General features: G+C 37.2%; 9 protein-coding genes and 1 long non-coding RNA gene across 17 annotated transcripts; 3 read left to right on the top strand and 7 right to left on the bottom strand.

Moving 5' to 3' along the window:
* Nucleotides 1-6823: 6823 nt before the first annotated feature.
* Nucleotides 6824-10814, bottom strand: LOC129443843 (uncharacterized). The gene is made up of 4 exons (XM_055204089.2): nucleotides 10713-10814; nucleotides 10050-10100; nucleotides 8491-8683; nucleotides 6824-8362 (listed from the first exon to the last, which is right to left on the bottom strand). The coding sequence occupies exons 2-4, from the start codon at nucleotides 10062-10064 to the stop codon at nucleotides 7254-7256; spliced, it is 1317 nt and encodes a 438-aa protein (XP_055060064.2). The 5' UTR covers nucleotides 10065-10100; nucleotides 10713-10814; the 3' UTR covers nucleotides 6824-7253.
* A 1875-nt stretch (nucleotides 10815-12689) lies between these two features.
* Nucleotides 12690-63340, top strand: LOC141363563 (uncharacterized). Of its 4 annotated transcripts, none has more exons than XM_073866442.1 (5): nucleotides 12690-12721; nucleotides 37910-37981; nucleotides 57943-58399; nucleotides 60121-60301; nucleotides 61942-63340. In XM_073866442.1, the coding sequence occupies exons 3-5, from the start codon at nucleotides 58109-58111 to the stop codon at nucleotides 62904-62906; spliced, it is 1437 nt and encodes a 478-aa protein (XP_073722543.1). In that variant the 5' UTR covers nucleotides 12690-12721; nucleotides 37910-37981; nucleotides 57943-58108; the 3' UTR covers nucleotides 62907-63340. The 4 variants fall into 4 exon arrangements, with proteins under 4 accessions (XP_073722543.1, XP_073722542.1, XP_073722541.1 ...); XM_073866441.1 differs by lacking the exon at nucleotides 12690-12721 and adding an exon at nucleotides 37202-37609; XM_073866440.1 differs by lacking the exon at nucleotides 12690-12721 and adding an exon at nucleotides 37202-37609 and having other exon boundaries at nucleotides 37868-37981.
* On the top strand, nucleotides 13030-48231 carry LOC129445228 (uncharacterized). Its single transcript, XM_073860063.1, is given in 9 exon segments — nucleotides 13030-13144; nucleotides 14571-15019; nucleotides 15938-16118; nucleotides 18876-19837; nucleotides 26181-26507; nucleotides 27406-27583; nucleotides 28448-29291; nucleotides 43173-43261; nucleotides 45789-48231. Coding segments are annotated over 9 exon segments (4095 nt in total). The 5' UTR covers nucleotides 13030-13128; the 3' UTR covers nucleotides 46838-48231.
* Nucleotides 23991-100642, top strand: LOC129445226 (uncharacterized). The gene is made up of 8 exons (XM_073860062.1): nucleotides 23991-24469; nucleotides 56429-56545; nucleotides 73065-73518; nucleotides 74922-75102; nucleotides 76252-77297; nucleotides 88203-88355; nucleotides 89026-89203; nucleotides 97606-100642. Exons 3-8 carry the CDS (start codon nucleotides 73228-73230, stop codon nucleotides 98400-98402), a joined length of 2646 nt encoding a protein of 881 aa, XP_073716163.1. The 5' UTR covers nucleotides 23991-24469; nucleotides 56429-56545; nucleotides 73065-73227; the 3' UTR covers nucleotides 98403-100642.
* Nucleotides 100643-102638: 1996 nt separating this feature from the next.
* On the bottom strand, nucleotides 102639-112281 carry LOC129443842 (uncharacterized). The gene is made up of 5 exons (XM_073860061.1): nucleotides 111911-112281; nucleotides 108708-109720; nucleotides 104469-104717; nucleotides 104028-104379; nucleotides 102639-103709 (listed from the first exon to the last, which is right to left on the bottom strand). The coding sequence occupies exons 1-5, from the start codon at nucleotides 112149-112151 to the stop codon at nucleotides 102718-102720; spliced, it is 2847 nt and encodes a 948-aa protein (XP_073716162.1). The 5' UTR covers nucleotides 112152-112281; the 3' UTR covers nucleotides 102639-102717.
* Nucleotides 112282-113882: 1601 nt separating this feature from the next.
* On the bottom strand, nucleotides 113883-149499 carry LOC129443838 (uncharacterized). The gene is made up of 11 exons (XM_073860060.1): nucleotides 149347-149499; nucleotides 149143-149218; nucleotides 148134-148596; nucleotides 146989-147172; nucleotides 143910-145188; nucleotides 134916-135557; nucleotides 120038-120757; nucleotides 119940-119956; nucleotides 116502-116848; nucleotides 116091-116406; nucleotides 113883-115489 (listed from the first exon to the last, which is right to left on the bottom strand). The coding sequence occupies exons 3-11, from the start codon at nucleotides 148422-148424 to the stop codon at nucleotides 114144-114146; spliced, it is 5142 nt and encodes a 1713-aa protein (XP_073716161.1). The 5' UTR covers nucleotides 148425-148596; nucleotides 149143-149218; nucleotides 149347-149499; the 3' UTR covers nucleotides 113883-114143.
* Nucleotides 149500-150477: 978 nt separating this feature from the next.
* LOC129445224 (uncharacterized) lies at nucleotides 150478-157428 on the bottom strand. 4 transcript variants are annotated; one of them, XM_073866415.1, is made up of 5 exons: nucleotides 156417-157426; nucleotides 156166-156183; nucleotides 155248-155698; nucleotides 153992-154175; nucleotides 150478-152857 (listed from the first exon to the last, which is right to left on the bottom strand). In XM_073866415.1, the coding sequence occupies exons 3-5, from the start codon at nucleotides 155524-155526 to the stop codon at nucleotides 151560-151562; spliced, it is 1761 nt and encodes a 586-aa protein (XP_073722516.1). In that variant the 5' UTR covers nucleotides 155527-155698; nucleotides 156166-156183; nucleotides 156417-157426; the 3' UTR covers nucleotides 150478-151559. The 4 variants fall into 4 exon arrangements, with proteins under 4 accessions (XP_073722516.1, XP_073722515.1, XP_073722517.1 ...); XM_073866414.1 differs by lacking the exon at nucleotides 156166-156183; XM_073866416.1 differs by lacking the exon at nucleotides 156166-156183 and having other exon boundaries at nucleotides 155248-155695.
* Nucleotides 157429-160667: 3239 nt separating this feature from the next.
* Nucleotides 160668-200167, bottom strand: LOC129445223 (uncharacterized). Its single transcript, XM_073860021.1, has 17 exons — nucleotides 199865-200167; nucleotides 197028-197466; nucleotides 196079-196153; nucleotides 195169-195267; nucleotides 194309-194492; nucleotides 191290-192712; nucleotides 189336-189387; nucleotides 188050-188093; nucleotides 186829-187132; nucleotides 184162-184345; nucleotides 179359-180614; nucleotides 176667-177418; nucleotides 175836-176598; nucleotides 174955-175080; nucleotides 166447-166788; nucleotides 164844-165024; nucleotides 160668-162798 (listed from the first exon to the last, which is right to left on the bottom strand). The coding sequence occupies exons 2-17, from the start codon at nucleotides 197316-197318 to the stop codon at nucleotides 161519-161521; spliced, it is 7356 nt and encodes a 2451-aa protein (XP_073716122.1). The 5' UTR covers nucleotides 197319-197466; nucleotides 199865-200167; the 3' UTR covers nucleotides 160668-161518.
* Nucleotides 200168-201491: 1324 nt separating this feature from the next.
* LOC141363566 (uncharacterized) lies at nucleotides 201492-212853 on the bottom strand. 2 transcript variants are annotated; one of them, XM_073866451.1, is made up of 4 exons: nucleotides 212771-212853; nucleotides 207861-208025; nucleotides 206758-206929; nucleotides 201492-203999 (listed from the first exon to the last, which is right to left on the bottom strand). In XM_073866451.1, the coding sequence occupies exons 3-4, from the start codon at nucleotides 206822-206824 to the stop codon at nucleotides 202957-202959; spliced, it is 1110 nt and encodes a 369-aa protein (XP_073722552.1). In that variant the 5' UTR covers nucleotides 206825-206929; nucleotides 207861-208025; nucleotides 212771-212853; the 3' UTR covers nucleotides 201492-202956. The 2 variants fall into 2 exon arrangements, with proteins under 2 accessions (XP_073722552.1, XP_073722551.1); XM_073866450.1 differs by lacking the exons at nucleotides 207861-208025; nucleotides 212771-212853 and having other exon boundaries at nucleotides 206758-207854.
* A 9726-nt stretch (nucleotides 212854-222579) lies between these two features.
* On the bottom strand, nucleotides 222580-226296 carry LOC129445222 (uncharacterized). The gene is made up of 6 exons (XR_012369084.1): nucleotides 226039-226296; nucleotides 225362-225927; nucleotides 225214-225279; nucleotides 223871-223909; nucleotides 222936-222991; nucleotides 222580-222866 (listed from the first exon to the last, which is right to left on the bottom strand). It is a non-coding gene; the product is annotated as an uncharacterized lncRNA (long non-coding RNA).
* Nucleotides 226297-233316: the final 7020 nt, after the last annotated feature.

The following is a 233316-nucleotide window of genomic DNA, read 5'->3' as shown; positions in this document are numbered from 1 at the left end:
CCATGGTTTATTATTAACAATGCTGGGGCCTTATTTATAAAGCGTGCATACACACAGATTTGATCGTAAAGTGTGCGTACGCAAAAATCCACAGCAATGTCCATGTCTTTGATGTGGAAAAGTGCTTAGCGCCACGTCAGGGTCTGCAGACGTACGCACTTTTGCTTATCCAATTGCTGCAGGTTTTCGGAAATAAAAGCCATTCTTGCTGCTCGAAATTGGGTTTAAACATAGACATATAAAAGAGCGCATGCCAATGACATTAATTCGGCATCGCTTAAAGGCGGAGATCTGGGGCCTCATTTATAAAGCGTGCGTACTCACAGATTTGATCGTAAAGTGTGCGTATGCAAAAAATCCACGGAAAAGTCCATATTTATAAAAACTGTCTTTGACATGGAAAAGTGCTTAGCGCCACATCAGGGTCTGGGCAGACGTACGCACTTTTGGTTGTCCGATTGCTGCAGGTTTTGGGCAATATAAGCCATTCTTGCTGCTCGAAATTGAAACATTGACAAGCGCTCTTTTATATATCTATGACATTAATTAGGCATCGTTTAAAGGCGGTGGTCTGAAACTGCTCAGCTGCGCACAAGTTCAAGATCATTTGCGATTTATAAATTTCACATCTGAAAGAAAGGGGTATGCGCGTTTTATGCCCGTATATTCCGTTTATAAATTACATGTACGCATTTTTGATAATTGATCGTGAGATCAAATGTAGGATGGTTTCTACGCAGCATTTATAAATGAGTCCCAGACACTGCTCGGCTGCGCACAAGTTCAAGTTAATTTGCGATTTATAGATTTGAAAGGGGTACGCACATTTTCTACCCGTACGTTCAGTTTATGAATCACACATACGCATTTTTGATAAATGATCGTAAGATCAAATGTAGGATGCTTTTACGAAGCATTTTAAAAATGAGGCCCTGGTGTGTAGCAGAAAGTTGTCTCAGCATATAGTTTGTATATCTCTTCTAAACACCAGTAAAATCATTATGACTCGTATGATTTTATTGATTCATCTAGCCCAGATAGCAAGCAACCATTGGAATAACGTTAAAGGGGCCATGTCACAAGACTTTTTTTAAATGTCAAATAAATCTTTGGTGTCCCCAGAGTACGTATGTGAAGTTTTAGCTCAAAATACCATATAGATAATTTATTATAACATGTTAAAATTCCCATTTTGTAGGTCTGAGCAAAAATGTACCCTTTTGGGTGTGTCCTTTAAAATGCAAATGAACGGATGAAGTGCAAACACCTGGTCTCAATGATGTTGGTTTGATGCAAATGAAACTCATTTGTGCTGTCAATTATTTTTTCTCTCTTTCTTTCTCTCTGCACTAAATGGCTGTGCCGCGGTTGGATGGTGCAGATTAAGGGCCGGTATTATTATATGACATCATAAGGACAGCCAAATTTCAATGACCAAATTTTTCACGTGCTTGCAGAGAATTTTTACCAAAACTAAGTTACTGGGTTGATCTTTTTTCACATTTTCTAGGTTGATAGGAGCACTGGGAACCCAATTATAGCACTTAAACATGGAAAAGGTCAGATTTTCATGCCATGGCCCATAAATTATTGATTCAGTGGGATTAACGTTGAAAAATCAACATCACAATTGCACCCTCTACTAATATTGAAAAAATGAAAAAATGAAAAAAACACCATTATGGTGATCGGTGTTTGCTTTAGTTGGGCCCCTGTGTGTTTTTAATGTTAAGTTTTTTATGTTGAAGCAATGTTTTAAAATACATCCGCTATTGCAAAAGATCTAATGTGATCAAGTCATTTAATTGTTGTAGATTTGCCTAAATAATATTTCTTGTGTAAACAATGAATGATGTTACAATGCTAGTTCTAAACAGTGTCAGGACTGTTATTATCAGACTTATAAAAAAAAAATGGAACTGAATCAATTTATAAAACTCATCAATGATGATGATGACCAACAAAAGGGCATGCTTACATTCTGAAAAAGGCTGGGTTATTTTTGACCCATAATGGGTAAATATTGGACAGAACACACCGCTGGGTTAAAATTGACCCAATGCTGGATATATATTCAGTCAGCCAAACTGTGTGTATGTGTGTGTGTGTGTGTGCGTGTGTGTGTGTCCTTCAAACCTCGTCTGGGAAAAACAGACATCACCACAAGATGATGGATGAACCTTACCCATCCCAAACATTTTCCTCTCCTTTTAAAAATGTATGTGAGTGTGATGGAGAGTTACCAGCAACTGTGCACTTTTCATGTCAGCATGTTCATGTAAGTGTATTTGCGTGTACCCTGTCTCAGTTTGTTTTGGGTGGAAGGGGCACACGTGCTCTGCACATGCTACCCTGATCCATCAGACACCCCTTACACACACACACACTCATACCAAACATACCCCGGGGCAGAACACCCAAAACCACACACATACATGAGCACTGGACACACAATACTCCCTCTGACACACCCACCTAATACCCCGGCTCACTGCCATGCCTGACCTGCAGTAGAAACATCAGCTGTGTGGCCAGCTGGAGAAGAGCTGAGCAAAGGGAAACCAAACCTGAGTATTAGCATAAACACAAACGTTGAGACTTGATACATTTCCTGCTCTTGGTGCAAAAATTACTTGCATGTGCTTCTAAATGTCACGCGATCTGGTTGCAGTGTCCCATTTCAAGTCGCGTGTGGCATTTCCCTGCTTTATTTCTCCAATGTGCGACTATAAAAGCTCTCATATGCTCGACACACACAAGACATAGCTAAAACTGATGGTATAATTGCAATTTTGGTTGTTTATCAAATGCCAAGGAATTCTGCATTCAATTTTTATTGCAAGAAAAAGTCATACAACACTGTTTTAGAAATATTAAGTTTAATCTGTTTAGGTTCAAATCTTTCCTTTAAAAAGTTCTTACATTTTCCACATTTTGATTGATCTGGAAACATTAGATGCGTTCGAAATAAAGGAAAATAAGTATTTGAACACCCTGGTATTTTGCAAGTTCTCCCACTTAGAAATCATGGAGGGGTCTGGAATTGTCATCATAGGTGCATGTCCACTGCGAGAGACATAATCTAAAAAATATCCAGAAATCACAAAATATGATATTTTAACTATTTATTTGTAGGATGCAGCTGCAAAGAAGTATTTGAACACCTGTCTATAAGCTAGAATTCTGACCCTCCAAGACCTGTTAGTCTGTCTTTAAAAGGTCCACCTCCACTCCATTTGTTATCCTAAATTAGATGCACCTGTTTGAGGTTGTTAGCTGCATAAAGACACCTGTCCACACCATACAATCAGTAAGAATTCAACTACTAACATGGCCAAGACCAAAGAGCTGTCCAAAGACACTAGAGACAAAATTGTACACCTCCACAAGGCTGGAAAGAGCAACAGGGAAATTGCCAAGCAGCTTGGTGAAAAAAAGTCCACTGTTGGAGCAATCATTAGACAATTGAAGAAGCTAAACATGACTGTCAATCTCCCTCGGACTGGGGCTCCATGAAAGATCTCACCTCGTGGGGTCTCAACGATCCTAAGAAAGGTGAGACATCAGCTCAGAACTACACGGGAGGAGCTGGTCAATGACCTGAAAAGAGCTGGGACCACCGTTTCCAAGGTTACTGTTGGTAATACACTAAGACGTCATTGTTTGATATCATGCATGGCACGGAAGGTTTCCCTGCTTAAACCAGCACATGTCCAGGCCCATCTTATGTTTGCCAATGACCATTTGGATGATCCTGAGGAGTCATGGGAGAAAGTCATGTGGTCAGATGAGACCAAAATAGAACTTTTTGGTCATTATTCCACTAAACATGTTTGGAGGAAGAAGAATGAAGCATGGGGGTGGTAGCATCATGCTTTGGGAATTTTTTTCTGCACATGGGACAGGTCGACTGCACTGTATTAAGGAGAGGATGACCGGGGCCATGTATTGTGAGATTTTGCGGAACATCCTCAGTTAGAGCATTGAGGATGAGTCGAGGCTGGGTCTTCCAACATGACAATGACCCGAAGCACACAGCCAGGATAACCAAGGAGTGGCTCTGTAAGAAGCATATCAAGGTTCTGGCGTGGCCCAGCCAGTCTCCAGACCTAAACCCAATAGAGAATCTCAAGCACTGTGTTTCTCAGTGACAGGCCAGAAACCTGACTGATCTAGACAAGATCTGTGTGGAGGAGTGGGCCATAATCCCTCCTGCTTCTTATTGCATTTCTAAATTGACGTTGGTGACAATTTGCAATCTCACTGCTAGATGCCATTAAATACCCATACTGTACCATTAAAACGATGTGAGACTCTTGTGGCTGGATCTTTATACAATTACACCTATTTTTCTCTCAAATCTATCCGTTTTTATTCTATAGTATCAGTTGCTGCTTTCCATTACCCTTCAAATTGCGTAAATAGACATTGGAAAGAAAAAATACAGTAAATTTCTCCAAAACTCCCATTTATCGCAACAAAGTTTTACGCTTGCATGAGGTGGTTCTTCAAGTAATTTGGAAAAGATGTAATACGCAAAACTGCAATAGAAACAATTTACTCCAGATGTATGAAAGTCACATTATCATTATTTGAAGATGACAGGGTATGTCTTTAAACCTTGCAGAAACACGTGTGGTGTATGTGATATTAGTAAACCTACCAACATCCGTTAGGAATCTTTAAGCAGCTCAGATTCTTCTTCAGGTTTAAAATGATGAGGTTTCTCTTTGAATTCATTGTAAACTTTCCTCCTTCACCTTCAGGAGATCTAAAATGAACAGAGAAAATCATTATAATCAATATGACACAGTAAAAAACACTTCTTAAACTATAACAATACCTAATGAATGGTCATGTCTTTAGCATGCAACTTTTTCATTATTCATGTGTGTCTTGACTTAATCTTTACCCATTAAATCAAATTCCCTTTATCTGTCTGTTTATCTGTCATTTTGATGTTGAATTCTTTTACAGTGTAATGAAATGAATGTTTAAGATGTACAAACCTCTCTTTTCAGTCCTTCATCTGCTCTTGACTTTAGCTTTGTCTCCCGTAATGCCACCTCTTTCTCTTTCATCAATATCCAGCATGGACAAATCTAATTTACAGCACATCACATCCATCTCATATCATCCACACACAAACATAATTATAATGCTCACAGATAGAGATAAACAAACAAACATTAATCTCATAAACGACGAAGAGCACAACACTAATGCTCAAACTGCTCCTCGTGAGCTGATCCTCTTCTCATTTCTTGGAGCTATTAATTAAGTGTGATTGTCGCCACCTACTGATGTTTTCCAGTCTGTAGCTAAGTTTACATGGCTCAATGGCATTTAAAAGCCTTCATGTAAACATCTTAATCAGTACAATTCAGGTCAATCAGATGCAAATTTCAATCGTATTGAAAGAGATGGTGTAGTCCGATCCGTGATCACAGATCTGTGATCTTAAATATAAGACATGAACCTGCACTCTATACAGTCTACAGTGTTTACGTGTACTTTCATAACCTTAGGCTACATAAACCAATAAAATAGCATTGTGCATTTGAAAAATTGTGTTTTATTACCTTTATCTGAAAACTTCTTAAAAACAACTTTCTCCAACTCAGCTTTGACTTTTGATAAAGCGCGAATTTGACAAGAGATGCTGTCCGCAGCGTAGCGTTGCTCCTTTGCTTTTTTCGAGTTTAGATTTGGGCTACTGTTTAAACTGTTCCCACCTGTTTTTTCCTACTGCGGGTTAAAGATGAAAAGATTTTGTTTATTAGTTATTGGTATTTGGTCTGTGAATAGTCTTTGGGATGCTTTTGTGCTAGTCTTGAATGTCCATTGAGATGGTTTTTATGCGTGAATCTGATAACTCTGGCTGTGTGCTTGCGCAGACGTTCGGTTCGGCTTACGTAGAATGTACATATAAACGAACATTTTAATCAGATTGCAATGTTTAGGGTACATGTAAACTGTGTTGTCGTAACCTTCAATCTGATTAAATTCAGTCAGAATGACCAAATTTTATGCATGTAAACACAGCCATTTTGTCCCCTCAAAACCTGACCGGAGCATCTTAAGGGCTTGTGCATTGTGTGTAGGTCCTACGGCGTAGCCTACGCGTCGTTTTTTTTATATATATACTTCTGTGTTGTTGTCCGCATCAACGCGCAAACACACATGCAGACCACTGGTAAGCAGTATCCATGTGTCTAACCCACAGTAGCAGTGGAACAGCCGAAGAAGTAGGCGCTTGGCCAGTTAAACCCACCAAAGAAGAAGCAGTTTGTTGTGTATGATTTAAGAAGATTAGCTCTGATGGAGGTAAATGGACAGCGACTTTTGTTGCAGCTTGAGTTTGTCACTCCTCAACTTGACCCATCTTTGTTTTTACCGTTGTTAGCGGCAAACCGTACGAGGACCTGACGGGAGGGGTTCTAGCGTTGAATTGACGCCTCGTTAGAATTTTGCAGAGGTGCACATCAGGCTACGCATAGCCTACAGCAGAGCTATTCAAATCTTACCCTGGAAGGCCGGAGCACTGCAGAGTTTAGCTCCAACCCTGATCAAACACACGTGAGCAACCTAATCAAGGTCTTCATGATCACTAGAAAATTAGGGTTGGAGGTAAACTATCCAGTGCTCCGGCCCTCCAGGGTAAAATTTGAATAGCCCTGGCCTACAGTGTAGCTACAGCGTAGAACCTACACACTACTATAAGCCGGACTTTATCTTTTATAAAATCCCCCAGTCAGCTATATGTTTAAAAAGTCCCATCTGCCACCATGTCCTTTTCTTATGCAAGATCATACAAATTAAATGACTCAATAGTATTTTTTACTGATCATATAAACCAGAAAATAAATATACTTAAATTCTACATAAATGTACACAAAATCAAACAAGGCAATGTCAGATGTTATGAGTTTAGTTAGCACAAAGAATAGGACATTACATTATGTATAAAGATGAGTGGAGAAAAAGACCATAGTCTATTGTAATCAGAAGTCAGTTACTGACAACAGCAGACAAGGTATGTATGAAATGTTTTACAATTAGTCTTCTGACATTTAATGGGCACAAGTGATTAACACACCAGTTTCAGGCCCTCACTACGAATAACAAATAAATATACAAAGTATATATTAATAAATAATTTTTATTTTATTATCTCGCACACCAGAGTTAAGAAACTCGGATGTAGGATATAATTTGTAGCTTTTTCCACACTCATCACATCTTTAAGGCCTTTATCCATTATGAGTTTGCATGTGTGCATCAAGGGAGTTCTTATGAATGAAGCTCCTTCCACACTGATCACAACTATAAGGCCTTTCTCCAGTGTGAATTCGCATGTGTGCATCAAGAGATATCTTATGAATGAAGCTCCTTTCACACAGATCACAACTGTAAGGCCTTTCTCCAGTGTGAATTCGCATGTGTGCATTAAAGGAGTTCTTTTGAGTGAAGCTCCTTCCACACTGATCACATTTGTAAGGCTTTTCTCCAGTGTGAATTCGAATGTGTCCATCAAGGGACTTCTTATGAGTGAATGTCTTCTCACACTGGTCACAACTGTAAGGCCTTTCTCCAGTGTGAATTTTCATGTGTGTGTCACGATTGGACCTTTGAATGAAGGTCTTTCCACACTGGTCACATTTGTAAGGCCTTTCTCCAGTGTGAATTCGCGTGTGTGCATCAAGGGAATGCTTATGAATGAAGCTCCTTCCACAATGATCACAACTGTAAGGCTTTTCTCCAGTGTGAATTCGCATGTGTGCATCAAGGCAGATCTTACGAATGAAGCTCCTTCCACACTGGTCACAACTGTAAGGCTTTTCTCCAGTGTGAATTCGCATGTGTGCATTAAGGGAGTTCTTTTGAGTGAAGCTCCTTCCACAGTGATCACATTTGTAAGGCTTTTCTCCAGTGTGAATTCGCATGTGTCCATCAAGGGACATCTTATGAGTGAATGTCTTTTCACACTGGTCACAACTGTAAGGCCTTTCTCCAGTGTGAATTTTCATGTGTGTGTCACGATTGGACTTTTGAGTGAAGGTCTTTCCACACTGGTCGCATTTGTAAGGCCTTTCTCCAGTGTGAATTCGCATGTGTGCATCAAAGCGTGCCTTATGAGTGAAGGCCTTTCCACACTGATCACAACTGTTAGGCTTTTCTCCAGTGTGAATTAGCATGTGTGCATTAAGGTCGGAATGACTACTGAAGATGTTCCCACACCGAGAGCACGTACAAGAATCTTCATCTGACAAAATCTTCTCAATCTTCAAGCAGCTCAGAAATTCTTCTTCAGGTTTCTCCTCAATTTCATTCAAACTTTCCTCCTTCACCTTTATCCGGTCTGAAATAAACAGAAAAAAATTAATATGATCAATACGACAGAAAAAAACAGAGCTATTATTATAGTTTAGAAGTGCTATGCAAAAGTGAAATGTAAATAATGTGTAAATATTAAGTCAAGACACATACCTGAATAAATCAAATCCCCTTCATCTGTCTGTTCTTCTTCTTCTTCTTCTTCTACTTTGATTTCTTGTTTCAGCTCCATCCCACAGTCCAGCAGATTTATTGATGTCTTCTCTTCTTCTCCATTACAGACAGAAACCAGAAGATCTGTAGATGTTTGATCAGGGAAGCCACAGACAGAGACACCAGATACATCCTGAAAATAACATGAAAAATAGATGCACATAAACTAATCTGAATGTTAAGTTTCTATAGATATCAGAGTGTGTAATAAACATTACAGAACAGAATAATCACATTTGTGTTTCACAGCTGATCGTGCATGATAAAATGATGACTCTATCTCTCATTTCTTGTCAATCAAAACAGAAGACAAAAATAATTAGTATGCAGCGCTAGAGGGTTCAGGGTTGACCTGATATTAAGTTAACCCTGATTTCTGGAATACACCCCAGATTCATTAAAGGGATAGTTCGGCCAAAAAACGATATTAAACCCATGATTTACTCACCCCCAAGCTGTCCGAGTTGCATATGTCCATCGTTTTTCAGACAAACACATTTTCAGATATTTTAGAAAATATTTTAGATCTTTCAGTTGATTAAATGTAATATTACGGGGTCCAGCCATAGTCCACGACCTTCAAGTCCAAAAAAAGTGCGTCCATCCTTCACAAATTAAATCCAAACGGTTTCAGGATGATAAACAAAGGTCTTCTGAGGGTAATCCGTGAGGTGTTGTTGTAGAAATATCCATATTTAAAATTTTATTAACGTAATTAAGTACCTTCCGGTAGCGCCGCCATCTTAGACTCAGGAGAGAGTATTAGCGTAGTGTACGCACTTTTCTTAGTGACGTACGACAAATTCAGAGGGCGGGGGGACAGAGCAGCAGCAGAGAAACCTCTGTACGCTGCGTAAGCTCTCATCCTGAATGCGAATGAGACCAAGATGGCAGCGCTACCGGAAGGTAGTTAATTACGTTAATACAATTTTAAATATGGATATTTCTACAACAACACCGCACGGATTACCCTCAGAAGACCTTTGTTTATCATCCTGGAGCCGTTTGGATTTAATTTGTGAAGGATGGACGCACTTTTTTGGACTTGAAGGTCGTGGACTATGGCTGGACCCCGTAATATTACATTTAATCAACAGAAAGATCTAAAATATTTTCTAAAATATCCGAAAATGTGTTTGTCTGAAAAACGATGGACATATGCAACTCGGACAGCTTGGGGGTGAGTAAATCATGGGTTTAATATCGTTTTTGGCCGAACTATCCCTTTAAAAGCAAACAAGCAAGAGTAGAAGTGAAACGCTGAAAAGAATGGATGGTATACAGAATACACAAAAAATAATTTGTTAAAATAACAGAATTTATGTTTTTAGTTTTACTTATTTGTTTAACATTGCTCATACTGTGCCACTAACATTTAGATATCAAAAATAATTGTAATAAAGTGTAACTGATGCGGAAAATGCGGTAAACAAGATGCATGTTGTGTTGTAAAACAACTTGCATATGAAGTGATTTATTTAGCTTTCTTAACTTCTTACCTGAGTTTTCAACATCTCAGTCAGTAGCTCCCCTCAAAAATTGTGTCACTCCTGAAAACAGAGAATAACCTTTTCTCTATATTTGTTTACAATAAAAGGTGTTTTACTTACTGGTCCTACCTAGACTAAAATAAATGCAAGAGCTGTCCAAACTGAAAACCACTTGCACTGACATATCTTAAGAAGACACGAAACCATTTCTATGTAGGTATGTGAGTAAAATTGTGAACATGGTTAAATGCTCAAATTTGTTGTTCAAATAGAAAGAGCTTTAAAAAAAATCCTTTAAAATGACACCAATACCATGTCTATGGGTTCAAGAATAACAAAATACTGGCCATTTGAAACTCATCACATTATTTTGTCACATTGTTTGATCTTTTGCGGTTGGTTAAACTCCCGTGCGCGTCGTTCAAATTAATTGAAATTTCGTTTATTTGAAGTTTAGCAATTAAACTAATGGTATATTACAATTTAAAGAATGTTTTACTTCACACATCGCCTGATGAAATCCAAAATTGCGTCAGGGGAACAGCGGAGATGCTCGCGTACCTATTCTATGTAGTAGGCCTAAATATTCAACAGAATCGTTACGTGTCGTTTGAGGGAAGTGTTAAAAACATTTATCTGTATTACTTGTGTGACACGAGGGACTAAACTTACCTGAAAACGGTAAAGGAAAACCGTGAGAGTGTAAACAGAATGGTCAGTTCTTCTTCTTCTTCTTCTTTTATAGGTTTACTGGCGGCGTGGCCGGGTGCATATCGCCACCTGCTGTACTGGAGTGTGACAATGATAATCTGCATGATACTGGTTATTGTTTTTTAAGAACCTTATTATTTCTATTATTAACATTCCCGGTTTTGTCCCTTCATTTAAAATATTACCCATTGTGATTTCTGTAATGCCCATGTGTTGTACTTCTCTAATATATGATATTATTTCCATGCTGATACCGCACACGTGTCATTAAAACATATTCCACTGTCTCCATTTCCTGACACACATCACAAAGACCTGCATTGTGTTTACCTATAATGTAATTATTTGCATTGAGCATCTGTCATTTTTTTAATTTTTATGAAGTAAAAATTGTATATTCCTTCCTACTTAGATTATGATTTTTTTTGCTTTAATTTACTTTGTATGTAACATTATTCCTTTTATGCATGAGTCCCAAGAAACTTCCACTTATCATTATTTGTATTGTGAGGTCTATTTGTGGTTAACTAAAAGAACAAGGCGTTAATGGTGATATTGTGAAAGTTGGTCCATATACTTTCATTTATTCAGGTCCATTTCTTTTGCCCATGTATTATCTTTCCATGCAAAACCTGATTCCTTTATCTGTCTAGTTTCCCAACTTTCTTCTAGAATTTTTCTCGCTAAATTATCTAGATTATTATGACCCATTAAATTAATTTAATAAGCAATTGATCATTTTGATGCCTTAAATGTAAAGGCATTTCAGACAACTCCACTTGCATGGTGTCACTTTGATGCTACGTGTCACTTGTAATGTGAATGGGTCATAAGTCAAAGTACCAAACCAAATGAAATACTGATCACTATAAGACTTTAAACAACCGAATAGAACAACATGCTGCCCTTCAGTCTGAGCTTTGTCTCCAGTAACGCCACCTTTTTTCAGCTGAGAGATTTCTGTGAAAGCTTAATATCCAGCATGGACGGATCAGTTCCTACTGATTTAGAGGTAAATTTCCATATAATAAGGAGGATGATAAATCCATATATTTTACAAAATCTGTAATAATTAAATTATTCTATAACTGGAATGTATTATATGAATGTATTGTAAAATGTTATTTTTAATAAAATACTTTAATGGGGACATTTCATGAGACTTTTTAAAGATGTAAAATAAATCTTTGGTGTCCCCAGAGTGTGTATGTGAAGTTCTAGCTCAAAATACCATAAAGATCATTTATTATAGCATGTTTAAATTGCACACTTTGTAGGTGTGAGCAAAAACTTGCTAATTTTGGGTGTGTCCTTTTAAATGCAAATGAGCTGCTCACTGCACTAAATGGCAGGGCCATGGTTGGATAGTGCAGATTAAGGGGCGGTATTATTATAATAAGATCCCCTTCTGACATCACAAGAGGAGCCATATTTCAATGATCTGGGTTACTGGGTTGATCTTTTTTCACATCTTCTAGGTTAATAGAAGAACTGGGGACCCAATTATAGCACTGAACATGGAAAAAGTGAGATTTTCATGATATGTCTCCTTTAAAAGGACAATGACTGCAAAAACATCAGTAGGCAGTGACATGTTCACTCCACACTGGAGGAAAAGAAACAAGGCCAACTCACCAGGAGCAGATCTGGATAGGGAAGAATTAAAGTCACAAGTAGATAAACAAAGCATGACACTTAAATTTTTATTAAGTAAAGCATTTGGGAGAATTGTTGCAAAACAATGGGTTAAGAATTGAACAGGATTTTTCCCCTTTGATGTCATTCTAATACCCACACTCCAGTCTAGTAGGTGGCGGTAATGCACATTTGAGATGAGTTGCCAGCCGCCATTAAACCTGAAAGAAGAAGCTGCGCCGTGTTGTGTTTTGTGCTCTTCATCATTTATGTGAATGTTTGTGTTTGTGCTCTTCATCATTTATGTGAATGTTTGTGTTTGTTATCTCTCCATAGTAAGCGACGTTTTATTACTGTTACTTGTTATTACGATTTAAATCTTGAGATTATATAAATATTTTCAGACTGAGTTACTTTTGTAGTCATGAAAGCTTTGTTTCTTGATTTCCCTTACGAAAATAAACTGTGGTCTTTTTTGTGGTAAAAGTGCCTAACCATGTTTTTGGTGTATTGAATAGCCTACTACTATTAGCAAAACCTTGGTTTTACTACAGGAAATTTACTACAGTAATTTTCGTAATGGTGGTTAACAAAGCAGCTGTTTTTATAATCCTGTTGAAATGATGTCTGTGTTATTCAGTAGTAAACTGATCTGTCCATGCTGGATATTGATGATTTTATCACTGAAATCTCTCATCTGAAGAAAGAGGTGGCGTTACTGGAGACAAAGCTGAGGAGATGAATGACTGAACAGAAAGGTTTGTGCAGTTTCAACAATCATTTCATAATTTACACTGTAAACAAATCAACTATAAAATGTTTTCCCAACAAAGGTAATGAAGTAACTTGAACATAAAAATATTGGGAAAATCATATTTATTATTTCTGTTTATACTTACCTAAAATAGATAATCTATTTAATATAGGAAATATTATAAACGTTAGGGTTAGGACAGTGCTTCTCAATTATTTTCTGTCATGCCCCCCCGAGGACGAAGTAAACATTTCGTGCCCCCCAAACTCTCCGCCGCGACTGTAAATAGTATAATTTATCTATAGAAATAACATCTTCAAAACATTGTATCCTTATTAACATTAAAGAAAACACAAAAAAGAAATATCGATCAACTTAGAACAAATAATAACTTTATTAACATTGTTTTTAGTCTGTAACAGAAAAGACTTAAAATGCATCAATTTGCCTGAAATAAAAAAAAAAATCAACCCTTATTTAAAGTATATTTTTTGACCATTTGATACTGAAAAATTTAATTAAATATAATCAATAAATAATAATAAAAAACTCAAGCGGCTTATCAGCGTGATTGGGGTGTAATGTCTTTAAGTGACGGTGCAAAAAAATCCCTTCCTGAAAAAGTATTTTTCCCGGGGGCTCGTGCGCCCCCCCTGGTGTCGCTTCGAGCCCCCACTGGGGGTCCCGCCCCACTCTTTGAGAAGCACTGCGTTAGGGTAACGTTAAAGCGTTTGTGTGCTATTAGTTGTTCTTGAATTCTTTCATACATTTAGAAGAAATTCAAGTACAAAGGTTTTTCTTGAATCTTGATTTGTTCATGAAAACATCCGTACGCATATGTTATGCACACATTTGTGCATAAGACAGGGCTCCAGACTAACTTTTTTCACTAGGAGCACAGTGGCCTCCAACTGAAAATTTTAGGGGCGCAACCAGAAAATGTAGGGGCACACACTGTTGTTAAATCAACATGCTATCCAAATATTCACTTTCCACTGTATTACTAATAAACACTTTAATGATAGATACAGAAAGTACAATGTGCTGTTTTCAAATTCCGTGTCACATCACAAAAAAAGGTCAAATTTACTGGTCGCACATGTGCAACTGGATGTAAAATTCAGTGGCACACTCTCAAATTTTAGTGGCAAAATGCCCCCATTTGGTGGCAGTCTGGAGCCCTGTAAGACCCATTGTTTTTGGTGTTTCCTGGTTTATTCATGCTGATGTAATGATGTCTGTTTGTTTACTATTGAGTTGTTTTTTACTGAATGATGTTTGTTGATTGGCAATATGACTAGTCAGTGTTTTAGTTGTCTGATGGAGACCTGTTAGGCAAAATGCTCGTTTATTGTGTCTACAATGTGTTTAAACAACCAACTAATAATGTTAGAAATCCACTCACTCTTTTTATTATTCCCATAAATCAGAAGATTTGTCTTCAAACAAACTGATTCAGATTCTCTTCTACATTGACGTTAATATAGGGAGGAGCCCACAACTGGAGACGATCTGCCTTATTATCACAGACACAGCCCTGAGTAAGAGTCCATTTTTGTATGTTAGCTGTTGCAGCTGGAGTCTTACGATGTCTGCGCTGAAGAGGAATTACAAATGTTTTGTTTTGGGATGTACCAATGAACATCAGAGTCTCTATAGACTCCCACAATCTGAATCACAGAGGACATCGTGGTTAGATTTCATTTTTTATGGAAATGTCCCAAAGAAAGTACCTAGATTGTTACACGTTTGCGCCAATCATTTTACACCAGACTGCTTCAAAAACGAGAGACAGTTCAACGCTGGATTATCAACCAGCTTGATTCTGAATAATGAGTCAATACCAACGCTTCGTTCTCAAACCGTAAAATCAGAACAAGTAAGTATTACACTTTATATGTTGTAAATCTTTCCAGATTCCCTTTCTGACTCATCGTGTCCCTAAAGTTGTATTTGACTCCAATCAATTCAACACTATAGTTTTTGATCTTGTCATTGGCTCAGACCATTTAGATTATAGTTGTTTTTATATAAAAATAGTAAGTAAATTTCATAAACCACTCATGTTTAAGATAAAAGGTGTACCTCCATTCTCTCCTACACTTTTATGTCTTATCCAGATTACTGTTAAAGTCAAAAAATAAACTACACTTCTTTGTATCCCTGCAAAAGGGCCCACATCATCCCGCTTAACTAGAGCAAACTGAATGCTTACTATACTTACTCTGTCTTTTTCTCTTTTAGCAAGCTTTTCTCTAAACAATTATTTCATTTTCTTGATACCACTCATTTTCTTGCCTTCAAGAATGAATCAGTTTATCATTGTTTTTAATTAAGTAGAAGTAGAGCTTCATCTTTTCAGCTCTGAGTCCATCCAACATCAATATGCATCAGCACAGAGTACTGATCCACTCTTTCAACTGTGTTGATGTGATTGTTTAACGTGTTTGTGATGTTTGTGTGTCAAAAAATATCTGTTGGTGCACTTTGTACAAATGAAAGTGTTTGTGGCAGACTTTGGTGATCGGTTGATGGATGAAATGTTCCTAAACTGGCATAGTTATAATTGATCCTGTTGTAATTGACAGTAAATGAGAAACTGAGAGTTAAAGGGTACATTCAGTTTGTGGATGAAGATGTTTGTGATGGTATTATTTTTATTTGGATTTTAACCTTTTGTTTGCTTGACATTTCACTATTAAGTAGTGCACGAAAACTGTATAAAAAATCGTCATCATTTTGTCCTTCAGATTATTTTAAATAGTTTTAGTTTATCCATTTTTCATGTTATTTTCAGGATGTATCTGGTGTCTCTGTCTGTGGCATCACTGATCAAACATCTACAGAGCTTCTGGTTTCTGTCTGTAATGGAAAAGAAGAGAAGATATCAGTAAATCTGCTGGACTGTGGGATAAAGCTGAAACAAGAAATCACAGAAGAAGAAGAACAGACAGATGAAGGGGATCGGATACAGTCAGGTAAGCGTCTTGTCTTAATATTTACCTATTTAGTGTTGTCACAGTAACACATACGCAACCCCGGCAAGGATGTCGGTTAGTAGACACGTCCCTTACTGCTGATTGGCTACAAGTGTGTTTTGGTAGTCGCCCCGTTTCCCTTTTCCAAAGGGTTTTTCAAACATTGTGCACTCCGCCTTTAAATTGTCAGTAGATCCAGTGTAGAGATGAACAGTTTGCTGTCATGGATATCCTGTTTTTTCTAGTATTAAGAATAACAGAAACAGAAATTTCAGTTTAGTTAGAAGAAAATATTTATATTGATGATTGTAATTTGATTATTTCATGTGGTTATTATTTGTGCTTTGTCCCAATATTCTATGTTAAAAATAATTTCTTTTTTATTTGAGGTCCTTACATTCATTTGGGCTACCAAAAACTAGTGAGAGGACAATATATTACAAAGGCTGATAGCCTATATAAAAAAATTCGGCCAGTACATTTCTCTATTACTTAAAGGAATAGTATGTAAGAAATTTATATCAATTAATCATAAAATGGCCCTGATATGTCACTAGACATTAAGAAATCATTTTCTTTTCAAATACTTATATCACTAGCTACGTTTCCATCCACTTGTCAATCGAATTATCTGAAGTTCGGTAAAAAAAAACTTATGCGAATAAAGCTGGTGAAAGTGTGTTTCCATCCAACGGCTTTAAAGCGGATAAAAACCTGTACGTAATGACGTCACATGCTGGTTTGCGATCAAATTGGTATATCGAATTGATTTGAGACATTTGAAGGTGTTTCCATTCATTTTCGCACTGAATCGCACAATATTCAAGCAAACATTTGCGAACAAAGTTTTGCTAGACAAAATGGATTGTGCCATTTCACAAGTTATAAGTGCTTATGTGCCAGCTGAACTGATAGCGACATATCAAGCTATAATAATAAGAAAATGACGTTAACATCAAATTGCTATGATGATGCAGATGCATGTAAATGCCCGACGACAACGGAGGAATTAACGTGAAATGATAGTCCGGATCAATGCTTAACGTAAATGAGAACGAAAAAATATCTTGCATGAGCTGTTAATATTGGAAGCCAGTGAAGCTACGAGGGTTCTTTGGCCATCTCATCAAGGTCGAATTTGCTTTTATTTTCCCTCCGGCACCGTTGCGAGAGAACTCTCTTTTTTTAAACACGTACCGCTGTTTGAGCGCCTTCCATTTACTCCGGAGGATGTCCAACGTTAACATTATTTATTCATGACTAACTGGGCTACACGTCACTTGGAAGTTGAAACAAAGAAAAAAAATCTGTAACATTTCGTTCTAAATAGGCATATGCAATACATTATAAATAGGTCAACATGCCAATAAAAACAATTATTTCTTAACAAATTAAATTAAGATAATACATTCTGGATAAGATTTTTGGGAATAACGCAATAAAGATAAAGGTTCTGTGGGATTTGCTGCGGCACTTTCTTTACATTAATGCCAACATTAGTCTATATCCTCTGTCTAAATTATGTATTTAAGACTTAGTAATATTTAGTTATACATTAAAAAACCTACTCACCAAGATTAGGCTACATTTTTGTTGAGGAAATTATTAAATCCACTGTAAATGGCTTCAGCGTGGTCCTGCGCTTACTGATAGTGCATCCAGCAGCATTGAACTTGACAGCTCATTTACCGTGCAAAGGCGGAGCACGAGCCTGTGTAAAATGTTAGAAATGAAGCCCGAATCCGACCGAACCGTCTTCTTTGTTTTGTGTGTGGGTTGCAACCATAAAAGGACCTAAACCTTAATCGCAAATCATTATTTATTCGGCAAATAACGTTTCCATCAGCGTTTATCACATAAGCCATATATCGATCAAGATAAAATCCGAACGTATTTCTTTTGAGTCGATATTCATGAAATTCAGACGAATTTTACTGTTTTCATAAGGCATTTTTCATTCGATATCACTTAATGCGGATAAAAACATGTGGATGGAAACATGGCTACTGACAACAGTGGTCCGGCCAGGATATTGTCATTAAAAAAGTAGAGGTGCAGCCCTCAACTGATGTTTATGTTGTCATGTTGTGTATTGGCCACCAGTTGTGTGATTGCAGTACCAGTTTTAGCCACAATCCTACATACTGTTCCTTTAATGTTTGTAATGAAAAGACACTCTGGGTCACTTAATGTAAAGACAACACAGTTATTCAAACAGTACTGTGAGATGTCAGATCTACATTGATTATGTCTTGTTAGTATGTTTTAAGTACTTTAAAGGGGTATATTTATAAATGTTATGCATAACAAATGTATTTTTACTTTCACCAATTTTCTTTTCGTCTCTTATTTACTGTAATAACATTTGTGTTATATCGACCTCATATTGGCCAATTGGCCAGTTTCTTAATATTCAGCTTCAGCTTTTAAAATCAGCTTTCTTGATATTAGTGTCGGCCATAAAAAACCCATATCGGTCGACCACTACCAAAAACTGAAGAGTGCTTTCCGAAGGGCTACCAGGGATTTTAAAATGTTGTGAGCCCTGCACTCGCGCCAGATTACATATTTCAGTATAAAATAAACATACATGGTAATTCTCTGTAAATGTAAGCTTGAATTTTTAACTCAGCTTAGTTAATCAGCAAAAATCATTATATGTTACTGGGTTTAATGTCATTGTTTTAAATTTACACCTCATTTTGAAACATTTTTACTGTCATGTTATCGTAATAATTTTTTTTCTGTTCATTGTAGACCTGAATGTGAAGTTGGAAAGTTTTCAATCAAATAACATGGAGGAGAAACCTCATCGTTTTATACCTGGAGAAGAATCTCTGAGCTGCTTGAAAACTGAGAATTTGTCAGACAACGATTTTTGTACATGCTCTAGGTGTGGAAAAATATTCAATAGTCAGTCCGACCTTAAAGCGCACATGCAAAATCACACTAAAGAAAGACCTTACAGTTGTGACCAATGTGGAAAAACCTTCACTCAAAAGCCAAACTTAAATATGCACAAGAAAATTCACACTGGAGAAAGACCTTACAGTTGTGACCAGTGTGGAAAGACGTTCACTCAAAAGGGAAACTTAAATATGCATAAGAAAATTCACACTGGAGAAAGGCCTTACAGATGTGACCAGTGTGAACAGACCTTCTATTATAAGCACAAATTAATTGCGCACAAGAGAATTCACACAGGAGAAAAGCCTTACAGTTGTGACCTGTGTGAAAAGAGCTTCGCTTTTAAGTTTAACCTTGATGTGCACAGGAGAACTCACACAGGAGAAAAGCCTTACAGTTGTGACCTGTGTGGACAATCTTTCAATTATAAGTTCTACCTTGCTGTGCACAGGAGAATTCACACTGGAGAAAAGCCTTACAGTTGTGACCAGTGTAAAAAGAGCTTCGCTTTTAGTTGCCACCTTTCTGTGCACAAGAAAGTTCATAATAGAGAAAAGCTTTACAGCTGTGACCAGTGTGGACAGACCTTCGGCTTCAAGTCTCACCTTACTGAGCACAGGATAATTCACACTAGAGAAAAGCCTTACAGTTGTGACCAGTGTGGACAGACCTTCATTCGTAGGTTTAGGCTTGATATGCACAAAGAAACTCACATTGGAGAAAAGCACTACAGTTGTGACCAGTGTGGAGAGACCTTCATTCGTAGGTTTAGGCTTGATGCGCACAAAAGAATTCACGCTGAAGAAAAGCCTTAGAGTGTGAAAAGAGCTTCATTTAAAAGTCCAGCCTTAAAGGAATAGTCTATCCTTTTTCCATATTAAACTATGTTATTACTTTAACTAAGAAGAGTTGATACATACCTCTATCATCTTAGTGCGTGCGCGTAAGCGCTGTGGCGCGCGGCGACACTTTGATGGCATTTGGCTTGGCCCCATTCATTCAATGGTACGAAACAGAGATGAAGTTGGGGTGACCAAACACATCAATGTTTTTCCTATTTAGGACGAGTAGTTATACGAGCAAGTATGGTGGCACAAAATAAAACGTAGTGCTTTTCTAAGCGTATTTAAAAGAGGAACTATATTTTATGGTGGAAGTAAAAAAAGGGGAGCGGATTTTTCAGTCGTGACACTTTATTGCGCCGAGTCAAAGTACTCCCGAAAGTGCTATTCCGCCATACGTTATAGTTACCCTTTTTAACCCGCTTAGAAGGGCGCCGGTTTTTGTTTTGTGCCACCGTACTTGGTTGTGTGACTGCTCGTTTTGAATTGGGAAGGCGTTGATGTGTTCGGTCATTTCTGACTTCATCTCTGTTTGGTTCCGTTGGATGAACTGGGCTGGGCTGGGTGCTATCAAAGTGCCGCCACGCACCACAGCGATTAAGTGCACCCACTAAGATAGGGCGTCATACATTTGTATTCTCATTCTCTCAAAGCAAACTGTATATGAAATGCTACATCCACAAAGAATCTGAAACTGATCTTATTTGTTTTCTATTGAAATATCTCATTGCAAGTGGTTACAATGGTCTCACTCTTATAACAACAGAATTCAATGTTAAAGTGTTAGCAAACTCAATCAATGTTGATAGACACCTCCCATAAACCAATCACCCGCTGTATGCAAATTAAGGACAGCCCTTAGTTTTATAACAACCAATCAGTACCAAATTCCTATATGCTTTGTTCTCTGGTTATTTAAGATGATGTGTAGAAGATTCAGAAAGGATTTTCTATATCTAGAAATGCACCCCCATGATGCTGTCCTGGCATAGCATCATGTATTTTTATTTTATGTTGAGGAATCTGTAACCAGATCTTCATCTCATTACCAGGTATGCAATGGTTTTTCGTTTGATTTTCGTATTTGAATTGGAATGTAAATTGGCTTCTGAATTATGTTTTTCCTACCTGGTTAATAAATTGTTACGTTTGCATTCATTTTAATTTGCTCTGTATTATTATTGACTCTTCTAAGTTGCTATAAAGTATTACGATATCCTTTGTCACCATAAATCTACGACCGGGGTATAAATGCATGCTAATCGTCGATACCGATGAACTAAGATGTTCAGCCATTACTTTACTATATGTGGGCTATCAGATGATAAGTCAGAACCTCTGATCAGTATCTCTACTATAATTATAGTTTTGAGTTCTGTATTAAGTTGTATTTAGTTGGCTGGGGTTGCGTAAGTATTTTATAATAATAATGAAGGGCACGCCAGCATGGGGCAGTTGCTTCAACCATTTCCTCTGGTTACACTGATATACTAATTATTTAACCCTAACTAAGTTGTGTAAAATTGTGATGATTATACGAGGGCTATATAAGTCAGAAACTCTGGTATGGTTGAGTTTAATTATTTAACCATAACTAAGTTATGTATAATTGTAATTACTATACGTGGGCTCTATAAGTCAGAACCTCTGGTGTGGTTGAGTTTATGTTTCAGAACCCGCACAACGGCCAGTGTGGGCTGATATGATATTGGTAATCGAATGAATGAGTTCAATGTTAACATGAGTAAATAGAATGATCAAATGTTTATACAAATTCTATATTTACATCAATTTGATTCATATTACAATACGTTTTATATCTTTGGAGTCAGATATTAAGTTGCGTAATGTTAAAACGTCATCTACAAGCACCGGAAAAGACTGAACGCGCAACGATCCTTTTGCCATGACGTTTGGTTACCGTCGTTGGGCCAAACGGAAGAATATATATTTTATTTTTCCCTTACAATGGTCAAGTTGGGAACTTAGACAGGAAAGGTAGGTTGGAGATTGGGCGGTAGTGGTTTGGATCATCTTGGTTTAGGCCAGATTTTTTAAGTGTAGGGATCACTGCAGCAGTTTTGAAGCTGGTGGGGATCACCCCAGAAGACAGGTGTTGATGATGTTGACCAGGGTGGGACCCAGAGTTGGAAGACATGCCTTAACCAAGGCAGTTGGCATAGGATCCTGTTTGCTGGTCGTAGAATTTGCCTTTGATACTAGCTCACAAACTTGAGCTGTTTTGAGCAAGGAAATAGAGGAGAGGCACTCCTCTGGCATGAAGGCAGTTTGAGACTTTGTATCCAGCAGCGGTAGTGTGGTTGGGTGACAGGAGCTAGACTGCTGAAGTTGCTGGTGGATGGTTTCTACCTTCTCTGGAAGAAATCCTGGAATCTGGAGCATAAGCCAGTAACGTCAGGAGGTTGAGAAGTGTCAAGTGGGCAGAGTAGGCGGTTGATAGTGGAAAAAAGCTGTTTAGGTTGATGTTGTTGGTTGCCAATACGTTTTGAATAGTAGCTGTTTTTTGCCTTAAACAGAGCATATTTGTAGCCCTTAACATGGTCAATGTAGGCCAGCTGATGGACAGTGAGGCCGGTTTTTATAGTACCTCTCCAGTCTTTGCCCTGTTGCATTCATGAGGCGAAGTTCAGCAGTGAACCAGGGAACAGGACAGGAGAAGGAGACAGATCGCGTAATGAGGGGGGCAACAGAGTCCAGACTACATGACAAGGCCAGGGTATAATGATTAACCATGTCATCCACTGGACAGTTTGGGGGATAGCTGATAAGATGGTCTGTAAGAGTGCTTGATAATTATTTTATGGACACTTGTTTGATGTTTCAATATTCAATGATCCTTTTCTCATACTTCCTGTGTGTGTGTGTGTGTAGAGAAACAGAGAACATGATGGCAAAATGATCCGAAACAGCCAGGTCAATAGTTTGTAGATGGATTGGGGTAATGCCAGAAGAGCATACCAAGTACAGAGTGTGCCCTTTACCATGCGTAGGGCCATTGATATCTTGTGTAAAATTAAAGCAATCAAGTAGTGACAAAAATTCAGCAGCAAAAACATTACTGGATTCATAGATGTTAAAATCTCCAAGTAAGATGGTAGCTGGAGAGGTAGGGCAGATCAGAGCAAGTTGGTCCGAGAGCTCAGGCAGAAAGCTAGCAGATGCCTTAGGTGGGCGATAAACAAGGACCACCTGTAGCTTCAGAGCACCAGACAGAGCAAAATGAATACACTCAAATGAAGTGGCATGTACTGGAAATTCTACGGGGATTTTGAATGTAACTATAGCCTTGGGGTGTAGCTTGGTTAAGTGCAAAGAAATCCATTTCGTTCTGCCAAGTTTCAGTCAGACATAGAAAATCCATTTTCCTGTCAATTATAATGTCATGAATTAGTGGTGCTTTATTGTGTAATGAGCGAGTGTTAAGCAGCATAAAGACAGACTTTAAAACAGGAGTATTTGCATGAGAAATGACATCAACAGCCCGTTCTATGCAGTAGCGCCTCACTGCAGAACACGACATCCAGGGGGCGGGGTTGGATTCAGATCCAGAGATCCCATTGGTCGGCAGTTTTACCACAAGACACGCCATAAAGGTGTTGCTGCGTTACCATTTCCACATGATGTCGTAACTAAATTAAGTTATTCTTTTGACATAAAGTGTTACCAAACGAACTTTACTTATGACTACAATAAAAGTAGTGCCTTTAAGGTGAAATGTAAGTTTTTTGCTATGTTTTGAGAGTAAAACATTTCGGGTAAGCCTACTACTTACCACATGCAGTTTAAGACCTATGAATGGATGCAGTATAAATATGCATAATTATTCAAATATATAGGTTATGACATTTTATAAATTAATAAATTGAATGTTTATCTTGTAGGTATAGACTTTGAACTTGTTTTAACGCGTCTTTGCTTACAGCCATTAGGAAACAGGTTTCCCTCCTAGATGGTTTACTTTTTTTTTTAAATGTGGTAATAAAAGATATCAAATAATTTTTTTTACTTTTTTACATTTACTTGTATGTAGCTGTGTAATAAGTGGGATAATGTACAAATAAATCCCTTCAGTGATATCACACTGTCCGGAATACTTTCTAAATTATGAATCTTTCTCGACTATATTATTAATCAAATGGACACTTAAGTTAATAAGAGCAAACGTTGGCGCCCACAGGTTGCAACTAATTGCGTGCTGCAACAACGCAAACATACTGGTTCTGGCGGAACAAATTATATAAAGTGGGAGGAGTTGGATCTAGATCTAACCCCGCCCCCTGGATGTTATGTTCCGCAGTGAGACCCATAGAGGAGTAGTCTGGGACGTCGCCATGTAAACAATATCGAGCAGCCCTGTGCACAAAGCGTTGGCGGCGTAATCGCCTCAAGCCCAGCTTTACCCGGTACGATGTGCGAGTTGAGATTTCTGAGTTCCAAAGCGCAGGATCTAAGGACAGCCATGATGTCAGAGGAGACCGCTAGCTTGCCGCTAGCGTTAGCTTACGAGCCGCCGACCAACACCAGAGAATCTCGTCCCAACTTCAACAGAGTACACTATGGGGAATCGAGCCGTTGTCAGAGGTAATTAAAAGCAGTTGGTAGTTTGGGGTTCATCCAAATAAATCCAATATTCGCGTAGTAGTTTGGAAGCATAAAGTTTAGCAGATCCTGTAGCATTATCCAGCTGATAGTGTAAGATAAAACCAAGCCAAGTTGGTAAAGCAGCATAAGTAGAATCACAGAGAAGTTGATGCTCATCATTAGTGATTTAACGTATATTATCTCTCTAGGGTAAGCGAAGTTTTATCACTGTTACTTGTTGTTACTATTTAAACTTTAAGATTAGGTAAATATTTTCAGACTGTGTTACTTTTGTAGTCATGAAATCTTTGTTTCTTGATTTCCCTTACCAAAATTAACGGTCGTCTTTTGTGGTAAAAGTGCAGTAACCATGTTTTTTGGTGTTTGGTTACTATTAGCAAAACCATGGTTTTACTACAGTAAATTTACTACAGCCAAATCAGCTGTTTTTATAATCCTGTTGAAATGATGTCTGTGTTATTCAGTAGGAAATCTCTCATCTGAAGAAAGAGGTGGCGTTACTGGAGACAAAGCTGAGGAGATGAATGACTGAACAGAAAGGTTTGTAGTTTCAACAATAATTTCATAATTTACACTGTAAAACAAAGTCAAATATGAAATGCTTATATAATGAAGTAACTTGAACAAAAAATGTTAGTATTAAAATCACATTTATTATTTCTGTTTATGCTGAATAAGATTAGGTAAATGTTCCTAATTAAGATTAGTTTGTTGACCTGACCTAAAGCAAAGCTTTTGAAATCCCAGCATGCAGTGTAGCATGTAGAAATATGTAGTTAGTATTATTAAAAAGTAATATTGGGTCTCGTTCACTAATTGCATATGTGTTTCGTGGTTATACGCAGATTTAAACTTCTCACGAAAACTTTCCACCTAATTCACACAAAACGTGTAGGCTTTCATCGGACTGATGCGCGCTGTCGCGGTTACGCGTCTGGACGGAACTTTACTTCCGGTCTCTGTTTGTTTAATGTTCTTGCTAGTGGCTATCTTTGATCACCGCTATGTGAACGGAGGGTTGGTAGCCAATTATACATTTATTTTACTCACGTTAGCTCAGTGTAGATTTTTTGTATGATTTTACGTTAGCTAACGCTAAGGTTATCTACTTATTTATTTTGCTTGTTATATTAAATAAACAAAACTTAAGGACTCTATTGATATTCATATAATTATTATAAAAGTGAGGAAGCAATGCGTGAATATTTGTCATCAACCTGCATGATTATTTCGTCTGTGTGCTATTAAAGTCCTTGAATTCGTTCATACATTTAGAAGAAATTCAAGTACAAAGGTTTTTGTTGAATCATGATTTGTTTGTGAAAACATCCAAACACATTTGTTATGCGCACTTTTGTGCATACGAGTGCTTAGTGAATAAGACCCATTGCTTTTGGTATTTCCTGGTTTATTCATGCTAATGTAATAGTGTCTGTTAGTGTGTTATTGAGTTGTTTCTTACTGAATGATGTTTGTGAAATTATGCTTACTGAGAACTGTTTTTAAACAAGCGACTTATAATGTTAGATATCCACTCACTCTTTTTATTATTCCCATAAGTTAGAAGATGTTTCTTCAAACAAGCTGATTCAGATTCTCTTCTACAATGATGTCAATATAAGGAGAAGCCCTGCCCACAACTGGTTATGATCTGCCTTATGATCACAGATGCAGCCCTAAGAGTCCATAATTTTTGTATGTTCACTGTAGCAGCTGGAATCTTACAATGTCTGCACTGAAGAGGAATTACAAATGTTTTGTTTTGGGATGTACCAATGAACATCAGAGTCTCTATACACTCCCACAATCTGAGTCACTGAGGGCATCATGGTTAGATTTCATTTTTTATGGCAATGTCCCAAAGAAAGTACCTAGAATGTTACACATTTGCGCCAATCATTTTACACCAGACTGCTTCAAAAACGAGAGACAGTTCAACGCTGGATTTTCAACCAGCTTGATTCTGAATAATGAGTCAATACCAACGCTTCGTTCTCAAACCGTAAAATCAGAACAAGTAAGTATCACACACCACATGTTGTAAACATTTCTAGATTCCCTTTACTTTAGTGTCTCTAAAGTTGTATTTGACTCCAGGAGTGGAAACGACTCCTGTCGATAGTTTTTGATGTCATTGGCTCAGATCATTTAGATTATAGTTGTATTTATATAAAAATAGTAAGTATATTTTATAAACCACTCATGTTTAACATAAATGGCGTACCTCCACTTTCTCCTACACATTTATGTCTTATCCAGAATACTGTTAAAGTATGAACAACACCTCTTTGTATTCCTGCAATAGGGCCCACATCATCCCGCTTAACTAGAGCAAACTGAATGCTTACTATACTTACTCTGTCTTTTTCTCTTTTAGCAAGCTTTTCTCTAAACAATTATTTCATTTTCTTCATACCACTCATTTTCTTGCCTTCAAGAATGAATCAGTTAATCATTATTTTTAGTTAAGTCCCCATCACAGAAGTAGAGCTTCATCTTTTCAGCTATGAGTCCATCCAACATCAATATGCATCAGCACAGAGTACTGATCCACTCATCAACTGTGTTGATGTGATTGTTTAACATGTTTCTGATGTTTGTGTGTTAAAAAATATCTGTTGGTGCATTTTGTACAAATGAAAGTGTGTTTGTGGAAGACTTTGGTGATTGGTTGATGGTGATGGATGAAATGTTCCTAAACTGGCATAGTTGCATTCATCTTGTATTCTTAAATTCAGAAACGGAGATTTAAAGGGTACATTCAGTTTGTGGATGAAGATGTTTGTGATGGAATTTTTATTTGGATTTTAACCTTTTGTTTGCTTGACATTTCACTGTTGAGTAGTGCACGAAAGCTTTATAAAACCATGTCATCATTTTCTCCTTCAGTTTATTATTTTTCATGTTATTTCCAGGATGTATCTGGTGTCTCTGTCTGTGGCATCATTGATCAAACATCTACAGAGCTTCTGGTTTCTGTCTGTAATAAAGAAGAAGAGAAGAAAAATCTGCTGGACTGTGGGATAAAGCTGAAACAAGAAATTACAGAAGAAGAAGAAGAACAGACAGATGAAGGGGATCTGATTTATTCAGGTAAGCGTCTTGTCTTAATATTTACCTGTTTAGTGTTGTCACAGTAACAACATTTCAGGGATGGTACAGTACTTGGTATACCAGTAAAATTTGTACTGTTCTCTGTACCAATTTCAGTATCATAACACAACACATAAACATGCTAATTAAACAACACACTATTTTATTAAAAAAGTTAAATGTCAGTAATAAAATGATAATATAAAAACATTGCCAATCTGTATTTACTTTATATTAATACTAATTATAGTAGAGTTAATTCGTTCAAGAGTGGAAGTACCTCTAATATGATGAAACATTTGCTACAACACCAGCTGTTAGTCTTGCTACAATACACTAGATACAGCTAATATTAGCAATTGATAGTTTCTTAATTTTGTAAGGGTGGTGCTGGGTGGGATTAGGGCTGCAACAAATAATCAATAAAATAGATTATAATCAATTATGAAATTTGTTGACTAATGTCATTTAAGGTACTGCGGAGGATTTTCTTTTTCCGGGTAGATCATCTATTGGTCCTCCTAGTTGTCAATCAGGAGTGTTGCGCAATTGCATTTGGAGAAGGCAGTTCTTTTCTAAAATTCGAGAAAATTTTACTTACATTGAGTGACACCGAGTGTCCGAAGGGATTTTAAAGTTTTGTAAGCCCTGCACGCGCGCCAGTTTGCATATTTCAGTATAAAATAAACATACATGGTAATTCTCTGTAAATCTAAGTTTGAATTTTGAACACAGCTGAGCTCAGGTAATCAGCCAAAATCATTATATGTTACTGGGTTTAATATCATTGTTTAAAATGAGGTATAGTTTAAAAAAAATGTACTGTCACGTTTATCGTAATTATTATTTTTCTGTTCATTTTAGACCTGAATGTGAAGTTGGAAAGTTTTCAATCAAATAACATGGAGGTGAAACCTGATAATTTTATACCTGGAGAAGAATCTCTGAACTGCCTGAAGACTGAGATTTTGTCAGACGACGATTTTTGTACATGCTCTCGATGTGGAAAAATATTCAATAGTCAGTCCGACCTTAAAGCGCACATACAAATTCACGCTGAAAAAAGACCTTACAGTTGTGACCAGTGTGGAAAAACCTTCACTCAAAAGGCAAGCTTAAATATGCACAAGAAAATTCACACTGGAGAAAAGCCTTACCGTTGTGACCAGTGTGGAAAGTGCTTCACTCAAAAGGCAAACTTAAATATGCACAAGAAAATTCACACTGGAGAAAAGCCTTACAGTTGTGACCAGTGTAAACAGACCTTCCTTTATAAGTCCAAATTGATTGGGCACAAGAGAATTCATACTGGAGAAAAGCCTTACGGATGTGACCTGTGTGGACAAACTTTCAATTATAAGTCCTACCTCGCTGTGCACAGGAGAATTCACACTGGAGAAAAGCCTTACAGTTGTGACCAATGTGGACGGACCTTCACATTTAGTTGCCACCTTACTGCGCACAGGAAAATTCATAATAGAGTAAAGCCTTACAGTTGTGACCAGTGTGGACAGACCTTCGGCTTTAAGTCCCACCTTACTGAGCACAGGATAATTCACACTGAAGAAAAGCCTTACAGTTGTGACCAGTGTGGACAGACCTTCATTCGTAGGTTTAGGCTTAATGTGCACAAAAGAATTCACACTGGAGAAAAGCTTTAGGGATGTGACCAGTGTTAAAAGAGCTTCATTCAAAAGTCCAGCCTTAAGCCTGGATACACAGGATAATAAAATATTTGGTAATTATAGACCTATTAGTCGTCTTACTGTTTTTTCTAAAGGCCTGGAGAAGATTGTCTCAGAACAACTGATGACCTTAATTTCTAAATTAGCTAAGTTTAATTTATCTAAAAAGTCATTATTTTGGTTTGAATCATATTTAAAAAATCGTGAACAATGTGTTAAAATTAATAATGTGAGATCCATCTTTCTCAAAATTGAAATGGGGATACCTCAGGGCACGGTTTTGGGACCTATACTTTTTGTCTCTACATTAATGATTTGCCAAATGTATGTCCAGATTTAGGTCTGCAGATGACACAGAGGGGTATGCATCTGGTAATACTTTTAATATTGTGGCTGATAAATTGAATGCCAACCTAGACAAAATATCATCCTGGCTGGCCTCATCTTGTTTAGTTTTAAATGCTAAAAAAACAAACTCGGTCTGCTTTTCCATTAAAAAACGACCTGTAACACAACTATTGAATGTACAAATTAATGGGGAGCTTGTTGAGCAAGTATCTGGGAAAAATTATAGACTATCAATTGAATTTTAGAAGTCATATCAAGAAAATTAGTAAATCTATTAGGGCAAACTTGGGCTGTTTTAGGATGATACGAAATTGCTTGACTCTTGACTGTGCTTTCATTTTTATCAACTCTATGATTTTTTCACATATATCATATGGCTTGACTATATGGTCCCAAGCTCACCAGCAGTTAATTCTATAGAATGTCTTTATAACCGAGCTTTGAAAATCCTAGACGAGAAGAGAATAAGGTTAGCCTGACGTTGTCATACTCAATTCTAGTCAGAATTTGAGTCCGATACCGCTCCATTGAGCTAAAATTATGAGGCGTGTCTCAACCGAAAAATGCCTCTGCACTCAATTGGATAGACATACGACCAATCAGAGCAACGGAGTGTGTGATGTTGAAATGGCGTCTTTAGCAGCCTGACCGAACTGCTAGTAATTTCGCTACAATGATACTAACTTCATTGTAATTATACTAAGTCTGAGTTAGCGAAGGTACACCAACACCTACTATGTTTACAACATTTCATTTATATCACAACATTAAGTATTTAATAAGTCATACAGTAAGACTATCTCTTACCATTTGTAGGTTAGGTGAACTTCATCCACGACGATAGCTACCCATTACGTTGGTTTGAAAAACAAATGCCTTGATCGCGTTTCTCTGTTCCTCTTTTTAAATCAATGCTCTGTCGATATCTATTAGAACAGACTCAATGTCAGAATCCACACATCTGAATTCACCAGCGGCAGCCATTTCATTGTAAACAGATTGAACACACGCGCTCTTTGGTGACGTGGTTGATACGTTACTGTTGATTATCTGTCCATCATCGTATAAAGCCCGCCCTCACAATTTGATTCGTCGGCCGGTTTTGGTATTCGCATAGTAGCTCCTCAACGGTGAGTCCCCAGACCGATCTTCCCCCGTTTTTCAAATTGTGGTGGGCGGGGCTAAGATTGGCTGGCACCCAGGCTAGAATAAGGTACCATCATTGCAAAATCTTGAGAAAATATAAGGTTTTAAATCTTGCAAATTTTATCTCTTTGCAGGAATTAGTTTTCAAATGCCTAAATAACACTGCTCCCCCACCTCTTTGCAAACTAATAACAAAATTGTACTAGATCCACCCGAGCAGCGTTAAATGGCAATTGCATTATCCCTTACCGTAGAACATTATTTGCCTTTTCAATAAAAGGGGTGAAATTATGGAATTCTCTGCCAGGCCACTTGAAATGTATTCCAACAGTATTCACTTTTAAAAAACATACTAAATTGTGGCTAATTCAGGAACAAAATAGCTCTCATATTTAATTTTATTGTGCTGTATTTAATTTAAACTGGTTCTTACTTCACTTTTAATAATGCTTGTCTGTATTTCTTCTTCATTTCTCTCTCTCTTTCCTTTTTTTTAACTAAAAGCCCCTCTAGGGAGAAGTGTTGTAAACTAGCTTCGGCTAAAAACACTATGATACATTCATCAGATGACTGTTTACAGTGTATCTATGTCTCTTCTTTGTATCTGTCCCTACTAAAATAAACGTAGTAATAATACACTTATGGGTATGCCATATCATACTGTCTATGATAAGAGGGTATATTTTTTACATGATAAGAGTCATCTTGCGATGAAGAAGTATGGGGCATTTACGTTCATTGTCATATAAATTACTTTAGTTTTACATATAAATTACTTTAGTTACTTTAGGTCTGGAGACTGGCTAGGCCATGCCAGAACCTTGATATGCTTCTTACAGAGCCACTCCTTGGTTATCCTGGCTGTGTGCTTCGGGTCATTGTCATGTTGGAAGACCCATCCTCGACCCATCTTCAATGCTCTAACTGAGGGAAGGAGGTTGTTCCCCAAAATCTCCCAATACATTGCCCCAGTCATCCTCTCCTTAATACAGTGCACTCACCCTGTCCCATGTGCAGAAATACACCCCCAAAGCATGATGCTACCACCCCCATGCTTCATTCTTCTTCCTCCAAACACATTTAGTGGAATTATGACCAAAAAGTTTTATTTTGGTCGCATCTGACCACATGACTTTCTCCCATGACTCCTCTGGATCATCCAAATGGTCATTGGCAAACTTAAGACGGACCTGGACATGTGCTGATTTAAGCAGGGGAACCTTCTTTGCCATGCATGATTTCAAACCATGACGTCTTAGTGTATTACCAACAGTGACCTTGGAAACGATCCCAGCTCTTTTAAGGTCACTGACCAGCTCCTCCCGTCCCGCCTATCTTAGGATCATTGAGACCCCACGAGGTGAGATCTTGCATGGAGCCCCAGTCCGAGGGAGATTGACAGTCATGTTTAGCTTCTTCCATTTTCTAATGAGTGCTCCAACAGTGGACTTTTTTCACCAAGCTGCTTGGCAATTTCCCCGTAGCGCTTTCCAGCCTTGTGGAGGTGTACAATTTTGTCTCTAGTGTCTTTGGACCGCTCTTTGGTTTTGGCCATGTTAGTAGTTGAATTCTTAGTGATTGTATGGGGTGGACAGGTGTTTTTATGCATCTAATGACCTCAAACAGGTGCATCTAATTTAGGATAATAAATGGAGTGGAGGTGGACATTTTAGAGGCAGACTAACAGGTCTTTAAATATCAGAATTCTAGCTGATAGACAGGTGTTTAAATACCTATTTGTAGCTGTATCATACAAATAAATAGTTAAAAAATCATATTGTGATTTTTTTTTTTTTTAGATCATGTCTCTCATAGTGGACATGCACCTATGATGACAGTTTCAGACTCCTCCATGATTTCTAATTGGGAGAACTTGCAGAATAGCAGGGTGTTCAAATACTTATTTTCCTCACTGTATATGAAACATACACAGAATAATATTAAAACAAAACATAACTTATAATACTAAAGTGACTACATTGATAAGAAACTTTGTTCAGCTAAATACACACATTTATTTAAAACAATTTAATTGTTTATTTTAAAACATTCAGCTGTTAGAGGCACGCAATGGCATTGGCTGCAATTACCAATAAAACATTTAATATTTGGTCTATACCATCATAAATATCATTACCGCAAATATTCTTGAAATATCATGATAATTTTGAGGCTATTTTGCCCACCCCTAGATAAAAATAAGTTATTTTGTGTATTTGGTATAATACAATGTGTTTGCGTGGTTTATGTGTTTAGTTAACATTTGTATTAAATTTGAACCCAACTTTCATACAAAGTACATAATTTTAATACATTGTTAGCACATTTTAGTTTATATTCGTGGTGTCTCAAAATAGGACGGTGAAGTACACATAGATGTTCTTAAAATTATCTTGTCGTACCCAAGTTTAAATGCTCCATGTTGCGAAGTGTAATAAGGTAATTATCTTTTAGAGCTCAAAAATCCTGCAGTGTATCCTGGGCTTTAGTTTGCAAAAGAAAATTGGAGAACACGCACATGCTCGGAGCAATGGGAAGCATAGAGGGGTCAGAGCCTTGAACCGGCAACTATCGGGTTACAAGCCTGACTCTCTAAACCCAGGGTCACCAAACTTTTTTCTCTGGGGGCCACATTATCGTTCCTGACTGTGATGGGGGCCGGGTTAGCTTTGTAACATAGAATTGTATGACCCAGACAAAAATGACCACCAGCAGGCCTCATTGTGTAGTAGAGATTACTAGCCTGGCACAGCCAAAGTCCCCATCAGTAAACGGCTTTCCATGGGTAGCTAGTAGGTGAGTTACCTTATAGCTAGCTCGGACAGCAGCCTGGTTTACCTGAGTTCGGCAAAGGAATATATTCTTTTGTGCAACCAGTACGCCTTTCATCCTTGAATCTTGTTTTCTCTTGCTTGCCCTCGCTAGCTAGCATACTCTTTGTGACAGGTTTTGTGATGACGACACAGATTATATTCTTTGAAAACTGCCACACTTTCTTTACATATAATACAGACTGCACGGTCTTTACACTGAACAAAAAAATAATCGTTGGTCCACTGTTGTTTTAAAACTCTGCACTCTCTTATCAACTTTTTTCTTTCTTGCTAGCCATTTTTCTGTCCTGAACACTGCAAGTTAGGTGACAGTTATCTGCACGTGCGTAGTCTGTTACTGCTTGATCACGAGCATGTCGGGTGATGAAAATTTGGGAAAATGGTTAGTTTTATAAATAAATATAATTTTTTATCTTTAAAAATCAACATAATACCAGATGCAAACATGTCATTACTTTCCAAAGAACAATTACAAAAATAAAATTGCTTCATAGGGCTGGTTCAACTAGTGGGGGGCAGAGGGGCTGTCACACTTTGATGACATCACGTAGTCCAGACTTTAGGGACCCTTGATGTGAGTTCACGTGGGTGCACCAGAGTCGTATTTTGGGACAGACTCGAACATCATACCGGAAATGGGTAGAGAAGTTGCGTCAGTGTGAACGCCTCCCTTCCGTCGTCCGATTGGTCTGATTGCCCTTTCGCAAAGACTTCTGGGTTGGTAAAGTGCGCGAAGCCTGCTGCAGTGCGGGCTTCGCTGAACACTGCATCAAGGGGGCAAAGGAGGCGTTGATGAGCAAACTTCAAAGCGTAAAAATGACAGATGGGACACCCTACGGACTCGTAGACTAAGCGAGAACGTGCAATTTAAGGCCACGAGACCGAAAGTCCACATGAAGTGCGCCATTTGGGACAGGGCCAATGATTCAGACCAGTGTTGTTGAACTATAGCCTATAGTGGTTCTCAATTCCAGTCCTTGGGCCCCCCCTCCCAGAACATATTAGATGTCTCCATATATAAAAACACCAGATTCATCAGCTCGTTATTGTGTTAATTAAAGACTCTGATGAGTGAAATCAGGTGTGTCATATAAGGAACCATCTAAAACATTCTAGGAGGGGTGGCCCAAGGACTGGAATTGAGAACCACTGGCCTACATCATAGGAGGTTCTCATCTCCAACTTCCAGCAGAATTTAGCTTCTGCACAGATAGACTGAGCAGACCAATCAGAGTTTAATATCAGTGTTTAATAAGTACAGTGAGCGATTCGTGCAGTCTGTATATTTATAAAGTATATTTATTTATTATTTATTGTATATGCATTTTTGTAGGCTTTGATGGTGTTTTAATGCCAATTTAGAGGCCTAAAAGATTCAGTATAAAACATTTCATACATACCTTGCCTATAACCACCAGATGGTTTATCTCCACCAGATGTTTAGATCCAAGAATACGAGGGTCTTTGGAGTACGGTGAGACTAGTCGACTAAACGATACAGCTGCTGCTAGTCAACACCTAAAACACTAGTTGACTACACACAAAAAATACAAATATTGTTTAAATTACTGTTGTTTAATTTTGATTAAAAACATAATTTTAAAGTAACACATTAAAGTGAAATATTTGAAATATACACTCTAAAAATGTTGGTTTGTTTTTAACCCAGGGCTTGGTAACTATTGGACAGAACACATGGGCTAAAATGACCCAAATAATGTGTTTTTACCCAACTGTTGGGTTGAAACAATCCATTATTTGGGTCATTTTTAACCCAGAAATGTGTTTTGTGCAATAATTACCCAGACCCCCAATATTTTTTAGAGTGTATAATGCATTATTTTGAAAAGGGTAAGAGTATAAACGAAATCATTTTACTTTTGATCTTGTGTGCGTTTTCTTCATTTTCAATGGCGCAGTCTTGCAGGGCTCGGAAATTACCACTTAAAATACAACTGTGTGTGGAGTATTTGGAAGAAAACTAAAAAAGTTTTGTGTAAGCTATGTAGGGCATTACAAAGAGCCTTCCCCAGGCCAAGGGATGCTCATGCATGATATTAATGACTACAAAGTGTGATAGGGAAGTGCAGGCGTTTGTTTTGTGCAGGCGTTCTATGTATTTGATTTATTATGATTACTTGAGAAATAATTATTAATTGTTATCTATTATTATTATTGTTATTTGTTCCTTACAATGCAGTATGGTGCTCTTTGCAGTTATCTAGATTTCTCACATAATAGAAATCTAATAGTTTAAATATGATGCTATAGGACAAACTGAAATTTCAATAGGATGTATTGCACTGTCCAACAGTTTTTTTTTAACTCAAATACGATCCTATATAGCAGTGGTTCTCAAACTGGGGTCCGGGGCCCCCAGGGGGGGGCGCGAGATGGTGCCAGGGGGGCCCCAGTTTTATGATATTTTATAAAATATATTAATTTATCATGATTTCTGTGAAATTAAATCTAAAAAAAATAAGGCAGCACTACTTTGTATAATTTAATGTTTGTTTAATTAAAGGAACACGCCCACATTTTGGGAATTTAGCTTATTCACCGTATCCCCCAGAGTTAGATAAGTCCATACATACCTCCGTGCGTGCTGTAACTCTGTCTGACGCAGCCCCCGCTAGCTTAGCTTAGCACAAAGACTGGAAGTGGGTGGCTTTAGCTAGCATACTGCTCCCAATAAGTGACAAAATAACGCGATCATTTTCCTATTTATGTGTTGTGATTTGTATAGTCAAACCGTGTACAAATAACAAGGTGATATGAGACACAGCGATCTTTTAACAGTATACATACTGAGAACTATATTCTCTGAAGACGAAGCACTGCCGCATGGGCGGAGTGATTTGCACAATTCTGACCGAACTCTCTGCTCCTCACCAGGGGCTTCTCGTGTGCTGCGAGCAGATCACTCCGCCCATGCGGCAGTGCTTCGTCTTCAGAGAATATAGTTCTCAGTATGTATACTGTTAAAAGATCGCTGTGTCTCATATCACCTTGTTATTTGTACATGGTTTGACTATACAAATCACAACACATAAATAGGAAAATGATCGCGTTATTTTGTCACTTATTGGGAGCAGTATGCTAGCTAAAGCCACCCACTTCCAGTCTTTGTGCTAAGCTAAGCTAGCGGGGGCTGCGTCAGACAGAGTTACAGCACGCACGGAGATGAGAGAGGTATGTATGGACTTATCTAACTCTGGGGGATACGGTGAATAAGCTAAATTCCCAAAATGTGGGCGTGTTCCTTTAAAATGTGAAGTTTTAGAACTGTTTTTTTGTCATAAATTTTCTTTGGGGGGGCCGCGAAGGAATGCACCGTAAATAAAGGGTGGCCGCACGCTGAAAAATTTTGAGAACCACTGCTATATAGGATTAACTCAAATTCTTCTAAAATAAATCTGAATGTCCAATAGGATTTCAAGAATCCTACAGGATAAACTCAAATTCCAATAGGATTTTTTTGACAAGGGGTAAAACACATTTCCATATAATAAGGAATAAAATCTATAAAAAATAATTTATTCTATTAGGCTTACTGGATTGTCTATTGAAATGTTATATGAATGTATTATAACACATTCTTAAGGAGAGAATGACTGAAATAACATCAGTATGTGGCGACATATTTACACTGGAGGAAAAGAAACGACTCACGAGGAGCAGCAGCTTACTCTGGATCGGGCAGAATTAAAGGCACAAATGGATGAACAAAGCATGACACTTGAGCATTTATTAGGAAAAGCATCTGGGAGAATACACAATTCATACGTTTTATTTTTGAAAAACACTGAAAGAATTTAATGTGATTTTTTTCCTTTGATGTAATTGTAATACCCACACTCCAGTCCAATAGGTGGCGGTAATGAACCTTTGAGATGAGCTGCCAGCAGCTATTAAACCTGAAAGAAGAAGAAGCTAACTGTTTAAGCGCCATGTTGTGTTTGTGTTCTTCATCATGTATGTGATTTAATGGTTGTGTTTGTCATCTCTTTCGGGTAAGCATCATTTTTATTACTGTTAACTTACTTGTTATACGCGTTAAAATCTTGAGATGATATAAATGTTTTTAGACTGAGTTACTATTGTAGTCATGAAAGCTTTGTTTCTTGATTTGAATTTCCCTTACGGAAATTAACCGTGGTCTTTTTTGTGGTAAAAGTGCAGTAACCATGGTTTTACTACAGTAAATTTACTACAGTCAAAGCAGCTGTTGTTTTATAATCCTGTTGAAATGATGTGTTGTAAATCAGTAGGAACTGATCTGTCCATGCTGGATATTTATGATTTCATCACAGAAATCTCTCAGCTGAAGAAAGAAGTGGCGTTACTGGACACAAAGCTGAGGAGATGAATGACTGAAGAGAAAGGTTTGTGCCGTTTCAACAATCATTTCATCCTTTACACTGTAAACAAATCGACTATAAATGTATTCCCAACAAAGGTAATGAAGTAACTTGAACATAAACATAATGTAAGTAGGCAAATCATATGTATTATTCATGTTTATGCTGAATAAGATCAGGTAAATGTTGCAAATAAAGATTAGTTTGTTTACCTGACCTAAAGCAAAGCTTTGAAAATCCCAGTTTGCAGTGCAGCATGTAAAAAATATGTAGTTAGTGTTATTGAAAATAAATATTGGGTTTCGTTCACTAATTGCATATGTGTTTCGCATTTATTCGCCCATTTTTAACTTCTCATGAAAACTTTCCACCTAGTTCACACAATACATGTGTAGGCTTTCATCAGACTGATGCGCGTTGTTGCGGTTACGCTTCTGGACGGAACTTTACTTCCGGTCTCTGTAAGGGATAATGTAGAGGCAGCCGGTAGTTATCGGGAAATAATGCTGCGTTCCAGGCAACCTGTAACCCGTAACTCACAACTTCAAAATCACGACTCTGAACTGGGAGTACATCGATCTAGTACGAGTTCACGGGTGGAAAGTCACGGGTTTGACTGCCATTCCAGTGCACTTTCACCGGTAGAAGGTTGTAAAAACACGAGTTACAGGTTGCCTGGAACGTATAGGGTCGTGAGTCGTGGTTTTGAAGTCGTAACTCACGGGTTTAAAAACCTGCCTGGAACGCAGCATAAGCCCCGACAGTGTGATCACGACCCAACGCGCAGCAGGGTCTTGTATCACACTGAAGGGGCTTATTTACCCGATAACTACCGGCTGCCTCTACATTATCCCGCTTATTACACGGCTACTTGTTACATAAGAAAAAAACTGGACATGAAAATGAATTTGAAACATTTTATTGGCATATTTGTTTTAAATTAACATTTTTATCCTTCCGCGAAACTTTGCACAGATGTTTAAAATGATCGTAATACCTTATTAAGATCCTCTGCTTCATACTTGTCTGTCTCCATTTTTTTCTCTTTTAGCCAGTCTTTGAGAAGTTTTAATGCCCATTCTGTATTTTTTTGAGTGTTGGCTTCGTAGCTGTCATGCTCTATTTTGTCAAGTTCAGTCTCAGTAAGCTCTCTGTGTCTTGTCGTTGTTCGTTCTTCTATCCACTGTTTAAATTGTTATGTTTTTTCCGTACATGTTAAAATGAATGTCAAAGTTTTCCATTCTTAATTGTGGTTGTCCAGTGTTTGTCACAAGATGGCGCCAAACAGTAATCTTTGTTGGCGCGGAGGGATTTAAAACATACAAGTAGTACCGGCTTTGCGTTATTACTTTGGAGTGGTTATTATTTGAAAAGAACGAACCTGCAAATGTCTCAACTGACCAATCAGAATCAAGCATTCCAGAGAGCCGTCTAATAAGTTTGTTTAATGTTTCTTGCTAGTGGCTATCATAGATCACCGCTATGTGAACGGAGGGTTGGCAGCCAATTATACATTTATTTTACTTAGTGACGTTAGCTCAGTGACTGTAGATTTTTTTGTACGATTTAACGTTAGCTAACGTTTAAACTAAGGTTATGTACTTATTTATTTTGCTTGTTATAATAAATAAACAAATTTTAAGGACTCTATTGATATTGATATAATTATTATAAAAGTGAGGAAGCAATGCGTGAATATTTGTCATCAACGTGTGTGATTAATGCATAGAGCTGGGGTAAACGACTATTTATTAAACGATTAATCTGTCGACTATTTTTACGATTAGTCGTAAAAAGAAATGACAATGGTAGACTTTATTTAGTCCACAAGAAAATTATTATACACACTTCCAGCCATACGATGAAGTCATGTAGTATTAGCAATGTACGACTTCACTTACATCATTTTAAAGACATTCCAATCAACGACATGGCGTGACTGTTATAAGGGTTGGCACTGACTTTTTCTACCTAACAACAGCCATCCCTGTTCGGAGATTGGTTGGAAAACTTTATTTTGGTTTTGAGTGGTTGGTGAAAGTGCAGATCCCAGAGCCCAGGCTACCTACAGAGACGCATTTTTTTTTGACAGCCTGCTTATGGGACGGGCAGCTAGCGGATCACTATAAAAGATTAGACAAATGTGATCATTCTTTTTTTTGGGCCTTAAATTTAATGTTTTGCAATGCGTCGCAGCAAAAATGTGACGTCGATGCGTCAACGTCATTGACGCGTCGCAACAGGCCTATTATTGTTTCTGTGTGCTATTAGTTGTTCCTGAATTCTTTCATACATTTAGAAGAAATTCAAGTACAAAGGTTTTTGTTGAATCATGATTTATTTGTGAAAACATCCAAACACACATTTTATGCGCACTTTTGTGCATACAAGTGCTTAGTAAATAAGACCCATTGTTTTTGGTGTTTCCTGGTTTATTCATGCTGGTGTCTGTTAGTTTACTATTGAGTTGTTTGTTACCGTATGATGTTTGTTGATTGTCAGTATGACTATTAAGTGTTTTAGTTGTCTTTCGGAGACAGTCTACAGTGTTTTTAAACAACCAACATATAATGTTAGATATCCACTCATTTTTTTTATTATTCCCATAAATCAGAAGATGTGTCTTCAAACAAGCTGATTCAGATTCTCATCTACAATGATGTCAATATAAGGAGAAGTCCTGCCCACAACTGGTGATAATCTGCTTTATCACAGACACAGCCCTGAGTGAGAGTCCATCATTTTTGTATCTTCGCTGTTGCAGCTGGATTCTTACAATGTCTGCACTGAAGAGGAATTACAAATGTGGGGTTTTGGGATGTACCAATGAACATCAGAGTCTCTATAGACTCCCACAATCGGAGTCATTGTGGACATTGTGGTTAGATTTCATTTTTTGTGGCAATGTCCCAAAGAAAGTACCTAGATTGTTACACGTTTGCGCCAATCATTTTACACCAGACTGCTTCAAAAACAAGAGTCAGTTCAACGCTGGATTATCAACCAGCTTGATTCTGAATAATGAATCAATACCAACGCTTCGTTCTCAAACCGTAAAATCAGAAGTAAGTATTACACTTTATATGTTGTAAGTCTTTCCAGATTCCCTTTCTGACTCATTGTGTCCCTAAAGTTGTATTTGACTCCAATCAATTCAACACTATAGTTTTTGATCTTGTCATTGGCTCAGACCATTTAGATTAAAGTTGTATTTATATAAAAATAGTAAGTACATTTCATAAACCACGCATGTTTAAGATAAACGGCATACCTCCACTTTCTCCTACACTTTTATTTTTGATTCAGAATACTGTTTAAGGCAGAAAATGAACGACACCTCTTTTTATCCCTGCAAAAGGGCCCCACATCATCCCGCTTAACTAGAGCAAACTGAATGCTTACTATACTTACTCTGTCTTTTCTCTTTTAGCAAGCTTTTCTCTAAACAATTATTTCAATTTTCTTCATACCACTCATTTCCTTGCATACAAGAATTAATCAGTTTATCATTGTTTTTAATTAAGTCCCCATCACAGAAGTAGAGCTTCATCTTTTCAGCGTTAAATCCATGCAGCATCCATACATACCGGACTATAAGCCGCACCGGAGTATAAGCCGCATCATTCAAAAATGCATCATTAAGACAAAAGAACATATATAAGTCACAGTGTCGCATTTATTTAGAAAATTATTTCACAACATCCAAGCCGAAAAACAGACATTTAATCTTGAAAGGCAAGTTATTCAACTAAACAATAGCAGACAGAACAGCAGGCTGAATAGATGTCTGTATGTTAAACTAAAGCCCTTTTCACAAAGACATTCTGGAAAATACACGAAATTGCATCCTGGATTTTTCCAGGATCTTTAGATTCTTTTTTTTGTTCATTCACGCTGCCATGATTTGCCGGCATCTGCAAGGTCCCGGAAAGACACGTGACCTGTTGAAAGTCCTGCCCTCTCTTCTACGCAGCGTCTGAAGTTTGCAAATTATTTATTATTTCTCTCTCCAGAAACAACTCGCGTGCATTTTTGTTTATGATAAGACTATTAAAAAAGCGTGTGAATGCGCAGTTCTATGCTGGTGAATGATCTCAGCTTCAGAGTGGATATTTGACGAGCTCCCTGATCTCTGCTTTAATACAGTTTTCAGACATTCCTCATCGTGTTTGTTAATATGCATTTAAAACCCGCATTTTAAGGAGCTGAACGATATATTTTGTTGGGACGACGCGCGGGCAATTTAGATTATTATAAGTTTAAATGAGCATGTGACGCGATATTCTTTTATGATGCTGAATGATCTCCATTTCAACGCACTGAATGCAGTAAGTGACGGGCTAACTTACCTGATATCTGCTTCATCCGGCAACGATCCCAGAAGATATATGGGACGTGTCTGTGTTCACACAAAGGCTTGTCTGGCAATTTTATGGGTATATTCTGGGACCAAAGGTCTGTGTAAATGGGGTTAAATATTTTCAGTTATTTAAATAATAAACCAAAGCATACAGAACTTACCTGGAAGGTTGAATATGCTAAATTAACCGAACAAGCCAACTAGCGTGAAGTTCCCATACACGTCATTCCACATTACAGAATCCATACAATTTCATAAGTACAGAAGCAGCATATGGCGGACTGACTCTCGCGGCTGTAGACTGTAATGTTGTCTCTTGCCTCATAAATGTCAAAATTAATTCATACTGACTTACAAGGCGCACCTGACTGTAAGACGCAGCACCAGCCAGATATAAAAAAAACGGTGCTTATAGACTGAGAAATACGGTAATATGCATCAGTTCAGACTACTGATCCACTCTTTCAACTGTGTGGATGTTTACATGTCTGTGATGTTTGTGTGTCAAAAAAACTGTTGGTGCACTTTGCACAAATGAAAGTGTGTTTGTTGTGGGAGACTTTGGTGATCGGTTGATGGATGAAATGTTCCTAAACTGGCATAGTTACATTCATCTTGTATTGTTAATTGTAATCGTGTTGTAATTGACAGTAAATGAGAAACTGCGAGTTAAAGAGTACATTAAGTTTGTGGATGAAGATGTTTGTGATGGTATTTTTATTTGGATTTTAACCTTTTGTTTGCTTGACATTTCACTATTAAGTAGTGCACGAAAACTGTAGAAAACTGTCATCATTTTGTCCTTCAAATTAGTTAAAATAGTTTTAGTTTATCCATTTTTCATGTTATTTTCAGGATGTATCTGGTGTCTCTGTTTGTGGCATCACTGATCAAACATCTACAGAGCTTCTGGTTTCTGTCTGTAAGGAAGAAGAAAGACATCAGTAAATCTGCTGGACTGTGGGATGAAGACAAATGAAGGGGATCTGATTTATTCAGGTAAGCGGCTTGTCTTAATATTTACCTATTTAGTGTTGTCACGGTAACAACATTTTAGTAGCTGGTACTTGGTACCGATACCAGTAAAATTTTTATTGTTCTCTGTACCAATTTCAGTATCATAAACAACACACTATTTTATTAATAAAGTTACCGGTAAATGTGAGTAATAAAATGATAACATTTGCTTCAACACTAGCCGCTAGTTCTGCTACAATACACCAGATACAGCTAATATTAGCAATTGATAGTTTCTTAATTTTGGGGTGCTGGGTGGGATTAGGGCTGCAACAAATAATCGATAAAATCAATTATGAAATTTGTTGATGAAGGTTTTTTGTTAACTAATTTGTCATTAATGCTCTGGATCTGTTGCACACAATTTACTTCCAACATTGTCCTATCTGTCAGTATTATCTTCACGTAATAAGTAAAATTTCGGGCAGCAAGCTTAAACCTGATATCGATTGCATGCACAGTGAACAGAAGTGCGAAATTGCTGACAGTTATGTCATATGATGTTAAAATTTACTGTAGCTCAGGGTATCTCATATTTCTTTGTCAAGTATTGCTATGATAAAATTAAAACATTAGAGGTATGGGTTGAGTATTTCTGTACTCGCAAGCTATGTACAGAAGCTCGCATACATATGATATATAATTATTTTTTATTGGCCAGTACATTTCTCTATTACTTTAAATTTAATGTTTGTAATGAAAAGACACTCGGTGTCACTCAATGTAAAGACAAAGTTTGACAGACAATTAAATGACCAATAATTATTAACTTTTTAATATTATGTTGTGTTGTGTCACACTAACAGTACTGTGAGATGTCAGATCTACATTGATTATGTCTTGTAAATATGTTTTAAGTACTTTAAAAGGCTATATTTATAAATGTTATGCATAACGATCACGATTAATCGCATACAAAATAAAAGTGATTTTTGGCATAATATGAGTGTGTGCTGTGTGTAATCATTATGTACATATAAATACACACACATTCATGTATGTATTTAAGGAACATTTAAGGTGTAAATATATTTATTTGTATTTTATATATATATATATATATATTATATATAAAGTGGCAAGAAAAAGAATGTGAACCCCTAGGAATGAACTGGTTTTCTACAGTGATTTGCCATAAAATGTTATCTGATCCTCATCTAGGTCACAATAATAAACAAACACGATGTGCATAAGCTCACAAGACATAATTACAGTTTCTTGTGTCTTTTTTGGAAACACCCATTAAACATTCACAGTGCTGGAGGAAAATGTAAGTGAACCCATGGACTAATTATTTTATTGAAAGCTTTTTTGTCTGAAGCTGGCAAACCGAAGTCCAATTAATAAAATGAGTTTAAATGTGTGGTTTAGTGCACCTTTGGTATTAAGACACTCACACATTTTAAGGTTGCTGTCCTTAAGAAGCATCAGCTCTTCTGAACCATGCTCTTATAAAGATATCTGATCAAGAGATGTTGCACTCCATAAGGCTGAAAAGGGATACAAAACAATCTCAAAATGTTTAGACCTCCATCAGTCTACACTTAGACAAATGGTCTATAAATGGAGACCGTTAAATACTGTAGCTACCCTTCCTAGAAGTGGGCGCACAGTCAAGATGACTCCTAAGACACCATGCAGAATACGCAATGAAGTAAAGAACAACCCATGAGTAACAGCTAAAGGCTTGAAGACATCATTGGAACGGGCACACAGTTCTGTTCCTGAGTCTACCATACGCAAGTCTTTGGACAGTTACGGTGTCTATGACAGTACACCACGGAGGAAGCCGCTGCTCTCCCGAAAAACATTGCTGTGAGCCTGAAGTTTGCAAAAGAGCACCTTGGCAAACCCCAGTGCTATTGAGAAAATATTTTATGGATTGATGAAACAAGTTGAATTTTTTGGGAAAAATGTTATGGCACAAAATGGGCACAGCTTACCAACATCAAAACATCATCCCAACAGTGAATTATGGTGGAGGGAACATCATGATTTGGGCTTGCTTTGCTGCGGTTCATGGCCTGGACCACTTGCCATCATCGAGGGTAAAATGAATTAAGGTCCTTAATAATTCTTGTGTCAAAAAAGACAAAAGAAACTAGAATTATTTGTGTGTTGTCACCTTATGAGCATTGTGTTTGTCTATTGTTGTGACCTAGATGAGGATCAGATCACATTTGATGGCAAATCACAGTAGAAAACCAGTTATTACTAGGGGTTCACATACTTTTTCTTGCCACTGTAAATAAAAAATTGATATATAAATAAAAAAATCTGACATAAATATATGTATGTGTGTGTGGTTAAATAAACACAATAACTACACACAGTACACACACACATATATATTATGCAAAAAAACCTTTTATTTTGTATGCGATTAATCTTTTCCCGGCCTTAATTTTTTTTTACTGTCACATTTATCGTAATAAATTTTTCTGTTCATTTTAGACCTGAATGTGAAGTTGGAAAGTTTTCTATCAAATAACATGGAGGAGAACCCTCATCGTTTTATACCAGGAGAAGATTCTCTGAGCTGCTTGAAGACCGAGATTTTGTCAGACAACGATTTGTGTACGTGCTCTAGGTGTGGAAAAATATTCAATAGTCAGTCCGACCTTAGAGCGCACATGCAAATTCACACAGAAGAAAGACCTTACAGTTGTGACCAGTGTGGAAAGACGTTCACTCAAAAGGGAAGCTTAAATGTGCACAAGAAAATTCACACTGGAGAAAGACCTTACAGATGTGACCAGTGTGGAAAGAGCTTCCTTTATAAGTCCATATTTATTGTGCACAAGAGAATTCACACTGGAGTAAAGCCTTACGGATGTGACCTGTGTAAACAAACCTTCACTCGTAAGTACGGCCTTGATGTGCACAGGAGAACACACACAGGAGAAAAGCCTTACAGTTGTGACCTGTGTGAAAAGAGCTTCGCTTCTAAGGTAAACCTTGATGTGCACAGGAGAACTCACACAGGAGAAAGGCCTTACGGTTGTGACCTGTGTGGACAAACTTTCAATTATAAGTTCTACCTGGCTGTGCACAGGAGAATTCACACTGGAGAAAAGCCTTACAGTTGTGACCAGTGTGGACGGACCTTCACATTTAGTTGCCACCTTACCCTGCACAGGAAAAGTCACAATAGAGAAAACCCTTACAGTTGTGACCAGTGTGGAGAGACCTTCGGCTTTAAGTCCGACCTTATTGAGCACAGGAGAATTCACACTAGAGAAAAGCCTTACAGTTGTGACCAGTGTGGAGAGACCTTCATTCGTAGGTTTAGGCTTGATATGCACAAAAGAATTCACACTGGAGAAAAGCCTTATGGTTGTGACCTGTGTGGAGAGACCTTCGGCTTTAAGTCCCACCTTACTGAGCACAGGAGAATTCACACTAGAGAAAAGCCTTACAGTTGTGACCAGTGTGGAGAGACCTTCATTCGTAGGTTTAGGCTTGATGTACACAAAAGAATTCACGCTGAAGAAAAGCCTTAGAGTGTGAAAAGAGCTTCATTCAAAAGTCCAGCCTTAAGCCTGGGATACACTTAGGGGTGTGCCATATCATACTGTTCATGATAACATGGTATAATTTTTTTACATGATAAAGTGTCATCTCGGGATATCAATGATATATTGACGTATGGTGCATTCACATCTCACAGCAACAACACCTGAGAGCAAGAGCAGCATGTCAGCCACACTGTAGAGTATACACAGGCTGTGAATGTACGCCAGGAGAAGATACTACCAGCTGGTGATATGTGGCCCAAAAGCAAACAAAAGACTTGAACGAACATCACTGGAGCACTCGCTAGTTATGACAGTAGATGGATGGACATTACTGATGCGGTTACATATTGTTTGGCCAGTGATGGGTAGAAAATATTTTTCAAAGACATCCTTGCCTGAGATGTATGAAGCATGCCGTTACAAATTTGCTGCTACGATACTCTCAGTGGATTTTTGCCTCAACCACGGATATGTGGTCGACTCGAACAGCAGAGTCATATAAATTACTTTTGGTCTGGAGGCTGGCTAGGCCAAGCCAGAACATTGATATGCTTTTTACAGAGCCATATCCTGGCTGTGTGCTTCGGATCATTGTCATGTTGGAAGACCCAGCCTCGACCCATCTTCAATGCTCTAACTGAGGGAAGGAGGTTGTTCCCCAAAATCTTGCAATACATGGCCCGGTCATCCTCTCCTTAATACAGTGCACTCGCCCTGTCCCATGTGCAGAAAAACACCCCCAAAGCATGATGCTACCACCCCCATGCTTCATCCAAATGGTCATTGGCAAACTTAAGATGGGTCTGGACATGTGCTGGTTTAAGCAGGGGAACCTTTTGTGCCATGCATGATTTCAAACCTTGATGTCTTAGTGTATTACCAACAATAACCTTGGAAACGGTGGTCCCAGCTCTTTTCATGTCATTGACCAGCTCCTCCCATGTAGTTTTGGGCTTTCTTGGGATCATTGAGACCCCACGCGGTGAGATCTTGCATGGAGCCCCAGTCCGAGGGAGATTGACAGTCATGTTTAGCTTCTTCCATTTTCTAATGAATGCTCCAACAGTGGACTTTTTTCACCAAGCTGCTGGGCAATTTCCCCGTAGCCCTTTCCAGCCTTGTGGAGGTGTACAATTTTGTCTCTAGTGTCTTTGGACAGGTCTTGGTCATGTTAGTAGTTGGATTCTTACTGATTGTATTGTGTGGACAGGTGTCTTTATGCAGCTAACAGGTGCATCTAATTTAGGATAATAAATAAAGTGGTGGACATTTTAAAGGCAGACTAACAGGTCTTTGAGGGTCAGAATTCAATCTGATAGACAGGTGTTCAAATACTTATTTGCAGCTGTATTAAAAATAAATCAAATCATATATGGTGATTTCTGGATTATTTTTTAAACCTACGATAACATTTTCAGACTCCTCCATGATTTCTAAGTGGGAGAACTTGCTAAATAGCAGGGTGTTCAAATACTTATTTTCCTCACTGTATATGCAACATACACAGAATAATATTAATACAAAACATAACTTGTAATACTAAAGTGACTTCAGTGACAAGAAACTTTGTTCAGCTAGATACACACATTTATTTACAAATATTTAAATGTTTTTTTTTTAAATATTCAGCTGTTACAGGCACGTAATGGCATTGCTGCAATCATCAATAAAACATTCATATTTTTCTTTATTGTCCTAAATATCATGCCCGCAAATATTCTTGAAATATCATTTTATAATTTTGAGGCAGTTTTGCCCACCCCTAGATACACTGCACGATTTTTGGCTGTCCCTGGTGAAAAAGTAGGCTATTACACTTCCATAATATAAAGTACTCTAGCTTTGCACACTAATTTTGTACTTCATAAAATTAATCTTTAGTACCTCTTAAAATTTTCTTAAGATTATCTAAGTGTACTTATTTGTGTTGTTTTGAGACACCATGAATATGAACTAAATTGCACTTTTAACATACTATCTCTGTATTAAAGAGCATGTATTTCGTTGCTAATAACAAAGTTATTTTATTTGGTATAAATACAATGGGCCCTATTTTAACGATCTGAAACGCAAGTCCGAAGCGCAAGTGACTTTGTGGGCGGATCTTGGGCGCTGTTGCTTTTTTCCTGGCGAGAGAAATAACTCTTGCGCAAGGTGCAAATCAATAAGGGGTTGGTCTGAAGTAGGTTCATTATTCATAGGTGTGGTTTGGCCGTAACATCAAATAAACCAATCAGAACGCTATCCAACATTCCCTTTAAACACAAGGGCACAAGTTCCATGGCGGGTTGCTATTATTATGACGGATTTACCAGGCGCACGCCAGGAGCGGTTCACAGCCGAGGAGACCCACGTTCTTGTAAGAACCATAGATATGTATAAAGGCTAGATGGCTCAAGGCGGAGTCAGCTGTGTCGTCACTTGGCGGCCATCTTAGGTCAGTGCTGCCATAGTGCTGCTCCCTGCTGCTGTGGACGGAAGGTGAGTGACATACGGCAACTAAAATGCTCGTAACTTGCTGAATTCTTGACGGATTTACAAACGGTTTGGTGTATTACAAACCTTATTAACGTGGCTATGATTTGTGCTGATGCCGATGTTTCGATGTATAATTTTTCACAAGTATGCAGTTAAATAGCCGCATCCCTGACGTTTGTGACACACCAAGCCGTTTGAAAATCGGTTGAAAATTGAGCAAAATATAGTTATTTCAGCACTACATGCACAATAGACTTCAATGGTATAACTGGACGAGCGGTCCTGTCCTAGGATGGCCGCCGTGTGACGTCGTCGGGTCCCATTGGCTCTCAGCGCCGGTGAGCCATCTAGCCTTTATACATATCTATGGTAAGAACAGTCAAAGACAGAGAAGTTGTTTTGTATGGGGATAGGAGAAACCCACCCAAATCAGCGTAGGTTAAACAGACGTGAGAGGAAATATAGCCACAAAAGCATAAATCGGGCACGCCGTGTAACGGGAGGTGGATCTGCCTCTACACATGACCTGACACCAGCAGAGGACATCGCTGCATCCACACTGAAAAAATGATTCACTGAATTTAATCAATTTTTTTAAGGTAGGTGGTTGCAATCAATTTATTTAAGCTACATTTAAACAAAAAAGATTAGTAACGTAACATAAAATATAAAACTTTTGTTTAAATGTAGCTTAAATAAATTGATTGCAGCCACTTACCTTGAAAAAGTTGATTGAATTCAAGGAATCATTTTTTTCAGTGCACCCTCACCGCTGAAAGGGTTTGGGGGCTTTGAAATCGGACCTAAGAAACGCAAGCAAGGTCCAACCCCAAAGTACACCTACAAATCAAGTTCATATACATTAAGGTTTCTTGTGAAAACATTTTAATTATTATTTACATAAAATAAACGTAATACAGCCACACAACAAACTTATGAAAATATTTTAATCGTTATTTGCATGAGAATTTTTTAACGCAGCCACACAATAAATAAAAACTATCACCACAAAGTTCACCAACTATGATTTCCCTTATTTGTTAATATTTTTTATTGTAACAATTTATGATTTGCAAAAATAACTGTTGCATCTGTGTAGATTAGATAAGTGCCCTTAAAATAGCATAATGAACCATGCGCAACGCACCAGTGACTTTAGACTAGTTGTTTTTTGTTAGTGGGGCAATTGTTTTTTGAAACCGCAAAATAGCATCAGGGCTAGTTTGCGCCGGGTCACAATAAAGTTACTTTTTAAAGTAAATGGCAATACTCAATTAGTTGCCTCAACTCAATTTAGTGTAGTCTGAATAACTCAATTCTGTTATTTTATATAAAACGTTTTTATATCATACTAATTGAAACAGTCATCCATTTAAGATGCTCTTTGCAGTTAACTACATGTATGATTTCTCATGTAATAGAAATCTAATAGTTTAAATATGATGCTATAGACCAGGGATGGGCAACCTCGGTCCCGGAGGGCCAGCGCCCCGCAGAGTTCAGCTCCAACCATAATTAAACACAGCTGAAGCAGCCAATTAAGGTCTTACTATGCAGTGGTTCCCAACTCCAGTCTTCACCCCCCCTTCCAAAATGTTTTAGATGTCTCCTTGTATGAAACACCTGATTCAGTTCATCAGCTTGCTAGTGTGTTAATTAAGTTAACGTTACAAACAATCTCCCAGCTATCAGAGAAAAGTTTCCAACATTCTCAAAAACGTCTTCTGCCAACATAAAAAATGTCCAGTTTTATGTTTTAAGAATGTTTCTTGGTTGTCTGAATGTTTGAGAAATGTTACATTATATCATTTTCAAACGGTATGACAATGTCATGTTTTAAACAACTTGCATAACTTCTTATGTAAATGACAGAGAATCATTGCATTTTATTATTTAAAACTGTTATAAAACATGATTCCTCAATGTTCTGTAAAAATATTTCTGTAGAAAACACAATTTATTTATTTGGCTTCGATGTTGATGTTTTGTTTTATTTTAAGTCACCATTATGGTGAGCAGTGTTTGTTTTAGTTGGACCCTTGACCCTTAACATCTTTTCCCTGGTTACATCAATAATCCTGGTGTGTATAAAACCTCTTTGTGATATTACAGGGATATTCCATCGTTTTGTCATATTAATCTATGTTATACCTTAACTAAGAAGAGTTGATACATACATCTATCATCTTAGTGCGTGCACTTAATCGCTGTGCCGTGTGGTGACACTTTTGTAGCACTTAGCTTAGCCCCATTCATTCAATGGTACCAAACAGAGATAAAGTTAGAAATAACCAAACACATCAACGTTTTCCCTATTTAATATGAGTAGTTCTACGACCAAATATGGTGGCACAAAATAAAACATGACACTTTTCAAAGCGGTAACTATAATGTATGGCGGAATAGCACTTTTGGGAGTACTTCGGTGCAGTAAAAATTATTACATAATGAGAGGGAGAAGGGGAGTGGATTTTTCAGTTGTGACTTTTTGCTGCGCAGAGTCGAAGTGCTCCCGGGGGTGCTGTTCCGTCATATGTTACAGTTACCTTTTTTTAACCCGCTTGGAGGGGGGCCAGGTTTTGTTTTGTGCCACCATGCTTGGTTGTATAGCTGCTCGTTTTGAATAGGCAGAGGTTTGATGTGTTTGGTCGTTTCTGGCTTCATCTCTGTTTGATTCCGTTGGATGACTGGGCTAAGCTAAGTGCTATCAAAGTGTAGCCACGCGCCACAGCGATGAAGTGCACGTACTAAGATGATAGAGGTATGTATCAACTCTTCTTACTTGGGGTAATGACATGGTTTGGTATGACGGGATGATGGAGTGTCCCTTTAATGTAAAATTAATAGTGCAATTCTGTGGCGGTTGTTACATAACTGCATGCACTCACTCATCAAAAGTTTAATTACTGTCAATAATGTATATTAAGTCCAGTGATCTCGCAGCAGTTTGTCATTAAAGATTTTTAGAAACTTTGATTTTTGATGTTTGTGCGTCCCAATATAGACAGCAGTTAATTTTTGTCCAGAGTATGAGTCTCAACAATGGTGACAAAGAAAATTGTAAGAAAGTTCATTATTTATCCAATGCCGCAGTGCATGCTGGGAGTCCTGAATGAGATTTTTAATTTGTTGATACCCAGCATGCATTGCAGCATGAAGTTTTTTATTTAAAGGAACAGTATGTAGGATTGTGGCCAAAACTGGTATTGCAATCACAAAACTTGTGGCTAAAACTGGTACTGCAATCACAGAACTGCAATCACATGAGATTTTTAATTTGTTGATACCCAGCATGCATTGCAGCATGAAGTATTTTTATTTAAAGGAACAGTATGTAGGATTGTGGCCAAAACTGGTATTGCAGTCACAAAACTTGTAGCTAAAACTGGTACTGCAATGACAGAACTGGTGGCCAATACACAAAATGACAACATAAACATCAGTTGAGGGCTGCAACTCCACTTTTTAAATGACAATATCCTGGCTATACCACTGTTTTCAGTGATATACAGTCGTGGCCAAAAATATTAGCACCCTTGGTAAATATGATCAAATAAGGCTGTGAAAATTAATCTGCATTGTTAATCCTTTTGATTTTTGATTTTTTGGATAATAAGAATTTAAAAAGGGGGGAAATATGATTATGAAATAAATGTTTTTCTCTAATACACATTGTCCACAATTATTGGCACCCTTTTATTCAATACTTTTTAAAACTTCCATTTGCCAGTTTAACATGTCTAAATTTTCTCCTATAATGCCTGATGAGGTAAGAAAACACCAAATTTAACAAAATGTCCAGAACCTCCAGCAGAAATATAGGCCCACAACATCAAAAATACAGCAGTATATTTCATTGTACACATGGGGTACTTTTTTTCTCTGTGTTTACCAAACCCATCTTGAGTTTTTGCTGCTAAAAAGTAAATGTTTTGTTTCATCTAACCATAGAAGCCATTCCCATTTAAAGTTCCAGTCATGGCTAATAACTGAATATGCTTTAGTTTGTTTTTGAATTAGCTAGGAGAATTTTTCTTGTAACCCTCCCAAACAACATGTGTTGATGTAGGTTCTGTTCAACACTTTTTTTAAAGGTTTTCTGCAACAGAGACTCAACGATTTTCTGCAATTCACCAGCTGTGACCCTAGGAGAGTCTTTAGCTACTCAAACTCTCCTTCTCACCGTACATTAGGACAATACGTCCTCTTCCAGGCAGTTTTGTGACATTTTCTGATGGTTGGAAATTCTTAATTATTGCCCTGATGATGGAAATGGTCATTTTCACTGCTCTAGCTCTTTTCTTAAAGCCACTTCACCAATTTGTGAAGATCAATTATCTTTTGCTGCACATCAGAAATATATTCTTTGTTTTTTCTCATTGTGATGGATGATTAAAGGAATAGTCTACTCATTTTCAATATTAAAATATGTTATTACCTTAACTAAGAACTGTTGAATCATCCCTCTATCATCTGTGTGCGTGCCCGTAAGCGCTGGAGCGCGCTGCGACGCTACGATAGCATTTAGCTTAGCCCCATTCATTCAATGCTGCCATTTAGAGATAAAGTTAGAAGTGACCAAACACATCAACGTTTTTCCTATTTAAGACGAGTAGTTATACGAGCAAGTTTGGTGGTACAAAATAAAACGTAGCGCTTTTCTAAGCGGATTTAAAAGAGGAACTATATTTTATGGCGTAATAGCACTTTTGGGAGTACTTCGACTCACCTGAAAAGTCCGCTCCCCTTCTCACTCTCATAATGGGAGAGGGAGGGTGTTACTGCGGACTCGTCTTAAATACGAAAAACGTTGATGTGTTTGGTCACTTCTACTTCTACTACTTTATCTCTAAATGGTACCATTGAATGAATGGGGCTAAGCTAAGCGCGCTCCAGCGCTTACGTGCACACACACAGATGATAGAGGGATGATTCAACAGTTCTTAGTTAAGGTAATAACATATTTTAATATTGAAAATGAGTAGACTATTCCTTTAAGGGAATTTAGGCTTTGTTTCCCCTCCTCTTTATATTTCTGTGAAACAAAAGCCAGAGCTGAATGATTTTGTGTTTACAATCATGCTGGAGTTCTCAAAATTGTGAATATGAATGGGAATATATTTTCCCAATAAGAATTTCTAGGGGTGCTAATAATTGTGTCCAACGAGTATTTGAGAAAAACATTCATTTCATAATGATATTTCCCCTCCATTTTAAATTCTTATTATCCAATGAAATGATACATTTTTGTGAATTTTTTAAATAAGAAATCAAAAGGATTAACAATGCAGATACATTTTTTACAGCCTTATTTGATCATATTTACCAAGGGTGCTAATATTTTTGGCCACAACTGAATTTGAAATGAACTGTATTTGAAATGAAAATGATTTCTTAATGTCTAGTGACATATCAAGGCCATTTTATGATTAATTGATATAAATTTCTTACATACTGTTCCTTTAATAGTCACCATTGTTGAGATTCATACTCTGATCCTTGAAGTTTGTGCGTCCCAAGTAGACAGCGGTTAATTTTTATCCATAGGTTCTAAAAATTCTTAAAGAAGTACTGCTCTGAGTGCTGGATCCCATTTTGACATGAAAGAAAACTTTTTGAGCAAATCAATCAATAAATTAGATTGTGATCATTATCATTATGTACCAATCACCATAAAATTGCACTAAGTTAACATGTTTATAATACAACAAAAAAGCAAGTGAAATGTCAAGGATCATAAGTTCAACTAAAAGAAACACTGGTCACCATAATTGTGACTTTACATTAAACAAAACATCAACATCTAAACTTAATAAGTGAATTGTGTTTTTACAGCAATATTTTTACCAAACATTTAGAAATAAAGTTTTATAACAGATTTAAAATAATAAAATGCAATGGTTCTCTATCATTTACATAACAAACAAAAAGGTAAATATAGAAAAAAAGTTGTTTTAAACATTGTGCGAACATTAAACATAAAATTGTCATAACGTTTGAAGGCTGGAAGGAGCGTAATGAGTGGAATCAGGTATTTCATATGAGGAGACATTCTGGGAGGGGGGGGGGACTGGAGTTGGGAACCACTGTGGCACACTACAAACTTTTAGGCAGGTGTGCTGAGGCAAGTTGTAGCTAAACTCTGCAGGACATTGGCCCGCAGTGACCGAAATTGCCCATCCCTGTTATAGACAAACTGACATTTCCAAAGGATGTTTCACACTGTCCAACAGGATTTTTTTTTATCAAATATGATCATATATATAGGATCAACTGAAATTCTACTAAAATAATTCTGAATGTCCAATACGATTTCAAGAATCCTACAGGATAAACTGAAATTCCAGTAGGATTTTTTGACAAAGGGTAAAACACATTTACATATAGGAGGAATAAAACCATATTACAAAACCTATAATAATTAAATTATTCTAATAGGCCTACTGGAATAATTGTCTATATGAATGTTATTTTTAATGACTGAAAAAACATCAGTAGACGGCGACATATTTACACTGGAGGAAAAGAAACGACTCACGAGGAGCAGCAGCAGACACTTGAGCATTTATTAGGAAAAGCATCTGGGAGAATACACAATTCATACGTTTTATTTTTGAAAAACACTGAAAGAATTTCATGTGATTTTTTTCCTTTGATGTCATTGTAATACCCACACTCCAGTTCAATAGGTGGCGGTAATGAACCTTTGAGATGAGCTGCCAGCCGTCATTAAACCTGAAAGAAGAAGAAGCCAACTCTTTAAGCGCCATGTTGTGTTTGTGTTCTTCATCATTTATGTGATTTAATGTATGTGTTTGTCATCTCTTTCGGGTAAGCAGCGTTTTTATTACTGTTACTTGTTGTACGCGTTAAAATCTTGAGATGATAAATATTTTCTGAGTTACTTTTTTAGTCATGAAAGCTTTGTTTCTTGATTTTCCTAACGGAAATTAACCGTGGTCTTTTTTGTGGTAAAAGTGCAATAACTATGTTTTTGGTGTATTGATTAGCAAAACCATGGATTTACTACAGTAAATGTACTACAGTCAAAGCAGCTGTTTTTTATAATCCTGTTGAAATGATGTCTGTGTTGTTCAGTAGAAACGGATCTGTTCATGCTGGATATTGATGATTTCATCACAGAAATCTCTCAGCTAAAGAAAGAGGTGGCGTTACTGGAGACAAAGCTGAGCAGATGAATGACTGAAGAGAAAGGTTTGTGCAGTTTCAACAATCATTTCATCCTTTACACTGTAAACAAATCGAAGCAAAGCTTTCCCAGCATGCAGTGCAGCATGTAAAAATACGTAGTTAGTATTATTAAAATGAATATTGGGTTTCATTAATTAATTGCATATGTTTTTTTTTTTGTATAATACACACATTTGAACTAATTCACACAATACATGTGTAGGCTTTCATCGGATCGTTGTCGCGGTTACCCATCTGGACGTAACTTTATTTCCGGTCTCTGTTTGTTTAAAGGGGTCATAGCCTGAAAATCAGACCTTTTCCATGTTAAGTGCGTTAATTGGGTCCCCAGTGCTTCATAGAAAATGTAATAAAGATCAACCCAGTAACTTTTTGTTTGGGTAAGCCATTTTCTGCAAGCATGTGAAAAAATACATCATTCAGAATTCGCCTGTTTTGTGAGGTAGGTAGCAAGGCAAATTACAATAATACCGCCCCCTTTATCTGCACTATCCAACCACAGCACTGCCATTTATTGCAGAGAGAAAAAGAGAGAGAGAAAAAATAATTGACAGCACAATTGAGTTTCAATTGTAACAAACCACCATCATTGTGATCAGTGTTTAACCTTCATCTGCTCATTTGCATTTTAAATGGAACAGCCATAAATGGCACACTTTTGCTCAGGCCTACAAAGTGGCAATTTTAACATGCTATAATAAATTATCTTTGGAGTATTTTGAGATAAAACTTCAATTACACACTATGGGGACACCAAATATTTAGTTTACATCTTAAAAAAATCTCATAATATGAGAGCCGCTATGTGAATGGGGGGTTGGCAGCCAGTTATACATTTATTTTACTCAGTAACGTTAGCTCACTGTAGATTTTTTTTGTATGATTTAACGTTTGAGCTAAGGTTATCTACTTATTTATTTTGCTTGTTATAATAAATAAACAAATGTTAAGGACTCTATTGATATTGATATAATTATTATAAAAGTGAGGAAGCAATGCGTGAATATTTGTCATCAACATGTGTGATTATTGTGTCTGTGTGCTATTAGTTGTTCCTGAATTCTTTCATACATTTAGAAGAAGTTCAAGTACAAAGGTTTTTGTTGAATCATGTGTTTGGATGTTTTCACAAATAAATCATATGTTTTGCCCCTTTTGGTGCATACAAGTGCTTAGTAAATAAGACCCATTGTTTTTGGTGTTTCCTGGTTTATTCATGCTGATGTAATGGTGTCTGTTAGTTTACTATTCATTTGTTTCTTACCAAATGATGTTTGTTGATTGTCAGTATGACTATTAAGTGTTTTAGTTGTCTTTCGGAGACAGTCTACATTGTGTTTAAACAACCAACATATAATGTTAGATATCCACTCACCCTTTTTATTATTCCCATAAATCAGAAGATGTGTCTTCAAACAAGCTGATTCAGATTCTCATCTACAATGACGTCAATATAAGGAGAAGTCCTGCCCACAACTGGTGACAATCTGCCTTATTATCACAGACACAGCCCTGAGTGAGAGTCCATCATTTTTGTATGTTCGCTGTTGCAGCTGGAATCTTACAATGTCTGCGCTGAAGAGGAATTACAAATGTTTTGTTTTGGGATGTACCAATGAACATCAGAGTCTCTATAGACTCCCACAATCTGAGTCACTGAGGACATCGTGGTTAGATTTCATTTTTTATGGCAATGTCCCAAAGAAAATACCTAGAATGTTACACGTTTGCGCCAATCATTTTACACCAGACTGCTTCAAAAATGAGAGTCAGTTCAACGCTGGATTATCAACCAGCTTGATTCTGAATAATGAGTCAATACCAACGCTTCGTTCTCAAACCGTAAAATCAGAACAAGTAAGTATTGTACTTCATATGTTGTAAATATTTCTAGATTTCCTTTCTGACTCTTATGCTACGTACACACCAAACACGGGGTATTGCATTTCTCGCTCTAGATTACTCGCGGGATTTAACTTCTTGTCATGTACATTTTTCAAATAGGGCGTTTTTGCGCAAACCGTTGAACTCGCATCTGGTGTGAACCAACCGTTGTCAGTGTCAGACTACTGATCGACTCTTTCAACTGTGTTGATATTAGGGCTGGGCCGATACAACTTTTTAATGTCTGATACCGATGTCGATACCATAACCTTGAGTATTTGTTGATACCAATCCAATACCATCTTTATCACCCTTTTAATCAATTAGGCTGCAAATAACACATTTGTTAGCCCTACAAAAAGCATAATGCTTATACAGCTACAGACGAAACGTTTTACTGTGCAAAAAATTACTCAATGAAACATTGTGCAATACTGCTGCTTAATTTTTATTTAAATGTTTCAAAAAGTAGCAACCTTTTTTAATTAGTCAGCACAAAAACCATTGTGTATGTAATGTTAGAAAAGCACGTTAGAAAAACGTTCTGAGAACATAAGTATAATGGCAAATGGAACGTTTTAATAATGTTTCTAAAAACGTTCTTAGAACATTAATATAACAACAGACTAAACCTTTCTAACAACGTTTTGAATAACGTTCTTATAACTAAACATTAACGTTAATACCACGTCTAAAAAACTGGACGCTTTTAACGTTCCAAGAACGTTTAAACCTAATGTTTTTGTAACCAGTTACAAACGTTAGAAAAACGTTCTTGGAACATTAATATAATGGCAAATGGAACGTTTCAAGAACAGTTTTAAAAACGTCCTTGGAACATTAATGTCATGATGAATGTAATGTTTTAATAACGTTTTGAAACACGTTCTTAGAACATTAATATAACAACAAACCGAACCATTCTAGAAACGTTTTTAAAAACGTTCTTGTAACCAAACAATAACGTTAATACTACGTCAAAAAAACTGGACGCTTTTAATGTTCCAAGAACGTTTAAACCTAATGTTTTTGTAACCAGTTACAAACGTTAGAAAAACGTTCTGAGAACATGAATATAATGGTGAATGGAACGTTTTAATAACGTTTTTAAAAACATTATTAGAACAATAATATAACAGACTAAACCTTTCTAAAACGTTTTGAATAATGTTCTTATAACTAAACATTAACGTTAATACCACGTTTAAAAAACTGGACGCTTTTAACTTTCTAAGAACGTTAAAAAATAATGTTGTCCAAATTTTCGTAAGACGTTATAGGAAGGTTTTTATAACATAAAATTGTTGGCTGGGTTGGTATTGGATTGGATTGTACTCCCTTCTACAATATTCGATCTGGCCATTTTTTTTTGCCAATATCGGACTAATATCGATACTGCATGTTGGATCGGCCCACCCCTAGTTGATATGATTGTTTTAAATCTGATGATGAACTTTGCACAAATGAAATGTGTTTGTGGAAGTTGTAATTGACAATAAATGAGAAACTGAGAGTCAAAGGGTACATTCTGTTTGTGGATGAAGATGTTTGTGATGGTATTTTTATTTGGATTTTAATCTTTTGTATGCTTGATATTTCACTATTAAGTAGTGCACGAAAACTTCACAAAACTTCTGTCATTATTTTGTCCTTCAGATTAGTTTAAATGTATCAATTGTTCATGTTATTTTCAGGATGTATCTGGTGTCTCTGTTTGTGGCATCACTGATCAAACATCTACAGAGGTTCTGGTTTCTGTCTGTAATGGAGAAGAAGAGAAGACATCAGTAAATCTGCTGGACTGTGGGATGGAGCTGAAACAAGAAATCACAGAAGAAGAAGAACAGACAGATGAAGGGGATCTGATACATTCAGGTAAGCAACTTGTCTTAATATTTACCTGTTTAGTGTTGTCACAGTAGCAACATTTCAGTAGCTGGTACTTGGTACCGATACCAGTAACATTTTTATTGTTCTCTGTACCAATTTCAGTATCATAAACAACACACTATTTTATTAATAAAGTTACTGATAAATGTCAGTAATAAAATGATAACATTTGCTTCAACACTAGCCGCTAGTCCTGCTACAATACACCAGATACAGCTAATATTAGCAATTAATAGTTTCTATACTTCCAACATTGTCCTATCTGTCAGTATTATCTTCACGTAATAAGTAAAATTTCGGGCAGCAAGCTTAAACATGATATTGATTGCATGCACAGTGAACAGGAGTGCAAAATTGCTGACAGTTATGTCATATGATGTTAAAATTTACTGTAGCTCAGGGTATCTCATATTTCTTTGTCAAGTATTGCTATAATAAAATTAAAACATTAGAGGTATGGGTTGAGTATTTCTGTACTCGCAAGCTATGTACAGAAGCTCGCATACATATGATATATAATTATTTTTTATTGGCCAGTACATTTCTCTATTACTTTAAATTTAATGTTTGTAATGAAAAGACACTCTGTGTCACTTAATGTAAAGACAAAGTTTGACGGACAGTAAAATTACCAATAATTATTAACTTTTTAATATTATGTTGTGTTGTGTCACACTAACAGTACTGTGAGATGTCAGATCTACATTGATTATGTCTTGTAAATATGTTTTAAGTACTTTAAAAGGGTATATTTTTAAATGTTATGCATAACAAATGGAAAAGATTAATCACGATTAATCGCATACAAAATAAAAGTGATTTTTGGCATAATATATGAATGTGTGCTGTGTGTAATTATTTAGTACATATAAATACACACACATTCATGTATGTATTTAAGGAACATTTAAGGTGTAAATATATTTATTTATATTTTTATATATTTTGTATTTTATATAAAAATTAACAAAATCTCAAAAAAAATCTGACATGAATATATGTATGTTAGGGATGTAACGATTCAATCACCATTCAATCGCGGTCCTCATTAAAAATGCCTGTCTGAAATCGATTCTCAATCGCAAGGCTGCAATTCTTTGTTTTATGCACAGCTTGTGCCTGTATTACGGCATTTGGTCAGTAGGAAGTCCTTATCAATCTAAAATCATTATGAGTCGGAGTGCATTTAAAAAAGCAACACTCGTTAAACAAAATCATTCAAAATATTCTTTTTTATCATGAAAATACCTGAAACAATCTGAAGAACAGCGTATAAATATTCATGTGTAGACATTTCCTGGAATAGCGTTTGTAATGCTACTTCTTGTGTGGCACAAAGGGAGTTTCTGCACGGGAGCGCCCCCTGGCGTTCGGATGTGCCAAGATTTCACCGTAATTCATTCAAATTCATTCATTGAGAAAACGCGCATTTGCACGATGAATCGTTACACCCCTAATGTATGTGTGTGTGTGTGGTTAAATATACACAATAACTACACACAGTACACACACATATATTATGCAAAAAAAAAACTTATACTTTGTATGCGATTAATCTATTCCCAGCCCTTATTTAATTTTTTTACTGTCACGTTTATCGTAATAAATTTTTCTGTTCATTTTAGACCTGAATGTGAAGTTGGAAAGTTTTCAATCAAATAACATGGAGGAGAAACCTCATCGTTTTATACCTGGAGGAGAATCTCTGAGCTGCTTGAAGACCGAGATTTTGTCAGACAACGATTTTTGTACGTGCTCTAGGTGTGGAAAAATATTCAATAGTCAGTCCGACCTTAAAGCGCACATGCAAAATCACACTAAAGAAAGACCTTACAGTTGTGACCAGTGTGGAAAGACGTTCACTCAAAAGGCAAGCTTAAATATGCACAAGAAAATTCACACTGGAGGAAGACCTTACAGTTGTGACCAGTGTGGAAAGATCTTCCTTTATAAATCCCAATTTATTACGCACAAGAGAACTCACACAGGAGAAAAGCCTCACGGTTGTGACCTGTGTGAAAAGAGCTTCGTTTCTAAGTTAAACCTTGATGTGCACAGGAGAACTCACACAGGAGAAAAGCCTTATATTTGTGACCTGTGTAAAAAGAGATTCGCTTCTAAGGTAAACCTTAATGTGCACAGGCGAACTCACACAGAAGAAAAGCCTTACGGTTGTGACCTGTGTGGACAAACTTTCAATTATAAGTTCTACCTTGTTGTGCACAGGAGAATTCACACTGGAGAAAAGCCTTACAGTTGTGACCAGTGTGAACGGACTTTCATCTCTAAGACCCCCCTTTCTGTGCATAGGAAAATTCACAATAGAGAAAAGTCTTACGGTTGTGACCTGTGTGGACAGACCTTCGGCTTTAAGTCCCACCTTACTGAGCACAGGAGAATTCACAATAGTGAAAAGCCTTACAGTTGTGACCTGTGTGGACAGACCTTTGGCTTTAAGTCCCACCTTACTGAGCACAGGATAATTCACACTGGAGAAAAGCCTTACAGTTGTGACCAGTGTGGAGAGACCTTCATTCGTAGGTTTAGGCTTGATATACACAAAAGAATTCATGCTGAAGAAAAGCCTTAGAGTGTGAAAAGAGCTTCATTCAAAAGTACAGCCTTAAGCCTGGGATACACTTAAGCCTTGTTTATGCTCGCCGCGTCCGCAAGAGCGCATTGGTGTGCACGGCATTTTTTGTAACTTTTCGCGCGGCTCCGCATCCGAAAATGACCGAACTCGAGGCGATTCTGTCCGAGAAGGCAAGCCTGTGACGTATCTCTTTGATCAATCCAAGCAAAACATTGTATATATTATTTATCTGATACTCTGGAAGTAAAGTATGGAAACTTTGCAGTTTAAAACACACATTCTTTTACATGATTCAGAATGTTTGGCTTATATTTGTATTGAATGAACCACTGGATGAGGAATAAAATACAAACCTTAAGATATCTGTACTGTTTGTTTAGTAAAAACATTAATGAAATGATAATCTTTTAATAAAGACATATTTAAAAGATTGTTGTTTTATTCATGTTCTCCATTTATATACATCAAACTCTAATGTTAAAAGCACCAGGGTTGTTCCAGCGGACGACGACTTCTATTCTCTTCTTTGTGTTTGTTTTTGACTTTATTGCTCACGTCGCCGCCTGGTAGTTCAAAAAATATTGCAACAGCGAGCGCGTTAACTATAAACGCCTTGTCCGTTTGGCTAAACGATACAGCTGCTGCTAATCAACACCTTAAAGGAACACGCCCACATTTTGGGAATTTAGCTTATTCACCGTATCCCCCAGAGTTAGATAAGTCCATACATACCTCTCTCATCTCCGTGCGTGCTGTAACTCTGTCTGACGCAGCCCCCGCTAGCTTAGCTTAGCACAAAGACTGGAAATGCATGGCTCCAGCTAGTATACTGCTCCCAATAAGTGACAAAATAACGCGATCATTTTCCTATTTATGTGTTGTGATTTGTATAGTCAAACCGTGTACAAATAACAAGGTGATATGAGACACAGCGATCTTTTAACAGTATACATACTGAGAACTATATTCTCTGAAGACGAAGCACTGCCGCATGGGCGGAGTGATTTGCACAACTCTGACCGAACTCTTTGCTCCTCACCAGGGGCTTCCAAGTGGTCCTCGCTGCAGACTGTAGCGCGGTGACATCACGTACTGACGTCACGTATGTCTTCGGTGCGCATGCGCAGAGTGACGCATGGTATTGTCTTTAATATTCATGTCTTTTAACGACGTGTGACACGCCTTTGACACGCATAAAAACAAGTATAGGGAAATACAGAGCAAACTCAGCTTTATCGGTTGTATTTTTTAAACCTGTGTGTACAGCGCAAACTTTATTTTGTGTACTGGAACAGTGAACATTAATGACACCTTGTATATATTTTAATCTTCCTTCTGACATATGGTTCTTTAATGGGTTTTATATGTTGGGGCATATTTGTTGCTTTCAAAAAAAAAGTTAGACATTTATGTAATTTAAAGTTTAATCAACTACGTACAGTATGTTTTCTGTCTCCGTATCTTTAATTTTGGAAGGCACATCAAAATCTCAATGATAATACAATGTTACCTCGTTTTATAAACAGGACACATGAAACTATACATATATAGGGTATAATACACTGCATTCCAAATGATTATGCAAATGCCATTTTTGTTTATTTTTCCAATACAGCCAGTAAGTTTTCAAATTCTATTTCACCCTCAACAGTTATATGACCGTGTGGATGCTGTTATATTTAAATGAAATAAAAATGTCAAAAGATATTTTAATACTTTGAAAAATATGCTGTTCCATAGTATAGAGCAAGTTGTGGTCCTCATACAGTATGGGTATAAAAAAGTGTGCATTATCGTAAAAAAAGCAAATTATTTTGTATAACAATTTATATTTGGTGGACCTAAACAGAAATCATTAAACTATTATAATTATTCATGAGTGATTCACAATACAGAAAGATTTGACTATAAGGCTTTTTAAAATATATTTTTAGGAAAATATTTAAAAAAGGCATAATTAAAAAACACAGGTAAGAAGCAAACATGTATTTAAACCTGCTAGTGTCTCTGGAATCCCAAGAACCTCTCGATACAGGATCCTTCAGTGCATAAAGCTGTATTTTTACCCCTACCCAAACCACAACATTTGATGTGAGCTAAGAATACACAAAGACTATTTTAAAACAGTTTTATTTATTGACATGCAAAAATACACTGAATAATGTAGATGAATGTCATTCTGGATTATTGGTTAATAGCCACTATGTTAAAACAAGACTGTAACATTAGGGAGAGGTGGCAAAGTAATGATTTTGACTGGAATACTGGGAAGATGGTAGGTCCCTTTATAGTCCCTGAGGGGGTCAAATGGACATCTAGAAGATATGTAGAGTTCCTAAAATATTGTTTTCACTTTGAGATATAAGGAATTATGTCTTCTGAAATAAATTTACTTTCATGGAGGATAATACACCATCCCATACTGCAAAAAGCATCACTATTTTAATTATTATGGGCATAAAATAAGAAAGAAATCAAGGGGTGACCCCATCATCATCTGACCAAAGTCCTATTTAAGAGCCTGTTTAGCATCATAATATGAAAGATCTGTGAGGTAAACTGTACTTTAATTCGAAACATCAATTTAGGGATGCAATACTAGGAAAATAACATTTTGCATATTTTTTCAAAGTATTAAAGTATGTTTTCCTCAAGTTCTATAGCCAATTTAGTTGCATTTCATCCATCCTTTATTAATAACTATATCTATTCTGTCTGAAATTCCCCTCCATCATTTGAAAAAAAGGCAGTGGAGAAACAGCCTTCAAACTCCTTTTCAGAATAAAATCCTTAGGACACCCTTCTGCCATCCCCAACATTGCCAGGTGGACAGTCTTTGAAGATTTCTGTGGAAGCATTGAGTCACAGAGTAGGGCATCCGAAACTGTTGTCTGTAAAACACAATCCAGTTCTCATGACCTAATTTAGACAGATCAAACAATATTCAATTATTTTAAAGAACAGCATTAACATGTCATGTTAACATAGTCATATAAGGAAAACATTTTAAATGAGATTACATTACACAAAGATATGCTTAGTACAATTTTAAGTTCAGGGTACTTTTCTAGCTGAAAGGTTTTGAAGGCAATACAGTCTACCAGATAATAAAGATGTGGACAGACAAAGAGTTTTAATTTTAAGAGCATTATTAAGGATTAAAAGAACTTACTGTCAAGACACAAAAAGTGAGCCTGTTCTTTAAATTTGGTCTCACTAACAATGTCCCTAAACATCTAGCATTTGAGTGCAAGCCTCAAGACAGCCACATCGCCATCAACCTTGACTACTCCCATCAGGATCTGCCACAGGATCTTAGGTGGCATCTATCAAAAATAGACAACAGTCAGTTTAAAATGCAACTACATCAGACAATAAAAAGAGAAACAGATAGATTGAGATCTTGACCATTATGCCATGTCAAGAAATAAAAGTGAACAAATTCTATAAGAAACCACATTATAATTTATATACCGTACCATTAATGCATACAGAATACTTAAATCAAGGTAATCAGTATTACCTGAGGTTCAAAGAAGAATATTTTAAAATCTTTTAACATTCAAGGACATATTTAATAGTACACATACTACTGTACTTCACTGCATGAGTAAAGGGTAAAAGGTAAAAATATAGATGTATGCTTGCGGTTACTCACTGTTCATTCTACATCCTGAAGCAGTCCTCAAGTAAGGAAGCCTTCATCATAAGCACTGTGGTTCAAACAGATGACATCAATTCCTTATCTGGTCCGGTTTCGTTTGAGACATGGTTTAGTTAGAAAAATAACACTAACATATTATGTGTCTCTCTTTTTAAGTCCTAAAATAAATAATAAATTAAAACTAACAGTTATGCAAAAAATAACTAACCTGGCTTAGCTGGACTGAACCTGGTGACTGTTTCCAGTAAGTTAAGCCTTCCAGAAACATGCATGTAGAGAGAAAATCACATATGCAATCAATTTCAGCTTTGCTTTTTGTATATTTTACATAAACATTTTTTTTGCCCGTCACATGAACGTAAATTTTCTTTGATAAATATAGGGAAACTCAATTCCTCAACATGATTTGTGAATGTAAAAAACTAGGGAGACACTAAATTCGTTTTACAAGCAAAAAAGTTCGAAAAGTACAATTTTGAACAGAAATCATTTTTTAATAACAACTAAAAGCAAACATAAAGCGTAAATATTTATTTTATCTAATCGACTTACCGCAATCGAATTAATCCCTTTCGAAAAAACGTTAATCCAAACTGCAGACGAGAAAAACTTCTTCTTCGCTGTATTTTTAAGGTTGGTTAAACTTTTAGGCGCATTACCGCCACCTACTGATTAAAGTGAAATATTTTGTACATGCGCATTAAAGACATACGCTACGTAGGACATACCTGACGTCAGTACGTGATGTCATGGCGCTACAGTCTGCAGCGAGGGGTGTCTCGGGGCTTCTCGTGTGCTGCGAGCAGATCACTCCGCCCATGCGGCAGTGCTTTGTCTTCAGAGAATATAGTTCTCAGTATGTATACTGTTAAAAGATCGCTGTGTCTCATATCACCTTGTTATTTGTACACGGTTTGACTATACAAATCACAACACATAAATAGGAAAATGATCGCGTTATTTTGTCACTTATTGGGAGCAGTATACTAGCTGGAGCCATGCATTTCCAGTCTTTGTGCTAAGCTAAGCTAGCGGGGGCTGCGTCAGACAGAGTTACAGCACGCACGGAGATGAGAGAGGTATGTATGGACTTATCTAACTCTGGGGGATACGGTGAATAAGCTAAATTCCCAAAATGTGGGCGTGTTCCTTTAAACACTAGTCGACTACACAAAAAAATACAAATATTGTTCAAATTACTGTCATTTAATTTTGATTAAAAAACATAATTTTAAAGTAACAAATTAAAGTGAAATATTTGAAATATACACTCTAAAAATGTTGGGTTGTTTTTAACCCAGGGCTTGGTAACTATTGGACAGAACACATGGGTTAAAATGACCAAAATAATGGGTTTTTTACCCAACTGTTGGGTTGAAACAATCCATTATTTGGGTAATTTTTAACCCAGAAATGTGTTTTGTCAAATAGTTACCCAGCCCCCCAATTTTTTTTGAGTGTATAATGCATTATTTTAAAAAGGGTAAGAGTATAAACAAAATCATTTTACTTTTGATCTCGTGTGCGTTTTCTTCATTTTCAATGGCGCAGTCTTGCAGGGCTCGGAAATTACCACTTAAAATACAACTGTGTGTGGAGTATTTGAAAGAAAACTAAAAAGTTTTGTGTTAGCTATGTAGGGCATTACAAAGGGCCTTCCCCAGGCCAAGGGATGCTCATGCATGATATTAATGACTACAAAGTGTGATAGGGAAGTGCAGGCGTTTGTTTTGTGCAGGCGTTCTATGTATTTGATTTATTATGATTACTTGACAAATAATTATAAATTATATTATTATTATTATTATTATTATTGTTGTTATTTGTTCATTACAATGCAGTATGGTACTTTTTGCAGTTATCTACATGTGTGATTTCTCTTATAATAGAAATCTAAAAGTTTAAATATGATGCTATAGGACAAACTGAAATTTCAATAGGATGTATTGCACTGTCCAACTGTTATTTTTAACTCAAATACGATCCTATAGGATTAACTCAAATTCTTGTAAAATAAATCTGAATGTCCAATAGGATTTTTTTTGACAAGGGGTAAAACACATTTCCATATAATAAGGAATAAAATCTATAAAAATTAAGTTAGGCTTACTGGATTGTCTATTGAAATGTTATATGAATGTATTATAACACATTCTTAAGGAGAGAATGACTGAAATAACATCAGTATGTGGCGACATATTTACACTGGAGGAAAAGAAACAACTCACGAGGAGCAGCAGCAGCTTACTCTGGATCGGGCAGAATTAAAGACACAAATGGATGAACAAAGCATGACACTTGAGCATTTATTAGGAAAAGCATCTGGGAGAATACACAATTCATACGTTTTATTTTTGAAAAACACTGAAAGAATTTAATATGATTTTCCCCTTTGATGTCATTGTAATACCCACACTCCAGTCCAATAGGTGGCGGTAATGAACCTTTGAGATGAGCTGCCAGCAGCTATTAAACCTGAAAGAAGAAGCAGCTAAATCTTTGAGCGCCATGTTGTGTTTGTGTTCTTCATCATTTATGTGATTTAATGGTTGTGTTTGTCATCTCTTTTGGGTAAGCAGCGTTTTTATTACTGTTACTTGTTGTACGCGTTAAAATCTTGAGATGATATAAATATTTTCAGACTGAGTTACTTTTGTAGTCATGCAAGTTTTGTTTCTTGATTTCCCTTGCAGAAATTAACCGTGGTCTTTTTTGGTAAAAGTGCAGTAACCATGTTTTTGGTGTATTGATTAGCAAAACCATGGATTTACTACAGTAAATGTACTACAGTCAAATCAGCTGTTTTTTTATAATCTTGTTGAAATGATGTCTGTGTTATTTAGTAGGAACTGATCTGTCTGTGCTGGATATTTATGATTTCATCACAGAAATCTCTCAGCTGAAGAAAGAAGTGGCGTTACTGGAGACAAAGCTGAGGAGATGAATGACTGAAGAGAAAGGTTTGTGCTGTTTCAACAATCATTTCATTTTTTACTGTAAACAAATCGACTATAAAATGTTTTCCCAACAAAGGTTATGAAGTAACTTGAACATAAAAATGTTAGTAGGCAAATCATAGGCTATTTATTATTCATGTTTATGCTAAATACGATCAGGTAAATGTTGCTAATAAAGCTTAGTTTGTTGACCTGACCTAAAGCAAAGCTTTCCCAGCATGCAGTGCAGCATGTAAAAATATGTAGTTAGTATTCTTAAAAATGAATATTGGGTTTCATTAATTAATTGCATATGTTTTTTTTTTTTTGTATTTATACGCACATTTGAACTCATTCACACAATACATGTGTAGGCTTTCATCGGATCGTTGTCGCGGTTACCCGTCTGGACATAACTTTACTTCCGGTCTCTGTTTGTTTAATGTTTAAGTGCTTTGATTGGGTCCCCAGTGCTTCTATCAACATAGAAAATGCGAAAATTATCAACCCAGTAACTTTGTTTGGGTAAGCCATTTTCTGCAAGCATGTGAAAAATTAGGTCATTCAGATTTTGCCTGTTTTGTGAGGTAGGTAGCAAGGCGAATTACAATAATACTGCCCCCTTTATCTGCACTATCCAACCACAGCACTGCCATTTATTGCAGAGAGAAAGAGAGAGAGAAAATAATTCACAGCACAATTGAGTTTCAATTAGGGATGGGCATAATTAATCGACGATCGATAATTGATTGTTAAGAATTTCGTCGATTTCGTAATTTGTTATCAATTAATCAAATGCATTTTTTTATTTTACTCCTGTTTCACAAATACTCCATATGCAGTGCGTTTGCGTATGTGTGCGGCGAATCCGTCAAGCACTCGTTGCAGTGCGCTGCTGACCGCTTATTCTGCATATGAAACGTTCATGTGATTGACACTTTCTGTGAACACTTTTCCGCATAAACAATAGAACAAAGCATCTTTTTTTTTTACAAAACAATATATTTTAGATATTATTTGACAGACTAGTAAGTGTGTATTAAGGATGTTTAAATTCTCTAGCCTGGTGGTCAGGATCTGAATGGATCAAATCAGCAGTTTTGCAATGGTTTATTTATCTCCACATATATCATAAATAAAAATAAGCAGAGTAACTTTGCAAGTCTACCCTTCGACATTATATATTTCCTACTATGTATGTATATGATTTCCAAATAATAAACGACAGTATTCAACGACAAAAAGCGTCTCATATGGAAATAAATCCTCACAATATTATTATTTCTCAAAACTTTATGACAAAAATAAGCAACTGTATTCCTACAGTTATTCAAAGATGCACATTATTCCGCATATAATTTGAATATTATACAAAAGTATTCATATAACGGCACGTTTCATATGGCAAATAAATATCATCACATTAACATAACAGCATAATGAAATGAATAAACAGACAATGAAACAGGATTGAAATATAAATTGTATTATTATTACCGGAACAAGCAATATTGCTAAAATAGGCTAATCTCTGAGGTAAATGCGTCAAAAACGCTGTTACCCGCACAATAAGTCTAAATGAGCAATAACAGTGAAAAAAGCATTATTAGGCCATGTCTCAAAACTTTATATGACAAAAATATATTTAAAATTACAGTTATTCAAAGATGCACACATTATTCCATGTTACTCCCGTTTATGAGCACGTTTGTCTCTGGCCTCGCTCTGTTATGTAATAGATTGACAGGTGCGCATATCCGTCTTTCAAACATATATAATTTTGTAATTACTACCTTAGGAAAATTAACCATGATTTTATCATTGTGAAAATGTTTTTTTTTTTTTTGCAGATTAAAAACGATTTGTATTTCCGCAATTTTACTACAAATACCATGGTTATGGTATATTGTGGAGTTGCAGACCATAGTAAATGTCTACTGTTGTTTTACAACAAATAAAAACTAAAAGACTATGTTAGTATAATTATACAATGGTAAATGGGGCTCACAAAACGCACGCTGTTTCACACATACTCTGTATGCGGAATAAGTTAGCGCTGAGATACCTGTGCATCCCGGTCAGTCTCCTCGGAGCGGCTGTTTTCGGCGGCGGCTGGACTGACGGTCACCATGGGTTGCGGTCCCGTCTGACCCCAAAACATGCTTTTATTTCTCAAAAAAAATCAGTAGACTGGTGCAGAAGTTTTATGCAAGTTACTAAAGTTAGTTATTTTTCACGAGGCTTTAAGTAGCCTAATTTGTTACAGCCTAATGTTAGGAAGGCTAATATCTTGCACTTTCTTCTGGCTTGAATAATTTTGAGTTACATTTTGACAAAACCTTTCAGATCTAAGTATTATGTTTTTTGTTTAATTTAATGTTAAACATGAATCTGTTTTTTTTATTTTGGAACTAATAATGAGGTCTCTGTTTTAGAACGCTGGCTCGCAGCTGCAGGTTCTGCTGCTTTAGAGCACCGCACATGCACGCACATATATGTTTGAAACATAGTTTAACTGTCTGCCACAAGTTGATCTTGTAATAAAGGTCTCATCGAGGAAAAACACGCTGTATATTTGTATTCATTGCATTTTTTAAGTATAAAAGTTAAATAACAAATTTTATTATAAAAATATTAATGATTAATCGATAGTCGATCGTTAATTCTCCCGACGATCGACAAAGAAAACTTAATCGAATGCCCATCCCTAGTTTCAATTGCAACAAACCACCATCATTGTGATCAGTGTTTATACTTCATCTGCTCATTTGCATTTTAAATGACACAGCCATAAATGGCACACTTTTGCTCAGGCCTACAAAGTGGCAATTTTAACATGCTATAATAAATTATTTGTGGAGTATTTTGAGATAAAACTTCAATTACGCACTATGGGGACACCAAATATTTAGTTTACATCTTAAAAAAATCTCATAATATGAGAGCTGCTATGTGAACGGGGGGTTGGCAGCCAGTTAAACATTTATTTTACTCGGTAACGTTAGCTCACTGTAGATTTTTTGTATGATTTAACGTTAGCTAACGTTTGAGCTAAGGTTATCTACTTATTTATTTTGCTTGTTATAATAAATAAACAAATGTTAAGGACTCTATTGATATTGATATAATTATTATAAAAGTGAGGAAGCAATGCGTGAATATTTGTCATCAACGTGTGTGATTATTGCGTCTGTGTGCTATTAGTTGTTCCTGAATTCTTTCATACATTTAGAAGAAGTTCAAGTACAAAGGTTTTTGTTGAATCGTGATTTATTTGTGAAAACATCCAAACACATATGTTTTGCCCCTTTTGGTGCATACAAGTGCTTAGTAAATAAGACCCATTGTTTTTGGTGTTTCCTGGTTTATTCATGCTGATGTAATGGTGTCTGTTAGTTTACTATTCATTTGTTTCTTACCAAATGATGTGTGTTGATTGTCAGTATGACTATTAAGTGTTTTAGTTGTCTTTCGGAGACAGTCTACATTGTGTTTAAACAACCAACATATAATGTTAGATATCCACTCACTCTTTTTATTATTCCCATAAATCAGAAGATGTGTCTTCAAACAAGCTGATTCAGATTCTCATCTACAATGACGTCAATATAAGAAGTCCTGCCCACAACTGGTGACAATCTGCCTTATTATCACAGACACAGCCCTGAGTGAGAGTCCATCATTTTTGTATGTTCGCTGTAGCAGCTGGAATCTTACAATGTCTGCGCTGAAGAGGAATTACAAATGTTTTGTTTTGGGATGTACCAATGAACATCAGAGTCTCTATAGACTCCCACAATCTGAGTCACTGAGGACATCGTGGTTAGATTTCATTTTTTATGGCAATGTCCCAAAGAAAATACCTAGAATGTTACACGTTTGCGCCAATCATTTTACACCAGACTGCTTCAAAAATGAGAGTCAGTTCAACGCTGGATTATCAACCAGCTTGATTCTGAATAATGAGTCAATACCAACGCTTCGTTCTCAAACCGTAAAATCAGAACAAGTAAGTGTTGCACTTCATATGTTGTAAATATTTCTAGATTTCCTTTCTGACTCTTATGCTACGTACACACCAAACACGGGGTATTGCGTTACTCGCTCTAGATTACTCGCGGGATTTAACTTCTTGTCATGTAAATATTTAGAATATGGAATTTTAGCGTCAAACGCACAGCCAATACCGCGTCATTAGCATCACCCAACGCGAGGACGCATCTGATTGCGTCTTTGCAGTGACTTTGTATGGAATCGACTCGAGCAAACAGATGAACTCTCATCTGGTGTGAACCAACAGTTAGTAGCTACGTTTACATGGACACTTTTGCCTCCATCGGATTAAAATCCTTTCGATTAATAAATCCTATCATAGCGTTTACATTAACACTTAATAATGTGATCGGATTGATGTGCGTATTTATAAGACACAAGATTTACATCAGATTTGATCATTTGACATGCGCACATTGCACACATATAGTTTCACGCTGTTTCAAGATTTGCTTTGTGCCTCAAAGCAGCAGCAAAAACACCCATTCATGTGTGCCCAAAAAGCATATTTTACTTCACGCAGTGCTGCAGAGACCGTTCGCGAGAGCGAGTCCAAACACACGCGTTTGTGGATCAGAGAATAAATCATGGACTGACCGGACAACGCTGTCTTGTATCACTTTATGGGGAATTGGAAGGATAATAGGAACAAGATTAACAAGACAATCACTTCTTATGACTTCTTTCAACAAAACAAACTCAAGTTATTTGCGTCACATGTCATTACGGCAATTCTACGTCATTGCACGTGTGAATATGCTCCACACTCCCATCCTGTAGGTGGCGGAAATGCGCCTTTCAGTGGGTTTGCCAACCGCCATTAAAAAAGAAAAGATGGCACATGCGCAGAGCGTCCCAGTTTCAGTTATCCATCCGATCAAGTGTATACATGTCCTTTTGAGCGGATTACAAAAGGTATAAACCACCCCTAACAAGCGGATTAGATTTTTAATCAGATTGGCACTTTTTTAGTCCGATTGAGGTGTTTACATGGAGCATTTCTATTCAGATTGATCATTTAAACGGATTACAAATGTCCATGTAAACCCAGCTACTGTCAGACTACTGATCGACTCTTTCAACTGTGTTGATATGATTGTTTTAAATCTGATGATGCACTTTGCACAAATGAAATGTGTTTGTGGAAGTTGTAATTGACAATAAATGAGAAACTGAGAGTCAAAGGGTACATTCTGTTTGTGGATGAAGATGTTTGTGATGGTATTTTTATTTGGATTTTAACCTTTTGTATGCTTGATATTTTACTATTAAGTAGTGCATGAAAACTTCACAAAACTTCTGTCATTATTTTGTCCTTCAGATTAGTTTAAATGTATCAATTGTTCATGTTATTTTCAGGATGTATCTGGTGTCTCTGTCTGTCGCATCACTGATCAAACATCTACAGAGGTTCTGGTTTCTGTCTGTAATGGAGAAGAAGAGAAGACATCAGTAAATCTGCTGGACTGTGGGATGGAGCTGAAACAAGAAATCACAGAAGAAGAAGAACAGACAGATGAAGGGGATCTGATACATTCAGGTAAGCAACTTGTCTTAATATTTACCTGTTTAGTGTTGTCACAGTAGCAACTTTTCAGTAGCTGGTACTTTGTACCGATACCAGTAACATTTTTATTGTTCTCTGTACCAATTTCAGTATCATAAACAACACACTATTTTATTAATAAAGTTATAGGTAAATATCAGTAATAAAATTATAACATTTGCTTCAACACTAGCCGCTAGTCCTGCTACAATACACCAGATACAGCTAATATTAGCAATTAATAGTTTCTTAATTTTGTAAGGGTGGTGCTGGGTGGGATTAGGGCTGCAACAAATAATCGATAAAATCAATTATGAAATTTGTTGATGAAGGTTTTTTGTCGACTAATTTGTCATTAATGCTCTGGATCTGTTGCACACAATTTACTTCCAACATTGTCCTATCTGTCAGTATTATCCTCACATAATAAGTAAAATCTCTGGCAGCAAGCTTAAACATGATATCGATTGCATGCACAGTGAACAGGAGTGCAAAATTGCTGCCAGTTATGTCATATGATGTTAAAATTTACTGTAGCTCAGGGTATCTCATATTTCTTTGTCAAGTATTGCTATGATAAAATTAAAACATTAGAGGTATGGGTGAAGTATTTCTGTACTCGCAAACTATGTACAAAAGCTTGCATACATAATATGATATATAATTCTTTTTTATTGGCCAGTACATTTCTCTATTACTTTAAATTTAATGTTTGTAATGAAAAGACACTCGGTGTCACTTAATGTAAAGCCAAAGATTGACAGACAGTAAAATGACCAATAATTATTTACTTTTCAATATTACGTAATGTTGTGCCAAACTCAACAACACACTAGTTCAACACACTTATTCAAACAGTACTGTGAGATGTCAGATCTACATTGATTATGTCTTGTTAGTATGTTTTAAGTACTTAAAGGGTATATTTATAAATGTTATGCATAACAAATGGAAAAGATTAATCACGATTAATCGCATACAAAATAAGTGATTTTTGGCATAATATATGAGTGTGTATACACAATAACTACACACAGTACACACACATATATTATACAAAAAAAACTTTGATTTTGTATGCGATTAATCTCGATTAATCTTTTCCAGCCCTTTTATCGTAATAATTTTTTCTGTTCATTGTAGACCTCAATGTGAAGTTGGAAAGTTTTCAATCAAATAACATGGAGGAGAAACCTCATCGTTTTATACCAGGAGAAGATTCTCTGAGCTGCTTGAAGACTGAGATTTTGTCAGACAACGATTTTTGTACGTGCTCTCGATGTGGAAAAATATTCAATAGTCAGTCCGACCTTAAAGCGCACATGCAAATTCACACTGAAGAAAGGCCTTACAGTTGTGACCAGTGTGGAAAGAACTTCACTCAAAAGGCAAGCTTAAATATGCACAAGAAAATTCACACTGGAGAAAGACCTTACAGTTGTGACCAGTGTGGAAAGACGTTCACTCAAAAGGCAAACTTAAATATGCACAAGAAAATTCACACTGGAGAAAAGCCTTACAGTTGTGACCAGTGTAAACAGACCTTCCTTTATAAGTCCAAACTTATTGGGCACAAGAGAATTCATACTGGAGAAAAGCCTTACGGTTGTGACCAGTGTGAAAAGAGCTTCGCTTCTAAGTTTAGCCTTGATGTGCACAGGAGAACTCACACAGGAGAAAAGCCTTACGGTTGTGACCTGTGTCAAAAGAGCTTCACTTCTAAGTTAAACCTTGATGTGCACAGGAGATCTCACACTGGAGAAAAGCCTTACATTTGTGACCAGTGTAAAAAGAGCTTCGCTTCTAAGTTAAACCTTGATGTGCACAGGCGGACTCACACAGGAGAAAAGCCTTATGGTTGTGACCTGTGTGGACAAACTTTCAATTATAAGTTCTACCTTGCTGTGCACAGGAGAATTCACACTGGAGAAAAGCCTTACAGTTGTGACCAGTGTGGACGGACCTTCACATTTAGTTGCCACCTTACTGTGCACAGGAAAATTCACAATAGAGAAAAGCCTTACAGTTGTGACCTGTGTGGACAGACCTTTGGCTTTAAGTCCCACCTTACTGAGCACAGGATAATTCACACTGGAGAAAAGCCTTACAGTTGTGACCAGTGTGGAGAGACCTTCATTCGTAGGTTTAGGCTTGATGTGCACAAAAGAATTCACGCTGAAGAAAAGCCTTAGAGACGTGACAATGATATAGTGACGCAATGACGTATGCCGCATTTACATCCCCTCACAGCAACAACACCTGAGAGCAAGAGCAGCATGTAAGCCACACTGTAGAGTACACACAGGCTGTGAATGTACGTGAGGAGAAGATACTAGCAGCTGGTGATGTGCGGCCCAAAAGTAAACAAAAGATTTAAACAGGCATCACTGGAGCACTTGCTAGTTATGACATCAGATGGAAGGAAATTACTGATGCAGTTACATATTGTTTGGCCAGTGATGGGTAGAAAATATTTTTCAAAGACATCCCTGCCTGAGATGTATGAAGCATGCACTGACAAATTTGCTGCTACGATATCGTCAGTGGATTTTTTGCCTCAACCACGGAAATATGGTCGAGCCGAACAGCGGAGTCATATAAATTACTTTAGTTACTTTAGGTCTGAAGACTAGGCCACGGCAGAACCTTGATTTGCTTCTTACAGAGCCACTCCTTGGTTATCCTGGCTGTGTGCTTCGGATCATTGTCATGTTGGAAGACCCAGCCTCGACCCATCTTCAATGCTCTAACTGAGGGAAGGAGGTTGTTGCCCAAAATCTCGCAATACATGGCCCCGGTCATCATCTCCTTAATACAGTGCACTCGCCCTGTCCCATGTGCAGAAAAACACCCCCAAAGCATGATGCTACCACCCCCATGCTTCACAGTAGGGATGGTGTTCTTGGGATGGTACTCATCATTCTTCTTCCTCCAAACACGTTTAGTGGAATTATAGCCAAAAAGTTCTATTTTGGTCTCATCTGACTACATGACTTTCTCCCATGACTCCTCTGGATCATCCAAATGGTTATTGGCAAACTTAAGACGGGCCTGGACATGTGCTGGTTTAAGCAGGGGAACCTTCCGTGCCATGCATGATTTCAAACCATGACTTCTTAGTGTATTACCAACAGTAGCCTTGGAAATGGTGGTCCCAGTTCTTTTCAGGTCATTGACCAGCTCCTCCCGTCCCGCCTTTCTTAGGATCATTGAGACCCCACGAAGTGAGATCTTGCATGGAGCCCCAGTCCGAGAGAGATTGACGGTCATGTTTAGCTTCTTCCATTTTCTAATGATTGCTCCAACAGTGGACCTTTTTTTGGTCTTGGTCATGTTAGTAGTTGGATTCTTAAGCCCTATTTGGACAGGATTAGTTTTACAGGGGTAGATGCCGTAATGTAATTTTACCACAGGACGTCTGTAATATTAATGGTCAATTCGGACGGGATTAGAAATCTCAGTAAAACATTCAGAAGTGGGAGGGGTAACTCGTTTGTGCAGCGCGTCACCTCTCGTCTTCAGGTGCACTTTACCTTGCTTCCTGATATCAGATGTGCAAACAACATGAAACAGGCAAGGAACACGCAAAACACTGTGATTAATTTCAGTTTGGGGAGAACATCAGTTTCATAAACAGTTCCGTGCCTCTGAGAAGTAAATTGTACTTTTTTTTGTGTCGTGTTATTCAGAAACTGACTTGCCACTGGCTTGTTATTCTGCCTAGAACGCAAGTAAGTGCTTCTTTAAGCGCTTCTATATAAGAAAAAATACACAAAAACTACACAAAGTGAAGAAATTTACATGTATATTTACAGCTGGTCTATTCGCACTGGATTAGTATTACCTAAGGTAATTTCTCCTGACCTTTTTACAGAAGGTAAAAGTCGCCGTAATCTTTACTGACATTGTCCGTAATCTTTACTGACATGGAGCATTCGGACTGGACTAAAATCACTGAGAAGCTCTGATAAAAATTGCTTTACCCCACCTCCCTATGTAAACCTAATCTCGGCAGAATAGTACTTTAGTGATTATATGGGGTGGACAGGTGTCTTTATGCAGCTAACGACCTCAAACAAGTGCATCTAATTTAGGATAATAAATGGAGTGGAGGTGGACATTTTAAAAGCCAGACTAACAGGTCTTTGAGGGTCAGAATTCTAGCTGATAGACAGGTGTTCAAATACCTATTTTCAGCTGTATCATACAAATAAATAGTTACAAAACCATATTATGATTTCTGGATTTTTTTAGATCATGGTTCTCACAGTGGACATGCACCTATGATGACAATTTCAGACTCCTCCATGATTTCTGAGTGGGAGAACTTACAAAATAGCAGGGTGTTCTTTTCCTCACTGTATATGCAACATACACAGAATAAAATTAAAAGAAAACAGAACTTGTAATACTAAAGTGACTACATTGACAAGAAACTGTTCAGCTAAATACACACATTTATTTAACAATGATTTAATTGTTTATTTTAAAATATTCAGCTGTTACAGGCACGTAATGGCATTGGCTGCAATCACCAATAAAACGTTTCATATTTTTTCTATACCATCATAAATATCATTACCGCAAATACTCTTGAAATATCATGGTAATTTTGATGCTATTTTGCCCACCCCTAGATAAAAATAAGTTATTTTGTGTATTTGTTATAATACAATGCGTTTGCGTGGTTGACAAGGTTGATGGTTGAGATTCATACTCTGATTATTGATGTTTGTGCGTCCCAATTATACAGTGGATATTTTTGTCCAAAGTTTCTAAAACTCCTTAATGACAAACTGCTGTGAAAGAGCTGGATCTCATATACATTATTGACAGAAAATAAACTTTCGATTAATACATTAATTAGGTGATGATCTTTGCCATTATGTACCTAACACCACAGAATTACACTATTAGCTTTGCATGTTCACAAGAAATGTGCTGTATTAACACAAAGTTAACACAACAAGGGAAAAAAACTAGCATAAGTCAAGGGTCAAGAGTCCCACTTAAACAAACACTAATCACAATAATGGTGACTTAAAATCAAACAAAACATCAACATCTAAACCTAATAAGTGAATTGTGTTTTCTACTACAGCAATTTATTTACTGAACATTCAGAAATAATGTTTTATAAAATATACAATAAATATAATGAAATAATATAAATATAAAAATAAATATAATAAAATGCAATGTTTCTCTATCATTTACATAACAATCAAACAAGTCAATATAATAAACAGTTGTTGTTTTAAACATTGTCTGAACATTAAATCATGACATTGTCATAGCGTTTAAAAATGGTATTATAAAACGGGCAGTTCTGGTTCATCATTCTGATTGTTTGAAACGTGTTCTAAGCCGTGATAAAATACCCCGGTAAACCCACGGTTCAGACCGCATTACAGGAGTATCACTGCGCCACTGTGGCTGCGTACTGATTTATGAAAATAAACACCACACTCTTTAATCATATTTTTAATTTGTATACAATTGCACAATTATGGCGATATCCAGATAAATTTCAATAAATATTGAGTCATCTCATCAATAAAGATAAAACTCTCCCTGAGGAGTTTATAACTCAAATTCATTTTCCGCTATCCACTGAGTGGCGATCTTACCCAACTTAAACACTGACGCATTAACTCAACACTAAAAACAGCGTGTTTTTATCAGGCTCTGAATCTGACCTCTTACAAAAGTTCTTCACAAAAATGGAATTATCTCTGTCACACTTGATTCTTAGGAACTACTTTGTTTGTTGGAAGAGTAATATTTCTACTAATATAATTAGAACTTATTTGTGTTTTATTTGATAAAATCCCGCTAACGTTATGCATATGAAGTTTTATAAACGCAATAACCCCCGCGAAGCAGGGGAGTTACAGTGCATTTTATAACAGCTAAAGCTATGTTTATGCTCGCTGCGTTTGCATGGGCGCGTTGGTACGCAAGGCAAAAATGACGTCAACGCGGAGTAGGTGGTCGTAACTTTACGTGCGGCTCTGCATCCGAAAATGACTGAACTCGAGGCGATTCTGTCCGAGCAGGCGCGCCTATGACGTATTTTTTTGATAAATCCAAGCAAAACAATGTATATATTTATCTGACACTCTGGAAGTAAAGTATAGAAACTTTGCAGTTTAAAACACATTCTTTTACATGATTCAGAATGTTTGGCTTATATTTGTATTGAATGAACCACTGGACGAGGATTAAAACCTTAAGATGTCTGTACTGTTTGTTTAGTAAAAACGTTAATGAAATGATAATGTTTAATAAAGACATATTTAAAAGATTGTTGTTTTATTCATGTTCTCATATTTATATATCAAACTCTGATGTTAGGGTTGATCCAGCGGACGACTTCTATCCTCTTCTTTGTGTTTGTTTTTGACTTTATTGCTCGCGTCACCCCCTGGTGGTTAAAAAAATAGTGCAGCAGCGAGCGCATCAACCATAAATGCCTCGTTCGTTAGGTGGTAAGCCTCCGCAAATCGCGGGCGCGTCTGTTTCGGACCAAAGCGCGAGCATAAAAAAAGCTTTAAAGGGGGCTTTGCGTCGTTCCTAACAACGCCCCTTATTATTGTTATAAAATGCACTGGTAACCCACTGCTGCTTTGGCCTTATTGCTTTAAAATGTAACATTCCTCTAACGTTCAGACAACACAAAAATGTTATTAGAACAGCAAGAAAACTGGATACTTTTTACATTGGCAGAACGTTTTTGGGAACGTTGGGATCTTTCAGGGAACGTTCTTAGAACTTTTTTTTCAGTTAGCTGGGCAGTTTGATACGGAGCTCTGGATATAATTCAAATTAAAAAAAAATTTCCATGACATCCACATGTTTTACTAGGCTAATTCATAATTTGAAGTAATAATAATTGTAATTGTAATTACGAATTATTATAATAATTCATTTCAAGGAACAAACTATTGAATATTGGGCACAAATTCTAAATTTATGGCCATACTTTAGACTGAATAAGAAAAATAATTTTTAATTTGTGTCCATAAAGTCGTGCCCACGAATAATCTTTTTTCCGCATGTCATGATCGGATTCACGGCTCCATTCAACACAACCATCTTGCCTTCATTTCTTTATTTATCATTGAATATTTGCTAACTCTTACAGTCTCTTGGCACTGCATTTCAATTCTGCTCAACCTTAACTTTGATTTTTACATTTATGTATAAAGCTTGAATTCCATAACTTATTGCTAGACGTTTTCACAGATTCTCGAACTAGCAAATTATCAAAGTGCGTTCAGGGTTGAGCGAGCTCCGCTTCCGCTAAGCTCCGTTCACATGCTCTGCCCTGAAACGTCAGGTAAAGCGCACAGGCTCGCAACTGAAGGAATACATATGCCTACAAATCAATGCTTTGGTAAAGTCACACAAATTAAACATTGAAGTCCATGTTGCATAAAAATAAACACTGAAGTTTATAATTACCATGTTGTTTTTTTTACAGTGGGTCATAATATATCATATCTTTTAGTTTTGAGGTGTTAGGGATTGTGTTTCTGCGCATTTCCGCACTAACTCAAAACGTGCATACACCACCTCCTGAGGCGTACGCTAACATCCATATTGATAAGTCACCGTGGTTTTCTGTGTACGCCAGGTGTACGCTGGAAATTTGGTGTAGGCTACGCACTTTTGATAAATGAGGGCCAGTGTGTTTGCTTCTTTGACCTGCGTACTTGTATTTATTTACCAGTAGTGCATGCTGATGACATTACGCTAACGTGTGTTGCATCCGTCACAGCCTACGATTCAATAGGTGTCATCATCGTACAGTCTACATGCTTGTCGTACCCACGTTTAAATGCTCCATGTTGCAAAGTATAAAAAGGTAATTATCTTTTAGAGCTCAAAAATCCTGCAGTGTATCCTGGGCTTTAGTTTGCAGAAGAAAATTGGAGAACACGCCCGGAGCAGTGGGAAGCATTGGGAGACGGGTCAGAGCCTTGAACCGGCAACTCTCGGGTTACAAGCCTGACTCTCTAAACATTAGGCCACGACTGCCTCCTACACCTGGCTCCACAGTTACACCTCATTGTCGCTTCTATGTGTTGATGTGAAACAAACTTGACAGTGATTTAGACAAGTCTTGTTGAACTATAGCCATATGAGGTTCTCATCTTCACCTTCCAGCAGAGTTTAGCTTCTGCCCAGATAGACTGAGCAGACGATCAGTGTTTAATATCAAAGTACAGTGCAGTCTGTGCTCTCACTCTTTTATCTGCGCATCATAGCATATCAAACACATTTATTACTATAAAGTTACAGACAGGTGAGTTTGATCAGGGTTAGTGCTAAACGCAGACTCTGCAGGAAAGTGGACCTCATGGGCTGCAGTTCCGAACCTCAGACCTACATATTGTTTTTGTCAAACAAGGAAGTGTGGGAGAGCAAAGTTTTCTTGACTGGAATGCTGCAAGGTTGGGTTAGAATCCTGGGTGAAGTCTGCTTGTCTACATTGCTGTTACAGCAATGTAAAGATCAGTGTTTTTGTATTTTTTTAATGTCCACTAAAGTCTTCTCAGTATACCTTTGTCTTGAAAGAAAATAAAAAATGAGTTAATAATGTAACTTTTGTATATTTATTTGTAGTATATGCATAGTTGTGTAAGCTTTGAGGACTTAAAAGTGATGTTTTAATGCCAATTTAGAGGCCCAGAAGATTCAGTGCTAAACATTTCATACATACGTTGCCTGTAAACACCAGATGGTTCATTTCCACCAGATGTTTAGATCCAAGAAAACGAGGGTCTTTGGAGTAGGGTGAGACTAGTCAACACCTAAAACAGTAGTCGACTACACACAAAAAATACAAATATTGTTCAAATTACTGTCGATTAATTTTGATTAAAAACATAATTTTAAAGTAACAAATTAAAGTGAAATATTTTAAATATACACTCCAGGGGGTGTTGGTTTGTTTTTGACCCAGGGCTGGGTAACTATTGGACAGAACACATGGGCTAAAATGACCCAAATAATGGGTTGTTTTTACCCAGTTAGGTTAAAACAATCCATTATTTGGGTCATTTTTAACCCAGAAATGTGTTTTGTCCAATAGTTACCCAGGCCTGGGTTAAAAACAACCCAATATTTTTTAGAGTGTATAATGCATTATTTTGAAAAGGGTACCTGAGCATAAACAAAATCATTTCACTTTTGATCTCGTGTGCATTTTCTTCATTTTCAATGGCAGGGCTCGGAAATTTACCACTTAAAATACAACTGTGTGTGGAGTATTTGGAAGAAAACTAAAAAGTTTTATGTAAGCTATGTAGGGCCTTACAAAGGGCCTTCCCCAGGCCAAGGGATGCCCATGCACAATATTAATGACTACAAAGTGTGATAGGGAAGTGCGCAGGCGTTTGTTTTTGTGCAGGCGTTCTATGTATTTGATTTATTATGATTACTTGACAAATAATTATTAATTGTTATCTATTATTATTGTTGTTTGTTACTTACAATGCAGTATGGTGCTCTTTGCAGTTATCTATCTACATCTGTGATTTCTCATATAATAGAAAATCTAATAGTTTAAAATGATGCTATAGGACAAACTGAAATTTCAATAGGATGTAGTTTTTTTTAACTCGAATACAATCCTATATTGGATCAACTGAAATTCTACTAAAATAAATCTGAATGTCCAATAGGATTTCAAGAATCCATTAGAATCCTACAGGATAAACTGAAATTCCAATAGGATTTTTTTGACAAGGGGTAAAACAGATTTCCATATAATGAGGAGGAATAAAATCTAGAATAATTAAATTGTTCTATTAGGCCTACTGGAATAATTGTCTATTGAAATGTTATATGAATGTATTATAACACGTTATTTTTAATAAAAAATACCTTAAGGAGAAAATGACTGAAATAACATCAGTAGGCAGCGACATATTTACTCTGTAGGAAAAGAAACAACTCACGAGGAGCAGCAGCAGCAGCTTACTCTGGATCGGGCAGAATTAAAGGCACAAATGGATGGACACTTGAGCATTTATTAGGAAAAGCATCTGGGAGAATACACAATTTTTGAAAAACACTGAAAGAATTTAACAGGATTTTTGTCCTTTGTGGCATTGTAATACACACAATCCAGTCCAATAGGTGGCGGTAATGAACCTTTGAGATGAGTTGCCAGCCGCCATTAAACCTGAAAGAAGAAGCTAACTCTTTAAGCGCCATGTTGTGTTTGTGTTCTTCATCATTTATGTGATTTAATGGTTGTGTTTGTCATCTATTTCGGGTAAGCAACGTTTTTATATCTGTTTCTTGTTATACGCGTTAAAATCTTACGATGATATTAATATTTTCAGACTGAGTTACTTTTGTAGTCATGAAAGCTTTGTTTCTTGATTTCCCTTACGGAAATTAACCGTTTTTTTTTTGTAAAAGTGCAGTAACTATGTTTTTGGTGTATTGATTACTATCAGCAAAACATTGGTTTTACTACAGTAAATTTACTACAGTCAAAGCAGCTGTTGTTTTATAATCCTGTTGAAATGATGTCTGTGTTATTCAGTAGGAACTGATCTGTCCATGCTGGTTATTTGATGATTTCATCACAGAAATCTCTCAGCTGAAGAAAGAGGTGGCGTTACTGGACACAAAGCTGAGGAGATGAATGACTGAAGAGAAATGTTTGTGCTGTTTCAACAATCATTTAATCTTTTTACACTGTAAAAAAGTCAAATATAAAAATATTTTCCCAACAAAGGTAACGAAGTAACTTGAAGATAAGTATGAAAATCATATTTTTTGTTTATGCTGAATAAGATCAGGTAAATGTTCCTGATTGAGATAAGTTTGTTGACCTTAAGCAAAGCTTTGAAAATACCAGCATACAGTGCAGCATGTAAAATATGTAGTTAGTATTATTAAAAATGAATATTGGGTTTTATTCACTAATTACAGTCGTGTTTCGTATTTATTCGCACATTTGAAATTCTCTCAAAAAAACGTTCCACCTAATTCACACAATACATGTGTAGGCTTTCATCAGGACTGATGCGCGTTGTCGCGGTTACGCGTCTGTACGGAACTTTACTTCCGGTCTCTGTTTGTTTAAAGCAGTGTTTCTCAAACTTTTCAGCCCAAGGACCACTTTATCTTCCAATTTTTTTCGGAGGACCACCTAACAGAATCCCACTCTAACACTCCCCCCCCCAAAAAAAACAAAAAACAAAATAGAAGGATAAGCTAAGTTTAAGTTTAATATGCAACTGTTTCAAGTCAAAAACTAATTTTTTAAAAACAAATGCAATGCTATGTTCAGAAATTATTATATGAATTTTATTTCATTTGAAAAGGTAAATGTGAAATGAGTTGCAGCTTAATATGAACAACAAACTGCACATGTGAAAAAAAATGCAAATAAACATACTATAATAGCCTAGGTCCCACTTAATGTCATTACAAAGAGCCATTAGTTTAGAACTGAGGTGTTAGGTATATGAAGTCTTTAGTTGTAACTATGGTAACAATAAAATGCTGAAAAAATGTTCCCCTTAATGTCCAATATCACTGAAATTACAGGGATTTTACACATGAACAAAAACTAGTACATTACAAAACTAATAGATCTTTGGATTTTAGCTGCTTTCAGTTGACGCTTGATCTTTTCTTTTGACTCCCCTTTGGTTTAGCCAATCGATCAATTTTTACGTTATTAAAACAGAAAGGCAAGAACTAATTTCACAGTTTCGCAAGTGCATTAAAAATCTACTTAAATAAGTGACGATTGTATAAACACTTGCCTAGTTTAGGTCATCTTTTGGCGGACCACTGGGAGGGTTTGGCAGACCACACTTTGAGAATTACTGGTTTAAAGCATCACCAAAGAGTTTTTCTACCTTAAAATAACGTTTCCAAAAAAGTTTCAGTCGTTCATCCACTTGAAACAGGGTGAACGGCACTTTCACATTCGCTTTGCAGCCTTCTATTGGCCAAATCTGCACTAAAGAAGTTTCCAACCGTCGGGTCACGGTCCTGTAGTTCGAGTGAAAACTACAAAAACTTGCTTTACAGCAGACCTACTATTCAATCAGAGCCAGCTATGCTGCAGTATTTACGACAGTGGTAATGGACAAGTATGCTTCTAACCTGTAGGGGGAGCAAAGAGCAAAAACTCTTTAATGTTGCTTTAATGTTCTTGCTAGTGGCTATCATAGATCACCGCTATGATAACAGGGGGTTGGCAGCCAATTACACATAGATTTACTGTAGATTTTTTAACGTTAGCTAACGTTTGAACTAAGGTTATCTACTTATTTATTTTGCTTGTTATAATAAATAAACGAATTTAAGGACTCTATTGATATAATTATTATAAAAGTGAGGACGCAATGCATGTTTTTTTCATCAACCTGCATGATTATTGCGTCTGTGTGCTATTAGTTGTTCCTGAATTCTTTCATGCATTTAGATAAAATTCAAGTACAAAGGTTTTTGTTGAATCGTGATTTTATTTGTGAAAACATCCAAACACACATGTTTTGCCCCTTTTGGTGCATACAAGTGCTTAGTAACTAAGACCCATTGTTTTTGGTGTTTGCCGATTTAATCATGCTGATGTAATGGTGTCTGTTAGTTTACTATTGAGTTGTTTTTTACTGAATAATGTTTATTGATTGTCAGTATAACTATTAAGTGTTTTAGTTGTCTTTCGGAGACAGTATACAGTGGGTTTAAACAACCAACATATAATGTTAGATATCCACTCACTCTTTTTATTATTCCCATAAATCAGATGATGTTTCTTCAAACAAGCTGATTCAGATTCTCTTCTACAATGATGTCAATATAAGGAGAAGTCCTGCCCACAACTGGTGACAATCTGCCTTATTATCACAGACACAGCCCTGAGTGAGAGTCCATCATTTTTGTATCTTCGCTGTTGCAGCTGGAATCTTACAATGTCTGCGCTGAAGAGGAATTACAAATGTTTTGTTTTGGGATGTACCAATGAACATCAGAGTCTCTATAGACTCCCACAATCTGAGTCACTGAGGACATCGTGGTTAGATTTCATTTTTTATGGCAATGTCCCAAAGAAAATACCTAGAATGTTACACGTTTGCGCCAATCATTTTACACCAGACTGCTTCAAAAACGAGAGTCAGTTCAACGCTGGATTATCAACCAGCTTGATTCTGAATAATGAGTCAATACCAACGCTTCGTTCTCAAACGATAAAATCAGAACAAGTAAGTATTGCACTTCATATGTTGTAATTATTTCTAGATTCCCTTTCTGACTCTATGCTACGTACACACAAATGCGGGGTATTGCGTTACTCGCTCTAGATTACTCGCAAGATTTAACTTCGTGTCATGCAAATGTTTCGCTCTTTTTGCGAATATTTTCAACGTGGGCAAAGACGCGCTTGAGGCGAATAGCGCATTTTCGCGGCAAACGCACAGTTCATATCACGTCATTCGCATCACCCCATGTGAGGACGCATCTGATCGCGTCTTTGCATTGACTTTGTATGTAATCTACTTGCGCAAATTGTTGAACTTGAGTCTGGTGTGAACCAACCGTTGTCAGTGTCAGACTACTACTACTACTCTTTCAACTGTGTTGATGTGATTGTTTACATGTTTGTGATGTTTGTGTGTAAAAAAAATCTGATGGTGCACTTTGCAAAAATGAAATTTGTTTGTGTAAGTTGTAATTGACAGTAAATAAGAAACTGAGGGTCAAAGGGTACATTCAGTTTGTGGATGAAGGTGCTTGTGTTTTTTTTTTTTTTTTTTGGATTTTAACCTTTTGTATGCTTGATATTTCACTATGGAGTAGTGCACGAAACTTCATAAAGCTTCTTTTGTTACATCTTCAGATTAGTTTAAATATAATTGTTCATGTTATTTTCAGGATGTATCTGAGGTCTCTGTCAGTGGCATCACTGATCAAACATCTACTGAGCTTCTGGTTTCTGTCTGTAATGGAGAAGATCAGAAGACATCAGTAAATTTGCTGGACTGTGGGATGGAGCTGAAACAAGAAATCAAAGAAGAAGAACAGACAGATAAAGGGGATCTGATACATTCAGGTAAGCATCTTGTCTTAATATTTACCTGTTTAGTGTTGTCACAGTAACACAATTTCAGTAGCTGGTACTTGGTACCGATACCAGTAAAAATTTGATGGTTCTCTGTACCAATTTCAGTATCATAACGCAACACAAAACTTGCTAATAAAAAGTATAAAAGAGGATGTTTTTTGTTATACATTTTTACAATATTACTTGAAACAGTCTTTACTAACTGATGAAAGACTATTTATTATGAGCACTGAAAGTAATAATATTAATATACGTCATCAGTGCACAAGATAGGGCCTTAAAACATCAGCCAATCGCTGGCCCTCTGGCTTGTCAATCACTGCCATTACGTTCCTTGTGAGAGACGTGCGCACTCCAGTACCTTTACACAGGTGACACATGCGCAAAGCGCATGAACCTCCGTCGTTTGTTTTCATTGTCGCTCATTCTTTCCTCCTCAAATTTACACAATGGAAGAGAAAAAGCCAGAAGGAGGACGCAAAAAAAAGAGTGTTTTTGAAATCGCTGAGAAGAGGAGAAAAATGACAGAAGAACGTAATAAAACCAGAGTCGTTCTTGGAGAAACTTTTCAACGCTGGAGAGCAATGAAGGAACAGAGAGGTGTCAAGACAGACGCGCAGTTCGCAAAAATTCTTCTCGACAGGTAACGGTGATTATTCTTTCTTTGTAGAGTAATTATTGTTGTACTGTTATTCAGGTATATCGACGTTGTTCTTGTAAGTGTAAGTGACCAGTCTGCTGCATGCTAGATGAAATGGGAGTAGCGTTGACTGAGCTAACGTTACGTCTTATGTGTTTTATTATTATATCACCCCCAAAAAATCTCAGACTTACAGTGACTTAATCTCGTTGTAGTTATGATACTGTTACTTCAACCCCGCTTACACACCATTGGGTGAGCCCCCAGCCTCCAGCTGTGTCCACTATTTTGCCAGAGTCACTCGCAGATCGGTGAGCTTTATACACATTTGTCTCTTTTTTTTTGCTAACCAACTTTAATATGACGTTAGGACATATAAATGAATCGCATCAAACGTTGTAAACTTAATTTATGTTAATATTACAGAGATGCTGCTGATTTCTCTATGGGAGGAATTGAAAAGTTGGGCAGCAGTGTTAGTGAAGCTAAAGCTTCAGCTCAGTAGGTTAAACCAAGGTAACTATTGTTCAAGAAATGTACGTTGTTATTATATTATAGCAGTGTGAGTACATATATTGTGTTTGTTAGGTGTAAAACAAACGTACATCTGGATGACACTGATGTAGATGCTTTTAATAGCCTTCACAATTCAATGCAAGTATTATTCTTATAACAGAACCGAGGTTACGATAGTAACAGAGACGTTTTTCTGTGTTGTCACGCACCCACTGGAGGGCAAGAGAGCCCTATCTGCCATTGTTCGCAGGTTAAGAAGTGAGTAATTAGCCTAAATACTAAATAGTTTCTGTGGTAGTTCCACATTAAAGCGTCATGAAACACTAACCAACACTTTATTTAAGATGTTAACAGAGTTAATTGTGTTGCACATCATGGAAGATAATGTTAGTATCTGTTAATTTTAACATTAGGGGAAAACTACTTAATTTTTAGCTTTTATTTTGATATAACTCCATATCGTTTTAACGTCACAGCTGTGACATTGCAAAGCACTGTAGTAAATCTTTATTGTCTCATTATTATTATTATTATTATTATTATTATTATTATTATTATTATTATTATTATTATTTATGAGATGGTGTGTTCTTATCCAATGTGAAGATGTTTCGCTTTTGTGTGTGCGCGCGTGCATGTCCTCTATGCGGCCAAGTCAGCTGGGGGAGAGGGGGTCTGTATAGTAAAGTAAAATGTGAGTGCGCCATGACGCACACTCTGTAAACACGTTTGATGAGTTTTCCCCTCAACTGTGTCAAGGCTAAACTCACCATCAACTTTTTTCAAAATTTGCTCGGAAAAGCTACGGGAGGCAGGTAGACTTGGTCCTAGTCCTTTTCCTTCTAGACGGTGGGCCGAGGGGAGATTTTGTGTTTTAGACGGTCTGTGGTGAGGGATAACCCAGTTTTTTATATGCAACCGCTACGCTTTTCAACAAAGCAATTAAAAATTGTTGCCACTCCTAGGGGTTGAACCAACAAGTCGACAAGTTGACCTTAACTCTTTCAACGCCAGCATTTTTAAAAAAAAAGTTCCCAGCCAGCCCCAGCGTTTTTCATGATTTTCACCAAAGTTTAATGCCTTCCAGAAAATGTTCTTCTTTAAATATATAAACATACAATATACCAAATGAAAGAACAGACCCTCTGCTTTCGAACAAAACAACCCGATTCATCCTACCTTAAGTGGTTCTTTTGTAATCAGCTTTTGAATATGGGTAGGTTTCTGCAAAAACACCCCAGATAATTCCATTTTTGTGACGGACTTTTCATAGAGATCCCATTCAAAGCGATCTTTAAAACAAACACATAGGGCAATACTTCCGGGTTTAAAAAGTTGCGGAAGGGCGCCACCTTGTGGATAATAGCGGTGTTGCGGAAAGACGTAAAATCTCGTCATTGGCGGGGAAGCGTTTTCTCTTAATTGACGAGATATCTTGTCAATGGCGGTGAAAGAGTTAATGCAACGTCATGACGCTTTAAGCTTGACGTCAACTAGTCGCATTAATCACAATACTTTTTTTATTTATTGTTGCATTGTTAATGTTAAGTTGCAACATAGGAGCTGTATAATTTTAGCATTGTTATGCCGACATGCATCGATAAAAAAATGCTTTAAAATGGGAGTTATTGTTGCATTGTTAACGTTAAGTAGCAACATATGATTTGTATTACATTTTAAATTTAAGTTGCAACATAAGCTCTGTATAATAAGCATCTGTATTAATGTTCTGCTAATAAATTGTGGCATGTTGCAAAGCAGTCCCATCTCTTGTGTTTTGTATGATTGACATCGACTAGTCGACGTCAACTCGACTTTGTCATAACAGTCGACTTTAAATAATTTGAAGTCGTTCAACCCCTACCACTCACACACTTTGCACATTACTATAATATCGTTAACTTTCTCCAGGTTATTTTACAGACGAACAGAGCAAACAGCTACGCGTGGGGTCCGACGTTCATAACGTATTTGTTGCCTTCATCCAATAGCGTGCGTGGAAAGGTGCTGGTGTTGATGACGCGTTTGTCAAAACAATGGTGCATTTCGTGCCCAGGAAAGATTGAACTTGTTAACTAATTTTATTCACTTACGCTACATATTCAGTTTGACACAAAAATGTAAATTTAGAGATAACGTTGTCCGTTTTTACTGGTTTTATTTTATGTAACCGTATGCAATTTTATGTAACATGCAAAAACTTAGCCTTTCCATAATGGCATCATTAACATCAACAAGCCCAAACACCTGAACGATGTGAAACCGGTTAATTACCCATGTTAAGGGAACAGGTGGAACCAATATAATATGGAGAATGAGTTTTCACCACCAACCATTTCTCTTCAGTCAGAGATGTGGGGAAGGATGCAGAACATAAACCCATTTTTTTTTTGCACTTTTAGTGGTAGAGGCAGAGGATGGTGAGGCAACGCCAGTTAAAACACAGGGTCCGAGGTCTTTCGCCCGTGTTCTTCACACGTCCGAGCGGGCCCCACACCTGTTTCCAGTACAATGCATTATTTGCAAACATGAGAAGTATATTGTTCAGACACACAGCAGGAAAAGGTTAAAAGAAAAGTTAACACTGTGTGAAACACTCCATGCCGGGAAATTACTTCTTGCCGCTGAAGGGAGAAGGGATGAGTCTCTCCTTCTCCATATCAAAGACAGGGATTTGATGGCTAGTGAAGCACGGTATCACTTCACCTGCTATCGAGATTATACCCGGTTCCTCACCACACAAAAAATTGAAAGAACAGAAATGAACATATATGCAAATGGTTACAAACACTTCTGCAAAACGGTCATTGAAGAGAGGCTGGTAAAACAACGTGAAGTACTTCAACTATCAAAGCTGAATTTGCTTTTCAAAAAAACTGTGGAAGAAACCGAGGGAGTGAACATTGCAGCTTATAAGGCACACTCACTAAAAGCAAGACTTCACAAGTCTCATCCCTTCTTGAAATTCCTGAAAGCATCCACAACCTATCTTGTATATGTGGACAATCTGTCAGCTGACGAGATTGTGCATGAAGTTGCTTCCTCCTCATCTGAAGAAGTGAAGGAGAAATGACAATTGAAGGAGATATTGCAAAAGAAAATGCCACCAACACAGATGATTCTCTGATGTTTTATCATGCAGCGATGATTCTTAAAGAAATAATTCAAAAGACATCAATAAAATCACCAAAGCTTTCATGGCCTCCCACAGCACTGGAAATGCCCCGAGTGTAGTCTCTCACCAACCTTTTAACTTCATTGCATGGACATCAGGAATGTCATCACAACCATCAGATGAACATGTTGATGTCAGTTCAGAGGCCAGCAGAAAGATACTGTCCACTTGTCAAGACATTATTACCCTGGCAACCAGAGGGCACACACCCTTCAGCACACCAGCAGCTTCTTTTAGGTGACTTTTGTCGACACTGCATGTGATCAAGTCATTGAGAAAACAGCCAATCGTGACTCCAAGACAAAGACTTGAGACAAAGACTTGAAGATGACTAGGGCACATGTGTGCATCTATCTACACATGTGGGGAGTGGTGTGTGCGTGTTTGTGTGTTGGCTACTCCTGCAGAAGTAAATCTGGATGACATGTTTATGTAGATTATAATTCTGCTCTGTTTGATAGCCCAAGTTCTTTAACCGTTATACTTATTTTTATTAAATGCAGTTTTAACTTGAGTTATTAGCTCTCCGATTAGAATATTGGCTGCTTACTGACCTTTTTAACGTTATGTCAGATGTAACTGATAATTAAATGTATCTTAAACATCAACAGGTTTATGTGTGCCTTGAGTTTTGCAAAACAGTCTGAGGTAATTATTATCTGAGAACATACAGTGAAGCTGAAAAGTTGGGTACGCAATAACAAAGTGATTGGAGTTAACGTTAATGTTTAGTTTGTTAAATAATGTTGAAAATAATGTTGAAATATTCAATTCATGTAACAAGTTACGTTAACATTAAATGAATTGACCCTTCATTGCACTCAAAAAGGTAATATATTGTACAATTTCTGATAACATTATATTAATTTTTGCTGCTCTAGTTGTCTACCCACCCAAGCAGCTGTCTAAGTGTAGCTTGCCCACCAAGCATTTTCAAGCGCAGTAGGCACACCTGGCAAACTTACTGAAATACCACAGGAACAACCGGCTGGGGTGTGTCTGTCCTAAACGGAGGTGAAAGCGGGAGAAAATGAAGACGACACAGATAAATATTTTGTGTATGACCTAGAAGTATTTATTCAGCAATCAGCGGTAGAAGTTAATCTATACGGAACAGTCTACTTTACCCTACTTAAAATGACACTAACGCTTACATACGTTTAAACAAAACTGTGTACACAACAAACAATTTATGTAGATATCATATTCTAATTAAATGAATACTTACAATCACACCAAGAATGTCCTTGGCGATGGTCAATGTGCTGCCGCGCAACTCGTGTCTGATAGTTAACTCGTCCGTATAACAACTGTTGTAAATAAATAAACTACATCTAATTGATCAATAATAATCATATGTCAGTATCTTGCCGCCCTATTGGTTCGTCGCGTTTGCTTTCATATTAACAGGAAAGTTTTAACATTTTGGGGGAAAATGTGCAGTAAATGGGAGAGGCAACACTTTTCATATCGTGAGAATAAAACAACCGTCCCAACTTTAAAAATTCAGGTTCTCCCTCCATGGGGATCATCCATTTCAAAAAGTAGAGCAGATACAGACCCTCTGCCCACCGTATATTATCTTCAAACACGCTATTATTTAAACTACAACAGTTTTACTTGACCTTTGTTTAAAATGATTATAATATTTTATTTAATTTTTTCTGTAATACTGCTATTCTTAGTAAATCTTAATATTTCTTTCGCAACCAAACTGACAAACTACCCAATCAGAAGTACAATGGGGCGGGTCTTGCAAAGAGGGATTGAGATCCAGCTGTAAATCAGCTAAGATAATGAGCAGAGACGTCACATTGGAGAGTAGCAAGTAAACGTTGTTGGTAGGGCTGTGATGGATCACAAAACTCACGGTTCGGATTACATTACGTTTTTTTGATGCACAGATCAGATAATTTGTTGGATCCGCAAAAAAAAAGGGTGGGGAAAAATCTAATAACAAATAAAGAAATTACAAACATTTATAAAAAAGGAACAAAGTTGCCCATTAAGTAAGGTCTAAAATTAGCATTAGGTACAAAAATTGAATTGAATGAATAATAATTTTAATAAGTCTTTATTGTACAAATGAAATATTACTCTTATTTTTTAGAGCCATAGAAGTGATTTTCACTTTGTCTTGGGTTGTTTAATTAACATTAAAGAGGTTACTGTCTCTTTAAGAACAAATAAGCCCAGACTGGTTTCTGACTCTATAATTCACTTAAGACATAATGTTTTTATTAGAAAAATAATATTGTGAGATCATTTTGTGTGTATGTGCTCTGTCAAGAACAGAAAGATTGTATGTTGGCTTACCTTTTGAAACGCGTTTCTCCGTATATGCCCTACTGAGGGCACTTAAATGCGTGCACACCCACACACACAGGCGGTGGGCGAATTCCAAACGGCGTTTCAGGAAGAAGATGCAGCATAAACAGTGGCTTAAAAAAGTTGTTTTTCATTGCTCTCTTCAGCAAATGTATGTTAATGGACTACAGTATCCTGACAGGAGATGGACTGGACACATTTAACTGCATGTGCATACAGAAATCTGCTCCCTTTAGCGCCTTTTTGTGGTTAAATTGTTTTATATAACTTGAATGGTAACATTTGCAAGCCTTAGGGAAAGTTTATCATTTGCACGTGTTTCTATTTAAATTTGCATATTAATTCGCAAATCACATGCAAGCTGAACCACGTATTGTAATCCGTACAGATCACGCATCAACTGTGTCACAGTTACTGCGATCTGTCAGCAGGATGGAGAGTAATTTTATGAAGTCTGGCAAAGACTACCAGATTACTAAAAGAACTTGCCCTTATGAAAATTAACCATGTTTTTTTGTATTAAGTGTAGTAACCATGATATTTGGTGTATTGATTACAATTAACAAAACCATGGTTTTACTACAATAACCATGTCTTTTTCAACTGTAGTAAAACCATGTTTAATCTTGTAAGGGTGGTGCTGGCCGTGGATTAGGGCTGCAACAAATAATCAATCAAATTGATTATGAAATTGTCAATGCAGTTTTTCAGTTCTCTCAAGTCTTTACCGGACACATAATGTACACAAAACAATCTCAACATGTATTCTTCTAAAAAAAACTTTGTCTTAAAGTGAACATAATCAGTTAAGAAAGAAATCCAATTTGTGACATTAGGCTGTATTTGGCTCTGTGCAGAACTTGCTCTTAAAGCGAAAGTAGCCAATATTTTTCTGATCGAAAAATGTCCAAATTGTGATTGGAAAAAAACATTATGATCCAAACTGAGTTCTGTGACCCATTAAAGTTGTGAGTAGATCCTGTTTACAGATAAACAGTTGGCTATCATGGATATCCTGTTTTTTTCTAGAATTAAAAACATGAAGAATAGCAGAGCAAACATTTGGGCAGTGGCACTTGGTTTGTATTGTTGGTAAAATTTGACCCATGATGAAAATTAATTCTGTAACCCTGTGCTAAGCCCGCAATTTCAGGTGGCATTTTCTTATCTGTGAATTCAGAATCTAAAGAGCTGCCAGGAATTTTGATATTTTGTGAGCCCTGTGACGCACGCCAGTTTGCATATTTCAGTATAAAATAAACATGCATGGTAATTTTCTGTAAATGTAAGCTTGAATTTTAAACACAACTGAGCTCAGTTCCTCAGCCAAAATCATTATACATTACTGGGTTTAAAAATGTCATTGTTTTAAAATGGGGTATACATTTAAAACATTCAAAAGCAGTTTCTGTCACAGCGTGTCTGTGACCAACAATAATTTTAGGTACCCTGGACCCCATTATGTGCTAAATTATGTTTATGAAATTCAGTTTGTATTTAAAGCGATGTCAGTAATTTTTATAACAGTGTAACTATCAGGCATATAGACCCAAGAAACAAAAAATGTTGGATTAAATATTTACTGTACAGTCTTTCAGCTGGCACAAACTGTACTATAACTTTTTATTTATTCACTTTACAATGCGTCTAAATCTACTTTAGTTTCAGAAGTGCGCTGTGAAATTTTTTACTGTCATGTTAATCGTAATTATTTTTTTCTGTTTATTTTAGACCTGAATGTGAAGTTGGAAAGTTTTCAATCAAATAACATGGAGGAGAAACCTGATCATTTTATTCCTGGAGAAGAATCTCTGAGCTGCTTGAAGACTGAGATTTTGACATTTGAAGATTTTTGTACGTGCTCTCAATGTGGAAAAATATTCAATAGTCAGTTCGACCTTGATGCACACATGCAAATTCACGCTGAAGAAAGACCTTACAGTTGTGACCAGTGTGGAAAGACCTTCACTAGAAAGGCAAACTTGAATATGCACAAGAGAATCCACAATGAAGAAAAGCCTTACAGATGTGACCTGTGTGAACAGATCTTCCTTTATAAATCCCAATTTATTGCGCACAAGAGAACTCACACTGGAGAAAAGCCTTACATTTGTGAACTGTGTGAAAAGGGCTTCGCTTCTAAGTTTAGCCTTGATGTGCACAGGAGAACTCACACAGGAGAAAAGCCTTACGGATGTGACCTGTGTGGACAAACCTTCAATAGTAAGTCCTACCTTGCTGTGCACAAGAGAATTCACACTGGAGAAAAGCCTTATAGATGTGACCAGTGTGGTCGGACCTTCACTTTTAGTTGCCACCTTTCTGAGCACAAGAAAATTCACAATAGAGAAAAGCCTTACGGTTGTGACCTGTGTGGACAGACCTTCGGCTTTAAGTCCCACCTTACTGAGCACAGGATAATTCACACTAGAGAAAAGCCTTACAGTTGTGACCAGTGTGGACAGACCTTCATTCGTAGGTTTAGGCTTGATGTGCACAAAAGAATTCACGATGAAGAAAAACCTTAGAGACGTGACCATACTGTCTATGATAACACGGTATAATTTTTTAGATGATAAAAAGTGTCATCTCGTGATATTAATGATATAGTGACGCAATGACATATAGCGCATTTACGTTCCCGCACAGCAACAACACCTGAGAGCAAGAGCAGCATGTCAGCCACACCGTTGAGTACAAACATGCTGTGAAGGTCAACGAGGAGGAGATACTAGCAGCTGGTGATGTGCGGCACCAAAGTAAACAAGACTCAAACGAGCATCACTGGAGCATTCGCTAGTTGCACTCCATATGACAGCAAGAGTAAACGATGGATGGAAGTTACTGATGCGGCTACATATTGTTTGGCCAACTACGGGTAGAAAATATTTTTTCAAAGACATCCCTACCTATGATGCATGAAGCATGCCGCAACAAATTAGCTGCTACGCTATCATCAGTGGATTTTTTTTTTTGCCTCAACCTCTGTAACGACTGAGCCAGATCAGACACAAAATAACTACTTATATTTTATGAATATAACCACCAGACCCTCCCCGACCAGCAGGCCAGGGACCAGGGGTCTCTAACACCACCCCATACTGCTTTTAACACTCAGCAGAACCAGGCCTCTGGCCATTATGTCAACACATCAAGATGAAAGTTTTACGAGTTCTATTTAATCATGCATGTATTCACATATAAATGTATGAGGGAAATGTCTTAATCCATGATAAGATTAGAAATATTTGATTATGTTCTTGGTGTTTGTTATATCAGTATATTAACCCCAACTAGTTAAAAAGAATTTGATTTCCTGAATGATAAAGTGCATTATGTTTTGGAAACTCTTCTTCATATTATTTTTACAAAAACTCTTAAACATTTCCACCTCAACATCAAATCAAATTCCATATGCAAAACAGCTGGAAGGCAAAGTCGGTTAACTTTCCCTCTAAAAGTATGATCTCTGATTGGGTCAGACACCTCTTTAAGGGGTGACCTATTCACAGCTTAAAGACTCCTGCCTAAGAACCCACCCTAAGTTCTTATTTGAGTTCTTATGGGAGTTTTGTGTGTAGAGCATCGGGTCGTCTCTTAAGTTTTTCTTTCTGGATACATTTGAGTCTTTTCAGGACTTTCATGAGGATGCGAAAATAGACGTTTCCAGCGTACCTCCTAAGTTTGTGCCAGGCATGGCCTTGTCTTTTCATTTACCAAGGATCATCTGCATCAAGCTGGCTTTCTCTCTCATCAATCCTTTCAGCCAAGATCAACTGAAGCCTTATCAAACTACATCAGGACACTTTCTTTTAATGGCCAATACATGCAAGTATCATACTTAGTTAAAAGGGGATAATGATGCGTGATGCATCAGTGAAAAAGACTAAGGTGCATTCGCATTAGGTAACTGATGGTTCGTTTTAGGCTTTGATCTGCTGAATTACAAATACTACCATAACTTCATGGTTTATTCTTTTCTCTACTTAAACCTTTACCTTCATCTGTTTGAAGGTCGCAGTCTCCTAAGAGTCTCCACAAAGCGCCGCCTCATTTACAAATCTATTTATCCAATTAAAAGTACACAAAAACTTTTTGGATCAGCTCAAACTGTTAGTCGAACCTCTTAACTCCGCCCCCTGAGTACAGCAAACTAAAGTTCCACAGCAGAGCAGCTGAACGTCTTGCAACGGTAAATAAATATCTTGTTGTTTGAGTACAACGTTGTCTCTTTACAAAAGAAACACTTTTATGTCTATAACATAACGGTTTATATTTTATTGAATTGGCAACAGAGAGAGGGAGGGGCTAACATTATCATTTGAATTTTGCCAGCTAGTCAGAGTCAATATCCTATAAATAGCGTGTGCATACAATAATATTACATTTTTTATAATTGGCATTTTTGGCCAAACGTTTTTTTACAACAGGAAAAAGTAATGTGACTTAATGTGATACCGTCGTTTTAATGACCATCAAAGTGCACATTTCCACACATTTGCTGGTCAAAAACCTGGCTAACTGCATTTAACTTGAGTGATCCTCGTCGTCAGCTAAGTAAAATATATTTTTTAAGAAATTTCTTCGATTTATGATCTGCTGGTACACTTAATTCATTAACATTTAATTGTATATATGGTCACACATTTTGGATAATGTTACGATGTTAACATGCATACTTGCTCGCTAAAATTTTTTTTTAATGTAGTATTGTATACTGCCTGATTGTTTTCACATGTATAAACATAGTAAAACATGTTTTACTACAGTAATGTTGTAGTAACTTAAAACATTACAGAATCATCAGGTCCTTGTGTTTCTTTATATTTTATTCAATGTGTGTGTATTACTGTGTGTGTGTGTGTAATGTGTGTATTAATGTGTATATATAGTGGAAAGAGCTCAGGAAAAATTAAACTGCAACTGTACTTTTGATTTTTTTTTTATGTTTCATTGCTGGCTTATATTAAGGAAAGTGTAGTGCATGAAAGAGAACAACCAACCTTAGTGCACCTTCAAGAGACCATGCCCCCTGTTCCTCCACACAGTTTTTGCCAGGTAGGCACTAAATAAATATAACGCTTTTAAGACAATGATTATGTGCTATTCATTTGTGAAGGGGTTGGTGCCCTTTTTCAGTTTCAGCACATGCCCCTCAAAAGTTCTGTGCACGTCCCTGTAAATAGTTAAACCACTGCTCGGAGTACCGGCACTTTTATATTTTATATTTCTCTTGCATTCCTCCACCACGACTTCTCATTTTGCTGGTACTTTGCCACATGCGGCGCTGCGCAGACCGATCGGATTAGGACATCAGAGTATCACATGAGCATTTCGAAATGTTACAAAATGGTCCGCTTTTACCATTGCTTTTGTGGTACTCTGATGTCATATGCAGCACGTTCACAAAACCCATTTAGGGGACACCCTGGGACCTTTTTTGTTAGCTGGGAAGTGTTTTAAACCCAGATAGCATGCAAACCATTGAAACAATGTTAAAAACAGTTGATTTGTCAATGTTAACTGCATTGAATCAATATCAGGTTTGCACCCTCCATTAATATTGAAAAAAGTGTTTGCTTTAGTTGGGTCCTTGACTCTTGTTATTCACTAAGTTAAATCTTCCTTTTCTTTTTTTTTGTGTTCATGTGTGTTTCCGTAGAAACACGTGCATTGGAAAAGAAAGATGTGTTTCAAAGTTAAGTTGAAACTGATTGCTTTTTGTGAAGAAGTCAAGATTATAAAATAAAGATTAAAGATAAAATTTAGAGATAAAGTTAGAAGTGACCAAACACATCAACGTTTTTCCTATTTAAGACGAGTAGTTATACGAGCAAGTTTGGTGGTACAAAATAAAACGTAGCGCTATTACGCCATAAAATATAGTTCCTCTTTTAAATCCGCTTAGAAAAGCGCTACGTTTTATTTTGTACCACCAAACTTGCTCGTATAACTACTCGTCTTAAATAGGAAAAACGTTGATGTGTTTGGTCACTTCTAACTTTATCTCTAAATGGTACCATTGAATGAATGGGGCTAAGCTAAATGCTATCGAAGCGTCGCAGCGCACTCCAGCGCTTACGTGCACGCACACAGATGATAGAGGGATGTATCAACAATTCTTAGTTAAGGTAATAACATATTTTAATATTGAAAATGAGTAGACTATTCCTTTAACAATGATCTCAAAAATCATTTCATCCAAAGGTATATGCTTGAAATTACTTTCGTTGACAAAAAATATAGCTTTACCAAACAGATTAATTTCTGTTATTAGAAAAGTAAAATTAGATTTTTAAAAAATAAAATCTTGGACTGAATATTGAAGGAAAAACAGGCAATAAGAGCCCAAACGTAAACTTCTTTAATATTCTTTCAAATTCATCTTAAGGTGAAACTTCATGAAGCTTCTTGATAAAATTACAAGTACGGTTTTGCATTGCAAAAACTAGTTTCACTCGTTCTTTATTTTTTCCATATCAGAATAAAAACAAGATCATACAAACTATGGTATAACACAAATGTTACTTTGGGAATAATGTTGGTGACTAAAAACATAAAAAAAAACTGTTAAATTTTATAATCTAAAGTGCAGTCCCCCTTTGCCTAGAAATTGCAAAACCATATTCGTTAACACACTTTTTTTAATTATAATCAGTATTGCTGTGTTTTCCTTTATTTCAATCAACTTCTCCCTTTTTTATGTAAATTTTTTTATTTTATTTATGCATTGGCAGATTTTATCCAATGTGAATTATATTGCGTTCAATGTAAACATTTTTACCAGTATGCTCTACTAGCACCAAGCGCTCAGGATTTGACAGACTTTCACACATTAAGGTGTTACGATGATTTCGGTGTAGTTTGTTCTGTAGCATGTTTTTTCTGGTGACTCTGAAAACTTCCTAAATAAGTGAATTTCTCTCCACAGATCGAGCAGACGTAAGGTTTCTCTCCAGTGTGAACTCTCTGATGGGTCTTTAAGACATCTGATCGAGCAAACGACTTCTCACACTGAGAGCATTTGAAAGGTCTTTCACCTGTATGAATTCTTTGGTGCTTTAGTAAGACAGTATGTTGCCTAAAACTCTTTCTACAAACATTACAGTGATAAGGTTTCTCTCCAGTGTGAACTCTCTCATGAACTTTAAAATGAGAAGGATCAGAGAAGCTCTTTCCACAATGAGAGCAGACAAAAGGTTTCTCTCCAGTGTGAAGTCTGTTGTGGCGTATCAGCTGAGCTTTCTGACGGAAAGTTTTATCACAGTATGAACATTGATAGAGTTTCTCTTTACTGTGTATTCTTTCGTGTGATAGGAGACCAAACAGATGCTTGAAAGTTATTCCACATTCACTGCACTGAAACCGTTTCTCATTACTGTGCACAAGCAAGTGCTTCCTCCAACCTGATACGACTGCAAATCTCTTCTCACAGTGAGGACACTTGTATGGTTTTTCTCCTGTGTGAATTCTCTTATGAACATCAAGATTTTGTTTGGTCCTTAAATATTTGTCACATACGGTGCAGTGGAAACGCTTTTCACTATTGTGTCCCCTCATATGGATGTTCATAGAACCAGTTGTTGTAAAAAAAACCTTTCCACACTGCTCACAGTGAAACGTCTTCTTTACAACGTGTACTTTTGAATAATGACGTTTCCGCTCTTCTATGGTAGTAAAGCTGATCTTACATTTGGTGCAGGTGAAGAGTTTCTCTAAAGGTTCCTTTGAGCTTAACGGCTTTCCACCGGTGATGCAGGAAAGCGTTTGTGCTGTCCGCTGCTTTTTTGATGTTGAGGATGCCTCTCCATCCGAACAAGAATCACTTTTCTCATCTGAAAGACACGTGATTACATAAAAATGTATACAAATATTTATTTAAATTATACATGTATACGTAATTATTGTACACACACATATATGATGTAAACAAAAACGTTTAGTCTGCAAACGATTAGTTTGCGATTATTGTTATGCAGCCCAAAAATAGCACTGTGTAATCACTGTGTTTTGCTTAAAGATGAAAGTCGCAAACACCTAAGGTGGCTTTACAAAAACTAACATGACAGTCATAGTGATGGACATGAAAATACAATCAAGAGAAGAAACATTTAAATATTTTCATCTGTGAACACCAGATAAAATAAACATACCCGAAGGAATAAAATCATCATCATCATGATTGTCTTCATCTTCCTCAGTGTGATCTTCCTCTGCTGTGGTTTCTCTTCTCGTCTTCATCATGAGGTTCTTGCAGTCGATAAGTTTGACTGAACACATGTTGAGTTTGGTCTGCAGGATCTGCTGCTGTTCTCCAGCGTTACAGACAGAATCCAGAGACTCTGTGGAGGTTTGATCAGTAGATTCATCATCCTGTAAGTCCTGATTACTGTCACACACTGTAGTGTCCTGAGCGTCTGTGTGCTTTGACTCAGTATAACAGAGTAAAGTCAGACTGAGCTCGGAGTCCTGTGTGGAAGATTCACAACAAACCACATCCACATCCTCACAACACACCAACACACACAAAGAGTAAGATTAGAAATTATTTGATGTTGTCTGATTCAGGTTAAGGATGTTTAAGCTTCACAAACCTCTCTCTTCAGTCCTTCATCTCCTCTTAACCTCAGCTTTGTCTCCAGTAACGCCACCTCTTTCTTCAGCTGAGAGATTTCTGTGATGAAATCATCAATATCCAGCATGGACAGATCAGTTCCTACTGATTTACAGCACATCACATCCATCATCAACACTAAAATACACAGAAACAAGACTCTGTTTACACTCACTAAAACACACAAGAGAGAAAAACACTGATGATACACAAACACATCACTCGCGAGCTATTTCTTTCTTTCTTTAGTGGGTTTATTGGCGGACTAAAGAGCTGCAGAGCGCCTCCTGCTGTACTGGAGAGAGAAGACACTCAACACTTCATTCAGCTCTATTATTTTTCAAAAATATTGTTTGCCAAGTCATGTTATTTTTTATTTGCTAAAGGACATGAAAAAGGAGTCGCAAGGCAAGTTTATTTGTAGAGCACATTTCATACACAGAGGTCATTCAAAGTGCTTTACATAGAAATGAGAAAACAATGTATTAGAGAAAAAGTATGTAGAAATAATATAAAAACCAAATTTAAAAATGTAAATGTGTGAAAAAAACAACAGAAATAAAAGTATAAAACAGTTAAAAATAATAATAAAAACAACTGAAATAAAAAGAAGTCACACAGTACCAGATGTTACGAAACTTATTGTAAACATTCACTTTCAGTGTCCAGTGGCTTTGTTAGCTGTTATATCCGTGATGCTGAACTCAAGTGCATCATGCGTTAACTCATCAGCTCTGCTTATTTGCAATGAAGGGAAATACAGCAGACAAGAGATGAAGTGATATTACAAACTGGGCTGTGGAACATCAACAAAAATCATTTATGTGGTCCCAACATAAAATTATTAAGTTAATGTAATTTTTTAAAACTGAAATGGATTGAACATGATAAAATTAGGTTGAGACAAAAAAATACATAAATTGTGTTGTATTAACTTGTTTCATTTCAGTAAATTAGACAGTGTGTAAAAATATTTTTTTGAGTGTTGAATAAAATAAAGATGTAGGACTGCACGATTAATCGCATGCGATTGTCAAGCTCATCACGTCAGTAAAGCCGGTTCCTTAATAAGTAGTAAATTGCCATCAGCTGCTTTCAGATGGAGCGGCATTTGCTACACAGAGCCGTAGTTCACTGGCAAGCGGGGAAATATGAATCGGCTGCGATTATGAATGCGATATTTCCCCGCTTTTAGAAAACTAAGGCTCTGTGTAGCAAATGCCGCTCCATCTGAAAGTTCCGATTTTTGAAGGGCATAGCGATGATTGATCACGCCTGACTGGAACTAGACCGGACACATTAAACCACATGTGCGAACATAAAGCTGTTTGCTTTATCGCCTTTTGCGGTTAAGTTTTTTTTAAATCACTTGAGGGTTAACACTTGCAAGCCTTTGAAACACGTGCAAATGATCAACTTTCTCTATTCAAATTTGCGTATTAATCTGACAATCACATGCGAGCCAAACCGTGGGTCATGATTCGTACAGATCAACTGCAACAGCACTACTGAATGACACAACGTCACCCATTCGCTAAGATCATTTTCGAAACTGGCAAGTTATCCACCTGGGTTGGATTTTGACTGGGCAAAGCCAATGTCAATCAACATTCCATCCAATCGCAATTTTGATATGCAGTCATGTTGAGTATCTACATTTATCTACCGAGAAACAATCTCGGGGTCCCCCTTGCGTCTCAGGGCTCCAAGCAGTGACCTGCCTTGCCTGTTGACAAGGTGCGCCTCTGTTCACCAACATGACAGAAGGGCATGTCACGCACTCCTTTATAATGTTATCATAAACAAAAATGGTTTCTTCAGGGAGAAATCACGAATAAGCAAACTATCAGATGCTGCAGATAAAAAAACGATCAAGTTCAGGACTTTAAACATGTCACGCATAAGGGTGTCATGATTTCGATCGAAATTAAGTCACAACCTCGAACTTCGGGGAAAAAATGGAATCGTTGATAATGCCACGCCTCCATGTCACGTCCGGTCTGCTCACATGTAGTGTTGCGAGTCAACCTCCTCTAACATGGTAGATGCAGGAGACACCACGCGAGCTGCTCTTTACATGGGAAACAAAAAACAGCAAGCGCCTCCTGCCTTCAGCTGAACTCAATCGGAACAGAGCACACACGCATGCACAGCAGCAGGGCTCCAGACTAACTTTTTTCACTAGGAGCACAATGGCCCCCAACAGAAAATTTTAGGGGCGCAACCAGAAAATTTAGGGGCACACACTGTAAATCAACATGCTATCCAAATATTCACATTTCTACTAATTCCCACTGTTTTACTAATACATACTTTATTGATAGATGTAGAAAGTACAATGTGCTGTTTCAAATTCAGTGTCACATCACAAAAAAGGTCAAATTTACTGGTCGCACATGTGCGACTGGATGTAAAATTCAGTGGCACACTCTCAAATTTTGGTGGCAGTCTGGAGCCCTGAGCAGAACCGGTCTATTCTGAACTGAGATCCGTTTAACTTGTTTGACACTATAGAATAATTTTATTTTGACTAAATATAAAATATTCCTTTAATTTTTAATGGTCTGTCATGGACCCAGTGCCACATATGAGATACTGTTTGAAAGCTTAGACTCTCTACTTTCTGCCGATATGCATCACTTTGAGATATGTTTTACTGTAAGAAAGTTATTTACACTTAATTTACACTATCACCCCCCACAATTTTTTATATGATTTAATATTCACATATTTCATATTTTTCAAGTATGACAAACATGGGCAAGTCTTATATCAAATGAAAGCTCTCACTCTCAGGAATACAACAATCGTCAAATGAATTATGAGGTAAAAAATGGTCTTTTGTAAACATATGTGAAACTTGAGTGTGAACTGCCTCAGATAGCACAGATAGCCACAAATGATACACCATCTTTTCTCTACGGTCCTACTCTAAAAAATGAGTCCATTCACAGCATTTTCTTTGGTTGTGTGCATGAATAATCCCTTGCTATTTATACGTGCAAAACAAAAAAATAATATTTATATGAAAAATGTATTTTCGCACCCTTCAGTAAAATAAGAATATCTTTTAAATGCGACATGCTAAAGAGATCATTCTTTTTTGGGTGTTTACTGTCTGCTGCTGGTAACAACCAGAAGTGTCTGCAGTCTGCTAGAGCACCCAGAACCAGAGTTATACACTATCAAAGACAGTATTTACAACATAAAAATTGCCACAAACAGCAGCTTTGTCTGGAACTTCAAAAGCTTTTCTGCAAAATGATATAAAGATATTGCATTTATTCCACGGTATGTGGTTATGGGAGCACTTCAAATATGTTTAGGCTGAAATTAAATACAAAAAGGGTATTATTCCTCCCATCAGTTGGAGTAAAATAACTTTTGCATTTATAATGATAGAGAAAAAAATCCTTTTTCCCCTATAAGCTGGCAATTGCTGGAATCAAACAAAACTGTCTGCAGGTTTCGTTACCACTCAGGGCCAAATTTATACACTTTTAAATACAGACTTTAGAAAAAAAAACATCAAAAAGCGCCTATTTATTTTTGTGTTTATTAGAGGACTAACAACACATACAACCATGTTGAGCACTTTTAACAGTGTTTTATGTAATTTCAAAGGGTTTCCTGTAAAGTGATACCAAACTTTTGTATGTGCACCTCTGCTTGTGAGTATGGGTATGAAATTGGGTAGGCCAAATCCAGGCGGAAATCCCCAAAATAGCCTCAGAGTGTAAGAGGTTAAGTTTCATAACAACTTATTTCAGTTGCTTAAAAGTTATGAAAACAGCATTTAAACATGATTTATTGGGGTATCGTCTCACAATCTCATCTGACGGTAATAAAAGCATGTTTTTAGGAAGTTACGTGCGTGTACCATATTTTTCACTGGCAGCAGGACTAACATCCCAGGGCTTCTACGGGTACAAGGTCAGATATTATATTTCATAAAAGTCTAGTCTAAAAATGGCATACCAACAAAAATAGTAAGTAACAACCAAGAATCTAATCGAATCATGACCTTAGAATCGAAAATGTATTCGAATCGAGGATTTGGAGAACACCTCCTGAATTGTTATGGCATCTGTGAATGCACACAGATTCCAGAAAATAATTGATAGTGTGAATGAACCGAAAATCAAACAATCCTGGACAAATCCCAGATGCATTTTTTTTGTGTATTTTCCATTGTCTTTGTGAAAAGGGCTTATGATGATTTTAGTGTAGTTTTTTCTTCAGTATGTTTCTTCTGATGCTTCTGAAGACTTCCAGAATGAACAAATCTCTCTCCACAGATCGAGCAGTGATGAGGTTTCTTTCTAGTGTGAATTCTCTCATGAACTCTCAAAGTAGATGTCTGAGTAAATCTCCTCCCGCATTGAGAACAGACGTAAGGTTTCTCTCCAGTATGAACTCTCTCGTGGACTTTTACCTGACCTGATCGAGCAAACGTCTTCTCACACTGAGAGCATTTGAAAGGTTTTTCACCTGTATGAATTCTCTGGTGTGACACTAAATGTTCACGTTGATTAAAACTCTTCCCACAAACATTACAGTGATGAGGTTTCTCTCCAGTGTGAAGTCTCAGATGCACTCTGATATTAGATGAATGAGAGAAGCTCTTTCCACAGTGAGGGCAGACGTAAGGTTTCTCTCCAGTATGAATTCTCTCATGTTCTATCAGCTGATACTTCTGACCGAAATGTTTATCACAATGTGAACATTGATACAGTTTCTCTTCAGAGTGAATATGGTGGTGTGATTTTAATGTACGTGCATACCTAAAGGTTTTTCCACATTCACTGCACTGATATGGACTGTCATTGGTGTGTGTAAACATATGTGTCTTCAGATGATGTCTTTGGCTGAACCTCTTCTCACACTGAGGACACTCGTATGGTTTTTCTCCTGTGTGAATTCTCTGATGAAGCCCAAGACTTTGTTTGCTGCTGAAATATTTGCCACATTCAGTGCAGCAGAAAGACTTTTCATCACTCTGTGTCTCCATGTGGCTTTCCAGCTGAGATAAAAAGTCAAAATTCGCCCACAACTGCTGACAATGAAACTTCTTCTCACTGTGCTCTTGTGAATGACGTTTCTTCTCTTGTAAGTTAGTAATGCTGATCTTAGATCTGGTGCAGGTGAAGAGTTTCTGTTCTGTGTGTTTTTTACTTTCTTCTGATGTTGAGGATGTTATTTCTTCATCCGAACATAATTCACTTTTCACATCTGAAAGAAACATGAAACAATTAAATTCACTTTTATTTACACAAACAAGGTAATGAAGTAAACAATGAAGTAGCTGTAGCTGATTGTAGCCATTCCAGATAGCAAGCAATCATGGAATCAATGTTAAAGGAAGATTTTTTTTAAAGATGTAAAATAAGTCTTTGGTGTCCCCAGAGTGCGTATATGAAGTTTAAGCTCAAAATACTCCACAGGTAATTTATTACAACATGCTAAAATTGCCACTTTGTAGGTGTGAGCAACCGACAGGGCACTTGAGTATTGCACTTTTTGTAAAATTTTTATCTTATCTTTTTTCTTTCTTGTACATTTCCTACTTCTCTATTTTGACTATTTGTTTTTTTAATCCCTACTGTCAATACAACTCGTAAATCAGTTGTATCAGGCCGACGGCAACAGAATGCTAATAATCTCTAGGGCTGTAACGATTAATTGTGTGTCCCATTAAAAATGCCTGTCTGAAATCGATTCAGAATCGAATTTAAATCGTTTCTGTGTTTCATGCACAGCTTGTGTGTGTACTACGGTGTTTTGGTCAGTACGAAGTCCTTATCAATACAATATCATAATGAGTCTGAGTCGTTTATAACGTGCATTTAAAAAAGCAACACCCGTTAAACAAAAACATTCAAAATATTCTTTATTATCATGAAAATACCTGAAACAATTCCTGAAAAAATTGAAGAACAGAAATATAAATATCCTTATAGACATTTCCTGGAATAGCGTTTGCAATGCTACTTCTTCTGTGGCACAAAGAAAGTTTCTGCACGAGAGCGCCGCCTGGCTTTGGGATGTGCCAAGATTCCAACGTAATATAGTTAAAATTCATTCATTGAGAAAATGCGCATTTGCTTGATTATCGGTTACAGCCCTAATAATCTCTGCACTTTTTCTCAACCTCAGGTACCGAGTCTCGGTCCGCTTTTGGTGCACACCACAGTTTGATTGCTGCATTCTCACCTGCCCAAACAAACCGCACCAACTGAGCAATCCAACTTTGGTACGATTCAACCGAACTAATCAAGGCAGGTGTGAAAGCACCCTTAAAGAGCTGATGAACCATTGTGCAGTGATGTTTTTCACAACCGTGATCCGTGACTCTGCCTCTTTCAAAATAAGAATCCCACATTTATACCAAAATAAAACAACATAGTATAGCTCCAATTACTCAAAATATGCCAAAACAAATTAAGTTTAACATAAAAAAATATTCAGATACGTCTGCTACAGTTTTTAACATTGATTGATGTAGGGATGGGCGATAAATTCCCTGCGAATCTCATGCGTATCTCATCAGAAAAGCCTGTTTTGCCCACCCCTACTTCAATGTTTTTTGTCTTGTCCCTTACCATCTTGCACATCAAAGAAATCAGATTTTGAAAACTTATGTGGTTAAAAAATATTTGTTTTCACTATTTTATTAGAATACCCAGACAAACATAATTAGTGATCAAAGACAAAATATGAAATGCAATGCATATTTACTGAGTGAGTAACCCGCTATTTTGTAAAGAGGAGTCCAATGGACATTTTTTATTTTTACAAAAACTTGAATAATACTTGCTGCATTATATAGGTATGTGACAAAAATGTTAAACATGGTTAAATGCTAAACTTGTTGTTCAAATAGAAAGAGCTTGACAAAAACTTTACAATAACACCAAGACCATGTCTATGGGTTCAAGAATAACAAAATACTGGACATTTGAAACTCGAAAGTCATCACTTTTTCACTATTTTGTCCAATTGTGTTCCATTTTACGTGTGATAAAACTACCCTTGCGCGTCGTTCAAATTAATTGAAATTTAGATCACTTGTAGTTTAGCATAAATGCATATTACAATTTCAAGAATGTTTTTACTCCGCACGTCGCCTGAGGTAATACGACGTTTCGTGGAACCAAACTGACAGCCGAGATTGTCACGTACCTACATTATATAGTAATGCGCCACTACTAGAATGACATAAAGCACTTTTTGTGTCATTTTTAATGCATGCCTGTTGCTCAAAAATATGTCACAATCTCATTAAAGATGTTAGCCCTCAAGATTTTTTAGGTCTTTTGGTTAGTGAGTTTGTAACTTAAACTCCCTTTTTATTAAACATGTAGGCTACTCACATTTTACAATTGTAAAAAAATACAACAACTGAGGACAAATACGAAATACCTGATGCAAGAAAATCATCATAATCTTTGTGATCTTCCTCTTCTGTCTTTTCAGTTTTTATCTCTGTTGGGTTCCCGCTGTCCTCGAGTATGACTGAACACATGTTGAGTTTGGTCTGCAGGATCTGCTGCTGTTCTCCAGCGTTACAGACAGAATCCAGAGACTCTGTGGAGGTTTGATCAGTAGATTCCTCATCCTGTAAGTCCTGATCAGATCCTGATTTACAGCACATTACATCCATCTTATCATCAACATTAAAATACACAGAGACAAGACTCTGTTTACACTCAGTAAAACACTCAAGAGAGAAAAACACTGATGATACACAAACACATCACACGCGAGCTCTTTCTTTCTTTCCTTAGTGGGTTTATCTGCGGACAAAAGAGCTGCAGAGCGCCTCCTGCTGTACTGGAGAGAGAGAAGTACTGAGTAGGAAGTAAAGCCGCGAAATCAAGGCCCCGCCCTCGCAGAATGCGCATATTACAGCTGTCAATGACGTGACACCACCTTTTTATAGCATTTAATAATTAACTAAAAACAAACTTATTTTAAAAACAAACACTTGAATTTACATCAGCGTGATAAAAACTACAGTAAATGACAGAAACCAGCTTTGGAAAAAAGATAATTATAGTGTAATTAAATTGCTAAGTTGATCTCAAGACCCATTGAATAACATGGGGGAGGCGGGGTCTATGACCTATACTGGGACCAGTCACTGGGGGCGATCGAGACATTTTGGCTTCATTTTTCAGGGCTTGTGCGGCACGCTTGATTCAAACGAATGGGTCATTGCTGTAAATAAAAAAAAAATATTTACACTTCCAATAAAAATTTCAGAAAGATGGTTTTGGTCCTTTCAAGTAGTATTTATGATGTTGGTATATGTTCAAGTGTTCATTTTTGTGATAAGCATAGAAATAGGGCGTGCCGTTATGATTGTCACGGTTGAATTTGTCGCACGAGCGTTTGGGTGGAAGTTTGATACCATGGCTCCGCCTCTGGCTCCACGGACGATTCCTTCTGCACATGCCTTGGCTCCAAACTGACGTTTTTACGTAACATGGCAGCGACCATGGTCGGAAATTTTTGCCTTCAATTCATTACAATGGAGGGAGGCGACGTCATGTCGTTTATCTTTTTTTACAGTCTATGATGTGATGTCACATTGATTACGTCTCAATCATAACCGCTCACAGACTCCACCTTTTGAGTGCATAGTTCAATCTTCTTCAATCTTAGTTCAATGTAGCATTTTAATGAAGTTCTGTTCTTGCACATAATAATAGTTTTGTGATTTTTTGTTTTTTTTTAGCTGAGGGGGCACCACAGTAAGTTCACTCAGGGCACCCCTTTGGCCAGCAGCGGGCCTGTTTATTAGTTTTCTAATATCATGTCTTCGGCCATATTAATAGCTACATATCAGTTCCTCTTTTCTGTGTGTGTTGGATATCTAATAATAATATTATAACTACACAGCATGAATGCTTTCATTCTTAAAGTGATCATAGCATGAAAATCTGACTTTTTAATGTTTAAATGCTATAATTGGGTTCCCAGTCCTTCTATCAACCTAGAAAATATGAAAAATATCAACCCAGTAACTTAGTTTTGCTAAATCATTCCCAGCGAGAGAGAAAATAATTGATACCACAATTGAGTTTCAATTTGAAGAAATCACCATTATGGTTATCAGTGTTTGCATTTCTTCAGCTCATTTGCATTGAAGTGGAGACACACCAAAACAGCATATTTTTGCCACACGACACCACCACCAAAGTGTCAATTTTAACATGTTATAATAAATTAACTTTTGAGGTATTTTGAGCTAAAACTTCACATACACACTCTGGGGACACCAAAGACTTATTTTACATCTTTATCAAATCGCATAATATGACCCCTTTAACACATAGCTTTAAAAAATATGATAGTAGACATAAACCTGAAAGAAATCACAAGATCATCCTTGGGTTTGAAGTAGGTCGCTAACCTATAACCATTTTTATTTAAAGCTACTTAGAAAAGTGAAAAAAATAACAACAAAACAATTATTCAACCTAAGAAGCTATATTATGAAACTGCTGTACAAAGTTAGAACATTCTATCAATTCTTCAAGACGATTTCTGTTGGCTTAAAAATCCACCTACATCCACTGAAACATGCACAATGGTTTTGGTTTCCAATTGACATGAAAGTTCTTTTAATTTATTCTGAATAAACACAAAGCTATGGAGATTCAAGTGTTGTTTTTCTCTTCAGTGTCTTTTTATGAGCCATTAAAGATCCTACTTTAGTCGATCTGTGGAGAGATTTACTACTAGAAGGTTTCTCTTCAGTGTGAACTCTCTGATGAAATCTAAAATAATATGGATTAGAGAAGCTCTTTCCACATTGAGAGCAGACGTAAGGTTTCTCTCCTGTATGAAGTCTCTCATGGATTTTTAAGTAACCTGACTGAGTAAACGTCTTGTCACACTGAGAGCATTTATAACGTTTTTCTCCTGTATGAATTCTCTGGTGCGCTAGCAAGTTTGGCATTTGACTGAAACTCATCTCACAATCACTACAGTGGTAAGGTTTTTCTCCGGTGTGAACTCTCTGATGAACTTTAAAAGTACCTAGACCAGTGAAGCTCTTCCCACATTGAGAGCAGACGTAAGGTTTCTCTCCAGTGTGAAGTCTCTGATGATATTTTAAGGTACTTAACTGAGTAAACGTCTTCTCACACTGAGAGCATTTGTAAGGTTTTTCACCTGTATGAATTCTTTGGTGTTTTACTAAAACACTTTGTACACTGAAACTCTTTCCACAAAAATTACAGTCATGAGGTTTCTCTCCAGTATGAACTCTGTGATGAAGCCTAAGATAATTTTGACTAGAGAAGCTCTTACCACATTGAGAGCAGACGTAAGGTTTCTCTCCAGTATGAACTCTCTCATGGACTTTCAGATGAACTTTTTGACAAAAACGTTTATCACAGTGGGAACACTGATATTGTTTCTCCTCACTGTGTGTTTTTTGATGAGATTGAAAAGAGCCTAAAAACCTAAAGGTTTTACCACATTTACTGCACTGATACGGTCTCTCTTTGGTGTGTAAAAACAAGTGTGCCTTAAGACAGTATGCATAGGAAAATCTCTTCTCACAGTGAGGACACTCGTATGGTTTTTCTCCTGTGTGAGTTGTCTTATGAACATCAAGATTGTATTTGTTGCTTAAACATTTGCCACATTCAGTGCATTGGAAAGGCTTTTCACCACTGTGTGTCCTCATGTGGCATTTTAGTTGAGATAAGAAGTCAAAATCCTTCCCACACTGTTGACAGTGAAACTGATGCTTTTTTCTGTGTTCTTCTGAATGACGTCTCTGCTCTTGTAAGGTAGTAAAGCTCATCTTACATCTCCTGCAAGTGAAGAGTTTCTGTTCTGTGTGTTTTCTTTCATGTCTCTTTAAATATCCTTTCGAGCTCAATGTCTTTCCACAAGTGATGCAGGAAAACGTCTGTGCTGTAAGTTGCTCTTTTGATGTCAAGGATGTTATTTCTCCATCACTACATGAATCACCCTTCTCATCTGAAAGCAAACAAACGCCATTAGAAATGTATTCTGACTTACATTTCTACCAACTGCAAACACAGGCGAGAAGTTACTTGAAGGGGTCCCCAGTGCTTCTATCACTTTATAAAACGTAAAAATATCAACCCAGTTACTTTGTTTTGGTAAACCATTCTCTGCAAGCATGTGAAAAATTAGGTTGTTCAGATTTCGCCTGTTTTGTGAGGTAGATAAATCTGCACTATCCAACCATAGCACTGCCATTTAGTGCAGAAATAAAGAGAGAGAGAGAAAAGATAATTGACAGCCAAATTAAGATTCATTTTCAACAAACCACCATCATTGCGGTCAGGGTTTGCATTTTATCAGCTCATTTGCATTTTAAAGGACACACGCAAAAAACGCCACATTATTGTTCAGGGCTACAAAGTGGATAATAAATTATCTGTGAGGTATTTTGAGATAAAACTTAAAACACCAACAACGTATTTCACATCATAATTTTTTTTATAATATGACCCCTTTTAAGTTTTTGATTTGAGTAACATAAAACACTTTAATGAAACATGAACTGACAGGACAATTAAAATATTGTAAAAAGACAACAGAAGACACATACCTGAAGAAGTAGAATCATCATTATCATCACCATCATCATCATCATCAGTGTAATCTTCCTCTTCTGTGGTTTCTCTTCTCGTCTTCATCGTGAGGTTAGTGCAGTCAACGAGTTTGACTGAACACATCTTGAGTTTGGTCTGCAGGATCTGCTGCTGTTCTCCAGCGTTACAGACAGAATCCAGAGACTCTGTGGAGGTTTGATCAGTAGATTCATCATCCTGTAAGTCCTGATTACTGTCACACACTGTAGTGTCCTGAGCGTCTGTGTGCTTTGACTCAGTATAACAGAGTAAAGTCAGACTGAGCTCGGAGTCCTGTGTGGAAGATTCACAACAAACACACACAGAGTAAGATTAGAAATGATTTGATGTTGTCTGATTCAGGTAAAGGATGTTTAAGCTGTACAAACCTCTCTCTTCAGTCCTTCATCTCCTCTTAACCTCAGCTTTGTCTCCAGTAACGCCACCTCTTTCTTCAGCTGAGAGATTTCTGTGATGAAATCATCAATATCCAGCATGGACAGATCAGTTCCTACTGATTTACAGCACATCTCGTCTCTCATCATCAACACTAAAATACACAGAGACAAGACTCTGTTTGCAATCAATAAAACACTCAAGAGAGAAAAACACTGAGGATACACAAACACATCGCACGCGAGCTCTTTCTTCTTCTTTAGTGGGTTTATTGGCGGACTAAAGCGCTGCAGAGCGCCTCCTGCTGTACTGGAGAGTGATACTCCAGCGAGAAGATCATCTTATCTTTTATAAATCCTTCAACGTTTTCAGGAGTGATTAAAAAGTGCCAACTTTGACCCTGTCGGTAGTTTTTAAATGACCATACGCTTAAATGGCGACACATTAAAGGGGTCATATTATGAGATTTTTTTTAATATGTAAAATAAATATTTGGTGTTCCTAGAGTGTGTATGTTAGAAGTTTTAGCTCAAAACACACCACTGCTAATTTATTATATCATTTTAAAATTGCTAATTTAAAGGCTTAATTTGTTTTTTAACAATTTTGCAGTCATGCGGCAATTGCTTTGAAAGGTTTTTTATAGTTGTAGAGATTAGTGTGATCTTGAGTTTAGGAATGAAAACGGCGCTCAGCCGCTGAGATTTCAGGCCGTATAGCTGTATCCCTTCTAGCCACAACACAGACATCTGAATGGAGACTCTGGGGAGCACAAATAAGTGGCTAAGTTGTATTATTTTTTTTTCATATTTGGCACAATCTAGAAATGTTAGCGTGTGTAAAATATAACTTGTCAGTATTAGCTATTGTTGTTGTTCCTGTTGCCTAGCAACATTCTTAACCATTATAAAGGGAGAGAGTGAGTATCTGTGAAATGCACGCATAGCCAGGTGTTAAAGCGACAAAACTGAATAGGTATTAAATGTATGTTGTAAAAGATGATAATTTATCGAGCTATTGTTGTTCTTTAATGTAAATCTAATGAATGAAGTTGAGTACTATTGGTGTAAATGTGGTAACTTTAGAAGCCGGTTAATAAGCATGAGTCAAAACTTCACTTCAACAACACTGACACTTCATGCCATCTGCTTACTACATTGTACATTAAAGGTCTTGAGACGTTTAGCAGCCTACTTGAAGCAAATTACTATTTCCTAAGATGTTTTAAGAGTTGCAAACTTGTAGATGTTTTTCTTTTCCTCAAACATAACGCACATACAAAAATCCTATATTCTATGAATCACAGATCAAGAAACTCATACACTCATCTTTTTTTCGTTGTAATTGCTTTAGTGAATATGGTACAAGAGACCTGCATCAAAAATTGTGAAGTTACAGACCAATTTTGCACATTCGCAATTAACAAGTAAAAACATTGTGACCGGTACATCCTGTAAGATAAATAGGCAGAGAGTAGGCGGTCGTTTTGTGGGCGGTCATACAGATATTTCTCGATCATTTACATAACAATCAAACAAGTCAATATAATAAACAGTTGTTGTTTTAAACATTCTGTGAACATTAAACCATGAAATTGTCACAACGTTTAAAAATGGTAAAATGTAACATCCCTCTAACATTCAGACAACACAAAAACTTTCTTAGAACGTCATGAACACTGGACACTTTTTACATTGGCAGAACGTTTTTAGGAACGTTGGGAACTTTCAGGGAACGTTCTTAGAACTTTTTTCTGTGAGCTGGGTACCCAGATAGCATGAACCATTGAAACAATGTTGTCATTGTTAATACCATTGAATCAATATCACGTTTGCACCCTCCATTAAAGGGACACAAGGCACTATTTTTATGTTAATAAATCATCTTCGTAAGTCGGTATATGGTTAAATGACTCATTACCGGACAAATGAAGTCTCTCTCGCCCGCCCCTACCGTCTGTAGGAAGAATACCCCACTTGCAACTTCGCTGTATCCGACCCGGTGTCCTTCAGTCTCGCAAAGTCTCAGATATCGCGAGAAGCAGTATCACTTTACGGCAAACACAGAGGCAGGCGAGCTAAACACGGCTAGCGATTGTTGCAAATGGCAGAGCCGGGGAAGAAGCATCGAAAACCCTTGACTGAAGGGAAACATAACTGGATTGGAAATAAGCTGATAAACTTGGTTCCGAGGGGGGAGGGACAACAGTTCGTTTTTATGACAGTGTGTTTGAAAGCATTTACTTTCAGACACTAGGGGGAGCTCGTAGAGAAATATTACGCAGACTTGCCTGGTTTCCCTTTAATATTGAAAAAATATTGAAATTACCATTATTGTGATCAGTGTTTGCCCCAGTTGGGTCATTGACTCTTGACATTAACTAAGTTATTTTTGTTATTTTCTTTTTTTGTGTTTGTATGTGTTTATGAAGAAACACATGTGCATTGGTAAAGAAAGATGTGTTTCAAAGTTAAGTTGAAACTGATTGCTTTTTTTGAAGATGTTGAAATGATATAAAATTAAGCTGCTTTACATGATTATGTTGATCCATTTTTGACAATTATAATTGTTTTGGTTTGTAAATACACTGTGACGAGACAAAAAAATTGCTGACACATTCAGACATCATTACTCATCCTACAAATCTCAACAATGGTGACAATCATCAAACAAATTAAGATAAAACGATCAACAGCAATGCATGCTGGGATTCATGAATTCGTTTAGTACTACGGTGATACCCAGCATGCATTGCAGCATGAAGCTTTCTTTTGTTGATCGTCACCATTGATGAGATTCATAGACTGATTCATGATGTCAGAGATAGATTCAGTAGTTTAATCTTCTTAATGTGTTTTTATAATTCTCAACATAACAGACCTGACACTGTTTCCAACTAGCACTTTAATATCCATTTCTTACACATCTTAAACAGTATTTCGTTGATATTATTTAGGTATATCTACAAGAATTAAACTACTTGATAACTTTAGAGCTTTGTTTTCTTTGCAATAGCAGATGTATTTTAAAACACTGCTTTAGCACCCAAAGAAAACTTACCATTAAAACACAAGAGTCAAGGACCCAACCAAAGCAAACACCGATCACAACATAATGGCGATTTGTAGAAATTTCAATATTTTTCAACATTAATTGAGGGTGCAAACGTGATATTGATTCAATGTTTCTACCATTGACAAATCAACGATTTTTAACATTGTTTCAATGGTTGCATGCTATCTGGGTATATATATATATATATAAAATGACAAGACTTTAGTGGACTTGAACATCAAGGATTCACAGACAGACAACAATAAATAAGATCTTTAAATAACTATTACAACAATGTAGACAAGGAGACTTCACTCCAGATTCGAACCCAATATGGCCGCATGTCAGTCAAGAACACTATCCGTTCCCCCTCACACTTCCTTGTTTGACAAAACTAGCATAGATACAATACGACACAAAATCTTGCTTTGCAAGTCACAGTAGATAGATGAATGGATGGATTGATAGGATCTGCTATTCTCCAGTGTGAATTCTCCTGTGCAGAGCAATGCTTGACTTATGGGTGAAGGTCTGTCCACACTCATCACATCTGTAAGGCTTAATTCCAGCGTGAATTCGCATGTGTGTACCAAGGTTGGACTTTTGAGTGAAACTCTTTCCACACTGGTCACAACAGTAAGGCCTTATTCCAGAGTGAATTCGCACGTGTACACCAAGGCTGGACTTTTGAATAAAGCTTTTTCCACACTCAGCACAACAGTACGACTTTAATCCAGTGTGAATTTTTTTGTGTACACGAAGGCTGGACTTTTGAATGAACCTCTTTCCACACTCATCACAACAGTAAGACTTTATTCCAGTGTGAATTTTTGTGTGTACAAGAAGGTTGGACTTTTGAACGAAGCTTTGTCCACATTGATCACACCTGTAAGGTTTTTCTCCAGTGTGACTTATTTTGTGCATATTAAGGGTGGACTTATAAACAAAGCTATTTCCACATTCATCACAACTGTAAGGCTTTTCTCCGGTGTGAATTCTCCTGTGCACCTTAAGGCTGGAGTTGTGACCGAAGCTCTTTCCACACTCGTCACATGTGAAAGGTTTCTCTCCAGTGTGAATTCTCTTGTGCGCATTAAGGTTGAAGTTACAAGAGAAGCTCTTTCCACACTCATCACATCCATAACACTTTTCCGCAGTGTGAATTTGCATGTGCACATTAAGGTCAGACTTACAACTGAAGATTATTCCACACCGAGAGCACGTACAAGAATCTTCATCTGAAAAAATCTTCTCAGTCTTCAAGCAGCTCAGAGATTCTTCTTCAGGTTTATAATGATGAGGTTTCTCCTCAATTTCATCCGCACTTTCCTCCTTCACCTTCATCAGGTCTAAAAAGAACAGAGAAATTAATTATGATCGATATGGCAAGTATAATGGAGCTTTTCCATTGCATAGTACCACACGGGTCAGGTCATGTCAGCTCACTTTACTTTGGCTCTGTTAGCTTTTCCATTGAGTTTAGTACCACTTCAGAGTGGGAGGGATAATATTGTGTCCAACCGAGGTGGTACTAAAAAAGTATCAGGTACTACGTACTGTACCCAGTGGAAAATCACCCAAAAAGTAAGCTGACCCAACTCGTTTACTTTGCCGCACAAGTTAACTAGTCACAGACCACTTCTGAAACTACAATGATACACAATAATGATTGTTTGTGTAACCCCTTTAACACCTTAACTGTCACCCCCCCATTTTAAGTGGGGGTTAAAATTTGATGTGTCACTTTTCTTAATAAATAAATAAATAAATAAATAATGCAATAAAGTTTATATCTTATATTTAAAATGTATTGCCCAAAATGCTAAAAAAGCTTTTTTTCAAACTTTTCTTTAGTTCATTTAGTGTGTAAATATTCAGTCGACATACTTGAATAAATCAAATCCTCTTTATCTGTTTGTTCTTCTTTGATTTCTTGTTTCAGCTCCATCCCAGAGTCCAGCAGATTTATTGATGTCTTGTCTTCTTCTTCATTACAGACAGAAACCAGAAGCTCTGTAGATGTTTAATCAGACGATTTGAACATTTTTGTAATAAAAATAGCAGACTACTAATAGCACACATACAAAAAACAGCTAAATTCGCATTTCACTTTAATATTACACTATTTTAAACAATTATATTATTTATTCTTAACTTGCAGTCGTTTTAAAAGATTGGTAACTTACTGTGCATGCTTCTTTTATATGTTGGCATTACTTTGAGTTTATGCACTTTGGTTTTTAAGAACATGAAATAAGCACAATATTTGTCTTAAATAAATTTAAATAACTTTTTTCATGAATGGATGAAAGCGCAGGTCTCTGTCTCCTTAGCGCCACAACAAGCCCCTACTACTGGCACCTCCTGAAACCCTAATAGCACACATACATCTCAGAGACGTCTATTTGATGTCTGCGTTAAGATCTATTATTTTGCTGGTCTGCTTGCCTCTGATACGTTTCCAAAAATATGCCATAGACACATTTGAACATGTCTGCTCTGCAAGATGTAAGTAACAATAATAAAAACTTCGCTTACCCTGGAGAGATAACACTTACAAACATTAATCACATAAAAGACGAAGAGCACAAACACAACATTAAAGAGTAACTAAACCCTTATCCAACTTTTTTTAGTTACTGATCTGTAAGAATGATGGTTTATTAGTGCTGTTCATTGATTTTAGTAAGTTTTTTGACATTTGGATATAAAGTGTTTCAATACTGTAATATTTGGTGTAAAAACGTCTTAGTGCTGCCCTCTTCAGGTTGAACGGTGGCTACTGCAGTTGAATTTTCCTATTGGATGTTGGGTCCAAAAAATGACTCGTGACGTAAGCAGGTTTAAGCTTACCACGCCCTTGTTACGATCTCACCACACACTTGTTACGAGCTTAGTTCGTCCCCTCTATCTCTGTTGGGATCTGCCCACTTTTCTAGCATTTTTCAAATATTGCCAGTGGGTGGAGTCAGGCTCTGACCAGGGGTTTAGTTACGCTTTAAGGGTTCATTGTGACGTGAACTGATCTTCTTCTCGTGTCTTGGCGCTTTTCATTCAGTGTGTATATGTCGCCACCTACCGTGAAAACTTTGTCATTGTTCCCCAGAAGTAGATAATCTTAATTCTTAAAAAAAAATCCTAAAACTTTCAGGCGTATGCAGAGCTAGGCAAGATTTATTTTGGAGACCCTTTGCACCTTCAAATTTTCAGAAAAAAAAACTTTCAATGTTTTCCATACACTATAAGAAATAATTTAAACACTAAAATTAGATTAACTTTTAATCACGTTAACAAACAGATTAAATACCAATTTGTAAAAATGTAATTAGAAATGATGCAAATCCACACAGATTAAACACTTTAAAGGGGTCATATTATGAGATTTTTGTGAAAGTCTTTGATGTCCCCACTCCCAGAGTACATATGTGAAGTTTTAGTTTAAAATACACGACAGATATTTATTATAGCATGTTAAAATTCCCATTTTGTAGGTCTGAGCAAAACATTGCAAATTAAAATGCAAATGAGCAGATTAAATTCAAACACTGATCGTGTAGCCGGCTTCGTCTGCACGTTGCCGACTACTGCGTTGTGTTCTGGTGCACTGAAGACAGGACACTGACGTTCCTCAAGGCACTTTATTATGTACAAACTCTCTCAGTCAAGTAGAAGGCTCACTGTTCAAATTCAAAGAGAGCAAATGTTCAAAATTCTACCCTCGATTAGAATCAGCCTCTCTCAGTCGAGTAGAATGCAGACTGAATTTAATCACATTCAAAAATCAAAGAAATAAAATATAAAAGAATTATAGAAAATAAACATTACATCAGTTGGTGTATATGTATGTGTCATATTGCATGTTATTCCTGTTATATTCTGGGTTTTTATCTTCTACATTAACTTTATGCAACATGAAATAAAACATCTTTTCAATAATTAGTATCCAATAATATGCATAAAGCAACATGTACATATTTTATGTTCGTGCTCTTTAGTGCCATTAAACATTAATCAATACATGAAAACTTTTTAAATGAACACATTATATTTTTAACACATCATATATTTTTTAACATTGATATTGGGAGTACATACCTGTTCAAATTCAAAGAGAGCAAATGTTCAAAATTCTACCCTCGATTAGAATCAGCCTAACATAAAAAAAAGACAACTTAAACATGAGGGCTGCACCACAAGAGGATAGAATGATGATCACTAACATACAGCTAGGCAAACCAGGAGGCTAGCTAAGTTAGCAATTTCTCAAACTCTCAAAAACAGCAAAGTTCCAGACACATCTTGATTAAATGTATGTGCATTCATCATAAAATACACGTATGAGTTACCATGTGCACTGAAACTAAAGTTTTAACAGGTATATTTTCAAGTTTACATAGTGCTGATATGAACACATACCTCTCTCAGTCGAGTAGAATGCAGACTGAGAAAAGAACGCGAAAATTCCATATATAACCAACACTCTAGGGGGCGCACTCACACAACTAACTCTCCCAATATCTATGAACTACCATGAAACACCTGAACAATACATTATTTTGGTGAAATAAACTTACACAAACAAATAGAAAATGAAAAGTTGCAAAAATATTTAATTCTTTGACCCGTTACATTCACCCCTCTTTAATTTCACCAAAATCCTTTGCAAGTAGAGGGTGTCAAAAAAATTACAGAACAAAACTCTTGTTCACTCAGTTCAAGATAGCCCTGGGACTCCATTTCCCTTACACAGCGTATAAGCTACTTACAAAGTAAGTTCAAAGAAAACAGCAGTTGATCAGGCTACTGCCCCTTCTAGTGAATATGATGCCTTTTACACCATATGAGATCTTGGAACACTTTCCCTCCAATATGAACATCTCATGACTCAAGTAATGCTACTGGTTATAAAGAAAATATCGAAATCTTAATGAAAAAAAATTTTAAAATAAAGAAAGTAAAGACAGTGACCTTTTATTGGCCCCTTTTACAAAACCCTTAGTGAGTGGTTTTTGAACCATGTTCTCTATCAAGCGATTGACTGCCTTAACAACCCTGCCAGTACGTGTCCTGACAACCTGTCTGTCAAACCCTTGTGCTTGTGAGGGCATCTGACTATCAGTCATTGTAACAGGGGAGGTGACATTCGAGGACTCTGTTTCATCTAAATCAGGAACATCAATTGGGGCAACGGAGTCAGTGTCATTCATTTGCAAGTTAGGGGGTTCACTGGTATCCGACAAGCCTCTCACAGGTGAGTATTTATTTTCCCCTTGGCCTCTAACCTCTTTAGATTGGGCTCTCGTGGGTGTCAGTTGAACAGACTTTCTGGACAGAGAGTGGGGTATCTCACTCTCCCCTTCAGACTCATCAGCTTCTCTCTCAGACTCAAACTCAGCATTGGAGGATGTGTTTAACCACAAGCTTGTAGGGTCCTCAGAAGCATCTACTGCTAGACCACTCAAGGCATCAACAGAAGGAGGCTGAAACTCACTGGCCACATCTGAGGCAGCTTCATTCATCTCCTCCCTGCTCAGTTCTGGCACAGGCAAGAAGCTCACATCCAACATCAAATTCCGATGAACAACTTTGGTTTTCCCACTCTCATCTCTGACTTTGTACACATGAGTCTGAGGGTCTCGGTCTATGATGGTATACATCGTGGGCTCCCACTTATCCGCTAACTTTCTCTTCCCTCTCTCTGCTTTATTAGCTAGCAAAACTCGGTCACCAACGTTCAAGTGGGTTCCACGTACTCTCTTGTTGTAGCCATCAGCTTGATGTTGCTGTTCTTTCCTCGCATGCTGCTGAGCTATGCCGGCAGCCACATGGAGGTTTGCCATCAATTTCTCTGCATACGTTTTATAATTCACCACGACTGGATCCTTCAAGACTTGTTTGAAGACCATATCTACCGGGAGTCTGGGGACTCGACCATACATCAAATAGAATGGAGGATATCCAGTTGTTTCATGAGTGGTGGCATTATAGGCGAAAGTCAAAGTCTGTATCTGTTGGACCCAGTGTTGTTTAGCTGTCAGGGGTAGGGCACGTAACATACTGCCAAGCGTCCTATTGAACCTTTCAGTTTGCCCATTCCCCATGGGATGGTATGCTGTTGTGTGTGTTTTTTTAATTCCTGTGAGGCTGAGAAGTTCGGCTATGAGTTTACTTTCAAAATTGGCCCCCTGGTCAGAATGTATTCGCTCTGGGAAACCGTAGATGCAGAATACATTATCCCATAACTTCTTTGCTATTTGCTTTGCAGTTTGGTTGATGCAGGGAAATGCATGAGCCAATTTTGTAAAGTGGTCTGTTATGACTAAAACATCAACAGATCTTTGCTTACAGTCCTCAGCACTCCAAAAATCAATGCACACCAGTTCCATGGGTGCCGAAGTGTGAATGCTCTCCAAGGGGGCTCGGGCAGCTGGTTCAGGGGTCTTTGCAAGTATGCAGCGTTGGCAGCATTTCACATATTCTTTGATGTCTCTTCCCATTTGCGGCCAGTAGAAACGCTGTCGGGCGAGGTGTGCTGTTCTAGCCTGCCCTTGATGCCCAGCGAGGTCATGCACGCCAGCGAGAGCCTTGGCCTTTAAGCTAGCAGGCAGCACAAACTGATACCTCTTCTCTCTACTTAATGGGTCTTTGGTTACCCTGTATAGGACTCCTTCCTGAACTTTTAGATGATGCCACTGCTTGCACAGTGTCTGGGCCTGAAGAGCTAACCTACTTCTCCCTCGCCTAGATGGTGGCTCACCCCTCTGAATGAGTGGCAGGACCTCCCTGATAACTGAGTCAGTTTCCTGGCTGTGCCTTAGCTCGCTGATGCAGAGGGCTGGAAATGTTTCTTGTTCTGGGGGCACCGTCTGTGGAAGAGCATTGAGAAACTGTGTTGCTCTTATCTCTGCTCCCCTTTCCCAATCTACATGAGCTTCACAAGCAGATTTTACATGAGAGGGTTCTTGACTGCCAGCCAGCCTGTCTTGAGTAGTGTCCATAGTTACAGAGCACCCTTCATCGTGTGCCTGAAGACACTGGGTCTTACGCCGGAAGAGATCCTGGACTTTCTCCTCCTTAGTTCCCTCTGCCTCTGCCAAAAGACTTTCATATGGCTCACTGATCAACCTTTGGCTCACTGATTTAGCAAAAGGATCTCTACTTAGAGCATCTGCCACGATGTTCTTTACCCCAGGAATGTGTTTGATGCTGAAGGTGTATGGGGAAAGCTTTGCCACCCACCTCTGTTCGCAAGCGTCAAGTTTTGGTTTTGTCATTATATAAGTCAAAGGATTATTGTCGGTCCACACTGTAAAAGTATGGCCCTTCAACCAGTGGCTAAATTTTTCACAAATACTCCATTTGAGCGCCAGGAACTCCAGTCGGTGGGCAGGATACCTCTTTTGTGAACCAGTGAGGGTCTTGCTGGCAAAGGCGATCGGGCGTGCCTTTGTTTCTCCTTCTGGTATCTGGGACAGTACTGCCCCAAGGCCGTCAAGAGATGCATCAATGGACAGAACCAAGGGCTTAGAAAAGTCTGGATGGCTAAGGACCACACAATTCAGGAGCTTCTCCTTAAGACCGTTGAAAGCGGATTCGCAGTCAAGGGTCCAATCCGCAGGTTTGAGCTTTCTATAGACTCCTGGATTCTGACTGTTCTTCCCTGTCTTTCCTCTCCGTTTCTGGCCAGCTGTAAGGGCAAACAGGGGTTTTGCGATGGAAGAGCAATTTGGTATGTAGTGTTGATAATAAAATACCATTCCCAGGAATGACTTCACTCTGTGGACTGAAGGGGTGAAGCCATCGTCTTCCATCAAGTCTCTCTTAGACATTTTGGTGATGACCTCAACCTTTTCCGGGTCAACAGCAACACCGTCACTGTCAATGACATGTCCGAGGAACTTCACAGACCTCCGCATCAGATGGCACTTTTTCGGACTCAACTTCAGGTTGTGCTCCCGCAGCCTCTGGAAAACAACTTCCAATCTGCTGAGTGCCTGTTGTTCGTCGGGGGCAAAAATCAAAAGATCATCTAGATAACACAAGAGACTGCTGAAATTAAGATCACCAAAGATACTCAGCATCATCCTCATGAAGGACGCTGGACTGTTGCAAAGCCCCTGCGGCATTCTGTTATACTCATGTAGGCCTAGTGGTGTTGTAAAGGCGGTATACTTTTTGTCCTCCTCATGCATAGGCAAGTTATAAAAACCAGACGTAAGGTCCATGGTGCTGAAGACAGCATTACCGCCGAGGGCGGCCAAGCAGTCCGATTGATGTGGCAAAGGATGAGCATCCTTGATGGTTCTTGCATTCAGCCATCGAAAGTCTGTGCATATACGAAGATCGCCATTTTTCTTCCAAACCATCACGAGTGGGGAAGCATATTCACTCATTGATTTCCGTATGATTCCCTGCTCTTCCATCTCGGTAAGAACTTGGCGCAGCTTTTGATAATGGGCTGGCGGCACTCTGCGATATGGAAGACGAAAGGGGCGGTCGTCAGTGAGGCGGATCCTATGTGCAAAGCCTTTGGCTTCTCCACAGTCAAGATGATGCTTTGAGAATACATCCTGATATTTCTCCAACAATGTCACAAGTTGGAGCTTGGTGGAGGGGCTCGCTTCACAATGGTCAATGTCAACATTTCCCAGACCACACTTCTGCAACCTGTCTTTCAGGTCACCGCTGTCGTTCTGTTTCACATGAGTCGCTCTAACAGAACCAGTGTCACTCTGACAGGAACCCTGGAACAGCGTGAGGTCTTCAGCTGCAATACAAGTAGAGACATCCGCAAGCTTGCTGTTCTTTCTCAGTGTGAGTGGTTTATCTGAGATATTAGTGATTTTCATGGGAGTCCAGCCATCTCCCCACAGTGGTGTTACCACTCTTCCCACCATGATGCCCCGAGGTGCACACCTGGAGGTTGTAGGCTCCACCATAACTGTGCTCCCAGGTGACTTTGGCACATTACTTGGCAGTCTTCCCCACAGCAGATACTCTTGTTTGGGGAGGAGAGTCACCGCCTGAGTTAGCTTCACTGTCCCTACTTTCTCTGGGACATCTTCACCCCTCCACCTCGTGAGACTTGTCATCATTTCTAAAAAATGTTCACCATCTGAAGACCCTTTTGTGTTGCTTGAGATAAGTGTCCAATAACTGTTCTCGTTCTTCAGCTGATGCAGCACGTGTTTCAGCATGTTGGTGCCTACTATTATGTCGTCCTTCTGACCAGTGACCACTAAAACTGGGACCATGCACTTTATCCCATACAAGCTTAGTTCCATGTCATACATACACTTAGGGCTCACCTGCACTCCTCCGCAGCCAACAAGGATAATGCGCTGTGGGAGTTCCTGCTGTGGGGTTAAGACACTATCCAATAGTAGTCTCTGTTCTGCCTCTTCACTTATTGTGCAGGCCATTGAGCCTGTATCGAGGAGCCCTTGCAACTGAGCATGGCCATTAACTGTCACTGGTGCATGAAATAACTCACTGAACGTCTCGACTGTGTGAATATTCTGAACGATTACTGTGCAATTTTCAGACATTGTTTTACAGACATTGACATACATCTCCTCTAATTCTTCACTTTCTTCAAGGGTTGACTCTTTAATGCTCACACATCCCCTTTCCGTATGTGAGCTATCTAGTTTAAACTGGCTCCACCTTGCTCAGGGTTAGGCGGTGGGTGCGCTACCTGTGGCTGGGTGTTAATTCTTGGCCGGCGTTGTTGGCACTCTCTCTTCCAGTGGCCAGGCTTGTAACAGCCCATACAGAGGTTTGCCTGTCTACAGTGTGCGGTAGTTGAGTGTTCAACAGACTGACAGACTCTACATCTACTCGGAACAATGGCTGCTGGCTCCCTGCTCTGTGGCACGACTGCTGTTGTGTGTGTCGTCTGCTCTAGCACACGGTTCAGCAAGCCAATGAGAGACTGGATGCAGACGCTCTCAGTCTGAGGAGAGGATGGAAGCCCCATTGCCTTTGGGTAGCCAGTAAGGTCTGTCGAGTTTTCAGCAGTGACTGCCTCTGTCACTAATGTCTGAGCATGTGCACCAACGTTCTTTGGCCGATAAGGTTTGGCTTGAGACATTGTCCTGGCTTCTCTTTGATGTTCAACGAGGTGTTCCTGAATCTCATTTGCGGTCCATTTTTCAGCTGTTTTGCACTTTAGGATGCTTGCAAGAGCGGGGTCAGGGCAGTGTTTCACCAACATCATTGTGACTTCATGAGAGGGGTCCTCAATGTTTCGCCCCTGCCTTCTCAGACACTCATCCGCAACATCCACGGCCTTGTTCAAGCGTATCCAATAGTCCATTGGACTTTCTCCAACCAGAGGAAGTGTGTTATAGAAATCTGCTAAGGGCATAGAGGAGTAGGTCAACTCACTGAAATGTTGTTTTAGAATATCAAAGACAAGCTTGGAGTTCTCAGCTGGCTGCAGTGATGGCATGCTGCGCAGGGTAACTTTAACAATGTCCCTAGCCTTTCCCATTAGTCTTGACATTATCTCCTGGGAGTACTCTTGCGGGTGTACACCCCTCTTATTCAGGTAAATGCTCATAATCTCTTCCCACTCATGTACTGTGTGTTTGTCTGTTCCATCACCCCTGAAGTACGGCGGCTCTTTGACATCTGTCTTCATAACTAACTTTACTCCTGTCATGTTCAAGTCAGACTGCCCATATCCTAAGTTCAAGCTAGGTGTGGGAGTGGTTTGACTACCTCCACCACCAACAGATCTCTGCAATTGGCTAGCAATGTTCTCTCCTATATAATGAGCTAATTGTGTTATGAGATTCACTAGGTCTGCGGAACTCACATCTGTACTAGACATTGCCTGGTTTGGAGAATGTTCATCTTTGCTGTTGTATGAGAATGCAGGACATCACACTTAACTAATACTGCTCGCAATTTCTGGAGCATCTCTTAATCTATGCATGTGTGGTGTGGGTGAATATTAATCAGTGCGTAAGCGTGTGGATGAGAGTACAGGTCTGCCTAGTATACCAGCACCTCTAAGAGGCGTGCTCTCCACCCTACTCATAAACCTGCCCCTCCCTAGGCTTACCCCTGCAACATCTTCAATACTCCGTGGGGTCTGCGCATCCCTACCATCAGTCATTTTCAAAAAAAAGTTGTAATGTGGTAGACTATGATAACAATATGTGAATCACCAGAACATGTGAATATGGTATGAAAAAAAAAAAAAGTAAAATGATATAGATAGGAGAGATAGAAGCAATTAAGAGCTACAATTTACACATTAACATTTGCCCTTATATTTGTCAAAAATCCCCAGGAGGTTCCTACTCGTCACAGTAACCACCGGCGATCACCCTGGCGATGATCTGAAGCGAAGATATCCGGGTCACGGCACCAATGTAGCCGGCTTCGTCTGCACGTTGCCGACTACTGCGTTGTGTTCTGGTGCACTGAAGACATGACACTGACGTTCCTCAAGGCACTTTATTATGTACAAACTCTCTCAGTCAAGTAGAAGGCTCACTGTTCAAATTCAAAGAGAGCAAATGTTCAAAATTCTACCCTCGATTAGAATCAGCCTCTCTCAGTGAGTAGAATGCAGACTCAATTTAATCACATTCAAAAATCAAAGAAATAAAATATAAAAGAATTATAGAAAATAAACATTGCATTAGTTGGTGTATATGTATGTGTCATATTGCATGTTATTCCTGTTATATTCTGGGTTTTTATCTTTTACATTAACATTATGTAACATGAAATAAAATCTTTTCAGTAGTTAGTATCCAAATTTATGCATAAAGCAACATGTACACATTCTATGTTTGTGCTCTTAAGTGCCATTAAACATTCATCAATACATGAAAACTTTTTAAATGAACACATTATATTTTTAACACATCATATATTTTTTAACATTGATATTGGGAGTACATACCTGTTCAAATTCAAAGAGAGCAAATGTTCAAAATTCTACCCTCGATTAGAATCAGCCTAACATAAAAAAAAGACAACTTAAACATGAGGGCTGCACCACAAGAGGATAGAATGATGATCACTAACATACAGCTAGGCAAACCAGGAGGCTAGCTAAGTTAGCAATTTCTCAAACTCTCAAAAACAACAAAGTTTCAGACACATCTTGAATAAATGTATGTGCATTCATCATAAAATACACTTATGAGTTACCATGTGCACTGAAACTAAAGTTTTAACAGGTATATTTTCAAGTTTACATAGTGCTGATATGAACACATACCTCTCTCAGTCGAGTAGAATGCAGACTGAGAAAAGAACGCGAAAATTCCATATATAACCAACACTCTAGGGGGCGCACTCACACAACTAACTCTCCCAATATCTATGAACTACCATGAAACACCTGAACAATACATTATTTTGGTGAAATAAACTTACACAAACAAATAGAAAATGAAAAGTTGCAAAAATATGTAATTCTTTGACCCGTTACAATCGCAAAGATGGTGGTTTGTTGCAACTGAAACTCATTTTTACTGTCAATTCTTATTTTCTCTCTATCTCTCTCTCTCTTTCTATCTGCACTAAATGGCAGTGCCTTGGTTGGATAGTTCAGATTAAAGTGGACATATCATGAAAAGTTGACTTTTTCTATTTTTAAGTGCTATTATTGGGTCCCCAGTCAGTGCTTCTATCAACCTAGAAAAAGTGAAAAAGATCAAACCAGTAATGTAATTTTGGTAAACCATTCTCTTAAAGCATGTGAAAAAATAGGTCATTGAAATTTGGCTCTCCATGTGATGTCAGAGGGGGATAATCTGCACTATCCAACCACATCACTGCAAAATACTACAGATGACCTGTGCATTTAACCTGACCCACAGAATGATACAGGTGAAGCCCAGGCATGATTAACACGTATATACTATGATCATATTTGAAATAGCAGTGTACAACTAAATGTGAAAAAAGTGCAATTTAAAAAAAAATAAGTTCATTTCCTTATTTCAAATGTATTGAAAACATTTATTTTCAAATTAAAGCATTAACAATTTACAAGTCTGTTTTATTCATTGACTTTGATCGCATGATTGTCATGAGTTGACTCGTGACTAATCACAACTTAAAAGCATATTTTTAACTCTTCTACACTTACTTTAATTTAACACTTTTCAAGTTTTGGATACTCTAATCAACATGAGTGTGAAAAATATGGATGCTTTATGCAAATGTCTGTTTAACATTGCTGACTCTTTTACAAATAATAATTTTGACAAAAATCCAGTTAAAGTTTTTTTAAGGTTAAGAAACAAAATCCCCACATCTATACCTTAAAATCACTGGTAAAACTAATAGATTCAGCACACACAAAGTCAATCACAATACATGTTTTTTTCTTTCTTATATTGTTTGACATTGAAACAGAGTTTTAAGATCTACTTTAATGAAAAGATCTAATATAAAAGTTAAACATCAGATATTTTCCCCAACAGTTAATCAAACATTTACTTAAAGGGGACATATTATGAAAATCAGACTTTTTCCATGTTTAAGTGCTATAATTGTGTCCCCAGTGCTTCTATCAACCTAGAAAATGTTAAAAAGATCAACCCAATAACTTAGTTTTGGTAAACCATTTTCTGCAAGCATGTGAAAAATAGGTCATTGTAATTTGGCCCTTATTGTGATGTCAGAATAAGGTAATACCGCCCCCTTTATCTGCACTATCCAACCACAGCACAACCATTTAGTATGGAGAGAAAGAGAGAGATAAAATATTTCACAGCACAATTGAGTTTCAATTGCAACAAACCACCATCATTGTGATCAGTGTTTGCACTTCATCCGCTCATTTGCATTTTAAATGACACACCCAAAACGGCACACTTTTGCTCCGACCTATTTTAGACTTAGTTTTCATCTTAAAAGAAATCTCATAATATGTCCCCTTTAAGACGGTAATAATACTTGATTAAGACTTGACTTCTTGTCCAAACAGATGTTTTTAGCAGAAGGAAGATCGTTGAGTGGTCACTCTTAAAGCTGCGGTCGGCAAGATATTTTTGATCATATTTACCGAAACTGACACTATGTTCCGATAGAACAACATAAAATAGACCGTTAAAAAAAAATCAATCACAGTTCCTGCACGCGCCACAAATCCACCCCCCACCCTCCTACAATATCGCATGCATCTGCCTGAAGTTCAAAGGTGAATTGGATTCAACGCAGTGTGATGGTGGAGAGAACATTCACTAACAAACTTCCGATTCCTCGGTTTAAGGAAGAAAACAAAGATAGAAAGCGGCCGTGCTCGTAATAAAACTAGGATTCATATCAGACTGGCATTTGAAATTTGGAGGAATCTACGAGATTTTAAAGGGTTCAAGCTGGATGCAGAGCTTGCCACATTTCTTGTCGACAGGTAATTGTGCTTTATCAACCATTGATTGTATTTCTGGGTGTTATGTAAGTAATCCAAGTATGCTTGCTAAGGATACATTCACAAAATACTCATGCACACGGACTGACAAGGACGAGCTCGAAAGGAGTAGTGTGGAAGTGGCATAAAAATTGTAAACATTCGAAATCATCCCAATCCTCCAAAGTTGCCGAACGCAGCTTTATTAATGTTCTTCCTTTTATGAAAACCTCAATTTAGACATTCCTTCTTTCTTTTGTCTCAAAAATAAGCTAAACATTAAACCACTACTTGACTGATCTTTACATTGCTGTGACAACTATGAAGACAGGAAGACTTCACCCAGGAAGACCTCCCCACACTTCCTTGTTGGACAAAAACAATATGTAGGTCTAAGGTTCCCAACTCCAGCCCACGAGGTCCACTTTCTTGCAGAGTTTAGTTCTAGGTCCGAGCGCAGACTGCACTGTATACTTTCAAATTGCTCACTGTGCTTTGATATCAAACGCTGATCGGTCTGCCCACTGCCGCATAAAGTCGAACAAACCGATGCCTGAAGAATGTGATTAACTTGGTCAGGTGAGTTTTATCTGGGCAGTACAGCGCACACGTCACTACAGCAAGCAGCAGGTGTCAGACCTGATGGCACCGTCTTCAACTCCTCCCTTGATTGCAAACTGCAAACCTCGCTGATCGGTCTGTGCAGCACCGCATGAACTCAAGCACACCTATTGTCAATATGCAAGCGACCACTTGGTGCCACTGTGAAGACTGGTGTAGGAGGCAGTTGTGGCCTAATGGTTAGAACGCTGGGCTTGTAACCAGAGAGTTGTTGGTTCGAGGCTTTGATCAAGGCACTTGTCCCCCAATGCTCCCTGGGCGCTGCAGTGATAGCTGTTGACTGCTCCGGGTGTGTGCGTGTTCTGCAGTGTGAATCCTCTGGTGCAAACTAAGGCTGGACTTTTGCGTGAAGCTCTCTCCACAATGGTCACATCTGTGAGGACTTTCTTCAGTGTGGATTCTCCTGTGCACAGTAAGATTGGACTTATAATTGAAGACCTGTTCACACTGGTCACATTTGTAAGGCCTTTCTCCAGTGTGAATTCTGATGTGCTCATCAAGCCTGGACTGTTGAGCGAATGTCTGTTCACACTGGTCACAACTGTACGGCTTTTTTCCAGTGTGAATTCTCCTGTGCACAGTAAAGTGGGACATATTAGTGAAGGTCTGTCCACACTGGTCGCAACTGTAATTCTTTAATTGAGTATGAATTATCCTGTGAGTATCAAGCTTGTACTTAGAAAGGAATCTCTTTCCACACTGGTCACAACTGTAAGGCTTTCCTCCAGTGTGAATTCTCATGTGCGAAGTAAGGTGGGACTTATAAGTAAAGCTCTTTCCACATTTATCACACATGAAAGGTTTTTCTCCAGTGTGAATTCTCATGTGAACATCAAGGCTGTACTTACAAGTGAAGGTCTGTCCACACTGGTCACAACCGTAAGGCCTTTCTCCAGTGTGAATTCTCTTGTGTGTCACAAGCCTGGACTTATAAGTGAAGCTCTTTCCACATTCATCGCATCTGTTTGGCTTTTCTCCAGTGTGAATTTGCATGTGCCCATTAAGGTCAGACTGACCATTGAAGATTTTACCACACAGAGAGCACGTACAAGCATCGTTGTCTGACAAAATCTCAGTCTTTACGCAGCTCAGAGATTCTTCTCCAGGTTTAAAATGATGAGATTTCTCCTCTAGGTTATTTGATTGAAAACTTTCCAACTTCACCATCATCAGGTCTAAAATTAACAGAGAAAATCATTACGATTAATATGACATTCAAAAATATCACAGAGAACTTCTGAAACTACATTAGTTGCTCAACAAGAATGCATATTCTGCCGCTTTTGACGTGTGGATTCCAAGTTTCATATTTAAACGCATTGTGGGGGATATGGTGAATAAGCTAAAGTAGCAGTCATTAGATTTTGTGTCTTTACCCCAGACAGACAACGTCTTGTTGCAGTTTTACTTCTGTTCTGGAGAATGATCTCACACTCCTACATTACTGTAGTATTTAACTTCTGCAGCGATGCACAGACCTATCAGTGTATAACATAAAAATATCACCCTAGAGTTTAGAAACCAGTGCGGCATTATGCTGCGTTTACACCAACCGCGGTAGAGGCGTGAAGCGCGAGTGATTTCAATGTTAAGTCTAGCTCGCACGAATTGAGCATTGTGCACGGTATGCGCGAATGGTACTTTTTGTGCATTTTGCGGTTCATGCGAATTTGCGGCTGATTTCCGAGTTGAAAAATTTGACTTTGGCAGAATTTCGTGCCGCGTTAACCAATCAGGAGCCTGCTTGCTGCTGTAGTAGCAGCCCCGCCCGGAGTCACTCATTCAACCAACACTTGATATTGTCCGTAAGCAGTCACCTGGAGCTATACAACACAAGTTCTAATTTCTATAGAGGAGACAGGAATAAAAAGGACCTTGCTTGGAAGAGTGTAAATGAGGACATTGGGCAACCTGGTAAATATACACTTCACTTTTGAGTAACGTGACGTTTATTGACCCACTTCATTTATTTTTCCCCCTATAGTAAAGTAACCAAATACAAACTGGTAACTCTCTCGATAAATGAACAATCAACATCAGTCATCTTGCAAACAGACAACCGCATAGCACTTGCCCCTCCCAGAAGAAGTGAAGTTTGCCTCTGATGCGCCTCAAATGCTTGCTTTTTCCGCGCGTCTACTTCGCTCTACATGCACGATTGCATTCAAACTGTTTAAGCGGCAAACTAGGCGCAGTAGATGATATTTTTTGACGCATGAAACGCGGTTGGTATAAACTCAGCATTAGAACAACACACTCCCACCAACTGGACATGACTAGGAATTACATTTAGACACGTTTTAAGTGCACTCTGTCAAAATAGCGTTTAGATTTTTTTCTCTTTCCTGCTTAAAAAAGCTGCCACTGCTGGTATCTGTACCAAGTACAGCCTACAAAAATTTTGGTACTGTGACAACACTAAATAGGTAAATATTAAGGCAAGACACATAGATACCTGAATGAATCAAATGCCCTTCATCTGTCTGTTCTTCTTTGATTTCTTGTTTCAGCTCCATCCCACAGTCCAGCAGATTTACTGATGTCTTTTCTTCTCCATTACAGACAGAAATCAGAAGCTCTGTAGATGTTTGATCAGTGAAGCCACTGACAGAGACACCAGATACATCCTGAAAACAACATGAATATATGAAGAAAAACATTAACAATATATGTAGAGTGTTCGACCAGTAAGAGGGGTTTCACACAAGCACCTTTTGGTGCGCACCCAAGAAACAAAGAGGTGTCGTTCATTTTCTGACTTTAACAGTATTCTGGATCAGACATAAAAGTGTAGGAGAGAGTGGAGGTATGTCCCTTATCTTAAACATGATTTTTTTATTTACTTCGCTGCTTTGCGATAATTACAACTATAACTGAGCCAATGACATCATCAAAAAAACTGCAGTCGACAAGAGTAGTTTCTACTCCACGGGCCTCATTTATAAAATTCTGCATAGAAAACATCCTAAATTTGATCTTACAATCATCTCAAAAAATGCGTTTGTGTGATTCATAGAATGAACGTACGCACATAAAACGTGTGTACCCCTTAGGGTGGCCATTCGTGCCAGTTCCGCCGGACACGTCCCGAACATGTTTTCGGGTGCATTCTGCGAAAGTGTCGTTGCTCGACCGCACAAGTCATCGAGGTTCTCACATTTCAGTTAAAATACATTAGAAAATCAAGATGTATTTCTTTTAAGACATACAATCACTGTAGTTTCATTCTTACCTTGAAATGTAATGGTTGCTTTTCTGAAATGAAACCCGAAATATTAAACCTTTATGATGTATGCGGTCGACCAATGCGACTTCCGGAGAACGAACCCGAAAACATGTTCGGGACGTGTCCGGCGGAAATGGCACGAATGGCCACCATTGTATCCCTTTATTTCAGATGTGAAATCTATAAGCCGCAAATGATCTTGAACTTGTGTGCAGCGGAGCAGTTTTTAGATCTCCGCCTTAAACAATGCCCAATTAATGTTAATGACAATTAGCACCTGTGTTTAGCGTCAATGTTCAAATCCTTTTTGAGCAGCAAGAATGGCTTATATTTTCAAAAATATGCAGAATTTGGACAAGCAAAAGTGCATACTTCTGCTCAGACCCTGACGTGGCGCTAAGCACTTTTCCACGTCAAATACAGTTTTATAAATGTGAATGTTGCACTGGATTTTTGCATACGCACACTTTACGATCAAATCTGTGCGCACGCACGCTTTATAAAAGAGGCCCCTGGAGTCAAATCCAACTTTATGGACACTAAGAGTCATGAAGAAAGGGAATCTGGAAAGATTTATAACATATGAAGTGTAATACTTACTTGTTCTGATTTTAAGGTTTGAGAACGAAGCGTTGGTATTGACTCATTATTCAGAATCAAGCTGGTTGAAAATCCAGCGTTGAACTGTCTCTCGTTTTTGAAGCAGTCTGGTGTAAAATGATTGGCACAAACGTGTAACATTCTAGGTACTTTCTTTGGGACATTTCCATAAAAAATGAAATCTAACCACAATGTCCTCAGTGACTCAGATTGTGGCAGTCTATGGAGACTCTGATGTTCATTAGTACATCCCAAAACAAAACATTTGTAATTCCTCTTTGATGCAGACATTGTAAGACTCCAGCTGCTACAGCGAAGATACAAAAATGATGGACTCAGTGATAATAATGCAGATCGTCAGCAGTTGTGGGTGGAGCTTCTCTTTATATTGATGTCATCATTGAAGAGAATCTGAATCAGCTTGTTTGAAAACTCAGCTTCTGATTTATGGCAAAAATAATAATAAAGGGTGAGTGGATATCTAACATTATAGGTTGGTTGTTTAAACACACTGTAGACACAAAGTAAATTTTGCCAAACATGTCTCCGTAAGACAACGGAAACATCCAATAATTTTTGTTGATCACAAAAATTTAAATCATAATGACAATCAACAAACATCATTTAGTAAAAAACAACTCAAAAGTAAACTCTCAGACACCATCACAACAGCATAAAAAAACCAATAAACACAGAAAACAATTAGTTTCACTAAACATTAGTTTCCACAGATTTGTGGGCGAAATTTGTGTACAGATGTTTTCACGAACAAATCAAGACTTAGGTGTGTATTATGCATCATCATGAGCCCCATTCACTTCCATATTAGGAAAAAATAATACTACGGAAGTGAATAGGGCTCATAAACGGTTTGGTTACAAACATTCCACGAAATATCTTCCTTTGTGTTCATCAGAACAAAGAAATTTATACAGGCTTGTAACAACTAGCCTGGCTCCGCCCTCCTACGTGCTTCCGCTTAATTTTAATTTCGCTTCAGTACTACGTCTGGGACTGCTCTGTAGAGTTTCGTTTTCTCCTGCAAAAATCTGCAGGTCCAATCAGCAAACAGAGGGGTGTGGCTAAGAACAATGAAGTTGAGGTCGTACATCAGTTTGAGTTGTAGTTCAGTAATGGCAGCGGAGAAAGACGTGAGAAAAACTATTCGGTCCGTTGTTGCAAAACTGCCGAATATACAGAAGTTAAAGCCGGAGCAAGAACCAGGTTTGCTAAGTTTTGTTTGTCTGATTATTCTTACTTGTTGTTTCCGGCCCGTTTCGGTGCATGATTATATACGTCACAACCAAACGTTAGCGATTGGTTATGGCAGATTCAGAGTGACTCTGGGCAGATCCAATAGTTTTAAACTTCAACAGAGAGGACCCTTCTTAACGGAAGTAACGCTTTGCAATGGAGCGTGGCCAGACTCTCTGTACAAATGAAATGAATGTACGAGAGTCTGGTTGGACCAGACTATGTAACAACATGAGAGTGAGTAAATTCTGATATAACTTTCGTTTTTAGGTGAACTATCCCTTTAAGGTCAAGTCAACAAAATAATCTTTGTTAGCAACATATGTTAGCTCTAATCAACATGAACAGAAATAATGAATAATACATTTACATATTTGTGTTCAACATTTACAGCACATCACATCCATCTCATCTCGACATCAATCTCAACACACAAACATCATGTTTATAAACATGATGGTTTATACACAACAGCTGATTTGTGTGGCATTGCTAAAATAAACCATAGTTTTACTACAGTAAAAACATGTTTACTGTAGTGAAATCATGGTTTTGCTTTGCTAACACTAATCAATACAACAAAAACGATGGTTACTACACTCTACCAAAAGACGATGGTTAATTTTCGTAACAGAAGTAACTCAGTCTGAGAACATTTATATCACCTAAATATTTTAAAGCGTAGTAGCAATAAGAAAACTTTGCTTACCTGAGAGAGATAACAAACATTAATCAGCTAAATGATGAAGAGGACAAACACAACACTGTGCTTTTTCTCATTTGATCTTCTTCTCTTGTTTCTTGACGCGTTTCCTCCAGTGTGAATATGTCGCCACCTACCGATGTTTTTTAGTCATTCTCACTTCAAGACCCATAGCGGATAATCCTATCTTTTATAAATTCTATCCAAAATTCAGCAATATGGTTAAAAAATCTCAACCGTCCCACTGTCGCTAGATTTTAATTGACCGTTATAATGTTTGAGTTTCCATGCGCATTAAGCTCATAACGTGAATGTTTTTATGTCGTATTTGTGTCTTTTTTGCAATAATATTAAAATATATAGGCTACAACAGTGGTTCTCAAACTTTTTCCGTGTGCGCCCCCCCTTGTGTACGGTGCATTCCTTTGCGGTCCCCCAAAGAAAATGTATGACAAAAAACTGTTTTAAAATGTAAAATTTTAATTAAACAAAACATATTAAGTTATACAAAGTAGTGCTGTTGGTTAGTAGCCTTATGTTTTTTTAGGTTTAATTACAGAATTCATGATAAATGAATGCATTTTACAAAATGTCATAAAACTGGGGCCCCCCTGGCAGCATCTCAAGGCCCCCAGTTTGAGAACCACTGGGCTACAATACATAAACATCGGCGAGATGAATCTGCATCGTATTTGAACAATTATTATTATTTTTGCAGTCCTGCAGTTGCTTTCAAAAAAATGTATGCAGGTAACCATTGTTTTTTTTTTTATTTGTGATGCAATAAAACTGGGCGCCCAGGACAGTGGAATTTGAAGTGATAGAGATTAGACATGTGTGTATATGTGTATGATTAGCCATATGTGTATCAGTACATTTGAAGTCAAATGTTTTAAGATTTGCAAACTTGTAGATTTTTTATTTTCCTCCAACACCAGTTACACATTCATGAATCCTTTAGTGTAGCTACACAAATCCTATATTCTATAAATCACAGATCAAGAAACTGAATATGGTACAAACACATTTAAACAATTATGTTTAAATAATTTGAAGTTACAGACCAATGTTGCACATACTGGATCGATGTAAAAACATTGTTTCATATTCCACAGCAGCCATATCAGCCTGTAGCCCAAGACAGCTTGCCCACTGACGCTAAGCAGTGTTGAGCCTGGTCAGTACTTGTATGGGAGACCACCTGGGAAAGCCAGGTTGCTGCGGGTAAAGGTGTTAGTGAGACCAGTAGGGGGTGCTCACCCTGTGGTCTGTGTGGGTCCTAACACCCCAGCATAGTGATGGGGACACTATACTGTCAAAAAGCACTGACCTTCAGATGAGACGTTAAATCGAGGTCCTGACTCTCTGTGGTCAGTAAAAATCCCAGGCTGTCATTCGAAAAAGAGTAGGGGTGTACCCTGGCATCCTGGCCAAACTTCCCCACTGGCCTACTAATCATCCCCATATCTGCTAATTGGCTATATCACCCTATCTCCTCTCCACTAATAAGCTGGTGTGTGGTGGGCGTTCTGGCGCAATATGGCTGCTGTTGCATCATCCAGGTGGATGTTGCACATTGGTGGTGGTTGAGGAGATTCCCCCATTCATATGTAAAGTGTTTTGAGTGCTGCAGAAAAGCGCTATATACTTTACATTAATAAAAAAAAAACAGAAAAATCGCTGGACAGCCAAAGTTGCATAGTACAGCGGCTAAGATTAAACTGTACTAGCGAGCATAGTAATAATGTAATGTATAAAAGGGAGTTCTAAGTTAAGCCAATGTCAGCTGACTCCCTAGGGGGAAAAAGACCCTTGAGAGACAGCCAGACATTACTGATTCTATAGAGGATATACTATATTTAGATACTAGGCGGTGATCTTCAAGCAGCTGCCCGACCTCTCTTTATCCAGACATTGCAATCAAAGTAGGGTTGTAAAGCTACTGATGCAGTCAGATGTTAGTGCACCTATCCCTCATACAAGCGTATAAGTATTTATGCCAGGCAGATGAATTCATCTAATACGTAAAATAAGTAACCAGGACCAAGTGCTTGTGTGGAAAAGAGTTTTAATGAAGGTTGTGGTGTAGCATGGTTCTTCAGGAGCCATGTTGTTGTGTCAACCTTCTACATTCTTAACCCAAGGTACTGCCTATGTGAGCAGACATGGTACACAAACAATACAATGGCACCCCATGGAGAACCCATGATACTTTGATTTCTGAAAAAACAATGACACCCACAGAAAACCTACGAGAAAGTGACCTAAGGGACTTATTGTATGGACTGTAAGGGGAAAGATATATCACCCATCCATCCGTTGGCCCAAATGGCGGAAACCTTTCGGTCTTTTCCAGCACGTGCAGATGTTTTGGCGTTACGTAATTTAGGTAGTATTATCAGACTCCAAAATATAAAAATCTCATTGTTTATAATACAAATTAGACAAAACATACTTATTTAGTCCCCTTAAAGGTGACATTTAATTATTATAATAATTATTTCTAACCAGAGGTCATGAACACTATTAACAGAACAAACTCAATTTCTGACAATTGCTTTGTATAATCATGCCATAGTTTCCTATTTACATTTAGAATAATATTGAAATAATCAGAGGTTGAAGCTGACCCTATTTAGAGTGATCAGATTACATTCACATGTTACTCTAAACGGATATCGTTAGCCTCCACACTTCTAAGTACACTTAAACTAACACCAAGTGTTAGTCATGCTATCTTTATTCAGGAAATTGGCCTTACAGAACCATTTGGGTAAACAATAATAAACAGCAAAATCCCTAGAGTTAAATGAACATTGCTTGGTGTACATATCGTCCCAATCTTAGAGTGTTAAAACGTGACACTGATTCAGAGTTAAAAGCAGTCTGTAACTTTATCCTCAGCATCATCTTCTCTGTTTTAAACCTAAATTTGCATTTTACATCTTGTAGAGTTTATGTTGGCTGTTTCATGTAAAGTCGCCATTATGGTGATCAGTGTTTGTTTTAGTTGCACCTGACTCTTAGCTCATTAGGTTTTTCTAACTGCTATATAACTTTATGGGGTGGTTTCCTGGTTTCCAGACTTCAGCGCTTAGCCAATAATCCAGACTGATAGGCGTATGAAATCAAAGTAGAGTGAGAGTGGTTCAAGCACAGATTGCTCTGTATACTTTTTAATCGCTTGCTGTACTTTGATATCAAATGTCGATCGGTCTGCCCAGTGCACCATAAAGTTGAACACACCTATTCCTCAAGATTCCTTGTGATTAACTTGTTCAGATGTGCTTTATGTGGGCTGAAGCAAACTCTGCTAGAAGGTGGAGAGTTGAACACCTCATATGATATAATTATAATTTGTCAACGTTGTCTGAATCATTGTCAAGTTTGTTTCAGATCAATCACATGCAAGCGACCACTAGGTGTCACTGTTGTAGGAGGCAGTCGTGGCCTAATGGTTAGTGTGTCGGTCTTGTAACCTAGAGTTGCCGGTTCAATTGCTGCAGTAATAGTTGCCCACTGCTTGTGTAATGTGTAAATGTTCTTCAGTGTGAATTCTCTTGTGCAAACTAAGGTTGGATATACGAGTGAAGCTCTTTCCACACTGGTCACATCTGTAAGGACTTTCTCCTGTGTGAATTCTCCTGTGCACATCAAGGCTGGGCTTACGTGTAAAGGTTTGTCCACACTGGTCACATCTGTAAGGCTTTTCTCCAGTGTGAATTCTTCTGTGCACAGTAAGATGGGACTTATGAGTGAAGGTCTGTTCACACTGGTCACAACTGTAAGGCTTTTCTCCAGTGTGAATTCTTCTGTGCACAGTAAGTTGGGACTTACAAATAAAGGTCCGTTCACACTGGTCACAACTGTGAGGCTTTTCTCCTGTGTGAATTCTCCTGTGCATATCAAGACTGGACTTACAACTGAAGCTCTTTTGACACTGGTCACAACTGTAAGGCTTTTCTCCAGTGTGAACTCTCTTGTGTGCAGTAAGGTGGGAATTATGAGTGAAGGTCCGTTCACACTGGTCACAACTGTAAGGTTTTTCTCCAGTGTGAATTCTCTTGTGCACATTAAGGTGGGAAATATGAGTGAAGGTCCGTTCACACTGGTCACAACTGTAAGGTTTTTCTCCAGTGTGAATTCTCCTGTGCACAGTAAGGTAGGAAATTTGAGTGAAGCTCTTTCCACAATGTTCACAACTGTATGGCTTTTCTCCAGTGTGAATTCTCATATGCACATCAAGGCTGGACTTACGAGTGAAAGTTTGTCCACACTGATCACAACTGTAAGGATTTTCGCCAGTGTGAATTCTCCTGTGCACATGAAGCTTCGACTTATGAGTAAAGGTCTGTTCACACAGGTCACAACTGTAAGGCTTTTCTCCAGTGTGAATTCTCTTGTGCATTATGAGGCTTGAATTATAAGTGAAGGTCTTTCCACATTCATCACATGTGTAAGGCTTTTCTCCAGTGTGAACCCTTCTGTGCACATTAAGGTGGGAATTATAAGTGAAGGTCTGTCCACACTGGTCACAACTGTAAGGCTTTTTTGCAGTGTGAATTTTACAGTGCTCAGTAAGGTGGGACATTTGAGTAAAGCTCTGTCCACACTTGTCACAGCTGTAAGGCTTTATTTCCATGTGAATTTGCATGTGTGCATTAAGGTCGGACTGACAGCTGAATATTTTTCCACAACGAGAGCACGTACAAGAATCGTTGTCTGACAAAATCTTCTCAGTCTTCAAGCAGCTCAGTGATTCTTCTCCAGGTATGATATGATGAGGTTTCTCCTCAATGTTATTTGACTGAAAACTTTCCAACTTCACCTTCAGGTCTAAAATGAACAGAAAAATCATTACGATCAATATGACAGTAAAAACATATCACAGAGCCCTTTTAAAACTACATTATACAACAGTTCTTTCTGGTTCTCGAATCTAATTGGCTAAGAGCCCTTCTCAGGTATGCAATATTGTACTGATAGCATAACAGTAACCGCTTCACCGTTTGTATCATTCCGCCACCTACTGGTCATTTTAGTATTAGTGAGTGGGGCTTCTTTAAACACGAAGCCATTCGCTCATCTCTGACTGAAAAAGCTGCACGCAAGCGTTGTTTTTAAACATTCTGTGTGTCTCATTAAGTTCCCTAGCTCGTGAATCTGTCTGTGAATCCTAATTCGTGAATCGAAAGTGATTACCCCTTCGAAGATCAGTGCTCTTGGATGTAAACTTAAGTGAAATAATGTCACATCGTGTGGATATAAAGCAATGAAAACAATCATTTTCTCTGGAGCGATCTCTCTCCTCCTATTAAAAGGATGAGAAAACACAGTGGAACTGCAGGTAAGGATACTAATTTATTTCCGTGTGACGTGACTATTAAAACACATTGTGAGATATCACTGCTGATATTTATAAGCTGCACACAAAACATCTCTGTTTTATGTAGTACTGACAAGAACAAAGTCCAATAATAAAGTGAGTGCTCATACCGCGCTTAGATTAAATGGAAAAGCAGTAGTATATAAATATAGTTTTATTAACTTTTACCTCGCACCAAAACAATAACACAACAACAGATGCATAGGCCAGTGATCTGCGGGGTGAGGGAACACTGCAGTCCGCTGATGTGTCTGGTACTCATGTCCGAATCTTTGTAGGCAAACGCTCAAATAGGCGCTATCTTTACTAATCGACTGCAGATTTGAATATTATACATACATATTCTCAACTGAACTATTCTTAAAACTACACTTTGTGACCAAGAAACGGTAATATTAAGAAACAGCTATTCCGGGGCGGCAGTGGTCGAGTGGTTCATGTAGGTTGTCTACAAATCGGAAGGTTGGTGGTTCAATCCCCGGCTCCACCTGACCAAGTGTCGAGGTGTCCTTGAGCAAGACACCTAACCCCAGCTGCTCCCGACGAGCTGGATGGCGCCTTGCATGGCAGACACCGCCGTCGGTGTATGAATGTGTGCGTGAATGGGTGAATGTGAGGCAACATGTAAAGCGCTTTGGATGGCCATTGGTCTATGAAAGCGCTATATAAATGCAGTCCATTTACCATATTGATTTATTATGACATTTCAAAAAAGCCGAAAGGTTTCCCTGTCATTCTGGCCTTGAAATCCGTGGTGGAAGAAACAAGTTCCCCAACAAAGAGGCTTTTAAATAAATCTTTTGTTGTTTTCTAGTTTTCTTTTTTTTCAAACGTGTGTCATTGAACCGTTGTATAAAAGCAACATTGCTCTCGGAGACATGTGTGATATTGCTCTCTCTCATCACGAGCTATATCACACTTCTACTCGAGCGATATTGCTTAAGTAGAATGCAGCTCTTGCTATATAAATGCAGTCCATTTACCATTTAACCTCTTAAGACCCAAGCTTTGATTTGGTTGCATCTTTTCCTTTTTGTCCCAGTTTGGAGTTAGGAAGAATCCATTTACTGACTTTTAACTTCATTAATAAAATAGTGTGTTGTTTAATTAGCATGTTTTTGTGGTTTGCTTTAGTACCAAAATTGGTTCAGATAACTGTAAAAATTACTGGTATCGGTACAGAGTACCAACTACTGAAATGATGTAACTCTGACAACACTAAATAGGTAAATATTAAAGCAAAAATGTACCTGAATAAATAAAATCTGCTTTATCTGTCTGTTCTTCTTCTTCTTCTTTGATTTCTTGTTTCAGCTCCATCCCACAGTCCAGCAGATTTACTGATGTCATCTTTTCTTCTCCATTACAGGCAGAAACCAGAAGATCCGTAGATGTTTGATCACTAAATCCACACACAGAGGCACCAGATCCATCCTGAAAATAACATGAAAACAAACAGAGATATAATCTGGGATGCATATACAGCTGCCCTTTTTTTGCCTGACTGTAACCTTTCTTTGATATGTTTATATTGTAATCTGAAGGCATTGTTTCCATCTGAAGGGACTGCCTCTTTGATTGGTTAAATGTAATGCATGTCAGACTTTAAGAATACATGCCCAGATCTATATAATAGGGCAAATTTGTGTGAGAACGCAATTCCAAAAAGCGCAGATGGGAGTGGTAATATCTGCAAGTTCTTTACTAAAAAGGCACAAATTAACACAGGCGCAACAGCTGATTTCCAAAATGACCAACGCAATCTACTAAGACCAGCGCAAATAAGTTAAGGGTTGCAAATAAGCAGAGCTGAAGAGTTGCGTGTGATCTACTAACGTGTGATGCACTTGAGTTCAGCACCATGGACATCACAGCTAAGGAATCCATAGTACACTGAAAAGTGAAGGTTAACAATAAGTAACACTTAGTATTGTGTGACTTCTCCTAGTGACTCCTCTTTTATTTCCTCAAGCTAAAAAAAGAGCTTGGCAAAGAATATTTTTGAATAATATGTTCCTTTGGCATTCCAAATAAACTGTTACATGTTAAAAAATCCTCTGCCTTGTGCCACACACTCTCTGATGCCTCTTCTATCAGCTAAAATTGCAGCAATTTCAAGTTTTTAATTTCAATTTTTAATTTAAGACATGTTTTTTTCTGCGTTAATGGTGCAAAAAACAGTAAAAATCACACGTGCAAACATTAGTAAATAGCATTGTGTGAATCGTTTAAATAGTTGCCTCCCATGAATTTTGGGTCTAAAAGGGAAACTCCTAGAAATACATACGCAATAAGGTCAGTTGCAAAAATAACTAGTCGTTATTTAACATCACAAGCTGTTAGTAAATCTGGCTCTAGGAGTCAGAAAAGGAATCTGGATGGAAGTAATACTTACTTGTTCTGATTTTACTGTTTGAGAACGAAGCGTTGGTATTGACTCATTTTTCAGAATCAAGTTGATTGAAAATCCAGCGTTGAACTGAGTCTCATTTTTGAAGCAGTCTTGTGTAAAATGATTGGCACAAACGTGTAACATTCTAGGTACTTTCTTTGGGACATTTCCATCAAAAATGAAATCTAACCACGTTGCCCTCAGTGACTCTGATTCGGGGAGTCTATAGAGACTCTGATGTTCATTAGTACAACCCAAAACAAAACATTTATAATTCCTCTTTGGCGCAGACATTGTAAGATTCCAGCTGCTACAGCGAAGATACAAAATTAATGGACTCTGTGCTTCTCACTCAGGGCTGTGTCTGTGATAATAAGGCAGATCGTCACCAGTTGTGGGCGGGGCTTCTCCCTGTATTGATGTCATCATTGAAGAGAATCTGAATCAGCTTGTTTGAAGACAGCTTCTGATTTATGGGAATAATAAAAAGAGTGAGTGGATTTCTAACATTATTGTTAAAACCACTGTAGAGGCAGTAAAAGTGAATTCTGCCTGACAGGTTGCCATAAGACAGCTAAAACATTGTTGTTCGAACAGTGTTTGTTAAACACTATTAAAAAAACAACATTCATTGAAAACAACTCAATAGTAAACTAACAGCCACCATACAAGAGCACGAACAAAACAAGCAAACACCAAAACAATATTCATTTTTAATAATATGAACTACATGAATATTAACTGTCAACTCTGCTGAAAAAAGCATACCAGCAAGACCAGCATATGTTGTGTTTTGGTGCTCGTTTGCTAGTGAACACCAGCTAAACCAGCATCAGCACCAGCTAAACCAGCACCAAACCAGCATTAGCACCAGCATTAGCACCAGCACCAAACCAGCATTAGCACCAGCATCCCATGCTGCAACATGTTAAGGACTTAGATCTTATTCAGTATAAAACAAAAACAATAAATGTACTTTCGAACTGAAAAATATCTTTGTTCATGTACAAACCTCTCTCTTCAGTCCTTCATCTCCTCTTGACTTCAGCTGTCTAATAACGCCAACTCTTTCCTCAGCTGAGAGATTTCTGTGATGAAATCATCAATATCACGTCAACAGGATTATTATTGTAAACAACAACGCTTTCATGACTAAAAAAGTAACTCAATCTGAAAATATTTATATAATCTCTAGACTTTGAAAAACTTTGCTCACCCTAGCAACAAACATTAATCTGATAAATGACGAGCACAACAAGTCGATCCTCGTGAGTTCTTCTTCTTCTCTTGTTTCTTGAGGCTTTGCCTCCAGTCCAGTGTGAATATGTCGCCACCTACCGATGTTTTTCAGTCCACTCAAGACCAAGAGCGGATCATCTTATCTTTCAGGCTTATGCTTAAAAGAGGCCAACTGTCACCCTGTCGGCAGATTTTAATTAACCATTATAATGTTTTAGTTTCCATGGTGACGCGTTAAGCTTATATACATACATACATACATATATAAATATAAAATAGCAGAATAAATACATATATAGGGTAAGAGAATATAAAAATACATAAAAATAAATTACACATTCATGAATCTTTCAGTGCATCTACACAAATCTCATATTTTACAAATCACAGATCAAGAAACTCCTTTGCCTTAATTGCTGCAGAGAATATGGTACAGAACACGTTTTAAAAAAATATTACGTTTTAAAAAATTGTTACAGACCAATTTTGCACATACTGGATCGATAAAAAATATTGTGCTCGATACATCACATTAGACCAATTGAGAGAGTAAGTCGTCATTTTGTGGCTGTTACAAACACATTCAACCACAAAAGCGTTTGCACCGCAAATGCAATCTGGTCTAATGTGTTTTCGACTACTTCTGAATGTGATTGAGCTCAAAACGTTTCACACCCTGTTTACACCTGTTTACATTTAGCGTGAAACACTTGGGATTCGATCAACCAAAACACATCTTAGTATCAGGTGTAAATGTCTCTTTACACTTTACCAATCTTCTTTATGCACAAGCAGTTTCTACACTAAAGACAAAGGAAAACATGACATCCTATCATATGACCCCTTTAAAAATGTTTATTGATAAATATAGGCTACTAAATGGCACATTTTGAAAATATAATTTATGTAAAAATGCAAAAATTGGCCAAATTATTGGGAAAATTAAAATGTTTGGTTGTTCGGCTTTTGGCAAAGTTATTCATATTAATATTAATATATTTTACATCGAATCTTCAGGGCATCTAATGGCCAAAAACCTTTAAAACACCATTTCCAAGTCCTTAAAGCCTACTATACATACATGTAACAAATAATTATACAAAGCATATATATTATTAAATCACTTTTTATTTTCTTTCAAATAGGTACACTGTTAAGACTTTAGTGGAAATGAATATCAAGAAATCACAGGTACATGTTAGAAAACCAAGTTCTTGTAGTTGTCAGACAGATGATCATGAAACTTAACATTATAAATATTCAAAAACACTGCTCTCGCTACAACAATGACAGCATGCCAGTCACAAACACAATCGTTCCCCTAAACACTTCTTTGTTTGACAAAAACAATATGTAGGTCTGAGGCCCACGAAATCCACTTTCCTGCAGAGTTTAGCTCTAACCCTGATCAACTCAAGTGTCTGTAGCTTTATAGTAATAAGACTTTATGCAGTTTTATTATATTGAATTAATTAGTTTTAAGAAGCCCTGAAACCCTGAATATTATCAATTATATTAATCAAACACACCTATTCCTCAAGATGAACTTGTTCAGGTGAGTTTTATCTGGGCTGAAGCTAAACTCTGCTAGAACGTTGAGAGTTGAGAACCTAATTGGCATGTTGCGATAGTCTATGTAACCGTGTTTCTCACCTTTCTCACCTTTCCCCAATCACATGGTTCTAGTGGACCATTCACAGCGCTTGCAGTCTGCATAGAACAGACGCATTGTTAAATTTTGGCGAGGTGCGCGTCAGGCTACCCAGAGCTAAGCACAGCCCAAGCATAAACTATGGCATAAACCTTCGCACTTAAAGGTTCAGTTTTTAATTTTTATAAGGATCTCTTGACAGAAATGCAAAATAATATACAAAACTAAATGATCAGGGGTGTATAAAGACCTTTAAAAATGAACCGTTATGTGTTTATTACCTTAGGATGAGACGTTTCATCTACATACACGGAGGGTCCCCTTACATGGAAGCCGCCATTTTGTTCAGCCATGTTTCTACAGAAGCCCTTAATGGACAAACTTTTTACTAAGTTGTCTCCAACGATGACATGTTTGTCCGGTGGCGGCTACCGTAGCTTCTCTATGCGTTTCAAAAGCAAGAGGTGAGCAGTGGACTGAGCCGTTGGTTGCAATTCGCAACCTCACCACTAGATGCTGTTAAAATTTACACACTGCACTTAAGGCTTTTCTTCAGTGTGAATTCTCATATGCAAATTAAGGCTGGGCTTAAAAGTGAAAGTCTGTCCACATTGGTCACATCTGTAAGGCTTTTCTCCAGTGTGAATTCTCCTGTGCCCAGCAAGGCTGGACAATTGCGTAAAGCGCTTTTTACACTGGTCACATCTGTAAGGTTTTTCTCCAGTATGAATTCTTTTGTGCACAGTAAAGCTGGACTTAAAAGTGAAGCTTTTTCCACACTGGTTACATCTGTAAGGCCTTTCTCCAGTGTGAATTCTCCTGTGCATAGTGAGGTGGGACTTACAAGTGAAGGTCTGTTTACACTGGTCACAACTGTGAGGCTTTATTCCGGTGTGAATGTGCATGTGTGCATTAAGACCAGCTTTATGAGTGAACGTTTGTCCACACTGGTCACATCTGTAAGGCTTTTCTCCAGTGTGAATTCTTCTGTGCACATTAAGGTTGGACTTACAAGTGAAGCTTTTACCACATTGGCCACAACTGTAAGGCTTTTCTCCAGCGTGAATTTTCATGTGCTTAATAAGGTGGGACTTACAAGTGAAGGTCTGTCCACACTGGTCACAACTGTGAGGCTTTATTCCTGTGTGAATGTGCATGTGTGCTTTAAGACCAGCTTTACGAGTAAAGGTTTGTCCACACTGGCCACAACTGTAAGGTCTTTCTCCAGTGTGAATTCTCATGTGCACATCAAATCTGGACTTACGAGTAAAGGTTTGTCCACACTGGTTACATCTGTAAAACTTTCCTCCTGTGTGAATTCTGTTGTGCACATTAAGGCTGGACTTACAAGTAAAGGTCTGTCCACACTGGTCACATCTATAAGGCCTTTCTCCAGTGTGAATTCTCCTGTGCACAGTAAGGCTGGACTTACAAGTGAAGGTCCGTTCACACTGGTAACATCTGTAAGGCTTAAATCCCGTGTGAATTTGCATGTGTGTATCAAGACCAGATTTACGAGTAAAGGTCTGTCCACACTGGTCACAACTGTAAGGCTTTTCTCCAGTGTGTATTCTCTTGTGCACAGTAAGGCTTGACTTTTGAGTAAAGCTTTTTCCACATTCATCACATCTGTTAGAGTTTTCTCCAGTGTGAATTTGCATGTGTGCATTAAGGTCGGACTGACTATTGAAGACATTTCCACACAGTGAGCACGTACAAGAATCGTCTGACAAATTATCGGTCTTCAAACAGCTACGAGATTCTTCTCCAGGTATAAAATGATCAGATTTCTCCTCTATGTTATTTGATTGAAAACTTTCCAACTTCACATTCAGATCTAAAATGAAAAGAGGAAATCATTAAGATCACCATCATAGTAAAAAAAAATCACAGAGTACTTCTGAAACTACATTAGAGGCTCAACAAGAATGCCTATCCTGTCACTCTTGACACGTGGATTCCTAGCCTGGGTTTCCCCATGCTGTCTTGTGCGCAAATTTATTCATGCTGCAAGTCTAGCGTGGAAACCATGGCCCAAATTTTTGCCTGAAATAGGGAACCAATCACAGAACGGGGAGGAGGCAGCAAGATGATGACAAAGTCTATGAAACAAACTGATTGGCTATGTTCTCTATTAGACTGGTCTGTGTTAGCCAGGCTTGAGGATTCCAGGTTTCATATTTAATTCTTTCACCACCATTAAAAAATTATCTTGTCAATTAAGAGAAAACAGTTGCATAAAAAACATGTTCCTGATGAATTTTTATGTTAATCTGCAATACCATGATTATCCAATAGATGGCTTACCCAACTTCCCCAATTTATGAAAAAACTGAAGCCAAAACCTTATTTACTAATTTTAAACTCTGTGTATGTTTTGATAATCATTCTGAATCTGATCTCTAACAATAGTCCTTCACAAAAATGCAATTATTTTAGCTTTTTTGCAACCCATATATGAGTTTATTAGCAAGGAAAAAAAGAAATGTATAAGTTTATACATTTTTACATTTTTTAGTTAAGTTTGTTAAAATATTTTTCAAAGAAGAGTAAGAGTACGGAACCTACTCACAATTTAGTGGATCAATGGGTCACAAAACTCACAGTTTGAATCATATAATGTTTTGCCGATCACAATTTGCAAAGTCGTAAATGCAACTTTCTGTATGCAAGCTTCTGTACATAGCTTGCGCGTACAGAAGTACTCAAATCTATAACGCTAATATTGGGGCTATATTTTGTTATAGCAAAACCTGCCAATGAATTTACAGGGGACATTTGACAAGACTAAAAGGTAAAATAAATCCCCAGAGTATGTATGTTTAATTAGCATGTTTTTGTGTTTTGCTTTGGCACCAAAATTGGTGCAGATAATCATTAAATCTTTACTGGCGTCAGTACAGAGTACCAACTACTAAAATTATGTTACTGTAACAACACAAATAGATAAATATTAAGACAAGACGTTCACCTGAATGTATCCGATCCCCTTCATCTGTCTGTTCTTCTTCTTCTGTCATTTCTTGTTTCAGCTTTATCCCACAGTCCAGCAGATTTAGAGATGTCTTCTGTTCTTCTTCTTCATTACAGACAGAAACCAGAAGATCTGTAGATGTTTGATCAGTGATGCCACAGACAGAGACACCAGATACATCCTGAAAATAACATGAAAAATTGATATATTTAAAATAAACTGAAGGAGAAAAGGATGAGAGAAGTTTTATGAAGTTTTTGTGCACTACTCCATAGTGAAATATCAAGCAAAAAAAGGTTAAAATCCAAATAAAAATACCATCACAAACACCTTTATCCACTAACAGAATTTAACCTTTGACTCTCTGGTTGTCATTTACTGTCAATTACAACAGGATCAGGATTAAGAATACAAGATGAATGTAACTATGCCAGTTTGGGAATGTTTTGGCCAGTGGTCTCAAACTCTCAGCAAGCAGGCCATTTGTGGCCCTCCCTCCCCCTCCCTGCAGCCCACATCTGCTGTCAGAAATAAGATAATCCGGCACACAAAAAGATTTTCATTTACTTAGTTTCATATTTGTTTGATTATTTATGTTTAAGGGGTCGTTCACAGACGGGTCTCAAAACGTGTGCTAAGTACGAGTCAAGGTGCTTGTTTGTTCTTATAAAAGCTCGAGATGTTGCGCATACTCTGTTGCTCTGAGCAATATTATGTATGGATGCTGCATGGACTCGGCTCTGAAAGCTGAAGCTATACTTCTGTGATGGTGGACTTGATAAAAATAGAGAACGTGATTAATCCTTGAAGGCAATAATATGAGTGGTATCAAGAAAATGTAAATAATTGTTGAGAGAACAGATAGAGGAAGTATAGTGTAAGCATTCAGCTTGCCCCAGTGAAGTGTTCACAAAAACATATGTTTTACGAATATATGAAGAGTGTTCGACCAGTGAGAGGGTTTTAACACAAGCACCTTTTGGTGCACACCCAAGATATTGGAAGAAGTGGGCTCATTTGCGAGGATACAAAGGAAATATCTTGAATTGGACATAAAAGTGTAGAAGAGTGGAGGAAAGCAGTTTATCTTTAACATAAGTGGCATTTAAAATTTCCTTCACTGCTTTGCAATAATTACAACTAAAATCAACTTTGTGTGAATGACAACATAAGAAAAAAACAACAGCTTTTTAGGAACTAAAAAAAGTAAGTAGATTTGGCAAGATTTACAACATATGACGTGTAATACTTACTTGTTCTGATTTTAAGGTTTGAGAACGAAGCGTTGGTATTGACTCATTTTTCAGAATCAAGCTGGTTGAAAATCCAGCGTCGTTTTGGAAGCAGTCGGGTGTAAAATGATTGGCACAAACATATAACGTTCTAGGTACTCTCTTCGGGACATTTCCATCAAAAATGAAATCTAACCACAATGTCTTCAGTGATTTAGATTGTGGGAGTCTATACAGTCTCTGGTGTTCATTGGTACATCCCAAAACAAAACACATTAAACTCCTCTTTGGCAAATACATTATAAGACTCCAGCTGGTATAGCGAAGATACAAAAATGATGGACTCTGTGCTTCTCACTCAAGGCTGTGTCTGATAATAAGGAAGATCGTCTCCAGTTTTGGGCAGAGCTTCTTCCTATATTGAGGTCATCATAGAAGAGAATCTGAATCCGCTTGTTTGAAGACACAGCTTCTGATTTATGGGAATAATAAAAAGAGTGAGTGGACATCTAACATTATAGGCTGGTTGTGTAAACACAGCATAGACACAAAGTTAATTTTGTCTAATAGGTCTCCGTAAGACAACGACAACATTGTTCAAACAGTTTGTGTTGAACACGCACAAAAAAAATGTAAATCATAATGACAATCAAAAACAACATTCACTAAAAAAACTCAAACACCATTACAACAGCATAAATAAAACCAGCAAACACCAATAACAATGTTACAATACAATGAGATATTTTAAACCACTGCTTAAGGTCAATAAAATAGTCTTTGTTAGCAACATGCAAAGACTAACATGGTTTTACTAATTAAAAAAAGGTGACCACAAAATAACCATGATTTTGACAACTATGGTTCTCAAAAATCCATAGTTAAACCATGGTTAGTGTGGTAAAACACTAGCAAAGCAAAGCTTTCGTGACTACTTACTCAATCTGAAAACATAACCTGATGACACATACATATATTAGATCATGTCAGCATTTAGATCTTTTTGATTGTTTACTCAATAAAAAACATCTAAAATGTCATATAGACATATTAAATACATTTTTATTTATACTTTATGTAAACCAGCTCTTTTACACCTTTATCAGATGTTTTACACACCAGACGTGCAATCTGGGTATAATCTTAGGATTTTTAAGCGTAATAGAAACAGTAAGAAAAACAACACTTACCTTAGAGAGATAACAAGCACAAACATTAATCAGAAAAATGATGAAGAGCACAAACACAACACTGGCGCTTCTTCTTCTTCTTTTGTTTCTTGACGCCTTTCCAACAGTGTAAATATGTCGCCCCCTACCGATGTTTTTTGGCCATTGTCCCCTCAAGATCAAGACATATCATCTTATCTTAAAAACCCTACAACGTTTTCAAGCGGACTGTCCCCGACGGCAGATTGGAATTTACCGTTATAATGTTTATGTTTCCATGGCGACGCATTAAACTCATAACGTTAATGTTGGTATATCGTGTATATTGTGTCATTTTTGACTAATTTTTACATTTTTGCAATAAATCACGGATGGGCAACTTTGTCTTGTTTTAAACACATTTCATAACTTGTCATGTAAATGATAGAGAAACATTGCATTTTTTAGTTTAAAGCTCACGTAACACACGCTGTTTCTGCATTTCTGATGTTAATCTGGAGTACCTATAGAGTAGTATGACATCCTTTATATCTCTGAAGAGTCTTTAGTTTAATCAGATTTATAAAAGAAAGATTAGCTTTACCGAATCTTTCCGATAACGTACGAAAAAATGAAGAAGGAGGAGTTACTACCCTGGGAGGAGCGAGTACGAGTCATGCAACACTATACAACACCGTTTTAACTAATGAACATGTTCGTGTAATTTATATAATATGCACGCAACTATTTCCAACATAAGACAGACGTCTTACTTACCGCATGCAACTCGTCATGACCCGGTTGGGAAAATCCACTGCATCAAACACACAAGCAAAACTCTGCTGCTACACCGGATAATAAACTATATCCATTGTTTCCATAAGGCTGGATGTCTTCTCCTTACATCCAAAAACACACTTCTTCTTTCGTGCCATTGTTGACTTTTGAAATTAAACAAAGCTGAGTGGCGTGATAAGCTGTTGGCAGCTCTAGCGTCTCCCGCTGATTGACGGGTGGGCGGGGTTTTCCGGGGGAAGTTTTCCGGTTGAAGCCCATATAAAGAAGTGATACGTATGGAAAACCCCTGAAACGTCAGTTAGAACTGTAATTGAAAAAAACTTGCCGAAACTTGTACGAACCCTGGCGAAGTGCATTCGGCACAGAAATACTCTGTAACACGTCCAACTGCTGTTTTGACACTTTGCCTACGTTTAGCATGAGGAAACAACTCTATAACTGTGTTAATAAGTCAGAATGCTTGAAATACCATTAAACCCCCCCTTTAAAACTGTTATAAAACATTATTTCTCAGATTTCTGTAAAATGTTTCTGTAGAAAGCACAATTCATTTATTTGGCTTAGATGTTGATGCTTTGTTTCACCTGGTTCAAGTCACCATTATGGTGATCAGTGTCTGTTTTAGTTGGACATTGACATAAAAAATCAACTGCTGTCCATCTGGGACACACAAACACCAGGAATCAGAGCACGAATCCCAACAATGGTGACAAAGAAAATTGTAAAAAAAGTTCATTATTTATTAGGGGTGTAACGATTAACCGTGCAAATACGCGTTTTCTCAATGAAGTACGGTGAAATCTCGGCACATCCAAAAGCCAGGGGGCGCTCTCGTTCAGAAACACCCTTTGTGGCACAGAAGCAGCAGCATTACAAAAGCTATTCCAGGAAATGTCTACAGCAATATTTAAATCGCTTTTCTTAAAATTCTTACAGTTATTTCATGTTAATTAAGCATATTTTGAATTATTTTTTTTAACGATTGTTGCTTTTTAAAATGCACGTTATAAACGACTCCGACAATGATTTTAGATTGATAATGACTTCCTACTGACCAAATGCTGTAGTACACGCACAATCTGTGCATGAAACACATAATCACAGCCTTGCGATTCAGAATCGATTTCAGACAGGCATTTTTAATGCGACACACGATTAATTAATTTATCCATGCCACAGTGCATGCTGGAAGTCCTGAATAAGATTTGTAATACACAGCATGCAATACAGCATGAAGTTTTTAATTTAAATGTCACCATTGTTGAGATTCATACTCTGATTATTGATGTGTGTGCATCCCAAATAGACATAAGTTAATTTTTGTCCATGGTTTTTAAAAATCCTTAATGAAAAACTGCTCGAGCGCTGGATCCCATTTTGACATGAAGAAAGCTTTTTATATGTGAGTAAATCAATTAATTAGATTGTGATCTTTATCATTCTGTACCAACCACCATAGAATTGCACTAAGTTTACATTACTATAATACATGTTTTTATACACACAAAGTTAATGCAACCTATAAAAGCAAGTGAAATGTCAAGGATCAAGTAGTGTCACGCCCACAGACTGTTGGCTAAACGTCTGATGTTTTTCGTACACTTTTCTGGAAACCATGTGAGAATGTCGAAGTCGTTTTGATTGGTTGAAATGAACCGGATATCCACGAGACGCAAGTGTCGCGATTAGTTTTGGTCCCTGGAAAACAAAGCTCTGACGTTCCATTGAGGAAGGGAAGAGAATCAGTCATGTTCACGTGGATAATAATGAGCAGTTATCATGATCAGCTAAACATTGGATTCTCAAAAATATGCAAAGTTCGCAGCATAAACTCTCTAAAAGACGTCCAAGAGTTTTGCTTGAGGCAGTTAGTGGAGTCAAAAAGTTCGGTTCTCCTGAATTGCTTGTAGGTGTTACAAAGTGAAGAGATATGCTTCAAACAGACGCTTAATGGGAGCATCTCATTGTTGTGGCTGTTGATGTGCACAACTAACTATGGTGAGTAATGTTGTTTATTTAGATGGTATTCGGTTGCGGCTGGTTATTTTAATAACTGACTTGTTTCCAGCCGGTTCGTTATTGTGGGGAGTCTGAAATATGACGCTAGATGAAACAAACTGTGATTGGTTGTTTGACATGTCAGTCAAACAGCTCGTGGGCGGGCTTTATCCAGAAAAAGCAGCGAAAAACACCAGACTTTCAGTATTGAAGTTCTGGCTATGCGAGACTAAGGATCAAGAGTCCAACTAAAATAAACACTGATCACCACAATGGCGACCTTATAATAAAACAAAACATCAACATCTAAACTTAACTCCTTCCCCGCCATTGACGAGTTATTATCCACGAGGTGGCGCTATTCCGCAACTTATAAAATCCAAAAGTATAGCCCTAGGGCAAACAGCTGTATGTCCGTGTATGTTTTAAAGATCGCTCTGCATCTGATCTCTATCAAAAGTCCTTCACAAAAATGGAATACTCTCAGCTTTTTGCTCAAAATTTGGTGTTTTTGATGAAACCTACACATATTTGAGAGGTGACAAAAACAGAACACATGAAACTGATTTTTTTGTTTGAAAGCATAGGGCCTGTTCTTTTAATTCATATATTGTATGTTTATATATTTAAAAAGGAGCATTTTCTGGAAGGCATTAAACTTTTGTGAAAATCATGAAAAATGCTGGCGGTGAAAGAGTTAATAAGTGAATTGTGTCTTTTTACAGCAATATTTTTTTACCAAACAAGTTTTATAACAGTTTTAAATGAAATGCAATGGTTCTCTATCATTTACATAACAAGCAAAAAAGTAAATCTAGAAAACGTTTTAACGTTGTTTTAAACATTGTGCGAACATTAAAACATGACATTGTCATAACGTTTGAAAATTCAAGCAACCAAGAAACATTCTGAAAACATTAAAAAAAACTGGAAAGTTTCATGTTGGCAGAATGTTTTTGGGACTGTTGGAAACATTCAAGGAACATTCTTAGAACTTTTCTCTTTTGGCTAGGCTGGAAGGAGCATAATGAGTGGAATCAGATGTTTCATACAAGGAGACATCTAAAACATTATGGGGGGGCTCGAGGACTGGAGTTGGGAACCACTGTTACTGGGCATACTAGAAACTTTTAGGCAGGTGTGCTGAGGCAAGATGGAGCTAAGCTCTGCAGGACACCAGCCCTACAGGACCGAAGTTGGCCATCCCTGCCCTATATAATATCAAAATATATTCAAATACATACAAATCGACAAGCTGAATCTACATATATTATCACTTAGCATTATTTGTTTTGCAACTTTTTTGCAGTCCTAAAGTTGCTTTTAAAGGTTTTTATGAAGTTATTCTTTTTTTTGTGCAAAATAACTGAGCACCCAGGACAGTGGAATTTGAAATGATCCCTCTAACACAACACACCACTTAAACATTCATGAATCCTTCAGTGCAGCTACACAAATCCTATATTCTACAAATCACAGATCAAGAAATTCAAACTCTCATTTTTCCCTTTAACTACTGAAGTGAATATGGTACAAAACACATTTAAACACCTGCATCAAAAAATTGAAGTTACAGGATCGATGTAAAAAACATTGTGTTTGGTACATAACATTAGATAAATAGGCAGAGAGTATGTTGTGCCTCGGATCACAAGTGGACGAGAGAGACACCTGGTATTTTAATCCAGTTCTTTCGAACTTCCTTCTGTCCTGAAGACTTTGAGAGGATGGTCTGTGGAGACTGTGGGCGGGTCCAAAGTATGTATCGCTGCAGCCCGGAGACTGCAGGTGGGAGGAGCTTACGCCGCAAGCGTGAGGAGCTTATGCCGTAAGTAGGAGGGATTTCAGAAATGTGCAAGTAGGAGGAGTTTACGCTTCAAATGGGACGGCGGTGAATCCTCTGGAAGTTTGTACAGCCCACTTGCGGCTAAAGCTCCACCCACTCGCTGCTAACCCACCCATTTGCAGCTGGCTCCGACCTCCGTTTATACCCATTTCGCGGGTCCTGCTGCTGTCATTTAAACACGAGCAGGAGAAATGATGGGTTTAAACTGACACAAACTAATATTATGTCAGAGTGCCCTACTTGTGTTATAAGTAAACATGCTGCGCAATATTTTGTAAATGTATACAGGTGCTGGTCATATAATTAAAATAATCCCCTTATAATCGCATTATGAGGGTGCATGTAAACGTGGTCATTGTCAAGTTTGTTTCAGATCAACACATGCAAGCAACGACTCGGTGTCACTGTGGAGACCGGTGTAGGAGGCAGTCACAGCCTCATGGTTAGATAGTCAGGCTTGTTACCCGAGAGTTGTCGGATCAAGGCTCTGAGGTGCCCTTGATCAAGGCACCGGTCCCTCGTTGCTTCCTGGTCGCTGCAGTAATAGCTGTCCAATGCTCTGGTTGTGTGCATGTTCTCCAGTGTGAATTCTTGTATGCATATCAAGCCTCGACTTACAAGTGAAGCTCTTTTCACACTGCTCACAACTGTAAGGCCTTTCTCCAGTGTGAGTCATCTTGTGCATATTAAGACTGGACTTTTGAGTAAAGCTCTTTTCACACTGGTCACAACTGTAAGGTTTTTCTCCAGTGTGAATTCTCCTGTGCATATTAAGGCAGGACTTCCAAGTAAAGCTCTTTTCACACTGGTCACAACTGTAAGGCTTTTCTCCGGTGTGAATTATCTTGTGCACCTTAAGGCTGCACATTTTAGTGAAGCTCTTACCGCACTGGACACATGTATAAGGCTTTTCTTTAGTGTGAGTTCTCATGTGCACAGAAAGGCTGGACCTACAAATGAAGCTCTTTCCACACTGCTCACAACTGTAAGGTTTTTCTCCTGTGTGAATTCTCCTGTGCACATCAAGTCTGGACTTACAAGAGAAGGTTTGTCCACACAGGTCACAACTGTAAGGCTTTTCTCCAGTGTGAACTCTTATGTGCGCATAAAGCCTAAACTTTTGAATAAAGCTCTTTCCACATTCATCACATGTGTAAGCCTTTTCTCCAGTGTGAATTCTCTTGTGCATTTTAAGGCAAGACTTCCAAGTGAAGGTCTGTCCACACTGGTCACATGTGTAGGCCTTTTCTCCTGTGTGAATTCTCATGTGCAACTTAAGGCTGGACATTTGAGTAAAGCTCTTACCACACTGGTCACATCTATAAGGCTTTCCTCTAGTGTGACTTCTCCTGTGCACATAAAGGCTGCAATTATAAGTGAAGCTCTTTCCACACAGATCACAACTGTAAGGTTTTTCTCCAGTGTGAATTCTTGTGTGCACATTAAGCTTGTACTTACAAGTGAAAGTCTGTTCACACTGGTCACAACTGTACGGCTTTTCTCCAGTGTGAATTCTTGTGTGCACATCAAGGCTGGACTTACGAGTGAAGGTCTTTCCACACTGGTTACATCTGTGAGGCTTTTCTCCAGTGTAAATTTGCATGTGTGCATTAAGGTCAGACTGACAGCTGATGATTTTCCCACACCAAGAGCTAGTACATGGATCGTTGTCTGACAAAATCTCAGTCTTTAAGCAGCTCAGAGATTCTTCTCCAGGTATAAAATGCTCAGGTTTCTCCTCTATGTTATGTGATTGAAAATTTTCCAACTTGACCTTCAAGTCTAAAATGAAGAAAGAAAATAATTATGATCAATATGAAAGTAGGGCTGAAACGATTCATTGATTTACTCGATTAAGTCGATTCAGTCAAAAACTCTGCCTCGAAGCCTCGTTAAATTCCTATGACATGCACTATACATGCAGGGATCTGATTCACACGGACTGTTGTTCAGTGTTCAGGAAGCACACCATAGCGCGTAATACAGTTTGAATTAAGTTGGCGCGATGGCGGAGAGTAAAGATGTCCATAAACGACAGAGAATGTCTAAAGTTTGGGATCATTACATTCTTATGTCAATACATTCTTAAACATGCGTCACTGAAATAAGGTAATGTAGCCTAAAGGCCGATTTATGGTCGTGCGTAGGTCCTACGCCGTAGCTATCCGTAGCCCGTGCGTAGCTCTGCGTAGCCTGACGCGCACCTCACAAAATTTTGAACAGCGCATCGGCTCTACGTGGACCGCAAGCGCTGTGATTGGTCCACCAGAACCCCTCCCGTCAGGTAAAAAAACTGTGTCATAGGTATTTCCATTTGTGACGGTGACAACAAAGATGAGCAAACTTGAGGAGTGATTTAACTTAAACTGCAACAAAAGTCACTGTTTATTTACTTCCATAATTGCTGGTCTTCTGAAATCATACACAACAAGTTGCTGTTTCTTCTTTGTTTGTGGGTTAACATGCCAAGCTTCTTCTTCTCTGACGGTCGCAGCGCTACTGTGGTTACATGCGTGGATACTGCCTACCACCGGTTTGCGCATGTGTTTGCACGTCGACGCGGAGGACGACGCAAAAGTATAAATGAAAACCGACGCGGAACCTACGCCGTCGCGGCTACGCCGTAGGACCTACCCACGACAATAAATCGCCCTTTAGCCTATACATTGATGTTCACTGATACTGTATTTGTAGCGATGTTGTGATGCAGATTGAATAGATATGATGTTTAGCTTTGATGTTTTTAAGTAGTAAACATATCATGCTGCAAAAACTATTAGCGTAGGGGCTGCTCACATGTAATGCAAGTGTCATACAGTATAATGGTGTGCTCGTTTCTATTGCGGCATAAGTATATTTAGTAGACGACTTATGTGAATGTTTGTTATAGAGATATGTCTTTAGTTTAGACTTAAGCCCGGAATACACTGCAGGATTTTTGCCCTCTTATAAGATCATTAACTTATCACACTGTGCGTCATGGATCGTTTAAACTCAGGTACGAGAGCCATGTAGACTGTACGATGATGACACGGAAGCTTCGGCGGCAGCGTCACACGTTGCGCAACGTCACCAGCATGCGCTCATGGTAAACAAATACCGTCGCGCAGGTCGTACCACACAAACACACTGTGCGGTGATCATGGCGAATTTCTGACACTGTCAGAAAACTATCATAGGCTATCTTTGGTAGCAACACCGGGAAAACGGCCGTCTTTGAACCTTTCTCATTGTACGACATAGGACCACCGATGAAGAGAAATCGCGACGATTGTTTCACGATGGCAATCTTTCGTCTGGGACAGCCAATAATCGTGCAGTGTATCCCGGGCTTTAAATTGATTGACTGTGATTCTTTAACATTGTTAAGTAAATCATTCCAGAGCTTGGGTTCTAGAGTTAGCCACGAGATCGTGAAAACACAATAGTATCGGAGGACGGGGCAATAGCTTATTCATTTTTTATTTGTTAATTTTTTACTCTTTTATGACAAGGCACTTGATTGGTGGACAAGAGAGGCTAATTTTCTCTCAGAGCAACACTGTCACGACCGCAACATTCTTAAAACTAATGCCATTAATCCGAGTGCATCATTAAAGCCTATGGGCACTCTGAAATTTCCTGCGTGCCAGGGAGTGGGAACAACACACTCGCTGGTTTTAAATGGTTTCGACTGAATAAGGCATATTGCTTTTATAAATAAATTATTTTGTTTAATTTGCATCAATACAATAATTGCAATAATATGTTCCAGCACTTAGTAATCGTTCTCTCACAGAACTACTGTAACAACACTAAATAAGTCAATATTTAGGCAAGACATACACCTGAATAAATCAGATCCCCTTTATCTGTCTGTTCTTCTTCTTCTTTGATTTCTTGTTTCAGCTCCATCCCACAGTCCAGCAGATTTACTGATATCTTCTCTTCTTCTCCATTACAGACAGAAACCAAATGATCTGTAGATGTTTGATCGGTGAAACCACAGACAGACACACCAGATACATCCTGAAAATAACATTTAACAAAAATAGATGCATATAAACTAATCTGAATGTAACATATGTATTTATTTGTGTGTGTGTGTAATAAGCATATTACAGAACAAAATATTCCCATTTGTGTTTTACTGATAACAGAAAGTCATGCAGGTGAAGTGAACTACTCGATAATAAAATATCAAGCAAAAAAATACCATCATGAACACCTACATTCACAAACAGAATGTAACTACACCAGTTTGGAAAGTTTCGTCTATCAACCAATCACATTTTCCACAGTCCACAAACACACTTTCAATTGTGCACCATCTGTTTTTTTTGTCACATTGGATACAAAGAGGTGTCGCCCATTTTCTGACTTTAACAGTATTTTGGATCAGATATAATAGTGTAGGAGAGAGTGGAGGTATGCCGTTTATCTTAAAGGTCCAATATTTCAAAGCTTTCTAGAGTTTTATAGTTTTATAAAATAAGATTAAGAATATATATTCGCAGAATAAGTATCAAAAACAATCTCTATATATTTTTACAGCTCCTCTTTCTTAGAACGGGTCATTTTGGCCTAGATTAAATGTTAACTCAAATTCATTGTGTTTAAAAAAAAGAGACACAAAAAGGGCCGATGTCTGTACAAAAACTAGTCTTGTTTCCAACAGATATACTATCAAAACCTGTGGCTACCAAAGACTGTAACATGTTAGCATTGCATAACCGTTTACAGTTTATTATTTCAGTTTTCTATGGCTCCATAATGTAACTTAAAATGTGTGAAAAATGTACTCAGGAGTTGTGAATTTAAGGTCGGACTCAACTAAGTCCTCGTTGATGAACAGATTCTAGGAGAAACTGGCATTGAAATGTAGCACATTGACAAAGCAATTGCTTGTGAAATGTTTAGAACAGATGGCTAAGGTCGAACTAAGGGTGTTTTTTTTAAAACATGTTGGTGCACCCTGTGGATCGCTCCAAATTTCAAAGTATAATTTTTCAGTTAGTGCGGTTTGTGTTTACATATGTTGTTTTTATTGTACTCGAAACGTCGCACCATATACCATGTGACAACTGTCAGTGCTGTCATTGGTCTCTCACAGCTCTTACCCCCATAACCACTCCCCACGTCTCCACGACAACCAACCTGATAGGAAGAGCGAAGCTAGCAAGAAATTTAGATAAACAATGTATGTCTTTGCAAAGTTTCTTTAAGGCGAAACTGATCTATTAAAGCCCTTCTCACTGAGCCATTTGCTAAAAATCCCGTAATGTCACTATCTGTGTGTGTGAAGCACAGCTACGCATTTATAAAATCATCAGCTCAAACGTCCAGGGGTTTGTTTGGCAAAAAGGGAGTGGGACAGTGAACAGTGCTCGGGGTGGTGACTGAGCATCAAGTTTTTAATGGAAATCAAAATGGTTTAAAATGGATACTTACTTGTTCGGATTTGAAGGTTTGAGAACGAAGCGTTGGTATTGACTCATTCTCCAGAATCAAGCTGGTTGAAAGTCCAGCGTTGAACTGACTCTCATTTTTGAAGCAGTTCGGCATAAAATGATTAGCACAAACGTGTAGGTTTTTAGGTACTTTCTTTGGGACATTTCCATAAAAAATGAAATCTAACCACGGTGCCCTCAGTGACTCAGATTGTGGGAGTCTATAGAGACTCTGATGTTCATTCATACATCCCAAAACAAAACATTTGTAATTCCTCTTTGATGCAGACATTGCAAGACTCCAGCTGCTACAGCGAAGATACAAAAATGATGGAGTCTGTGTTTGTCACTCAGCGCTGTGTCTGTGATAATAATGCAGATCGTCACCAGTTGTGGGTGGGGCTTCTCCTTATGTTGACATCATCAAAGAGGAGAATCTGAAACAGCTTGTTTGAAGAAACAGCTTCTGATTTATGGGAATAATAAAAAAGGGTGAGTGGATTTCTAACATTATAGGTTAGTTGTTTAAACCAATGTAGACACAATACAAGAGCATTTTGCCTAATAGGTCGCTGTAAGACAGCTAGTGTGTGTTGAATACACAAAAATTTAAATCATATTGACCATCGTTAAAGAGCACCTATGGTCCGATTCAGGACTTTACATTTCCTTTGGGCCATGAACCTGTCAATTTTATTGTTTTATACTGTTGCCTGCGATCTTCTTATGATGTTTGCATGGTTTTTACATTCAAAAACATTAAAAGCAGCAAGTAATAGGCTCTTTTGTGACATGGTTTAGTGGCTGTCTGGAGAAATGGTTCGTTTGAAGGGGCGGGCCGCATTGAAGACCTGGACGTAAACGTGCACTGGTACGCTTGAATAGCTTCATTCCCCGTCATTACATGTGGGGAAATGTTTTAAAAACATTCATATGTAAAATTAGCACCCGAACACATATATGTTTGAGCCACAAAAAGATTCTGGGTGCTAAAGATGATGAACATAACTGACAATATGTCTGAAGCGGGAGGAATTATGATAATTTCGCTCTTTACTACATCATAAAACAGTTGCCTACAATCTGTGTGTTTTTGTTGTAGTTCAAGAAAAGAGATTACGTTGACGATAACTCGCATCATTGTTTACTCTGGGGTTTGTACCTTTTGCATATCGTTAACATGTACTAATACACACTTACACACCAAAGGAAATGTAAAAACATGAATCTGACAATTGGTGCTCTTTAACATACTGCAATGAACGTATACTGGGATCTTTCAAACTAAAAGTCAAATCAACAAAATAATCTTTATTATTAACATGTTAATGACTAATCTTGGTTAGTATAAACATAAATAGTAGACTGGGAAAACCCAGACAACTTCCGGCAAATTTAGATTTAAGTTACTACTGAGAATGGTCTGTTTTAACCAGGCTACAGAAATAATATTTTAGTACTAAAAACAATCTCTTCATGTACAAACCTCTGTTCAGTCAGCTTTGTCTCCATTAACGCCACCTCTTTCTTCAGCTAAGAGATTTCTGTAATAAAATCAGCAATGTAATCATGGACAGATCAGTTCCTACTGATTTACAACACATCAGATCCTTCCCATCTCTCATCATCAACATCTCAACACACAAACATCACCATAATGTGTACACAAAAACATTACTTCAACAGGATTATAAACAACAACGCTTTCATTACTACCGGCGACGTGAATCAATCTGAAAACATATTTATATAATCTCTAGATTTTAAAACGTAACAGTAAGAAAACTTCGCTTACCTTAGAGATAACAAACACAAACATTAATCTCGTCTTGAGATCTTCTTCTCTTGTTTTTCTTTTGGCGCTTTTCCTCCACTGTGCAAATGTCGCCGCCTATCGATGTTTTCAGTCATTGTCCCCTCAAGAGGAAGAGCGCACCATCTTTTATAAAACATAACGCTTAGGCGTATGATTAAAAAAATCCCAACTTCTCAGATTTTAATTGCCTGTTAATGTTTGAGTTTCCATGGTGACGGATTAACCTCATAAATGTTCTCCGTATATTGTTCTGTATTTATATATAAAATAGCAGAATATATACAAATACACAGCCTACAAAAAAACCCGAGCTTAATTCGCATAATCAATTATAAGTATAGAATTATTTGTTTTAAAAAATATATTTTTTTATTGATGCAGTCCCGTAGTTGCTTCGAAAGGTTTTATGAAGGCAGGGATGGGCAATAATATTTTGAAGTGTATTTCAAAGGGTTGATGAAAGTGCCTTCGTTTTCACTTTGGTGTTTTGAATTTTTTAAATACTGTAAAATACTTCGTAAGAAATCTACACGATAATAGAAATACAGCCTCTGATTGGTGCCTATAAGTTTGACTGTTTTATTATGTTATTTTTTATTTTCAGGTTTATTTAACAGGGACAATGCACATCAATAATACATTTGAAAAAATGTACAATGTGCCAGAATTAGCCAAAAGCCTATTTTACATCTGCTGTTCCTGGACGGATTGTACAATGTCACACCTAAAAAGAAAAAAAATTATTGTACATACAAGTTTAATCCAATACATATAAAACGAATTTATTGGTATAAATAGTAAAAAATAAATAAAAACAAAATCAGTACATAAGTAAACACCATTAGTCAATATCAACATCAACTCCATACTCATCTACACACAGTTAACAATAGCACAAGTGGCACAAGCAGGCAGGACAGGAATGTTAAGATAGCAGCAAGATATAGTGTCTACGTGTAGTGTTGACAACCTTGATTATCTATTAGCCACTTCTCTAAGTGAAATTTAAAAGAAGCATAAGTTTTATAATTCCTAATATGTGTTGGAATAAGGTTTCATTCACAAGCGGCCCTGAATGAAAAGGCTGTTTGGCCAAATACACTCTTCCTCAAAGGGACAATCACCTCTTGCTGCACCCCTTGTGCATCTGTTTGTATTTGGTACAACATTTACAAACTGGCTCAATACATGAGGCGCCAGTCCGTGTTAAATTTTGTACATAAGGCAGAGATTTGTGTATCTTATCCAATTTTCGAAACGTAAATTTTTTTTATTTTTTTTTAAACATGACAATGATGATAATTTATTGGCTTCTTATCAAGTACTTTAAGAGTTTTCTTAGGAAATTAATGGTTTGCAAGAAGTGTTGCTTGCTTGCGACCAAATTTTCATGCAGTATAGGTGATATGGGATATAATCATTGAGTACATAAACATCATTGCGGCCCTTGTTGATATGCAGCTACGAACATGTCTAAAGTTTGCAAGGTTAAATTTAATGTGATTATAAACTTTCTTAATATGTGATTTAAAATTAAGATTTTTATCAATGTGTACTCAAAGATATTTAAAATCTGAGACTACAGATACTACATACAGATTTGGATACATTCAATTGAAGACAGTTGTGATTTAACCATTCTGTAATCTTTTCCGTTTGTTAGCAGATCAGCAGCTTGAGCTGCATTGTCGGCATGTACAAAGATTACTGTGTTATATGCATACATTTAGGTATTGAGATTAAGACAAGCGTTTGGCAAATCATTTACATACAAAGAAAATAAAAGTGGACCCAAGATCGAGCCCTGAGGAACACCTGCAGACATGGAAATAGCATTTGATTGTTGATTCCTAACTCTAACAAACTGAGTTTGATGTGTTAAATAAAATTTCAACCCATTTAATGGTGCCAGCAGAGAAGTTAAAAGTTTGCAATTTAGATAATAAAATTTCATGATTAATGGTATCAAAAGCTTTTTTTTTAAATCGAGAAAAACAGCACCAACTACACCTCCTCTTTCAAACAGTAACTTGACTTTTTCAACAAAATAGCAACTGGCTGTTTCTGTTGAGTGATTAATACGGAAACTGAAATTATTTGGATGTAAAGGACTTGAACTAGTATTAAGATAATTTGTAATTTGTTCGGAAACAAGTTTTTTTTTAAAGTTTTTGTTTTGTTTTGTTCCGTAATTTTTAATTTGAAATCCATTTTGATGTATCTTTGCCCAACCCTGTATGAAGGTATTATTTTTTGTACTTTTTGGTGCAAAATAACCGAGCGGCCAGGACAGTGGAATTTGAAGTGATAGAGATTAGCCACACATGCAGTACATTTGAAGTCATAGATAAAAATGTTTTATGAGTTGCAAATTTGTAGATTTTTTCTTTCCATCAAACAATTACAAATTCATGAATCCTTCAGTGCAGCTACACAAATCCTATTTTCTACAAATCACAGATCAAGAAACTCAAACACTTTTTTCACTTTAAATGCTGTAATGAATATAGTGCATAACACATTTAAACACCTGCATCAAAAAATTGAAGTTACAGAAAAATTATGCACATACTGGATCGATGTGCTTGGTACATCACATAAGATCAATAGGCAGAGAGTAGGTGGTCATTTTGTGGCTGTTACAAACACATTCAACTACATGCGTTGAATGTGTTTTCGACTACCTCTGAATGTGGTTGAAAGTGGACGAGCTCAAAAACACAAGATTTTACCTTGGGTGCATCCTTCCCGCCATTGACAAGTTAACTTGTCAGTGGTGGGCAGTGATGGGAGTAACGCGTTACAAAGTTTTTAATAAAAATTCACAAAAATGTATTCTTTTATTGGATAATAAGAATTTAAAACGGGGGGAAAAATGATTATGAAATAAATGTTTTTCTCTAATACACATTGTCCACAATTATTGGCACCCTTTTATTCAATACTTTTTAAAACATCCATTTGCCAGTTTAACAGGTCTAAATTTTCTCCTATAATGCCTGATGAGGTAAGAAAACACCTGACAAGAGACCATTCCTTCATCCAGAATCACTCCAGGCCTTTTAGATTCCCAGCTCCATCTTGTTGTTTCTCCTCTTCAGTTCACGCCTCTCATTTTCTGTGGGGTTCAGGTCAGAAGATGGAAATGGCTTTAGCAGAAGCTTGGTGTTGATCTCAGTGACCCATTTTTGCGTTGTTTTTGAGGTTTGTGTTTTGGTTATTGTACAGTTAGAGGATCCAAACATGGCCCATTATAAGAATTGTAACAGAGTCAGTCACTTACTGATTTTTTATCTGTTGGTATTTGATATAATCCATGATGCCATGTATTTTAACAAGATATCCAGAACCTCCAGCAGAAATAGTGGCCCACAACATAAAAAACACAGCAGTATATTTCATTGCTTACATGGGGTACTTTTTTTCTCTGTGTTTACCAAACCCATCTTGAGTGTTTGCTACTAAAAAGCTCATTTTTTAGTTTCATCTGACCATAGAAGCCATTCCCATTTAAAGTTCCAGTCATGGCTGATAACTGAATATGCTTTAGTTTGTTTTTGAATGAGCTAGGAGAATTTTTCATGTAACCCTCCGAAACAACATGTGTTGATGTAGGTTCTGTTTGACAAGGTTTTCTGAAACAGAGACGCAACAATTTTCTGCAAATCTCCAGCTGTGACCCTAGGAGAGTCTTTAGCTAACTCTCCTTCTCACCGCACATTAAGACGATATAGGCACACGTCCTCTTCCAGGCAGTTTTGTAACATTTTCTGATGGTTGGAAATTCTTAATTATTGCCCTGATGATGGAAATGGTCATTTTCACTGCTCTAGCTCTTTTCTTAAAGCCACTTCACCAATTTGTGAAGATCAATTATCTTTTGCTGCACATCAGAAATATATTCTTTGGTTTTTCTCATTGTGATGGATGATTAAGGGAATTTAGGGTTTGTTTCCCCTCCTCTTTATATTTTTGTGAAACAGAAGCCAGAGCTGAATGATTTTGTGTTTACAGTCATGCTGGAGTTCTCAAAATTGTGAATATGAATGGGAATATACTTCAAAGATATTTTACCAATAAGAATTTCTAGGGGTGCTTATAATTGTGTCCAACGAGTATTTGAGAAAAACATTCATTTCATAATGATATTTCCCCTCCATTTTAAATTCTTACTATCCAATGAAAGGACACATTTTTGTGAACCTTTCTAATAAAAAAATCAAAAGGATTAAAAATGCAGATGATTTTTTTATAGCCTTATTTGATCATATTTACCAAGGGTGCTAATATTTTTGGCCACGACTGTACATAAATAAACCAAGCTTACATATTAAGATAATTTCTAACAAAAATATTCAAAGGTTGAATCTAAAGCAAAATAGGCTCCTACAGTATGTGATATATTAGAGTCTTACGTGTAAAATAGCCCATCCATATAATTTTATTGTTTGACTGTTCAGTACTCTTCATATTTACATTTAAAAAGCAGACATAAAAGTAACTTAAAAGTTACCTTTCTTAGTAACTAATTACTTTTGATATACAGTAACTGGTAGAGTAATTCAGTTACTTTTTAAAATAAGTAACTAGTAACTGTAACTAATTACAAATTTTCAGTAACTTGCCCAACACTGGTGGTGGGTTATCTCGACAAGTTATCTTGTCAATTAAGAGAAAACCTTTGCATAAAAAACGTGTCCCTGGTGAGGTTTTATTTTAATCTGTAATACTGCGATTAGCCACTAGATAGCATGCAACCATTGAAACAATGTTAAAAATCGTCGACCCGTCAATGTTAATACCATTGAATCAACATCAAGCCTGCACCCTCCATCAACACTGAAAAATATTGAAATTTCAACAAATCACCATTATCATGATCAGTGTTTGCTTTAGTTGGGCCCTTTACTCTTGGGTTTTAATGGTAAGTTTTCTTTGGCTGTTGAAGCAGTGTTTTAAAATACATCTGCTATTGCAAAGAAAACAAAGATGTAATGTTATCAAGTAGTTTAATTCTTGTAGATATACCTAAATGATATTAATGAAATACTATTAAAGTTATGCAAAAAGTGGATTTTACAGTACTAGTTGGAAACAGTGTCAGGTCTGTTATTTTGAGGATTACAAAAACACATTTAAAAAGTTAAACTACTGAATCTATCTCTGACATCACGAATCGGTCTACGAATCTCATCAATGGTGACAATCAACAAAAGAAAGCTTCATGGTGCAATGCATGCTGGGTATCATCGTAGTACTAAACTAATTTATAACTCCCAGCATGCATTGCAGTTAATCATTTTATATGAATTTGTTTGATGATTGTCACCATTGTTGAGATTTGTAAACAAACCAAAACAATTATAAATGTCAAAAATGGATCAACATAATCATGTAAAGCAGCTTAATTTTATATAATCTTGACTTCTTCACAAAAAGCAATCAGTTTCAACTTAACTTTGAAACACATCTTTCTTTTCCAAAGCACGTGTTTCTATAAAACACATACAAACACAAAAAAAGAAAAGAAAGATTTAACTCGTGAATAACAAGAGTCAAGGACCCAACTAAAGCAAACATTGATCACAACAAAAAATTGAAATCTCAATATTTTTTCAATACCAATGGAGGTTGCAAACCTGACACTGACCCAACTGCACCAACATTGACAAATCAACTGTTCCCAACATTGTTTCAATGGTTTGCATGCTATCTGGGACATTGCTAATCTAACAGGCTAATTCAAATAAAAACATTTGACGATTTATTAAAACAATCTATTGTATTGATTAACGAAGCAATGTGGCAGGAAATAATGCGAAGCTCAGATATTGTGATATAATGAACAAGACATGGAGAGCCATTTGTCATGATGGCTGCCGTGTGTTCGTTCATCAGTAGCTGATACTGGTGTTGGTTAATAATCTTTTTGAGCAGCTAAACTAACTCTGTTGAGACGTTATAATAAACGTATTGTTAGATTTTCTTGAATTTGGCTGCTCAGTCTTTCATGGCTCGCCAACGTATTAGAATGTATCTAATACGTAAAATAATAAGCAGGACCAAGTGCAAGTGGGGAAAAGAGATTTAATGAAGGTTCTTATGTAGCATTGTTCTTCAGGAGCGATGTTGTCGTGTCAACCTTCTACATTCTTAACCCAAAGATCTGCCTGTGTGAGCAGACCTTTATACATCTTACACAAACAATACAATGGCACCCCATGGAGACTTTGATCTCTGAGGTGACAATCACACCCCCGGAGAACCTACGAGAATGTGACCTAATAATGACCTGAGGGGTAACTGTATGGGCCATTTGGATAGTTGATAACATCAGGTCACAGTTGTAAGGAATCAGACTAATAATAAAGTTGGTAACATCAGGGCACAGTTGCAACGTAACACATCAGACATAGATTACGCATAAAGAAATATACACAAAATCCTTCAATCCCCCATTTGATCATATTTGATCACACAAAAAATAAAATGAAAGATTTTGTCAATCATACACATGCAGTATACAGGTTCTCGCTTGTGAACCCTAAAAAAGGTTTCACTGTAAAAATGGATGGATTTCTTTGTGAGTCCTTTTTTTAAACTTTCATTTAAAAGTTGTAATCATGTGGACTTGACGGATGTGGTTGTGTTTTGGTCTTTTTGCACTCTGCTGAGTCCTGTGGGTTATAGCACGTTGTGGAGATGTGGAAATGGCGAATGTGGATGTGCTCTGTGGATCTTCCCAGGTTTCTGCTTGGTAAAGGTGTCAAACATAGGAGGTCTTTGCTTATTCTCAGGAACACTGAAACACCGGAACACCTGCAATCACACACACAAGAGAAAAGGGGAACGTATCTTCACAAACAACTTCTACCTAAAACTGTCCCTATTTAATTTTGGCAGGACACTAAAGTGTTTACCAGTGGTGGTATGTGTACCTCTTCATCCTCAGACGACATGCTAGAGCCTAAAAACTCTAGTCCCGCAATATATGGACTCTAATAAACACTACTGCCATCTATCCCTCATCTCTAGGCAGACTAATTAACTCACAATGGCACACATTTAGAACTTGCTTTTCAGGATTCTGTACTGCCAGGCTGAGGTGTTCGGGGTCGTTCAGGACTTGTCATTCATATGAGCTTTAAGCATGTCTTCTGTTCTGAGTATGGGCATGGGCCTGCCTGTGACATTTTTTAAAGGGCTTAATCCAGGTTTCTTATGGGCATAATTGCGGTCTTGCTTATCGTCCCTCTGTTTTGCTGAACCTTTCATCAACAACATTTGTTCTCAGGAGACGTCATCTTCAACTTGATTAATGTCTAAAGTCAAGTGTCTTTCTTGTTTGAAATTCCTTAATGCCGCTTGTGCACCCCTCTCCTTCACGGCTCGATTAACAGCATCATCTGCTAGGACATCACCTTTTGCTTCTATTGTTGAGTTTTCTCTGTATGCTTCCGTTTCAAAAACTCCATCGGGTCTTGGATGAAATGCCACTAGCTAGTGCTGTAGAGAGGGGTTCTTTAGTTTTGCTGAAGTGCAACAGCTTTTAGTAAAGTCTGTTTTTGTTCTACTGTCAGCTGCTGAAATCTTCTATCCAGGTGGTCCTCCTCAACATTTTGGTCTCTTAATTTCTGGCTGCAATCTCGAATCCAGTGTCCTTCCTTGTTGCAATACCTGCATCTTCCATGTTTGGTGTTTGCACTTGTGTGTTTGTGATGTTCCACTCTCTTGTTGCTCTTCACAGATTTTGTTTGTAAGGTTCTCAGCTGGACATCTTGTGTTCTTTCAATCTTTGTTGACCATTCAACCAGCTGATTAAAAGCTACCCCAATGCTGTCCCAGTCATCATAACGAATTTTCAGAGCTTTAGAGATTTCTGGTTTCAGTCCATTTACAAATGCAGTTTTTAAAGGCATACCAGTGTCCTTGTCAAAATCCTCACTGTCATTCAAACCAGCATGTTCCAGCCAAGTTTGCTTAAAGCGATCTTCAAACTCTGTGACACTTTCCCCTGTCTTCTGCATGCAAGATGTAATTTTACCCCAATTAATCTCTGAAGGTTTTAATTCAAATAAGAAAGTCTTTACGGCTTCCCATCCAGCTTCAATGTTCTCTTGAGACTCACCAACTTTGATGTTGACACTTTCAGTTAGCTTGTTTTGGTCACTGTCCCTCAAATTGACATTGAGAATGACTACTCCATCTAATGGATGTAGTGTGTAGATTTTGTGCAGTCTTTGTAGTACTTGCCAAACCTTCCGTGGATGCTTGTATACATCGGGCAGTTCCCTTGACCATTTGTCAATCTGCTCAGGTGTTGCTGGCTGGTATGTTCTATGTGGAACATATTTCTTCACCATTTTTGTCACAGTGCGAGTTGTCTCTCTCCATTCTCCTCATACTCCTCCTCATCGTCCACTTCAATTTCAGTCCTTCTGTTTTTGACAATAACAGGAGCGAGTCTGACCGTAGATCTGCTCTTTGGGACATAGGTGTGAATAGTTGATTTAGTCTCTCTATCTAAATCACCGTTTTCACAGTGATCATGTGGTAGCTCTCTCAGCAGAGCCATTCGTTGTTGATTTTCAGTAACTTCTTGTTCAGTTACTTGCTTGTTGCAGCTGCTAGTTTCTTTAGTTGATGTTCTTGTTATAAAACAGTCTTTTGATTCCATTTGTTTGCAAATCAAATTCAACATCATCTCGTTCTGGTTTAACAGACGTTCTTTATCTTTCTCTTCATTTTCCAGTTGTTCAGCTAATGCTCGAACCTTAGCCTTCTCAGCTTCAATCTCACATTGTAGTTTGTCCATCTCACACTTCTGCATGTGCTGTTGAATTTGTATGAGCAAAATCACAGACCATCCATCTTTCCTGGTGTTTGTCCTTAAGCGCTGTATCTTTCCATAAGCCCTTTTGATGTCTGGCAAAGCCCATTGTCCACTCTCTGAGTATTTGATACTGTATTTCCTACAGATGTCATCATGGCATGTCCTTATCTCCAGTCTTTTGTCCAAATATGCATTCAGATTTTCCATCTGATCAATGGTTACATTTGGAGGTTCTGTTCCATGCCTTTCTGTAGTTGGTCTCGGGTAAGATCCACCATTGTTTTTCATAATAGACTCAGCCATGGCCAGTACAGGAGAAGTGCCCTCAGAGGTGTGAAAACAAAATAAAAGGTGTTAGATCTGTTAAAGGTGCTTATTCAGACTGACCATTTGGAGTATACAGACAAACCCACTCAACCATACATTTCTAAAATGTACTCTTAATAACAATAATTAGTTTGCGCTAACTTATTGTTTTGTTCTTAATACAACAATTAAGAATAAAATGCATCTACAGTTTGCACACCAATAAACATTAGACTTTACAGTTTAAAATCTTAAATTCTTTCTGAATCCTACTTCAGAATGCTCAATTACAGTTCTTAGTTTTCTATTTTTCCCTCGGAACTTTCCATATCTTTCAATGGAAGGCAAATTGACTTAAAGTTCCATAATTTTGGTTCTAGACCATCTTTTTCTAACCTTGTTAGAATCTAACCAAATAGTGGCTACTGATTAGCACCCAGTCAAGAATCCTAAAATCTTGCAGCAACATCAGTCCCAAACTATTTCTGTGACTTCTACAGTTTCTGGATAAATGGACTTAATTGTTCTTTAACAATTCCTACAGACATTTAGAGAAAGGACCAAGCTTCAACTTCTACAATCTCTAGATGAACGGACTAAATTGTTTCTTAACAATTCCTACAGACATTTAGAGAAAGGACCAAGCTTCTACTTCTACAATCTCTAGATGAATGGACTAAATTGTTTAACAATTTCTACAAACTCCAGAAAAAGGACCAAGCTTAAATTATTAACAATGCTACACCATAAACATTGGTCTGCTTAATTTCTTAAGTAGTTCTTTAAGAGAGCTGATAAGTTTCACTCACCAATTGAAGATTTTTTTAAGACAAAGTCATCAAGATAGTTGCTTCCACAAACAAAGTCCACAAACATAGTCGATTTGTCTTCAATAATCTTCAGAAACTAGAATCTTCCAAATTCTTCAGTTCTCGTCTTGTTGCAGTGATGAGTGCTCTTCTTATCTGTCTCTCCTGGCTGGCTCCGCCAAATTGTTAGATTTTCTTGAATTTGGCTGCTCAGTCTTTCATGGCTCGCCAACGCATTAGAATGTATCTAATACGTAAAATAATAAGCAGGACCAAGTGCATGTGGGGAAAAGAGATTTAATGAAGGTTCTTATGTAGCATAGTTCTTCAGGAGCGATGTTGTCGTGTCAACCTTCTACATTCTTAACCCAAAGATCTGCCTGTGTGAGCAGACCTTTATACATCTTACACAAACAATACAATGGCACCCCATGGAGACTTTGATCTCTGAGGTGACAATCACACCCCCGGAGAACCTACGAGAATGTGACCTAATAATGACCTGAGGGGTAACTGTATGGGCCATTTGGATAGTTGATAACATCAGGTCACAGTTGTAAGGAATCAGACTAATAATAAAGTTGGTAACATCAGGGCACAGTTGCAACGTAACACATCAGACATAGATTACGCATAAAGAAATATACACAAAATCCTTCAGTATGTTTAAATAGCGCCACCACGCTCGCGGTGTCTGTTTCTGTTGATATAGCACATTTAAAATGTAAATAAAATATTTAAGCCTCCTCATATGCAAGTTTAAAGTTAATCCCTAACTGAGATTTAATACAGAGTTTAAAGTAATGGAGCAAAAAGGATTAAAGATAATGTAGGTTTACTGTAAAATTTAAAACTGGATCAAAATGACAGTTTAAATGTAACCCTGCTTATTTTAAACAGATTTAAAGTTTGGAGCAAGAGAATTATTAAATGAGTTTTGATTTAAACCAGATTTAGGCCTAATCCTTGTTGGTGCAACCCACCCTATGAGCGTAATCAGATAATGTTTATCAAAGTATTGTGTTTACATGAGGTAAATCATAGTTGCCAAAATCTCCTTACAATTGCATTATGAGGGTGCATGTAAATGTGGTCATTGTCAAGTTTCTTTCAGATCAACCTTCAGATCAATCCCTTCAACCTTCAGATCAATCCCTTGTTGTTTCCTGGGCGCTGCAGTAATAGCTGTCCACTGCTCCGGTTGTGTGAATGTTCTCCAGTGTGAATTCTCCTGTGTGAATTAAGCCCGTTTCTTTGAGTGAAGCTCTTACCGCACTGCTCACATCTGTAAGGCTTTTCTCCAGTGTGAATTCTCCTGTGCACATCAAGCCTTGACTTACGAATGAAGCTCTTTCCACACTGGTCACAACTGTAAGGCCTTTCTCCAGTGTGGATACTTGTGTGCACAGTAAGGCTGGACTTACAAGTGAAGCTCTTTCCACACTTGTTACATCCATAAGGCTTTTCTTTAGTGTGAATCATCTTGTGCGCGTTAAGGCTGGACTTTTGAGTGAAGCTCTGTTCACACTGGTCACAACTGTAAGGCTTTTCTCCAGTGTGAATTCTTGTATGCACATCAAGTCTGGACTTGTGAGTAAAGCTCTTTTCACACTGGTCACATCTATAAGGTTTTTCTCCAGTGTGAATTCTTGTATGCACATCAAGGTTGGACTTACGAGTGAAGGTCTTTCCACACTGGTTACATTTGTAAGGCTTTCCTCCAGTGTGAATTCTCCTGTGCACATCAAGCACCGACTTACGAGTGAAGCTCCTTCCACACTGGTCACAACCGTAAGGCCTTTCTCCAGTGTGAATTCTTGTGTGAGAATAAAGCCTGGACTTACAAGTGAAGCTCTTTCCACACTTGTTACATTTATAAGGCTTTTCTTTAGCGTGAATCAACTTGTGCGCGTTAAGGTTGAACTTTTGAGTGAAGCTCTGTTCACACTGGTCACAACTGTAAGGCTTTTTTCCAGTGTGAATTCTTGTGTGCACATCAAGTCTGGACTTATTAGTAAAGCTCTTTCCACACTGGTCACATCTATAAGGTTTTTCTCCAGTGTGAATTTGTGAGTGCACATCAAGGTTGAACTTACGAGTGAAAGTCTTTCCACACTGCTCACAACTGTAAGGTCTTTCTTCAGTGTGAATTTGTGTGTGCACCTCAAGGTTGAACTTACGAGTGAAGGTCTTTCCACACTGGTCACAACTGTAAGGTCTTTCTCCAGTGTGAATTTGCATGTGTGCATTAAGGTCGGACTGACAGCTGAAGATTTTTCCACACCGAGCGCACGTACAAAAAACGTCAGTCTTTAAGCAGCTCAGAGATTCTTCTCCAGGTATAAAATGATCAGGTTTCTCCTCTATGTTATTTGATTGAAAACTTTTCAACTTCACCTTCAGGTCTAAAATGAAGAAAGAAAATAATTATGATCAATATGACAGATAAGATAAGAGTTTGAGCCAGCTGCAAGACTGTACAGTAAACATGTAATCCATCGTGTTGATACATTTGTGAGTCTATATGCCTGATAGTCAGACTGTTATAACAATATAATTTAAATGAAATCGCTTTTTTTAGTACAAACACAATTTCATAACCATAATTTAGTACAGGAGTCTTAAAAATTGTTAATATGATGCGGGACAAACTTTTACTCCTATTTTTACCTTTTATGTATTATTACTTTTACCTATTCTATATACAGTGAGGAAAATAAGTATTTGAACACCCTGCTATTTTGAAAGTTCTCACACTTAGAAATCAAGGAGGGGTCTGAAATTGTCATCGTAGGTGCATGTCCACTGTGAGAGACATAATCTAAAAAATCCAGAAATCACAGTGTATGATTTTTTTAACTACTTATTTGTATGATACAGCTGCAAATAAGTATTTGAACACCTGTCTATCAGCTAGAATTCTGACCTTCAAAGACCTGTTCGTCTGCCTTTAAAATGTCCACCTCCACTCCATTTATTATCCTAAATTAGGTGGACCTGTTTGAGGTCGTTAGGTGCATAAAGACACCTGTCCACCCCATACAATCAGTAAGAATACAACTACTAACATGGCCAAGACCAAAGAGCTTTCCAAAGACACTAGAGACAAAATTGTACACCTTCACAAGGCGGGAAAGGGCTATGGGGAAATTGCCAAGCAGCTTGGTGAAAAAAGGTCCACTGTTGGAGCAATTATTAGAAAATGAAGCTAAACATGACTGTCAATCTCCCTCGGACTGGGGCTCTATGCAAGATCTCACCTCGTGGGGTCTCAATGATCCTAAGAAAGGCGAGAAATCAGCCCAGAACTACAAGGGAGGAGCTGGTTAACGACCTGAAAAGATCTGGGACCACTGTTTCCAAGGTTACTGTTGGGAATACACTAAGAGGTCATGGTTTGAAATCATGCATGGCACGGAAGGTTTCCCTGCTTAAAACAGTACATGTCCAGACCCGTCTTAAGTTTGACAATGACCATTTGGATGATCCAGAGGAGTCATGGGAGAAAGTCATATAGTCAGATGAAACCAAAATAGAACTTTTTGGTCATAATGCCTCTAAACATGTTTGTAGGAAGAAGAATGATGAGTACCATCCCGAGAACGATCTTTACTGTGAAGGATGGGGGTGTTTTTCTGCACATGGGACAGGGTGACTGCACTGTATTAAAGAGAGGATGACCGGGGCCATGTATTGCAAGATTTTGGGGAACAACCTCTTTCCCCATCAGCCATATCACCCTGTAGCCCAAGACAGCTTGCCCACTAAAGCTAAGTAGGGTTGAGCCTGGTCAGTACTTGGATGGGAGACCTCCTGGGAAAACCAGGTTGCTGCTGGTAGAGGTGTTAGTGAGACCACCAGGGGGTGTTCACTAACACCCCAGTATAGTGATGGGGACACTATGCCGTCAAAAAGCACTGTCTTTTGGATGAGACGTTAAACCGAGGTCCTAACTCTCTGTGGTCATTAAAAATCCCAGGATGTCATTCGATAAAGAGTAGGGGTGTGCCCCGGCATCCTGGCCAAACTTGCCCATTGGCCTACTAATCATCCCCATGTATACAAATCATCAGCTATATCTCTCTGTCTCCTCTCCACGAATAAGCTGGTGTGTGGTGGGCATTCTGGTGCAACATGGTCACATCATCCAGGTGGGTGCTGCACATCGGTGGTGGTTGAGGAGATTCCCCCATTAATATGTAAAGAACTTTGAGTGCTACAGAAAAGCACTATATAAATGTAACAAATTATTATTATTATTATACATTATTATACATGTCCAACATGACAATGACCTGAAGCATACTGCCAGGATAACCAATGACTGGCTCTTGAAGAAGAATATCAAGGTTCTGGCATGGCCTAGCCAGTCTCCAGACCTAAACCCAATACACTGTAAACCCGGTTAAGTTCTACTAACTCAAAAAAATTGAGGCAACTTATTGCAGCTATTTTCTTAGGTTTGCAAACTTAAAAGTTTTGAGTACTTTGATTCAAATCAAAATTTTTAATTTATCTAAACTTAGTTTAAGTCTGATACAAATAAAATTATATACTTTATGTAACTTAAATTGTTGTAGTAATGTTACTTAAATATTTTGTGGCAAATGATTTAAGTTAAAAAAATATTTAAGTAAACCAACTGCCATTTAATTTTTGTTTGCAAAGCACAGAAACAATTTATGTGACTCATGAAAATGTAATACCAGTGAAAGTGTGTTGAGACTGAACTCAGTGCTGAATTTCACATAGTTATTGTATATATGATAAAGCAACACATTATTGACTTACATCCAAGCACAAGCACTAGACTTCTGAACAGCGAGAAGCACAAAAATTAAAAAAAAATTCAACATAAATAAATGTTTAAGACTACGGAGTCTTTATCTTTACTAAAAACCACATAAAAATCACTTAAATTAAAAAAATGCTGTCATATTGCGGGCTCATGCAAAGCATGCTGGGAACTGGAACCTCCTCAACCAATCATGTTGATTTAACTTTAAACTGAAGTAAATTTGCAGTGCTAGAGTCTTTCGTAGCTTACCTGGTAAAATGAGCTCATCACAACCACTAAAAGTTTGTAATATTTGCATCCAAGAGCAAATTAATCCGTTTGAAACACACCTGAGTGCCCGTTCAACGACGACGTCGTGTTTTTGTATAATCCGCCACTAGAGGGCGTTTAAATATTTAATTATGGTTGAATCTATTTTTCAAGTTCCCTAAACTCTTTAACGTTAGAGTAGTTAAATGGACCGCAATATGTAGCGTAGTTAGATAGAGTAGTTGTAAAAACTCAAATTATATTTACTGTTAAGTATCTTAAATGAACTCAAAAATAATAGTCAGCTAAACTTTTTGGCACATTTTGAGTACCAGGTACTTTCCATTATAAGTTAGTAAAACTGTTTGGGTTTACAGTGAGGGAGCTCAAACTTTGTGTTTCTCAGCGACAGGCCAGAAACCTGACTGATCTAGAGAAGATGTGTAGAGAAGTGGGCCAAAATCCCTCCTGCACTGTGTGCAAACCTGGTGAAAAACTACAAGAAACGTTTGACCTCTGTAATTGCAAACAAAGGCTACTGTACCATTAACATTGACTTTCTCAGGTGTTCAAATACCTATTTGCAGCTGTATCATACAAATAAATAGTTTAAAAAAATCATATGACAATATGATGACGATGACAATCACGATGGCATTTTCAGACCCCTCCATGATTTCTAAGTGGGAGAAGTTGAACATTCAAAATAGCAGGGTGTTCATATACTTATTTTCCTCACTGTATTTTATTATTATACATGTTATAACTTATGTTTTTTGTTGTTACTTTTTGTTATAGGTCTTATATTAAAAAACAAATTTATATATTCCAGCACTTAGTAATCGTTCTCTCACAGAACTACTATAACAACACTAAATAAGTCAATATTTAGGCAAGACACATACCTGAACAAATCAGATCCCCTTTATCTGTCTGTTCTTCTTCTTCTTCTTTGATTTCTTGTTTCAGCTCCATCCCACAGTCCAGCAGATTTACTGATATCTTCTCTTCTTCTTCCTTACAGACAGAAACCAGAAGATCTGTAGATGTTTGATCAGTGAAGCCACAGACAGAGACACCAGATACATCCTGAAAATAACATAAAAATAGATGCATGCATATAAACTAATCTGAATGTTACATTTATAGATGAGTGTGTGTGTGTAATAAACATTAAAGAACAGAATATTCCCATTTGTGTTTTACCGATAACAGCAAGTCATGCAGGTGAAGTGAACTACTCAATAGTGAAATATCAAGCAAAAAAAGAAGTTAAAATAAAAAATACCATCATGAACACTTACATTCACAAACTTAATGTCACTAGACGAATCTTTCCAAACTGTTCTATCAACCAATCACCAAAGCCCACAAACACACAGACAGAACAGACTTTAAAGTCAGGATTTTGATAAGGATTTACAGTCCTTACCGGGGAAACCACTATATTGCCACTACGAATGCTTCAAGCAGATCATTAATTGAATTTTAGAATTTTATAAAACTTTGTTTTTGTGAAAAACGGTATCATAAGTGCAAATTATGTTTTATTTCAGAGTTATTTCACCTTTTAGTTTGCAGCTCTTTAAAAATCTATTAATATAAGTAAAGTATAGATTATTAAATGTTTGTTTCATTTAATTGAAAATATAAATATTTCAACATTTGAACTGTGTCTCTCTTCACTTTGTAAGCCAACTGTGTATTTGTCCGTGGCTTGGAATCTTGACAACTCATTATTAAGATCACTTGTTGGTCAGTCCCCTATTCTTTATTTTAAATCTGTATAATTTTGTTCCCAGTCACAGTGGCTGAGTTATGACTATAATTTGTCTGGTACTCTATATGTTATCTGTTATATCAAATAATAATATTAACCTATAAGATTAGCAAATCCCATGGATTACATGAACATGATAAAAATGAATGGCAGCAGCCAAGGCCTGGGACGGAGTCAAATTCTCGGCCTGAATTGCTAAGAACGGGTAATTTTGGCCTGTCTTAATAATATTTATGAGCCTCTCCTTCTGATAGACCTGTTTTATGAGTGAAATGGGTGATTCTCACAAAACCATTGAAACACCACGGCACTAATGATTTTAGCTTTAAAATGTGTAATATAGTAACATTAAAAAGCATCAGAATTAACACAATACTGTGTTCTATCTTGCACAATGTGTGATTTCAACATAAGAATTTATAATTGTAAATTTTATCTCATTTTCTGCTGAAATTCTCATTACCGCAATGTGTCCGGCTGTGTTTGAACATGCGTTATGTTGTAATGTAATCAAATTAACTCAAAAATAAATGGATGTTTTGCTAGACTACTTTAGATGACAGAAAAAATATTTACTGAATATTCATGTATAATAATAATGAAGAAAAATTAGGAAAATGATGTGTCCATGCCTGATGTTCTCATCCTCCGCAACACTTTTTGAGAACAGCTTAAGCACACATACAGAACTTTAATAAAGTTTGATTTTGAGTGACCAAGCATATGGATCAGTTACTTCAAGATGGCTACCAGGTAAGATCATTTTTTTACAGTTAATTTGAAATATTGTCTTGCAAGAATGCTTACACGACATTTTGATTATCATTACCGCAACAGATGCTTATTAAATGTTAATTTAATTAATAGAAGCATAACACTTTGATTTTAAATGCATGTGCAGAATCTCCAAATTATGTTCTTTCAGGTTTGTCATGTCATTTTGAAAATATGTCAGTGTTGATGTTTTCTGACTGTTGCGGTAATGAGATTTTTTAGGACTATTTTTTAAATTATGTTACAAAAAGTGTTAATTGATAAGTAAACGTTTTTAAATTAATGTTCCCATTTACTCCAGACTTTGTTTTTCAATGTCTGGTGGGAAAAAAAGTAAATTTAAGCAATTTTTACATTTTCATGCTTGACATTTTTAAAACCAAGTTTTCGTGAGAATCACCCAAATACACCGTTGAAAAAACGTTACACATGGAAGTAGACTAAATGTTAGTTTAGTAAACCAAGAGACAATAACTCAAATTCATCGTTTAAAAAAACAGACACTAAAAGGGACTGTCTCTATAACTTAGGAAAACAAAACTAGTCTGGTGTCCAACAGATATACTATCGAAACCTGTGGCTACCAAAGACTATAACTGTTACAAAACAACGCGTTAGACGTGTTGCATAACCGTTTACAATAAATAATTTCAGTTTTCTCTGGCTCCATAATATAACTTAAAATGTTTGAAAAGTTTACTAAGTTGGGTCTGACCATAAATTCACAACTTTAAAGGTCGAACTAAATTTGTGTGAAACTTATATGGTACTTACATAGCCCCTAGACTTCAATTATCATGAAAAAGCCATGAAAATGTCAGATTTTACAATATGGGACCTTTAATAATGAGTGTTTTTTTTATAATTCCTTTGTTATAATTTAACTGGTTTGAGCCAATGACAACAACAAACAAAACCGACAGGAGTCGTAAGGAGTCCTGGTGTTAAATCCAACTTTAGGGACGCTAAGAATAAGTAAGTAAATTTGGGAAGATTTACAACAAAGTGTAATACTTACATGTTCTGATTTTAAGGTTTGAGAACGAAGCGTTGGCACAGACTCATTCTCCAGAATCAAGCTGGTTGAAAGTCCAGCGTTGAACTGACTCTTGTTTTTGAAGCAGTTTGCCGTAAAATGATTGGCACAAACGTGTAGGTTTCTAGGTATTTTCTTTGGGACATTTCCATAAAAAATGAAATCTAACCATGACATCCTCAGTGACTCAGATTGTGGCAGTCTATGGAGACTCTGATGTTCGTTGGTACATCCCAAAACCCAACATTTGTAATTCCTCTTTGGTGTAGACATTGTAGGACTCCAGCTGCGAAGATACAACAATGATGGACTCTGTGCTTGTCACTCAGGGCTGTGTCTGTGATAATAAGGCAGATCTTAACTTTAGACTTAACTTTAAACAAAGCATTAAAAAGAAGTAACCCAGCCACCCCCAATCCTGGAGTTTCACAGACCCTTAATACCATCAACTTTACCATCTCACCCACTGTTTCACATTATCATAGAAATGGGTTCACACCTTTGACTCAAACCCTTGGCCCAAGCATAAGCAAATGGACACCAACTCAAACAATGGAATAAAAGGTACCAGAGCCACAGTTACCTGGCCAATTTCTTTCATACTTAAGGGATAGTTCACTTTAAAATGAAAATCCTGTCATCATTTACTCATCCTCATGTTGTTCTAAACCTGTATGAATTTCTTTTTTTCTGATAAACACAAAAGAAGATATTTTGAGAAATGATGGTAAACACACAGCAGATAGTGACCATTGACTTCCATTGTAGGAAAAAAATATTTTGGAAGTATTGTAATAAATGAAGAAAATATTTTGATAAATGATGGTAAGCACACAGTGGACCGTACGGTCAATGGTCACTATCTGCTGTGTGCTACAATTACTTAAATTATTTTCCCACACATTATAGGTTGGTTGTTTAAACAAAGAGTAGACATAATAAAGGTGCATTTTCCAGAAAAGGTAACTAAATCATTTTTTGAACAGTCTATGTTGAACACACACACACACAAAACTATATTGCTTTTAATAATATTAACTTAATTATTTCACATACTACAATAATGCTGGGATCTTTTAAACCACAGCTTAAGGTCAAGTCAACAGAATAATCTTTGTTAACGACTAACCTTAAGTATAAATAGATATAATACATTTATTTTAGGTAAAAAATAAACCTCACTTTAGTCCTTCATCTTCTCACCTCAGCTTTGTCTCCAGTAACGCCACCTCTTTCTTCAGCTGAGAGATTTCTGTGATGAAATCATCAATATCCAGCATGGACAGATCAGTTACACATCCATCTCATTTCTCATAATCAACATTTCAACATACAAACACACCATTATAATGTTAACACAAAAACATAATTTCAACAGAATCATAAACAATAATACGTTTATGACTACAGAAGTAATTTTTATTATGACAACATTTATATCATCTTTAGATTTTAAAACGTAAGTAACAGTAAGAAATTCAGCGCTTACCATTGACAGATAAACACAAACATTAATTAGATAAACGAAGAGCAAAAATACAATACACAACACTAAACTGTGTAAAACGCTCCTCGTGAGCTTTTTCTTCTTCGGTTTTATTGGCGGTTGGCAAACCAGCTTAAATGTGCATTACCGCCACCTTCTGGAATGCAGTGTGAGCAGCAGATGATAACTGTTAAAGGGATACTCCACTTTTTTCCGAAAATATGCTCATTTTAAATAAAAAGAACAAATAAACACTCTGAAATTACAATTTGCTGAACTTAAATATTATTATCTACACTAAAAATGTAACAATTATTTGCACATGCAAAAAAGCTCTTCAGTGTTGGGCATTAGCATCACTACAAGTAGCGAAGCTAGTAGTTTAACTAAATTTTTCAGTAGCTTGGCGGTAGCTTCACTGCTTTCTTAATCAAATAGCTTTTCAGTAGCGAAGCTCTTTTTTGACCAAGTGCGGTAGCTTCCACACAAGCGTCAATTTTCCAAAAATATCTGAAATCATCCTGAATTTGAGAATAAGCGCATCATGGGCACCACGTTGGAGACCCCTGTGTTAAGATATGTCAGGGCAAGGTGTTTTTAAATTAAGGCAGCTCAAACATGCATTTTTTCTGGGCGTAAGATAAGACCTGTCCAGGAAACCAACCCACCAAAGTTAACAATTTCATTCAGTGTGCATGTGTCGACTCGCCACATAGCCTACTGCTATCTTGAAGCCACGACCCCCAAAGACTCAGAGCAGAGTATCTTAATCTAATCTTTTCGGTCAAATATCTTGGCAGCCATGCTCTTGCATTCAAGGACGAAGATTTTTTTGTGAATTATTAATAAAAATATACTAATAAGGTTGTAAAACATATATACAGATTTATTAACTTTCATAATTATAAACTCAGAACTGGTAGACACGGCTGACATGCTTTTTGCGGCAAATATAAATTTATAGGATCACAAATTAAACGTTTTATGACAAAACGCCCTTTACCAAAGCAACTTGCTGCTCCCCGGGGGTTGCAGTGATTGTGTTTTGACTACTGCTATGTGTGTGCACCATTTTTTTTAACAGTCTACAGCAGAGGTGGGCAAACTTTTCTTAATCGAGGGCCACATTAGGTTTTGAAATACAGGTGACGCAAACGTGAACAACAAATTTAGCTTTATTATTCCAAATCAACACTAGTTACTGCGCAAGGAATAATTGACGACGAGCTGTTGAACAGTGGGGGCCAGAGACTGATTTTTCGAGGGCGCACGATGGGAAGCTCGTCACAACATACTTGTTTTTACTTGGCCATCTCAAAAATATTTGGCGAGTCATGTCAAAATAGGTGCCTGCTGCACAGGCGTCTAAAGGGTTCATGACAAAAGTGACGCTCGTGTTTGCCAAATACTCGCTTAAAAGTGAGTGTGTTGCCAGTATTTTGTGAACGTGAGCGTCTCTCTTTTATCATAAACCATTTCGTTGTGTGTGCAGCAGGCACTTGATGCACATGGTTCACATGACGCAACAAACACATACTTTGGAATGACGAGCAACACACGACACTCCGAACACATATTTTCAATTTGCGCCCCTCGAAAGAAAAGTCACCAGCCACCACTGCCGAGGAATTATTTGAAAATAACGCACACCCAAGTGGTAATGTGACACGATGCAAGGAGGAGTGCAAATGATTTTCAAATAATTCAAAGGACTAAGTCAATTATTCCGCTTATATGGTTACCACAAACATAGGTGTGCGTTTTACAGAAAAATAATCAACACCGGTGGAACATTTCTCAACCAATCAGAATAAAGCATTCATCAGTATCGTGGTATAATGAAATATAGACTTTCATCTACACCCTACTTTTATGAACACACATATTTTGAGAAAAAAATCTCTAGTTTTGTGCACATCACTGGATAAACATACAATTATATAGTTCTAAAGAAAATCACAAAAAGTAATACAGTCTGTGTAATATATTTAGCAGTAAGGTTGTGAGCCCTTTCTACAGTTAGCACATAAGGAAAATTAACTATGGTTTTCTTTGTGTAGTAATAATGTTTTAGCAGATTAATTCCCAGTTGTATTACCACAAATAAAATACCATGGTGAAATATGTCCTAAACATACCACGGTGGTGTTTAGTATCTTAAGGAGATCATCATCATCTAGTTACTTTTAAAAGAATTTATTTCTGTCAATAATGTGATAATACAGTAAAAGATCCAGAACTCTCATAGCAGTTCATCTACATAAAGGATTTTGAAACACTATGCACATAAAAAAATAACCAATGTGCCATTTTTAGACACACAAACACCAAAAATCAGAGTATTAATATATACTGTTCATACACCAGAATAAAATGTTTAAAAGAAATAATATTTTATACCAGTTTTAAAATGATTGAATGTAATGTTTCTCTATTATTTACATAACAAGCAAAAATATACAAAATGTATTAGTGTACACAGGTTACAAAACCAAGCTCATGTAGTTATCAGGCAGATGTTAAAGGGGACATGTCACAATATATTTATAAGATGTCAAATTTATTATAACATGTTAAAATTGACACTTTGTAGGTATGTGCAAAAATGTGCAGTTTTGGGTGTGTCCTTTAAAATGCAATGAAATGAAATTCAAACACTGATTGCAATGATGGTGGTTTGTTGAAATAAAAAATAAAAACTGCTGTGAATTATTTTCTCTATCTCTCTGCACTAAATGGCTGTGCCGTGGTTGGATAGTGCAGTTTAAGGGGTGGTATTATTAAGAATAGATCTCCTTGTGACATCATAATGAGAGCCAAATTTTAATGACCTCATTTGTGTTGATCTTTTCCCAATTATAGCACTTAAACATGGAAAACGTCAGACACACTAGAACAACATCACAAACACTAAATAAATGCAGCTAAATTATTCAGAGATAGATTTAAAGCTCTACTGGTCACATCTGTAAAGCTTTTCTCTAGTGTGAATTCTCTTGTGCACAGTAAGGGCAGCCTTATAAGTGAAGCTCTTTCCACACTCATCACATCTGTATGGTTTTTCTCCACTGTGACTTCGCATGTGCACATTAAGGTCAAACTTACGAGTGAAGCTCTTTCCACATTGACTGCATTTGTAAGGGTTTTTCCCAGTGTGAATTTGCTTATGCACATACCAGTCAGACTTAGAAGTGAAGGTCTGTCCACACTGTTTACATCTGTAACCCTTTTCTCTAGTGTGAATTCTCCTGTGCATATTAAGGTCGAAATTACGAAGGAATTTCTTTCCACACTGGTCACAGCTGTAAGGCTTCATCCCAGTGTGAATTTGTATGTGTGCATCAATGCTGGACTTACGGGCGTAGCTCTTTCCACACTGGCCACAAACGTAAGGCTTTTCTCCAGTGTGAATTCTCATGTGCACGTTAAGGTTGAAATTATTTCCAAAGCTCTTTCCACACTCGTCACATCTGTAAGCATTTTCACCAGCGCGATTTCGGGGCTTTTCTCCGGTGTGGATTCGCATGTGCACTTTAAGGACGAACTTACGAATGAAGCTCTTTCCACACTGGTCACATCTGTAAGGCTTCGTTCCCGTGTGAATATGCATGTGTGCATCAAGACTAGACTTACGAGTGAAGGTTCGTCCACATTGTTCACAAGTGTAAAGATTTTCTCCAGTGTGAATTCTCATGTGTGCAGTAAAGTCGCACTTATGACTAAAGCTCTTTCCACATTGATCACACGGGTAAGGCTTTATTCCAGTGTGAATACTCATGTGCACATTAAGGTTGAACTTACGAGTAAAGGTTTGTCCACACTGGTTACAAGTATAAGGATTCTTTCCAATGTGAATTCTCATGTGGGCATTAAAGTCAAACTTATGAGTGAAGCTCTTTTCACAATGGTCACATCTGTAAGGCTTTATTCCAGTGTGAATTTGCATGTGCGCTTCAAGATTAAACCTACGAATAAAGCGCTTTCCACACCGGGCACACCTGAATGGCTTTTTTCCAGTGTGCATTTTCATGTGCGCATTAAGGTCGAACTTATGAATAAAGCATTTTCCACATTGGTCACAACTGTACGGCATTTCTCCAGCGTGAATTCTCCTGTGCACATTAAGACTGGATTTATGTAGGAAACATTTTTCACACCGGTCACAACTGTAATGCTTTTCGCCACTGTAAAATTTCATGTGTGCATTAAGATCAGACTGATAGTTGAAGATTTTTCCACAGTCAGAGCACTTACAAGAATCTTCATCTGACAAAATCTCAGTATTTAAGCAGCTCAGAGATTCTTCTTCAGGTTTAAAATGTTGAGGTTTCTTCTCAATTTCATTCGACTGTAAACTTTCCTTCTTCACCTTCACCAGGTCTAAAATGAACAGAGAAAATCATTATGATCAATAGGACACAGAAATTAAAGCACAGAGCACTTCTGAAACTATTATAATAGTTAATAATGCAAGTCAAAAGTGCATTTTCCATGCAACCTCAAAATCAATGTTGCATCTTTTCACAGAGCAAGATTTTCACACACGCTTCATTCTGTATGCAATAAATTATTAATGAACTTTACAAATCTAGATGCAACAGAACAGCGCTTATGCCATCATTGTGCACAGTCACGGACAGAATAAATGAACGCCATCACAAATCCTTGTGACACTTTCAAAATGCAGGCCAAGGAAGCAACTGGAGCACAAATTTAGTGAAAATAAACGTATATTTTCACTTTTTACACATTTTAATTGCATTTATAGCGAGAAATAAGTATTGTTGTTTTCAAATATGTGATTAGTTATCACAAAGGTGCTCTCTGTTTATATTTCAAACACGCTGCCTTTAAAGTGCGTCGGAAAGCCTTTCTCTGAGCTGCCTTCAGGCCTCCGAGTCCGAAGTCATTTCCTCATGAGGCAGCGAGGCCACAAGTCCTCACTGCCTTGAGGTTTCGGACGCAGCCTGTGTTGTGGACAAATGCGGAACTATGCGATAGCGGCTGTCGGGCTACGCGCTTGCTTATGGACTTATGGATAACTCTTTACCGTCTGCCGCTTGTTGTGTCAGCTCCTGTAAGCGTACGGGCCAACCAAACGACCCAAGAAGAGTTTGGAACAAAACGAGGGAGGATCAATTTGGTGTTGCATTATCTGGATAGAGAGAGCTTCACGACAACATTTAACTAGACCGAGATTCTGATCCTGCTTGTGTTTTACGCGATGGGTGAGTTGTTTTGATTCGTAACCCTTCAAAAAACGTATGCTATTATATTGATCACAACATTAGTGTGTCGATTGTAATCAGCGCGTCTTCCCGCGGACAATATGCAGATCAAAAGGTATTGTAAAGCAATATAAATGGTAATTTTAAGACACTTCAGAATAAGATTTGTACTGTCAATACATTATGTGAAAAATCATTGTAGATTGTAAGTTGAAAACTTAATTCTGTGCTTTGTTTACCATCGAATTTGGACTAATACTGTAATATATGACTAACAACTTCGTTTTGAACATCACATATAAACTTACATAATGAAATAAACGATGTCATCAAACGCAACATTTATAAGACTTGATTACCTTATCCATCAACGTGATTTCTCGTTCTCATCTGATTGATGGCCATCAGCGGTTGAGTTAAAGACTACAAATCCCATTATTCCACGCTGCTTCAGAGCGTCAGTAAACAACATCATTGTTTTTGTTTGATCTGGCGCCATCTAGCGGCGCATTAATACAAATTGTATCTTTAACTGCTGTTATCAGTGGGAAATTTTAATGAAATGAGCATCACTAGTCTGTGTAGTCCATGAAAATATGGCCTATAAAATGGTCAGGTTAATGAATTCTATTAATGGACGTTAACAATTATAATTACAGCACAAAGTGTGCACACTGTGCCCCCTTAAATAAAGTAAGCGGGGACACACCTGAATGTCATTGTGTAAATATTAGAGTAAGACACATACCTGAATAAATCAGATCCCCATTATCTGTCTGTTCTTCTTCTTCTTTGATTTCTTTTTTCAGCTCCATCCCACAGTCCAGCAGATTTACTGATGATGTCTTCTGTTCTTCTCCATAACAGACAGAAACCAGAAGCTCTGTAGATGTTTGATCAGTGAAGCCACAGACAGAAGCACCAGATACATCCTGAAATAACATAAAATTAAAATTAATAGAGAATAAACGTGGATACATTTAAACTAATTTAAAGGTCAATAAGGGCTTTTCCTTTGTGGTGCTGAACTGTTCTAAGAACAGTGAGGAACAGTTATAGTTATGTTTCAACTTGAGCCCGGTTTGGCACAGCATGATTATAAACCATTCTCGGCAACATTAGTGTCTATCGTGCTGACAGAATGAGCATAGTGATGTCACCACATCAGGAACAGTCACGCGTCTGTTCGCAGGCCACAAGCTTTGCTCTGTAGCTGGTAAAGTGAAGTAAACAGATCAGATCAGGTAAAAAGTGGTGCTTGTTATTTACATCGCTTACCATCTGTAAACTCTTTTTTTACCAAGGCGATGACTGACACATTTGTTTTACATTCCAAAGGACGCCATTATCAGCCTCACAGTGGAAAATGAAACTATAACCATAGAACGGTTACACAACGACAATGGTTTGGCATGACTGTGGTAAAGTGCTCAATGTCACATTTATAGAAAGTGTGTAAAAACATTGTAGAACAGAAAATTCCCAATTGTGTTTTACTGATAACAAAGTCATGCAGGTGTCAAGCAATTGATTGTGCATTAGTTTAGTGAATGGGATGCTATAGGCAAAGTTGTCGGGCAGAGGGCGGCATGGGATTGCATGTGTTACCTTTTCCTCTTGATACACTGGAGTAGAGAGTAGTGTGGTTCCGGTGTCAGTCTGTTGTTGCTGAGCACAGTGTTGAGATGCAGGTTGTCCGCTCTGCACCTGTAAAAAAAATTCATGTTAATCTATCTCCATGTCATCCTAAGGATATTACATAATTGGCAACGAGGATAAAAAGGCACTAAGGAACCAGGCTGAAAATTGTATATGGAGTACAGACACGTGCAGAGAAGACCAGACTGTTGATGAACACGATGGCAGCACTGGTGAGCCCTTTTGACAGTGAAACACTATTAGGCGAGGAATTCAGTGAAATGTTATAATTTTTCTTTCAAGCAAACGCGATTACCGATGCTGGTAAAAAGAACGCCGTGATATTAAGTGGGGTAGGTGCAGCCACTTATAGTTTGTTGAGAAGTTTACAGTGTCCGTTGACTCCAGGGGAGAAAACAGGCTTGGCTTCTTAGAGGCCCATTCATCCAAAATGTGGGCTTACTTGTACCTGCAGTCCCCAAACGGGTCAGTAACAACATAAAATAGTCCACCGATATTTACCAGACTGATGCACATGCTCACCGTGCATCGTTTTCTGGGAGGCACCGTATAGCGATAAAAAGTCTTGTGAGGGCCCGCCATCGTTGCTTGCACAGATGTTATGGTTTTGTGTTGTTTTCTTACATATGTTAAAAATCTTTTAATTTACAATAGTTGTAACACCATGTGATGTGTAGATATCATAAGATGTAAATTTCCATGAAAATGTTTGCTACTAAAGCAAGGAAAAGTGGTATGAAGAGAAATGTAGATTACTGTTTGAAGCTGGTGTTATCTGGGGAAAAGGATGTAGTAAATGGGATGGTATAGACAAAGTTGTCCAATAGAGGCGGCATGGGATTGCATGTGTTACCCTTACCTCTTGATACACTGGAGTAGAAAATAATGTGGTTCCGGTGTCAGTCGGTTGAGATGCAGGTTGTCTGCTCTGTACCTGTAAATTAGGATTCATGTTAATCTATCTCCATGTATTCACACATCTATCTGCACCGAATTAGAAAATGATTACCAAGCAAAAATAAAGATTAAAATGCAAATAATAAAAAAACACAAACACCTTCATCCACAAACAGAAAGACAGCAAATCTAATCAAATCTATACATGTAACAGACAGACAAGATAACTTATACATTTTCTGAACCTTTGGGCTAAGGTATTTCTCCTAAGTTCATTTAATGAGTAATGTCCCACACAGCACTTGAGCGCGACCAATTATATGCCCCTTTTACAAGATCGAAATCAAGTCGTCAGAGTCTGTATGTGAAGTAATAGCTCAACAAACCACACAGATCATTTATTATAGCAGATTAAAACTGACAAAAAATGTGCAACTTTCAAAGGCGCTCTAAGCGAATATGTGTGACGTCACTTTTTGTTGATGTTTGAACTGTTTTCAAACAAACGGAGCGTAGCTAACTCCTCCCCCTCCCTTCTGTTCTTCCATGAACGCGCCCAACCCCCATCCTCAAATCCTTCTTGTCGTTTTTATTGCAGTTTGTGGAGCCTGGGCTGTCTACAGAGATCGCTTTTTTACAGTTTGATCAGCGGACAGGCAGCAAGCAGATTGTGAGGAGATGTTTGCTGTATGTAACAAAAAATGTTTTATGGTGTAAAATGCGTGAATTCGCTTAGAGCACCTTTAACTATGCAACTCTTATTTGACAAATCTGATAGCACGCGAGCACAGCATCAGGGGATATAATTCAAGAAGCAAAACCTTTACCAACATCAGTTGTACAGTCTGTCAACAAGCACATTCAGAAAGGCAATCTGGAAAAATTCACAACATATGAAGTGTAATACTTACATCTGATTTTGATTTGAAGGTTTGAGAACGAAGCGTTGGTATCGACCCATTCTCCAGAATCAACCTTGCTGAAAATCCAGCGTTAAACTGGCCCTTGTTTTTGAAGCAGTCCGGTGTAAAATGATTGCCGCAAACGTATAAGAGTTTAGGTATTTTCTTTTGGATGTTTCCATTGTAAATGAAATCTAACCACAATGTCTTCAGTGACTCAGATTGTGGGACTCGATGGAGACTCTGATGTTCATCAATACATCCCAAAACACATTTGTAATTCCTCTTTGGCACAGACATTGTAACACTTCAAAATGATGAGCTCGGTGCTTCTCACTCAAGACTGAGTCTGTTAAAAGGGCAGATCATCAACAGTTTTGGCTGGGGCTTCTCCCTTCGCTGACGTCATTGTAGAGAGTTGGAATCAGTTTGTTTGAAGAGACGGGTTCTGGTTTAAGGGAATAATAAAAAAAAGCGAATTACACACACTGGATGTGGACACACATCAATGTTCAAACACCTTATAAAGTGAATTTTGCATAATAGGTCCCCTTTAAAGGTGCCTTAGAATAGAAAACTAGGAAAAGATAAATAATTTGAGTGCTGTACATGGTAATGGCATATCGTGAACCTTAAACTTTACTATTTCCTCCTTTTAATGTAAACCTTGTGCATGCAAAAGACCGCTGGAAAGCAGGCCAATCTCAACATAACACAGACTGTGACGTTGCAGTCGGGATGTACATCCCAACAATTAAGGTTGGGTAAGCTACATTTAAAAAAGGTTTGGAAATCGCTTTGGAGTCGTGTCGAGTACCCAAACACACTTGTAGGCAATCAGCATTAAGGGGCGTGTCTACTAATGACACAGAGATCACTTACTTACATGTGCTACTGCAAGTCTTTGAGCCTACAGCATGTCATGCGATCTTAGTCTTCTGCAGGCATTTGCCAACCACACCTTATAATTAATTACAATGTTACAAAGCTAAAAACAAAATTATGACTGCTGACATTATGAGTTAACATGCAAAGTTAATGTTAAATGCTAGTGCTAGTTAGCGTTTAGGTTGAAGTTTTACTATTGACGTTACAGTTACCCCCAATTTCCACTGACTGGGGAAAGGCTGCGGATCCGCTGCGGAACGGCGGCGGAGTCAATCGGTTTCCATTTAAGCCAATGTATGTATTTCCACTGACTGCGCTCCGAATCCGTCACAGCTCCGGCCATCCGCAGCCCTCCGGCATAAATACGCAGAGCTTCTATTTTTGATGGTTGCCGGACAGCTCCACAGGGCGGAGCCATGACGCGTGATCATACCTGAATTCGCGAGAACTTGTTTCTTTTAATAAAATTAAATCTTTGCAACAAACATTACAAACACACACAAATAAAGTCATTAATACAGAAACAACAAATAATAGACAAGAACAGAGCCAGAGGGAGTTTCAAATAAATACATTAAAGATAAAGCATAAATAAATGGTTTAGCAGCCTTCTTATTTTTTTAAAGGCGGAGTCCACGATGTTTGAAAAACGCTTTGGAAAAGAAGACGGGCCGACTACCAAAACACACTTATAGCCAATCAAATCAAATCAAATGCCGGGTTGCGTATGTGTGGGGCGGGTCTATCAACAGAAGGTCCAGATTCTATTGGGGTAGGGGCGTGTTTGTTTAGGTGATTTCAAATATCAACATTGGCTTTCAAACATCATGGACTCCGCCTTTAATTTTGGATGGATTTGATGTACTGCTCTGTCTACGCGATATCTCGTGTTGTGATCTGGGCTGGTTTGTAAAAACCTCATAATTCAACGCCATAATGGGCGGAGACAAAACTAGATATCGCGTGATCATCACGTGAATTTCCAAGCCCTCATGGGTCCTCGTCACTTCAGCACGCAGCCGCTCTGCAACAAATACGGAACTGGTGGGTATTGGTGGACGGCGGAAAGCGTAGCGGTAACGCAGCGGAGCTGATCTGCAGCCGCACCGCAGTTGGTGGAAATCCGGCATTATGTTTTGCAGGTCCATACTGAAAAACACTTACTTACCACTCAGAAACGTCAATTTCACAGACACAGAGCTACTGAAATGAGCCGCTCTGAGAAACAGCCAATCAGAGCAGAGCTCAACATTATTATTCATGAACCTTTCAAATAAGGTAATGGTAGACCATTTCTTTCTGGGGACAAATCCTAGGGTTGTAAATGGACATTTCTGGATAATTTTTGCAGTTAATAAAGCCGCATAGCTTCTATGAATATATCAGAGAACTTATTTACATATTGTATCTATGCATGGCAATCAACAAACAACATTCACATTCATTGAAACCAACTCTAAATTAAACAATTAACTAACAGATACAGCTACTACAACATAATGCCAAAAATTTGTAATCGTGTTTAATAATGTTAACAGGATAAGGGATCTTTCAAACTTTTGGATAATAATATTTTTTATTGAATATCTGAATCAAGCCAACAAAATATTCTTTGTTAGCAACATGTTATGGACTTATCTATTCCATATACATAAATAATTTTACAATGAACATATTTTGAGGTTGATTTTTTACAGTGTAAAAAATGAATATAACACGGACAGATCAGAATTCCTACAGATTTACAGCACATCTTTCATCAGCAACAATTCAAAACACAAACATCACCATGGTAATGTTCACACAAAAACATCACTTCAACAGAATTATAAACATCAGCTTCGATAAATCAAGAAGCAAAGCTTTCATGACTACTGAAGTAATTAAATCTGATTTATCGTCTTATCGTCCAATAACATTAAAGCAAGTAGCATAATCTTAAGAAAAACGTTGCTTACCAGAGAGAAAAACAGCAACTTGCTGGCACACAAACAATTATCTCCTTCTTTTTCTTTGGTGTTTATTGGCGGTTGGCAAACCAACTTGTTGGTGCATTACCGCCACTTCTTTTCCTTGTTTTTTTTTATTTTATTTTTTTACGGCGGTTTGCAAGTTCTCCTCGTGAGCTGATCTTTCTTTAATGCTCGGCTATTCGAAATTCGAAACACCGCTTCATGAAGCTGCGAAACATTTATGAATCTTTTGTTTCGACTCAGTGGTTCGGAGCGTGGCCAAGTCACGTGATTTTAGCAAACGAGGCTTCATTACGTCATAACTGTTTCAAAACGTTTAGAAAATCCGATGGCTAGGAGACCAATTTCATTTGGTGAACGCGGGTACACTACCAATTGTCTACCAACACTTTTTGTAGAAAGATTTAATGACAAAATGTGCATATTTAAAGGCGAGATAGAGTAAGCTGTTTGCCTTAAATAAAAATACAAACACAGAATACACTTTTACTTAATGTCTAAAGATAAATAACTCATGTTTCTAAAAATATGTTATTGCAGTTCTTTTGTAAAAAGTTTCAAATGTTTGGATTGAGATATTTGCTTTTACAGCGTTTTCACCAGCAGATGGCGCCAGGTGTTTCAATCGTTTCGAAACAGTGAATCATTTTTCGAAGCAATTGATTCGAGCTTCGAAAAGCTTCGGTTCACTACTGGTCTTCTTCTCTTGTTTTTTAGCCCTTTGCATTCACTGTGCATATGTCGCCACCTACCGATGTTTAAAAGTCATGGTGCCCTCAATATAACCGTTGTCACAAATAAAGATCCAGATCGTTGGTTGTAAAATGTAAAAAAAATGAAAGTCTCCCAAAGACCTAGCATTTATCAAAGCCATCTTAACTTGTACTGACCCTCCAGCCCCATACCGCAAAAAAAAAAAAAAAAAACTATATTTAGTTTTAACCTTTATATATCAACAAATAGTTCAAATTCCAAGCAAATACATTTCTAATTGTACATCCCATATGGCAAAAATGTATTATTTGCCAAAATATTTTTTAAATATATGCTAAATACAATCTAATTTTATAAATATATATATATATATTTAACATATTTAAAACTTATGTTTACAGGTTCGTAACGTTAACAAAGTTTTTCCTCCAATGTGACATGAATATATTTCCTTTGACATATGAAAGGCTAAATATTTTTAATGCTTTAAAATGTATTTACTTTCAAAAAATATTTTTAAAATATACAAAAATGGCCAATAACATATTGACGAAAAATATATTTTTATAAACATAGCCTATTCCAAAATATATTTCAGCAAAAAAAATGTATTTTTTTTTTTAAATATATGAATATTATTTGCCATACACTGACTTTGCTGCACGATTGAAAGGTATCCATGGTTTATTTCTTCATTTTCCTTTGTGACCACCAGCAGGGATATTTACGAAATTAGCATGGATGAACAATTAGATTTTACTTGGATCAGGGATTCACTCAAGCGTATTTGTCAGTAATTTTAACCATCCAATTTTATTTATTTATAGAAAAAAGTCCATAATAGGCAATTATTTCCTACACTTGTGTTAAAGGTGAAGACCCCAACTCATGTGCATTAGCAGTCCAATTCAAAATACTCTAAATATTATTTAGGAGGCAATTATGTAGGAAATTACAAATAAAATACATATGAGACTTGGATTATGTCAAGTTAACGAGAAAACAACTTTAGTTATCTCAAGATCACCAGACAATTAAGTTGTGATCACTATAAAACAACTTCCAGTATGTTGAGAAAACAAGAAAGCAAAAATAATAATATCACATCCTCTCTCGACTTCAGTACAACATGTTTTGTTTAATAATCGTGAAAACTAGTAGCACTTCTTGTATTATTGTCTCCATATGACAAATCACTTCACTGTTTTCTAATCTTTTAAAGTTGCTTTAGATACATGAGTCTGCTTAATGCCTAAATGTAAATCTGGTGAAGAAAAAACAGCTGGTATTTATATACAAGGTAGTTATTTTATTTCCAAGACTGATATGACATCAAGGAATCACAGCTACAAGTTACAAAAACCAAACTCAATGTAGTTGTCAGAAAGTAAATAAAACTCAACAACATTAAAGACAAAATACACTGATCTTAAATTGACATAACCCTACGCACAGCACAAATGATGAACTCATATTAGTGTGTTACTGTTCACTGTTTTAATGTATTTACGTTAAATGAAAAACATGTTCCTGTAGATGCATTTTGTTGTTTGGTGCCTTTATGAAGACAGAAATATTGCCTGCGATAGTTTTATATGCTGCTGTCACGTTCTTCGTGCTGTTCTGAATGAAGGCAAAACTTCTGACAACGAATTGTGATGACAAAGTGCAGGGAAAACATCCAAACACTGATCATTATAATTGTGATTTCAAATAACCCAATAGAACAACATCAACAGTAATGTTTGCTAAATAAACCTCTACATATCACATTCAGATAAATGACAGATAGAAACTTTACTGGTCACAACTGTAAGACTTTTTTCCCAGTGTGAATTCTCCTGAAGCTTTCGTTATGTAACGTTATTAGGATTTATTTTAAATAAAACAAGGCAAGCACTTGCTTAACACTGGAGCCCATCGTAATATTAAGTCTGTGTTTTTTTATTCTGAGTCCTTTGGTGCGCAATGACACACAGCCCTCTCACATGTCTATCATATTGTTTAGTTGACCTGTGTGCAGCTCAGACATTCACATAACCCTGTTGAGCGCATCAGAAGGTTTTTACGAAGGCAGATGAAGGTGAGTTGTCGCACAACTGACTTCTCTTCTTTTGAACCGTGCTCTGGCGTGATTTGTAATCACACGGCCTGTTCTGTGCCAGAGCCCAAGTGAACCGCCCTTGACCCAATCTCTACAAGCCCATGATGGCATGATTAAACAAACCGCACGCGGGCATGGTACAGAGCGATCACACCAGTCAAACGAACCAGGCTTTGGGGGTCAAACATACTTGAGCTGGGTTTGGTTGGGATAATGTGAGCATGCCTTAAGTGAATGTCTGTCCATGCTGGTCAAATTTTTAAGGTTTTTCTCTGGTGTGAATTCGCATGTGTGTGAAAAGGTTTGACTTGTAACCAAAGCTCTTTCCACACTTACCACATCTGAACGGCTTTTCTTTAGTGTGAAATCTCCTGTGCATAGTAAAGAGAGACTTAAAATGGTAGCTCTTTCCACACTCATCACATTTGTAAGGCTTTTCCCCTGTGTGAATTCTTCTGTGCACACTGAGGTTGGACTTATTGATAAAGTTCTTTCCACACTCGCCACAACTGTAAGGCTTTTGTCCAGTATGAATTCGCAAGTGTATATCAAGACTGGACTTACGATCAAAGCGCTTTCCACACTGGTCACAACTGTAAGGCTTTTCTCCAGTGTGAATTCGCATGTGTGTGTCAAGGTTGAACTTGTAAGTGAAGACCTTTCCACATTCATCACATCTGTAAGGCTTTTCTCCAGTGTGAACTCTCCTGTGCATAGTAAATTGGGACTTATAACTGAATCTCTTTTCACATTGGTCACAACTGTACGGCTTATCTGCAGTGTGAATTTGCATGTGTGTGTTACGATTGGACTTTTGAGTGAAGGTCTGTCCACACTGGTCACAACTGTAAGGCTTTTCTCCAGTGTGAGTTCGCATATGTTTATCAAGACTGGACTTACGATTGAAGCTCTTTCCACATTGATCACAACTGTAAGGATTTTCTCTAGTGTGAATTTGCATGTGTATGTCACGGTTGGACTTTTGAGTAAAGCTCCTTCCACACTGGTCACAACTGTAAGGCCTTTCTCCAGTGTGAGTTCGCATGTGCCTATCAAGATTGGACTTGCAATCAAAGCACTTTCCACACTGGTCACACTTGTGTTGCTTTTTTCCAGTGTGAATTTGCATGTGCACCTTAAGTTCAGACTGACAATAGAAGATTTTTCCACACAGAGAGCATGTACAACAGTCTTCATCTGACAAAATCTTCTCAACCTTCAAGCAGCTCAGAGATTCTTCTTTAGATATGAAATGATAAGGTTTCTCATCAATTTCATTAAATTTTTCCTCTTTCATCAGGTCTAAAATGAACAGAAAAAGCCATTATCAATATGACAAAAAAGCACAGACCCAGCTAACAGAGAAAAGTTTAAGAACGCTCCTTGAAAGTTACCAACGTTTTCAAAAATGTTCTGCCAACATAACGTGTTCATTTTTGTTGTTGTTACATTCTATCATTTTCAAACATTATGACAAAGTCATGTTTTAATGTTTACAAAATGTTTAAAACAACAACTGTTTTATATATTGACGTTTTTGCTTGTTTTCTAAATGATAAAGAAACATTGCAATTTATTATTTTAAACTGTTATAAAACAATATTTCTGAATGCTCAGTAAAAATATTGCTGTAGATATCACAATTCACTTATTAGGTTTAGATGTTTTGGGTTAGGTTTTAGATGTTTTGTATTTAAAGTCGACATTATGGTGATAAGTGTTTCTTTTAGTTTGACTCTTGACCCTTTTCACCGTCCATGGCAACTCCATTCAGAGATGCTTAAAGGGATAGTTCACTCAAAATTACAATGTTGTCATCATTTACTCACTATTATGTAACAAACCTGTAAAATTTCTTTGTTCTGATCACCACAAAGGAAAAAATTTTAAGGAATGTTTGAAACCAAACAAATCGTGAGCTCCATTCACTTCCATAGTAGAAAAAAATAATTCCAAGACAGTTTAAGTCAGTTTAAAAGACTTTGGACTATTCTGGATTGGTATCGGGGCCGATCCGGGCTTTTTTGGTTGGAATGGATTAGTGTTGGGCGATATGCCCTATTTTCAGATCGTCCTATCGTCAGCCTGTGAGATCGGCGATACACGATATTATAGGGGGGCGGGGCAGTAGTTTACTCATTTTTTTATATGTTAATTTTTTACTCATTATAACAAGTCACTTGATGGGTGGACAAAAAAAACAAGAGCAACACCGTCATGACCGCAACCTTCTTAAACCTGATGCCATTAATGCGAGCGCGTCATTAAAACCCTATCATGATTACTTAATAACTGTAAAAACATGCATCTGCGCACGCACACACACGTGCGCGCACATACAAACTATTCAATGCATTGGTTTTGTGCTGTTGCAGAAGACTACACGTGTCAAGCAGTGGTGCTCTCATGAGGTGCCTTTTTAAACGCATCGGTCCAGCAGAACGCGATCATATATTAAACACGAGGGACGTGTTGCTGCAACTCATTGAAATGCATATCATAAACAGTATTACTACCTAGTGATCTGACTTCAGACAGAGCGCAGCTCTCTGCACGTACGCGCGAGTGAGAGAGAGGCGCTAATATGCAGTGGGTCATATTTTAAACAAAAAGTAAAGTTTGCCTCAGCTCGCATGAAACGCATTAAACTGAACAAATACATAAGGATTACTACTTTAGTTTATGTTTAGACTTCGGACAGACGCGAGAGCGCGTGCACGTGAGACATAGAGAAGCGCAGCTGCTCATGACGCGGCGCGCTGGATTTAGTGGTAGAAGGAGACCAAGACGCGTGCATTAAGTGCAAGTACGTGCAAGAAGGAATTCTCTCTTTATAAGCTCTCCACGTAAAGTGAAGCCCACAAACCCTCATGTGAGGAAAAGCATGCATTGTGGGTGTTAATATAAAACTATGATGATAATAATAATAACCATTCGCCAACTATCGTCATGATTATCGCCATGAAAGCCTGCCATTGGCGATATGTCTGAAGATCGTCGATACACGATACTATCGTCTATCGGCACAACCCTAGAATGGATATCGGACTAACAGGACCGATCTAATGCCGATACTGTGCATTAGCCGTGGCAGTTACTGCCAAGCTATTAAAAGGACAAAGTATTATAAAAGCACCATACACGTTTTTATGCACTATATGCAAAGTTTTCTTATTACACTCAATGGTTTTATGTGAAAGAACAAACGCACATTTAAAGATATTTAAGTTCACGGACACTCTTTAACTTACTCGCAACTGGGTTAATACACTGGTGAAGTGGACGGATGATATGCATCATTTACGCACACACTCACACGATAATTTTAATTTTAAAGATCTGATTTAGAAAGTCTCAGTAAGCCGTTGGATGGATGCAATACACCTGACGATTATAAACTTTCCATTGCGGAGCGAAGGTTCCCAGAAGAGTATGCTTCAAGTGCATCAATTCTGCGCCCAGGAAGCCAAGAAACATAGGATATTTGATGATTTAGGGGTATTAATTCTGAATAATGAGTGTTTGTGTTTATAAAATGCAACAGTAACATGTTATTAACTCTTTCGCCGCCATTGATGAGTTAACTCGTCAATTATGAGAAAACGCTTCCCTGCCGATAACGAGTATTTCCGGCTTTCCGCAATACCGCTATTACCCACCACTTCTGCAACCCGAAAGTAATGCCTGACTTGTAAGAGTAAGAACTCAGTGTATGTTTTGAGGATCGCCCTGAATCTGATCTCTATCAAAAGTCCTTGACAAAAATTAAATTCTCAGCTTTTTGCTCAAAATTTTGTGTTTTTGAAGAAACCTACCCATATTTGAGAGGTGATTACAAAAGAACTAATGGAGGTAGGATGAAACAAGGTTTTTTTTGTTTAAAAGAGGGTCTGATCTTCCATTTGATATACTGTATGTTCACATATTTTAAGAAGAACATGTTTTGGAAGTCATTAAACTTTTCTGAAAATCATGAAAAATGCTGCCGCTGGCTAGCAACTTTTTTTAAATGTTGGCGGCGAAAGAGTTAATGGGGTAAATATTAAAGCAAGACACATACCTGAATAAATCAGATCCCCTTCATCTGTCTGTTCTTCTTCTTCTTTGATTTCTTGTTTCAGGTCCATCCCAGAGTCCAGCAGAATTACTGATGTCTTCTCTTCTTCTCCATTATAGACAGAAACCAAAAGATCTGTAGATGTTTGACCAGTGAAGCCGACACCAGATACATCCTGAAAATAACATGAGAAAAATAGATACATTTAAACTAGGGATGCACAATATTTATTGGACGGATAAATTATTGGCTGAAAATTACTTAAAATTTTTATTGGCCGATAAATCATTAAATCTTGATAACTACATCCGATGAAGTATGTTTGCTGGTAAATCAATAAACCAGTCTGATTCATCCACTTTCCGAGTAAAGCAGCTGCAGTTTAAACTGTCACACTCCTTACGCGCACAATTGTTGTGCTCATTACGTCATCATTTGTAACCAAACAGGTCTATGACGGTGTGCAAGTTTTTCTCGGTGGCAGCAGAGGACAATGCATTTGCATTTGCAAAACATGTTCAGTAAGTATTCCGAGAAGAAGAAAAAAAGGCGTCAAGTTTTAATACAACAACTAATATCTCACTTGAGAGGTCGTCATTGCGGTGAAGATGCATTGAAAGAAAATGAAAAAGCAGTGGCAGCAGCAGCTAAAGTTACTAGTGTGGAGTCTAAAACACGGAGTCACCAAAAAGGCTAAATCTATTAACAACAAAGTAATCGAATTTATAGTCCTTCGACGATCAACCTTTCTTCATGGTAGAGGTCTGGATTCTCCAGTGTCCCCAGAGTCTGAATTTAAAACTTAAAATACCACACAGATAATTTATTATAGCATGTTAAAACTTACTGAAATGAAAAATTCCAACTTCTAAAGTTTTGATTATTTGATTATCAGTTTGTTTCATTTAAAAAGGCGAATTTAAAGGGCGTTCATGTGCAATTTTTAACAACACAACTCTTGTTTAGTCTAATTGCTATAGCTTGTGAGCACAGCATCAGTGAATACAGTCAGAGACAACAGTAGCAACATCAGTCGTACAGCCTGCCAACAAGCACATTCAGAAAGGCAATCTGGAAATATTCACAATACCAGGTATAATACTTACTTGTTCTGATTTTAAGGTTTGAGCACGAAGTGTTGGTATCGACCCATTCTCCAAAATCAACCTAATTGAAAGTCCAGCGTTGAACTGACTCTCATTTTTGAAGCAGTCCGGCGTAAAATGATTGGCGCAAACATAAGATTCTCAGTTCTTTCTTCGGTATGTTTCCTTCAAAAATGAAATGCTTTTATACAACAGTTCGACGGCACACGTTTGAAAAACGAAAACTAGAAAACAACAACGGAGTAATTTTAAAAGCCTCTTTGTTTGAGAACTACTTCTTCCGCCACGGATTTGAGGGCTGCCAGAATGACAGGTAAAACTTTCGGCTGCTTTGAATTAGGGCTGAAACGATTCATCGAGTTACTCGATTTACTCGATTCAAAAAATTCCTCGAGGCAAAAATTCTGCCTCGAAGCCTCGTTAAATTCTTATGACGCGCACTACACGCGCCGAGATCTGATTCACACGGACCGTTGTTCAATGTTCAGGAAGCACATCATTGCGCGTGGTACATTTTGAATTTAGTTGGCGCGATGGCGGAGCGAATATGTCCATAAACAGCAGAGAGAGACTGTCTAAAGTTTGGGATCATTACATTCAGCATCTGAACTAAAAACCCAGCTAACAGAAAAAAGTTCTAAGAACGTTCCCTGAAAGTTTTTAACGTTCCCAAAAACGCTCTGCCAACGTTAAAAGTGTCCAGTTTTCTTGACGTTCTAAGAACGTTTTTTTGTTGTCTCAACGTTAGAGGAATGTAACATTTTACCATTTTTAAACGTTATGACAATGTCATGTTTTAATGTTCACAGTCACACAATGTTTAAAACAACAGCTGTTTATTATATTGACTTCTTTGATTGCCATGTAAATGACAGAGAAACACTGCACCTTATTACACTTATTCTCCATATTTATATTACTTTACTACATTTATTATATATTATATATCCACTATATATTACATATCTACCACACGTGAGTTTAGATGTTGATGTTTTGTTTCATTTTGAGTCACCATTGTTGTGATTAGTGTTCGTTTTAGTTGGGCTCCTGAGCCTTGTCCTTTGCTTGCTAGTTTTTTCCTTGGTTGTGTTAACTTTTTGTTAATACACCACGTTTGTTATGAACATGTTAAGTTAGTAGTGTAATTCTGTGGTGTGGTGGTTGGTACACAACGGCAAAAAATCATTCCCAATTAATTCACCAATCAAAAGTGTATTTTCCGTCAATAATGTAAATGAGATCCAGCTCTCCCACAGCAGTTTGTCATTAAGGAGTTTTAGAAACTTTGGACAAAAAATATCCGCTATTTAATTGGGACATTCAAACATCAAGAATCAGACTATAAATCTCAACCATGGTGACAATTAAATGAAAAACTTCATGCTGCAATGCATGCTGGGTATTAACAAATTACAAATCTCATTCAGGACTCCCAGCATGCACTGCAGCATGGATAAATAATGATTTTTTTTCCAATTTTCTTTGTCACCATGGTTGGGATTCGTGGTCTGATTCTTGGTGTTTGTGCATCCCAGTTGTGCAGCGGATGTTTTTTGTCCAGGGTTTCTTAAACTCCTTAATGACAAACTGCTCTGAAAGTGCTGGATCTCATTTACATTATTGACAGAAAATAAACTTTTGATTTGTAAATTAATTAGGAATGATTTTTTACCATTATGTACCAACAACCGCACCACAGAATTACACTACTAACTTAACATGTTCATAACAAATGTGGTGTATTAACAAAAAGTTAACACAACCAGGGAAAAGACCAGCAAGCAAAAGACAAGGCCCAAGAGCCCAACCAAAACGAACACCAATCACAACAATGGCGACCCAAAATGAAACGAAACATCAACATCCAAACCCACACATAATAGATACACAATATACAACAAATATACAACATACAACAAACACAATAAAATAATATAAATATAAAAAATACATACAACAAAATGCAATGTTTCTCCACCACCCACACAACAACCAAACAAGTCAATACAATAAACAGCTGTTGCCTCAAACACCGTGTGAACATCAAAACATGACACTGTCACAACGTTCAAAAATGGCAAAATGCAACATTCCTCCAACGCCGAGACAACACAAAAACGCTCCCAGAACGTCAAGAAAACTGGACACTTTCAACGCTGGCAGAACGTTCTTGGGAACGTTAAAAACTTTCAGGGAACGTTCTTAGAACTTTTTTCTGTTAGCTGGGAACATCCACTGCTGTTTCACCAAGCGTCGATGAAACAAGGTAACGTAGCTTCCGCTGATTTTAATCCCATACTGTATTTGCAGCGATGTCGTTATGCGGTTTGACTAGATATGATGTTTAGCTTTGATGTTTTTAAGTAGTAAACGTATTCACGTTCAATTGCAGGACAGTATAGATTAAAAAAGAACCCCTTGACACACACGCATGCACTACAAGTGTGTGTACCAAAAAACGGCACCACAGTGCAATCATATATGGCCAACTTGTAATTTGACATATTTTGTTCAATAATAATAATCTCTGTTTTATTGGAGTTTAGCATAAGGAAGTTATTCTCTCTCACGCGAGTCAGACCGATCGCGCAATGCATCACATATGCTTAAACTTTTATGTAGCCACGCAACAATAATTTTAGCTGCATGCATTCACTGTATACAGCGGGACGTGATGTTGTGATTTTTCGAACGGATTCTTAACCTAAAATGCACCGCAATGCAAGTGATGCAAACCAAATGCAGCGTTCTATTGAAAAGTAATGTATGTATTTCTGCAGTACCAAAATGCAATGAAGCAACTTACTGAACGTCTGACTGGGGTGTCACTCTTCCTCACGCACAGAACGCGTGCACACACACAAACACAAGTGCACGTGCGCGCATACACACAGGTTGTTCCCATAGCAAATAGGCTCACCCCAGAAATGATATATTATATGTTAAAAGCCTAATAGTAAATGCTGCAAGTGTAGAAATGTACATAAACCAGATATTTACTTTGATGTCAGGGCTAGATTACAGCATGAAACCTGTTGTGCATATTAATAAATTAAAGTGTTTAATTGTTGGCACTGGCACTTATAAACACTAAATGGGTAAAAAATTGAAATAAATAGGCTTATTTCTTGGAGCCAAATACCTCTTTTTTTTAGAAATAAAAGCCAAATGCTTGAACATTTTACAGCCAAGTCATTTTCGTTATGCATTATTTGTTTTTGTTGTTTAATTAAAAACACAAAAAAAAATTATCCGATTACTCGATTAATCGATCGATTCAGTGCTAGATTAATCGATTACAAAAAGAATCGATAGCTGCAGCCCTACTTTGAATCTCATATTAACTCAATGGACGGATTCGCTGTTTTTAAATATTACAATTTCTTGGTCACAAAGTGTAGTTTTAAGATTAGTTCAGTCGAGAATATATATGTATTATATTTTAATCTACAGTCGATTAGTAAAGATAGCACCTGTTTGAACATTTGCTTAGTGAGATTCGGTACGTATGAGAACCAAAGCATGAGCGACGTCAGTGTTCACTCGCACCGCTGAGCACCGCCCTCTCTGGGCTACATCTCTGACAGGGATTCCCTGGCTCTCATGTTGGCCCGATGGTCAAAAATTAGATCAAATCACCAGTATTTGGTGTCATGATGAAACTATTACTTGTTTTCTTATTCATATTTAGTGTCTTTTGTGTTGTTATTGTTTTGGCGCGAGGTAAAAGTTAATAAAACTATACTTATATAATGTTACTATTGGTTTACCATTTCATCTTAACGCGATACGAGCACTCGATTATTATTATTAAACTTTGTTCTTGTCAGTACTATATAAAACTGTTTTTTATAAGGGTCAGAGAGATGTTTTTGCATGCTGCTTATAAATATACCAGTGGCGATATCTCATAACATGTTTTAATAGTCACGTCGCGATTAAATAAATGATCAATGTCCACATTTAAAAGCTGCGGTGCTTACCTGCAGTTCCACTGTGTTTTCGCGTTTAAGAGATATAGCTCCAGAAAAAAATGAGTGTTTACGTTCCTCTTTCCAAGTGTAAATCGTCCACACGATGTGACAAGACATTACTCCCATTAACTTTAACATAACATCCAAGAGCGCTGATCTTTGATGGAATAATAACTTCCGATTGGGGATTCACAGACTGATTCATGAGCTACTGAACTAATGAGACACACGGAGAGTGTTTAAAAACAGGGCGTCTGTGTTTTTCCATTCAGAGAAGAGCCTGTTTAGGACCTCCATTCACTAGGTGGCGGAATGATACGAAAGGTGAAGCGGTTACTGTGCCGTTATCAGTACAATATCGCATAGCTCTTAGCCAATCAGATTCGAGAACCAGAAAGAACTGTTGTATAAATAAAGCTAACAATCTCTAAAAACAGTAATCTTGTTTAATAATGCAACCACCCCTGCTGAAAAAACAATAAAACCATTACAGAAAATTCTAATGGTTTTTTGGGAATTTTATCGGTTTTCTTCAGCAGGGACATCATTTTACAAGCAGCACGTAAAGTTTTTTTTAAACCAATATATATTTGGACAAACCCTTGAGTTGATCCATTAATATAATCCATTATAGACAGAAACGTTCCTACTGATTTACAGCACATCAAATTATCTATCTAGTAAGCATGTTTTTAGGTGTATTAATTACAGTATTAGCAAAACATTGGTTTTACTAAACGTGGTTTAACAATGGTTTTTGAAAACCATGGTTGACAAAACAATGGTTATTTTGTGGTTACCATGGTTTTACTATAGTAACCATGTTTTCTTGTTTAAACTGCAGTAAAAACATGGTTTATTTTACATAAGGGCAGTCTAAAACATTAACATCATCTCAAGATCGCAAGTAATTTTAAGAAAAACTTATCTTACCCGAGAGAGAAAACAAAACAAAACAAACATTTAGCTCCTCGTGAGCTTATCTTCTTCTCTTGTTTTAGCAGCATTCATTCATTCAGTGTGTGAATGTCGCCCCCTACTGATCAGTGTTCCAACACCTTAGTGTACAACTGTTCAAACAATGTGTGTTTTTTGAGAAAAAAATCCAATCCTGACAACAAACTTTTTAACAAACTTTATTAATAAAACAACAAAAACTGAAGAGATCAATTCCTTAAAAGCACACCACATCTATCAACATATCCATTATAATATTCACACAAAAACGTCAAATGATCAGGATTATAAAATTAGCAGCTTTGTTTAATCAAGAAACACAGCTTTCCTGACTACAGAAGTAACTCTGAAATCATTTATATCATTTTAAGATTTTAAAGCATAAAAGCAAAAACTTTGCTTACCATAGGGAGATACAAAGACAAATATTAACAAAGAGCAAACAACAAAACACTTATTGGTGTTGAACTGGCAGCTGCTTTTTGTTCTTAGTTAATTGTAAATTGTTGTAATATGTTTATGACTTGCGATTGTAATGCTCAGTTAACTTAAATAAACCAGGCTTGATAACGTATGCAGCCTAATAAACAAGTCAAGTCATCTGCCTCAGTAGCAAGTGCTCCATGTGTGCGTGTGTTCACTACTTGCTGAGATGAGTTAAATGCATATGGGTCACATTTTGAGTATGTGTTGCTACTTGACAATCATGTCACACTTTTCACTTTATTTCACCATGGTGTGCTAAACACACTAACTCTCTAAGCACACTAAATGGCCATTCACATTATAAGAATAACTATTACATTTTTTTTTTAAATCTTTTAATTTTAAGGAAAATAGCAGAGTTCATACCACACTATAATGATAAAGATACAAGGAATGATATTGACTACTACACATTAGGTAAGATATTAGATTACACAACTACTGTAGATTAGAGATACGTTGTGTGTTGAGGATATATCTGCTGGTTATAGCCACTGTAAATGCAACAAGAACAACATTTTATTCATTTAATGACATGTAAACAGTTACAAACATTTTTATCAAAAGAAATATGCAATATTAGTTAATGCCATTAAAGGTAAAAGATGTGAGTACTGCACCTCGCCAGGGAATTAACTTAAAGTTATCGTTACAGTCCGGTGGTGTGGATGCTAATTTAGTTATTGTTGTAGGTATAACATGAACGGCCCTTAACTCTCTTTTAACCAACACCAAGCGGAGGCCCAGCTAGAAATAAAAAGTTCTAAGAACGTTCCCTGAAAGTTCCCGAATGTTCCCAAAAACATTCTGCCAACGTTAAAAGTGTCCAGTTTTTTTAAAGTTCTAGGAACGTTTCTGCTGTCCGAACGTTAGAGTAATGTTACATTTTACCATTTTTAAACGTTATGACAATGTCATGTTTTAATGTTCACACAATGTTTAAAACAACAACTGTTTATTAAATATACTTTAATTGTTATGTAAATGATAGATAAACATTGCATTTTATTATTTTATAAAACATTATTTCTGAATGTTCAGTAAATATATTGCTCTAGAAAACTCAATTCACTTACTAGGTTTAGATGTTGATGTTTGTTTCATTCTAAGTCACCCTTATTGTGATTAGTGTTTGTTTTAGTTGGGCTCTTGACACTTGACTTTTTGCTTGCTAGTTTTTTCCTGGTTGTGTTAACTTTGTGTTGATGCACCACATTTGTTATGAACATGCCAAGCTAATAGTGTTATTCTGTGGTTGTTGGTACATAATGGTAAAGATCATCACCCAATTCATTCACCAATCAAAACTTTATTTTCTGCCAAAAATGTAAATGAGATCCAGCACCTTCACAGCAGTTTGTCACCAAGGAGCCCCAGAAACCCCGGACAAAAAACATCCGCTGCATAACCGGGATGCACAAACACCAAGAATCAGACCACGAATCCCAACCATGGTGACAACCAAATGAAAAACTTCATGCTGCAATGCATGCTGGGTATTAACAAATTACAAACCTCATTCAGGACTCCCAGCATGCACTGCAGCATGGATAAATAAGGATTTTTTAAACTATTTTAATTGTCACCATGGTTGAGATTCATAGTCTGATTCTTGATGTTTGGGCATCCCAATAATACAGCAGATATTTTTTGTCCAAAGTTTCTAAAACTCCTTAATGACAAACTGCTGTGAAAGAGCTGGATCTAATATACATTATTGGCAGAAAATAAACTTTTGATTAGTAAATGAATTAGGTGATGATCTTTACCATTATGTACCAACAACCGCAGAATAACACTATTAACTTGGCATGTTCATAACAAATGTGGTGCATTAACACAAAGTTAACACAACCAGGAAAAAACTAGCAGGCAAAAAGTCAAGTGTCAGGAGACCAACTGGGACAAACGCTAATCACAGTAGGGGTGACTTGGAGTGAAACAAGCATCAACATCTGAGCCTGGTGAGTGAATTGTGTTTTCTGCAGCAGTGTATTTGCTGAACATTCAGAAATAGTGTTTTGTAAAATAATAAAATGCAATGTTTCTATATCATTTACATAACAATTAAACAAGTCAATATAATAAACAGCTGTTGTTTTAAACATTGTGTGAACATTAAAACATGACATTGTCATAACGTTTAAAAATGGTAAAATGTAACATTACTCTAACGTTCAGACAACAGAAACGTTCCTAGAACTTGAAAAAAGCTAGCCGCTTTTAACGTTGGCAGAATGTTTTTGGGAACATTGGGAACTTTCAGGGAACGTTCTTAGAACTTTTTATTTCTAGCTGGGGGGGAGTGGTGCAGTTACTCTTGCGCTGCACTGCACAGCCTTATGGATTCCGTCATGTTTCGAGACATGGAAAAAAAGGTTATACCTTAAATGAAACAAAACATCAACATCTAAACCTCATAAGTGAATTGTTTTTTTCTACAGCAATATTTTTACAGAACATTCAGAAATAATGTTTTATAACAGTTTTAAAATAATAAAATGCAATGTTTCTCTATCATTTACATAAAAAGCAATCAAGTCAATATAAAAATTGTGTGACCATTAAAACATGACATTGTCATAACATTTAAAAATGGTAGAACTTTTTTAGAACTTTTCTCAGTTAGCTGGGCAGTGGGCACATGTATAAGGCTGAATAAACAGCTTCTGATTTATGGAATAAAAAGGAGTGCATTTCTAACATTACTTGCAATAAACACATATGTGTTCAAGCACCTTATACAAATTTGCATAATAGAGAAAGTTTAAGAGAAGTCCTAAACATTGGTTAGATTATATAACTGTCCCACACACACTAAACACACAATAATTTCAAACATCATTCATTAAAAAAAGTAAGCTCTAACATTACAAGCAGCAAGCAAAGGATTTTTCAAACAGATTTTTAAGAGTGTGAAGGACGAGAGATTTCTGTAAAAAGTATTACTATATTCCATTAAGGACAGATCAAATCCACTGATTTACAGGACATCACACCCATCTGATCTTTCAGCATTATATCTCCACACACAAACATTACCATTAAAATGCTCACAAAAACATAATTTCAACATAATTATGCACAACAGCAACTTTGAATGAAAACAGAAGTAAACTCTGAAAACACATAATCTCAAGATTTTAAAGCATAAAAGCAAAAAAAAAAAAAACAGTAAAAACAAACTTTGCTTACCCTAGAGAAATAAACACAATCATTAACAAAGAGCTAACAAACACCAAACAAAAACACAACAAAAACAAGTATACTGGTAATGAAACTGGCAGCTGCTCTTGTGAGCTGCTGATGATCTTCTGTGGATTTACTGGCGGTTTGCAGAACAACTGAAAAGGTGCATACCATCACCTACTGTACTGAAATGTAATGAGGAAGGACTTTTGCATAAATGTTTATCAAAGCAGTCTTGTCCATTCTGTAACACTAGTAAAGACACTACTTTTTATTTACATGTATACTAGTTTTTTTTTAAGATACTACTTTTATATATATACAGTATAAGAAACCGATGATAATCTATATTGAGTATTTGAGTTGTGCTGTGAATTTCTTTGATATAAATATAACTGGCTTAAAAGTCATTTTTCATTTTAAATCTTATTTTATATGGTAAACATTTGGAAATGCAAGTGGTCTCAGATTAAATCCAATATTATCAATTTAAGATTGAAATTAAAATTTATTTTGAAACGCTGAAAGGACTTGGGACCAAGTCATAAAGCTCAGGACTATCACAATGCTTTAAATTCCTTATTTATTAAATATTGTATTTATATAATCATTCTTGTCATGTTTTTATTCTGCTTTTATGCTTTCTTGATTTTTAAAGAACATTTGTTATTTACTACATATTTAATGTTTTTATATTCCATGTTCATAATCGGTTTTTAATATACATATACAGTATTTTGATATCCTGCATATAAAAAATCTGTTTAAATGGACTGCATTTACATAGCTTCATCCAACGCACTTTACAAATTGCCTCACATTCACACATCAATGGCAGTGTCTGCCATGCATGGTTCCATCCTGCTCGTACACAGCAAAATCCCCAGAGTTAAATAAACTCTGCTGGTTGTACATATTGTCCCAATCTTACAGGGAGTAAAAAGTAACTCTGAAGCAGAGTTAAAAGCTGCAATCTGTAACTTTATCCTCTCTATCACCATCCCTGTTTGAAACCTAAAATTGTAGAATTTTTTTCTTAACTTAGGTTTAGATGTTGTTTCATTTAAAGTCACATTTATTGTGATCAGTGGTTGTTTTAGTAGGACTTGACTCTTAGTTGCTAACTTTTCCAACTGCTATAACTATGTTTGTTTAAAACATGTCCTGCCATAGTAAGGAAAACACAACAGCACAATTCCGCAGTTGTGTCCAGTACACAAAGTCCAAACATCCCCAGCATCTAGAAGACTTGCAGGTATAGTGTTTGCACAATTATCAGAAGTATTCTTTTCCATTAATTGTGTGAGACTGCAGTACAAAATACAGCACCCCGATAGCAGTTTGTCATTCTGAACGATTCTGAAACGCTAATACTTAAAATTTGACCATTGACCAAACATCAAGAATCAAAGTATAAATCACAATGATGGTGAAAATAAAATGAAAAGCTTCATGCTGCAATTTGTTGATAATTACAAATCTTATCCAAAACTCCCAGAATGCACTGTGGCAGGAATAAATAATGAACATTGTTACCATTTTCTTTGTCACCCTTGTTGAGATTCATACTCTGATTCTTGATGTTTGTGTGTCTACATTGTACTGTGGTCAAGTTTTAAGTCCCTCAAAATCGTTCAGAACGACAAACCGCCATAAGAGTGCTAGATACTACACTACAGTCTCACACAACCAATGGACAAGGACACCTCCGAAAAGTGTGCAAACACTACACCTGCACACAAGTTTTCTAGATGCTGACAATGTTTAGAATTTATGCACTTAACAATACTACAGAATTGCAGTACTGTTTTTTTGTTGCTATAACATAACATGTCTTAAACATACAAAATTAACAACTAAGAGTCTAGTCCTACTAAAACAACCACTGAGTACAATAATGGTGAGTTTAAATGAAACAGCAAACATCTAAACCCAAGTTAAGAAAATAACTACAAGTATGCACTGAGCCACTGCCGCCCCAAATATATATTAAAGATCTGCCAAAACCTTAAAATAATGATTTTGAAAACTGGTCACCAGGAAGACATTGGGCACATAGAGCAATTAAAAATAGTTTGAAGAGGTTTTTGTTTTACTGTTTAAATAATTGTATTTTCTTTGTAATAAAGCAAAATGGAGTTAATTACCCAGCTAGCAGAAAAAAGTTCTAAGAACGTTCCCTGAAAGTTCCCAAGGTTCCTAAAAACATTCTGCCAACGTAAAAAGTGTCCAGTTTTCTTTAAGTTCTAGGAACATTTCTGTGTTGTCTGAACATTAGAGGAATGTTACATATTACCATTTTTAAATGTTATGACAATGTTTTAATGTTCACACAATGATTAAAACAGCAACTGTTTATTATATTGACTTTGGACAAAAAGTTAACACAACCAGAAAAAAATAGCAAGTAAAAAGAGAAGGGTCAAGAGTCCAAATAAAACAAACACTAATCACAATAATGGTGACTTACAATGAAACAAAACATCAACATCCAAACCTAATAAGTGAATTGTGTTTTCTACAGCAATATATTTACCGAACATTCAGAAATAATGTTTTATCAAATAATAATATGCAATGTTTCTCTATCATTTACATAACAATTAAACAAGTCAATATAATAAACAGTTGTTGTTTTAAACATTGTGTGAACATGTAAAATGTAACATTCCTCTAACGTTCAGACAACCCAGAAACGTTCTTAGAACTTAAAGAAAACTGCACACTTTTAACGTTGGCAGAATGTTTTTGGGAACCTTGGGAACTTTCAGGGAATGTTCTTAGAACTTTTTTCTGCTAGCTGGGCAGTTGCTACAATGGAACAGCACAGCTCACGCATACATCGTAAAACCGGACTTAGTAGTTTCTGAATCTGCCAAATTTAGCATCTATGTATATGTGGCAGCTGTAGTCTAGTGGTTAGAGTGTCAGTCTTGTAACCCGAGAGTGGCTGATGGGTTGCAACTGTGGTTGCAACTGTGGCGTCTTACCCTAATTTCTACCAAGGTGTTGGGATAGCTGCCCATTGGTCCGGGTGCCTGTGTGTTCATGACTTGCAGTGCGTGTGTTCACAAATTTATAGTATGCATGGCATGCTTGTCACTTTCACTTTTTCACTTTCATATATATCTATGGTCCGAACTGGTGCGATTAAGTAGAGTGGAGGACTAATTCACATTATCATGGGGCACGGGTGTAGTTAAATTTAAGCTGTTTAAAGCATGAAGAAATTACTGTCTCAGGAGAAAACTCTTATATATGCCATTTTGATGCTCAAAGATGAGTGTTTAAGTGATAAAATGATCGACTTCAGGGGGACTTTAAATGGTTCATGCATTTAATGAAATCAATTAACTGTACAAGTGATTATCAAGCATTACAATATACAAGAGCTATCACTACTGCCCTATAGAAGTTGTACAAAATTGTACATTTTTAAAGTTTTTGTACCTTTTTATCTTGGGGTGGGGTTAGTGATGACACATGCTGTTTATGAACTGTAAAACAAGCACAAATACACACATCTTTGTACAGAACTAAGTTAGCTTCTTAATATCACATGACAAGATGTATCAAACAATTTAAAACAGTATTGCCACAATCATTTACTAAAAGCAAGTTTGGGTGGTCGCCTTTTATGCTCAAGTCTTATTCGTAATTTCATTTTAAGATGCTGTCATGTTCTTTTTTTCCACGGGATTGGATCTGCAGTCCTCAATTTATTTACATCTGACATTTTAACCGTGATAAAGAAAAATAATTTATGCATTGAGTAACAATTTCCCACAACTCTTTTCTTTAAAATATTTTAGTATTTAGTAATCTCAGAGTCAATCTTACTTAGAGTCGATTTAACTAATTTCAGCTGCTCTGTAACAGAAAACTCACAGTTTCCTATTTAAGAGTAAGTTAAGTCAGAGTTCAAGTTTTAACTCAGAGTTGGTCAAACCTCCTTCCTGAAATGGGCTCATGGAGGGTTTGCTGACTTTTAGCTGTTCATACACTTTTTTCTGAACTTGTCTGAAATGCCAGTATAGAAGAGGATCATTTTCATTATAAAGTGCTGTGTTAAAACGAAAACCAACTTATTTAAATGTACAGCAAGTAAAGAAAAAAAAATGTATATGCAAAAATAATTCAATCTAAAATCACATATCCTAACAGTTTAAACTTTGCCTTACTAATATGATGGAAAATAAATGAAAAATTGAAACAAAATGAATAATTGAATATTCTTAAATCAGCAAAGCTTAGAACAAAATAAAAGTAAAACAAAATTGAAGAAAAAAATAATCAGCTTCTCACACAGCAAAATCCCCGGTGTTAAATACACACTGTGGGTGTATATATAATCCACTCCCAGATGGGTGTGTATAAAGACTGGTGTTGAAGTTTGGCACTGAAGCAGTGTTGAAGTTGATGAGATGATGGGGTGATGATTGGGACATTGGTGGTGGGCACCTGCTGGTCATTCTGTGTCAAATTAACTAAATTTTCCTGGATTTTTTTTTGGAGAAAGTAGTGCTGAAGTTGTGAAGAAAGACAAAATGCAATGGATGAATTAAGGAGAAATCCCCAGTATTAAATGAACATTATTGGGTGTATGACTCCAAAAGCTGCAATCTTTCACGTTTGCCTCTCTATCATCATCTCTGTTAAAAAAACTAAAATTATAACTTGCAGCGTTATTTTCTAAACCGGGATGATAAGTTTAACTTCTAAACTGTCAGAACAAAATACAAGCATCCACACACATGATTTAGTAGACAAATCTTCCTTCTGACGTGATGTAATCACAGAATGTGTCACATTAAATCTTAAGTTTGTGTTTGTTATGAGTTCATTTGAAGTCACCATTATTGTGATTAACGTTTCCTTTAGTTAGGCATTCTTCCTTTAACCTTCACTAAACTAGTTTTCCTCTTTTAGCAATTGTAACATTGTTTTATTAAGACTGTTTGTTCATTGCTTGATGTAGAGGGAAAACTTTTCATAGCATCTGAGATTGGTTATTTGTTTTATTCTTTACCAATCATTAAAACATTTGATCATAAATAAATGATAAAGACAACAATGCAAATGCAAATACAAACATGCTCTATGAAAGACACTGTTCTTTAATACTGCTGTAATGCTTTAGCTTTTTTTTTTTTTTTTGCTTAAGAGAGACATCATAACTTCTGATACAAATCTCAACAAGGGTGACAGTAAATGGTACGAAATTTGCACAATTTTGTCATGTCACAATGCATGATGGGAGTTATGAATGAGTTTTATACAATCCTGGTACCCAGCATGCATTGCGGCATGAAGCTTTGTTGTTGATTGTCACCATGATTGTGTTTTATAGGCTGATTGTTGATGTCTCAGTGTGTCTGACTGACACCACAGATTAGATTTCGGTGAAAAATATTAACCTTGAGGCTATATGGATTTCATGGGGTGGACCAAATATAAAATTATACACTTATATTCAGTGATTATTCTTTTGTATGAGAACATTAAATCACAACACTTATGTTTTCATAATAATTAATATAGTAACAGTTGTAGACTTCATTTCTCTCTTCTTCCTCTGTTCTAAAAGAAGTGTTTAATAAACACACTGCCACAGTGAGCAGAAAAAAACTAACAATAAACTTTAAAACCCAAGTACCCAACTAAAGGAAACACTAATCGGAGCAATGGTGACTAACTTTACTAACCAGATTTACAGCAGTTGTATCGAAGTTATCCATGTAACTCTGCAAGCAAGTTGTAATTTTAGTTTTCAAACAGAGATGATGGTAGTGTTTATTTAACTATGGGGATTTCATCTATAACATTTAAATATTTTGTCTTTCTGCATTGTTTTAGTATTATTTTATCCAGAAAAAGAGTCATCAAAATAAAAAAAATTAAAGACAGGGAAAATTCTAAAATTAAGGTTGATTTGACACAGAGTGACCAGCGGGTGTTCACCAGTGGTGTCTTGGTCGTCACTTCATTGTCTCATTGGCTTTAACACTGCTTCGGTGTTGGATTTTAACACCAGTCTTTATACACACCCATCTGGGAGTGGATTATATATACACCCACAGTGTTTATTTAACACCGGGGATTTTGCTGTGCACACACAAAGATCATAGAAGCTTCAGTACTCGTAAAAATAACAAATATTGACATACAAATACAGAAACAGCAGAGTGGCAAACAAGTACTAAATATAGCTACACCTACATAAATCAAAACATCATCAAAATAACACGTTGACATTGTTTCTTCATATGTTTGTATTATTCATCACATCATATTTAAACTCCTGTCAATCATCAAGAGCTCCTCCCACAGAAAATGTTTATTGGCTGTCAAAAGTCTTGGTGTGATTCTTTGACCTTTATAGCATCTTTCTATTCAACTGAATAAGTGAACAAACAAGTAAATAATAAATAGTGTTAAATGAGATGTATAGAATTCAGATACTTACTGTTGTATATTTTCATAGACAGGAGAACGTAAGTTAGATTCGTCACAGCTGTCAGTCTATATGAGAGGGGGAAAGGGAGGGAGTGAATGTCACTTTGCACATCATCAGTATATGCCGAGAGTTTAGAGCAGCTTGTTAACCACCAGACCCATCAACTCTCTTCTCAATTTACACAACAAAAGTTATGAAAGAAGAGCAATGACATTAGTTAAAAAAACACAGCCTGTTGAATTGTACTACTTGAAAAAATATGCATTGTATTAACCATGCTTGCATTTTTATGCATTGTATTTTCAGGGCTTGCATTCTTAAAGGCTCAAACATATGCTGTGAATATTTCACTTAAAAATTCAATATTCACCTTTCAGATTTCACTTCCAAAATATTTGGTCTGTTTTAAAATACAACCTTAAATATTCAGCAGGAAAAAAATAATCTTATTTTTTTAAATAGTATTTAAAAGGAGACATACATAGATATTTTGGAAGCGAAATGTGAAAAGTGAATATGGACTATTGAATTTCTAATAAAGGAAATGTGTTTAATATTCACAGCTTAAATATACAACCATGTTGAATTTCAGCCTTTAAAAATGCAAGCCCTAAAAATACAATGCATTAAAATGCAAGCATGGTTAATACAATTCAACAGGCTGTTTAATTTCAAATACTTATGTCATTGTTTTTCTTCCATAATGGGTTCAGTTAATGCTATACAGTTACAATGCTATACCTAAAAAGCAACCTTGTGTTATTCCTGTTTAAACATTTATAGGGATAGACGATGTAGCCCACCACCCATTTTGATTGTGCACATGACTTTAGTATATAAAAGCTTACATGTACAATTTTTGCACTGAGTTTGTCAAACAATAAAACATGAATAACCAGTCAAATGCCTTTGTAAGTGTTTATTGATTGAGTTCTGATCCTTACCTTAATATTCCCATAGACAGGAGAACTGTCATCAGCAGTCTATATGAGAGAGAGAGAATAATAATTCAAAATAATTCAAATAATACATTGATCAAACTGTTTACATATCACCGCTCCTACAGCAAGCTCCATTGATCCTACAACACATACTGTACTTTTACATTATTGGCTTTGACCGCTACCATAAAGTTTGAGTGAGTGGCATATAATGCAGATAGGTAATCAAAACTATCATGTTTTTTCAGCTGTATGTGCGAGTGAAACACATGTTTATGAAGCAATTGTAGAATTACACCTCCTGCAGAATTATAACAACAGGAAAAACCCATTCCATCGTTGAGATTCATACTCTAAATCTTGATGTTTGTGTGTCCCAAATATACATTTTGGCCGTAGTTTCTAAAAATCCTTAATGACAAACTGCTATTAGAGTGCTTGGTTTCATTTTGACATGAAAGAAACTTTTGATATGAGTAAATTAGATTAAATTATGATCTTTATCGTTATGTAATAACAACAATAGAATAGCACTAACTTTACATTGTTATAACAAATGTGCTTTACAAAAAAAGTTAATGCAACCAGGAAAAAAAACAGCAAACAAAAAGTCAAGGGTCAAGAGTCCAGCTAAAAGAAATACTGATCACCGTGATGGTGACTTAAAATGAAACAAATAATCAACTAATCTAAATAATCTAAACCTATTAACTGAATTGTACTTTCTACAGCAATATATTTACTGAACATTCAGAAATAGTGTTTTATAATAGTTTTATAAAATAATAACATGCAATGTTTCTCAATCATTTACATAACAAGCAACATACAGCAAAATAAATATAGAAAACAGTTGTTTTAAACATTGTGTGAACTTTAAAACATGCCATTGTCATAACGTTTGAAATGGAAGAATGTAACATTCCTCCATCGTTCAGACAATCAAGAAACGTTCTCAGAACGTCAAGAAAACTGGACACTTTTTTTTGAAGCTCGCGCGAAAGGCGCGAATTGAGCGTTGTGCGCGGTTCGCGCGAATGGTGCTTTTGTGCATTTTGCGGTTCAACATCAGTCTTCTTGCAAACAGACACTCGCACAGCAGTTGCCCCTCCCACAAGAAGCGGATTTTGCTTCGGACGCGCGTCAAATTCTTGCTTTTCCACGCGTCTACACGCGCAAATGCATTCAAAGTGTTCAAGCGGCAAACTAGGCACGGTAGACGCGATTTTGACGCCCAAAACGCGTTTGGTGTAAACTCAGCATTAGAACTTTTCTCTGTTAGCTGGGATGTCATGACCTCTTTAATGTTTTAGGAGTGAAGAAAGCACTTTATTTGAAACACTTACCCTTAGATTCTCATACAGGTCATCACATGTTTTATGGCTGTTTTGAGAAGGACTATGATGAACCGTCTATGTGGGTGAAAAAAGACTAATGACTTAATCAACTCAGTCCTTTTGTTAGAAAAACAATAATATTTTTTTCTCATCTTACCTGAGAGCTATTTCTCTTTTTCATCCACCTGATTTTCCTTAAAAGCAAAGACTTCATGTCATACAATATTTACTTTATATTATTATACCTTTCATGTCAAATCTGCAGAAAGCTATTTTAAGCCAATGCCAGCATTGAGATGTTTTACAGTGTTTGAAGCTGTTTGTGCCATTATGCATCTCATGCTCTGATTTATATTGTATATATAAATGTGCCAGATACTGATTGATTTAACTTTGTTTACAGTTTAGCAGAGTATTTTTTTAAATGTTCAATTTATCTTAGGGGTAATTGTCATTTTAGACAGCATTTACATGACAAATATTTGTAAGTCTGAGATGATGTTGTTATTAAATCCTAATTGCTTAATGAGCTGGTGAACATAACATAAACAGTTCACTTTGGGTTTTGAGTTTATTGGTAACTAAATTTAAGATAAACGATTTTATTGTACAGACACTGTAAGCAAATATCACACACATCTTACCAAATGATCAACACCACAATAAAAAACACAGCACCCAAAATCAGCAATCCAATGATTAAGGGAAATATCATCATATTTCCTGCAAAAAAGAAAAACAGAAGACATATATAAACCAAGATTAAAGCATGTCTAAAATAAAGCTAGAAAATAATTTTCTGCAATGGAAGAAAATATGAAGATATATTCATACCTTTAACATTGACTGATACAGAATCAGATTTCTGAGATCTGTCTTTATTCTGAACCTTACAGTAAAACCATCCACTGTGACTGGAGTTAATGTTAGTGATGTTGTACGTCTGTCCAGATCCAACAGCTGATGTTTCATTCTCCTTAAACCAGCTGTAGATCTGAGCAGGTAAATTTGATTCACTGCTGCAGGTCAGAGTCACTGAATCACCCTCCATTATTTCACCAGATGGATTGACAGAGATTTTAGGTTTATCTGGAGCATGTAATGAAATAAATTGCAACATTACAGTCTATCATTTAAAGCCTACAAGGAAGTTTAACATAAAATGTAAATTTAAAATTGTCAACAGTTGGACAGTATGATTTAATCAAACAACAGTGGTCACTTCATTTATCTTTACACTGTTGGGTAAATAGATTCTGTGGCCCATCTTTGTAATTGTGTCTTTGATTCGGTGGAGGAAGAAAGCTTTGAAGAATTTAACAATTATACTTACAGATGACATTAAGATATTGATGAGGTGATGTGAGATTGTGTCCCTGTACAGCACAGCTATAGTTGCCTGAATCATTTCTTGTAACTGACTGCAGGATGAGTTGATTGTTTCTGTCTGTTCTCTCACTTAATGACTGTGTGTTTTTAAACCAGATGAATGTTGATCTGTCAGTCAGACTGCATCTGCTTTTACACGTAAGAGTCACTGAATGTCCCTCTCTCACTCTCTCACCTGAAGACTCCACCTGAAGATCTGACAACACAACACACATACAGATATCTACATGTCATTCAACACACATTATTATCATCAGTGAGTAATTTACTTACCTGTTATATCAAGAGTCACTCCAGGCTTTCCAAGCCATTTGTCTTTATCAGTGATGAATCTGAAATAGTATTTGTGTGAATCTGTCTGTCTCACATCAGTCAGTCTCATGGTGCAGTTGTGATGTTTATCTCCCAGATACTGAATCCTCTGACTGTATTCAAAGTCCTCAGACAGATCTGGATGCTCTTTATTTGGTCGTCTTACAACAGCTTTGGTCCAGAACGTGTTATTGATCTGAAGTCCAGTAGGGTATTTATAAGTGCAGTTTATTTTCACTGTTGAACCCTTTAGTGCACAGATGGATAAAGAGCTGTAATGCACACCCCACCCATCATCAGCACTATAAACTCCTGAAACACACAATGATCATGATTAATACATTAAACAGCTTCAGCAAATGCAGAACTAAAACTGATAAACATCTAAAGTGTGAACCCAGCTAATAGAAAAAAGTTCTAAGAACGTTCCCTGAAAGTTCCCAAAAACATTCTGCCAACATATAAAGTGTCCAGTTTTCTTGACGTTATGTTTTGCATTGTCCATATGACAATGTCCTGTTTTAATGTTCACACAATGTTTAGCTCTTTCCCCGCCAGCGGTTTTTAAAAAAGTTGCCAGCCAGCGCCAGCATTTTTCATGATTTTCACCAAAGTTTAATGTCTTCTAGAAAATGTTGTACATTAAAGGGGTCATAGCATGAAAATGTTAGCATTACCACTTTGTAGGTTTGAGCAAAAATGTGTTGTTTTGGGTGTGTCTTTTAAAATGCAAATGAGCTGATGAAGTGCAAACACTAATCACAATGATGGTGGTTTGTTGTAATTCAAACTCATTGTGCTGTCAATAATTTTTTCTCTCTTTCTTTCCTCTGCACTAAATGGCAGTGCTGTGGTTGGATAGTGTACATTAAGGGGGCGGTATTATTCTAATAAGATATCCTTATGACATCATAAGGAAAGCCAAATTCAATTACCTATTTTTGCTCACACCTACAAAGTGGCAATGCTAACTTTTTCACGCCATGGCCCCTGACTGTCTTCGTTGTCTTTGTTGTCCAGCCAATTACATTACAGAGCTGAGCAGAATTCCAACCAATAATATAAAAGAAGGCGGGAGTTTGTGTTCAGTACGTTTGAGCGTGTTGTGCTTTATGAACGCATTTCAAAGCTGCATTACAGAAAATGCATCCTTATATTAAAAATACTGATGATTAGCAAATCCAGGGATGCAAACTACTTAACTTTAGGTCAATTTTGCCGTTTAAAAATGAAATTTTGATTATTTGTCATGTAACCCTATTGCTGTAGTAACTGTCAGTCAAGCAAAATGATGTTTATACAGTATACAGCATATATACAGCATGCAGTATAATATAAAGTATGAATGTGTAAATATTATGGATTTAATTGGAATGGAAGAATTCACAAGAGGACAGAACTCTTATCACAAGTAATAAAATTACATTTAGGGCTAAGTTTGTGTTAAAGGGGTCATATCGTGAAAATGTTAGCATTGCCACTTTGACGGTGTGAGCAAAAATAGGTCATTGAAATTTGGCTTTCATTATGATATCATAAGGATATCTTATTAGAATAATACCGCCCCCTTAATGTGCACTATCCAACCACAGCACTGCCATTTGTGCAGAGAGAAAGAAAGAGATAAAAAATAATTGACAGTACAATTGAGTTTGAATTACAACAAACCACCATCATTGTGATCAGTGTTTGCACTTCATCCGCTCATTTGCATTTTAAAAGACACACCCAAAACGACACATTTTTGCTCAAACCTACAAAGTGGCAATGCTAACATTTTCACGATATGACCCCTTTAATACGAATTTATAAATCTTATTATAGTTACTTCTGTTTTTAAAATCGATTTTTTATGTTTTCTTTAAGAATGAGATTTTGTATGTTTCATTTGTTCCCTTTTGTTTAGACAAAAATAATTTTGATTTAGGACAGTATATCCAAAAACAGTGTATCCATAAATAGACCTTTGTTTCCCTCTTATGTTAGCAAGTGTGTTCACACATTTGGTTACCTGGCTTTTCTGGTAGCTTTCAGTAAATAGTTTTTTTTCCGGTAATGATTTTTAAAACATCAGGTTTAACCTTGTTGCATGTCATGGTTGGTAAGATGTCATTTGGAGAGTGTTAATATGCATTATTTTATAATAAATTTGATTTCCTAAAAAGTATAAGTAGCATTTATGTTGGGCCAATGTGCTGTGGTGGGCCGCTTTGGGTGAAAAAGTCCAGGGCCACTTTTAGGTCCCAGTCCGCCCCTGCCCTCACATCCCTCTAATTTTCAGAATAATCTGAGAAAGTGTTTTTTCTACCCTGTAAGAAATCATTTAAGCAATACAGTGATTAAACATGTTTTCCCCATTACTTTAAATGTTCTTAGAACATCAAGAAAACTGGACACTTTTTATGTTGGTAGAATGTTTTTGGGAATGTTGGGAACTTTCCGGGAACATTCTTAGAACTTATCTCTGTAAGCTGGGAAGATCTTTGTCTGTCAATGAATATGAAGTTGTATGAAAAAATGAATATAAAGTCTAAATATAACATCAATGACTCACCGTGAATCATGAGGAGAAAGATAAGAGGAGGAGGAGCCAACATGATTGACATCACCATAGCAACACCTACATTCAACACATGATTAACTGTTTCAGCTCAACACTGAAAACTGTTTTTCATAAACTCACAGAAACTTCTCACTATCTACAATGTATTAATACTGCATGATGAGAGCAATCATCTGATATATATATTTCACATTCAATTTTAAAAAAGGTGACGGAACATACAGAAAATTTAAATTTTAAATTAAATCTCTACAATATCTCAGCTCAAAGAAAACAATGTAATCCAAGTAAGCAAACTAAAGTTTTAAGTTGCTGTTTCTTAGAGGTTTCTTCCAAGAGAAAGTTATCTTACACTGTGCTATTCACACTAATAAGTTTATATTCTCAGTCTATGTAGACCGCTTTTTTATTTCTGTTGTTTGAAGAAAGCTTGCACCATCTCTCGGCACATATTATATGTTAATCACATACTTTCGTATCAAATCTGCTTAATCCGGCCTCAGGTAATTAAAAAAATATCAGTTTGTTGGCAGAATCCATTAAAAGTCTGATAAAAATGTTTTAAAAGAAAATTTACAAGAAAACATGTCAAATGCACTCTAATGAGCTCTTCATGCAGTTGTATGCAAAAGTTTAGGAACCCCTGACAATTTCCATATAAACATTTGGGTGTTTGGATCAGTAATTTCATTTTGATCTATCAAATAAGTGATGGACACAGTGATATTTCATTAGTGAAATGAGGTTTATTGGATTAACAGAACATGTGCAAAATGCATCAAAACACACAATTGGTTTAGTGAGCTCATTAAGCCTTAAACTTTACAGACAGGTGCCTCCAATCCTGAGAAAATGTATTTAAGGTGGCCAATTGAATGTTGTTGTTCTCTTTGGGGCTTTTTACACCTGGTCACTTCATGTGTTTTCTCTGATCGGATAGCTATCTGATCGTAAAAAGACCAGGTTTAAATGCCCTCCGAAACGTTTTCGAGACGGATTTAAATCTGATCGCTCAAACCACTTCAGGAGGTGGTCTGGGACGCATTTCAGACAAAACTAGACAAGTGTGAATGCATCTGGTTGATGAAACCACATACGTCAGTGCATTACTCCTCCCAAACGTAAGCATGTCACTCGCAAGTAGGCTGGAAGAGCGCCAAACAAACAAAGACGACATGCTCGTTGCTTTATGGAGTGACGAAAGCGGGTTAAAACGCTTCATAGAATCAATAAAATGTCTAATGACAAACTCAAATGATATTAAACAAAGAAATAAAACCTAAAGAGAGAGTTTTGTGAATGCTTTTCCCGTCATGGACCTGCATTAAATCACCGCACTGTCACTCCTGCTGCGCTGTACTGCGAGCTTCAGCTCATGCCGAGCAAGGAGACACGCGTCCCCTGCCCAACATACAGTACAACATACAGTAAGTGCTGCCTATTGTTGCATAAACGTCATTTTAAGTTTTTTAAGGCAGAGTAATAAATAGTGTATTTGCATTTTGGGCGGGGGTAAAAGATCGGATTCATATCAGTTTTGCCAAGACGCATTTATGTGGCCAAATGTAAATGGAACAGTTTTAACAAATCAGATACCTATCATGAAGTGACCAGGTGTAAAAAGCCCCTAAGAAGAGTGTTAACATGTTCAACATTATGGTTTAGAGGGAAGGCTACAAAAAGTTATTGCATAAATATAAGCTGTCCACTCTGAGGAAATGGAAGACCACAGGCACAGTTCTTGTTAAAGGGGTTATAGCGTGAAAATCAGACTTTTTCCATGTTTAAGTGCTATAATTGGGTCCCCAGTGCTTCTATCAACCTAGAAAATGTGAAAAATATCAACCCAGTTACTTCGTTTGGGTAAGAAATTTTCGACAAGCATGCAAAAAATTAGGTCGTTCAGATTTCATCCTGTTTTGTGACGTAGGTAGCAAGGCAAATTAAAATAATACCGCCCCCTTTATCTGCACTATCCAATCACAGCACTGCCATTTAGTGCAGAGAGAAAGAGAGAGACAGGAAATAATTGACAGCACAATTGAGTTTCAATTACAACAAACCACCATCGTTGTGATCAGTGTTTACACTTCATCAGCTCATTTGCATTTTAAATGACACACCAGAAAACGGCACACTTTTGCTCGGACCTACAAAGTGGCAATTTTAACATCTGTAATTAATTATCTGTGGGGTATTTTGACAAGAACTTTAATTACGCATTCTGGGGACACCAAAGATTTAGTTTACATCTTTAAAAAATCTCATAATATGACCCGTTTAAGGCCAGAAGTGGCAGGCCATGTAAAATACTGGAGAAGCAAAGGTGAAGGATTTTGAGAACGGTCAAAAACAGCCCACAGACCATCTCCAAAGACCTACAGCATCACGTTGCTGCAGATGGTGTCACTGTGCCTTGATCAACAATTCAGCGCACTTTGCACATTGATGTGAAACAAGCCTTTTCTGCACACACAACACAAATGGAGTCGCTTGAGGTATGCAACATTTGGACAAGCCAGCTTCATTTTGGAATGCTGATGAGATTGAGTTATTTAACGTTATACATGGTGGCAAAAGAACACAGCGTTCCAAAAAAACTGGTAAAATTTGGTGGAGGTTCCATCATGCTGTGGGGCTGTGTGGCCGGTGCCGGTACTGAGAATCTGGTTAAAGTTAGTTGAGGGTTGCATGAATTTCACTCAATATCAGCAGATTCTTGAGAATAATGTTGAGGAATCTGTCACAAAGTTGAGGTTACGCTGGGGATGGATTTTCAACAAGACAACGACCCAAAAACACTGCCTAAAATCGACTTGGGCATTTATGCAGAGGAACAAGTACAATGTTTTGGAATGGCCATCCCAGTCCCCAGACCTGAATATCATTGAACATCTGTGATAAAGGCTGTTTATGCACGGCAACCATCAAACCTAACTGAACTGTAGATGTTTTGTAAGGAGGAATGGTCCAAAATACATTCATCCAGACACTCATTACAGGCTATAGGAAGCATCTAGTCATTTCTGCTAAAGGAGGCTCTACTAAATATTGATGAGATTTTATTTTTTTGTTGGGGTGCCCAAATTTATGCACCTGTCTAATTTTGTTTTGATGCATATTGCACATTTTTTGTAAATCCAACAAACCTCATTTCACTAATGAAATATTACTGTGTCCCTCACTTATTTGATAGATCAAAATGAAATTACTGATCCAAACACCCAAATATTTATAAAGGAAAATCATGGAAATTGTCAGGGGTTCCTAAACTTTTGCATACAACTGTATTTTTTTATAAACTATTAACATAGAGGAATGACGTACCTATGCATATACTGTAAAAAAATTCTATAAGATTTTTAAACATGTACAATATCTATGAACTGTTAGAAATGAGAAACATGAATGTGTGTATAGAGATAATAAAGTCCTGCTCTTACCTTCACATGCTCTTATCAGTAAAAAACCTCAGTAGAAATGATGAAGTAAGACGCATCAGTGAGGTTTTCAGCTTCTGGACAGCTGTGGTTAACACATTGTATTTTAACATGAAGTGTTTATGTTGCTCAACTTCTTAAAGGTCCCATGTCACTAGACTTTTTTAAATTGTAAAATAAATCTTGTGAAGTTTTAGCTCAAAATACCATATAGTGTTTCTTAACTCCTTAACTTCTTAAAGGGGTCATATTATGATATGTTTTTAAGATGTAAATTAAATCTTTGGTGTCCCCAGAGTGTGTATGTGAAGTTTTAGCTCACATATACTCCACAGATAATTAATTATAGCATGTTAAAATCGCTAATTTGTAGGCCAATGAGCCGATGAAATGCAAACACTGATCACA

This window comes from Misgurnus anguillicaudatus, chromosome 3 (genome assembly GCF_027580225.2).
Source record: "Misgurnus anguillicaudatus chromosome 3, ASM2758022v2, whole genome shotgun sequence".
Lineage (NCBI taxonomy): Eukaryota > Metazoa > Chordata > Actinopteri > Cypriniformes > Cobitidae > Misgurnus > Misgurnus anguillicaudatus.
Note: the sequence above shows the minus strand (reverse complement) of the source record. Positions and strands in the feature narration are given on the sequence as shown.

Bases quoted from the DNA above. Each gene is read 5' to 3' on its own strand.
- LOC141363563 (XM_073866442.1), top strand. From the start codon at position 58,109: ATGTCTGCGCTGAAGAGGAATTACAAATGTTTTGTTTTGGGATGTACC. The intron at 58,400-60,120 runs GTAAGTATTGTA...TGTTATTTTCAG, and splicing joins AAACCGTAAAATCAGAACAA to GATGTATCTGGTGTCTCTGT. The intron at 60,302-61,941 runs GTAAGCAACTTG...TGTTCATTTTAG, and splicing joins AGGGGATCTGATACATTCAG to ACCTGAATGTGAAGTTGGAA.
- LOC129445226 (XM_073860062.1), top strand. From the start codon at position 73,228: ATGTCTGCGCTGAAGAGGAATTACAAATGTTTTGTTTTGGGATGTACC. The intron at 73,519-74,921 runs GTAAGTGTTGCA...TGTTATTTTCAG, and splicing joins AAACCGTAAAATCAGAACAA to GATGTATCTGGTGTCTCTGT. The intron at 89,204-97,605 runs GTAAGCATCTTG...TGTTTATTTTAG, and splicing joins AGGGGATCTGATACATTCAG to ACCTGAATGTGAAGTTGGAA.
- LOC129443843 (XM_055204089.2), bottom strand. The intron at 8,363-8,490 runs GTATGTGTCTTG...TGTTTATTTCAG, and splicing joins AGGGGATTTGATTTATTCAG to ACCGGATAAAGGTGAAGGAG.
- LOC129445223 (XM_073860021.1), bottom strand. From the start codon at position 197,318: ATGTCTGTGCCAAAGAGGAATTACAAATGTGTTTTGGGATGTATTGAT. The intron at 195,268-196,078 runs GTAAGGGTAACA...TTTTTTTTACAG, and splicing joins CTACTCCAGTGTATCAAGAG to GTGCAGAGCGGACAACCTGC. The intron at 176,599-176,666 runs GTATGAGGAGAA...TGTTCCACATAG, and splicing joins GAAGTGGACGATGAGGAGGA to AACATACCAGCCAGCAACAC.
- LOC141363566 (XM_073866450.1), bottom strand. From the start codon at position 206,959: ATGTATCTATTTTTCTCATGTTATTTTCAGGATGTATCTGGTGTCGGC. The intron at 204,000-206,757 runs GTATGTGTCTTG...TGTTCATTTTAG, and splicing joins AGGGGATCTGATTTATTCAG to ACCTGATGAAAGAGGAAAAA.
- LOC129443838 (XM_073860060.1), bottom strand. From the start codon at position 148,424: ATGTCTGCGCCAAAGAGGAATTATAAATGTTTTGTTTTGGGTTGTACT. The intron at 145,189-146,988 runs GTACATTTTTGC...TGTTCATTTTAG, and splicing joins AGCAGATTTTATTTATTCAG to ACCTGAAGGTGAAGTTGGAA. The intron at 135,558-143,909 runs AATTCACACTGA...TGGGCACATGCA, and splicing joins AACCTTAGTTTGCACAAGAG to AATTCACACTGGAGAAAAGC.
- LOC129443842 (XM_073860061.1), bottom strand. From the start codon at position 112,151: ATGGATGTAATGTGCTGTAAATCAGGATCTGATCAGGACTTACAGGAT. The intron at 104,718-108,707 runs TCATCATAAGCC...AGAAAGAAATAG, and splicing joins AAGAAAAAACTACACTAAAA to CTCGCGAGTGATGTGTTTGT. The intron at 103,710-104,027 runs GTATGTTTATTT...CGTGTCTTTCAG, and splicing joins TGATGATTTTATTCCTTCGG to ATGAGAAAAGTGATTCTTGT.
- LOC129445224 (XM_073866415.1), bottom strand. From the start codon at position 155,526: ATGTATTTGCCAAAGAGGAGTTTAATGTGTTTTGTTTTGGGATGTACC. The intron at 154,176-155,247 runs GTAAGTATTACA...TGTTATTTTCAG, and splicing joins AAACCTTAAAATCAGAACAA to GATGTATCTGGTGTCTCTGT. The intron at 152,858-153,991 runs GTGAACGTCTTG...TTTTCATTTTAG, and splicing joins AGGGGATCGGATACATTCAG to ATCTGAATGTGAAGTTGGAA.